The sequence below is a fragment of the Camarhynchus parvulus genome, chromosome 5, assembly GCF_901933205.1.
Source record: "Camarhynchus parvulus chromosome 5, STF_HiC, whole genome shotgun sequence".
NCBI lineage: Eukaryota > Metazoa > Chordata > Aves > Passeriformes > Thraupidae > Camarhynchus > Camarhynchus parvulus.
In genome coordinates, this window is record NC_044575.1 from 47,615,778 (window position 1) to 47,904,135 (window position 288,358).

At 38.7% G+C, this 288,358-nt stretch overlaps 6 protein-coding genes across 12 annotated transcripts; 5 read left to right on the forward strand and 1 right to left on the reverse strand.

Annotated features, from left to right (window-relative positions):
* The first annotated feature begins 30,192 nt into the window (after positions 1-30,192).
* Positions 30,193-31,559, forward strand: BDKRB2 (bradykinin receptor B2). Its single transcript, XM_030950098.1, has one exon. The coding sequence runs from the start codon at positions 30,195-30,197 to the stop codon at positions 31,335-31,337; it is 1,143 nt and encodes a 380-aa protein (XP_030805958.1). The 5' UTR covers positions 30,193-30,194; the 3' UTR covers positions 31,338-31,559.
* A 5,293-nt stretch (positions 31,560-36,852) lies between these two features.
* On the forward strand, positions 36,853-40,703 carry BDKRB1 (bradykinin receptor B1). 2 transcript variants are annotated; one of them, XM_030950148.1, is made up of 2 exons: positions 36,853-36,964; positions 39,521-40,703. In XM_030950148.1, the coding sequence occupies exon 2, from the start codon at positions 39,575-39,577 to the stop codon at positions 40,658-40,660; it is 1,086 nt and encodes a 361-aa protein (XP_030806008.1). In that variant the 5' UTR covers positions 36,853-36,964; positions 39,521-39,574; the 3' UTR covers positions 40,661-40,703. The 2 variants fall into 2 exon arrangements, with proteins under 2 accessions (XP_030806008.1, XP_030806009.1); XM_030950149.1 differs by having other exon boundaries at positions 36,880-36,968.
* Positions 40,704-71,847: 31,144 nt separating this feature from the next.
* Positions 71,848-114,238, reverse strand: ATG2B (autophagy related 2B). Of its 2 annotated transcripts, none has more exons than XM_030948849.1 (42): positions 113,650-114,238; positions 110,045-110,207; positions 108,105-108,257; positions 107,019-107,121; positions 105,985-106,147; positions 105,294-105,473; positions 104,278-104,374; positions 103,116-103,298; positions 102,310-102,464; positions 101,504-101,615; positions 101,093-101,354; positions 100,079-100,229; positions 99,465-99,557; positions 99,108-99,296; positions 97,575-97,848; positions 96,359-96,464; positions 95,151-95,343; positions 94,846-94,988; positions 93,605-93,762; positions 93,181-93,353; positions 92,727-92,874; positions 91,685-91,884; positions 90,743-90,823; positions 88,534-88,640; positions 88,181-88,273; positions 87,299-87,369; positions 86,258-86,334; positions 85,853-86,023; positions 85,235-85,376; positions 84,257-84,459; positions 83,202-83,428; positions 82,463-82,571; positions 80,598-80,792; positions 79,968-80,069; positions 78,284-78,362; positions 77,301-77,505; positions 76,795-76,864; positions 75,758-75,840; positions 75,119-75,240; positions 74,778-74,932; positions 73,608-73,751; positions 71,848-72,821 (listed from the first exon to the last, which is right to left on the reverse strand). In XM_030948849.1, the coding sequence occupies exons 1-42, from the start codon at positions 113,809-113,811 to the stop codon at positions 72,591-72,593; spliced, it is 6,228 nt and encodes a 2,075-aa protein (XP_030804709.1). In that variant the 5' UTR covers positions 113,812-114,238; the 3' UTR covers positions 71,848-72,590. The 2 variants fall into 2 exon arrangements, with proteins under 2 accessions (XP_030804709.1, XP_030804707.1); XM_030948847.1 differs by having other exon boundaries at positions 92,727-92,877; positions 113,650-113,811.
* Positions 114,239-114,295: 57 nt separating this feature from the next.
* GSKIP (GSK3B interacting protein) lies at positions 114,296-118,180 on the forward strand. Its single transcript, XM_030948850.1, has 3 exons — positions 114,296-114,454; positions 115,425-115,683; positions 116,302-118,180. Exons 2-3 carry the CDS (start codon positions 115,426-115,428, stop codon positions 116,461-116,463), a joined length of 420 nt encoding a protein of 139 aa, XP_030804710.1. The 5' UTR covers positions 114,296-114,454; position 115,425; the 3' UTR covers positions 116,464-118,180.
* Positions 118,181-119,029: 849 nt separating this feature from the next.
* Positions 119,030-147,862, forward strand: AK7 (adenylate kinase 7). Of its 2 annotated transcripts, XM_030949574.1 has the most exons (18): positions 119,030-119,131; positions 119,702-119,872; positions 120,991-121,099; positions 122,083-122,177; positions 122,913-123,023; positions 127,515-127,598; positions 128,165-128,253; positions 128,779-128,869; positions 131,326-131,403; positions 132,139-132,288; positions 133,693-133,821; positions 134,117-134,273; positions 136,595-136,723; positions 137,728-137,802; positions 138,477-138,674; positions 142,587-142,807; positions 144,909-145,067; positions 146,755-147,862. In XM_030949574.1, the coding sequence occupies exons 1-18, from the start codon at positions 119,054-119,056 to the stop codon at positions 146,803-146,805; spliced, it is 2,175 nt and encodes a 724-aa protein (XP_030805434.1). In that variant the 5' UTR covers positions 119,030-119,053; the 3' UTR covers positions 146,806-147,862. The 2 variants fall into 2 exon arrangements, with proteins under 2 accessions (XP_030805434.1, XP_030805435.1); XM_030949575.1 differs by lacking the exons at positions 142,587-142,807; positions 144,909-145,067; positions 146,755-147,862 and adding an exon at positions 139,003-139,091.
* Positions 147,863-148,475: 613 nt separating this feature from the next.
* Positions 148,476-191,844, forward strand: PAPOLA (poly(A) polymerase alpha). 4 transcript variants are annotated; one of them, XM_030948607.1, is made up of 22 exons: positions 148,476-148,759; positions 157,055-157,225; positions 157,837-157,903; positions 159,219-159,300; positions 159,768-159,877; positions 161,755-161,808; positions 164,967-165,078; positions 166,326-166,415; positions 166,510-166,648; positions 168,137-168,209; positions 169,663-169,783; positions 170,678-170,762; positions 175,183-175,236; positions 175,998-176,117; positions 177,575-177,684; positions 180,389-180,510; positions 181,535-181,677; positions 182,985-183,085; positions 185,553-185,773; positions 186,150-186,215; positions 187,483-187,557; positions 189,655-191,844. In XM_030948607.1, the coding sequence occupies exons 1-22, from the start codon at positions 148,752-148,754 to the stop codon at positions 189,748-189,750; spliced, it is 2,220 nt and encodes a 739-aa protein (XP_030804467.1). In that variant the 5' UTR covers positions 148,476-148,751; the 3' UTR covers positions 189,751-191,844. The 4 variants fall into 4 exon arrangements, with proteins under 4 accessions (XP_030804467.1, XP_030804469.1, XP_030804470.1 ...); XM_030948609.1 differs by having other exon boundaries at positions 182,988-183,085; XM_030948610.1 differs by having other exon boundaries at positions 182,988-183,085; positions 186,153-186,215.
* The last annotated feature ends 96,514 nt before the right edge of the window (positions 191,845-288,358 follow it).

Genomic DNA, 288,358 nt, shown 5'->3' on the forward strand with positions numbered 1-288,358 from the left:
GAATAATTGCATCAACCTGCTGCTTGTGCTCTTACTAACTCAGCAGTGTGCTGCAAGGTTTCCTTGTTAAAGGACCTGCTGCTCGCTAGGACTCTCCAGATCTCCTCCTGCAGGGTTTTTACCTGTTTAGCTCGCCTACAGCCTGTACTGAGCACGGGGCTACTCACCCCAGATGCTCATGCCTTTGTTGAATTGGACAAGTTTCCCATCAGCCAGCTCCTCTAGCTTTTTGAGGTCTCTCTGTCCTTTATCAGAGCCCTGCCCCTCCACACCCTCCCCCAGCTTGGTAGGAGCTCTTTTCCATCATTCAAGTTGTTGTTGAACACATTAAACAGTAGCAGAACACTAATGGTGAAGTACTGCTCGTTACCTCCTGAGCCCATAAGATCTATAAGAATATAGTTCATGGAATTAGGATCAAATAATCTGATAAAGACAAAATAAACAACAGCTACTCTTCCTTTTTCGCCCAGCCAGCTGCCATTTCTTCAGAGAAGGCAAACCAGATCAGCAGGCATCATTTGCCCTTGGTATGCCTGTGTTGAGTATTCCCAACCACTTTCTTATTAGTGTGCTTGGAAACAACTGAATTTTCTCCACAGTACTCTCAGGACTAAGGTGAAGATAAGCAGCATGCAATTTATCTGATCCTGTCTTTCCCTTTGGTTCTTCTGCTATGCTTAATGTGGATTGTCCACCCAATAAGCATTTAGCTACAAACATTAAAAAAGAATGTTGAATCAATAAACAATTTCAATCTATTCTTGTGACCTCCATTAAAATCAAGGTGGATAAGAACAAATTCTATCCTTAATTTTCCTTGTCTACTCATGCTGGGTAGCAGAGAAAAATGAAATAAACCATACATGACTTTGGGCAAATTTTATCTTTGCTGCTGTGAAATCCAGACTGGGGAAGTGCAATACAATAGCATGAAGGTGAATTTGCTTACTTTCTCTACAATCCCTTTAATCTCAGTACTTCACTGTTTCTTCCAGTACTCTTCTTTGCTGTCCTGTTATTACTACCAACCACTTGGCATGGAAAAATACACACAAGCAACAATTTGGTTTCTGCATCAATTAATTCTCATAAAAAATATATAAAAGATATAAAAATATATAAAAAAAATAAAATAAATAAACAAGCAAGACCCACGGTATTATAGTAAGGAGTGGAAACACTTTTTTTTCTACAATTACTTGCAAAGAATATTTAGTAAATCACTTTTCTGCTAGAGTTAGGGCATGCCCCTTCAGGACAGAGGACCATCTTATCTCATTTCAGTCAAATGTGAAGGATATGGCTCCACTCTACTGGTTCAGTCTTACTCTTATGTCACCTTAGCCCTGGAGAGGGTTGCAACAGCACTGTTAAGGTTGGGATGAAATAAATATAAATGCAAAGACATGTTTGTAAACGGAGATAAAGGAACAACAGAGCAGGGATTAAGCATGACATGCAAAAATAGAGCAAAATTAACACCAGTAAAACTGGTAAACACTGAAGAATGCTCTGCTCATACCAAGATCATGGCAGGGATGACTCACTAGCTGTAGGCCTGTGCTCTGCCAGAGGAGAGGGGTTTAATGAGTTTATAGCCCATTGCCATTTCTCTTCCTGTTATTCAAACAAGAATATACTCTGTCGCCAGAAGATGCCCAAACCAAGAAAACAACACAGCATTCATAATCCTCAGTGTCACACACAAGTCATCCCCATCAGACTACTTGGACACAGGTATCTAGGAGTTTATGAATATGAAACCAAAGAATCACTTTATCCAGAAACAAAAATAACCTCTCATTTCTCCAGTCTTACACAGTTTTCTTGCAATCCAATGGTCTTGTGTCCCTTTCCCCACCCTCCTCCAGAAGACAATAAATTCTTAGCATGAAATCAAGCATGCTATTGCAGGGGCTATTACAGGACACTGAGAAAAAGCTGAAAATGATTCATACATGTCACAATTTGTGGCAGGAATTAGTCCTTGACAGGCAATTGTCACTATAAGAAGTTCACAAAGATTACAATTTTCATATTGAAACTCCAGGACTACTTAGAGCTATTCCTTTAGGATTTCATTACTATGACCATCAAATCCTTGCCTTCTTTATCTTTAGAAAGAGAATTTGGATATTGCTGAATAATGATGACTACATCTGTTTAAATTTTATTGCATACTAACACAGAAAAGGTTTAAACCACTAATTTCTCTGTTCCCTGTGTACAGTGCCTGGGTCAGCATGTGATTCAAGCCCTTGAGCAGCTCATGACCACTCTGCTGCCAAGAGCAAAATCCCCTGTCACTCTTCTGGCTCGACAAAGTGCCCAGTTGAAGCTCCCATTTTCCATACTGATTTTAACACTAATTCCATAGTGATTTTAACACTAATCAGTTACATACTTCCAGGAAAACACTTTTGGATCAATTTCAAAATTTCCCACTAAACTGCTTTGAAAGTGTTAAAAATGTCAGACCCATCACTTCCTCTATAATAAGTGATTTGTATTAACTCTTGGTAGATGTGTGGATAAACACAATGCTAACAGCTCCTGAGTATGGTCAGTTTGTCTGGAACTGTAGTATATCTTAGTATTTCAGCTTGAGGCTGAAATGCATTTAAATGCAGATCATAAGGAAGAGAAAACAAGAGGAGCTGTGTCCTTTCAGCACCTGGAGGATCAGTGTGTGACACTTCAAGGTTCAGTAGATTGCATCAATCAGCATTGCTGCGTCCCCTGTCAGCAAAACAATGCCATAAGGAGGCAATAGTACCTATATCAGAATAAAATTACCTGTGGAAAGTTACAAAAGTAAGTTGCAAAAAAATTAAGCTATTTTGTGGTGTATACTGCAAAAACATCAACTGCCTTCCAAGTGCAGATATATTGCCATTATAGCCCAAGAGTTCTATTGTCAGTACATTGCAAGGGTTCCATACTGCTAGTGTTTTGTACCTCTGTGGTGTTTCTTGTAGGCAGCTCCTCTAGGCACTGAGTCTTCCTTGCCCTCACAGCAGCCAACTGACTCCAGTTTCCCTCAGCCAACCAATCCACTCTTTTATAACACTCTTCTTATTGGCTACATGTGCAGCCTGTTAACATCAGGCCTGCTCCTAATCTTTAGTAATTGGTTCAGCTGCAAGTCTTTAGGGGGTAAGATTACATTCTATACCACCTTCATTTACCCATACTATATCCCCCTACACAGATAAAGTTGCATTAAAATATTTGTACCTAAACATTAATTTCCCTTAGGTTCAGCCTCTATGGACCTAAATGTCTATAAAGACTGCCTTGGGCATCTGCATTTTTCTACCAGGCTGCAGCACACCAAATGTGGGAAGTCAGGTATATATATAATATTTATAATTTATATATATGATCTGGGTCTTGTATATAAACAATACAAGATTTCCCTTATGTTGTATATAAACAATACAATTTCCCTTAGGTTCAGCCTGTATGGACCTAAATGTCTATAAAGACTGCCTTGGGCATCTGCATTATCCTACCAGGCTGCAGCACACCAAATCTGGGAAGTCAGGAGAGTTTTCATACAAACAATACAAGACTCAGACATAAACAGAATGTATTGTTCCCTGAGGTATAGGGCTGCTTTTGACTGAAAATCCATTAGCTTTTCAAAATAAAAATAATAAATAAAATATAACAGTCCAATCATCACAGCATCCCAACTGCAATCCCAGCAGCCTTTGTTTAGGCAGATTTTCACAGAAAACACAGGTTATTTGAGTTTGTGCAGAAATGCTCCACACTTGCCATTTAAGCATATGAAAAGAAGAATTTTTCATCCACCCATCACCACCTGCAGGGAAGGGAGGCTACAAAGAACCGGGGCACATGGCTCTCTGATTTTTGCCCTACCAAATTGCCAAATTCTGACAGTCCCTTCTATGCCTCACTGCCATGCCTTCTGCGCCTCACTGCTATCCCTTCTGCCAGTAAAGGGCAGCTCATACAGCTACCCTCATATCTGGACATTCATAACCACTGCTATTACCACAGCCATTGTCACAGATAAAATTTTCATCAGCTAACTTAAATGGTTATTGCTGTACCTCATACTCATGCACCAAGCAGGCCTTGGTTCCCGTGTTTGCATTATGTCTCTCTTAGTGGAACTTAACAGACTGGCACAAAAGAGCTAAGAAATGAGCCAACTGGTAAAATTTTACCTGAGGAAATCAGGAGGGGAACAGTGCGCGTTGGAAATTTTAGCAAAGGCCGGTGCAACTGAGGAGGCACATGAAAAATAAGTCTCTTTAATCTCTAGCTGAAAGTTGTACAGTGTAGTGTCAAGCTACAACAGTTAATTTAGGCATGTTCAGTCCAAGGGATATTTTAGAAATAGGATGTTTGCTTAGCTCATGCAACGTATCTTAACTGCTATGCTTGCAGGGTTGGGTACAGACAGCAGCATGCTTCCTTTGCAGCATTCCTTCAGGGCACAGAGGAACTCAGCAATTTTCCAATAAGAGTGAAAAGGAGTCTGATTTTAGCAAGGAAAATCAGCAAATTTCCTTCCTGAATGAGGGAACTTAATTTGAAGTACATCTGTAAAGTTGTTTACGGGATTTCAGTAATTGTGAGGATAGGTGCACAATCCAGGACTTCAGTTGGGGGGGTTTGTTGTTTATTCCTAGGGGGGATGTTGAATCTTTTTCCTGGTACTTAGTGGTTGTAATTAATCCCACCCAATGTCCACAAAGGAAAAACACTTGATGCAAAACAGCAGAAAAGGAATAACCTAAACTGTAGCGCCCTGTGGCACTGTGTGTCAGAGCTAATCCCATACATTAGCATGCAGTGGCACCCTTAGGAGAAGCTTGGTGAGATAAAGCTGTTCAGGAAGAAAGAGAGGCAACTCTGATTCTGACATTGCTGTGAGGGTAAGTGCACATAACACTGGACTGCCAGCTCCTTGTGGAGCTGGATCACCCCTTTCCCTGGAGGTGCAGCCAACCTGTGATTAATGCTAGAGAAGAAACTGGGCCAAATGTTGTGGTTACAATTATATTCCTTCCAATGCTTCTGGACGTACTGATAAAAATCATTCTCATCCCAGCAGCATTTCCTGCTGCAGCCCATGCAGACCTACAAAAGGTACAAAAAAGCCTTCTCTGCTCTTTCCAGTGTCATTTCCTTCATCTCATCCAGCACAGATACAACTTCTGGCTACTCATCTGACTTTTACTGCTAAAAGAGCACCACAACATTAATCGCTCCTTGTGGTTTTCTGTACGTGCTTGCAAAGGGATAGCGTGAGATCCACTTGGCTGCTTCCAAAGATGAGTGCACAGAACTTGCACAGAGCTGAAGAAGTTTAATTCTGGCTGTGTACCTCTACAATACAAGGTACAGAAGATCCAGTTTTGGAGCAAAGGGTTTTTCTCCTGGTAAGTAAGCTGCAAGTATTTCCATCAGAATTGTCTTTACTTTTCTGTTGATATTCTGTGCATCTGTAGTCAAACTTTATCTCCTTTTAGAACTGAACTGATTGTACAGTCCTTCAGTAGGTCAGACACATCTAGAACCTGATTAATTCAATCTCCCTTACAATAAAAATGTACCATAATTCTTAATTGTAGAAAGGAAAAACAATGTGTATTTACACACTACTGAAAAGAGGTTTTAAATAAACACAGCACATCAAAGGACCAGAAACATATAGGAGGCAAAAAAGGTGTTCCCATTCCAGAAAAATGTAACTGGCCAAAATGAATTGTTGTTTAAACCAGAAGACATCCCAGGAAGCCAAGACTCAGTGATGACACAAAACCCTTACAAATGCTATAAAACTGTCCTGATACAATTAATTTAGGAGAATCAGATCAGTTCAGGACAAGAAAAAGGAAGTTAATCAGCATCCTCTTTAGAGAAAGTTACTAAAATATCTTCAGTTGCTAATTTTAATTAGTGAGTCTTGGAAAAACACTGAGTTTTTAGGAGAAGTAATGCACAGACTTAGCTGCAAAAATAGCTTCTTCTAGGAGACTGATCAGTGTGTACAGATACACAGAGATTCCAAGAGCTGCGCTTATCTGAATGTGGCTTCTATCACTTTCATGGCCAATAGTGCAAGTCACCTGTCCACAAGGGGTCTGGGGGCTCCTGCTCAAATACCAACAATCAAAGTTCCAAGTCCCTGTTGAAAAGCCAAGGACTGCCTCCTTCTTCCCAACCTGCAGAACTGATAGGCCAAAAAAGAGCAAAACATACCTGGAAAAAGTCAGAACCAGTAAGTAAAATTACGTGGTAAGATTTTTCTCCCCTAGAAAGTGCTTGCAACAGTCCTGAACAACTACCTAGGCAACCAATTCCCCCCTTATATTTACTCTTTATTCACTGCTTGTTGTCTTGAGTTAATGGAGTCAAATATTTGCATACATTCCCTCTCAGTTCCTTAAATAAATGCTAACTGAGCAGCAGTGTTCCCACATAACCCAGTGCAGAGTGTATGCCTGGTGGCAGCAAGGTCAGGTGATGTAGAGGAACACAGAGATGCTGCTTGCCACTGTAGGGAGAAAATTCCTGTGGCCAAAGCTCAGCTGGAGTTGAAGCTTCCAGAAATGTGGGGGACAATAAAAGTTTTTCCAAATATATTTATGGCAATAGTCAGTGTAAAAACAACAACCCATTCCGGGAAGAGAATGGTCACTTCACAAACAGGAACAGAAATGAGGCAGAGGTGTTTAATGCATTCTTTACCTCTGTCTTCAGCATTAGTGATGAACCAAGAGGTTCTTAGAGCCCTGAGCTGGAGGACAATGACTATGAGAATGATCAGTATACTCTGAAATTTCATGGTATCTGCTGCTCCATATGGATCCCTATAAATCTATGGAGCCTCGTGGGATTAATCTGAGAGTCCTCAAAGAGTTAGCTAATGTAATTGCAAAGCCTCTCTCAATAATTTTCAAGTGATCTTGGGGAATTTGGAGTTGACTGGAAGTTGTGAACATTGTCCCAATTTTCATGAAAGGCAAGGAGGAGGATTGCAGAAACTGCAGGCCTGTCAGTCTCATTTCAGTGTCTGGTACAGTTATGGAGAAGATTACTTAGGGAAGTATTGAAAAACACCTGAAAGACAATGCAGTCCTTGGTCACAGCCAGCATGACTTCATGAGAGAAAAGTCCTGCTTATCAAACCTGATTTCCTTTTACAACAGGTTAACCCACCTACTTGGTTTAGAAAAGTCAGTAGGCATAATCTTTTCGGACTTCAGCAAAGTCTTTGCTACTGTCACAACATCCTTCTGAACAAAATGTCCATCCCACAGCTGGATAATCATGTAACACATTGGGTGAGCAACTGCCCCACAGGTCAGGTACAAAGTGACATCAGTTGAGGTGACATCAGACTGGTGACCTGTCACTAGTGGGGTTCCACAGGGCTCCATCCTCAGCCCTGGTCTCTTCAACATTTTCATTAGTGACTTGAACACAGGAGTGAAAGGGATAGTAAGTTTGCCAACAACACTAAATTGGGATGAGCTGCTGACTCCCTCAAGGGCAGAGAGGCCCTGCAGAGAGACCTTGACAAATTAGAGATGGGGAATCACCAGTTGTATGAAGTTCAACAAAGGAAAGTACTGGACTCTGCATCTGGGATGGGGCAACCCTGGTTGTATGCATAGACTAATAGCTCCTGCCTTGCAGAGCTTTGCCTTTCTAAAGCTTTTGAGATGACTGCGTACATTCATTGCAGCATTCAGCAAGCCTCCATAGCAGACTGGCTGCTGGCAACACCAGCCTCAGCCTCCTGAAAAAGCTGTAGGGTCCTCCTCACCTGCTCTTCCAGAAGTTATCCCCATTCCTCAGGTGCAGCTGAGTAGATATGGCCATAGCTGGGGTTTATTACATCATTACAACTGAGCCAGTAGAGTCCCTCCTATAAACACATAAACTTTGTCTTAAAATCAAAGCAGAATTTTGAGGCACTGTATTTGCAAAATTATGTTAATATTTAATAATAAATACATGAACAGCCAAAAACCAAAACTAGAAGTAGTTGTAAAATTTTTATTCAAGTGCATAAGGAGTTAAAAAAAAACTGAAAAAAGCCATGTGGAATGAAATCTTTGAGATTGTGAGTCTCAAGATTACTCAACCAAACTGGAACTGGTGCAGGGAAATCAGGGACAGACCAGGGGGAGGTATTGCTGATAGAGCATGACTCAACTAGTTCCAATAAAGACAGAAAATGTACCAAGCATCAATTATGACAGATTCTGAGAAAAAGAAAGAAAAGGAGAAGTACTGAAAAGCAAAGCAGTGATCCTCTATCGTGTCCCAATACACACCAAGTGTATTGCACTAGAGCTGTAAATGACAAACCAGTGGAGGGTGGGAGGCAGATATGTTCACTGGTAGATACCAGTCACAATATAGACCAGCACTTTTTCTGAACTGCTCACTGCAGAATTATAATTTTGTGGCAAGCTAAGGGAGTGGATTATTCTTTTCTTTGATCAGTTCTCCTTTGAATGAAGATATGCCCTTTGTGTGGAATTCTGCAACAACAGTTGCCATTTCAGATTTCAGTTTAATTGTGTAGATATTACAGGAAAACCAGCTATGCCTCTAATAAACAGTCTGTTAATTATCTGACATCCAGAATATAAGTTAATGTAGTAAGTTAAAAGGGTATGCTCTGATGTTCATCTGTAATTCTGATTCATATAGAGATTTTATCCACAGCCTTGAAGAAATTTTTGTCCAATAAATCTTTTAGTGGTATTTGGATTCTGTACTTGTTCTCAGCAGACAGAGTAGTCAGAGAGGAAGAGCAGTGTCTTCCAGAATACAAACAGTAAATTTTTTTCCCATGGAAAAATAGATATCTTAGACTTTAAATGAGATATTTGATCTTTTCTGTTCTAAATATGCAAGACCTCCAGAAAGCTGGCTTGTTTAGCTCTAACACCAGTAAAATAAAAAATGTTCTCATTATTACCCCAAATCAGGATAAGAGCCGTGTGTTTGTGCGTGCATGCTCATGCACAATTCTGGAAGCTGTTGTACAAACACATGACTGTTTTATACACATACTGGGGAACATCAGTGTCTTAGCTCTGTTTGTGTTGTTTGCCACCCATATTAAAATATCACTGGTCTCATAATGGATACAGTAGATAAACATTGTTTTTAAAATATAGTATGGGAGAAAATCCAGGAATATGATGTCATCAACAGAGCGATGAGTCTGCTGTGTTCAGGGAGGGGCAGTAAAACCTAAGTTAGACTCATTCATACTAGAGAGAGGAGCTGTTCCCAGAGACGTGTTGCACTTCACTCATTTGTATCTGCTCAGTGGTGAATTTTCAGCCAAGGTATGTTTTTTCACTTCTCTTTCATATTCAGTGTGGCTTGTTGCTTCTTGGAAACCACTTATTGAATTCTTAATATGTTTCTAGTTCAGTAAATGAGCTGATATTATTGTTCCAGAAAATTGGAGCAGAAAAATAATTTTTGCTAGTGTGATTTTGTAACTTGTTGGGTTTTGCAGAGCTATAATATTTGCAGAAAAATGCTTTATTTCAAAGTACCCAGAGTATCAAAGCCACAGGGTACTTCACTTGCCACAAATACTGTCCCATATACTGAAGGGTAAGGATTTTTCCTATCCAGACAACATTTCATGTCTGTAATCATACCCTGGGGACTGTTTCTTTCATCTCACAAAAATAATCAGAAAGTACAAGCAGCTAACTTTGGTTTTGCCTGAGAAATTACCTACAAAATTGTAGGGAAAAATCAGAGTCAATTCTTTTCTGTACATACTGATAATTTTTTTCTCTGTTTATTATTTTGATTGTAAACTTTGTTGGGCAGGATGTGGAAGTGCATGTGTGTGTACCTTACACTGCTAATCTGTCTCATCTGCACTGATTGAATGGCAAAGGCTAGAACTTTGAAACTTTTACAAAGGAGAAAGCTTTTGGATGACATTTAAGCTACATTATTAGTTTCTGTTTAAAATCTGTATGCAAATAAAAAAAATCAGTAGGAGCTTAACTTTTAAAGTGCTGATGAAAACAGAGAACTAAATAGTAGTATTGTAATTAGAATAACAAAAAAAAACCCAAAAAACCAAAAAAAAACCCAAAAAAAAACCCCCCCAAAAAAAAACCAAAAAAACCACCAAAGGTTGAAATATATGCTATATTTTTAGCTACTCATTTTCCATTACTCAGTATCTAAGCAGCCTTCTTAGTGTAAGATAGCAAATAACCATAAAGCCAAAAGTGTTTGAATAGTTAACCATTAGAATTCTTGTTTTAATATTTTGTTTGTAATCTTAGAGATGCCATCTCCTAAGAAAGGGGTGCACTTTTATCTTAAACAGCTGTACATATTTTCTTAGAAACTAGAAGGCAGTTATCTAGGTAAAAGAAATATCTATTTTCACATATGAGTCTCTAAGATTGAAATATCAGCATATTGAATAATATCAGTCATAGATATAGATAGAATTTAACTTTTATCTGGTAATGTGCAATCATTAAAAAAAATTTAAAAGAAGCATCTTAGCACTCCAGGTTCATTTATAGACTTCCAAATATATTTGTCTTGTTTTCAGTGTGAATAGTGAAAACACAAACAGAAGGGATAAATACACCCAAGTTAATAAAGACTTTGACCAGAGACACCTCCAGAAACTCTTTGCCAGGTTTTCCATTGGGCCCCTGAGCACATGCAAGAACAAGATTAATTGAGTTACTCAGAGTTACCTGAACATTTTGTACCGACAATCTAACAAAAGAACTGCCTTTCCTACTGACTTAGAGCTTCCTGAAATAAGCATCCCATCCTTGCACAGGAAAACAGCTTTAAAAATTCTTGTAACTATTTAATATTTCAAGCATTTTCTTGGGCAGAAAACAATAGGAATTTGGGTGAATTTTAGGATGTTCATTATGAATACCCTAAAATTTATTGTTTAAGAAGGGCCAGTGTTTGATAATCTGTTTTTCATTAAAAGAAGGGTGTAAAAATCTCTTAGGCATTCAAATTCCACTGTTTTTAAAGTCACAGTAGTAAAAAAAAATCCTATTACAAGTCTAGGAACACTTATCAGAGAATAGAGTTTTGCTTTGAAAACAAAGTCCCTCTCAGTACTAAATCACCTGCAAAAGTACACCTGAACTCATTAGCAATGCTAATCAATGTAAACTTAATGAAAAAAAAACACAAAGAAAAGTGCCGTTTAGCTAAAACATCCACTTTTCTTTAAAATTATTCATAAGCCTTCTTCTCTTGTCACTCATGGCTTTTTAAAGCTCCCTCTCAAGTACTCCATACAGATGAGCTCCCCCTACCTTATCAAAAGGCTTATCTTCCTTCCTTCTTGCACTTAGCACACTACATACACGGAGATGGCAAGTTCTGCCTCTGCCTGGCTGATACCCAGCTGTAAAGGAGCAGGGCGCTTTACAGTGGAGACAAGAGCTGTTCTTTGCCAGCCCTTTCTGGGCTTTAGTGATGTGCAGCTGCTCAGCAATCAGCCCTGGAGCAGCCTTTGGGTGCTGACTCACAAACGGGTGGCAGGCACAGGCTGAAGCAGCTTCTGCCCTTGGCTGGGTGCCCTGGGCAGGGACAGAGGGAGGAGAGGGCATCCCGGTCCTGGGCCAGCCCCTAGGCAGGGGGGACAGCGCAGAGGATGAGAGCAGCACTTGAAATTTGTGCCCCACAGGTTGGCTCCACACAGATCCAGTTGTAACTGCTTGTGATCACCACCGTGGTGACACCTCGTTTACAGAATCACCGAATAATGAGGTTGGAAGAGACCTCTAAGACCATCAAGTCCAACCTATGCCCTAACACCTCAACTAGACTATAGCACCAAGTGCCATGTCCAGTCTTTTTTAAACACATCCAGAGATGATGATTCTACCACCTCCCTGGGAAGAGCATTCCAGTATTTTATTATTCTTCTGGTGATTTTTTTTTTTTTCCTAATATGCAACCTATACCTTCCCTGATGTACCTTGAGACTCTTGTTCTGTCAGCTGCTGCCCAGTGGAAGAGACCAACACCCACCTGTCTACAACCTCCCTTCAGGAAGTTGTAGAGAGCAATAAGGTCACCTCACAGCCTCCTCTTCTCCAGGCTAAACAACCTCAGCTCCTTCAAACGTTCCTCACAGGGTTTGTGTTCCAAGCACCTCTCCAGCCTCGTTGCCTCCTCTGGACGCGGTCAAGCATCTCAACATCCTTCCCAAACTGAGGGGCCAGAACTGGACACAGCGCTCCAGGTGTGGCCTCACCAGTGCTGAGTACAGGGGAGGGACGACCTCCCTGCTCCTGCTGGCCATACAATTCCTGATGCAGGCCAGGATGCCATTGGCCTTCTTGGCCACCAAGGCACATTGCTGGCTCATATTCAACCAGCTGTCGACCAGCCCCCCCAGGTCCCTTTCCACTTGAACACTGTCCAGTCACACTGTCCCTAGCTTGTAACATTGTAGGGTTTTTTTGTGGCCAAAATGTAGAACTTGGCACTTAGACTTACTAAACTTCATGCTGTTGTACTCTGCCCATCCATCCAACCAATCTAAGTCTCTCTGCAGAGCCCTCCTTCCTTCCAATAGATCAACACAAGCTCACATCTTAGTGTCATCTGCAAATTTACTCAGAAGTGAAGCTAATGAGCTGGGACTGAGGGACTCTGGCCATGGTCCAACACCCCATGCAGGAGTTAAATGTTGGAGAACAGGCACAAACTGGGATACAGACCAGAGAAACACAAGGAGCAAAGTTGCCAGCTGAAAGCACTTATCTTCAGTCTGATGATAGGCAAGTCCAAAGTGTGCAGATGCTGCAGCAAAGCTGCTATATAAAACTTCACCAAAATACTTAAGGACTTCTGATATTCTCTGAAAGGGTGGATTTGACTTACTTTTGCTGCTGTGCCATATTTAAGTGCCCTGCATCTTAACTCCTCCACTTGATTCAGCAAGGTTGGGTTGGCTTGTGCAATCCCTGCAAACAAATCTGATCATCCAGGTTTGCAGATTCAGTAGCTTTGCACACTAAGGTATCTCAGAATGGTGATAGTATTGCAAAGACACAGTTCAGACTATGGTTAATTTGCAGAGAAGGGAGCTGTCAAAACGCAGAAATCCATTTTCCCATTCATTTTATCTGAGATTACATTTAAATACCACCAAAAAGTGAGTGATCCATGGTAGAGAGCCAGGTCTTTTTAACAAGATTCATGCATGCATGCCCAGAGGCAGAACTGGTCATAGATGCTTTTCCTCCTGCAGTGTTCCTGCCTTGGCAGAAAGGAATAAGCCCTTTGGGACCACACCCCAGTGCGGAGGTGTTCTGTCCCTTTGCCATGGTTGTGAGATTTCCTATCAGCTGTCTGACTGACTGAAGGGCTGCTGCTCTGAAGTGCCCTGGCTTACCAAAGAAGGACAGCAGGTCCCTCCACCACACACATGGAGCAGAGCAATTTGCCCCTTTCCTGACATGAAGGACAAACTCCCTACAGGTAGTGGGCAGGCCAATAAGTGTTTCATCAGGTATCCTGAGCATTTTTATAAAAAACAACTGTTAAGCCTTCATAATTCAGATTGGGACTTAATCCTTAAATAAGTAAGTAGGACAAAAGAAATATTGTAATACTTGTTGATAGATTTTTATTGTCATCTTATTGTGAAAGTTCCCTCACCTCCTCAGGGATTTCTCACGGGCAACTCCTCACAGCACTAACTCCTTCCTCTTCACAATACAACCAACAAACTCCATCTCCCTCCTCACCTAGCTAACCCACTCTTTTGTAGCACTTGTCTTCTTATTGGACACAGCTGTGTCCTATTAAGGGCAGGCCTGTTCCTAATCTTTGGTGATTAGTACAGCTGCAACTCCTCAGGTGTGAGATTACCTTCTGCACTGTATTTTCTTACATTCTATCCCTCCACAGATTTTAGCTCAGCTCTGTATGCACCTCTCACCTCATTCTGCAGCAGTCTTTCCCTAGAATAAGTCATATTCTACACTCTGCATTATATTTGGATTCTGCTTAGATTAGGAGCACTTGAGGCACAGCCTGTCCCTGTGCTTGCAAGACTTTTGCACACTGATGATGCCCAAAGCCTCTGGCCATCAGTGTAACACAGACAGTATGGCAGCATGTCCAGAGCTGTGCTCCTGGTCCTACCTGCTAGACAGCACAAACAGCTCCCCAAGAAAACACGGAGATGGAGGCAGAGAAAAAAGAGATACAAGTAACTACACAGGCTAGATCCTCAGCTGGACCAAATGCTTGCAGGGCCCTCCAAATCAGCATCAGCTGAGTAATGACAGATAATAGAAGATAAGGGGTTATGGATATATCAGCAGATCTGACTGACTTGCTCATTGGTAGCCTGCTTTACAAACATCATTGTCACATCCTCTTGTCCTGGCCTCAGTCTTTAGAGGAAAAGGCCTGTGAAAGGCTGATTGTCCTAGCTGTGAAATTAGGAGATTACAAAGAAATGTATTCCATACATGTTCCTTTACTTACCACAGCAGATAAACCCAGCTCTGGGACACTTAATATGCTCCAAGTCAAATTCTAGCCTTTATAACTGTACAGCTTCAGTTCAACACTGAATTCAGACAAGGGATCTTTCAATCAGCCCAGTCTCATCAGGCAGTTTATCATAACAGTCTCATCTCTGTCTGATACCTGAGCTCAAGGATGAATTTTTCTTTCTTTATTTCCTCAGACTGAGTCATCTAACACAAACCCACCTGACAGTGTTTGTACTCTGGGGAGCCCTCCACGTGCTCCTCATGCAGAATCCTGTTTTACCTGTTCAAGACCAGCCTGCAGATGGCTGTTTACCTTGGCATCACCTAGAAAAGCTTCCTGTGCCTGGTCCTGCTAGTGCTGGGAGTGCACACAAGCCACTTTCTCCCTGCATAAACAGCAAAAGACCAGGCAAAAGGTGTGAGGCACTGAAGGTGACCAGGAAGTGTCTACTTTGTGGAAATTCTCTCTCCTCTCTCTCTGTCCACACACAGACATATATATATATATATATACATATATATACATATATATATAGATATACACACTCACAAAAACATATTTAAAATTATGAGGATCTTGCCAGGGAAATAAAATACATGTTCCTTTGCATATCCATGCAGCCCTGTCTGAGCCATTGCAAGGGGATGATCCTACATGGATGGAACCTCCATAACTTTCCTCCCACATTTTTTACATTACACAAAACAATCATCAAATATTTTCATCAGACATTTCTGATGTGTGCACCTATTAGGATCAAGACACCAGTTGCATTTTTAAATTTATTTTCCTTTGCCTGGGTAAGGATCTTTTTTTTTTCAGTTAATGCCAGAATTTCCAAGTCATGAGGAACTGGGACTATCCCTCATGGGCAGATAAATAAGAAAAAACTGTTATCTGCTTCCAAGCCTGTAATCTGTGTAGAGAATTACAGTAAATAGGAAATTCAAATAATACAAAGAATTTGGAATAGCTATTTACCAGAACAAGGGAACCAGTTTAAATCTTAAGAGCTTTTTCCATACCTGTATTTTTTCTTCTCCTCTGCAAGTTTCAAGTTCATTTTTAAAATAATACTAGTGCCATCTGACCAAAGCAGTCATAATGAATCAGACATGACTGCAGTTCATGAATGGCTGGGATATTGGCATCAGAAGTTTTAATTTATAATATACACATTTTTTTAAAAAACCGCATGTGGAGGCAAGTCACATAAGACAACTGTGTGCCCTCACCTTCTGATTAAATCTTTCCTCTGGAAAACTTTTGTTTTAGAGTAGTCACCTTATAGCTCATAAATTCCAGTCAGCTGGGTCAGCAAAAGGGACATTTCCCAGAAATAGAAGGAAGTAGAAGTAACAAAGTGGAGTCAGTTTTGTGTAAGTGTTTCCTGCAAAGTTTTGGGAACAGTCTTGTTTGGAAAAGTAAGAAAACAACAATTAATTTTGTTCTACAATAGATGTAGTCTACAAATTGGCATTTCAATCATGCTACAGCTCATAACTGTACAGTTTGAAACATCTGGAGTTCCAGTCTTCTACTCTTTGCCTCATGTATTTCTACAGACAGCTTAAATAGTTTCCACTGCACACTGGTTTCTGGTTTCAAAAAAGGGTTCAACGTAATATATTAATAAAGTGTGCCTTAGAATAAATGTACTCTGGTCAAATAACTTTAAAAAAATCAAAGAAAAGTTTGACTTTAAATACAAGAATCAAACAATTTCAGATTTTGCCCTATTTTGAAGCTGGGTAAAATATGGATCCAAACTGTGTTAACTACCTAAGTTTTCTAATTTTTCAAATTAAAATCCCAGAAGAAGCTCCTGTAAGCCTGGCATATACCCAACTTTACCCTCTTGGGAAATTAAACCCCTCTTTCCCCCTTCTTTCCTTTCTTCCATTTCAATGTTTATATTTCTCCTTTTTCATCCTTCCTTCCTTCCCAACACAGCACTTCTCCTCTGCTTCCTTTAGCAGGGTTATGTTCTCTTCCAGAGCTCACATCCCCTCGTTTCCCCTCGATTGTTCCTGGCCTGACATCCCGCCCTGAGCCTTCGCCACCTGCTGCCCAAAACTGCCGTGCACAATTCCACACAGAGCTCTTTCTGCAGTGCTGACCAAAGTGATGGGTCACAAGGGCAATGGTGACGTGGTTAACTTAAATCAAGGTATTTTTCAAAATTAACAAAGCTGGTCAGAAGACAACATTTCTGTTCCAGAGAAAAATTGGTGAAGGGTCTTGACATTTTTAACAAAAGCAAGAAAACAAACCACAGAAGAAATGCGCGCACAGAGGGTAAATCTGCCTGGGAATGGGGAGCACTGATAAGGGATTTTGAAAGAAGCATCTTCCTTCTTAAGCAAGTGCCTGAAGGATAAACTGTAGTGAATTGTGCTCTTGCAGTCTCTGGTTTTTGTTTTGTTGGGTTTTTTTTTTTTTCTTTTTTTGGAACTACTCCACTTTGTAAAGATATTAAACTCATAGTTGCCTAGAGAGAGCAAGAGTGCATCTGGGTCACCTGCTAAACCGTGAGCAGTCAGTACATCTTCTCCTTTGTTCAAGATAAGAAATGACATCTCTTAAACATATTTTGTTATATTACTCAAATCTTTTGTGAAAAATCTTTCTTTTAAAATTAGTTTCTTCAGAAATTTTCTGTTTTGATAGTTAAAAAACACTCAGACACTTTAAAAAGTATCTCCTACATAGCATGGAGTAGTAACGTGAGTTTAAGGTACCAGAAAACATGATTCAGCAGCTGTAGCAGAGCAGAGGGACAGAACCCCCTCCCTGACCCTGCTGGCCACTCTGCTTTGGATGCAGGCTGGAACACAATTGGCTTTCTGGGCTGCAGGTGAACATTGCTGGCTCATGTCCAACCTTTCATCCATCAGAAGTCCTCCTTGGCAGGGCTGATCTCCATCCCAGCTTGTGTTGATATCGGGGATTGCCCCAGCTTGGCTTGTTGAACCTCTTGAAGTTTGTGTAGGCTCACCTCTCAAGCATCCCTTCCCTCTGGGTGGAATTCCTTCCCTCTGGATGGCTTCCCTTCCCTCCAGTGTGTCACTCAGCTGCATCACACAGCTTGGGTCACTGGCAAACTTGCTGAGGGTACACTTGATCCCACTGTCTGTGTCAAACACATGAAACTTTATCTTTTTGTTAGCTTTGAGTACAATAGGTCTCTGAAGGAGCTGTGGCATATACTAAGTGAATATGTCTCTCTAACTAAATTGTTACCCTGTGTTTTTTTGTTGGGTCTGACATTCTGGAAAGAGCAGATAGGACATATCTTCTTTGTAAACACCAGTGCTCAGAACCTGTATATGCAGAGTGAAAAACAAACCCTCTGCACCAGGTTCCAGCAGGGCTCTGTCATCTCCTATTGCTAATAAAGGGATAACAATAAATTAATACACAATTTAATTTCAACACTGGCAAAGCATAAAAAGGCAAAATTAAAATGGTAATCCAGACACTGATTGTTGTAAATCAGCATTGTAAATTATACTACTTAGCTGGAGAGGTGTCCTGAACCTTCCAGATCTCTCAGTGTTGGAAGTCATATCCATGTTTGTACAGTTCAATCACCAAATCCCTCTCAGCATGTATTTGAACACTTGAGTTCTAATAGAGATAGGATGTATTCCCACTAAAGGACTGTTGCCATTAGCGTTCCCCTGGGTTTTCAGTAGAAAAATAGGCTCCATTTGGATTATATCTAATTTTTATCTGCTCTTACTATCAAAATAATTGTAATACAGTTTGAAGTTCACTATAGTGTGAATTGCACACCATTTCTAACAGGTACATATGGTTTTTAACTTTTCTCTACAACATGTAGAATATGGGGATTTCTAACTAAGCTATCTGAAAACTGACCTCTTTTCCTTTGCAAATACTCAATGTACTGGCAAAGTGAGGAGCAGATACACGAAAATAATATGAAATGACTGTCCCAGCTGCTCAAGAAACAACAACGTAGGAGGATGTGTTTGACCTAGGAAGGACAAGGCAAAATGGCTTTCTGAAGTTTATCATTTAGGAAGTGAAGCACATTACAGACCAGGGTTCTCCTTGAGAAGGGAACTCAGTGTTGCTTGCACTGCCACACTCTGATTTTAGTTTTTAAAAGAATATGAAATTTAAAATAAACAAACAAAACCCTAAAATTCTTTAATAAAGACAACCTGTTATTTAGACAATGAGTATCATGTCACATTTATATTGCTTCCATGACACAAATCAGCGATGCTAGGGACCATTCCCTGTGATGATCCACAAGAAAACCTATTCAGGAGGCTGAAATCTGAGTTTATAGTTTAGTGTAGCTGTTGTCAGAAGTTCTAAATTAAACTGGGACCGCCTTCAGAAACCCATAAATTAGAGGTGGTAACCTGAACAAACTGGGTAAATATCATCTCTTCTGAATTTTACCTGTTCAAAATGAAAGCTGTAATTTCACCTAAGCATTACATAGTTGTAGTTAGATACTTTCTACCCTGTTCTGTTGTCAGAGCCTGAAGTGCTGTTTGGAAACTGCACCATTACTCAGTGAAGCCATCCATATATCCCTGTGGTGAAAGGCATTAAGGAAACACAAGGCATTATCACTGATTCACAGGGAGGACAGGTTCTGCCTGTGGTGCCTTCTGTGCTGAGGACTGCACTGCTTGCACAGAGCCATCAGCTTGTGGCTCAGCAATGGAAACAGCAGCTGTGACTGAGACATGTCCAGCTGCTGGAAGGGATGACTGTGTCATTGCAAATGTGGTTTTCAGATATAATGTGACAGGTTAAAATGGCTTTCGTGTTTTTGCTAATTACAGTAGAGTGAAATCATCAGTTACCTGTATGATAAGAAATGAGGAAAGCAGTAGTTGTCAAAGAAATCATTATTAGACTTTGTGACAGCAGCCAGTCAGCCACACATGCTGTGGGCTTCTCTGGGAGCTCTTTGCTGTTGGAGACACTTGGGCTTTCCTCAAAGGCCACACCTGTGACAGAGAGAGGTGAAAATATGCAGGAAATGCTGCACTATTGCAAATACATGACAATAGTGTAAATATTATAGTGGCTGGAGGCACTCAAGATAGCAAATCTCTTCTTTTTTCCTGAATGGCTGCCAAAATGTCCTCAAGGTGCTAGAAGTAAAGTGCTTTCAGGGCACAGAGCCAGTTCATATTAAAGGCAAATCTCTCCATTAAATATTTAATGCTCAGAGGGACCAATACTGAAAAATTCTATTAGGCCATTAGAGCTTCCCATTTTACACAGTCATGAGAACCTAATGCTGTTACCCCGGGAAAAGAGCAGTACTTCAATTGCTAAGGAAAAGGTGTGGCTAAACTGAGCTGAAGAGGTCTGGTGGGAGTAATGCATCAAAGAGCAAAAGCTTTAAAGGACATCCACGTGCACATCATGGGGGGAGCCTTGGGTGGAGGTTTGTGCACTGCTGAGCAGCTCTTCTGTGCCTCCACTACAGCAAGGCAAATCAAAGAGCATCACTAGCTAATATTCTTGGGCAACTGATATGCTTCAGGACTTGCAGCCTTTTCCTCTTACCATTCCACCTCTGAGACTTAATTAATGTCGTCCCCTTCTCTCTGTAGGATATTCCTATCATTCTCTGTAATGAAGATATCGAGAAATTTATGTTACTGGCATGGTTCCTCAGTGCTGTCCTGTCTTTCAAACTGAGATCAAGACTGTAACTAAACTAGATGAACCCCAAGACCACCAGTTTTGAGAATCCACACTAGGAACAGTTCAACTCCTCCAGCCCATGTCCCAAAAGCTGTCATCAGCCAGGTGAAAATTCTCCTTTTTCTTTTCCAGTTCAGCTGGTTTTAGCCTGGTTCTTGCAATAGGTTTGAGCTATCTGGTTTTCAGGAAAGACTGCTTTCTAAAGCAGGAAATTCTCACTTTAAGAAAGAAATATAATCTAAGTGTACAACCTACTCTTGATACGATCACTGCACATTGTACTGTTTGATACCATCAGACCTGCCCTTTCACATGGTATCAGACTCCTGCAAAGGATATTAAATTGGTCTCACAATGCTAGTGTGTTAAGCACTTAATATTGTAGTGGTGATGAGGCACAGCAATCCCTTGTCTACAGCAGAGAATTCTTGTGGGGCCTGCAGAGCTCAGGAGAGTAGATACATCCACCTTTGACATTTTCCAACTTGGTAAATCTACATGACATATTATAAAACTCAGAAAGTTTATAGTCCCTTATTTGTCTTTGTGCTTCACTTAATTTGTGCAAGCTTTGTCAGACACCATGAGTGCAGGAGTGTTAGGACAAGACAGGGTTTCCCAGCAGTTACTGACACCCAGCAGGGAGCCCTGTGATGTTCCTAGGGCCAAGGCATGTTGCTTTTACTCCAGGCACTGCTTTGGCTGCTTCTGCTTCTCTCACTGTACAAATGTGCTGTTTGGCTTACAAGCACTGGGGGAGATATTATCAAGCTAGGCAGTGAACCAGCTAGGAACAAGAATGAATTATGTTAATATATATGTCATCTTCTCAGCAACAGAACCAATGTCAAGCATAAACTCTGCAAATCCTAAAAATGTAAGCAAACCACAATCTGATCATAGCTCTTGTTTGCAGGAGGCCTTCCAGCTAACACTGGAAAATGCAAAACATCATTTTGACCAAATATGAAAATCAAGTAAACAAAACCCAAAAGATCACAAGTCACACATGGCTGCAGACCTTAAGCTCAGTGTTATGCTCAGAGCTTTCTGAAAGCAAATGCTAACTACAAATTTCAAGGCAACAGCATGCAAAAGTAGGCTAACCCAATATCACATACATGGGGAAACACAGAGAACTGGTAAGACTCAGTGTCAGAAGGGTGATAAACGCATGCATGGGCCTGACAGGGTTCATCCAATCTCTGAAAGAGCAGACAAAGCACGTCACTCCCCTAGCCCTAACCTGAACTCCAGCTATGGGCTGAATCTTACCCCATGCATGGTTCCCATTAACATGTTCTCAGGGATGAGTTCATGTGGATGACTGCTCTTCATTCCTGCAGTGCTTTTGCAGTCCCACTCCTACTGCACCTCCTAGATTTCTCACTCTCCTGAAGCTAACCCAAATGCTAGTTGTTGCCTGAGCTCTGGACAATGAGCACTCATGGTTAACCTTACCTGTTCTCATATGGGAAATACAAAAAGAAACAAACCAAAATAACTTTCCAGCCTTGCAGAGCGAGCCTGACCACATTTTCTCCTGTTTGAATATTTGTCTTATCAGTTGTCAAAACATTTTGAGCAAACACACTGCAATACACACAGAAAAGGTGTAGATCCAGCTGTGACTTGTGCTGTGTAAGATTTATGTGCTTTGCTGTTAGAGTCAGAAAGTTATCTTGGTTCAGGGACACCAGGCCATGGAGCAGAATCACATTAAGTCTAAGGTGGGTCCAAGAAGATCAAATCCTGTAGAATTAAAGAGAAGAGCAGCAAGTATTCACAAGGAGGGGGAGAAGCAGTTGCGAGATTGATACTCTAAACCTCAAAACTGATGATATTTCCAAATATGGAAGATTCAGATTCAATATGTATTTAAGTATCTATACTAACTGAAAATAGCTTCATAAAGATAAATATCTCAACCAACATTATTCAGTAGGCTTGTGGCCTCCTGGTATACAGGCATGTAAATCAACCTATTTCCAGCTTTCATTCCAAGTTAAACAGAATAGAGATTTGGAAATAGATCTTTCATCTGCCCAATGGCTACAAAGAGAGGAACAAACTGACTTATATTTGTTTAACACTCAGATTTATGACCTGCATATACTTCATTTCTTCATAGACATATACAGTCTTTAGAAAGCTAGATATGGAGGAACAGAAGAGCTTAGACTTTCTAAGCTGTTTGAACAGCAGAAATTGAAATGTGTACTGGAAGGATATGTAAGGTAGTGAAACCTCTTTTCAGAGCAGTTAGTTTCGGAATTAAACTTCTTTCTCTGCTCATGAACTACAATTATAAAAATGGCTGAGAAGAATAGGAAGTTCTACTTCAGAGCAGCTCTACTGTGTTTCTAATCTATCATGTACAAAAGGGAAGGGAAAATCTGCACAGCATTAGCATAGTAGAAATCTTCAGGAAAACTAAACGCTAAACCAGATATTCAGGTCTAAATTTAACTTATGGAATTGCTGCTGTGAGCACATCACCATGAACATGTTTTGTATGTATCACATTTTCAGTTCCTGATGGCCCCACAGTTGCAGAACTCCTTTATTTTATTGATAAACCCTCTCTAATATTAGCAGCAGGTTTATTGTCTATCCTCATATCTCATTCCTTCATCCAAGCTGTGCCTTGCTATGATATGTTTCACAACAACTCTAGAGCACTGTTCAATGGATTTTGCATTTCCTATTACTTATTTGCTTATAACCTTCCCTTTTTAATGGAATGATGCTTTGATCGGGCCTTTCCCTGCAGAAGCAATGTCCTCACTCAGTGTATCAGCAACAGCAATGTTTTCCTGGATATTTTCTACAGGCTGGGATCCATGAAAGATTTCCAAACCAGAGGAGTTACCTATCTCCAAAGAACAGCCCAGTGAGTTAACACTCAATGCAACAAAAGTGCAACTAAACATTTATGGCAAGAGTGCTCCATCTAGTCCTTATGCTCACCACTGAATGGTGTGCCCATGTAGCCTTGTGACAGGCCAGCTGAGAAATTTTCACAGGAGACACTGAATCTGCTCACTTTTGTAATCTTAGTAAAATGACTGCTTACTTATTACAGTAATACATGGCATTTATAAATATTGCGATGGGAATGACAGGTGATCAGAGCTGCCCATGGCAGAGGGGTGGAATTGGATGATCTTTAAGGTCCCTTACAACCCAAGACATTCTACGATTCTATGATTTTGTTGTTGCTGTTGGCCTTAATCCAACTGGAATTTTCATTTATTAGCACAAGAAGTGCAAATTCAGGAATTCAGGATAATGTGAGTTGGAAGGTCAACCTCTTGCTCAAAGCTGGGTCAGCTACAAAATCAAACTATGCTACTCTGGGCTTTTCCAGTTGGGTCTTTGAAACTTCTGAGGACTACAAGTCTGAAATTTAATGATTTAGTGGCTGGAGATACTTGCAGATTCTGTGTTTTGACCTGAAACAGCCTCTAATGTTGAAAGCATTATTTCTCACTTCAGATGAAATAGAATTCTTGTAATAAATCTGCTCTTTCAAAATAACAGCAAAATCCAACATTAGTTTTGGAGGTCATCTTAATTAAAAAATTTCTAAAATATTGATGGCAGCAAGTCAGAGGTCAAACATGGACTAACTCAAACATCATCACCAAATCTGAACTAAATCAAAACTTTATAATGAGATGAGCCCTTTCCCTTATACAAAGGTTCTGAGATCAGGACACTACTTCTCTCTGAACTGGTTCATATTTTTCTTCTCCTTCCAGTTCTCACCACAGTCCAGCCATGCTGTTCTTCTCCATTTCAGTTACAACCACTTTGCACAGAGATAATATCTTTTGTCAGAGTCATCACGGTTATTGACTAGGTTGTATAAAGAGCATTGAAAAATAATGTACCAGATTTCTAAAGCTAAAAAGTACAGGATTCTTTTTTTAGGAAATTGTAACTCTGGAGAATTAAAAGTAAGAATATTCTAGATTTCCACTGGGAAAAAATATATTATGCAAAGTGTTTTGCATAAAAGTTATATATAAAAAATATCTTATGCATTGCACTTGATTAGACTTCTCTTTCCACACCTTTCTTTTGCTGGAATTGAGTAGCTTCATCTCCCACACAAGGAGAAAAATTAGTAGCCTCTTCTCACCTCAGTTCCGTTGTTATTGAAATAACTACTTTAACAGAACAACTTTTTCCCCCCGTTTTTCCAAACATAGCTGATGTAGATACCTTTAATAGTACCTGCAGAGCAATAGTTTCTTTCCATGGTGTGCTTCAAGCTTACACAACAAATAATATCTAAAAATTACACTTTTGAGAGGTAGCTCCTCTGTATATTTTCCTTACTGCCTTAATTTTCTGGCAAACTAAGGAGATGATTTGTCTTAAAAAGAATTTTTTCTTTTACAAGGTTATTTTTGTCCCAGGCAAGTTCCTGAATCTGGTTCAACATGAAGCTTCATAAGCTACAAGGGCAGCAGTAAGGTAAAAGGGACAGTGAAGAGTAAATGAAAAGCAGGAAACCTTTAAGTTAACACTGCCACAGAAAGTGCCCTGTGATCTACAACCCCAAATGCAGTAAAGCCCATCAGAGATTCATTATACAAAGATTGGAAATTAAAAATTAATATTGTGGGATCTGTAAAAGCAGAACATTTTAGGAATGTTTCCCACACTTCCTCTACCTCTCCAAAATAAGTAATGCCTCCACAGAAAGACAGAATTAAAAGGACATTCAGAGAATGTTTCAGAACATGTTTCAGAGATGCTACAAGAGTGGTTTAATTTTACCTTCCAATATTCATCCAGGTAAAGATACAAATCCAACCCATTCTCAGGCCAAAGAGAGGGGTATGAGCAGTCCCATTGGGCTTGGATTAGGTGGAAACAAGAGTCTCTGGGAACTGGGGATAGATGACAAAGGAGATTTTTTTCCAGGAGTAAAGGTTGCAAGAAGACCAGGTTGAAATAGAAGCTTTCAAAATAAACCTTATGGAGAAGGCATAGAATTTATAAACAGGGTGGGTTGCCCGTATTTTTGTTGATACTAAATTCTGAATGTGAGAGTCCACCACTGAAGCTCAATGTCCCAGCACACCTTTGGCTTCCTGCTGAGCAATGCCTCTGCTTATGCAGTCCCATCTTTGAGGATGGCATAAGCAGACCTGTCAGTATGGCTGGAGGAGAAATTATGCACTGAGATTGTTTTGTTATAATCTATTACTAAACAAAACCTCCTTTTCCTCACAAATAGACTTTGAACCAAATCCTCCAAAGCTGTTAAAATTAAACTTCTCTCTCCTTGGCCAGCAAACTCCTGTCTGGTGGTCACAAATGAGGCAGTTTAGGGGACATCACAGCAGCCTCTAAGAAGGTGCTGAGTCTGTCAGGTTTACACTCCAGGCTCCTGAGGGCAGCAGTGGTACCTGCATGGAGTCAGCAGGACTTCCAGGCTTCCTTGCACAGACCCCTCTGCAGAAAACCTCCCCTGTCTACAGCGGCTTCTGAACTCCTGCTCTTTCCCATTTCAGTCACAGCAGATCTGTCAGGCCCTTTTTCCTCTCATGGCTCTGGCAGCTCCTGTGTTACATTGACTGTAGCTTTTGTATTACCATGAAGAGGCAAGGCTGCCTGGCAAATAGGCACCACCAGGGACACTTGGCCGCCCAAGCTGAGCTCAGAGACGTTCAGGAGGACAAACACACAAAAAATACAAAGTGTCAAAGCAGGCTGGGCTCTGCAGAGATACAGAGTCAGAGGAGAGGCTGGGGCAGCCCTTGCTATTTCTTTCTGCAGCTAACACACCTTCTAAAATATCACCATGTCAGAAGCCAGCCAGTCCCTCTCAGCTTGCAGCCATTCATTCAAACCCACATTTTTGCTCCCAGCTTTTCCCCTGTGCCACTGGCCCCCAGCTGTACATGGATCTGTATGGATGTGTGGCAAGCCAGCTGTATGTCTCTGAAAACACTTTTGGCTGCTGACAGCACTTAAAGCAACCCATGTAATTGTAAAATTTTGCTAGGGATGCTACAGTCTGGGTGTCATACCTATCCTTCACACAGTCTTGCTAAGAAATCCCTGAAATAAAATGAAAATAAGGCTGCTTTCTAGGCAACTTTCATCATGGATGATCAGAGAAACTCCTCATTTGGAGACTAGTGAGGCCTTGAGCCCACTTTATCCTTTGTCCTTGCAAATTAGACTGTGTAGGAAAACATCAGGACTGTACATCAGTACCTATGCTTTTTAATATTCTCTCTTTTGATCCAGCAAACAACATTACAGCAGTTAAGATCTTAACAGCATTTATCTGTTTTAGGCTCCACCTCTTCTCCCTGAGGACTAAATTAGCAAGGTTAATATTATGACAATCTCAGAATATACTAATTACAAATTTCACACCTTGTTTCTGCAAAACATGTAATCAGCAAAGTCACAACAGCTGTAAAATATGTTACGAAGTCTCTCTCTTACTCTCCCAGAGTAATTAGTGCAAGTAACATTGGAATAACCTGAACTCATTCCACATTTCAGAACTTGTCCTTGTATAAGACGTGACTAAGACCATCATGAGACATTACTTATTCACTGTATGGAAATGTTTAGCATAACACAAGGAAAGATTAATACCAGTGGCAATACTTAAATGAGTTCAGTAGCTGTAGGGCTTCATCCAGACCCAAAAGAGATGGTGAAAACCGTTCACCTGAAGCAGCATATCCCATCTGGGGAGTAAAGCTGTGCCCGAGCTTGCATTAACCCAGCAGCAGCATTAACTGAGCTCTGATCTTTTTTCCCCTATCCTTCCATTCCTTAGGTCATATCTCTTGATCCTTAGAGGACTTTTTATTACAATTCAACATATTCCCCTCCTTTTCTTTCAGGAACTCCCATAGCCCCAGCATGTACTGCTGTAACATGGAGATTTTCCCTCCACCTTCTAGGATTAACCACTCTGCTGTTCTCCTTGGCTTGCTGATCAACTCATGCCTGTCTTCTGGTGTCTCCCTCCAGTGCTGTATGTGTGGGCCAGTCCTTGAACAGCAGGACATCCCAGGAGTTTGGCAGGAGACACCAAGGTGCCCTGCTGAGTGCCCAGCCCTCAGAGTTTCAGGCTGTGGCGCTGGTCACCACCCCCTTTTTGGAGTCCTTCTCCACCTGCCTGTAATGACAATCCAAAAGTTGATCAACCCCTTCTTCCCAGTCCCTCTGCAAGGGTTCCTGGTGTGCAGCATTGGCAGGATCTTGCCAACACCCAAAGAACACCCATGAGCCAACCCCAAAGCCCTCCTGCCTTGGCGGGGCAGTGTCTGCCAGAGGCACAGGGCTGGTCACCAGCAGCACTTCCAGGCCATGACTGCCTCCCACCCAGGGCACCCTGAGACACCCTCCATCAAAACCTTGCCATTTGCTCCCAATGCTATTAAAAAAGATACTCCAGAACAACAGGGCTGACAGTGGGTTTTATAGACTGCCAAGGAGGAGGTAACACACAACAGGATGGGAACTCCATCAGGTTCAAATTTAGCTCCCACAGGGATCCCTCAGAATCAGTAATGACAGATTAGTTCAGCTGGGCAGTATTTCAATCAAAACTGCCACATGAAATCTTATTGAAAGAACCTGCTGAGGTATTAGGCTTGTCTTGCATTGCACAGAAAGAATTGTAGAGAATGTGTGAAAGGATCACATTTATTTTCACCAAAATATGACAAGAAAACAGCAAATTACTGCCTTCTGTAAGCTGTGGCTCTGTCAAACATAATTTATTCAGCAATCACATACTTTAAATGAGCCTCCTGTGTGATATAGAATAGCATCAAGCACATAATTTTAACCCTAAATATTAGGGTTTGTAAATTGATAATTAGCACATTTTACCTTGTTCACTCCCCTATTTCTAGCACTGCATTATGGAAGTTCTTGAGCTAAGGACCAAGGAGGCAGGTTGCCAGAAGTCCCATGTCATGGGCTTGGTGACATCCTAGCTAGTCCCTGCACACTGTTCCTAGACCACAGTAATATGATATAACTAACTTATTTTAAAGTATTCTAGGTCTTTCCCTTTTAAACCAAAATCTGAAAGAGATTAATTGCAGAGAAAATACAGACAAATCAATATGCAGTTTTGGAGCTGCCATTTGCTGTAAATTAAATTCTGTGAATTAATGTAATGAGGGAAAATCCCAGAAAAAGCCAACATGACCTTTATGACCACTCCCTGAATTACTAATGCTCATCTTATTAAATATGTGCATACATCCAAACTCAAAGTGTAAAACAATGCACTTAAATTTTTTTCTGCTGGCTCACAGCCTATTATCAGCAGAAGAAACAGTTTCTGTTAATTGCATCAGGCCACAGAATTTCTCTATTCACAGATGACCTCTTGTTGCCCATCCATTAGTATTTCACTTCCTATGTGTTTTTACAGTGAAAAGTGCCAGCACAGAAAGAAAGGGAGACTTGAAGCTGCTGTTTTCAATTCGTTAGTGACAGCCCTCATATCCACACAAGCTGGGCTTTGAGATGTTTAAGCGCTACAGTGTTTTATTGACACAAAGTACACAAAATATGTCCATAATTTTTCATCAATTCTGTAACCAATAGCCAAACTTCTGTATGCATATTAAGCACTCACACCAGCCAACAATTCCAGCAACCAGAAAACAAGTGAGAACCTTCATCCTTTCAGGAATTGCAAATCCATCCCTCTTCGCTTCCAAGTTACCAGTTGAATTGGACAAATGTCTTAATTAAAAATACATTTGAAAAACTTCCAATCAAATGATGATATAAACAGTGGCTATTATAAAGATCTAAAAAAAGACAAACAGTATTTCTGTGACTCAGTCCAGAGAATTATATGTCCAAATCTGGGAAGTAAATCTTGCATTTGAGTAATATCTCAGCATTCATTATCCAAGAACACAACAACAAGAAAACACAGCATTTTATCAGTGGTGAGTGATGCTTCACACCCAGCTTCTGTTTGGTTCTAGTAACATTGAGGTACACATCTTACATTTCTGCCTGTCAATAGCTCCCTGTTCTGATCTGTAGAATGTTTACAGTATTCTGGATTTCAGACTGTGCTCTTGCACCCAAGCTGGCTGACTGCAGACAGGTCCTGGCTTAGAGGACGGCCACTGTCTCTACCAGATTGCCAACCCACCCACTGCACACCTCTTAAAACTGAGCTCCCTCAGGAAGATTGTACCATTTAACTCTACAGAGACTTGGCTGTAGAAAGAGACTGCAACACAGAGACAGAAATACACAGAAAATTTCAGTGAAAAGCTGAGAAAGGCACACTGCTGGCAAACACTGATCCCTCAGCATTCTCAATGCAAACTAAAGCTGCAAACAGTCTCTTTATTGTGCAGTCATGACATTTGGGAAAATAGGGGGTGTTCTCTGGGGAGGAAGCACTACTGAATTCCACTCAATTCTTGCTTTACAGGGGAGGGTGTCAAATGTTGCAGGATGTGACACAGATCTAGCAACCTGATACACAAGGTACACCTGCCCTTTAGGAGACCATGGCTAAAGAAATAAAAAGATAAGAAGACAAAATAATGATGAATATCCTCAAAGAATTAACAAAGACTTGCTGCAGCTCAGTTCTAGAGAATAAAGGCTTCTAAATATTCTCTTCAGTTAACCCATTCATAACAATATCTGTTGTTGCTACATTCCCTCTGTTTTACTAAAATTGGTCCAGGCAGTCCATAGCAATGCAGTCTGTAAAACATTCTACAGACACACCCAGTGTCTGTGAGAAGCAGCCCAGGGAACTGCAAGTCTGTTCAAAAGCTATGCTTGAGGACATTAGGAAAAGCAAAAGACAGCTTTTCTTATTGTGTCTTTTGCAGCAATGAGCTAGATCCAGCAATCTCATGTCATCTATTTTTCTCTTCACAGAAATGGTTTCCATCACAGCTGAAAATGTTACGCAGCTGTACAACACAACTACCCGGGCGCTCACAGTCAGTCCAGAATATTCCCACAATAATTCAGGAGTGCATCAGATAGATCAATATGAATGTGTTAGTGCAGATGTGTGGAAATGGCTACAGGATTTTCAGCCTGCATTTCTCTGGTTTATATTTATTCTGGGATCAATAGAAAATTCCTTTGTGCTCACTGTCCTGTGTTTCCACAAGAGTAGCTGCACAGTGGCTGAAATTTACCTAGCAAACATGGCTTTTGCTGACCTAATGTTGGTCTGTACTTTACCTTTCTGGGCCATGAATATTTCTAATAATTTTCATTGGCCTTTTGGCCAGTTTCTCTGTAAAGCCATCAACATTATGAGTTACATGAATTTATATTCTAGCATTTATTTCCTGACACTAGTGAGCATTGACCGCTACCTGGCCCTGGTGAAAACCATGTCCCTTGGACGGATGAGACGAACTGTCTGTGCCAAATGGAATTGTTTTGTAATTTGGACATGTGCACTGCTCATGTGTTCGCCTACAATGGTGTTTCGAAATTTGCATTATTTTGAAGAGTACAACATCACAGCCTGTGTTCTTCTTTACCCAGCTAGCTTCTGGGAGCCCACAAACAACTCCTTGCTGAATATTGTGGGGTTTGTGATCCCATTCTGTGTAATTACCTATTGCACTGTGCAAATCATCAAAGCCCTACGAAGCAGTGAGCTACGAAAAATGAAGGTAGTCCAGACAGAGAGAAGAGCCACCATGCTGGTCTTTGCTGTGCTCCTGCTGTTCATCATTTGCTGGCTTCCATTCCAGATCAGCACATTCATCGACACAATCCGTTACTTCTCACCCACTCTCAAGTGCCTGGAGGACATCAACGACATACTGACCCAGATAGCCACATACTGCTCCTTTAGCAACAGCTGCCTGAACCCAGTCTTGTATGTGATTGTTGGGAAAAACTTCCAGAAGAAGGCTGTGGAATTCTACAAGGACTTGTTCACAAAGAGGTGCAGGAAATCACAGTCTGTGCAGATGGAAAACTCCCTGGACACTTTAAGAACTTCCATTTCAAGTGAATACCCAAGGAAAAAGTCTGTTTTGTCATTACGCCAGTAGCATAATTTTAGAAAATCCTTAAAGGAAGAAAGCCTTCTAACATGTCAGTCTCCACTAATATCCGTCTGCTATGGGTCCACAGAGTAAACATGTGGTAGTGTTCATTACGTGAGGGAAAAGTGTGGTTTGATCTTAGTGGAAATTCCATAAAGATACCTGCTTCTAATGTTACTGGATGTTTTTCATGATTGAATCCTATTTTGTAGCTTGCTTACATTTTCATGGCTGAATGATACTTGGCACATGCATCACTTGGAATGTTTGCTAAGGTGTACATACAATTCTCCAAACAGAGCCCCAGCACAGAAGCAATTGTCAAGATTCTGCAGCTATGTATGGTACCCATAATAGCGTGTTAGATAAGGTTTTTGATCTGGGAGGGGCTTGCATTTGGGTAAGTTCTGTTAAGTGAATCCTGTAGGATGCATTTTTAGATGTGTCCATCTTTTGGGCTTTTAACTTCTCTCTTCAGTCTTCTGAAACGATCTGATTTTTTCATTGACAAGAAGTGCCTTTTTGCAGCTGCTCCAGTTTGTTACAGATTTACATGAGCAAGTAGGTATGAAAAGCAGCTGGAAAAAAGGTAAAGCAGTAGTGGAAGGGAACCTGCACCCACTGCATGAAGTTAGCTGAGTTTTCTTCGTAGAAGAAGATTCTTTACCCCTTCTACCTTGAAATGAAAGTATTCCCTTACTCTTTTTGAGTGAGTGGATGCTATTTATATTCATGCTTACACTTCAGCTCAGAGACTCAGGTTTTTAGTATTTACAAAGCATAATTAATGTTATTCAATGGATATATAAAATCTCAGCACAACTGGTATAATCTCACAAACAGAAGAAACTGAGAATATGAAGGAGAGCATCACCTAACTACATTAGAAATCTAACTGAAGATAGCAGGGGTCTTGAAATCTCAGTGTGCAAGTATTCAGATTCTAGTAATACCTACATTTTATTTGTGGAGTTAATCTGTGAGATTTTAATACAAGATAGCTTTTCCCCAGTTGGACTGTATTTTTGAGCTAAGTTGATTATACACATAAAGGGACTCACAGTGTACTGAATTGTCTGTATGCACTTTAACCTCTAGGAACCTTGATCAAAACTGAGTGGAAGATGATCTAAGTTATGCTGAAACTAACACTCTTCATTCTTTTCAAAGCTCTTAAGGTTACAGCTTCTAGAGCTACCAAGGGAAATGGCGTTTGGTGACATGAGTAAACTCAGATGGCAGCTACATGGTCTTTATCTGTGAGAGCTTGAATGGAGCAATAAAGTTCATTTAAAATGGGAAATTTGTATTAAACCTTCAAATAACTAAACTACAAAATATGTGTGCAAATGTGATTTAAAGACTAAGGGATTTAGATCACTATATATGATTTATAGGCAATTTCCATGGTTTTTCTTTGATAAGCCAGTATAATCCTATGTCATAAATACTTCTATTGCTCATCCTTTTTACTGTCTGAAGCAATGGGGACAATTATGATGAAACACTGCAAGGCTTTCTGCTATATGCAGTGTTATCATAATCTCTCATCCATGAGCATGCTGTTCATGCAACTCTTAGACAAAATGAACCCCACAGAGGTTATTGAGGCAACAGGTTATTGAGGCAACAGAAATTATTTTTGAGTATTTGGTACTGAGAAGTAAAATATTAAAATGTTATTATGTTAATATCATATTAATTTAAATAATGTAAATATATAGGCACCATTTTTTTTTGCTGTGCAGTAAGCATGTACAAAAGAAAATAAAGTACTTTGAGAAATGTGATTTCCTGGCATTTTCTTCTCTAGCCTGTATCCTGTCACTAAGGAATGATTTGTCAGAAGTTCAGCTTCCAGATGTTTACTTGGCTTCCCAGTACACCAAAGGAAAGTGAGCTGAAACAACAGAATTTTAGCTGTTTGGAGGTCTTTCTTTTCAGGGCCCATTTCTGAGTGCTATAGACCGCCCTCAGTCCTTTTGGAAGTTTAAAACAGAATTAAGGCAGCTAAGGGTACTGAAATATTTCTGGTAGCTTTTCTCTGCTTGTTGATAGCTCAAGGTCCTATGCAGACACCAGCAACAATGGAAAGCCCCTGCAGCAGCTTCTGCACATCACAGCACAGACAGTGTCAGCTCACCAACTGTTTCATTCCCATTCTCCCGACTCTTCAGTGTGATGACGCGTTTGTGGTATTCACATGCACCATTTATACATGCAAGAAAAAACCCCAAGAAATAAGTGTAACATCCAAGCTACATCTGACCTACTGATATTTTCCAGTCACACTAGGCTCCATTCTGTTCTTACAGAAACATGACAAAATATGAGAAGGATTTTTGTAATATGAGGTCAGACTCTGTCCAGAGAATTTCAGAGCTGAAGATGGCAAACAGTAATCATATATTTTTATTCTTCTTTATCCTGTCCTCTTCTTACCTCTGCTCCCATCTTCTCTTTTACTGAGGCTGCCACAACCATCATCAAGACTTTGGCATGCAAAGAGCTGACTCCCCGTTCAGTCTGACAGAGGTGGGGACCATGGCCAGAGGAATGGCAAGGATATCAACAGCCAGATGATCCTTCTGGCCTTCCACATTTACAGGCAGGATTATTCTCATTTCTCCACTCTCTCATTTTTCACGTGGATTATTGTCTTCACTTGAAAAATTAAGAGTTTAAGAGCTGTTACAGAAGCCGCAGGTGCTCAATGCAGACAGGAGAAAGTTGCTCTTTTTCAGACAGGGTTTCAGTGGAGGAGTTGGGATCTTGGTTCAGGTCTCCCAAATCCCTAAGCAGGCTTTAGCCTTTGAATCATCTTTCCATTCCATCCAACCTATATTGGCTCCTTCATATTTGGCTGTTTCAAGCTCTGTAAACTGCAGTTAGTAGGGCTTGGCTATTACCACTGGTGGTACCAGCATCATTCTTTGGGAATTGTAAATAACTGCACCAGAGTTTAAGTTCTCCTTAGCCATCTCTATAGTATATATGAAGAAATCCAACAAAGCTGAACAAAGAGTTTTATCTGAAAAGGTCATGTCCAAAACCTTCTCTGTTGTTACAGAACAGATGAACACTTATAGCAGATAATTAGGCTGATTTGACAAACATTTCAATAAAGAAAATGAAATCATTGAAACATACTGATCCAAAAATATATTTTGTCCCAATCATTAAAGGCTCTATCCATCTTAAAAGGAAGATTTTTAATGGCTGAACTGTTGGATCAAGAGCCAGAACTCTGGACACCTTCGGGATTTTAGACATTTGTCTACCTTGTAATGTGTGTGATAATTCAGCAGAGTCACATTTGTTTGTGATTTGTTTAATCATTCTGATCAGAGAGGGTCAGTTAGCATTTGTAAATTCTTACACAGCTCTAAAAATGTTTACTTTCTACAGGAAAGACTGCCTAGATGGTGAGACTAAAGATCATTCTAATTTAAAACATAAATCAACATGATGTGAGCATCCTCAGCTGAAGGTGCCAATAGACAGATATGCTTTTTACTGTAATAAACCTTAACTATTGACTCTTATTTTTAAACTAACCCTTCAAATTCCTTCAATTCATGGTCCATTACATCTGTGCAAACTGTGAAATATTGCCAGAGCTTTATATACTTCCTATAGGTTGAAATGAGGAATTAAGTTGTAAAGACACAATAAATTAAATCTCCTTTCTATATAAAGTTACAGTTTCTTCTGTAGACTTATTCTAAGGTCTTTAAATGCTGGAGCTACTGCAGTGCCTATTCACTTTTTCTACTAAATGCATAGACTTCTAATTTTGATTCTCTCTCCATTACTGAAAAATGTTCCAAATATAGCAATGAAAAACAACAGAAAATAAGAAACTAGATTTGCAAAGAGGAGTTGGATTTGCAAAACCAGTATTTTGATCTCATTTTGATGTGACAAATTTTCTAAGACTTTATATGAATTTATATTTATCATATAAATTTTAGACGCAGCTGCAGTTTTTTGTTCAGTCTGTGAGTACATGTGGAACTTGGCAAATCCTAGAGATTAATTTCCAAGCAAGGACAAATTCCAAACTTCTTGTTATTGCTCAAATGTTCTTCATTATGGAAAAAATAACTTAAACACGGAAATGCAGTAGTGTAAGCAAAGTGGAGACTTTGGAAAGTCTGTGACGAAGATCTCCTGTCATATTGCGCTTACCTTTATGAGTCAGTGTGAGATGGGCTGTTTCAAGATTTTCCTCCTGTTATTTGTTAGGATTCCTTACATAATGTGTAATTCACAAATTACATGTTGTTTTCACGTCTTTGCCAAAATTAAAATTTTACAAGTTGTTAAAAAAACTAAATCAACATTAAATCTTGAGCCATTTAGAGTTTTCTCCATTGTGATGGTGTTAACTGGAGCGTATTTTGTTTATCATTTTTAGCACTGTTTGCATAACTATCTTACTATGCTTTAGTAAATAAAAATTTGGAATAAAAGCATTTTTCATTATAGGGAAGTTCATAATAAGGTGTCACCATTCAGCCTCCCCTGCCTTTTCATTTTAACTTACTTATCAAACAAAAATGGACATAATTGAATAAGAATTGAGATATATGGTGCATGTAGCCAATAAGAAGAAGATTTTCTTCTTGTTGTATTCTTCTTATTGGCAACTAAGTAGCCAATAAGAAGAATATTTTCCTATAAGTAAATAGCACTCCAGTACCTTGATAATTTCTCAATGTTTGTTGTTTGGTTTTTTTTAATTGAAAACCTTCATGTTTACATGGCTATACTTAAGACAGATTTGCATGTAAAGTCTGAGATACAAGATATTATCTGTTTAAAATATTGCTCTAATCAGTGGACAATCAGAATGAAAAAGATAAAAATAATTTATAAACCACCACTCTCAGGCTACTTGGTCCCAGAAAGTAATCAGAAAAATAAGCTTATTTGGGTACAAGCCTGAGAAAATACAGCAGTCATCATGAATATTACTGAGAAGTAATATTCACAGAGATTCATGCCCTGGGCACCTATAGTGGGGTGCAAAAAACAGTGCTTTTCAAAAAGAGTGGAAGTGGAGTTTAGCAAAGTTCATGTTTCAGCAGCCATTCCCACCTCTCTGTGCTGCTTTACCCCCAGCTCCCTGGCACATGGCTGCCCTCATGTCTAGCAGGGGAAGGAGCTCCAAACACAACAAAAACCTGATTCTAATTTCTCCCTGTTTGCATTGGTACAGAGAAGGCAATTCAGAGCTGTTAATGAAGTTCTTATTTTCACAGACAGCCACACAATGGAACTTTTAATTGCCAAGGACAATTTGAGAGCTTTAATTAGCGGTCAAAGTTTGACAAGAGCCACGACACATGGCTTGTATTATTTCACAATGAGAATGAAATATTTCTCATGTCTTGAAAATTACTTCAGCTGACGTTTGAGAAAGTAAAAAAAAAAAAAATCCTGGGGCTTTCTTCCAAAATGTAACATCATACACATGGTGTATGGCCAGCAAAACACTCAGGACAGCCCTCAGTCACTCAGTTGTGCCTCAGGATGCGTCTTTGAATTCTCTCAGTAACCTCTGCACTGCTGTTTATCAACTGTTTCCGAATTTGAAACTTTGCCTGGATTGCCAGGAAGGACAAAGGGTAGGTATGCCTATCTTTTTAAATGTATTATCTTTATTCAAATAATTTCTATATTTTATATTTTAAAATAATCTTTTGTGCTCTCGCTTCTGGTCTGTGCAGTCTAGTAAGACTTTCCCTTTCTTTTTCACCACAAAAGTAATTCTGAAGGTCAGTATTAGTTTATGTGTAAAGCCATGATCCATTTTACCTAATTGCTCTAACTGGCTAATGAGTGTTAATAGTAAAAAGGGTGACAGATGAATTGTGCATGGAAATTCATCAGAAATTCAGTTCAAAGTAAGAAAAATATGTCATTATTTGTATAAAAGATGACTGGAATAGGTTAAGGACAGAAACAGAAAACCATTCGTGTGGTTAATTTTCCATTAGCACTAGCTACTTCAAAATACTTACAGAAATTACAGAAAATTAAACACATTTTCTGTCAAGAGAACATTAGGAACTCTAAATTTAAAAGGCTTGTGGCTTGTGATAGTGCTCAGACGCTGATAAGTAGACTCTGAAGAAATTTTTGCAATGAAAATCTCTACAGAATCCTCAGGTACTATTGCTAGCTGAACAAGAATTTGGATTTAGCTGTGAATAAAATCTAAGTTGCAATGAAAGATAAAACTTCCAAGTGTTTTTAGCTGAGCCCATCGTGAATGAGTTTGTGGCTCCAGCTGAGAGATCATGTCTGAAGTGTGCAGAGTGGCTGGCATAAGCTGGTAGCAAGAAGTCCTCAGGAAAAGGGCAAGCAAGGACAATAAGCATTTCTTTTTATTCTATATTTAGTAAAATAAATAATTCTGTTTAGGTTTAACTGTTATCTTTCTTCTACATTATTTTTGAAATATAAAGTTACAGATTTTCTGCCGTTGCTCTCTCATGCTTTAGCCAGCCTCCTGCTATAACAGCATTAGATTTCTGCTTTTCAGAGCCTCTCTGATGCTAATCAGCCATTTATTTGCTATATGTGTTTTACCTGTAGTTTTAGATCCTCTCAAGCTGTCTCTGTTGTGTGAGAGGTCTGTGAGCTATGTAACATTCAGATTGTTGTGAGGGAAATCCAGGGAGCTGTGCTCACTTGAGTTGTAGCTCAGTTCCCTATCAAGGCTGCCAGCTTGAGTGAGTTTATGAACCCAGACACAACTGTTCTGCTCACCTAATTCTGCAGCAATGAAAAATGTTCTGTGCATTAGTACCAGATAGCCTGATGTGGAATATTAATACTTATTCCTAGAGGCATCCCAAAATAAGTACTGCAAGGTGCTCGTATACAGAAATCACGGAGGCTGCACATACATGTAAAAGAGATGAAAGATAATCCTAAATTCTCCCTTCAGGAATTCCATCATTAGGTGTTTACTAGGTGTAAAATACAGAAGCTGAAAGAGTAGAGTTAAATAGCTACAGCAGAAAGTCAAGATTTAGAATGACTGATTGCAAAATATTCATTTTTTCAAATACATTATTTTCTGTGATTGACATGCTCCACTTGCATATGAAATACAAAATGTCAGATGGCAGAACAGGTTCAACAATAACTTGCCTACCATAATGTTCTGAGACCAAATGCCAATAAAAACCAGGATCCAGGCACTATCATCCAGCATGGCAGCACCAGAAGAATGAAGTAGGGAGCAGCTCTGACAGTGGATCTCTGAGAGAATGTCCAGTGGATTTTCATGGGAGGATAAGGTTTTACCCATGTTCTTACTCCTGCACAATCTCACATGGAGCTACCAGAAAAAAATAAAGGTATTGCCAATGCTATGATGAACTAAACACTTTGGAGCCTGGCACAGCCAAACTCAAATGAAATTTTTGGCCTGGAGAAGAGGGCTGTAAACTCAGAGCTGCAGAGGCCTTTCCTCCAGGCACGATTTTTAGTGTAATATTTTGGAGAAGTCTGTGTTTTATTATTCCAACCAATGACATTTGAAGGCAATAAGCCGTCTAATCTAACAGCAAATTTGAACCCAAAGTTCAGGGTGGGAGGAACTGAGAAGGAGCAGAAGAATGCAAAAGTCAGGCAGCAAGTGGCACACACAGAGAATGAGCAGCTTTCCCAATTCAGGAAAACAGGAATGATACTGCTTCAGCAGGATAAGAGAATATAATAATATATTAATGAATCTATAATATAGTATATAATACAGTAACATAATAACAGTAACATGGTAAATAAGAGTAAGAGAAAGGGCAGGGAAGGATGTAAAGCTGGCTTTGTGTCACCAGCATGACTCCACTACTCTCAGGGAGATGGAATTCTCCCATATCTGTGTCTGTCATCAGTCTGGAGGAGTTGTACAGAAATATTTACACTAATTTGTCACTTTCCTTCCTCTGTGCCACTTCAAACAATGGGAGCAAGGAGAGGAAACTTCATACGATATAGAGGAAGTGTATCCTTGCTAACACTGGGAACATTCCCACAGCTGCACATATCAAGTATGGATTGATCTAGCCTGTAATGATCAGTAAGGACTAATAAAGAATTTGCAGCAGTTGAATGTTTGTTACATCACTCATGGGAGGCAACTTTTGCTCTTTTATGCTTCTTTTTTGCAGTTTTTTTCTCTCATTTCGAAGACGTCTCCTGTTCACTTTGGAATTTTTTAAAAAATGACTGAAACTCCTCTACTGAATATTACCTCCTCAAACCAGAGTGAAAATCAGAGCAACTCAACTGTTTGCCCAGACCTGGATGACTGGTGGGACATCGTGTACTATATAGGACCCAAGTACATCAACACTGTCTGCGTTATTGGGATGCTTGGAAATGTGTTTGTTCTCTTCACTTACTCACTGCACAAGGGCCCCCTGAAGATAGCTGAAATCTACCTGATGAACCTTGCTGTTGCTGACCTTATCTTCCTCATGTGCCTCCCTTTCTGGGCAGAGAACATCAACAATGAGTTCAACTGGCCCTTTGGGAGCTTCCTGTGCCGCAGCATCAGCGCCTCCATCACCCTGAACATGTACACCAGCATCTACCTGCTCGTGGCCGTCAGCATGGATCGCTACCTGACTTTTGTCCACACCTTGAACCACAGGGAGATATGGAGCAAATGCATGACCAAAGGGATCTGCTTGCTCATCTGGTTCTTTTGCATCCTTCTCAGCATCCCAGCTTTCGTGTTCCGGACTGTGAAAGACTTTCCCCAGTGGAATATTTCAGCCTGCACTTTGGACTTCCCCACCCCATCGTGGGAAATAGCTGAAAGCCTGGTAGGCAATGTGGTGGGGTTTCTGCTGCCATCCACAGCAATCATCTTCCTCAATTTCTCCACCATTAGGTCCCTACAAAAAACAGCAAAAGAACGAAAAGCAATCAGAGCAAAGGGTTGCAAGAGGCACAGAGGCACAAAGGCAACCAGGCTGATCTTCACTGTGGTACTGATGTTTCTTTTCTGCTGGACTCCTCACCATTTTTTTGTATTCCTTGATATATTATACCATACAGAAGTGATCAAAGGCTGCTTCTGGGGGGAACTGATCAACTTTGGGGAGCAGTTTTCTTACATGCTGGCTATTGCCAACAGCTGCGTTAACCCCGTGATTTATGTCTTTGTTGGGAAATACTTCAGGCAAAAGGCTTTAGAAGTTTTTTCACAGTTTATTCCCTGTGGATTTCCTTCAAGATGGGTATCTTTCAAAGAAATGTCTTCAAATTTCAACATGTTTCCAGTCAAGAATAGTTTAACATAATGGTTCTCTGTTCCTCTTCATTTTGATATTATAACTTATTTTATGCCACTGCAAATGGCATTAAAAATTAATATGAAACATTCTGATCTGGCCTTCACAGACCAAGCTAATTATCTATTAAAGTAAATCACTTGATTGATTGCTTATTTTTTCCTCAGGCTTGCTTTTCTAGTTCTGTGTTATCCATCCAAATGCAAAACGTGTGATGCCAGAATTTTTTACCAAGTGATCTAACCTGTCTTACCTATTAACAGTGGCTTAAAAGAAAAACTCTTTGACAAAATACCAGAAACCTAGTTTCTTTGCAGAAAGCCATAAACCAGCTGAATATTTTGCTGCATTGTATCTGTGATGACTGCTACTGTACCACCTATAACACTATTCATAAAATTAGAACAGCTATTACAGAGCAAATATGAGCTTAATCTTTGGCTGATAAATGCATTTAAGCAGGTATGGAATAACTTTGGTTATTTTGAAAAAAATTCCACTGATTTGCATTTTTATGGTAAGATATAGAGAATTTTAATAATTTTTTGTGCACTTTAATTATGTGCAATGCATGACTATTGTACCAGAGCATGTAACACAAAGAAAGTGTACATAAATTGTAAAAAAGGCAAGGTAATGCAGTAGCCTCCTCAAAACCTGATTTGAGTAAAGTATTACAAAATTGCTCATAAAGTACTGTAAAGATTCTTTTTATTTTTTATATGTGAATGTATCTATGGTGGCCATTGATACTGTATTATTTTGAGGCAAATCCTTAAATACATATTTATGGTTTTATGAATCTAAATTAATAAACTACATAACATCTTTTTTGCTTCATAGTCTTGTTCTTCTTATATTTATTTTTATGCTTTTTCTCTTTCCCCCTATTCCTTTGGAGAAGACAAATATATAGTTCTGTGATTAAAAATCCTTGTTGCTACCAGAACACGAACTTTTGTAGTAAAAAAAAAAATATTTTCCATCACAGCAACAGTGGCAGAGTAGATGTAAAGCAACTGAGATCAAATTATGTGTATGTACAGACACGGAAAAAGACAGTGCAGTCTGTTCAGCCAGAGGATATTGGTGCAGATGGGAGCACCCAGACACATCATTCGTATAATAATTCATTTAACTCCTCACTGTAAAGCCTGTTCAATCCTGTACTCACTGCAACAGCACCTCATTTCCTCCAGTTCTTTTTAGTTTTTCCATTTTGAATATGTCACTAACTTATTTGATTATAGAAATCTGTCTATTCAACCTCATTGCAATAAGATTAGTGTTAATTTTTAATTGTTCTTTCAAACTTTTTGAATCTGAACAGTGGAAGCTTTTTGAAGACTTAGAAGTCTGTCTTCCTGCAATGATGGTTTAAGAATTAAGGGTGGATTAAGGGATCAGGGAGAAAGAATCTGTCATAGGTTTACTACTTCCACTGCTTCTGTGAGAGATGTTGTTAAAATAAATATCAGGCTTAAACACCAGTAATAACAACAGCATGTGAAGTCCCCTGACTCATCTGAAATCAAATTCCTAATTCCCATCTATTGTAAACTGTTGAACACTGCATTTATTTAATACATCCCCAGCTGAATCTTTATTTCAGAAAACTTCCAAGCAGCGATATTTTCTGGGGAAAGGGAAGGCTGAAATCATGAAAAAGGTGCAGAAAAAGAAGTCCCATTTTCTTACTACAGATGAGGACCTTTAAAGGGAAAAATATCTTGTCTCTTCTGGCTAACAATTGTCCATGTTATTCAGTGTACAAATAAAGGGAAAAACACTTCTTGAGTGTGGTGGCATATTTGGGCTATGACGTAATAGATTGAAAATGAATATGAAATCTGAATTTAATGGAAAACCTCCTGCTTCCATCCATGAGCAAATGACAAGGACTTTCATGAAAACACTGCTTCTTTAACATATGCTCAACTATCAGGAAAAACATCTGTAGTTTAAACACTGCTTTAAACCACTTAACAGAGTCTTGCCAATCAACAGATTTATTCTCCAGCATGAATGTCTGTAAATGTGTGCACTTCTGACTGAGTGCTAGGGTCTGGTGCTCTTAGTGGCCACTTTTTACTGTGGTGCTGTGCTGCACTCACCTCACTGTGCCCAGGAGGGCTCTGGTCACAGCCCAGGTGATGCTCCTGGGCTGGCAGAGGGCCAGGGTATTGCTGCTGTACTGGACAGGCTGGAAACAGTGTGACCTTGAGTTGGAGGGATGTGGATGAGCCTGTGACAGAGCAGAGATTCACTTGCAGCCCTTGGAGGACACAGGGCTGGAGCAGGCGGATGCCTGAAGGAGAATGTGGTGCGACCCTATGACTCCTCTGCTGGAGTAGTTTTTATGGCAGGACCTGTGACCTCATGGGGGACCCACACTGGAGCAGTTCATGAGAAACTGCAGCCCTTGAGAAGGACCCACAGTGGAGAAGTCCAAAGAGGACTGTCTCATGTGGGTGGGAACCTCTGCTGGAGCAGGGAAAGCAGAGATTCTCTTCCAGCCCATGGTGAAGCAGTGTGCCCTGCAGCCCATGGAGAAGGAGGATGATGTAGACTTGTCACTGTTGAGTAAGAAACGACACAGACTCACCAGAAAGTTGATTGGCATAATGCACCATTTATTGTGGACTGCTCCTTTTTAAAAGTTGTTCCAGTCCAGGTGGACTTGATTGGTCATTTAGTTAATACATTTCACCTGGTTGGCTAATTAACAAGACACCCTTCTTATAAACAAATTTTGAGAAAAACAAGAAAACAGAGAGTAAGAAAACACCTGCAGGTTGTTTATAATAATAAGCTGTCATTGATTATCTTCACCTCCCTAAAGTCTCTCAGGCTGACTCTGGGAAAACTTATCTGGTTTTCTCACTCTCTGACCAGGCTGTCACATCCACACAGACTGTATTAATGATGGGCTTCAGAGGGAGCCCCTTGCTGCAGCCAGGCTGGGGACGAGAGGGGGAGTTCCTTACAATGTTAAACCAGGTAACCTGCTCCAAAAAGGGCTAAGGGTGGAGATTGTAATGGATGTGCCTTGATATTGCTGTAAACTGTGATCTGAGTTGCATGTTATAGTAATTAGTGCAGCAGAATCCCATATCAGTGGAGGAGAGGCCTTACAAGAAGAAGTTTAAGTGCATCAGTGACCAGACCTGAGCTGGCTTTGGTGCCCAGTAACTCCAAGAAACACAACACCACTCCTGTACTGAGTCACCACCAGACCAGATGGAGCCTGAAGTCATGGACCAAATGAACTCAAAGGATGTTTTGTAAACATTTGTGCATATTTTATGTGTGAGTATTTTCTAGGGGTGGTCCATGGACTAAGGAAATTACTTCTGTGCATTATGTGAAAGGATGGGAAGAAGGGTAGTGGTGGTTAATGAAGTTGTATCAAATAGTGTGGGACCTGGGCCTGATGAAAGTGGTATGGAATAAGTGATGGAATGTGCTGGTTTGGGCTGGGGTAGAATTAATTTTCTCCACAGTGGCCAGTATGGAGCTGTGTTTAGGATTTGTGCTGAACACAGGGTTAATAATATAGAGATGTTTTTGCTATTGCTGAGCAGGGTTTACACAGAGACAAGGCCTTTTCTGCATTCCATGCTGCCACACTGCAGAGAGGGCTGGAAATTGGAAGGAGACAGCCAGGGTAGGTGACCCAAACTGACCAAAGGGATATTCCAGACCAGATGACATCGTGCTCAGTATATAAAATGAAAGGAAGAAGGAAGCAAAAGGAGGAGGTGATGTTTGGGGTGATGCCATTTGTCTTTCCAAGTATCTGTCATATGTGATGGGGCTCTGCTTTTCTGGAGGTGGCTGAACACCTGCCTGCCCATGGAAAGCACTGAATTAATGCCTTATTTTGCTTTGCTAATTTGTGTGGCTTTTGTTTTCCCTATTAAACTGTCTTTATCTCAACACATCAGTTTTCCAGCTTTGACCCTTTTGATTTTTTCCCAGATCCCTCTGGTGGGGGAATGGGTAAGTGGCTGCACGGGGCTTGGCAGCTGGCTGGGGTTAAATCTGAGCAAACCTGACCCAGGAGTGCTGGGTTGTTTCTGCCTTGAAGGTGTATAAGAAAATAGAGAATGAACTTGAATTGCAGCAAGGAAATCTCAGGATAAGCATTAATAAAAAGCTCCTGGTGAAACCAGTGACAGGCTGCCCAGGAGAGAACCCAGCACAGCAGCAACAGGACCCTTGGAGCCCACTTTAGACAGCAATTTTTGGGGAAAATATCAACATAATTAGTTCTGCCCCAGCACAAGGGAGTGTGTACCACTCCAATGATTCCTTCTCTTGTGGTCAATAAATAAAATTTCCTTGTTTGCCCTTTCAGGGTTCTTCACTGATCACCTCTCAACCAGTACTGAAATGTCAGCTCTGTAGCACTAATACTGCCAGACTCCACTGCCCATGGCTTGTTCTTTGAATAAGCATCATTTTTACCTTCTCCCGTGTTACTTCTCACACTCTTCATAAACATTGTCAAACATTAATCGTTAAAAAGCTTCTCTGCTGCACCTTAAGAGCTTGTAAGTATAATTTAACTTGTTCTCATCTGTCTATATTGAATTTATATTTTACTATTAATTTCTCTAGGACAAGCACTATCTTTGCATTATCTGTTCAGGCCTTGCTTAATGCCCAGTCTTAGTTTATCATACAGGGCTCCTAGCACTAGTGTAATAAAGTGGCATTTAAGATTCACTGAAACACATCTCAAGGAATAATACAGCCTGGACTTTTACATTTGTAACATATTTTGACAAACCATTTCAATATTAAAAACTCTATCTGTAAATACAGACAGTTTTCATATCAGAGAACCTTCCCCTTTAACAATAACAACAACAACAAAAACACCATGAAACCCAGCTGATTGATTTATAAAATGGAAAAAAAATAGACTGATCACTTAAAGACATGTAGCATTTTCAGAGATCTACAGGCACATGGATTTCTAACCTGCCAGGAGTCATCTTCCTGGGAAGAGAGCTGTTTGTCACCCCTGTCAAAATGTACCACATCAAGTTAAAATGTTGAATCTTGGATGGAAAAAAGCACTTTGCTCACAGGTCAGATGTACTGCAGCTTTCAGCAGTGAACACCTCACAGAGATGCTTGCACCTCTGCAGCTGCCTGTGACAGGGTTTCACAGACCTGGTCACAGAGCAACAGGACCCACTTCACTGCCCATGGGTCAAGGGTGGAGGGTGCCAAAGAAACTGTTCTTTGTCCCAGTGAGCTCTTGGTGCACTCCCAGCAACAGGACAGGAACAAGGGACAAAAACTGCACCAAGGTGGCAGGACCAAAATCATACTGGGGAAATGGGTGGAGTTTAATGGAGAACAGAGAAATATCTCATTGGAGATTGGGAGTCAAGAAACCTCTGTCAGCATCTTCCCAATGCCAGAGCGTGGGGACAAGCAGGGAGGTCGCAGTGACTAAAAGAAAACATTGAGGGAGCAGGAGATGGGGACAGGCTGGACCAGGGGACAACAATGTGCATGTGAAAGGGAAATGACTTTGGCAATGACCTGGAACAGAGCTGGGACCTGGTGGTGAGGAGGTCAGAGCAAAAAAGGGAAAAAAGGGAATAAGAAGTAGATATCTCAGGATGGGACTTGGAATATTGTATTCCTTTAAAAAATCCTGTCAGGATTGAAAACACTAAAAGAAGTTAAAGAAACTTGAGTTTAGCAAATCGAACATCCAAGGGCCAGGAAATATTTGACCTTAGACTGTCCCTGGAATTTCAGTGTGGTGTCCTTCAGGGTATGAGTTATAATCTGGTCTTATGGTCTTATGACTAAGCTTTGAATTTCCAACATTGCAACTTACCCACTTCTGATTTAGCCTTGTGTCACCCTGCCTTATGTAGGAGAGGAACACACATAAACCAAACAATATCCTCAAGAAATTAAATCATCCATCCTGCATTTTAATAAAATCAGTGGTATTGATAACACATATGCTGCCTTGCATTTTATACTGAGAAACCTTTGAGACAACATATAATTAAACTGAAAAAAATTATTTCAGTAAGGTTTTCTAAAAGGAAATTAGTCTAATAATCATGTTTGATCACAACTGAAAAGATTAGAAGACATTGTGAAATAAGAGAAGATAGGAAGAATATTGTCATCAGCAAAAACTGCAGGAAGAAACATCCCCTTTCCAAGTAGCACAGTAGGACCCTTGACAGAGTAGACACCCCTTTTGGTCACTGGAAAAGATTTGTCAAAACACCTTCATCACAGAAGAGCAGGGCAGGACTTTGGGTCTGTCAGGAGGATAGATGAAGAGAAAAACTGAGATTTCAAAAGAAATCCTCCTCTGGCAGCTCAAAGAACAGATGGAAATACACATCCTGGGACTGGACCATGCAAGAGCAGTTTGGCTTGGGTTTGTTTTTTCTTTTTCAGAAGGGAATTTGAAACTCTCATGCAAAAGAAATCCATCTGAATTAGACAGTTTATTTAAATATTTTAGCTGTTTTTTTCCTTTGAGTTTTCAGTAGTTGCTGTTTATTGCCAAGACTTCTATCTCACACATGACTCAGAGTAAAATCCTGGGTATCTTTCCCAGCCTACTGGGCTAGATGAGGAACCTGCCCCCTCTTTCCTCAGCCCCAAACCACAGGAAGCAACTTGTATGTTTATCCCTGGTGGAGAATGGCCATGGACCCATTTGGTCACAATTGCCATGTCCTATCCGAATTTTCCAGAGGACACTGCACCACAAAGACCCATCATGGTGAGTGAGAGCAAATGTTATCAAGGCCCATCCTTGAGTTTCAGCTTGGTTAGTAAGCATGGCTTGAACAGATCCATCTCCCTCTCAGGCTCAATCCATGGGCAGCAATGCATCTGTCCTGATTTTGGCTGGGCTAGAGTTGGTTTCCTTCTTAGCAGCTGGCACAGCACTGTGTTTAGCTTTAAGAATAGTATTGACATCAAATTGATTGCAGCCAGGGGACAGGCTGGGCATTGGTCAATGACTTGTGAGCAACTTATTGTGCATAATTTGTTTTTCTTGGGGTTTATTTCTGTCTCTCTCCCCTTTTCATTACTGTTATTACTGTTTTACTATTATAATTTGTATTATTATATTTTACTTTGCTGCAATTATCACTGTTATTATCTCAACCCATGAGTTTTATCTTTTCTTTTCTGATTCTCCTCCCCCTCACACTGTCAGTTGGGTTTCTATTTGCCTGCTGGAACCAAAACTACATCATACTACCTTGCATGAATAGTAAGAGGGGAGAAGCCTGCTTTAGCTTTAGCAGTGCTCCTCAGCTTCTGGCAGAAGAACTTTGTCCACACAACCTACTTTGGCCGTGCTGTTGCCACAAACTCAATGAGTCCCTTGTGCTATCAAGCAGTGCTTATGGAGAGTTGTTAAATGACATGACACAGAATAAGGAATCCATGAATTCAAAACTTCCTAATTTTATGCATATGTGTGGCTGGTTGCAGTGCATTCTACAGGACAAACATTCAGAAGAAAACATGAAACAACTGCTCTAGAAAACCCTCTGCTGCCATTTTAATATTGTGCACTTCAGGTTTGTTCCAGCAAAATCTTCACTCTCTGCTAATGATATTTTCTTTCAGGAGTGAGACTTATTTTCCATTATTGCTCCAATATACAGCTACAGCTGGAAAAGATGTTCTCCTCTGGGAAGTAATTCACACATAGAAAAGCTCACATTTGGCTTTCAGCTCCTGCACAGAAAATCTCCAGGCACGCACTAGAAATGAAACCAGCCGCCACCATTTCCCACAGGAAGAGCTGGAATAAATCTCACATCCATCACACAAGACTAACTCAATAGATAAACTACAAGGTCCAAACCCTGAAAAAACTTTTCAAATTGCCCCATTTTTGGTGTATGGATAAATGTATGTGCTATGCAGCTCTGGAGTATCATGGAGTGAGAAATGCTCTTCAGCACTGGAAGGAGGATAAGTAAAAATAATTAATGCTCCAAGCATTCCTTACCTGAGTGACAGAACTGGGCTGTGAATAGCAGGTTAGAGGCCAAAACTTCACTTGATGTACATATTTGTAGCAGACAAAGGGCTAGTCCTAACCAGAGATAGTGATCCTGAGTGTTGATCATTATATCATAATGAAGTTACCATAATTTTATCAGAGACAAAAAAATTACATCATCTTATAGTTAGCATAATAAACAATAGTCTCTGTCTGTCTTTTTTTTTTGCTATGCTCTTTAGCTATTAAGCTTCTAATAAATATATTTTTCATGTGACAAAACTGCTGGAGCACACTGTAGAAGTTATGGGGGGTGATGAGGAGAATCTCATGACGAGAAAGTTCAGCTTCCAATGATAAAGTCAGACACTTGGTAAGCTCAGATTTGAAAAAGATAAGGAAATTAAAAAAAAAAAAACCACCAAAAGGTAAGATACTATATTTAACAAATTTAAAAGCAGCTAAGACATTTTCAAAAAATTAGAAACCCATGAAAATTTAAAGGTGAGGCTGCCTATTCTGCAAAACTTTAGTCAGTCTCTTATGAATCAGAGGAAGCACTGAGCCCCTGAGCAAGGCCTCCTGCCAGCATTGCTCAACTCTTATCTGCTGGTTGCATGCCAGCTCCCCAGCATGGATGCCAGTAATTCATAAGGCAAATCACCCACAGCCAGAACATTGAATATCTCTGACGTGGCAAGGGGTTGTCAGAGAACGGGTGATGGTACATCTGATGGGGCTTAACACTCTACAGATATCCTTCTAAGGCAGACATTTATTGCAGATAAATAGTAATCTACTAAAATGACCAAAATTTTTTCTAAGAAGGTGTTATGAGGTCAGGCACAGTTTGTCTCCTTCCTTGCCTCAGATTTTTGGATGTGAAGGGCTGCAAAGCACCACTGAGTCAGCTAAATACAGTTTAAAGCTGTCCAAAAACTGTCAGCAAACTTTCTTCTTCCCATGGTGTGGGAGAAAGAAATTCTCTGATAAACCATCACTATCAGGATATCACGGAAATGGTTGCCATTGCCCAGTTATGAGAACAGGGAGTTCATGATGGCAGAAGATGAATGCAGCAAACTGACTTGCAGGTATATGGAACACGAGGAACATTCCATTTCTCAATGGTATTAGAATCCCTACAGCCAGCCCTGCTATGATCTTCATGATCATAAAGGAGGAAGGGAAACAAATTCAAGCTAATGGGAAAATACTTAACAGAAGCCAGTTCCAGAAAAGAAAAAGTGTTATTTTTCTAAAAGAACTCCCAGGTGTGCAGACTACTGAGACTTCACACATCCTGAACTCCAAGGCAATTCCTTGTTAAATTGTCATGGCAGATCAAGAGCAACATTCAGGTGCTCAGTGATGCATTAAAGACACATTTTCCTTCACACGTGGCCCTGTTCAAACCAAGACTTGTTGTCTTTCTTAGGCCAATACACACCCTTGGTAGCCCAAGGAGGAAAGACAGTGGTCTAACTACCTCTTGTACATCCAGTATCTAAGTTCCCTAAAACCACAGTGCACCAGCTCTGGTGCCAGCCATACCTACTCAGCCCTTTGGCTTTCTGCAGCAGCTGTATCAGCACTTCTCAGCTGCCCTTGAGGGCTGGCTTTCAGCAGCAGGATTGTGGTCAAAAGTATTCCAGTGGCTAAGGCACAAAGGGGTCTTCTGAGAGTTTCAGCTCTCCTCCCTTCTATAGCCATTTTTTAAATCAGCAGATGGGGCTCCAATTGCAGCCTTGCAGGCTGCTCTGAGGTCTGTGTGCACACCTGGTTTGCTCCTAAATGTGCCAGTAACCACCCCAGAGGCGAGCCCTAGAGCAAACAGTGTAGCCAAAAGGGCGCTTCTGTTTGAGGCTGCTGTGATCTGCCCTACACATAGCAGGATCACTGCCACCAACATGGGTCAGGTAACCACCAAATAATGAGGCTTCCAAATTTCACGGGTGTCTTGATCTCTTGTGACACCTCCAAATACAATAGGTATATGATCATAGAATCATACAATAGGCTGAGTTGGAAGGGACCCATCAGAACCATGGAGTCCAACCCTGACTTGTGCAGGACACCCCAAGAATCACACCATGTGCCTGAGGGCATTGTCAGACATCAGAAACTATAACAAAAGAGATAACCAAGTGCTTCATCAAGACAATAAAAGGTATTCCACCTATGGTCTGTGAGTATATGGCACTTACTTTAAATGCAGAACTCTTGCCCAAAATTGTCCCACAATATCTGTCTTGCTGGTTGTTGCATCCTCAGAGGTGGCTGCATCACTGTTGTTTTCCTACCTATGTTCTAGGTAAAGGTATAAGTTTGTATTTGCTAGTAAAATATTATCTATAAAAGAAGTATTCATATGTTTTACTATGAGATAACAATTTACTTGGAACAGCAGGAATAAAATGAGCTTTGTTAGGATTATTCATATTCCATCTTTCATCCTCTGCCAAAAATCAAACATCCAACAAGTACACCGCATGTTCTCCAAAGCAAAAGAAGTCCTCTAAATAGCACTTGGTGTCCCTGAGAAACTGCACAAAACACCACTGATGGATCACATTAAAGGAGTAATCCATGGAGAAAACATGTAAAGCAAGGGCGCAGCTTCAGCAGAATAAAATTAGATGTGTGATGTTAGATATGCATTGTTCTTCCTGCCCCTGCTCTGCTTCACTTCCAGGCATTCTACACAACCCATCCTGTTTATTCAGATGAGGTGTGAAGGGTCTGGAAGAGTTATTTTGGGATACTGTCCCAGACTTTTGGAATATTGATACAACTCCCTTCAGGCACTGCATTATTTGACTGCTTTTTTGTCAAATTCTAACTACTCAGACTAATATTAGTGGAATTATCCTGTGTCCTGATTTTAGTGAAACCTTCCCTTTTCAGTTCAATATGTTGTTTTCTGATGCACTGGGCAGTATCATATCCACTTGTGTTGTGGGAGGCTTGTCTGGAGTCCCTGGTCACCAGTGGAAATCAGTAGATAGTGGCAGATGATGTCCTCCAGTGGGGCCCCACAGCCTCTCTCCAAGAATCAGTTGTATCCAGAACAGGCTGGCCCAGAGCAGGAAAGCCCCTGCAACCCAGGGACAGACTAAGGGACTACTCTGAGGGCAGAGAACTGGAGACAGGAGCCAAGACCACAAGACATGTGATGGACGAGCCAAGCCACCTTCCTTTTAGGAATCACCAGCAGTATCTTCCTAGATAGCCAAATTTTTTTTCATACATGCTAATAGGGAAATCCCTTTGTTTATCCAAGCCTGTTTCTTGGATGTTTTCTGTACATCTTTCAGGAGTAAACAAGACAGCAAGAATCACTCAGTTCTCCGAACTGAGACAGATACAGTTCTGTGAACGTTCTCCTGAGGTATGAGGAGAAAGACTGAACAGCTCTGATGCTATCAGCCCAAATTAGGGTAATGAATATTAGTGCTAAACTCCTTGCAAGGACAGCAAGACAGTTCCATGTTTGGAAAAAAAATGTGTGTGTCATGGAAGGGAAAGTTAAATGTCTCATAACTTGACTGTGAGAGCAGGGGTGTTGGGGGAAGGCAAATGGGCTACAATGCATCTGATATTGGGTTTACACCTGTGTTTCCTTGTTGAAAGAAGCTAAAGAGTAAACAGCAAGAGCCAGAAAGCTTGAGGACTTTCCCCCTCTTGTCAGTCTAGGCCCTGAGTGTGACAGCAGGAAATAGATGTGTGGCAATAATTATTTAGTCTTGTGAACAGAGATTGTCTCACAGCACAAGAAGGTAAATGAAGGTAGGGCAGACAGTGGAGGCTCTTGCATTTGGTTGCTTTCTGACATTTGTCTTGTCAGTGTTATTTGCATTATTTTGCTATGAATAATTTCTGTATTTTTGTATACATATGGAACTAGGACTAAAATACCTTTTAGTGTTTAATAATCCATTTCTACTTCTACAAGAAAATGGGGAGAAGCTACAGTGTCCTGTAAGGCAAATATTTTCTAATTCATGAGGTCTAAAACCAATCAATTTACCATTTGCAATATTCTAGGGCATTAGCTCTTCCTCCCTCCACATATGCACTACAATAAATACTCTAAATTTCCCTTTCAGCAAATTTGTTTTTAGTGTCTGCTAACATAACTGACTATAATTACTGTCTGACACTGAGTTATATGAAGATAGATGGGTTTGATTAGAAGTGGTGAACCGTTTCTAGACAAGCATTTTGTTTGAAAAATACAGCCACTTTTTTCCTTACCGAATTTCTAGAGAATGAATGTGCTTTATGTGTTTCAAATGCTCATTGTTTGGAATTATGCAGTAGATGGTATATATTGCAGCATACTGAAGAATGATTAACTCTTTAATCTTGCTGCTGGCAGTTTCACATGCTGATTTTCAGTGTGGACAGCCATCCAAAGCACCCACTTGCCTTTCTCTTCCATCAGCCAGGATACTTCCAGAACCACTAAGCAGAGCCTCTTTTGACAGGAGCACCCTTCCACAGGAATAGTCAAGTCACTTTGTTCAGATTGGCACGTGACAGAAATTTGGGGAAGTGGGAGAAGGAATTTGTAAATATGGGAAAGAAGAAAAATGGCTCTTTTGCTTTGCTGGATTAGTAGTAGCCCCTAAAACTGCTCTGCCTCTGTGGTTCAGCTGGACACTCCTGCTGGAACCTCTCTGGGTTTCTTCCACCCAACCTCTTAGAAGCAATTTCCATGTCTCCACTCAGTCTGCATACATGGGAATTAATTCAGAGTTTAAGTTTGTTTTCTGCAGCAGCACTTACCAAGCTGGAGGAGACCTTCCCAACAGACCAGCATAAACAGTGGCAAGCTGCACACACAGTGCTGTGTCCTAAAGGACCTTCAGCACAGTTTTACCAGCAGCTGTTAGCCTGAGCTGTTGAAATGTTGACAGGTATTAGGGGCTTTTGGTGAAATGCATCTCTTCAGTCTCAGGGAAAGGCCATGTTGCACATTCTGCTTGCTGCTCTATGCAGCTTACTGCGCTGCCTGCCAAGCGTGTCTCTGGAAGACTAATGATATTTACAGTGCTTCATCCACATTTGAACACAATATTTTCATTGTAATCTCATCTAGAATTCAGACCACCCCATAAGATGGCCTTCTCAGAGGAAAAAAAAAATCTCCTAGTGAATATGATTGGTAAAGCAATATAGAGCTTCATGAATGTGTAATTTCTCTCAACCTTTTAAAATTGCAGTTGTAACTTATACAAATTTACAACTGCAATTTATAACACATAGACAGAATCTCAAAAGCTATCACAGCAGGTCTCTTGTGTTGCAGCCTAGACCACTGCTGCAGAATTCTGTGCAAGGAGCATTGATCCATATCAATTTTTGCCCTATGTGAACTGACAAGCCAGAAAGCACTGTGGGAATGCTCTTACTGGAAGTGTCTATGAGCTGTGATGTCCCTCACTCCTGCCCAGTGCTCCCAAACACCAGCACTGCGCAACACAGCCTGTGTGACCAAATTAAAGGGTGCAGCAATGCTGACATGGCCTCCTTGTTCAATTCCAATTCTTCTGCACACCTTCACATCAACCACAGAACACACAGGCTGTCACTGCAGCAGCTCTGACAGCTTAGATTAGGTGCCACCAGTATGAGACATGACGATGCCACAGGGCAAGCCAGGTCCCCAGCTATGTTCACACTGATGGAACCATGACCTATGGTTCACTGCCTACTTCAGCAGTGAAATCACCAACAGATTATATATGGAACATTCCATTAGAGTTAATACACCTGAAAGAAAAATGAAGGGAAATTGCACTTAAACAGCAAAGTAGAGAGACCAGAAATGTGATTCAGGAGCAATCAGATAAAGCTGGATCTCCCTGATGCATTCCAATCCTTAAATTGCTTTGCTCACCTTGATAGCCTGTGCTAGAGGAAACCACTGGGACATCAGGCAGCTCCCAGTGTCCCCTGCTTTGTTAGATAGTGTAGGGAGAATTGTAAGGGGGCACAGTATGTAATCTTATTCCCCAATGAGTTGCAGCTGGGGCCAATTAAGAACCACACCTGTAACCAATTATGAACAAGTAGCATAAAAGGGTGGAGTCAGTAAGAGTCAGAAGACTGCAAGAAGAGCTGGATGGCTGCTGCAAAACCCAGGAGGACTGCAGGAGAAGACTGCACTGGGAGATGGCTGCTGTGAGAACCAGGAGTGCTGCAAAAACCAGGAGAAGATGGTGAGTTCCCCTGGAGGGGATAATCCCAGAAGAAGATAGACCCCAAGAGAGGGTTGGAGAAGCTGTGGACATGCCAGGGCTCTGTGGCAATTTAGCAGCAATATCCTTCATTGGATCACTGCTGGATTAGCTGTAGATGCTCCTGGCTGTGTGCTTCAGGAAAAGCCCCTGGAGGGGATGGACTCTGTAATGTTGTTGTAATGTTTATTGTAATGTATAAGTATTGCTGTAAAGTGTATAGGGCAACTGTGACCCACTGGGATGGAGTGAGGGAGGTGGTGTTGGTGTAGCTGAGGGTGGCAGGTGAAAGCCACAAGGAGGTCTGCACCTGATGTTCTCCAATCAAGACACCTGGGAATAGGTGAGCTGCCAACAAGCAATAATGGGACATTTGAAGTCTCTGCTTTGTGTTGTGACTGTCTCAACAAGAAGAGATAGATGCTGTTGTAATGTAACTGTTATAGTGTAATTCTGTAATGTAGAAGTACAGTTGTATAATGTATTACTGTAATGTATAAGTATTGTTGTAAATGTGTTTAATACAACAAGATAGTCCTTGTCTTAGAGGTCCCCTGGCCTGCTTGCTCACCCATCTCTTATTTGCCTCAAAGGAGGATTGAAGGACAAGGTAAAGAAGCTTTCCTGAAGATTAAAGAGCAGAGGCAGTTGCTGGGGATGGGTATAGGCATTTTGGGAAAGTACAACATTCATATTTTTCTTTAAGATTAGATGAAAACTCTTACTTGTCTTCTTCTCAGCTGTTGCAAGTCCCTTTCTAAGCGCAATCTGTTTTGGGCTGATGTGATTGTTCTGAGGGACTTGACCCAGTAGTCAGGCAGCCTGAGAAACTTCTGGCATTACTACTTAGGACTGCAAATGGGGAGTGGAGCTCTGTTAAAACATAAAAATTAAATTGAAAACAGAAGCTTATGATTCACAGCAAGGTGTGCTCACTGAACAGGTACTCGCTGAGCAATCCCTTCTCTTTTCAAAGGCATGAGAGAGACCTACCTATCACATACTGTCTGTGAACAACCTCCTAAGACCTGTGACTTTTAGGAGATCCTAAGGCTGCCCATTTCCTTCCACCAATGCAGCTGTCAATGATACTGCTCTCTGCCAGTGAATTCTTGTGCCACACGGCCCTGAAATTCAAATAAATGGTGCAAGATGACTTGAGTGGATGCCAAGTGAATGAGGATATTATTGCCTTCCCGGGGTGAAGTGACAATGTTATCAGCTCCTCAGAAAAGAGGAATATATGTCATTCATCAATCACATTTGAGCTGCTTCAGGGACAACATCAATGTAACACAGTGGAAACCTTGTGTCTGACAGGAGATGTGCACCTGAGTCCTAAGAAATGGGACAGAGGGAAGCAGAAAGACTGTGTGCATGAGCATGCATGAGAGAGGAGCTAGGGGTTGAAAACTTCTAAGGATACGTGCTCAGGTCACATGGTAGCAGGTAACAGTTAATGCCCTTCCTGCAGAAACACAGTCAGAAATGCTGTTGCCAAGAAGGAGAGACTGGAAGGCTCCAAACCACTAAAGCCCAAAGAAGCTCCTAAGGATACTTATGCAGAATTTCATGGTAACCTAAATTGTTTTGCATTACTTTTGCTAAGTGCATATTTTGTATTAAGCAAATTCTTAAAATTTAGTTTAAATATTTTAGAGTATTTTCTCCCTGTTCACAGATTAAAGATGAAGAGAGAATGCTGCCAAATGTAATGTTAGTAATCTCCTGAGATTTCACCATCCTGCTTTACTCTGTAACCATGGACAGATTGCTTCCAAAGAATGTGTACCTAGGACTAAAGTTTACATTGTGAAGTAACAGAATCATTTATGTTGGAAGGGACATCCTGAGATCACCTAGTTTAGGTTTCTGGTCTGTCTTAGCTGGAGGAGAAGACATGAACTGTGACAGTGTTCGCAGGGTTCTTAGGATGAGGGAAGAGACAAGAATCTTGACTCCATGTTTCAGAAGGCTTGATTTATTATTTTATTATATATATTACATTAAAATTATACTAAAAGAATCAAAGAAAGGATTTCATCAGAAGGCTAGCTAAGAATAGAAAAAGAATGATAACAAAGGCTTGTGACTGACCGAGACAGTCTGGACAGCTGGACTGTGATTGCCCATTAATTAGAAACAACCACTTGAGACCAATCACAGATCCACCTGTTGCATTCCACAGCCGCAGATAATAATTGTTTAATAATTTTGTTCCTGAGGCCTCTCAGCTTCTCAGGAGAAAAAATCCTAAGGAAAGGATTTTTCAGAAAATATCATGGCTGCCTCTGCCACACCCAACTCAAGAGCTGGCAGGAAGAGCCCTTTCTGTGGGCTCTGAACAATGCCCACTCTGCAGTCTCCTGACCTCCTGCAGGGTTAGAAACTCCTGTCCTGAGGCTCCCAGCAGAATTTAGGATCAAGATCCAAAAATTAGGCTCTGCCAAGGGTTGTGTGGCTCTGTGAGTTCACTAGCAAGAGTGACCAATTCCCATGGGATTTTTAGGAGCAGAAGTTTAAAGACCTTACGGTTAGTCAGCAAAACAATATCAGTGACAGTGGTGAATGTACATTGATGTAATGAACCTAAAGGCCAAATTATCCCTGTGGATGGTCTGGTTTCTCATCAATACAATTGCTTTATTGTTGTTTGCCTTTTTCCTCTCAGCTGTAAATAATGCACATGCAATTTAAGAATACTGGAACAGACCTAATGTGATGGCAAACAGCTTGCTTAAGTCACTTTACTGGAATGTGGTTTGCACCCTTGCTCAGCTCTAGAAGACCCTGGGGCAGAGTGCCATGGCATTTTAAAAGTTCTTTTGGCAGAAACACAGGTTCCCCAGGCAACAGTGAAGTCTTGCAAAAACACTGCTTCCAAAGCACTGCTGCCCCCTCACTGCCTTCTCCAAGGGATGATCCCTTACAGATTCCTCTCTAACTAAAGGCAGTACTAGATGTGAGCATGGAAAACTTGAAGGCTACAGAAGGAGTCTCCAACAGCACAGATCCTTTGTCTGCAACAAGGCCAGTCTGGTTTGCACCTCTGTGAGGACACAGAGAATCAATCAATCATGTAGTTTAGATGGTAGTGAAAGAACTCCTGCTGCCTTGTCCTTTTGTGTACTACATTTATAATGCATATTACCTGTGTTGCTTGGTTACTCTCAAGCATTCCAATGCAGTTTTAAAAAATACATTTATTGCCTTGCCGTGCGCTCTTGACTCAAAAAGAAGCGCTCAGGGAAGCAGTTCTTGGCAACACAGAGCTGGACACTGATGGTTTCTAACACCATGCAGAACTCACTGACCTGCTTCCCAAGCCCTCAGGTGCTGTGTCTCCTATGGAAGAACAACAGCAGAGACTACTCTGTCCTGTCTGAACTGCCCCAGAATCATTCCAGAGCATGTCTGATGAGAAAAGGGAACTCAGAATTGCCAGTGTCTACATGAATGGGTGAATAAACTGTGAAGCAGGAGCTCTGGAATCAAACACCGTGAAACATTATCAGAACACTAATGACTGCATTTTCACTCTTGCCAACAAGTCCTCCTTATGTAAATGGATATGCAAATACATGCAAAGGATTCTAAAATAATCTGTGCAAAACTCAGAACTGCAAATGGGCACTAAATATGAGTTTGCATGGTATGGAACAGCCTGTGGAGAGCACATCTCTGTGAGGTGGAGGATGATGGTAGCTATTTGACTGGTTTTCATGTGAATCAAGTGTGCTCGGGAGATCTTTCTGGACTGGCATCCAGCCTGGTTTTCACATCCACACAACATTGTATGGATTTGCTACCCTGAACTGAGCACTGACCCAGTCTCTTGGATGGATTGTAACTGAGCACTAGACAACAAATTAAAGAAAGGTGAAAGCTTTTACAGGTGGCTTGGAGTTTTAAGGCACCACTTGGAGTTGGGGAAAAAAGCTGTCGTGTACACACAACCTTCACCTCATTTCTGCAGCTGAAGGGTAATGGAAAAGGTCTTGGAAAGATGAAGATGGTTATCTTTATCACACTTACAAAGTGTGAGCTCAAAACCAAAGCATTGGTTTTCTGTGAGAAACATCTGAGAAAAAAAATTGAAGCTTAGACTTCTGCATCTTGTGCTTAGTCTTGACTCAAGTGGGAGTGATCATGGAGGGCAATAAACTGAAGTCTCACAGATGAAAAGCAAGGTGTCCTGGAAAGAAAAGCTCCCCGAGGCCAACAAAACCCAAACATAAGTGGGACTGTCGCTAAAAAAGGGAATAAAAAAGGATGAAAGCTCCATCATTTTTCTGTGCCAGAGAGTAATGCACACTTTTTACTCTGAAGTTTTGAAGCCAGTCAGGCCCAGATCCCTCGTGATACAAAGAGAATTCTTTTCACTACTGTGTTCCAGTTTGCATTCATTAAAGACAATGGATGAATGAGCAGGACTGTCTCTTTATAACTCATGATGTGTGGACAGACAAGACTCCTCTACCTTATATGCTTTGACAATGTAAGTCAAAATCATCTCCTCTCAAGAGCATGTTCATAAGTTGGCCAGTGGCCAGTCAAATTCCTTCCTGCTGTGTGTGGACAAAGAGCAACCACCAAACCTGCATGTACAAAGAGCTTTGAGGTGTTACATCCACCCTTTTTTTAATGCTTTAGCACCTCCGGCTCTGTCAAGCAGGAACCAAAGCCCTGCTGAGACACAAATCTTGTCTACAGCTTTAACAAGAGGATAATCCTCAAAGCTGGCCATCATCACTGCCTCTGGACCAGTCTGCTCACAGAGGGATCCCTCCTGTCCCCTGCTCCAGAGTCTGGGCACTGACACTCCCCACGGGCTCCTGTCACTGACACTTGATGAAGGGTCTCCCCCTGTAGGACCTATGGCCCCAGGACAGACCTGAGAGTCCTCCAAGAATGCAGCAGAGGCAAGTGTGAGTGAGGAGTGGCTTGTGTTGGGTACAGCTGCAGCAGGGTAGGACAAAGTGGAGAGAGCTCCTGCCCCCCTCTGTGCCACAAGGGAAAACATAGGTCACCAGGTGACACAGGCTGTGTTCAGCAGGTGCCAAAAGTCACCACTGACCTACATCCCCTCCTGCCTGGCTCTCCCACAAAAGCTCACCATCTCTCTCTTCCATTTGCCCCGCCCTTGATTAGAGACCACACACCCATGGCCTGCAGAAGCACAGCTTTCCCAGTCTCCATTCATCTCCAGAAGGTGGCTGCCTTTCTCCAGCTGACCAGACGCATCACAGGGAGTCCCTGTGGCTGCCCAGGGCCAGACACCAAAGACAAGAAGCCACCATCCAAGACAATTGTGCAAGAATAACAAATGTCTTGAAGAGGGCAGCTAGAAATCCTTTACCAAAGTAGTTCTCAGACAGAGATGATGCATAACTTCAGCCATACATGAGAACATCTGCTCCTGGATGCTGAGGAAATGTGCCTGCCTTGCCAGGAGCTGGCTGCAGTCATGATCAACAGCTTTGAAGGGCAAGGGGCCGTGCAGGGAGCTTGGCTGGTCCAGGCTGGCAGATGAGGAGGCTCAGGTTGCTTTGGAGCACAACCAAAAATATCAGAGCAGACTTTGTGAACAAATCTAAGAAAGCCAAGAAGTCTGACAACATTTCAAAGACCACTGTTATGGATGCCTAAGGCAGCTTTTCCTTCAGTGTTTCAAGAGTAAGATTAACTCTGGTACATGGGTAGGGTAATGTGAAGCAAAAACAGCATGGGATTTTTTGGAAGTATTGCAATGTTTTGAATTCTCACTTCCTCTTCTCTGCCAAAACTGTAAATTACTCAGTTAATGTAATAAGAAAAGCCATAATGGTATGAAAATGGGTTATAAATACTATTTTATTTATCATAATACTAATACTTCAAAAGATTAGTTAATTATTGAGCTCTATTATTATTTAGATTAATGACAGCTGAGGCACAGAGGCATGAAGACCCAAATCAGAGCCAATTCTATTATTGAGTGAAAGACTCCACCCCATGACAGAAGTTTCAGAGCATCATAGGAGGCTTGATGAGAGTATGCACGTGCACACACACAGATAAGGAACCTTTCCTACAAGCTGCCTGAAATTTGGGAGGTATATGTGTGAGCACCATGTGTGAACATCTGACATACACAGATCTGGAGCCCAGCTAGGCTTTTTTTCTGGGATTCATTTTGCAGTCCAGGAACAGTTGCTGAGCAGCCCCTCCTGGTAGAAATGAATTACTGCTTCTCCAGAAGAGTTGGAATTCAAGGTGTTTAATTCCAGCTACAGTCACTGCAACTAAGTTGTTCTCTGACATTTTACTATGCTGTCAGTGAAAATCTGAAGGGATTCAAAAGCCCACTTGAGAAAATAATCTGTTTAGCTGAATTTTGGTGAAGATCCAAAAGTGCTACTTCATAAAATCAGGTATCTGAGAAGATGAATCATCCATTGCTTTAAACATGGCCCTTCAATGTGTCACACTCCACACACTGCTGTGAATTTCAGTTATTTGTATAGAAATTGAAATCTGTTTTCAAGCAAATGCTTAAGGACATTTTCCTTTATTACAAAAATCACTTACATGTATTGCTTACTTTGACTGGCTTCTGTTTAACTGTTCTGCTAAACCTAAACATTAGACAAGATTACTCACAGTCAGGTTTTGTGGACACTTAAATGTTTAGGGGTTTAACCACATAGAAAAAATAAGAGCACATAAAATGCACTGTTTAAGTTACCTGCAGTGTACACAAAGCAAGTTACATATTTTAATACTAACGAGTCTTCACCAGTCTCCACACTACCCTCTGAGCTACTGGCAGAAACTGAGATTATGACCAATTAGACTACTATCACAATTGGCATAAAAACTGCCTTGGTGTCATCTCACTGAGATAGCAGAGTATTATTTATCCCAGCAAAAATAGAGATGCAGGCAGATAAAAAGCATTGTTGCAAGATGCTAAATATTAAGGCTTTTTCTACTAAATTAATGTAGCAAAAGAAATACAAAGAAAAGACATCATATCATGCAAGATCTTTATCAAGGCCAATTCACATACTTAAATACAAATAAACAGATTTATATCAGTGTTGACTAGTGAACCTCACAATCAGAGAACAGCAAGATAATGAGAGCTCCTACATTTCATAAAAAGAGAAAAAGCAGTGATTTTTTAATTGTGCTTTGGTTAACAAAGAGAATGGGTTTGATAAACAAGTGTCAGGCTCTATTGCCAAAAGCAGTAAAAAGTCATATCCTGCTATGACAGATAACAACAGATCCAAGTGCTCATAGGCAGCCTGCTTACAAGTTGGTAAATTCTCTTTAATTTCTCCCAGAGAGCAAATAAAGACATAAGGATAACTGATCTTTGCTGAGGCACAGTTTCCCGTATATTTTTTCAAAGACTCTGTTGGTTTATCCTACCCCAGATGAACTTTTTCTCCACTCATTTGTTCTTTCTCCTTTAGCTGGGGCAGGACAGAGGGATCTGTAGATGTGCGATGAACTGAATCAGGAAAGTGATCCCAATTAAAACCCATTAATTATCCAGTTCTAATGCACCTGTAAGCACAAAACCAGGTATCCAGGCACAGCTCAGGAGGCAAAGAAGGTTGGAGTAGCCACTGGAAAGAAGGACGGCTTAAGCCACTCTATAACCTAAATGTGATACTTTAAAAAAAAATACAGTACAATGTCACAGGAATTACATAGATATAACTTGTTCTTCTCAGGTAAAATCATGGCTCCTGCCTCATTCTTAGAGATGGTATTTTTCTGGAAATAACTGTTTTATCATCAGTTCAAGATATTTCTATGCATCATTATCAACACTTTTTTGCCAATTATAGATGTGGACAATAACATTTATTTCTAGTAGAATAGCATCTCAACAAAAACATCACATTTGTAAGACAACCTCCAATTTCCTCAGTTGCTGGGTAAAAGTGAATTGCAAGATCTTTTCAAATTAAGAACTTAAAAGTATCTAGAGAAAGCACACGCTGTAATATTGTCTTTTCAGGGTAGGAACTTCAGTGCAGAACTCAACTCTGACATCAAGGCCACAAAACAAGGTGGTTCTTTGACTAGACCAACAGCTGGTGAGCAGGAGAAATATTTTTCCCATATTTCCTCATATTTCTCCTGCTCACCATCTTCCCCCTTTGACTGAGTGTCCTCCAGTGGAAAATACGTTTGCCAAGGGAAACCAGGTCCTGACCTGTCCAAACAGCACACAAGCTTTTAAGCAGCACCACACCATATGAATGTGAGTCAGGCCACTAAACAGCATCATGATGATGTGTTCCATTATTGGAGAGAGTAACATCTCCCAAAGTTAATGTGGCACTGCACCATCAGGATTCAAATTATTTGACTGTAATAGAATTTTCAGTTCTCAAATATTCTTACTGCAGTTTTCAGAGTGTCTTCATTCTAAACAATGCATTTAGCTATTTTTAACATTGTAATACAATGCAATTATCACTGTTCATTGAGAGGCCATGTAGATATATACATATTTTCTAAATAAGTCCTTAGTAATTTTCTCTGTTTAAAGAGAAGTTAATTTATTGTTGGTAGTTAATGCAGCTTTGGTTATATTAAGATACATCACTTATTGTGAATGGCTTGGGACACAGCACTACTTAATTTGTTGTGACTTTCCCTGGTCTCTGTGAATGACTATGACTAAGACACTTAATATTCTTCTGTAGCAGCCACTTCCTTGTTAGTATTTTCTGTCACTATGATCAGTTTCTTCTGAAATCATAACCTCAGCATTTCATTATGAACAAATAAAAATGTCCCCTCTGAGAAGGAGAAAATTTGGAGAAATTGTCGATTAGCCTTATAAAACATTTCCTTTGTCATTGCATAAACTGCAATGTCTATTGCTCTTACACACATATCTTGACTTCCTGGAATATTATTATCACAATCACAATTATAATCCATACAATGATGTAAACTTTCCCAGCTAGAGATACATATAATACATCTAAAATTGACCTTAGCGTCAACCATAGATCTCAGTGGTAATTATCCAGCACTTTGTGTCCTCAGTGACAAGAGCTCATGTGTTGTCCTCTACACAAATAGTTTCTGTTCCACAATAGATACATGGGATGAAGTTTGATTTATAAAAGACAACATTATTTGCTGATTTTTATGTAAACAAGAACTAGTCTGAAAATACATTTCCTCTTTTTTTTTTTTTTTTTTTTTTTTGCACCATAGAGACAGCTGTTATTTATGGAAACAGAATCTTTACGTGTTGGAGGAATGTAAATTCTTGCTGCTTGGAACCTAACAGAGTGGACTTGATCTTAAACAGAAAAGTGATGTGAAGAAGGAAACAGCTTTCAGCAAGGCAGACTCAGTCATGTGGAAGTTACCCTGGAGACTAACCAAACTCTGTCAAAAAGCTCCCAGTTCTTTGCCTTACTCTAAGCAGGTCCTTCAATTTTCAAGCAGTAAAGAATTTGAAGGAGTCTTCTCTTTCAGTTCTCCTCAAGTTGTCACTTTAGCCTTGCTAAAAATAAGTAGGGACAGAGTTTCAGTTTTTCAGTTTTGCTATGGGTTTCTAAAAGATTTTTCAGCAGCTGAGAACACAGGAAAAGGTAGGAGCAGCCTGACACCTGCCTCCATGGACACTGGTGTAAAATCAGAGTCCTAGCATCACATTTATTTATTTGTGCAATGCGAGATCAAGCCAGATTTATATATATTTTTTAAACAAGAATGGGACAAAAACAATTTGGATTTTGCAGTAAAAACAAGATGCACTGAGAAGCCGCTTTTGCTTAGTGTTCTCTGGCAGTTAAGACTTTCCCTGACGCACACCACAAATTGGCTGAAACAGAAACTCCTTGGGAAAAGGGGGTGATATCAGCATGTTACAGAGAGGAAGGAGTAAGCTGTGTGCCTGTCACTCCCTGCACTTGATGGCCCTGCTCCAGGTGCACTGCAGAACACTCAGGGTAGGTTCCCTAAAACACAGGGCAAGCTCAGAAAGGATCTGTTTTCCCACCAACAGGAACAGACACTGACTGTGCTTTGGAAACAAGCACCTCTGTCCTTCCTCAGGATGGCTGGATGCTCACACCCAGCTTCCCCCTCAGCTAGCAGGCTCTGTTCAGGCAGCTGAACTCACCTCACTGTCCCTTCTCTAGATTAACTTTAACTTTGCTGCAGAGACGAGTTTTGAAAGCAACAAGTATCAGGAGCTGTTATTCAGCAACACAAAGAGGACTCCAGTGAATGTGTTTGTAGATCTACCCCTAAAATGTGTAGAGAGAAAAAAACCAAACAAACCCCAAACATTTTTCAGATATTCAATGTTACTCTGAAAAATCAATTGTCTCTTTATCCTGTCTGCATGGCAAGCTTAAATTCAAGTGATTGCCCCTGGAGTAGCTGGATTGATCAAGAAATTCAAACACAAGAGCACTTACCAGCAAATCTCAGGGGTGGCAGAAATAAAAACACTGATCAACTTTATTCATCAACCTTCCGTGCTTTTTCTGCATCTTCACAAATATCTGTTAAAACTATTCTTGGGGCTTCACGCTTAATAGGAAGCAGCATCAGTAAAAATTCAGGTCGAGGACAACAAGGCAGGACGGTTATGATGGAAATTGCATCTGAAAACCTTCTCTCGTAACGTCAGTGTGGATCTTCGCATTAAATTGTACGAGAGGCTCAGGGCAACGATGCAGAGGCATTAATGGTTAATGCAGTGGGACATGCTCCCTTGTAATTGCCTCCCGTCATTGCTGCAGTGCCTGGGAGATACTGCGAAGAGACAGAGCCCAGTTTACAATCCCATGTCAATGGATCTTCTCAAACTCTGAGGTAATTCTTCTTTTTGAATGAATTGTCAAACTCTATTGTACTAGAAAGTTTACCTGGAGGGGCATCACCTCTGGTTGGGAAAAGGAAAAAAGGGCCTTCTTGCCAAAAAGTTACAATTCTTAGGAAAGAACAGTAGCAAAAACAAAAAGCCATGACAGTACTTTTGGCTGGTGCAAACAGAATTCGACTATCAAGTAAGAGAGTTTTCCTCTAATGGAATTGACGTAATTGCTCCCCCTCATTTACATATGTTGCATTTGGCCTGTGACCTGTTCTGAGGAAAATAAGCACTCAGAGATAGAAAGGACACAGAAAAGAAGAAAAGGAACAAAACTATTACAACAAAGTAATTGAAAGGCCAACAGAAAATGGAACCTGAGCAACAATGGAAGCCTTATGTCTAAAATAAAGACATATTTTAAACTAAATAAATACTTTTAGGGCTCTAAAAGACAGTTCTGGCACTGAGTACACAGAGACAAGCCATAAAGAAGGTGAAGCATTTCATTTTATCGAATAATTCCAGGAAACGTTTTAGATCTGCTAAATATTACTAAAGAGATAAATGATACTGGAAATTATAACTTAAAAACTTACATTGATATAAATAACCTGCTTATAAAACTGAGCACTACTTTTGCCATCCTCTCATGGCATATTCTGCTTTTCTATCGCTTTTCCATCCACAGTACCAACTGTTATGCACGTCTTTACTGATCACTGCAGGTCTCTGTGCTATCTTTCCATCAGCTGCAGTGAATCCAGATCCGTACAATACTCAGCATAGCAAAGATATACCCATGCTGTGGTCTTCACAGCACTCTCAAAGCACACTCTGTGCCATTTCACCTTCTGGGGTTCAGCTCACTGTGCCTGCAACCTGCCATTTGGCCAAGGACTGCCAGTGTTGCAATGACAGTGCAGAACTGTCAAACATGCTCAAACTCACAACCTGAAGTCTCCCTGAGACTGTCGTACACACAAGTAGGAAGGATTTCAAACTCATCAGGCAGAAGAAGGGAAAAAAAGAAAGTTATCCTGGGAGATTCATGGAGTTGTTGGAGCCACCAATAAATCTTCAGTACCAAACAACAACCAAGTATTGAGGTCTAAAGGTGCAAGTTAAAGGTTTCAGCGGAAACAGCTCCTACTTTGTGCTCATGAGCTACAGTGGACCAAGATCCATTTTACTGAGTTCTATGCCTTATCTCCAAAACTGAAGTAACCTTCCTCCTGCTCTAATGGTTTCGCATCTCTTTTCCTCCTTGGAGGCTTCCTTCCTCAATCTTCAACCTGCAAGAGCCAAATTTAACACTCGTGCTCTTAATGAAAAAAGAAATCAACAAATAAGCAAGTAATTAGATACACAAATAAAAGCTTGAAAATAGACCTACGCTACAGATATCTCTCAAATCCTCATGACAGACATCTAAGAAGCTTGAACTGCTCACTTGTCTGTGGAGCTGGGAATATTCACTGTTGTTCTTCACTAAGTTCTGCTTTCATCTAATCACTGTTTCAGGATGAAATAGCTCTGAAACCTCAAGTTATCTGTCTCAAAAAGACAGCTTTATTACTTTTATAATCTCTGTTAATAGCGATGGTTTAAAATACTATTTCCTAGAAATACTAATTGGCAGAAAATACCTCACTATTTAATATCACATTTCAAATGTTGCTAACAAAATTCACTAATGGTAAAATAAAAGAACACTTGAGCCTGGGTCATCCTCAACCAGGAATAGACATCAAGGATACCAGCTCATGTTGTTCTGGGTTCGTATGACTTCTGATGGCTTTCCATAAATTCTCAGGTAGTTGGAGTGTTATTAGTCTCCTCTGCTCATTTGGGGGTTAACCTGGAGACATCAGGATTATCCCTGATATTGCCTAGTATTACAAAGAGATAAAGAACTCAGATACTTTCCTTTAATCCACGAGGTCTTGTTGGAAAAAAAAGGGTTGGGGGGAAGACAAGCTACACAGGTGGGAGTCAGCTCCCCTCTTAAATGAAGGGTCGCTGTTTGCCAGAATAGTGATCCAGCCTTATACAGTGACCACCTCTCACCCCCAAACAATATCATTACAAAACACAGCAGAAAACTGTTTCCACCTTTTTCAGGGATCTGGCACTGGCACCAGAATTCAATATTGCCCAGTACTAGAATTCTAAGATCTCTTTTCAGGTGCTTGTAACTAAACACACGTGAAGTGGGCATTAGAGAAGAATCCTGAAGGGAATTATTTTGCATTCTTCACAGGGTTTGGAAGCTGATGAAGTTTTAAAAGCCTCCACTAAATGCAGAGATGAAAAAATACATTCTTAGTAACTAAATGCAGCAACAGGCCTATGGGGGACACAAAAACTGATCGTTTAGGTAAAGAGAGCTTTGTTGATGTAAAACAGAAGTGGTTTCAGGTTACATCGGTCAGCTTAATTAATTTCCTACCTTTTGACCTGTAATTTCAAAACTTTCTCTTTTTGAGTCAGTGAATTTTTTTTTAGATACAACTTTTAGCTTTACAGTTAATTCTGGTACTTTTGAGAGACTGTTTTCTGTGTCACTTATATTCACGGGTAGAGAAAACCAACTCCAGGAACAAATTAATATATTTATTTTTGCTTTGTTACAAATTGGGGGGGGTATTTTCCATTAAATGTATTTAACAGACAACCTATTTGCACTCAGGCCTTTCAGCATTTTAATACCCTCAAATATATACTTTTGGTGCCATACAAGTTATGGTTAAAAATAATTCTCAAGGACATACTGAGGGGACAAGAACTTTAAGCAAAATAACTCAAGTTGAAATAGTCAATTCCCTTCAACAGTGGTTTCTATTTCATGAGATTATATTCTTTACACTAGCAAACTATATACAAACAATACCACAAAACTACCATAAGTGCAAAAATGTAAAAAATATACACAAACATATACACAAATTGCTGTGTTTCTGTCTGAGCTACCTTACAGTTAAGAAATCCAGTACAAATGCATGATTTGTATTTATGTATTTGACTTGTAAGTATCTGATATTTAATTGTAAACAAGATTCAGCATGTAGAGCAACTTAAAACAGTGGTCAGAAGCGGAAATCATGAGGCCTGGAGACTGAAGGACTGTGCACACGAGAATCCAAACTGACATACATACCCCCACATTTTCTGACTTATCCTGCAGGGGCATTTAGGGTACTTAAAAGACTTGGATGTATTCATCTACTCTAAACAAATTCTTGGATTTCATTGTTTTACAAAAAGCATACATTTCAATATTCAAAGGAAAATCAGTATCACATTTGCAGGTGTAGATTTTCATGTTTGGTAAGAGTGTATTGTCCATTACCATTGAATAGCTTTTTGATTTATTAAGAAACCTTTCTTGGCAACTCAATTAAGGAACAGTAAATGAAAGCAAGCAATGGATGTTCACAATCAACCACTCAGTGAGCAAACAGAAGCAGACACATCCCTTAAGCACAGATGAACTCAGGGGGATTATCCAGTGAGTCACTGACAATGCTGTTCAGTAGGAAAGTACACATAGGGCACACTGCACTGCTAAAAACCTGCAGGATTTAGAAGAGATAGTGGAAAGAAAATGGAAGTTGCCTTTGCTGATGTGATGATTTGTTCCTCTCAGTCACTGCTAAGGTTCTTAACAAGAATGGTTTGTTTGTTTTACAAAAGATGGCTGGCTGTTTTTCAGGTACTTCCAGGCCACTCATCCATGTATTATTTGAAACACCTGGATATTTTAAAAAATCCAGGACAGTTCTATTAGGATGGTGCTGAGCTAAGTAACAGGAATAGCAGTAGTAGTGTCAAGAGTGTTTGGAGAGAATTAAAGCATTGTCTATGCCAGTTTAAAGCCTCTACAAATATGAAAACTGCCCATATCTATAGCAACTGATTTCAATGGAAAATTCAAGTACAAGAATATTCTTTACAATCTCCTTGTGCTAATGGAAAATACAGTAATGTTATCCATAAGCTTCCATTTCCAGGGAATATGTCCAGAGTCAAATCTCACTTTGTGTATTTTTTTAAGTGCTTGAAAACTCTTACAGTATTGAGCAGAGCATTTGATGAATCCCTTTTCATACATTATACTTTCTGATTTAAAACACAAGCCGAGCCCTACAAGAGACATTCTTCAAACTAGTCTTTACACTAAGACTAGTTTGAAAAGTGTTGTGATTTTTTTAGGTTTTTTTAAACATTTCAAACACTGCAACAATGCAGAATATACACCCAAAATTAGAAAACCATTTCCAAAATAAAATATCGAAAAAAAATTTAGAATCAATTTCACTGAAAAGCCTCAATAAAGTGCAAGCAGCAAATGAGAGGGTTTACATAGTGAAAAGTGAAGTTTAATAAATTTGTACAATCTGTATTGCTGACAATGAGAGACACGCTATAAAAATGTTTTACCTTGACATCATGCCCTCATATAAAAATATATTCTAGTTACCTTGCAGTACAATTAGATCTTGACAGAATTGAAAAAGAAAAAAAGCACTGAAATGCCAGTTCTTTTCAGCAGTGTCTGAAAGGCAGAAAATATGTAGATTTATGCTAATTAAGTGGATGAACTCGATTTACTAGTACTAGCTAATTACTAGTATACTAATTCCCAATGAAAAAGGTGCATTCCTACTTACTTGCATTGATTCACCACCACTTCTTGAGAAGGCATTCAGGAGGTGCCACATTACAAACATGGAACTCATTCCTGTGCAAAATGCTCCTGCTTTGAGCTCTCATTAAAGCAAAGCTCTCTAATTACTGAACAGAAGTATGCACTACAGCAAGTACTTTTACATCTGAAAATATTTTAGGTTATTAAATCTGCAGATGTTTTTCCTCTCAAAAGCATCTCTTCCTGCTTGCAGCAAGTCATTTAGCTAAATAACCAGGTTTTCAGTGCACCACAACTTCAATGATTCCAATGAATTGAAACACAACTTTATAATATCACCTGTCACCCTACACAGGAATTTGTTTTTACCTGGAGCTTTGTTTCATGAAAAAAAATAGAGCAGACTGCAGAAGTCTTCCCAACAGAGGGGACATTTTCAAATCATTTACTGTCCAGCCAGATTCTTTGGTGTTCAGGAATACCTAGTATAGTATCAGCATGAACAAGCAGCAATCTTTTTCCTTCATATACTCCTGCTTGTCCCTTAAGGCCCATCAGCAGAGTTTCTGCTAGAGGCAGGTTAATTGAACAAAGAATGAAAATACTTCCTCATCACCCTTTGAGACTGAAGTCTGATCAACAGCATCTGATGTCCCCCTTGCAGCGGGGATTTTACACATGGCATATGGGCAGGATTTCCACTTATGACTAGCACAGAACTATAACAAACTTACATGCTGGCTAGTCATTTAAAGTTTCATCTACTGAAATTCAAAATAAGTACTTTTCTATTCAAAAAAGTCTTTACTCTTTATTCTCCAGTTTTTGCTAATACAAGACAAATAAAAGTTCATTATTGCACATCTATCGCCAAGACTTTCAACTGCCCCAAAATGGTGCAATGTCAGGTGCTTAGTAAAGCTCTGTGAAGACACATGTCACCTACTAAATGGTAAATAATGTCATCACCAACTTGGATTTTAGAAGCTTTGCTGTCCTTTTTTTAAAACCTCTCACCAGTCCCCAGTTTCAGTTAAAGGACCCCAAATACTCACTATCAAATAACTGATGACACACAATCTAAATTAAGAATACCTTATGAGAGCAGCAACTATGCAACAATATGAACTTTAAATAAAAGCAGATTACTAAAATAAAGTCTGTATAGCCTTCTAACTATGAAATTATGAAATAATTTGATTTTACTTATGATTTTTCATTCTTACAAAGAACTGTTGGTGACAATTAGAATTAACTGTTTTCCTGAACAGTAGGTATTTTTAGCACTGTAATTAGTGTAACAGTAGACAAAAAAAGTTTTTACATATAATGAGTTTAAATAAATTTAAGACACTTTTTTGTAGGATCATCATCAAATGATGCTCTTTTCAATAATTTGTGTAAGCTTCTAAACCACGTACCGGATAATGCACATTAAATTTTATTCGCACTATAAAAAAAGCACAATATACAGGCCATATCCTTTAAAGTGCAACACAACAGAACATTTCTGCAACATTCAGATTCTTCAAAAAACCCACAAAAGTAGGTGTTTAATATTTAGGAACAAATTCTGTTTGTAGGTGCATTGACACGGAATCTAAACTCTGAATGGTTATCAAGCTTGTCCTTGCTGTAAGTGCCACGCTAAAAGCGATGCTTAATGACCATTAAACAGTATTATCTTATCTGCTTCCATATTAGAGAGCCTCATGTCTCATGTCCACAGTGAAAGCTTTTATCCTTTAGTCAGTGAAGAGCATCTGCAGAGCCCTGTATTGAAGGCAGTTCTTTGACTATGCTCAGAAAACCTCTTTAAAGTCCACTTAGCTTCACCATACAGGCTACTGCTTCAGATGTCAAATCTACCAAGAAAAATATGGTAAATGGAGCAGAGCAAGCACGTCTCTGAGTTGGCAGCGCATGCTTCACTATGTTTGGCACTATCTACCAAATGTATTGGTAACACACAGTACAAGCACGTACCAATTCGCTTTTCACTTCATAAATATTTTTGGTTGGATGTTTTGCTAGTAACAGTTGGAAAACCTCATTTGTTCCTGAGATGAGCACGACAAAACAAAGTGAGCTCCATCTAAAGCTGCCAACAGGACATTCTTCTGCATTTCCAGCCTTGCTACCTGCCTGCTGAGCCAGATTTACAAATCTCAATCCTCCCCAAGGCGCCACTTCTGAGATTCTTCTTGACGCACATCTGGCCTGATCTGGTTTCTCATTCCACCCAGGACATTGGAGGTGGCCTCTGTTGCAACAATGAAAGGTTTCACCACGGTTGGTGGGATTTGGCGGAGGACTCCTCCTACTGCTCCAGTGACTCCTCTGTTCTCATGCTCACGAGCAGCAGTCTCATAGATGGTTTGGGCTGTGTCCGTAATCCCCTTTAAGAAAATAAAAGGAATCAGTTACACTAAAAAAGAAAAAGCAACCTCTCCTAGTTTTAAGGGAAATTTTAAACTGCTCAGCATTTTTCTTCTTGGTGATTTGTATTTTAACTGTAGTAAAACAATACTGATACAAATATGATTTAGTTCTTCTAATGAGGCTTAAAATAACACTCCTATGGACTTTGAGATGTAAATATTTCATTTCATATGGTGGCACATCTTGTGCATAAGGGTAGAAGCTTTGTGGTACTGTGAACTACTGAAAAAATGACAAAACTCTCTGGAAACTCAGCTGACACCTTACTTCATAGACACTACATAAGATGCAACAAACAAAGTATAATACGAAATATAATAAAAACAGGTCAGCATTCTAATTTATAATACCCTGTCATAGTAGAGAAAGGTTTCACTTCTTTTAAATCCTGCATTATACTTAATCTCTACTTCCCTCAGAATTAACAGTAACTGGAAAGGTAGTTGAGCAGAAAGGGAAGGGAAGGTTGGATGACACAGCACAGGAAATCAAGTTTACATGGCTCAAAATAACTATAAGCCATCACTCAAGTCCCATTCACACTCATCTGCCTGACATCTTAGGTTTTTTCCTTTTTCCATTCAATATTTCTCTTGGTTTAAGATAATTGCTGAAGACAGTCTTGTTCAAAGCTGAAACCTCCTTCTCCACTTGGTCAGCCTAAACTAACATCTGTTATTTTATAATGCCATTTTAGGAAATAATTGTTATCTTTGGTTCCCAACAATTGCTTCTGCACTCACCTCTTTCACAACACTGTAGGCTTTGGCTACCCCCTCCCGCAGGTCAACTGGCTGAGGAGCTAAGCGATGGCACCGTTTGATCTTTTTAGCTTCAATGAAGGTGGGCCCTGGTGATACCATGTCATAAGCAGTTTCTGCAGCTGCCTGCACATCAGGAGAAAATGCAAAACACGTTAAGTGTTATAGCACCCGATCACAAATTTTAAGTACTAATAGGGTGATGTCACTGAAATAAAAGAATTCTTATTCCATAAATAATATTCACTTGCATCAGATTACAGTTTTGTATAAGAACTTCTGGAATGTGCAGGTCTAACTATACATTAATTCCATAATGAAGGAATGAATGTTGTAGGTTTGGGTGGGGTTTTCTCCCCTCCTAATTGTTATCTCTTCAAAGGCATCCTCTAAATTGCATAAAATACTCAAGATAGAAACTGAACATTTGATCATTGGTATTTCTTACAAACACACAAGCACATATATAATCCCAGTTGTGATTAATAGCATTGGTTTTCTGACTATTTATGTTCAAGCTAAGGCACATATATTATTTTTGCAAGATTAGGTGGTAAAAGTGTATTTTCATTGTATTTTTTATATTAAGAAACATAAATTTATTAACACTTTAATCCAAGATTCCCTTAGTGTTAAATCCAGGAAGCTTTATTGTCTTTGTGTAGATCTACAGAAATAGTACTGGTTTGGGTTTGGTTTTTTTTTTGGCTGTTTTTTTGGCTTGTTTTTTTAAAAATAAGCACAGAGAAGCTGATGTTTTATAAAAAGGTAAGAATCTACCAGTGGATAACACACATGCAACAAAGAATTTAACTTTTTCAGCATCAATGATTTTTTTAGTGAAGCTGAACATTGTCATATTAAACTGTACATTGCAATGCATTAAAGACATTAAGAAACAAGCAGCAGCTTGGGTGTTCAGCAGTATTTGAACACAGTTTTCTAACCATTGCATTTGATGCCATAGTTCTCACCTCACAGACTGCTGCAAATTTTGTGCAGTCTCTGCTCTCCTATTTTTACAGCTGCCTTTTCTTTTTTAATAGATGCTCCCTAACTTAAATCTATAGCATTTAGACATTAGCTTAATACAGAGCACTTACAAGATATACTTTTCATTTTACACCTAACTTCAGGAGTAATACACTCTACCTGTATAGTCTGAACCATTCTGTTTGTCAGCTCCAATGCTGCCATGGCAGTGGAAGTACCAAAAGAAGCTGCTCCTCTTTGAAAGCCTCTGACAATACGACCGTCCTTGCGGTACTGCTCTATTGGCAACCACACCAGGTCCTTCAGACCTTGCACTGAAAATGAAGACAAAACACCAAAGTCAGACAGTTCTCTTACATGTGCAGAATGCCTTGAAAGGAAGTGAAAACAAAGAGTCAACATGGTTTGTGTTGGTTTTTTGAGAGGGGAGAGGGGTTGTTTGTTTTTTAAAGAAACAAACACATTCATATGTAGCCGAACAAAAGTAAGAATTAACTTACCTAACTGCACAAGTGAATGCATAGGCCCTACTCCTCCCAAAATTCCTGGCAGCTGGTTTTTCTTTATATCATTAAGCCATTCACTGATGGCATAGGAGAACAATTTATCCACACCTAATAAACTAAAGTAAATACAATTATTAATTTTTTTAAACAAACAATTCCTAATAAGATGAATGCATTCATTATTCACTGACATAAAAAAATGTCATTTCAACAAAAGGAAAGCTTCTTCAAATGTCTTTTGTTGCTGTTGGCTAAGCCAAGTATTTCAATTGTATATGCTTCATAAAACAAACTCAAAACTATTATAACCAGTCCAGTGATTATATATGTGTATATATATATACATATATACATATATATATATACAAAACTATATGTAAAATCACATCCAGTTCCATAGGAAGTGAACATGAAACTAAAAAGAAGAGTTTATCACCCAGAATAGCAGATATATTAAATTTTGTTCTGAGTTAGAAGTTCTTGAATTACATACATTTGAAAAAAATCTAGAATCAAGAAATATTTGTAAAATCATAAAGCATTTTGAATTTTAAAAGGGCGTCTTAAGATAAAATTTGTTTTACATTTGCAAATTTGCAATAGCAATATTGATCTACATTTTGAGAAACTTACCCATGTCTATAACAAAGCCTCTTCAGCTTTAATTCTGAGCAGTTCAACTGAGCAAGCCCAATAAGAATCCCAGCTAATGTTCCCTGTAAGTGAAATATTTTGTTATCACATACATTTACTCAACCCATACAACCTGTGAGAAATAATTTCATCATTTCAACTTTTACTTACAAGTATTCTGTCTAAATATTCTCTCCCAGTCTCCTGAATGTGATTTGTTACAGTGCTATGAATCATGTTACATGGAAACTTGCAAAAAAGGAAACTTGGCTTAACCTGCTACTCAAAGAAAAACACCTGGATACAGGAGGGCTTCTTCAGAAATAATAAACTATAATAAATGATGCAAACATAATTCTGGCTTTAGTGTGTTCCAGCCATTCTAAAGCTACCATATTTCATGTTTAATTTCTGATATCTTGGCAAATTCAAGAAGTTGCCGCTTTCCATATTTTCTTACTGATTTGCCATGATAAAGTACAAGTCTTGTTGTGCAAACAGGATTTTTTGATATCAGCTTCTAAACTCAGTGTGATAAAGAATGCATACTTTAACAAGAGCCATGGGCATTTTTTTCATCTGTAACAGATTCTGCCATTGCCACTGAGGCCCATATATTACTAGACTGCAAGGAAAGGAAACAAGGACAATAAACAACAATATTTTGTTCTGGCATCAATGAGGAAAAAATAAAGTACAGTGCACAATTCTGGCACCAGACAGCAGAATCATACTTTGAGGGGCACTGCAGCTCTACACTATGATTTCAAGCCAACCAAGGAGCTTACAAATGTGACATTCAAGTTCTATCCTGGATTAATCATATTGGCGTATCCACCCCTAGTTTTCCAATTAAGAGCGAAACGAGGTTAAGCTTCACTAAAACTAATGGGGGAAGTGTTTTATATTTGTCACAATTGCATCATTAATGAGTAGGGAGCATAAAAATATACCCCCCATTCATGGGGAGCAGAGAGGGGAGAGCAAAACAAACAGCATCAAATGTTTGTTCTACAGCATCAGCATTATACACCAACCTGATCCATTGATACATGCTTGCCGTGGTAATCAAGCCGTATTGGAACTTCTGATGTAAAGCGAAATTCTCTGGGACATACGAAGGAAATATTACAGTGAGAAACATGAAAAGGAAATGAAATTATCCTTCTGGAAAGAAACTCATGGTTTCCTATTCTCCTGGAATAGCATATCATACCCTTTTCTGTAAACCATAAAGCTTTCTGTTACTCTGTTAGTACTTCAGAATAAATGTACAAAATACAATGGCAAATTCAGCTTTTCTTGGTTTATTTACATCTATTTCAGGTTAGCATTTGGAATCAATTTTAAAGACTTGCAAATGTGATACTAATCCTGCAAGTATTTTTTTTAAAAAAACCAAGCAAACACCTACAAAGTGATGGTTCTGTGGGCAATATTTGCTTTCTACAAGCAGCCAATAAACAAAAAAATGCACCTTGCCTGAAGGTCTGGAAGAGTTTATTACCACACTTTCTTAAAGCATTTAGTAACAAAAGTTTACCTGAAAAATACTGGCTGATCACTGTATGATGTCGTTTCTTGTGAGAACTGATCATCCTCTCCATTAACCACATCCATGGAATCAATGCTGCCATTTTCATTTGCTTGCTTGTGTGATGCAAAAGAAATGACTGGACTCGGTTCCTTAAGGCTGCTGACATGCCTGGGCAAACTACATGTAACTTCAGCACCAGGAGGCTTTTTGACTAAGAAAAGAAGTTACACACAGTAAAAAGACTCATATTTTTCATGGTGATTACAGAGAGATTGTATTTACACAATTACTGTGTCCTTAGTAACTTCTAATGCTTATTAGTAAGAATTAGCAGGGCAATATTTAGATTCTCTCAGTTTTTGACAGAAGTTATTACATGCAGCTGAAGGTGAGGTTAGTGCATCAGCATAAATAATGTATCTGGTTCCAATGGCAGTACTGCAGAGTGCTTCATCACCTGTGCATTTCAGCATGACACAGAAACAGGTAAAGAAAGTATAGCTGCTAAGATATATCCAAATACACTTCATAGTGGAAATGTGCTTTTCAATATATACTGCTTTTGCATCAGACAATGTAATTGATAAGAAGTACTGCTTCAATAATAGCTAGAAGTTGTCTAACACAGAATTCAATTTTATAAATAAGCAGGACAATATATTAGTTTTTTTTAATAATAACTCCCTATAGCATATGCACAGTCCTCAATTTTTCCAGAAGCTCTTACTAAATATGCTTAAATTTTGGTTAAACCTCCTTTATAAAATTAAGATTCCAGGTGTTGAAGACCTTTGTCCATATTTCTAAAATAAAGAGCTTAAATACTGAAGGCTTTTCAGTTCTAAAAAAAATCAGTCATTAATGTTAGTGCCCAAACCCCAACACAAGTTTTTATACACACAAGATTCACGTGTGAATTCACAGACATGTACCCAAATTAAAGGACAAAGAAGCAGCATTTTTATGTTAGATTGTTTTTAGAAATATACCTTCAGGATCTGGAGTAACTAAGAGTTCTACTTCTGTAGAAAGGCTAGTGAAAAAATCCTTCAGGAAAAACAAGGCATCCTAATGGCAAAAAGTAAAATAGAATCAGGTTAAAATAAATACAAAGACCTAATTCTCTACAAACATTATCTACTATTCCAGCTCTATTTCTATGCAGACATGAAACAAAACTTTTTCTCTTTTTGATCCTTTAACATATGTATAAACCACAAAGAAATCTAGGAGAGAAACCAGGAAGACCCTCTTAGCCACTGCACCTTGCTCCATACAATAGGACTTAATGATCTATCTAGCTTGGTCTTAAAAATTCAGGATTATTTTCATCATTTCTACTCTCATTTTGGAGACTGTTCAGAACTGAGTTCCATAACTCAGTTATAAACTTTTCTCTGATTTGCAGCAGAAGGTATTTAAATATAGTATATATTCCTCTCTAGTACTGTCAAAGTCAATCAAATCATTACAAATCAGGGTTCCTCACTGCTTCATTAAAAGTTATTGATATCTATGGTATTCATGTCTTAATAATGCCATAAAGCTATTACATCCCAGCTTTCTTTTCAGACAGATGCTGGTGCTTTATTCATCCTATCATTGATGACAACTGGACTTTCTTTTCCATTTTGACTTCCAGCTGATAAGACTGACAGCTTAAGCAGTAATAACAAGTATTTCTAATGACTGCATGCTGCCCTGTGCTTCCAAAAACGCTGTGGTTAATTTCATAGAAGTTGTAAAGGTGAATTTTGTTTATGGTACAAAACATAAAAGACTTAAAAAGTAGCCAAAAAGGAACATATTTCCTCCCTAGATGGCAGTATTTCCTGGCCATTTTTTCCTAGACAAAATTATTGCACACTAGACAGAGTTCAGTTTTGCTAAGAGTGAAAAGAAAGCCTGGTCTCTAATGTGTGTTGAAAGAAAGAAAAGGTACAGAAATCCTAATTATGCTCCTAAAAAAATCCAAACCCCACGTAGCTCTCTGAAGATGACAAATTAAGGAAGAAATGCTTCAACAAAGAGTAATAACTGCACTTCACAATTGCCAGCACAAACATATAGAGCTCTTAGTGCTTTAGAAAAACCCCGGTGTTTCTTGAATATATAAAAAATACCTTGCACAAAGCCCTGCTAACGAAAGTAGAAAAACTTCTGCTCTTCCTGCCACTGCAGTTGATAGCAAGACAAAGCCTTCAGGTTACAGAAGCATTTCTCGAATGTCAAGTGTCCTTGACCAAGATGTTGTGAACCACTTCAGGATTAATGATTAATCTCATTCAATTAAAAACAATGAAGTCACTTCATGAACAAACAAAACCAGATCATTCAAGAATAAGTAGTTATTTTTAAAAGCTGCGATTCCGAACCCTTTGAGATTATCAGAATTTCCAGGAGGAAAACTTACTGAGAAAATAGTTTTGTCTAAGATATTCTTAGTTTTTAAATAAAAAATATTGTCTTTGTAATAGCTGGAGCAGAAGGCAAGTTCTAACATGGATATAAATGAAACAACAGAGATTCAAAGATTAAATAAAAAAGGTATCACACCAAGAAAATGTAAAATGTAAAATATGCATGATGGCTAAAAGTATCTGGTTAAAAGAAACCCCAGGTATTATTCAATTAAAAAAAAAGAATTTTATTTTTTGCCTTGGCACAACCAACCTGGTCAATATTGAGGCTAAGCGGCATTAGTGAAACACGTAAACAACATTCCTGTGGGGATCTGCCAGACTCTGGACGGACATGTAAAGCTTTAACTGTTAACTGAAAAAAACCAACAAGAGAAATAAAAGCACTAACATTCACAATTATTAAATCTCAGAACACCAGCTAGGAAAAACATTTACTACTAAATCTCTGTATTAATATGATTCCATTTAGCAATTATAGTATTGAATAGAAATTTCCTCTGAATGTTATAGAAATAAAAAAAGAAACACCCCAAAAATCACTAAACCTCTAAATCCTCTATAGAACCCGTAAGACTACTGTATACCATAAAAATACAAATCTGCATGTGAAATTGTGAAAGGTACCAAAGTAGTCCTGCACATCTGTTTTTTTAACTAACAATCTCAAACCCATTAATACCTGACATGCTGACATTCAAACTGACTTTTGAATTAGCCTGAATATCCACAAAGAGTCAAGCAAATAACTATCAACAAATCAGATTACTTCAATGTTGCAGGAACTCATGTTTCTGCTTCTGCAAGATCAGAAGTGCACATGGCCCCCACAATGATTATTCTACCACTATAATTGTAAGAAAATAACATTTCATAGCTATACCATGTTTGAATGTGCTTTTCTGGGCATCTCCTTACTGCAGTAGAGATAGAGAAATTTATTCATTTGTGATGTAGCTAAGCGATCTCTGATCTCCAGGTCTTGAACAATAAAAACTTGTCGTGACACTGGCTGCTCCAACAGACAGGATTCACCTTCTGCACCACCTGGAGGATACACTTCATGCTGGAATTTCACCTTTTAGAAAGGAAAGAAAACCAGCACAATCACCTTCATTGATAAACACCATTTAACAGCAGAATAGTTCTTTAAAAAAAATAAACAAAAATCAGGGAAGTATACCACATATAAGAACTTTTAAAGCTGTCTACTATTTTAAATTTACAGAAATACTATTAAGATTTCTGAACACTATTCAAGTTTTTACATATCTAGCAGTAGAAATCTTCCAATTTCCAGTTCTGTAAATGTTCATATTTTAGCATGCAAATTCAAGCCAAAACAAAGAGTACTGACTCTTTGATAAGGAAATCTTACTGACATAAGATAAGGAATGAATTTCACTTTTTTTTAACATTGACTCAGCCTTTTTCTCTCAATCCTGACATCTTTCTTACTTTATGGTGAAGCCTGTACCAGACAATATTGCAGTTCTTGAATCTTGCACCCTCTTACTTAAGAAAAAAATGTTTCTTCCCTGCCAACTGACTTCTCAAGTGACTCCATATAAATCTAATTCAGCATTTTTCTTCAATCCTAAGTTATGTAGCTCTCATTTCCAGCTGTGGTGACCTACAGACCATCCCCTGTTCCCCAGATCCCGCGCATCCCGGCCGGCAGTGGAACGCTGCTGGGTGCGCACAGAGAGCGGCAGCGGCCCCTGCTGGCCCCGCGCTGAGCCCCAAGGCAACGCGGTCTGTGACACCTTTTATTCTCTTTCATTTCTTTAAACATTACTGCTCAGCCGTGTACCAAGTCAGGGATCCAAGTAGGGGAAAAAACCTTTATACCGCTTCAGTGCTAACATCAATTCTCATTAAATATCTGCAAATCGAGAGACAGCTATCATTCTACATATGAAGCTTTCCAGGTGGAATATTAAATACTTCCGTTTTTCCTCTTGTTTATTGCAATGTCATGCTTTTTCTAGAAAAGGCTATCTTAAGTATCACATATTTCTGGCAACCTTGAGCTGTTAATGGGATAAATTTTAAGTTTCAGAAATGCACAGAGACTATAAAAAGGCCTTTATTTTTACGTAGTGCCTTTCATGTTTATGGAAACATTTGAAAACATCTTATTTTAAAAAGATAGTTATTGATCCATTTAACATGAAATATGTTTAAATCCTTGCCAATATTATTCACAGCACCAGAAAAAAGCATCTAGTTCCTACATTAGAGCTAAGCACAGCCTAAAAACAATTGTAAGATACTTATGCCTGAAGGGTTCTAAATATATTAGGGGAAACACAGAAACAATACTCTGATATAACTAGATGTTATTTCACACCCAATTATCAAATTGATACACTGAATATTCTCAAAAGATCTATGTCTTGCTTATTTTGTTAGAACACCTAATTTCATAATATGGATACCTATTCAGAATGGAACTAAAGAGAGGAAAACAGAACAGCAGTTGCAAAACTTGGTTATAATAAACAAAAGCATATTGTGATGGATATCCTCCATCTTTAGAAACAAACTCATTCAGAAAAAAAATACTATGCTAATACTAACAGTTTTTGTTGAACAAATTCTACATTCATCACCAAAGTGATTGCTTAGATGTAGATACTGTTGAAAGAAATAATATTGAACTCTAATGGAAAGGTGTTATCAAAGGAGTACAACGTAAAGACATCCACAGAGAGAGTCATGGCTGAAGCTGTTTCTGTTACTCACCTTGCTTAATTGTATTTCCATTAGGAAGTCTGGGTTTCTTCCTCTTCCTCCACATGCTGTATTCCGTCCGTGCCTTGTTGGTGTATGAGAAGGAGAACTATGGGGACTTCTGGGGAAATAAAAAGAAAAATACTTTTGCAGATTAAAGTTACCTCACTGTTAATCTAAAACTAAATGCACCAGATGTAACTTCTTACTATTTTAATTATATTCAAAAAAACACTGAAATGATGTTACTGTTAACCAAGTAATTTCTTTTTGTTCAAGTAAAACACATCTAAGCATAACGCCAAGTGCATGTATCCCACCAAATTAACATTCATAAAACACTTCGTTAGTTTTTGGCTATAATAATTTTATTCTCTAGCTCATATGACATCCTGTAAATTTTACACTCATGCTCCTTAAGTCCTGATGTCTTTAGGAAAATTTGACTAACCAATATTACCTAAAACAAAATCCATCCCTCCACGCCCCTCCAAAAATCAGCAAAATCAAACCAAGCTTGTCCAGGTTAAGACACAGGAAAAATATACTCTGATGTGTGGAGTCGAACTGAGTGAGAATCTAGATGATCTTTAAGATCCCTTCCAACCCAAATCATTCTATGATTGATTCCTTGTGAGAAGGGAGCAAAGAAGCAAGCAAGGGAGACTTGAGATTGAATAGTAAGATTCCCCAAAATCAAAAGAAAGTATTTCTAAATTTTCTAATCCATATAATTATACCAAACACTTACATGAAACTTTTAGCTGGAGAGGTTGATGGTGCAGTCCCAAAATCCCTTCCACCATAAAGATGCCAAATAAGAGATATTTCCTTTACAACATAGCGTACCAGAGGAACAGGAAAATGAAGTGGAGCTTTGCTTGTATCCGTTTTTTTTATAGGTTGACTGAAATGATTTTCCTTTATGATAATTGCATCATCAACCATTATTTTTATAACTGGCTCTTCCTCTTTTTCCTAATTAAAAAAAAATCATATAGCATTGAGAAGGTGAAATCTGCTTTCTTTATTGAGATAGCTAACGCCTTCCTATGAAAAGGAAAACTTTTCTGTATTGTCTCCTAAAGGTTATACAACACGTGATCCATTTAGAAATGTTTCTTATTAACTACAGACAAAAGCATATGAAAAAAGTAGAACCTGTGAAGTAGTTAAAAACAGCAATAAAAAACCCCAAACCAAAACAAAAACCTTCCCCACCCAAACTGTAAACAAAACTAAGTACTAGTTGAAAGCAAGCAGAAAACCACAGAAGAGCCCAGGCCACCCTATTAGCACTTCTGGAAACAAACAAGCTCAACTATAACTGGGAAAATGCACCTTCTAATCAGGGACCCAAGAACTGCTTCTGTCTACTAAGAAGAATACCATCAGACAACATGCAGAGGGCAGACATTGGTGTAAAGTGACACACAAGTTTTTGTCTGAGGTTTGGCAAGGATTTTAGATCCTTAGAAACAGTGAGAGCTTAGATTAAGAGAAATGAACAAAATGTTAGAAGACAACGATTAAACATGACTGAAATGTAGGGAAACTGCCAATGTCTAATGTAACACTCAGATGAGAGAACAAGTACATAGTGCTGAGATACAGAAAAATCATATCTATTTGAAAATACTTGCTCTCATTCCCAGCAGCAGCAACACATGAATTCCCTCCAAACAGAAAAGCATCACTAAGCAATCACAGAAATCTATGATATCTTATTTACCCAGGCTTCACATAAGCTTTTCTCTAATTCAGTTTATATATGGATTTTTTTTAGTAATTTTCAAAGGATCTTACAGCAACAGCAACTTTAGGTGCAAAAAGAATGCAGAAATCATCACTTTCTGCTGGAACATCTCCCATGGCCTCACTTATCAGGTGATGAGTAAATGAAGCATAAGTGGGACTTGGCTCTTGTGAGACATTTCCACTTTCATCTGGAAACAGGAAGAGATCTGAGCAAGATGGCTCCTGAGTTTGAGATTTGTCATCTAAAACTCCTGGGAGTTGAAGGAGAGTGAAGAAAAAACATGTTTCAGTGGAAAAATCCTTACAAAATATGAAAATTAAGTAAACTCATGTTTGCTACTTCAATTATATCAAGGAAATTTGCTTATTATATCTTGAATCAATTCCTGCTATAAATAATACTCATTTCTCAAGTGTCTTATTTGGTAGTAAGATCACAGCATCAAAACCTTTCAGTACCACAGTGACTGCTCACCCTCTACCACAGAAAAGACCAGAGATCACTGAAATAGTAATGGAAATCTACTTGCAGTACAAAATCCTTATCAAATTTAAACTGGAATTACATTCTAGCCATGATACAGAAGCCATAATCCTGTGATAAAATCGACTACCTTGTTCTAGCTGCTAATTGAAAAAATTCTTTATAGCTAAAAAGTTATTCCTGTGCCTTGAAACTGTACCTTCTTCCTGGACCTCTCTCACATACAGAAGAGAGGTCTTTATTCCTCCACACTAACTTCCACTCCTACAGAATTTGGGGTCTTGATAGAGTCCCAGAGACAGATTTCTTTCCTGCTGCTTTCAGTACCTCAGTAATGTGTATTTGACTAGAATCTCAAAGTACTTCTGCATTACTATTATTAAAAGCAAGAATCTGTTCCATAGTTTGAAGACTTCAGACATCCCAAGTACCTGCTCACATTCTTATTGCAGCATCTCTACATACACAAAACTTTCAATCCCATTTTCTTTCCAAAGAAGTTGTACTTTATATGCAGGGGTATGCCTTCAGGGGATTCTCACCATTAGACTCTTGCTTGATGGCAGAAGCAGCCTGTTGAGTCTCAATTTCTTCCATGGCATCACTCATCAAATCCCGTAAAATCTGCTGCTCTGATTCAGCAAGGCCTGGTCCGTGGGAAGATGGTTGGCTAAAGGTCTCTACCTGTAGGAAAGGAACTATACATAGCTACATCTCAAAAACAACAAATGTCAAAAAAGATTTTGCTAGAACAGCATGCTTCACAGCTCTTAAACTGTGAGAAAAAAACCCTTAACTTGTTAAATAGCCAAGTGATCTGAAACACCAAGCTGGATGATTCATAAAGTAGCTTAGAACATTATGGTTCAGGGTATTTAGATCAGAGTACCTGGACAGTTCATGTATGTCCTGGAATTTTCTTCTTTAGATAAGAATGAAGTACAAGAGGTAAGCAGCATGTTTTGAAATATTTGTTCACCAAAGCAGGAAAAAAATACTATTTTAACTCAAATATATTTTTAATTAGATACAATTGGTACAATTTGATACAATTTCTTTGCAGAAAATCTCATATTATTTGTAAATAGAATAGGGATTAAAATAAAAATATATTGCCAAGAATCATAAAGTTAAGGTGATATCATTTTATCATTCTATACCTTCATTTTTGGCTTGCTAACTCCACGTTTAACCTCTGTCTTAGCAGGTGGATGTAAATCACCATAACTTGCAATATATTGTATGAGATTCATTAGTGCAGCACACGAATCAGAGCAGGTACGAATATGGATTACATCACTGGAACAGTGCAGCTCAAAACGAGGTTTAGTCTAGACAGCAACAATGAAAAAACAAGAATAAACTTCAAATTATTCTGGAGTTCCATAAAAATGACCTATACACAGCTATTTTTGAATTATTTTACTTAACTAGTCAAAAAATGAGTTAAAAAATACAAGTAAACTGAAAAACCTTTTTTGATTTTAAGTATAATAAAGTAATTTTCAAATCACAATCTCTCATGAAGACTTTACATTTTATTTTGTTTGTGATTAAATACTTACTCTTTCTCCCTCAGAATCAGATTTTACTGCTGTAATGGTTAGTTCCAGCAGTCCCATATCCATAACACGAACATAATCTGAAACATGATAATTTTAAAAATTACTAAGAAAATAACAAAACCCTATATATGTACAGTTATAAACCCATTAAAACCAGCATGAGCTGTAAAGGAATCAAAGCCTTTCATATCTCTGCATTTCCTTCTTTTATGAGGATTTCTTTCAGAGTCCACGTTTCAGCTACTCAAATGAAGAACTTGAACCTTTTTGGCCAATGTATCACTCCCACTACCACCATCTGTGTGCAGTGTAATCTTTTAAGATATTGACCTTCACCTCATCTGTGTGAGTTAAGAGAAACCAAGGCACACAGAAGCTGAATGACTAAACATTCTATCAGTTTTTAGCTGAAGTGAGAGAGAACACATGTTCATACTGTACTAATCTTTCAGTGCCATGGATAACTTATTTGTCCTTTTCTGTTGTGTAAACAAAACAGACAAACCTTTACTGTGCCCCCTACTAGAGATCTCTTAACCAAGCTACATACACATTTGTGGGCACAAAGTTTCATTTCTCCAACTCATTTGGTAAATATTGATTCAAGTTCCTCAGTCCTTAAAGGTTATTATTATTTCAATGAGAGCAACCCAGCTGGTATGATTCTTTTCAGAACCTACAACTCTGTGCCATATAGCACCTTTCAAGTTCAACTATTTATATCTCATGAGATCTCTTGTTTAAGAAAATTTCTTTCTGTGAAACTCTAGATTTTTAAACATATGCTTTTTCAAATACTCATTAGTAAATTGTAACAAGATACCAAAGGAATTGCAAGGTGATCTTCTCTGACGTACTTCTGGATTCACAAATCCAAACCAGAGCACTCAGGTTTTTATCAACATTGTACTATTCTCTCATACTTGCTGCTTCTTATCCCCTCAGTCCTCTTCTTAAATAACCTTTATGTATGCAGAATATGCCTGTAATTTTGTTTTTTTAGGCTCTGCAATTGATTAGTCACATCTAAACCATCCTTACCTCTATGGAGGTTCACCATGACAGTGTTGCACTTGTCAGACAAATGCAAAGCAGCTTCATCTAAAATTATCCTATGAGACAAAAATAAGATAAAATAAAAATGCTTAGAGAAATGCTGTGCAATTAGTAAGTCAAAAGAAATTAGTATGTAAAAAATATTTTAAAACACAAATATACCAAGCATATCTTAAATTCAAACTCTTCACTTCAACCTTTCATAATTTTCAAATCTACTGACAATTAACCACTGCAAGATATTTTCCCCATTGCTAATTATATATTTTTTACATTTCAATTTACATGTTTGATCCTTCCTAGAATAAGAAATAATGCCTTAATCCTTAACAGTTATTTCTATTTTTGTCTTTTGTCTCTAAATAAAGTTAACAGAACATTTGTTTCAAAGATCACTTAAAAGGTTTTATCAATAAAAATAATCAACCTGGTAGATATTTCACACCAGAACAGGTAAAACAGAATGAGTATTAAACTGCAGTTGCAAGAAAATAATTAGAAGTTACAGATATTTTCATTAGTCATTAAATATTCAATTGATTAAAACACTGTCACAAAGTAACAAATTGTAAGAAATCTTAAGGTCTTACTGATTCATAAAATAGACTTAACTTTATTTCAGGACATTGCAATCTTACTAAAAATGCAGAATTGCTTGTTAAAGGAAGCAATCCAACTAGAAACTACAAATAAACAAAATTACTTAACCTAATAAAACAGAAGGATTACATGGGAGCAAAGTGTATTTCAAAAGACGGAAACCAGTGTGATCATTTATACAACATGAAAGCTTCGGAGGTCAAAAAAGCAGACAGGCATTGCAAGTTTTACAGGAGCTTACATGATTCATAATAATTTAAATCATACCTGAGAGTAGAAGAGGATTTATCTACTGCAACACTGCTGGAAATGCTGAAAGTTTCAACAGTAAGTAGAGATCTGACTGGCAAAAACAAGGGCCTAATAACAAATTGGAAAAACAAATTAGCGCTCTGTACCTATCTGAAGTTCACTCAAAGCCTTACAGATTACCTAACTCCATCTTCCCAAACCTAGGCAAGTCATATCCTACTTTAAATTCCTTCTAGTTAAAGGATGTCTGTTAAGTATTTTTTCCAAAAGTGCCTAAATAACTATTATTTATAGTATGCAAACTCAAACATTTCTGAAGAGTAACTATACAGCTGCAGTGTCAAGTGACACATTCGCATTTTACTTACCTGTAATCTAGAGCACAACTCCACAGATGCACATGAAAAGTTGTAATTGTAGCTGGAGGACTATATCCCAGAACAGGCTCATCAGAAATATTCAAAAAGTACAAAATCTAAAAATCACAAAAAATATTAATACTTCGATATCTGTTAAATTAACAAACAACTACACATCACAAAAGAGCAAAAAATAAAATCTGTAACAGGTATGACAATAAAATGTTAGATGAGTAGAAGGAAAAGGCAGGAACAGTTTCTGATATTTAAAGATGCTTGCTCAAGATCTTTATAGAGAGAAGCATGGAATCTAAGCAACACAAAAAACCCATAAAAACTGTAGCTTCAAAGGTATGGAAAAGACCAATCCACGTGCACTCAAGTGGCTCCTTGTAAAAAGCTTCACAATGCATTTTTAAGACACTGCCCAAATACAGTCTTATTCATCCCTCTTTGTAGCTGTTATTGTAGTGTTTGTATTTTCCTTGCTCTGTCTCTAAAATGTTAACTTTTAGTTAACACTACATTGCTCAAGTTATCTTCAAGTCTTTCTTGAGGGGTGGATATAAAATACACTCAGAACCATGTGCACATTCATTGTATAAACAGTTTTTTCTTGTACTACCACATAAAAATAGCTGCTATCCTCCTCTGTAACATCTGTCATAGTTCCCTCTCAAATATATGTTACACTACAGAAGTTCTTAAAATATTCCAGGCCTGGGGCATACCATCACTGCTAGTCTTAATTTTTTCTTTTAACTACCTCTTTGGACAATTTTTTATTTGATACCTCCCCCTCCAGAAAAGATTGCCTGTGACACACTTGGAAATGTTACTTGAGAAAAATTTCACAGAGCAAAGAAGCAACATGATGTAAAGCAGGTTACACAAACCCACAGGAATATTAGGCTGAGGAGAAAATAAGGGCACGGCAGAGTCCAAAGCCCCAAGTTCAGCTCCACACAGTTATACAGTAACAAGGTAAAACCAGCTTATGCAAAAATGCAACAATGTAAAATGCAATAATGCAACAATGTAAAAATCAGCATATTATACAGACTGGAGGATGAACAGGAGCAGACTGAGTGTCAAGGGTTGCTGTCTGTAATCCAGTATGGGGCAGGTACATGCAAGGACACTGCTCCTGTGCTAATGGCTTGTTTTGCCTTATGCACACACACAGATCAAGGGGCTTCAGCCCCGTCTGCTCTGCTCTACCCCTGCATTTACATCTATGACTACAACCCTTCTCTGTGACCGGTGGTCACAAGGGTTTTTGGGGTGATGGAAGAGACGTAGATCTGACTCCATGATCAAGAAGGCTTGATTTATTATTTTATGATATATACATATACTATACTAAAAAGAAAAGGAAAGGAGAGTTTCCAGAAGCTGCTAGCTACCTAAGAATAGAAAGTAAAGAATGAATAACAAACCAGCTCTCTCGGACTGTGTCCGAGAGATCTCAGTTCTGGATTGGTCATTAATTATAAACATGCAAGTTGGGCCAATCCAGACAGATGTGTTCCATTCCACAGCAGCAGACAATCTATTGTTTACATCTTGTTGCTGAAACTCTCAGCTTCAGCAGGAAAAATCCTGAAAGAGGATTTTTCATAAAAGAAATGTCTGTGACACTTCTCATTCAGAAGTATTTGTGTAAACTGCTGCTCACTGCCTCCCCAAAGTCTTCCAGTACTGCTTTTCCAGCAATACAAAACAGGAAATATACAACTGAGAAATGGGACTTGAGGGATAAAGTGAGCAGAAAGGAAAAATACAGAAATGCTTTCAGAACTGCAAATAACATGTTTGCTTCTTTTGAGGGTACTTTTAACTTAAGGATTATTTAAGTACTTGAATAGTATTGCAGTACTGAGATTTTTTTATCTGAATTTTAAACAAAACCCAAAACCCAAACCCCAACAGAATGAAGTAAGCCCTACGAAGAGCCTCCCTCACATGTAATGGACAGCACGTTAGGATGATGGGAGGAACAGTACCAAGTGAATAGACAAGAAATAATTTAAAAGTAAGATTATCATCTGTCAATGGTCTCAAAGAGAAACAGGAAAGAAAGAACAACACTTTCATGAGCAGAGTATGATAATAAAGCGCAGACTGACATCAAGATTTTCAATCAAGATTTAGTTTGATAGTTAAGGCAATGAGACTGAAATTGAAGATGTAATCAAGAAAAAGATAGTAACCTGACCTGTTCATGCCAGCTTAAACCTGAAGGCAACACACGGTGCTGAAGGGTGGCTCCTCGCAGTCCAACAGCTACCAGAAATTCCTGCACAACAAAGTTGCATGACTTGGCTTACATGAAATATGTAACTATTTCACATCTAGATTATGAAACTGTGTCACCCTTCAGCTCCCACAAATCTCCTGGCATCTAGAAAAACCCTGCTTTCCAATACAGAAACCCTGGATAACACAGTATGATCATACTTTTTGCAACAGGACAGTGCAGAAATGGCGGCTTGGTGGTGGTGGTAGGAAGGCAGGCTGCCTGCACATTCACTCTAGGATTCAGCAGAACTTACCAGGAGTACCGACCTATAGTTCACATGTGAGACAATTGAACACCCACAACATTTTGCTAGTCTGTAGAACCTTTCTTTAGATAACTCAACCAACCTGTTTGTCACTACTATGCCAGCTAAGAGGTCCTCTTTCAGCCACACTAATGAATGCTACTGTCATTTACCAGTCCCATTCCAAATAGGTAAGCAAAGGTTGCCTATTAGATGACACTGCTAGTTAACTGCAGTGTAATTCTGTATTTGTTCTTGCCTGTTTCAACAACAGAGAAACTCAACAAAAACAAAAAATGTCAACTATTCAAAAAATGCATTCAGTAAAAAAATAGCATGATCAGCAAAGTGAAGCACTGGAAGAATTAGAAAATTAAGCTGCTGGAAAATTTTATAATCCACCCAAAGATTCTAACAGAATCTTTAAGCTGGAAACAGAATTTTTAAGCTGGAAAATTTCATAATCCACCCAAAGATTCTAACAGAAAATTGTAGTTTGAAAATGAACGTCTGAGAAGTACACGGCTTCCTCATCTCTAACCCTTTAACTCCATGTCTAGATGCTTCCATATAACTGAGATAACTCAACTTATAAAAGTACAAATAACACAAACCTTTGTATTGCTCTCTATTTTATCTGATTGGATTTTGACTGCAACAGTCAGCATACTTGGACTATCCACTCCTACACCATCTGAAGTAGTCCTACTAAGACCATCCTCTTCAGAAAAACAAATAGTAGGCTCTAACCAATGGGGACGTATTGTGCTGGGCAGTCGTACTTCAGATGAAGGGACAACTCCATCTACCAAACCTGCAAAGAGATTTTGGAATGAATTACCAAAGCTGTTACTGATGAAGTGTGAAGGAAAATCCTTTTTATGCTTAATGCCTACAAAATTATTTTAATTACCGAGGTTAGTCATGCACAACCAAGAACTATGAAGGGAAGGTTATGGGTGATCCAATATTTAAAACCACAGTTCTAGCTATCATCTTTAATGTGTCTATTAGGGATTGAGTTTTTTATTTGCCCAACAAAATAGCAAAGCTGAAATAAAAGACAGAAATCTCCTACAGGTTAGATGGAAGAACATGTGTCTCATCTTCATTTTATGAGATAGTGCCAGGCTAATGTCTAAACACAGAATAACTAAACTTTGCACTGAAACATGAGTATCACTGATTCCCAAGCATCTGAGGGGGAAACCTTGAAAGGTTTAACTCCATGGGGGTTACCAGACATAGACAAACTACACAGCCAAAATTCTTCACCTGTGGATGACAACTAGCTACTGAGGAAAACACAGCAGCCACTGGTAACCTGTAGTTTTTTCAATTAAACAACCAGTAACATGTAGGAAGAGTGCACTTTCACAGTAAAGAACAGGCTATATAGCTAGAGAATCACAATATCTCTAAAGATATTGCAATTCCAGCAGTTGTCTGGAAAGTTGGAGCTAAACTGTAACTAAATACAGTTATAATGAAGTTGCATTACTGTAGCATTTAGAAGCATTAGCAAAAGATTATATTCATTGTGCCAAATGACACACTATAAGAGAAAAGAGAAAAAAATACAGGCTTTTCCCTAAAAAGCTTTAAGTTTAGGTTATTTCAAATTTAGCCCCAAAGCCACCTCAATCCCACCCCTACCTTGATGATATAAGTTGAGGCTGCTAGAATGGAGACAAACATAGTGTCTGTCCTCAAAGCCTTCATATTTAGTCACACTGAAAAGGGAACCACCATTGAACTCAAACCAAAATTCACCATATTTCCCTTCCAGTGTATTTCCATTATCCTGCTGAAGGAAGAAGAGAAATGATAAAATTATTGTTTGCTGACAGTTTGCTGCATTTAGGCAGTCTAAACTAACACAACACTTGCTACCAGTATATGTTTTCCTGCTTGCATTTCAGTTATTCTCACATGAAGCAAAGTACACAGAATTTGCAAAATACTGTGTTGCATTACTGCCTAGTTATAGTAGTATAAAGATTGCAGAATTACTGTTAAAAATACTACCTCCTTCCAGATAAGTACATACAGCATGAAGGGGCCACCCATGGTCAAACAACAAAAACTTGTTCCAGCCCCAGTGACTTACCTTTACATCTGTGAATATTGACACTAATCCATGTGTCACATTTAGCAGAACAGACAGAAAGCTCTGTGAGTTCTTATTCTGTGAGTCAAGCTTTTTCCTTCTGCGTGAACGATAGTTTGGATCAACAGTGGAATAATACTGTAGTGTTTCTTCCTCAGATCCACTTTCATCATCTAATAGACAAAATGAAGTACAACTCATTCTCTTGCTAGTACACATATTATGCCAATAGCTCACTGTTTCTCCATTGGTAATGCAATTCAATTTCACACTTATTTTACCCAATTAAACAGTAATCTACTTTTTTTTTCTTGGTTAATGTTTTCCCATAAGTTTACAAAATCTCTCCACTAACATCTTAATCACTTCAGCCAATTACACTTCTAAAGCACTATAGTTCTAGATAATTTATTAAGTGTATTACCATAATGAACTGCAGATTTAAATTGACTGAAGCTATCTTTACTGAAAGTGTTGATGAGTTGGCTGGCCACAGATAGTCCAACACCATAAGAAAGGTTTTCAAATGTTTCTACAGGAGATGGAGCTGTGGGTTCCCACAACAATAAATCATTGCTGATCCTAGGAAGAAATACATTATCATTACACAAAATATATGACTATATTCCCATTTTCTATTAAGTCAGTCAAGCATAATTCCTTTGCAGACTTTATATAACAGATTCCAGACTCCATAAACAGAGAAAATAAAGTTCACGAGCACAAAACAATAATATATTCATGAGTAACAGCAACAAAAAAATTGAAGTAACTTCTCTTCTGTAATTATGGTATGCACATATCAAAGTCTAACATGTGACAGTGACACAAAAGACTCTATAAATGGGTATATATTTGCTCAGCAGGTGGGAGGGGAAGTTGAGAAACCCTTATTTTGATCACATCCATTTTCAACTAAGTTGCAGGAAACATTAATTCTTTTGATTTCAAGTGAGTGTGTCTGTCAGGGTAAAGACATTCAATACAGAAGTATTCCAACAAAACATTCAATGGAAGGTTCTGCTTTGTCACTTTGGAAGTGAAAATACTGAAAGTAATGTCTATCAGAGACTAAAATAGACCAGCATCTCTCTTGCATATTTGCACAGCACAGTAACAATCTAGTAGTATTTTGCTGGTTTTCAGACAGCAAACTAACAGAAATAAATGAACACCCATCCATAAATTTGCCTTGCTTTCTCTACATTTTCATAAACTTTTGTGAACCTTACAAAACTGGATTAGGGTTTTTTTTCTGACTGCCTTGCAAGCTCTAGATTTTTAGATGAGAAGAGTAAAATTGAGTGCAAGTTTCTGAAGTATAATAATCTGTTTAAAGAAGAAATCAGAAAGATTAGAGCAAAATGAAACACTGCACAGAGATCTGAACAAAGTGTTCACTGAGAGCCAAAGACTATTTAGCTTCACCCTTTGTTCACAAAATCTGCCAAACACTTTTTAGCAGTCAGCTGCCATAGCACTGATCAGGCACATGACACAGTGGTGTCATGTTAACTTGGAAAAATATTTATATAGTACTTTGTGGTTTTAAATAAGCTATACAAATGAGCTCCTGCTATACCTGCTTAGATAATTGCTTTTATCAAAAGTGACACAGAACTGAGAGTACAGGTCATGATAACCAAGCAAAACAGTTATACTTGCCTGTTGTACAGTTTTTCATAAAAGCTTTTGTTTGGTAGTGTTAAATGAATGTTTGGTAACGTGAGTTCCAGTACATAATGAGAATTGCTAATTGTTTTATCCTGAAACTCAGTCATTTCAACTATATCTCCTGGCATCACCATCTGAAAGAAAAAGAAAAAAATTTTTAAGTTAAAAAAAAAAAACACAACCAAAAAACCCCAAAACAAAACCAAAAGTGGAAGCCAGAAGTTGCATGTAAAGTAGTGAGATGGTATTCATTTTCTCTATCATAAGCACAAAGCAGTAACAAAATGTTATAGTACCTCTTCATTTTCAAACATGACCCTACGAGAAGAAAATGGAGAAGGCTCTGGTCTTCTAATATCACAGACATCCTTCAAAGAATGAGACCCTCCTTCTTCTTCCTCTTGAAAGTTACTATCACCTTCTTCCTCTTCAGCTGCTATCCTTTCCAGAATAGAGTGCACAGCCAGAGGGTTTATTTTCAATACAATCCTGACATTGGAGAAGTTAAGCAGAATAAGCCATTAGAGATGCTTAAAATGTTTGTATTTATGCTCTGTCACATGTCCACTAGTTCTACTGGCTTGCCTTTAAATACACATAGACTAAATAACTCAAAATTCCAGGGACTTTTTTATTAGATAATAACATATTTTATTACCCAAAACAATACTACTAAGAAAAAAACTAACTTACACACACAAAGGAACATGGTACCATCAGGTAAAAGAAAATGTTAAGTGTCTGCTTCTTTCAACTCCATTAGGTGATCATATAGGTGACCTAAGAAAAATCTAGCACTCTCTCAAAATAAAACCTGTTTCACTAGACCATCAACAGCTATAAAAATGCTCTACTGCATGGTGTAGCTTCTTACATGCAAACACTGTTACAGAAAATTTTATTTGTGCCATTATAAAAGAAAAAAATTCCACATAAACTTACTGTCAGAAAGCCACTGAATTTTGTGGCAAACAATGTACACAGCAAATTCTGTAGCAAATCTAAAATTGCCTCTTTAAACATCTTATTACATGCTTCAGCTGCCAGGTCCTTCTCGTCAGTAAGTCTGAAGCACTGTATTGCCTTGCATGTGATATAAGCTGCAATAATTCAGTCACAATATAATTATTCTTGCCATTCTTATGGCTTATATTTTTGAGGCAAAATTCAACTAGGATGGGTGGTTTGGTATTCAGTCATGAATGCAGGAGAAAAGGTAAAGTAAAAAAAAATGGGAAAAAGTTTCAAGTCCCTAATCATTTACCTAACTTTCAGTGAAATTTACTCAAGTCCATGCAGAAGTCATTATACATTAAAAACCATATTGCATTATTATAAATGTAGAAGTTCCAGGATTTTTATAAATTCTTGGAGTCTTTTTAATAGTTACATGCTCTTTCTTTGCAAATTATTTTCAATCATCTACCACACAGGCATTCTGGATTAAAATTAGAAAAACAACAGTGCTATCAATCCACATTAAAAACATGAAAATTTATTTTACCGAGGCCAGTCAAAATTGTCTGATGATGATGTTATATCCCCATCTGTGCCACCTGACACCTGAAAAAATTTTACTGGTGTTTCTGCACTATCTTCTTCAAATGAACCTGAATAGAAAGAGATTTTTTAGAAATTAACAGATGAATGACAACTGCTAACTTCAGGTCAGCCACTCCTCAGGTTGGAGTCAAACAAGAATAACTAGCCAATGCTATTTACTAAGCTACTTAGGAAAATTTTGTCATCTCTTCTTCCAAAAAATTAATATTAACTTTTAGAAACAAAAATTATTTTCTATTATTTTTAGCTAGCAGTAGTTGGAAAATCAGACACTTCTAATGCATAGACACCAGCATTTACATTTACAGCATCACTGTATTTTGTCACAGCCTTGATTAAGTACACAAAATGAGACAGCAGAGAAGATTGCAAATATAAACCAGTCTCATAGATTTATTACTTTGAAAGATACTAGAGGCATGAAATTATTAAAGTTTTTCAATGATAGTTATTTAGGGAATCAATCTTGGCATCACAGCACTTTTAGGGTTGAAAAGGACCTTATCTAGCCCAACTCCTCTGCCAAGGCAGGGTCACCTAGGGCAGGTTACACAGGAACTCATCCAAGGTGGGCTCTGAATGCCTCCAGACAGGGAGACTCCACGACCTCCCTGGACACCTGTTCCAGTGCTTAGCCACCCTCAATGTACAGAAGTTCTTCCTCATGTTAATGTGAAACTTCTTGTGTTTCAGTTTATGGCCATTGTTCCTCGTCCTGTCTCTGGGCACCACTGAAGAGAGTCTGGCACCATCCTCTTGACACCTGTCTTTGAGATATTCACATACTTATGAGATTTCCCTCTCAGTTTTCTCCAGACTCATCAGACCCAGTTCCTGCAGGCTCTCATCATATTAAAGATGCTCCAGACCCCTCATCAGCTTTGTAGTCTCAACTGGACCCTCTGCAGGAGCTCCTGTCTTTCTTTTACTGAGGAGCCCCAAACTGGACACACAGCCTCTCATCCTAGTAATATTGTTTGGACTTACATTGGTATTAAATACAGAACACAAAATTACAGTAGAGATATCATATCTACCCCAAAATTCAGGTGGAAAGACACTCCCTGGGTTACTCCACATGAGAGAACCTTTCTCTCAACTACACAGTACCTAGGGAAATAAAAAAGGACTTCTGAATATAATATTAACATCCTTACCAGTTAGCTCTTTAAAGGTAAGCTCTAATTTAACTTGTTCTGGAGTCGCCCCTCCTATAAATTCAGTTTTAAATTCCATATCTGTAAATTCAAGATGAAGAATCTCCTTCTGAAGTGATTTCTTAAACCATGGTCCTCTTTCCTGATCTGACCGTAGATCAGGTATTGGGAAGCGAACAGAGAGTTTTAATGCTGGGGCAGTGACTTGAACTGAAACTCTACAGTTGGCAGGAGTATGTGAATCATCCAGAAAAACTTCAGCAAATGCCTTATGCTAAAAGAACCAAACAATAAAAAACAAAACACAAACCAGAGTGAATAAACAACCCTCTGAATTAGAGAAAATAGCATTAAAAGTGACTATGGAGAAAGCTTTTAATGATGTAATATCTGAAAATGAAAAATATTATTTGTATATCACAGAAAAAACACATCAAGACCAACTGCGACTGTTCTTAGGATATTTTTCTATTATAGATGTCATGAAGATTCTACTTAGAAGTCAAGTTTTTGCAGAGATTAGCAATCTTTAAAAAACCTCCTAATTTTTGCAATTATTTTTCCTCTCAAATTAGATAGTGAAAGTAACAAACAATATTCAGCTGCACTTAGGAAATACCATGTCTCAGACACTTGTTTAAAAACTGCTGCTGTTGAAAAAGTAGGAATTACTATCATGTGTATTTGTCCCTTTCAGGAATCAGGGTGTCCAGCTCCTGTTACTTTCATGTCCTTCATACCCTCCCCCCCTTTTGCTGATCATTGAAAGGAATCAAACTTGTATGACAATTATATTTAGAGAAGAAATTGATGTTTTACAATTTTAGGACTTAAATAGTTTTGAAATCTGATTTTTCCGTAATCAGTAAATGCAGCAATAAAATTACATTAAGATTTTTGTTGCTGTTCACAAAATCAGTTAAATGCATTAATCATTCCTCCAGTATTTTTAGAAAAGTCTTTAAGTTTAATGCTATTGTGATAACCCAAACCAAGGCAAATGAGCTTCAATTTCTTTCTGTTGGTCCCAAAACACTAGAATGCAAAGCAAATGCCCCCCATTCTCTGTCACCTACCCCAAAAGCAGGTAATACACCACAGAGACAACTGGGTTGATTGTGACAATTACAGATTTTAACACAGAAGTGGAATTGTTAGCAACACTTTATATCCGCTGCTGGAGAGCATGATGGGACAGATTAGGGATGAGAAGTCAGTCAGGATTACTCTTTTTTGCCCAGTTCTCCTTGCTTCAAGAAGCTGAGAACTTAGGCAGTTTGTGAAGCATCTACCACTGTCTTTTCGTCTGTTTTCAAGCACACAATCACTGAATGCAAAATCCGACTGTGAGAAGTTGGGAAAAACCAAACAAACTCCAGTCAACCAACCAAGCAAAAAAAACCTCTCACACTAAAAAAAAAAGCACCTCAGCCACCACAAATCAATCAGAACTAGCAGTCTCAGGTTGTCACCCTGACTTCCTCCTGCAAAAAATCCCAGCAAGTTTACTAATCAATTTCACTTTACACTTACCAGGCTTATGTGCTTATTGTAAGAAGCATACATGTGAGATGCCATCATCTCCACTGTAGTTAGTTTCTGGGGTTGAAGTAAGGAATTTAATCTGTCTACAATACTAATATCCAGCTCACAAAACACTGGACTTAACTTCATTTGTAACTCTGCTTTCTGTGGAACAGAGCTGAGTCTCCCTTGACTACCCTGAAAAGAAAAAGAAAAAGCACTAAAATCTTCAACAGAACACAATGAGACAAATTATTATAAGTAGGAGTTAAGAACTCTGTTTTGCAGTCAATTTTCTGTTCAAATGAACCAAATTAGACAAAGGTTATTGTACAGAAACTTAGTAATTTTAATCTCCCACCTTACCTGAGGTCCTCTATTATCTAAATGCTTATAATGCAGCTGAAGGCATGGCATAGAATGAGAATCATTTCTTTCTTCAGAATGAAATGTCAGCAGCTTCAGAAAAAAAAAATCAAAATGTTTAATAAATAGAAAGCAGTTGCCACAGGAAAATATATTTATGACACTTTAGCTAGAACAGACAGGTAACCCCACACTGAAGTCAGTGAACAGAGCCCCAGTTCAACTGTTTCTCCAATCCACATATTCAGCTACCTTACTGGATGTCTCTGATTGCAGAAGAGCTGGAAGAATAATCACCACCACAAGAAACCTTTGCATTGCTCAACTCCATTGCTTAGAGTAAATGTTTTCCAAAAACTAATACCCAAACCACATTAAGCATATTTCAGAAGTAACTAACTAAATTTGGCTACTTGGTGCTGTTCCTGTCAGGTATGACAAAAGTTGGTTCACTATTTGAGCTCAGATTTAAAATGCAAATTTTAATCTTAAAACATATTTAAAAAACTAAAAAACATTAAGAAACATTTAAATTATAACCATTTTCAAATCTACCATTCTCAGTTATATAACTAACATTTCTTTTTTATGGAACTCACTTTATTTTTACATACCTCTGTATAGTGAGGCTGCATGGAATGAGAGTCAGTAGAAAAAAGGCATTCCAGGAATTCCATCTCACCAATGGATAAGTCAGTACTAAAACTTCGTGAGGCAGTCCTTTGTCTTTGCTCATAAGACACTTTGATGCCAGTACCTATAAACCTAGATTATTAAAATCAATAATTATTAAAAGTAGCATAAATCAATAACAATTATGAAAAGTCAACACTTAAGTAGGCAAAAAAAGGATCACTACAATGATTTTTAAATCATTAAAACATCATAATTTCTCCAAATACATGAACATATCTAATTGTAACAGATTTAGCAACAAAGACAATGAATCTCATGTTACATAATCAACAATGGTCAGCATAGAGAAATTTGTAAAGAACATTTTAGGCATCTATCCTGAGGTGCAGCTCATATAAAACTAACATCCTTAGACAATGAAGAAGTCAAATGTCTTACAAAGTCTAAATTACATACATAGGGTAAGAAAAGATGTATATACCCTTAAATATTTTACTTCATACACTGTACTGGGATGGCAAAAATTTCTGCAAAAAAAAGACTGTTGCCTGACTTTATTCTCTTGTTCTCACTTAGGCTTTATCCCTACTGATATCATATTTTGCACTAAGTAAAACCCTAAGCTCCTTAAAGCAGTAATCACTACATTGGAATAACAATGGTTCTGTAGAACACAGCTATTTCTAAAGATATTTACTTAATTATTCTTGACTCTCTAGGCTTCTGTCATAGAAACTGTACCTAATTTAATTAATCTATTAAAAAGCTAGGTGATTTTAATATTTATTCTCTTTTCTTTCTCAGTTTCAACTTTTTTTAAAAAGATGTCTTGGACAACAGATGTCAAAATTCAAGACTATTTTGAAATTAATAAGAAGACTAATGCAATTCAAATATTAAGTGACACAATTCCTATGGAAATAAGCTTACTTTATTCAAATTTACTTAAAATATATTTTGTTACTTATATTTATTAATAAGCAAAGTTATACCTAAGGTGATCATGAGAACAAGCTTCTGCAAATACTTCTCGGAAGGACAGAAAATCTTCTGTTGAAAACTTAACTGGCTCAATCTTTTCTATTCGGGCAAAGAAATCCCGAGCCATTGGTGTCAATGGATTAAGGTTCAGTGAACTTTCAGGTGGGGGTAAAGGGTCAATATGAAGTACAGACACTGAGAAAGTTCCAACTGCCAGTCTAAAAAGTAGCTCAGGTCTGGATTCATCCACAGAAACAGATCTGGATGGAATAGCTGAAATACAAAATTAAGTTCACGTAATTTTTCAGCAATAACACATTTATAAAATCATCTAACTTTTGATTTTCATTTCTTTTTACCAAGTTGCTGCATAACAATTCATTTTCATAATTATCTAGGCAAAACTATCTGTTGCTACTTACATGTCCTTCTTATGGAAGTCTGGTGAACCATATTGGCTGTTAGTGAGGAACCTCTTGGAGGCTGTAATTCTTGTTTGTTACGATCAAGAAAATCACCCCAAGTTGGTTGCAGCTAAAACAAAAAATATATATGACCTTAAATTTGCAAAGAGTTGTTAGACATTAGATCAAACATAAATAATAAGGTAAATTATATAAAAACCAAAAAACTCCAACATGCATAAACAATCATCAGCATGCCATTTCATGGAGAATTAGTGCTCAATTTATCAATGCAGGTATGCTTTACTTCAAGATATGCTTTTTAATTCCACAGGTTTTTAAGGCTAAAGTTGCACTCCTCATGAGCATATATTTTTCTAGCTCTACACAGCTACTCTCCATGGTTTTCATTACAGAAAACATAATGTACACAACAGATTTGGGAAAGATAGTGAAAACAACAGCATAGTTTTTATATAGTTTGAAAAATTTAATACTACAATTTCATACAACATTATCTATGTAGTCTACTTTAAAAGAAAACTAGGTGGTACACATGCAGTAATTAAAAACAAAATAAATCATGAGGCATCCTATATAAGCTCCAAGGCATTTGAAAACACATTTCCTAGCTTAGCCAAATAAATGAGAATAATTCCAACACCATTTCCATAGCAGAAAAGGAATACCATCAGCTCTAAACATTTCAATTGTTCTAGAATTTTGCAACAGCTCTTGACATTGTAAAGAATGCAGCAATTATGCAACAGTTTCAGGCAGAAGTGTTAATTTCTAAAAGATTCCAAATGCAGTTAATACTATACCACTGTAGTGCTCAGTGGAGATCCTGCTGGTGTAGTTGTGTATGTACTGGTTAAAGACAAGTCTAGATCCATGGTTGGAGGATCTCCAAGAGGTGGAAGGGAGGAAAGGCTGTGAGACATGTCCATTTCAGCCATTGAGAAGAAAACTTCTTCCTCTAGTAGAGAGCCACAGATAATTAAGAGTTATTTACTAATTTTAAAAAAACTTTTTTTCTAACAGAAATGTATTTTTAAGTCTAGAAATCTAACTGCTAGACAGAATAACCAGCTAAACACATCATTTACAGAAGTCCCAAGTTTTCTTGACATGAGACTAGTAGTGGCTATGGAGAGAGATTAAATAAAAATCAAATGACAAAAAACCTCATGAATATTACAACAGTTAAACACCTCATTTTCATATTCAAGTTGATATAACTTCTATAAATTGATATATTCTCCTTTTGACAATCAAAGTATTTCACATTAAAAATAATTAGCAAAAAAGTATTCACATAAAATCAGATAAATACAACTATTATTCTAGATGTAATTTCCTCAACAACACATTTGAAAAGATGTCATGCTGTATGTGTTTTTAGCATGTTTCACATTAACACAAACTGAACAATTTTAAGGAAATACTGAATCAAGTCCAGCCTGATACCTAAACTAGTTAATTTTTTACTGAACTTTGCCATTAATGGCGTATAATTACTTCAGGTCAAACTCATTTTAATACATAAATTGGTAAGATTAAAAGATGATCAATTTAAACAATCCTAACAACAGGTTATTTGCTATTTTGCATCATCTTTTATACTTGCCACGACTAGAAGGCGTTCTGGCACTCTCTGTCTCATAGAAGCTTTGTTCAGATGATGCTCCTGCAGATAAAGACTCTTTCCTCAAATAACGTTTCAGCTCCATCTGAATCCGATACTCGTCCTCCTGCTGCATTGGCCGGTTCTTCCTATCTTTATTTGACAATTCTATCCTGCTCAGACTCTCTGAATTCAAAAAAGGACAGAAATCCTACTGTAATTTCCTTAACTGTATCCCTAACAAAATTCAAAAATTGATCTGAAAATGAATCACTGGTGTATATATTTGCATGTGTAGTTATATATCAGATGTGTGTACTTGTGCATTTTGTTGGTTTGTAGGTTTAATTTGTTCAAAACAGATTACTCTCTCCAAGCATTTATTAACTTCACATCACATGAAAACATTTCAAGGTTATATATGCAGTGTGTTGGCATATAATATGCATACATTTCTCAGTCAGCTTTAGGGACTAAGGCCACAACCTCTTAAGGGTTTTAATATTAAGGAATGACTAAAGTTTCAGGTTTGAAGATGACACACATGGGAAACTGTATGTAATACTTCTCCAGTTGTCCAAAAACAATGAACACATCCAATAAAACAAGTACATCAGTATCAGAAGAATATTAATCACCCACCCAGGATATGACATATCTTTCAAAAAGATTATTTACCCTAACAAGTGTTGCTACATAAAATAGATGAGGGGAACAAATCAAAACACTCTCATACTTCTACTACAGTAGTCGAAACACTGCTTTTAGTTCTTCACAAATACAGACAAATTCAATTACAGTCTGTTCTATATTTTACGTGCCTGTCACTAAAAGATAGAATAGAGAAGCTAAATTCCTCTTGTGAAACAGAAGCTGCAAGAACCAGAATTGGTTCAGTCTCCTGGTTTTCTCCACCTAGAATTTCCTCATTTCTTGTATTATTATACAGTCATGTGTCAACCCTGTTTGCTGGTTTGTTTCATTACTAGATGTACAATGTGCAATTAAAGACAAAAATTAATCATAGTCCTAACTTACAGCAGCTACAAAGCATTTTACTAATATCAGATAAAATCTCACAATAATCTACCAACACAATTTTTTTTCAACTGAAGGAACATTTTTATCTTGCAAAATTTTTTTTTTTGTTCCTTGTAATACTTGCCTGGTCCAGCAATTGCTGCTACCATGTCCAATAGAAGATGAACCTGCCTTGGTGACAGAAACAGATGTACAGAATCTATTTGTCCATCCACATCCAACTAAAAAGAAAAGGAAAGAATGCTGTCAAGAACACTGAAGGAATTTTTCTTTACATTACTTGAATCAGTTATTTGGATAATAGATTTTTATGGTGGAAAGAATGCAGTCATTACACCAGTATCTTCTATAAAACAACCAGAAACATAATTTTGTGTTTCTTCCAACCTGTAGCTTGGCAGGATAAACGCAGATGTGTCACTATCAGCTCAAAATAAATACACTATCTCATAGCAGAAAAAAAATCAATAATTCCATTAATCTGCTATTTTTTTCTTTAATAATTCCCAAAGCAATAAAAAATAAAGTTAGTTTTACTTATTAATTATAAGATATTCAAGTAAGTACCTTTTGAAACAGACCTTAAAACAATAAAGGTCTTCTGGTTTTGTATATTAATACTTTTAAAATTGGCAGCATTTCTCTATTTCACACCAAGGAAATGTTATTTTACTTTTCAAGGACTCTTAAATAAACAAGAACAGTTAAAGATTGACTAGAAATTGCTGGACATAAAAAAATCCTTCTCTACAGCAGTACAAACTTAATGCTTTCTATAAAATATGGTAGGCTATACAAAACAGGCTAACAGCCAATTTAAAAACTGGAGAGAAGGGGACTGTATTACACAGCTTTACTTATATACTCACTATCATGTCTATTTGTTTTTTTGAACACTTAAATTCAATCTCTCTATAACATACACGAATTCTCATTTAACAGATTTCAGTGAGCCCTGATTCATCTAACTAACATAAAGAAGTCTTTTTACACATATTTATTAGGTTAGAACATAAAGAATCAACATGAAGAGCATGTCAATTCTGTTCCCCTGAGAATATGACACCTTTTTCATATGCACTAGAAAGAAAAAATTACAGAACTACTCATTTAGGTAAACACCAGGAAAGCATGACTAACCTTAGCTCCAGGAAGTACTTCATTTTGTTTTAATGTTAGGCTTAACTCCATTCTACCAATCAGCTTACAGATCTGTACAGGGTCAGAAGGAGTAATTTCTGGCAAGTTTCTTGTTAATTGTGGATGTGGCTCATAAATGATTTTTGGATTCCAGCTAGGTGAAAGCTTTGGTTCAGTTGCCTTAAAAAGTTACAGATAAAGGAATAAGAATGCATCCCCTTTCTTAGGAAAAAATGCAAAACACAAGCATTTCAAATAAGCTTATCACAAAAATAATCACTTTACAAACTATAAATTTGACAAAGGCTTTACAAACATGTACTGATAACTATGAAAAAAAAAGGCACATAGAATTCAAAGCATTAGGCCTTTGGAAGAAGAGCAAGTTTCCACAGAATAGTGAATTGCAGGGATCTTGAATCTCTAGTTCCTAAAGTTGTAACCAGATTCCAGTACAATACATCCTAATTTCTACTCAAATTTCAAATTTCCTCCATTTCTACTCTAGAAATGGACTCTACTAATGTCCATTTCCTTGCCTCTCCTCAAAATCAACAGGAACTGATTATAAAACTTCCCAAACACAGATTTAAGTACAAGTTCAACTCCTGTATCCTTCAGAATTAATCTAATAGTGTAACAATATATTCTTTCATCAATTTACATCCTTATATAATGTATTTATTTTTACCAGCTGTGTAGCTGAACACACTGGGGAGGACTTTGCTGATGCAGGAAACTCATCCCAGAAGAAAGAGACACCTGAGAGCTGCAGTAACTTGTGAGCAAAAGCTGTGGGCTGATGAACATTAATTCCAGAGCACTCGTCTGCAGTTTCATCACAGTACATGGTTCTGGGAGGCAAAAGAAAGGAAATTAAGACAGTGGGTGCATGAAAATTGTTACTTCTCCTTGTGCCTTTTAACCTTTCAGTTTGTACATGGTCTCTCTCTTCATACTTTTGCTGTGCTGTCCACTGTCATGAAATAAAAACCCAATAGTCTCTGAGAATTGGTGAAAATCTTAACTTTTCTATGGGACACCACCAGAAATGTGAACATACCCCAGAGAACACACTAATCTGAAGCTTATAAATGCTTAAGACTAAATATATTTCATTAGCAATCCTTGGTGAGCATCAGTTTTATTCGATGCTGATCTCAATACTTTGCAAGAAAGTATAATTACACTCTCCTATAGGTTGAAAATAATCTACATTAAGAACATGTACAGTATTCATGTTCAAAGTAATTACAGAATTCACATGGGCTCTTTTGAAAGCTCACATAGAACCTAAATTCTTTCAGTGTTTTGGGATTTTTTTTCAGGACTGTACCTTTTTTTTCTAAAAAGATTTAAAGTGTCTTACTCAAAGGGGTTAGTTCCCTTTCTAATTGTACACATGGCCTGACTGGCCAACAATATACACTGGCTGTTGAATGTCTGAGAAATGTTATTCATTAACTGTAGAAGTTGATGAAAATGCATATTGGGAAAAAAAGAACTCTTCTAATTTGATGGTTAAATAACTTTAGCATAAACATGCTAAGTGGAATCTGAGTGAAGACAATGCTCACTAGCATTATAACAGAGGTGCTTAAGAGCAAGTGTCTAACTATATACTAAGAATTGTGTGTATGGGTAAGATGTATTTTACAGGAAATGGCAATAAGTCCCTTAGGGAAAAAAAATCCACATATAAAAAAAAATTTAAAAAAAAATTACCTTTCAACTCTGATTTCAAGCGCAGTTCCACTTTTAGAGTTTTCTGGCACATGTTCTATTCGTAACACAGTATCCAAAAAGGTAACTTTCACTCTTCTTAGAACTTAAAAGAGAAAACAAAAAAATGCAGTGTAGACTATTAAGTCAACTTACTGATTGCTTTTGTAATCATACTAAATGGTTTTTGATTTTAAGCTGTCAATATTTATTTCAGAGGAAATTATCAATTGAGTTTAATAAGGCAACAAGACTTCAAGAGACAATATAAACTCCTATTAAGTGACCAATATGTATATCCATAACATATATATATCCATAACTGCTCTCTAAGGCTAAGACATTTGAGCAAGTGACAGCTCAAACCAAGTTTTCTGGTAGCTCAATGTGGATAATCCTCAAGGAAAGTAACATCTTCACTGTGCACCATACCTGAACTATTAAGCATTGCTGCAGCAGCATGCTGCCTGGGCTGAGTAACTCCATCTCCAGATGGGACTTTAAAAATTTCCCTTAGCTCAGACATTTCTGCACGAAGTTCTCCACCAGATAATGTGGTCATAAGCCCTTAGTTTTGTGCACTTAGAAAAACCACCTCCAACAAAAAAGTTTCTGCAGTACTTCTATCAACATGGTGTGATTATGGAGATTCATACAACACAACAGGTCAGCTATGCACAAATACAGCTGAAGAAACTTCTTCCATTTCTCCTTCAACAATATCACTATTAGCAATTGATGAATACACAGCCATCTCCAAAACTAAGACATGTCATCAATCCCTCAGGCACAGATTCAGCTGGATTTATTCTGGTGAAAACAAACACCAGCTTGCCCTGAGACAGAGTTCAATCTGTCCACTGAGGGAAGTATACAAATACTTTAGGAAGTAAATGGAGCTTTTTTCCCCACTTCAAAATCAAGATCACTTGTCCAACACTCCTCTTTAGATTTTACAAGCAATTCTAACAAGTGAAAATTAGTCGTATAAGTTATGGCAGTTGAGACGCGATTTTGTAAAACTGACACACACAACATAAACCAATCAAATCTCAGATGTCAATTCAAATCTCAATAATTGATTCATACCTGTTTCAATAGTTTCTGCAAATTTCTCAAGTCCTTCAAAAGGCTGGGACCCTTCTCCTTGTTCATCTGTCAATTTTTGGCTAAGACACTCTTTTGCAAGCTGCATACTACTGGTCATAAAACTTGACCAATACATAGGCTCAGAACCAGATGCTGTGGAGTAAAATAAGTCTTAATAAATTAAACATGGACTTCATGAAACCATAAAGACAAAACACAGCAATATATTTGGCACATCCAGAAAAGAGTTTCAACAGCTTAGTAAAAAGTTATACTTAAACCCAAATTTAGTTATAATATCTCATTATAGACTTTACTACTTTAAAATTAATGTAAAAGATTCTGGTATTTGAAAACTCAGTATAAATAAGAAGAAATCAGGTAATCAACAGTGTAATCAATTTTCAGCAGTAGTTTAACTAATTTAAGCAACTAAATAATTTCTGGAATTCTTTTACTATATTGGTATGGTTTTGCAGGCATAACAGGCAAAATGAAGTAAGTCATATTTCTAAGAATTATTTCAAAGTTTCTTATTCTTCTTGAAACATATCCTGCATGGAGAAACACTAAGCAAGGTTTAAAATGTTATCTTAGCACATTAAAACATGTTTTAAATGCCTAACACAGACCTGACATAGTAAATAAAACATAATAAAATCCAAGAGCACAGCATGTATTAAGCTGAACATGTTTTTCATCAGCCAGATTAATTTAATTGACAATGCATTCCTATCAGCTAATGCCAAGGCCATTGTGAGCAAACACTATAAAACTATGGATTAGAAAAGTTAATCAAATTCAACTATCACATTCTAGTACAGGCAGACAAAAATAAAACTAGCTCAAATACAAGCATGTTAAACAGACAAAACATTTCAGTTAAGCATTCAGGTCTGGAAACCTCCACGTGGCTATGGATGTGTGACAAAACCAGCACCATGGGGTTTTTTCTACACTATTTGGTCTATTATAAAGCACTGTACATCACAGAGAACTAACTGGATGTAGGTGAAGAAATAAAGGTTTCCTCCCAACACTACCATTCCTTCAAAGCAATAATCTTACATCAGAAAGTAACATAGCTCAAAATTAATTCCTGTTAAACAACTACAGATGAAATGTAGAGTACATGTAAGCAAGTAATTCACTTAAGATAACTAGCAAAAGATGAGAAATAGGTTTTTTACGCATTTTTTTCTTCTTATGTTTAAAAAATGCTTTCTTCCACCTTCTCTACACTACAAGAAGGAAACCAAATTAAAATTCTTTAGATATTCAAACAATTTTCACAACTAAAAATGAACTATGTGTTCCACAGAATTTATGGAAGCTTGATGACCAGTAAAAATTTATCACCAGGACAATCTAAACTAGATCAGTAACAAGCATGTGGATACAGACAAGCTGGAAGAACTCAGACAACCCTCAGCATTATAATCAAAGTTAGTATGTATTTAGAGTACTCAGAAGTCATTATTTCACACTGCAATGGCAATTAAATTGCATTTTTTGTTCTCTAAACATACAAGAAGATGCATCTTTTAGCCTGAAGTAGACAACAACAGAACCTCCCTAACACCCCCCAAGTCTTACACCGTGATGTTGTCCTGCTGCCACCCAACAGCCAGCTACTAACACTGCCTCACAGAACTGCACAAACACCATCCAAAAACTGCAAAAACTCCTTCCCACACTAGGTCTGAAACACCTTGGAAGACATACAACAGTAGGAAAATTATAAGCATTTAAAATTATTTAAGAGAGCAACAACTAATGGAGTTGACAACCAACTGACAAACACCTGACAGTTTCTTTTTTTATAACTCTCAATCATTAATGTATGGAAGCTAAATGACAATTTAAATAAGGTCAAGAATTGACTAAAGGAAGGGTAAACTTTTGACTCTGAAAAACTAAAATCAAAAAAATAATCCTACCAAGCCTTGGTCTTGGCCTGAAGACCATCTCTAATCCTTTTACTTCTAATGCACAGTTATCCTGCAGCAACGACCCCCACGGGACAGATAAAGAAATTGATTGGATAAATCCATCTGTGACTTCCAGAGGTGCATCAGCAGACTCCAGGATCTCATTAAGACACTAGAAAAAAAGAAAATAAAAATTAAAAATCATAACTTTTTTTAAAATCACATCTATAATTTTGTATCTAACAAATAAAAACACTTTGACACTACTAGAAAATTTATGATACTCAGACAAAAAAATAGACACTTTCAACTATTTCAATTCCATACTACCTAGCTTTCAGAATTGCTCTGTGGTGGCTGTATAGTCTGTATTTTTGTACTATACAAAAAAAAGTCTGCTAACTTACTCTTATAAATATCAGAATGCTAACAAAAGTTAATCTGTTCTTTCTTTGGCAGTACTTGAAGAAAACTGAAAACAGGCTGACAGTAAAAGCACAAAAAGTACTTAGTTTCTATGATAGGAGTATTTCATAGCATGTAATTGCAATGTAAAGTTCATTTTCGATGTGACAGTGGACCCAAACAATCCCCTCTAGCTATGTAACATACTTGCCATTTCTACATCATATTTTTATAGTGGCATTATAAACACTGGTACATTCAAGTCGCCCACAGTATCATACCAGCTCTAACACAGTAATTAAGGATTTTCAAGTTTTCCACAATCCTTCCCACAACAGGGAGAAGACTCCTCTATTGCTCTATGAAGGTTCCATTACATCCATACACATTAAATATATTCTTCACACTTAGACTAATAAAAAAGTGAGTTCCTGCCTGCGCTTTGATTTTAAAATTAAGTTAAAACGTAAGTTCTTAGACAAGAAGTAGTTAGGCTTTCACGAAGCAAATCCCAATCTTATTCACATACCAAATCAAGAGAGTGCAACTTTCCAATGTAAACAAGACCCTACTAAAGACCGTGGTTGTAATAATCGGACATAATCTTCAACTGGCAAGAGAAAGTGTGGTTTTGACCTTGCTGAATTTTGAACAAGGCCATTGATTTTACCTAAGAAAATGCTTAAATTCAACCCCATTATTTTTGAAAAAAATAAGGATTTAAAAGTTCTTTGCCATTTTAATTGTATTTAAAATTATATTCCAACAATATAGAATGATTTTTAAAATATAATTTTCTGAAAAGATATTTTCTTTATTTTTATTCTTATATCTCCAGATGCAACTTTCTCATCACATTAACTTGTTGCTCTCAATAACCTTGCCTTTAGAATTTTGTTTGCCTTGCATGTTCAGCTTTTCTAGTTTCTGTTCCAAAGTCCACTCAGGCAGCAGAAAATTACAAACTTTAAAGAAACAGAACCTGAATAGTCCTACTGGGAAATTATTTAGGAATCATATAATCAACTAAAATTCAGTGATATTTAAATTTTATAAAATAAATTATATAAAAGTTCAAACATACTTGAACTTAACTTTAAGAATTATACATGTGGCAATAGCATAAGATAAGGCAAAAATAATTATTAGAGATGGAAACTGTATTTTAAGATATCACATGTTCTTTTAAATTACTTGAATGAATTTACAAATAATTTGCTATAGCAGGGAGTAAGCTAGCTACCATATTTTGAACAAATCTGACTCAGATGTCTTTTTGCTACCCATGCGCATGGTGAAAAAAGTGAGTGTATTTTAGTATACTGCTTATTATTTTAAAATAGAAATTTACTATCTAAAAGCAAAAAAAACTGAAGCACTCTTGAGCTAAATTGCTTCATAAATAGGCCAGCTGTTCCTAGAAGGAAGTAATTAGAGCATTCCAAGTGAAATGTTAAAACTGAAGCACAGCCTTCACATCAGGATTTGTTTCTACATTGACCAACAGTCCACAAAAGTAGTATTTAATGTATACTAAAATTCAACCACAAACATTATCCATTCCATTTTGATTCTTCTGAACAGCCCACACCCCAAAAGGCATAGGCATTCCATTAATAGCCCCAGGAATTCCTACATATCTCTACAAATAAACACATACAATGTTGGCTAAAGTATCTACAGTGCTGAGATGAATAGAAGTGTCTGCAAAAATGGATGCCATGTAAAAATACAGTCATCCTGGTGATTCATTGAGAACAAGGTTACAATGACTAGGGGGAAAAAAAGAGCTGTAGTACTTCCGTGACATCTGCTTTTGCAATCTGTCATACATGAGAGTCACGTGCAGAGAGCCTCAAACATGTAATTGTTTACAAGCGGAACAGAAAAATGCTGATCCACAAATGGGGAAGATCACCTAAACACTGCAGCATATTCATTTAATCACTGAGTATACGTTATGCACACTTCATTTAGTACCGATCCGTAACTGCTTTGTTACTAAGTAAATATTAAGTGATATTATTTTAAATAATATCACTGGCTCGCAGAGAGAGCTCAATACCCACTAGAGGGCATAACAACTCAATTAAAGCGAGGCAGCCTCACTGCAAGCCTGCCACAGAAAACAAGCGGCAGACACAGCCAGCAAAGAAAAGAAGGAAGCAAACAAGCAAACAACAAAAGAAAGTCCACACTCAAACACTGGTAACATTGAGCGTTTCTACAAGTATCTGTCCCCTACCACTTTCAAACATATTTTCACACTAATAACATTAAAAACCATTACCTGAAAATATCATATCTTCTCAAGTATTCCAATATGTATTCTGCATGGCCTAATACCAGTACATACTGTAATAAAAATGTGGTTTGGAAAACATTAAAGCAAAGGTCCTAGCTCATCATCTATGCTACCCTGGAAGTCAGTGACTGAATCACTGCAGTGCTTAATCTCCTCAAGACAGACGCTCGACTGACAGGTAGAATGCAGTAATGTTGGAAATTAAACCAAGAACCTTTACAAAATATTACAAACACAGTAATCCAAAGGTCTGTCTCTAGAGTAGGCTGGAAATATAAATACCTGCGTAGAGACACGCACATTTAAAAAAAACCATACATGCCAGGACTGGAGTGTGACAAGCCACCTGCTGAAAATCCAGCTAAAATCAGCTTTCTTTTTGTCAACAAGTACTTTCACCACTACAAGACAAGGGGACAATCTTTAGAGAACTACACAGACTAAGCTCAGCATAACACTATCATTAAGAACCAAGATGTCTCCAAGACAAAGACAAAGCATAGATACCACAGGGATTACTTTGTTTTCACCACCTCTAGCAGTCAGTAAACATACTCATTAACTACAGGGATTTCTAGAAGTTTGGGGTACACTAGCTCGTTCTCTTTGAAATATCAGCAGCTATTGCCTTCTTTCAGTTTTTGTTTCTTTTCTCATAACTAAAGATTACACAATCGAAGTGTGGCTAGAAAAATGTATCTGTAACAAATGCCGAGATTTTTTTTTCTTTAGTGCTAGCATATCAGACAACAGTTCCCTGGATTAAATGCTAATTGTGGTTATAACTTTTTGCGTAGAAGAGGCTGGGTATTGAAAATAAAGTGAGTGACAGCCGAGGGCAGAGAATCAGCTGGTCCCTCAGACGCCGCAGGAGCCGAGGGGGTGAAGGGCCAGCATCTCTTACCCACTTATCCAGAGGGACCTGCGTCAAGGAGCCGGTGCCCTGGTAGAGATCCAGGCTGAGCTGCTCCAGGCTGAGCTTCTCCTGCAAGAAGTGGCCCAGGTACCTCTGCAGCAGGTACCTGCAGGCTCTCTTCTTGATGGACTCCGAGAAAGGCCACGGCATGGCGGCTGCACGCCGGGGGCCGCGAGGCCGGGCGGCAGGACGGGGCCGGGTGGAGAGCGGAGGCGCGAAGCAGCTGAGTGGGGCCGCCAAGCCAAGCCTCGCCCCTCGGCGCGGGCTACGGCGGGGGCTCCCCACTACCGGGCGGCACCGCCGCCGCCCCTCACGCTCCGGCGGGGCAGCACTGCCCGCCCTAGGGCGAAGAGGCGCTGACAAGCAGCTCCATCCTCACTCGGACACCGCCGCCATCTTCTCGGACGCGGAGGGGCCGCCGCAGCCGCGCTGCGCGGGGAAGGGGCCGGGGTGCGGCGGGAGGGCAGCCCCTCCCCGTCAGCTCCGCGCCGCCGGCGAGGGCGACCAGGCCGATCGCGGCTGTTCGTCCCTTTCCTCCCGGCGCCCCCCCGCCGATCACCGGCACCGTGACGTGCGGGAAGTGGCGTCGCCGCGCGGAGGAGGCGGGGGCGGAAGCGGCCACGGGAGGGGCGGTGCGGCCGGAAGGCGTCGTGCAGCCGGTGGCGCCGGAGCCGCCTCTCCGGGGAGCGGCCCGGGCAGCAGCGGGGCGGGCGCTGTCCGCTGAGCGGCGCGGCGGGCGCGTCCGGAGCCGTGCGGGGTCGAGCGGCGTGTCCTCGGCTGCCCATCGGCGCTGGTGGGTGCGCTGCGGGGCGTGGCGGGGGTGCGGTCCCTGGGAGCGGGAGGCTGCGCAGCTCGGTATCCCGCTTCCCTGTTGCCTCCAGCGTCTTTTGAATTTGTTTGTATGTCGGCGGTGGGATTTGGCAGGAAGCGGCGGATCCCTTGGAGTGAATGTCCCCTATGTTGCGGATCGGTGATTGCAGCCCCCATTGCCTGCCGGCAGCAGTGCTCAGCTACCGGAGCTCTCGGGGCAGCGTCCCGAGCGAGGCGCTCTCTCTCCCTGCTGCCTCAGGCAGGTTCCACAGGTGTCGGCTGAGGCCTCCTGGGCACGCCGGCAGCCGCGGGGCCACTGCCGGAGCCGCGGCGGTAACCCCGCTGGGGCTGCCCCCTTTGGTACCAGTTGCTCGCAAAGAGCAGCAGCCTGTGTCTCTGAAATGTATCGGCAGTTGTGCGCGAAAGATGAACAAGAGCTTTATTCTTTAGTGACTGTAACAAACAGCTGGCTTTAGTTCCTAAGGTGTCTGATAAGTCATTTAGTTCATAGATTTTTCTAAGTCTTTCTTATATGCACCAGCAGTAGGTTTTTGTTTTCTGCAGCTATTGATTTCGCTTTTTCCAGGCATGCCTTGTCTTCCTCCTACATTCTGCATCAGCAAAGGGCAGAATTAATGAACACTGAATCTTAAGAGTCCTGTACCACAGAATACAAGTTAACTTGCCTGAGAAAAACTAGTCTCAGTGATACTGATACCACTTCTAAATGTTCTTGTAATCTTCTTCAGCACTTGTTCTGAATGTCTTGTGTTTGAGTTCTCTAGATTGTCATTTCATGAGTTATGGAAGTCACTGAGTCTCATAGTTTCCTTTTTTTGGACAATGTTTAAAATACATATACATCTGTTTAAAATATAACTTATGTTTTATAGTGTTATTATCAATTGAGTGCAGTGGTATAATAAGTCTAAAATAAATGTTTTTATATGCAGGATGGAGACTGATTGCAATCCTATGGAGTTGCCCAATAATACAGGGTTTGAAGAGGATTCTGATTATAGAGACTTCGAAGGAACAGACGTGAAAGATATGAGACTAGAAGCCGAAGCTGTTGTAAATGATGTTTTATTTGCTGTCAGCAACATGTTTGTGTCAAAAACCCTTCCCTGTGCAGAGGATGTGGCATATATCAATGTGGAAACCAGGGAAAGGAACAGATACTGTCTGGAGCTCACTGAAGCAGGACTCAGGGTAAGCTAATTTTTGTAATTTCTTAAACTTCTTTGTTTTGAACAATGACCATATTCAAAAGGTGCCTAGAAAAATACTTCACTGACAACCACACATATTCCTCTTGTACTTTTATGAAAGCCTGATCTACAGGTTTTCTTCTAGAAGAGGGAACTTTAGCTAGTTACTTCCAACAAAGCAAGAAGGGAAGTTAATAAAAAAACAGGAATTTATTTAAGACACAAAATGGTGGAGGATAGAATCAGTAATTTGTTACAACTATGTCAATCTTTGGCTTTCTCAGGTACCCAAAGAAGTCAGTAATACAACATCTATACAATTTTTTTTTTGCACCGTTTTTAATTTTTGTACAGACGTGTAGATGTGAGACTTCTTTTCAAATGATGTATTTTACTAACATTCTGAGATTTGGACAAAAGGTATTTGAAATTGTCTTAAATACTGTCTATCCAGTAAGCTCCATAGTAGAAAGAAGAGACTGCGATTTTTAAATTCAATATTTTTTGTTCTTACAAAGCATTGTTCTGTACTACCCTGACTGGCAAAGTTAAATGTTGTGCTACATGTACCAAGGTGATAATCACCACAGAAATTTAACCACCTAATTCTTTGTTGCAGGTAGTAGCTTATGATTTTGATCAGACTGATGATAGACTGCAAACTCCATATCATGAAACTGTCTACTCCTTGTTGGACTCTCTCAGCCCTGCATATCGAGAGGTGTTTGGAAATGCATTACTACAAAGACTAGAAGCTTTGAAGAAAGAAAGTCAGTCATGATTTACCCAGATATGAGGAGGATTTAGTGCCAGAAGGAATTCTTAGTATGAAGCACTGAGATCTTCCTTACAAACATCTTAAGCTTCATTTCTTGGATTAAAATCTACTTCATGTTACTACATTATTATATAACATTTATATGTTATAACAAGTATATTATATAACATTTTGCTACCATGGTTTTGCATATATCTCAGTGTTATTAAAAGCCACTTTGATAAATAGCAGAAAAAATTCTTAATTTTACTTTCTGTTGTAAATGAGCATGTAAGTTGCTCCATACAATGTTCAAAAACCTTGGTCTCTTTTCCAAGTCTTAGTATTCAAAACTAAAAAAATAGAGACTGAATGTTATAGATATAAGTAGTAATTCTTTGTGTGTGTGCTTATTGATAATTTTCATGCCTTCTTTTTAAAATAGAAGGTAACTACTTGCTCTACCCAGTTAGTGAGAAAATTACTAGAAAACTTCTGCAAGGAATTCCTGCTTGATTTGCTATACATAAACCTGAAAGTTGTCAGCTTTGTAGCTAGAAAGATGGTTCTTCAACAGTTGAGCATTGCTTATATAGTGGCAGTATCTGAGTTAAAAGCAAGGCTCAGCATTAATTGATCTGTACTTGTCTATGGCAACCAGCAAGCTCCAAATAATACACGAGATGAACTGCTTATTTATGAATGTATTGTCTGAAACACAAATGATTAAGCACAGAAATAATGGGCTACGCATTTCCTAAAAATGATGTTATCTATGCTATAAATATGTACTGCAACTGTTTGAGAGGCTTGGAAGGCCTGTTTACTATTTTGAATGTGTATTTACATGATGTACAGGATATATTCAAGAGTATTTTTGCTTTACTTTCTATAATACAGTACTTTGGTACTCCCAGTTTTCACATGTTCTCCCTCAATTGTACAGTGTCCTCTCCTAATGAATACTAAAGTAAGCGCTGTAATGTTAATTGCATTGTATTGGTTTGAAACCAAAGGCTGTATTGAAATTTGCTAAGACTAATACAAGCTGGAAGATATAACTTGTATTTTCTACTTAAAAACTGGTACAACTCTCTTTATAAATCTATTGTTCTGCTATAACTTTTCAAGTATTTACTGAATGGTAGACTTTTTAAAAGTTAGAGTTGGGTGGAAATGCTTGTACAGTTGAACTGACATTCTGTGACATTCACACTTTTTGTATTCTTCTATTATTCCTGTATTTATATGTCTTTATTTAAACAATCCTGCCATTATTCTTCTATGATTTTGTGACAAGTACATACAGTAGCTTTTTTGGAGCCACATTTAGGGATTTATTGGTTCTCACAGATTCCAGTGACTTTTGGCTTTTGCCTGCTATGGTTAGTCATATGGATCAGACAAGCCTACCAGAGCTTTTGTAATGACTTTGAGTTAGCAATGTGCAACTATGACAGGACAATTGTAATTAGTGCTTCTGTTTTTGAGAACTTAATTTCATGGTTATTATCTTTTTGGGTTGAAATTTCTGAAACTAGTCCACTGCCCTAGGGTATGCTTCCATGCTCCAAAAATTGTTCATAAGCTCTTTTTCACACACAGGTCTGTGGCACGTGGTTAGTCCTCTGTGAGGAGAATGTACTTCAGCAAATTTATATTTGAATATTTTTCCTTGCAACTGATTTACTTGTTCAATTTCAATGACTAAAGAATTAAATAAATGGACTGGTGCATTGAAGTTTTCTTGTGGGGGGTGGGGCTATTGTAAAGTTGGAAGTCAACAACTGAAATCATCATGCCCTTAGACGAATCTTAAATAGCTGTGGACTATTTGGGAAACTGTTTGCAAACTTATATCAGCTGAAATTTTGTCATGAAACAGCAAGGTAAGGTGTAGTATGTGATTGTAAAGGACCTGGAGTGTTAGAAATCCAAGTGGAAAAATGCCAAAGTAATGTTTCATTACTAAATTTTGAGGTTTGTTTGTTTGGTTTTTTTTTGTTTTAGAGGTCTTTAAACTGTCATTTTATGTGCTTATTATAAGCATACTTTCAGAACAGGTATTTTGTAGGTGTTAACAGAAGAAACTTGTATTTTCAAGTATTACAATGTTAACCCAAAAGTGGGACAGCAATGTCATTCCACCACTTCTGGATTACTAAGGATGAGCAAAATGCTCTCCCATGCCTGTGCTGAGGCGTTGCTGCCCCTATGGAGGGAAGGTCTGCAGCATTGAGGAGGGACAATTTCAGGTCTGCTTCGGCTGCCAGTGGTTTCCATTGTCCGGAGCGCTGAATAAGTGCTGCTACTGTACCTGTTAGTCTGTGATTCGCCTAGGCAGCCCCATACCCTGCCTACTGTCGGAAAGGCCGGCGGATAACCCAATTACCATCTATTTTTGTTTCGGCAGTACCACACACGCGCTGGACCGTTCCGACCAGTCCCAGACTGAGGGGGTCGCGGCTGTCCCGGGCGGGGTGCCCACGGCGCCTGCGCGCAGCTCGCGACGGCCCGGGCCGGGCGGTGCTAGGGGCGGCGCGCCCCCAGCGGCGGCCGGGGCAGTGCGCCCGCCGGCGGTCGCGCGGCAACGGGCCGCGTCCCGGGCTGGGCCATGGAGGAGGAGGCGCCGCGGGGCCGCCGCGTCTTCCTCAACCACCTCGACTCCTACTGCGGCCGCAGCATCGGCAAGGTGACCGCGGGGACGGCCCGCAGATGCTCCCGGCCGCGGCTTCGTTCTGCCTCAGGCACCTCCGCCCGCTGGGGAGCCGCGGCTGGTCCCCGGGAGTTCGGCCGGGCGGACAGGAGGGTCAGCTGAGATAGCTGCTGAGGGGAGGCACCGGAGCAATTAAAGGGATAAGATGGAGTAAAAATGAGGAGTAAAAATGAAGAGTTAGGACAGGAGGTGGGGATAAAGCCTGTCGGGGGAGTTCAGGCAGCAGCTGATCGCTGTGGAGGGCGATAACCAAGTTCCCTATGTTGCACCCCCTGCCCGAGAGGAGCCAGGGGCGGAGCGGAGGCATGCAGGGACTCGCCGGCACCCTCGGCTTTGAGGCGTGGGACGCGAGGCGAGCCGAAACATCCCAGCTGAGCCTGAGCAGTGCCGAAGGTTTTCCCCTCAATGGGAAGCTGTTTCTGAGGAGCATTACCAACAACAGAAGCGGGGCTGGTCAGACGGTCCTGGTGCCTTCTGGAGATTACGAGAAGCTGTGTAGGGCTCAATAGGTATTTGTATAGAAATGATATATCTTCTATATTGCAGTATTTATCCACCTGCGTTGTTGGGGCGACGCTTGAAAGCCTAGAAGAAGAGGAGGGAGATGAAAATGAATCCCCTGTTGAACCCACGAGCACAGGGGAAAGCTATGAAATAGTGGGTACTCTTTCTAAACCAGAGAGTGATGATCTACAGTTTGCAAAGGAAACGTGTGCAGTAAGTATGAGTCTGATTTCAGATTGCCTAGACAACATTAGAAATATCATAGGTCATGTAAAATGACCTGCACTAATAAAATTTTGTTCCTACTGGAAGCTGTATACATCTGCTTTACTCCTGCTTCCTGCATGTGCTCTGGCTTCCTCTCTTCTAGGTCTGACACAGCAAATAGTAAAAGGAGGGAACTCAGACAGAAAATATATGATGTCCTCTTTATAACGTTTTAAAAAAATCTATCGTGATGATCCACAGGTGTGCTTTCTTTTTTTCTCAAAGCTTACACTTCAAGTATCTCTTATCTTTTTTTTTGTCTTTTATCACCATTTTGAAGGTAGTGATGCTGGACTCAAAGTTAGTGTCCTTCTTAACTGTTCACTGAAATCACAGCTTGCACTAGCAGCTAATTGTTCTGAATACCTACATCTTTGTATAAAGATGTGTATGCCCAGAGTTTAGTTAACTAAAAGAGGCTTGCTCTTGTGGATGTGATTGCTTATTGCTTGATTTAGTTTTCTGAAACTAGAAATTGCCTCTGTCTCAAACTGCTTGCTATAAACTGGTTGTTATTATTCTTCTTATTGAAGAATCTCTTCTGACATTTGAAAATTTTGATTCAGATGTCTATGCAGCTGAACTGTTCAATCAGGAAATTATACCTGGCAGTGTTTAGTTTTAACTGCTTTTGCCCAAAGTGTTTGCTGGATTTGCTCAAGTAATACAGATAATCTGAAAGTAATAAAAATTACAGGATGCTATCTTGCAAGGAAATTGACATTTTTTTATGTCTTCTCTATTTTGCCAATGGATAGTTGTTTGAAATACCTGGATAAGTAGTAGATATTTTCGATGCTCACAAATGCACTAAAAATATGGATCCTAAAATACCATTAAAAGTCTCTATTTTTGATCTATGTTTATATGGACTCTAAATTAGAAATTTCAGCATTTAATTTCCATTTTATCAGCTTACTTGTATCTGACAGATGAAAGTTTTGATAACTATCTTATGAATAATTCCAACATTCTAGTCTTAGAAAACCACATACTATCCAGAAATTTGACTAGAAGAGGATTTTTTTTTCTCTAATGACAGAATCTGACTGTTTTTCCCTCAGGTCTCTTCTCGAGAAGAACTCTTAAGCCACTTGCTTGGGTGTGAAATTATTTTATATAATATCACTGAGGATGCAAGCCAAATTGAGGAAGCAACATGGGCTGCTTCTGGTTAGTATAGCTTTACCTGAACAGAAATTTGTTTTGTACGTGGCCATTAAAACTTGCCATAAATGTGTAATAAAATTATCATGGGTACACTTTAATATAAAATTGGGCTCCTTGATGGAGAAATGCTGCACAAATTACTTGGATAAATAGCAAAGAACCATGGAATGCACTGTCACATTCAGAAGGGAGAGAAGCTGACATGGAATTGTCCAACTCTTTAAATGGCACATCTTTGTAGGCAGTAATTTCCCTAAATAACTGTCAACCATCATGTCGTCTCTTTGCATTGGGAGGTGGGTAGAAAATTTGCTCCTGTGATATTCAAAGAATGTTTCAATATTTTATATAATTATTTTAAGTTTATTTTTCTTAAGTCCAATAAAAAATATTGCTAGCAGTCTTTTGACAACTTTCTCCTTATTGTTACACCCAAATTCTAATAGGCAGCTGGAATCCTTTCAAGGTGAGAGTGCAATATGATTCTTTATATGACAGCTAAACTAAATTATGCTTTCTTCTTTATAATATGAACACTCAGACAACAGAATAATTTGTGTAACAAAAAAATGTTTAAAATAATTATTTTATTTTAAAATAAACTTTGTTTGCCTTCAGTACCTTTTTTTCCTACCACAAAAACCCCCTACTTTTTATTTTCTTTCAGTATTTCAGCAATCAGTGAAGATGAATAGTTTTCTAGTATAGATTGTTTTGTTGGAAATTTTTTTCCCCATAATATGTAGCTCTATGACAATTATGTCAATTCCCAATAATTTAGTTTTTAGTTCTTTATTACCATTATTTCTCTATTTGTTCTCTTTCCTGATTTTTTATCTTTATTTTATATTAACTCAAAGAGCATTTGCTTAAAAAGACATCACATAGAACATTGGTATGAGTGTCTATCCAGGACCTTTATATAAAAGCAAAACTACAGTTTGAATAATATAGTTTAAAATAAAATTCATGCTTTCATTTAACAGCCCTTCATAAGGAAATAGAGACTTTTGCAAAACAAAAGTTATTCATCCTCATTTCAACAATAATGACCTGGGCAAATACCAAACCCTTTGACCCTGTAAGTAATATCAAAACATTAATTTTTTTCAATAGATGTTGTCATTTAATAGAAAATATTCATTACGTTTAATTATACAATATAATTTGGGTGTGTACTTCAATGATAGCTAGCAAAGTGAGCGGGTTTTTAAGATTCTTTCACTCTTATCCATTACTCACTGCCAAAATTGCTGGATGAAATTCACTGACAGAAAAGTTTAGGCATTGGGCTATAATGATACAGAAAGACATAAGGAGTTGCTTAGTGAAGAGGCAAGACAAATGCTAACCACAATATGCAGTGTCTTTCAGTCATTAAAAAAATTCCATATTCATTGCATATTTAATGAAATACATAATTAAACTGGATACATCTTTATATCGATATATGTAAAGTATTTTCAGGAGCAATGTTGGGTGCTTTGTAGTATGCTATTGCAATTCTCAAATTCAGTGTTACAGAAATAGAGTTTTTTCAACCCTGTGTAATGCTATATATGATAAAAACTAATGTTTTGTTTTAAATATAAAAAGTAATTTAAAATCTTTTACTGTGAAATTTGAAATTGAACTAATGACATTTTCAAAATGCTGAACCTCAAGCATCAAATTCAGAACCTTGACGATTTTCAAATGAAGACAAAGTTAAAACAGATTTTAAAATGCTTTTAAAGAACTTCCTTTAACTATCTAGACCTTAAAAAATTGTTCTGTTTTAGGAAATGTATATCAGTCACATTTTTTTTCTTCATAGGAAAATCCTGATGCTCCTTTTAATGAAGAAGATTTTCGCAAAAGAAGGTCTCATCCTGGCTTTGTGGATCACATAAATGCTGAAAAACACATTGCAAAACTCGGGAAAACTGTATGTATAGAACTTTTTTATAAAAATAAGCTGGTTTGTTTTCTTATTTAGAGCTTTATCATAGTAACAGAATTTATAAACTGTTTGAATAAGTTTTAAGAATATAATATTGTCCTTATAAATATGGATAACGCATATTAATAATAAAGTATAGTAGCATGGAGAATACTATAATGTCCTTTGAAACCCAAGGGTATGCATAATATAAATCCCAATTTCTTTTTTTTTTCTTAGGTAGGGATAAATCATGCTCATCTTAAAAAAATACTGTTTCTTTGGTTGTACCAGAGACAATCAAAGCTGGGGTCCATGTGGAAAGATTTGAGGAAGAAAGATTGTAGAGGAATGAGATATTAGTACTGCTCTAAAGAAAAGCAGCATCTTTAAATATCGGCAAGCTATGTTGGTATTGCAACTCATTTAAATACTTAGATGTTCTGGCCACACCTATCATGTCCTGGATAGTTTGTGCTCTTGGAGCAGAGGCCTTGTTGACTTTTGTTCCACCCTATAATTTACTTTAAAATCATGGCCATAGAGCTGACACAGAATAGCTAAAATATGTTATCACTTTATATGTTTTTAAATCCCCTCCTTCAGCTTTGCTTGCTTTGGTCTGATTAGGCCATTAATCTTACAAGAGAACAGACTATACCTCTATTTGTATTTAAGAACTATTATTAAATAAATACCAATAGTGGCTCAGCTTACAATTCAGGAAAATGGAAGCTGTTGTCATTAGTGGTGCAGTAGTGAGGAGGTTCAAAGACAACAAAATACACTGATGATGAAGGTGCCATTTGGTCATCCTTTTTCCTGTGTTGGAAGTCTCCCATAATCAATATAATTCAATGTCCATTTCAGAAATTTATCCAGCTAATAACAGAGTTTATTGTGAAAAAACTTTTCTCTGGTTTGAGCATATATTTGCTGTCTTATGTCCTGCTGAGAAAATAGCACTAGAAATTATATTCTATTCTACTGTGGATCTAATAATACAGAATACAAGTAAAAATTTGGTTTACAGCTTGAAAAAGCAGTGGTAAATTGGTTTTTCTCTTACTATGCTAACATGGATTTGTAAGACCATGGGATGAGTTTCACACCTGCAGTGTTAACAACATGAAAATTTTAAACAACATCCATCAAACCTTGTGTTAACTTCTGCCACCACTTCATACCCAGATGAATTATTGACAATTTTTGTGGCTAGTCCAAAGCACTGAGTCACTGCATACCAAAAGTATTTATATAATTAGCTTCTAAGTGTTTGCCAGGCTGAACTTCTGTTAAGAAGACAGATATGTAGCAGTTCATGATAAAGCAGCTTGAATATTTTCAATACTACCTGCTGTAACCCTTTCAAAAGGAGCCCCTTTGCTCCAGAACTCCAGTATCAGCACCAATGGGTATCACTGCCCCTGGATGGTTTCTGTCAGCACTTTGGAACAGGATGGCTCCAAAGCATCTGTTCTTCCCATGGAATCAGCTTTGGCTTCCTGTGATGGCTGAAGACTTCTGGATTACAGTCTTTACTCATTCCTAAATTCAGTGGTATCTAGGAAATATGCCATCAGTGAAAGAAATTACAGTGTTATCGTTCCTTGCAAAGACCTCAGACACTAGAATTCATCAGCCAACCAGGTAAAAAAGCTCTTGCACCAAGAATAGAAGGTTTTTTGAGCCTTATTGCCTGTTCAGAGTGCAATTTAATGGAAGTTGTTTCTTAAAGCAAGATTTCACCTCTCTGCATTAGTGTACCTCTCACCTATTTTTTGATTAAAATTCAGTAACGGTCTGAGAGTTTAAGAATCTCTGTTTTTTATCACTAGCAATTTTTTACCTTTACCTTTGTGGCATTCAGGGCATTCAGGTTGTGTCACTTTTCTCAGAAGTTGCAATCTCGGGGGTCCTGCCAAATTCAGAATCCTTGGAGAAATATCTGCCTGCCAAAGGCAGAAAAGCTCTTCATCTCCCATCTCTGTTCTCAGTGGCATCATAGTTCCCGAATACATTTAGACCTGTTTCTCACTTCAAGCAATTTTTAAGGAGCAAGCAAACAAGCCAAAACAACCACAGCCCGGAACTGAGGATCTCAGCTAGAAAGTGACACCTAGTGGCTTTAATGAACAGCACACGGGAACGTGACATTCCTTACCCGGGACTAAACGTGCCGCGGGGAACATCAACTTCTCTAAGCATTGCCCTATTTTTAAAATTACCTATAGCCAAGTAACATCAAGTAGTACCTTCTCAATGGGTGGCTTGTGACACTAAGTAGCTGTTGTTAGAGGAATTGAACCTGTTTTAGAGGTATGCATTTCAGTGAAATACATCACTCAGTGTCAAACTATGGTTTGTTCACACAAGGCAGGAGTTAGCATAAGGTACATGGAAGGAAATCCTGTGTTACATTCTTTTTAAGGGAGATGAGAAATAGCACCTTCTGTGCATTCAGAAGAGGCAGGTTTTTCCTGCTAGAAGGCAGAAATTACTATGCATCTTCTGGAACATGTTTGCAGTCCAAAGCAACCCGGGGAGCTGCTGCTCTTAGGTGCACACACTATCTGTCATAGAATTACCCAAGCAAACTCAGTATGTGTTAAGATCTGAGTAGTAAGAGATACCTCTACCCAAATTAAGGTGCAAATGAGACCACAAACTGAAGTCAATTATACAGATTTTATTTAACAATGAATATGAGGTAGAGAGATAGAAAGAAATAGAAAACAGAGGGCGGAGATCAAGCAGAAGATAGTCACCATCCAAGGATCCCATGGCATCATGTTGGTCCTTCTTCATACTGTGCTTCTCAGTGATGGGAGATAGTTCAAAACTTTTCCTTTTCATACATTTTAGCAAAAAAAGAAATCAATATTCATTGGCCACAGAGTTCTCTTAACCTATTGGTTAAATTATTCCCTCATTTCTGATGCTAATTAGTCCCATGCTCAGTTTTTCTCTTCTTTTGAGTTGATGGGTTTCTTGGGTGGGAAGGCCATAAGTTGGTGGTCATGACCATGCCCTGCCAGAATCACATTTTATGCACTTGGAGCTGATTTCAGCCAATTGCTGAGCTGGCTTTCCTTAGAGCCTGTAAATTCTGCATTTTATGATCATTATCAGCATTATCATTCTTCTCCCCAAGCTTTGGTAATGTAAGCTTTATAATGTTTTGTAATAATGCATTGTCTAGGATAACACCACCTTTGTCTTATCTCAAGCTGCCACTGTGGTGGTTTACCTTACAGTCCAGGTTCCAGATATCCACACAGGTGTATCCAGGAGGGCTTCAGTGATGGCTGGTGGTTGCCAACTGACCCATAACTAGGGGTGATCTTTGTTTGGCCACTGATACACATATGAGCAGTTGCTTCATGACACTGTGGCCACAGTGGGAATTTTTGTCCAGATGTGCTAACCAGGACATACTAACCAGATCACCCCGGGTCATGCCTGAAGTTAGAGATATTCTGCTATAGCTCCCTTCTGTGCTCATCCCATGGCAAAGTCCTCCTGTGGCCCTAGCAGTGTTTGAAAAAGGCAGCTGCCCTTACAGTGTGGAAGATCTTCTGTTATGTGTAGTGTCTTCTAATTTTAGTGTTTCTCGTGATTAACAACAAGCTGTTGAATTTAGTTCAGTTGAAGTAGTTTTTATAACAAAGTTTCACTTTCTAAGTATACAGATAAAGCCAAATAGATACAACACACTGACTTTGCAACTTGTCATCAAGTTACGTGGTGCTTTGCTTATATAATCAAAGATTGGCTAAGACCTGCCTTATTTTTCTGCTTCTAAAATATTATAAAGATGATAACAAAAAGTTCATTCCTCCCTCCCCCAAAAAATGATAGATCCCAAATCTGCACATGTATTCCCACTGTGATAAAGGCAGGTTCTTTTACATTTTATGATGAAGATATATAATGCCTAGGATATTTACAACATGAGAATTATTTAATAATTTTGTTTCATCTTAAAAAAATTTAAAGTGACTAATTCAAAAAACTTCTTCAAAAGCTTTTTTCCTTTATGATGATTTAATTTTTTTTTAATCCAGCATTTTCTGCTCCTTTAGACAGACAAATGCAAATAGAGTGTATTGAAAAAAATAGATTCAATGAATTTCAGAGTTATTTTTTCTTGAAAATAGGAAGTAGAAGCATGAGTTATCCTGATCACTCAATTGATTTACATAACTTCCAAATTTTACCTCTTAATTTTATTTTAGTTTTATAATCTTTGTTCAAATGTAGACAGACTTTTTTGAAGACAAAAAGCTGTAGACAGCTTTTCTTGAAGGAAGTAATAATAATATGACTCAGGAAGCTACAGGATATGCAACAATTGATCTAGTTACAACTTGGAAGTGATACAGTTTGCACACTTTGTGTATTTAATGTACATGTATTCAAGAGTCGGTGTAGACCTGTATCCCAATTGCAGTACCAGATTTTAATGAAAACTTTCTTGCTGATTTCACTTTACAGAACAAAAAAAAGTTTACAACTTATGTTGTTGCCTCAGGACATCAATATGGAGCTGAGGAAGGACTCTTTCACTACTTTTTTAAGGTAGACATCCAACTACATTTGAAGGATCATTTAATTTTGAGGGGCAAACTGTACTGGAATTGAATCCATTTTTAGCAGCCTTGGCATCATAAACTCAATGCTTTCATGTGGAGAACTGTTTATTTGATCCTTTTGAAATACTTTAGCTACAGTGGAAGTGTTTTTCCTTTCTTTGGCTCTAATTTTTCTTAGATATTTCTCTAGTTTTTGAACAGTATCTCCATAAGTACTTTCCAGTGAGAACATGTCTGTCATGTAAATGGAATCCTGGGAAATGTCTTTCTATTCAACAGTCTCTCTTTTTTTTATTATTTTTTTTCCTTAGGGTGATAAAAAGTAATATTTGCCAAGATTAAGGAATAATCTTTAAAAAAAACCCTCTTGCTTTTAGTAGTTTGGCAATCAGTACTGCTCAAGAATGGTCTTCTTTACTGCAGTTCTGTTAATTATTCAATAAACTGAACTTTAAATCTTGAGTATACAGATTTGCCTAGTAATCAAATGTTCCTTTTTTAGCTCTAGTTAAAAGTAACCTTTTTTTTCTCACTTTATTCTCTGATTTTCAGATGTGTTGGCTTGGTGAGACTCCTGCAATACCTGTTTTTGGAGATGGCAAGAATATTATTCCAACCATTCATATTCGTGATTTAGCAATGTAAGTGGAAAAAAATTCTCTGAGCAATAATTGAAACCTAGCTAGATAACAAATCCACTACAGAGTAGTGAGGCTTTTTAATTGGGTGGGTTGGTTTAAAGTCACTTTTGGGCCCTTTTAACTGAGTCAAAGAGAGCCTTCACTTTCTCTAGAAGCAGATGTGCTTTCTGGAAACCTTATCTGACTGTTGCACTGGTGCTTTGCTTTTAATAAATGACAAATCATGCTCAGTCTAGAGTGTGATACCAGTTAACTGGCACAGAACTGGAAATGGATTGTGGACTCTACAGCAGACTAAGACAACATCTTTCACAGATATAGCTTTTTACTCTTTTTTAACTTCCTTCCAAATAAAATGTGTAGCTGTGCTTCTTTATTAAGTGAAATATGTATGAAAATGTCATGCTCTGAAATGTTCTGCAAGAATTTGCAGACTCTTGGTACTGTTTCATGAACTGCCTTTAACAAGGAAAGCCCTGGAAGCTTCTCCAAGTGCCAGTACGGGCTGTACTTGCTATGTTTCAGAGTGTTGCAGAATGTAGCAGAACACAAACCAGACTTTCAGTATGTGCTTGGAGTAGACTCATCGATGCACACGCTTCGAGAATTAATAAAGGTAAGAGAGTTGATAAAAGCATGATGTTTGAATTTCTTTTTTTTTTTGTTTGTTTTGTTTTTTTAGTATATCTGTGTGTAAGGTTTTAAAGCTATGTGTTTTACTGAAGTAGACATTCCTAGGTCTTCCTGAATTATCCTGGATAGTAAATTACATGGAAGATTACTCTGAAATCCTCTAAGACTTCTGTCCTTTAAACGAAGTAGGTTACTTGATCTTGCAGAACTAATTTTTGCAGTATTATCATTAACTTTAATAAAAATTTTACCTAAAAAATTTATGGAGAATTGTTATGGGATTCACAGAACTGTGATTAGATACTGAGTCTTTACCATGTGTTTCCCTTCATGTTGTGGGAGATATCTTGTTTTTCCAAGAGTTTTGAAATTAAGTCTAGAAGTAGTCTGATGCTGCTAAACAATACACTATGCTAGTGAGAGTCAGCTCATAGAACGCTTGCTCATGTAGATTGCGCAAATGTTACATAAGGCCCTGATGCTGTTGTATCAAAGAGAGTTTAATGAAACAGGGAGCTCACTAGAAGATGAAACCTGTGCTTTGGTCCAGGGAGGCATCCCAAGGAGAGTGGTTGGCATCCTTTCATAAGTATAAGGTTGTTTAGAAATGCGAAATAGAGGACAGGGGTAAGTGGACAGTTCTTGGGGACAGGAAGTTGCCAGTGGAGAGGGTGCTACAGAGACTTCTCTTGGGAGGGAGCTGTTCCAGCCCAGGGGAAGACTGGAAAGGTGCATGGGAAAGAAACACCTCGAGAGTTCTAGTTGAAAATAGCTGAAGATTAGAAGAGAGTTTGGAACGAGTATCACATATGCCTTTTCCATGCTTATCTTCACTGGTGTCCACTAAGTGACATCATTGAAGCCAGAATGCTGGATTATTAGATCTGCTGTTGTTACGGTCCAGTTTAAACCCAGAACAGCAAAGAAAACTAAGTCTCTGTGTAAAAAGTGGAAAGAACTTTGAGGGTTCAAAATATATCCCAAAAACGTGATTAAAAGCAAATGAGGTTAGATGTTGGTGGCAAAAATTTGATATATTTTATTTAATAATAAAAGAGGCAAAGGGGAAGGGAAGGGAAGGGAAGGGAAGGGAAGGGAAGGGAAGGGAAGGGAAGGGAAGGGAAGGGAAGGGAAGGGAAGGGAAGGGAAGGGAAGGGAAGGGAAGGGAAGGGAAGGAGCTAGGTGGAAGCATATCATCCATCCAAGGGTCCCAATGATGTCTCATTGCTCCCCTCCATATGGACTTCCTCTGGTGGTGAGGGCCACCACACAGAAGACTGCAGAATTCAGCAGGTTAATGCAGCTTTGGGCAGGTGGGAACTCCTCCGTGTCCCCCTTGCAGGGACCAGTTTGACACTGCCCCTTGCAACAGTGCGGATCTGTTGCATCATGATGCAGTGCTCTGGTGCAGGGTCTGGGGACCCCTTTAGGGGGCCTTTGATGGGCCTTGACACCCCTTCTGCTGTGGATAAGCTTTTCTCCGGGTGAAGGAGCCCTCAGCTGAGCTGGTCTGCACAGTGGAGGATGGGCAGTCACTGCCTCTCACCAGAGGCTTTTGCGCTGCACACCCAAAAAGTCTCCTCCTCCCCACACCTTTAGGTGCAAGAGTCTGTAAGCAGCCAGGCAGCTGATAGCCCTGGGGTTCGGTCACCCCTCAGAAGGTGTTAGGCTTGTGCTCTGTGAATGCATCCTTTTTCCACAGCCCTAAATTGTTACTTTATCTTATCTTCATGAGCGAGCAGTCCGGGGCCTCAGTAGGAGCTCCATTTCAGGATGTGGTGGTCTTCTCCACAGCCTTTGTAAAACAGTTTTTGCTACAATAGGCAAAAGTCCTTCATGAAAATGTTTAAGTCATAAAATATAGTATTTCAGTCTCCGACAATAGTCTACATAAATGCTCAAGATTTTATGGAATTTAGTGTGATTTAAATCTATTCTAAAGGGCTGTAGGAGTAACTAAGTTCTGTCTAATGATGAAATGCAAATGATATGCGGAGAGTTATCAGTAGCATTGATCTGAAAACCCTTCCCAATTGTTAATGAAGAACCTGAAGGAACCTGAAGTAAAAATGCTGGGAAAGTGAATATCTACAAATACATCTGAAGCACTAGGAATTTATTCATATATTTAAGAGCTTTATAAAGTTTTCTGTGGTTTTTTTTTTGTTTGTTTGTTTGTTTGTTTTAATTATAGGTAGTAAGGAAGAAGTGTTACTTAGCAATCAAAAGCTATTCAATACTAACATTAAAGTTAATATATTGTTCTTAGATCTATTTCAAATCAGTATCCTGATTTTCCAGGCACAGTGTAACATAAAATTTACAGCACATCTTTTATCTACAGAAATCCTATTCATTTTTTTTCCTAAGAATTTGATTTCTTAAGTGGTTCTGATGTGGATTTTTCTTTATTTGTTTCTTTGTTTGTTTTTCTGACAGTGTATCAGTAAAAATATTGGACCAGGAAAAATTGAGAAGGTTCCTAAAGAAAATGCATTCCTGAGCAAAGAGCTAACTGTCAGTAATTTGCTTTCTTTTATTTCTTCAGGAAAGTATTTAAACTTAACAGTATGATATAATGAAAGATATAATTTCTTTTTTCTTTATTTGACCAGGAAAAATTAGCCCCACAATATGCCTAAAAATATTTAAAGTGAGTTTAAATTTGGAAAATAAATAAAGTAAAATCTAGCCATCATAAAACACAGAATTTTGAAAAATTACAGCCTCATTTAAAAAATAAAACACTGAAGCTCTAATGTCACTGTTCCCCTTAGCATATGGGAGTGCTCTAACAAAACCTACACAAAATGATAAAAATTTTAAAAAGGTTAATAATGCAGTGCTACTAAGGCTGATGAACACAGACTACATAAATTACGTTGTATTCATCTATTTATCTGGAAGAAACTGTTCATAGGAGAAATAAACAAAATACAACCCAGATAGTTTTAAGGTGGCACTTGATAAATTTATAAAAGTGGGGATTCCTTGCAATTACATGAAAACTTTTCATTGTACAGAAAATTGTTTAGTGTTGCATGTTCTAATTTGAGAACACTCAAATACAATCATACATTGAAAATTAATATTTTTTAAAAGCTTAAATATCTGTTTTGTTTTGTATGTAAACCTTCTTTCCCAATGCTTTAATTCTTTCTGTTCTCTCCATCCATTCTAGTCTCTTGCTCCAGCTGTTCTTTTAACATGCATAGCTTAAGTCTGTAAATAAATGCAGCTTTGTTCCCCCAGCAAATGCAACTGGATATGTTGTTTGTGAACCTGCGAATGGAATCTCTTTATCTGAAAGAGAATTTCAACATTAACTGGTTTGCTGAGACAGGACTGATAGATAACATTGCTCAAGTCATCATGGAATACAAGCAAGCTCGAGGATTACTGGTAATGCTTTGGTATAGTATTTTAAACTGCTCTTCTCTCTTTATTCCCAATAGATATGGTTATATAAACACAAGTCTTAATTAAGTAAAAATACATAGAAGATGGATATAGATGCAAAATAAGTGAACATAAAAACTTAAAATTAAACTGAAGACATTAAATAAATGGCAAAAAAAAGAGACTGAGTTTTATTTCCTTTATGCCTAAAACTGAAATTCTGTAAATGTAAATTAGCTTAATGATGGAAAGCTGCTATTTTGAAGCTAGTTTCTTTATGCAGTATATGGCACTCTTGGTATATTTTGTCTCAGGAATACAATAAGTGTATCTTTTATTTAAACTTTTTTTACAATAGTCAATAGTTAGGTGAATATTTTGTGCCCTTTATATATTCAGTGAGTGTGGATATTCTAGTGCAATATAGCCTTCCTTTTACTCTGCTCTGTAGTGTAATTTGCTGGGCAACTTCATTATTTCCTATGTTAGCTTGATATTTAGATATTTAGATATTTAGAACTTCTGTATTCAGATGTATAGGTTACTGAAAGGTGCAGAAAATGTCTGTTTACATCCAAGTATCAATAAAGCTGTTTAGCATGTCTATATCTGGTTCAAACTTTGAATAAGAGTTAAAGGCATGTAAAAAAGATGAAGATACTATTGTTAAAAATTATTTATTGAAAGTCCCTCCATAGCTCTGAAAGAATTATCAGATCTGTGTTTTGGTTAAACTATTGCATCGCAGAACAAATGCATCTAACTAAAAAAACAGTACATACCAGGTAGCAAGGAGAAGTAAGGCTAGCTAGACTGTCTCTGTCACTACTCTATTGCAGAGTTTGTACTGTCAGATTTATTAAATTAAGATAGGCACTTAATTAGGTATGATTATGAGTTTATTGCATAACATATTTAGAAGTGTATACTGGGATCCTAATTGCACTTACGCATTCTCAGGCTAGGTAGGCTGAAATGAGACATCACTTAAGATTGTGATGGATCTGGAATTTTTGAAGTCAAAAGAATAATTTTGATGACAGCAACTCTATCTCAATTGGAAAGTAGAGACATTCCAAAATTCACTGCATCCTATCTGTGGGATCATGTCATCTCTTTGGATTATTCAAATATTAACTAGCCACAAAAAAACTGGTCTGTATGTCTACTAAATAGAAGCATGCTTTTTCTCCAACAGTAAATTTCATCATTTAAGTAACTATGTTACTTGAGACCTATGGGTGATAGAAAAGATATTCAACAAGAAATAAATAAATAAAACAAAAATATCCTTTTAGTTTTAAGTACAATTGCTATTTCCTATTAGTCATATTAAAAATATTGTTGCTTTTACAAAAAAGCATCTGTGCTGTTTGAATAATGTTATATCTTTATCCTTTTTTCCAGCCTCTCAAAGTTTTCATTCATGGTCCTCCCGGGTCTGGCAAATCTACCATTGCTAAGGAGCTCTGCAAACACTACAAGCTACATTATGTTAGGACAAATGATGTGATTTCTGAAAAAATTGCAGATCTGGTGTGTTACTGTTTTCTAATATTCCTGTTGTTTTAATTTCTCGGATTTTAAGATGTGTGGCAGCATTTAAAAATTAGTTATAATCCCATTATTTGAGAATGGAAATACCTTTTAATATACTGATCATCTCTGGCAGTTGCTCTGAAATCTTTTTAGAGACTGGATGTTGCTCAGTAACTCACTGTTCATGAACACACATGAAGGGAATTATTTTTTTCTTTTATTACATCTGTGTATAAAGTAAATTTGGTTATGGAATTTCTGAGCCAACTCATATTTCTGTTCTTGTCATCAGGAGCAAATTGTGGCTAAAGAACCTGTCAGGGTGGAAAGAGAAGTAGAAGGAGAAGGAGAAGATCTTGTAGAGGAGGAGGAAGAGGAGGAGGGTGAAAATGTAGAAGAAGCAAAGGAATTCTTAGATGCAATAAAACAGAACATGCAGCAGAATAAAGGTAGGAAATACAAAGTATGATGGTAGGATTGAGGTAGCTAGTGCAACCCTATGCAAATGGAAATCAGGAAATAAATTTGTGTTCTAGACTTTTAGCTCCTATTAAAATCAAGTATCAACTGGACAAGGGAGAGGAAATACAATGAAGGATTTATGAGTTGAGATAAAGATAGGGAGAGATCACAAATAGAGTACAGGGCAAAACAGACCTGACTTGGGCAAAATACTTAAATATATTGCCAATCAAAATCAGAGAACCCACCCCTACCTTCTCTCCTGAATTTAACTTTATTAATGATTCTCTGCTTCCTCCCACCAGCAGCACAGGGAGATGGAGAATAAGGGTTATGGCCAGTTCATCACATGGTTCTGCTGCTGCTTCCTCCTCAGGGAGAGGAGTCTTTTCCCTGCTCCAGTGTGGGGTCCCTCACACTGCAGACAGTCCTCCACAAACTTCTCCAGTGTGAGTCCTTCCCATGGACTACAGCTTTTTATTAACTGCTCCATTGTGGTCCCTTCCACAGGATGCAGTCCTTCAGGCCTAGAAGGCTCCTTCAGGCTCTAGAGTGGGCTCCTCTCTCCATGGGTCTGCAGGTCCTGCCAGGAGCCTGCTCCAGTGTGGGCTTCCCATGGGGTCACAGCCTCCTTTTGGACATCCACCCACTCCTGAGTGGGCCTCTCCATGGGCTGTAGGTGGATCTCAGCTCTCCCCTGGACCTCCATGGGCTGTAGGTGGATCTCAGCTCTCCCCAGGACCTCCATGGGCTGCATGGTGACAGCCTGCTCACCCTGGGCTGCACCACAGCCTGCAGGTGGATCTTTGCTTTGGCACCTGAAGCACCCCCTCCCCTAGTTCTGCACTGACCTTGGTGTCTGCAGAGATGTTTCTCTCACAGATTCTCACTTCTGTCTTCCCTGACCACATTTTATTTCTGCACAATGACTTTTTCCCTACATAGATATTTGGTCACAGAGGCATTACTACCATCCCTGATTGGTTTAAATTTGGTCAGCAGCAGATCCATCTTGGAGCCATTTGGCATTGGCTCTGTCGGACACAGGGGAAGCTTCTACAAGCTTCTCAGAGAAGCCACTTCTGTAAGTCCTCTGGCTAACAAAATCTGTCCACACAAACCCAATCTAACGATACACCTTGTATATTAAAAGTGACATATTTTTAAAATAATTTGGTGCCTCTTTAATCATAGCACTTTCATCTTTCTACTTCAGAATTTTTTAATAATGTCATGTTTTCTTCTCAGAGCAGAGAGCATAAATTTCTATAACATAAAGTAAAAATCTGGTGAAATATACCTTTGTCAAACTTACAAAAATAAAAGTAGTTTAGTAAAAACAAGTGCACACTAATATGAAATTGTGGGGGTTATTAAGAACCTCATACATCAATAAAAGGTAAATACTACTTATGGAAGCCTGAAAAGAATTTGTAAAAGATTGAAAAAAGGTTCCTTGTTGAAAAATATTAGTTACCATTTGTATATTAATAATGTCATGTAGTTTTGGTCTTAGTGTTTAACGTTTTCCATGTAGTATAAAGTGATCCCCCTTAAAAATGTGGTCTGTTGCTAAGGGTTTAGCTGATTTAGATCTTGTGTATCTTCAAAGAAATTAACTTCTTACACACCTGGAAACATCAGTAATGAGACCTATGGCAGCATCTCTTCTGCATGCTTTGATGTGTTGTTTAAAATAACAATGTCTTTTAAAATAGTTACATACTTTTATGATTAGAATGGTTTATAAATATCTAAGACTTTTAATAGTCAAAGCAAAATAAAGTAAGAAACAAAAGGACAAAATTTCAGGTCAAACCTGACTTTCCTCCTATGTATTTTCTCGACAATGTAGGACAGGTAAATAAACTAATTCATATCACAACCTGTCTGAAAATGAAACTTGTAGAACCTACCTCATGTCTTTTTTGGAAGACTATCTTTAAGTCTTACAGTAAAATGAAAATAGAAAATTATTGCTTTCTCGTGACTTTTTTTCTCTAAGTATTTCTTTACTGCCTCTATTAAAATCTGATTGTAGCATTCAAAATAAAACTAACTTCATGTTTAGATCATTAAGGACTAATGTTTATATCCTTGTAAACACAAAGGTGATTTTATTTTATATCTACATTTTAATATTCCATAGATTGCTGACAATGCATATATACAAATAGTAACTCAAAATATTTAACTTTTAAGGGTCTAAGTAGAAGAAAAATGTATTAAAATGCATTCAGTGTTAGTAAAATAATTTCAGATCTCTTGTTTCTATAAACTAGGCACCTATTAACCTTCTTTGTCTTAGGCAGTCTAGGTGATGAGTATATCATTAAAATTATGAAGGACAAGCTCATGTCCATGCCTTGTAGGAATCAGGGATATGTTTTAGATGGGTACCCAGAGACCTATGAAGAGGCAATGGATCTTTTTAGAGGTGTGTACTGCTTGATTTTGTTTTGTTGCTGCTTTTGTTTTTATTGCTGCTGATGTTGTCATTATCATTGTTGTTCTCAGAGCCATACTACTTGAGTGCATCAGCACTGTAATGACTGCAGTGCAAGATATAAAACTAAGTTTTGTGATGTGTGATTATTAGAATGTAAAAAGGACTGTAATGCACCTTATTTAATTTATGCACAAGATAATTTTTAGACTATCTTTCCTGGTAATGTAAAAAGTAAATGCGCAAGCATGGAGGATGCTCTCTTGTCCAGCTCCACTTAAGCAAGCTCTATAGAATTTCTTCATAATGTTTAAGGGCTACTGAATGAGGGGATCCAGCCAGTGCACCAGTACATATTTTGTGAGCCAAATTATAGTGTATTAGGTAAGCTACTGTAGATACACACATTGCAAATTGTGAGCAAGCACTGTCCATACATTAAGACCAAAAATCATCTTCATGTTTAAATTATAACTGAGGTTTGAAGGTACAGAAAAATAGTCTTGTTCAGCTTAGTATGCTGTTCTGCAAATGGTCATGCTCAGCTGGTACTCTACAGGCAGTTTTACTGACTATTCATGAAAGCAGACCCTTAGTAGCAAAAACCATTTTAACAGAGTTGTAAAATATTTCTACTCATTGTTCTGAGCCTGGTCTCTATTTTTTTTCAGAATAATTTATTGGGCAGGAGGAGAGGCCAAAGATGAGACAGCAATTTTAAAATTGCACATATTTAAAAATTGTGTGTGCATGTAGATACATCTGTGGTGTAGGCAAACAACTACTAGTGTCCCAAGGTACAATTCTGGGGTGCCTGGCAACATGAATTACTTACTGAATTCTCTAAACTGATGTCAAGGTTAGATTAATTTCCAATTATTATTATAATTTGGATATTGGCAAACCTGTGTTTTACTTGGCACAATTTTAGCAAATAAAGTGATATTGTTGCTTCAAATGAAAATGTCAATTATTTCTTATGTTTGTTTTAATAGAAGAGGATGAAGGAGAAGAAGAAGAGGAACAAGCAGTAGGCAAAATGCCTAAATTTAATAAAATTATCATACCTGGTAAGTTCAATAGATTTCTTTTTAAAGAAACTGAGTAGTTTTATTTTCTAATTAAATAAACTGATGAAAAATTGCTGCCACCAACAAGAAGTCTAAAATATCACTCCATCTGTCCCTGTTTAATTTCACTTAAAAAAATCTATTTCATGTAATGCTGCTGCCCTCATATTTAAAAGTGAACAATTAATCATAGAATCATTTAGGTTGAAAAAGACCACTAAGAGCATCAAGTCAAACCCTAAATCCAGCACTTCCAAGTCCACCACTAAACCACATCCTTTAGTGTCACATCTCCTTATCTCTCAAATACCTCTAGGGATGGTGACTCAATCACCTCAATCACTTCTCCAGACAGTCTGTTCCAATGTTTGGCCAACTTTTTGTTGAAGGAGTTTTTCTTAATAAAAAGGAAGGGTTTGGTTCAGTTTCTGGGTTGTCTGTTTGTTTGTGGGTTTTTTTTGTGAAAATGCCACCAACTATTGGCTGATAACAACAGAAGTGGCTGTCTTGTTGTGATTACAGCAGCTTAATGGAATAAAAATGTAATGCATTGGTTATGCTGAGAATTGAAATAGCATGGATTTAATCCATGTAGAAATTGCTTTATCCTGCTGTTTTTGCTTGATTCCTTTGGAAATTTTGTATATATTCAAACAATATGTTCTTCTTCACAGAATTTATTTTTTCTTTGCTTGCATCTGATGAATTCCTTATAAACAGAATAATACAACTTTCAGAGAGTGAAGTTGCTGGAACTCATTATACTGAGGAACAGTTCCTGGAAACTCTGAAACGCTTCCGCAAGATAAATACCGATGATGTGACAGTTCTCAACTATTTTGATGAACTTGAAATACATCCTCAGTTAATTGGTAAGGAATAATAAAATTAGTAGATATAACATGAATAAAAATTTTTTGTTCTTACAAATTTAACACTTGCAAAAATCAAATAGTAAGTATCCGTATATAAATAATATTTTTATTAACATTGCAGAATATGTATACAACAAGCATTTAATTATATACCTGCACCTGTTTGTAAAATTTGGGGTGTTAGTTGTTCATTTTTGTAATCTTAATTATTAAAATAATTTTGTGACTTAGGTTACAGATCTCTGTACTGGCATCCTTTCAGATAGGTGTAAGAGAACATTTTCATGGACATAAACATTATGGTTCCTTATTTTTTTTTCTTTAGATTTATCCTCTGATGCCATTGTTATCCTCAAAAATTGGATTTGTTACCTGGTGGGCAACAAGCTAATAATTACACCCTGAAGAGAGGCATTGATTGTTGATTTCAGAGTTGTGCTAACCTCTGTGCTTGGTGGTACTCCACAAATCAAACACTCCTACTATCAAAACTTTTCACTATTTATATATTTTACCAAAAAAAGGGATTAGTGTTTATTGGCTAAATATTACATAGTTCTCTTATTAATTAGTATTCTTCTGCTGGGTAATTATTCTCTTGGTTTCTATGCTCAGTGTTACTCTTCATGTGGGTCAGTGGGTTTTGTGTTGGTGGTCTTTGAATATGTGGTTGTAATTTCCTCGCTGCTGGCATTAACTTTTACCCAGCTGGAGCTGATTTCAGCACAATTTCTCAGTTGGCTTTATTCCTTTCTTCCTTGGGCGTTCTGCCAAATGTCCTTATGGCCTGTAAATGTTGCACTCTTTGTGTCCACTATCAGTGGTACATCCTTCTTCCCCAGCTTTGTTAATGGCCCATTGGTCTGAGATCATTGAGTCTTGTTCAGGCCTACACCTTAACAAGGCAATTCAACGAACAAGTAATTTGTTTTTGTGACACCTGGACATCATTTAGAGCTTGCTGTCTGTTTCATGGGTTAAATCTTCCTTCTTGTTGATCAAGCTTGAAAGTATGCAAAGATGAAACATCAAAGTACATAATTTCTTTAAAAAAATTTTACATTTTCCACATTTTGCAACCCCATGGCAATATGTGGGTCATCTGTAAATTAAGAAGCATTTAAGAAAATTACTAGAAATCAAAAATGTAAGTCTGAGACTGAATCTGTTTTGCACTATACCTGTATATGAGAAAATTTGTCTTCCCTACATACTATCTAGAAAATTGTGATCACTGGGAAATCTTGAGAAGATAACTATAATCTGATTATTCATGCCAATGAGATCAGAGTGACAGCATTCTAAAAAAAAGGTGGGTTTTAGGGGGGAGAGGAAAGGAAACAAAGAATAAGCGTGAGACCTCTGCAGCTAAAATCAAACTGCTGATATTTGCAGTGTCTATTTGAGATGAATTATGAAAAGTTAATTGTTCAACCCCCTAGCCACAACTGATTTTCCAAGATTTTTATTTATTGTCAATCATGGAGATTATTTTGAAAATAATAAGATATAAATGTTGTTAGGAAGTATAGTAGTGGGAGAAAATAGTGAGTTAGTGTAATTGTTTTAGAACTGAGGAAATTCTACTGTGAAAAGTAAATGTATGAAATGGTAAATATTAAGGTCTGATGTCACCAATTGGTCATATTCTTAGCTTATACACTTCTAGATATGCAAGTAGATGCACTGTCAAAGAATTATGCCTCAAGATTATTCTTCAACTGTAGCCCATTCCAAATACAGAAACTCACTTGCCTACTGATTTTAGTTATTGCAGTATCACAACTGTGATGTTCCAGATGGTTTTCACGTTGGGTGTAAAGCATTGATTCTCATGTTCAAATGAGCATCATCTTTAAGTGCTGTTTGTCTCAGGAGTGTCTCGTTACCCATGTTCACATTCCTGGTTGTTACCCATGGAAGCATGCAGGTGTGTTGCTTCTGCTGTAAAATGGTAGGAACAGATTACAAAGGTAACTCAGCCATTAAACCCTCCATTCTAGTCGATGTTCCAGCTGGATTTTCAGATGCATAGAACTAAGTAGCAATGGATTTTATCAGAGACCCAACTGCTTGCTCAGTTTATTCCGAAGAAGAGGTTAAAAATTGTGCCTGTGATTTGTTAAATATTGTTTCAAAATAATAAATGTTTTCTTCCACCTTAAATTTAAAAAATTGTAACATATGGTTTTATGCATCATTTTTATGATTATTATTTTTTCTGAGTTTGAAATATGATTAGTACAAAGGAGTGGGCTTCAAGATTCTGGAAACTCTGCTTTGATGACTCACTATATGAAGACTGCAAGTTTGTTATCTTGTGTCTCATTCTTCTCATTTGCAAACTGGGAATGGTGACAGGCATGTTAGATCTTATACAAAAAGGCATGTTAAAGTTACAACAGCAATCCCTTTAAAGACCTTAATTTATGAACTCCTTCTCCAGAGATCTTTCTTCTCAGCTAGCATCAGTGCTAACTTCATTTCTCATTTAAATCGCATTAGTTTTTAAGGATAAATGTAGTTAATTCTGATTGCTGTAAAATGAACATCGTAAAAAGAAAATGGCCACTCTTCTGTGGCCATCCAAGAAAAAAATGCAGTCTTTGAGACCTCAAATTCAACATTGAAACCATTCTTAGCAATACTTAAAATGACAAGAAAAGTGATTTTCATTGTAATTTGTATGTCCAGATGCAGCTAAAATTGTAGGAATGATGGGCTGCTTCCTATAGCAAATGTATTGCTTTAATTTGAATACTTCATGAATGTAATTCCTGATTTTTGAAAGAAGAAGCTGTAAAATAAACTTTATCACGTAGAATTATGTTAGTTCCCTCCTCAATTCATGCGCAGAGTTTGGATTTGAGGTCCAAATCACAAACAATTTAACTCTTGGAAAAATGGTATTAGTATTTGAGAGTCTGATTTGCCTGAATTGGTGATTAGAAAGAACTGGGAAAAATGCTTTGCCAATGACTTTCAAAATAACTTCCTAAAGAACTGTGGAGCAGAGGCGACTTGAATTCTCATCTAAATTCTGTATTGCGAGTCTTCTTTTTCCCTCCATCGGCATGCTCTCCTTACCCACTTCTGTGCTTTTACACCTTCCATTTCCTGCCCCTGAACAAGCCCTTTGCCTCAGTATTCTCTCCCTCAAACGCCCACTTTTCCTCTTTTCCATGTACATTCCTGTACTGTTTCTGCCTCCCCACACTGAATGCATACAGAAACTAGAGAGCCCTGGAGAAAGTCTTCATTCTTCCGCATTTTTTCTTTTTCTTCTTTCTTGTCAAGTTTATTGTGCAAGTAACTTCCAGCAATTAAAAGTGGAGAAAGAATAAATGAAAGAGAAGGTCTTGTTCAGTCCTACCCCATCTACAAATTTGTTTTGTAAATATAACACAGTAAGAGATTGACTGGAGAAAGGTCTGTGTATTTGTAAATCTGTATGAGTGAAAACATTGGAGTTTGTGCCACATCCTAACAACCTATTGTGTAGCATTCCGGGGGAGAGATGGACAAAACTGATGGTTTTCTTCATCTGGATAAGTTGACATAAGATTGGTGCCAGGAGCATCTCTGAGAGATGGCAGTTGACCTGTTTTTTGGCTTTCAAAACCTGGACAAGCTTCAATTGTTAAATAATAGTTTTAAAATTTATTTTAGTATGTTTCTTCTTTACATCAGCTTAAAAGGCAAAGTATTTTAGCTGAAACTGGTAAAGAAAATCAGATTTAGAAAACTTCATTCTATGTAACAAAAAATTGACATTTATAAGCAATTGAAAACAACATCTTTTACTTGAAAATTCAAATAACATGAACACAATATATTTTTAGGTCTTGCATAATACTTGAGGATAGTTGACAAAACCTTGAAATGGTTCTCTTTTGTATTATTTAAAAGATATAGCTGTATATGAAGATTTTGAAAATAGACTTGCTGTATCAAAGATCATCAAGGAAGTTGGAGAACCTCGGAATTATGGTTTGACAGATGAAGAAAAGGAGGCTTTGCAACGGCAGGCAGCTGAGGAACATCTTGCCAAAGAAGCTAAAGAAAAAGTTGAACAAGAGCGTAAAGAAGATAAGGAAAGGGAAGAAAGAAAGGAGAGATGGGAAGAGTGGGTAGGTTAATATGTTTTTTTGGGAAAACATTATTATTTATGTGTTTTAGATTACTTCAGGTAATCTGTTATGTAAATACACTTGGGAAATGTAGCATAAATTCTCTTGTTCCTTATATCCTACTTTAGGTTTGGGCTAGGCTATCTCCACAGTGCATTTTAAAGCCTATCTTACAGAATGGGCCTTTTTTATTACAGACATAGCATTTTTTGCATTTTGGTATCAGCATGTCTTTACTTTTATGGTACTCGTGTTGCTGCTGTGCTGTAGCTCTTCTATTTTACCATTTATAAATATCTACTATCACAATCAGTGGAGATTTTCCTTACCAAGTCAAACAGGACTTTTGCATTTGCGCAGTTTGCTTCTAAGCGCCTGACTAAGTCTTAATCATCAAACTAGATTTTTAGTTCAACACTGACCCAATCTGCCAGCCTACACTGCAGAAAGGTTTCTGAGCCTGCAAGAACGTGTGTAAGAGCTGAGTACTCGGTTCGATAAGGACTACCTGATGCAGTCTGAAGGGTGGTTTTTGTTTGCTAATAATCTAATAAGTACTTGGTATTTAGGCTAGCTGACCCCAGAAGACTTGCTCGTGATGCTTTTTCCTTATTTACCTTTCCACACTCAAGGACAATTTAGTTAAATGACCTGAAATTCGCACCTTAAGAATGTTGCTGTTCACGCCCAAAGTCGGGCCATTTCACCGGAAGGCAAGTCTATTGTCTTCTTTTAGAGCTATTTGAAAACAAACTGATCCTTCCAAGGACAAGTCCTTTTCTCATATTTGAATGTCCATACACATCTATGGGGTAATAATATGCTGAAATGATTGACAATTAAAGAAGCATTACATTCCTCTGATGTTGGCTCCTATATAAGTGTTTTCTAATATCTGATTATTTACAGCTTCATTCAACATTAAACAGCATTTTGTACCCTGTAAAATTCGTAAGAATAGGTAGCACATTTTAGCTAGATTCAATCCAAGCCATCTACCTTTAAAAGTGCAAACTGCATTAATCAAAGCTGAAGTAGGTGTTAGATAAAATGTGTGTTTAAGGTTATCCTTTAAAACAGGCAGATGATCAGATCTAAGCAACTGTTCATTTGCCCTTGACGCTGTAAATTAGCTGCTGTCTCCGAGTAGTGGCCAAAGACCACTTGCAAGATTTATTCAATAGCACTCCTGGATTGTGTGAATAAGGTAAAAATTGGTGCATCTGTTTTATCTGAATATTGCTTTCGTGTTATGCCTCGAGTACAGAAAAGCAGTCTTCAGAGTATCATCTGTTTGCTGTATCTATATATGACTCAGGCTACTGATGAATAAAATGAGTGAAGAGAGGACAAGGAAAATGAGTTGGAGTAATCTTCTGGCTAAAGCTGCTGCAAGTATGCATGCTACTAAGCGCTATTGAATGGAAGGAAGAAAAGCTTGCAGCAGTTTTATTCCCTCATCCCTCTTACTTTTTGAATGTAAAAAAATAATTTGATATAACCTGAATTCAGAAATAAATTTAGCTGGTGGAAACAAATGTATTTCACTGTGGTTTTAGTGTATTTGACTCTCAAGCCCTCAAAAACATTAATGAAATACGAATAAAACAAATAAAGGGAACCAAAGAGAAACAAACTCAACACAATTTACAAATAGAAAATTAGAAAGCCAGGGCTCTCTACTGAGTAAAAATATTCTCCTTCCCTCCAGTTAAAATAAGCCTCAAGAAACCACTTGTGTTTTGCAATAGCACTAATTTTTGAAGTGCTACAGTGTATTTCAACTATTTTGCCAAATACCTTATGGAAACGGGACCACTGGAAGACTTGAGAATAAACCTCCTTTTAGGTGTTAAAGAAAAAAAATAAAATCATTTTAGTAAAGAGATTATGTCAGTCCTTATTATGTTCAATTCTTTGCCCTCAGTGTGTTGTGTGCTCTACATTTAATAAGCAGTTAATAATTTTTACTGTCAACTTGTTCTTTAAAGTTCTGTCCACAACTTCTAAAACTATTTTTTCCCTCTAGACCAGGACTATTATTTAGCCAAATGTTATTTGATGGATTTTGTAAACATTTTTTTTTCTTTATTAATTGTAGACTAAACAGCAGGAGGAAGTGAAAAAACAGGAACAAGAGTTATTGGAGGCCCAGTCTATTCCACTACGAAACTATTTAATGAAGAATGTCATGCCAACACTTATGCAAGGGATAAATGAATGTTGTAGGATCAGGCCCGATGATCCAGTCAATTTTCTGGTAAGGTGATTATGTTTTGTTTCTTAAATATTTTTGAATACTCATATAGACACAAATAATCTCTATTAATGAAAGGACTTAAATTTCCTCCCCACTTTCAGGATAGTAACTAATTAATGATTAGAATCTGCAATTCTGGTGACCAGCAATTATAGCGAAAATTAAAACCCAGAAACTACTCCTCTTGGGATCAGTTGATACTGTGTATCAAGGGAAGGATCCAGTGTAGTTAAACAGTAATAGGACAAAAATCACTACCAGAATCTGTTTCCCCTTAGTATGTGCACTCTGCACATCTTATGTACCCTGACAATTCTGCTGTGCCATAGAGGACTACAAGTTAAAGAACATTAGGCTTTCATTTCCACTAGATTGATTTGTGCCAATGAACCTGTTATGATATCTGATAGCTGGAGTTAGGTGCCTCAAAAGAGGGTCCACAAAGAGATCCCTGAGCAATTACACCCTTACAATCTAGACTTCCCTCACAGGACATCCCTCATGGGACCAAGAGCTCTATGAGGCTCTGAGATCTGGTTGCCCTTCATTGGTTTGCTGTCTGTTACCGAGGGCTTGCTAAAGGGTCACCTCCACACCCTCTTAGGTCGGTTTCAGTGGGCTTTTGGTTGGTTCTGGTTGTTACAATAATGTGGTTGTTACGGTTCATATACCATGATCTATGGGCTGCCTACCACAGCTATTAATTTTTAAGTAATGTTTAAGCTGCAGCTTTGTCTATTCTATTATTAACGTTCAGATTGTTAGTGCCAGGTTTCACTGTAATTCATCTTTGACTTAAAAACATAACCATATGGTTCAGATAAAGTTCAACCTGCAGCCTAAAAATTCTAGCTACTTATGCCTACTTTCAAATGATTTTAAATTTTTAACTCTTCAGAAAGCAGGACATCACTCTCCCCCCGCTACCCCACCCCCTGGCACAACTGAACACATTGTCATAATGATAAATGGAATCTCTTTGGTAATTCCCTTCACAATACACACATAAATAAAGGAGAAAATCCTGTAGGACATTTACAGACTAATTCCAGTTGCAAATGACCTCAGGACAGTATCCAGCTCAACTTTGGGCTGCAAGCAGTGTCAGGTCATTGCATTCAGACAGGAATCCATTATTGCTGTGCTGCTGTTCTGCCTGCATGTCCTAAACAAGCTGTTTACAAGCTGAAACAGAGCATTTTATTAATCAAGCTAAAGCTTGAAATGAAAGCAATGGTGTTACAATCCAACTTCAGGCATTAAGGAGTGTTTTCTTTTTGCCTACTGATGACAGCTACCTGTAGCTGTAGGAGTATGAGATCTTCCCTCATAACTGCATAGCTTTTAAAGATCAGTATCAGTGGGTCCAGAAACCAGGTTCTAGGGTACTCCCTAGACCTTTCCTTGGAGTGACAAAAACTGTTATAAATGGCTCACTTCCCTCTCTTGCCCATGATAGATACAGTGACTGCTATGAAGAGGGTGAGTGAGGTCAATGGTATTTTGGATAGTCTTTGGGGGAAAGAGATTTCTCTGACATAGAGACATTTTCTGCCATAAGTTACATTTAACACATTCTGCAGTTTTGTTTAAAGCAATGTTATCCACTAAATCTTTGTTATTTTGCATATATTTTGAAGTTGGAGATGTGAAAATAATTGTAATTTTGAAACTCTTCTGTTTATAGGCAGAATATCTCTTCAAGAACAGTCCTGATATCGACTGGAATAAACGTTAAATCCTAGCAGCAACAGGAATTGTGAAACAAAAAGAGAGAAAATTCCTAATACATTTTAGATAAAAAAGACTTAGTTTCTGACGTTATTTTTGTTTAGGATTACTATGCAATCTTCATTTTTATTTATCATACTTTATTACTATTTTGTACTGGATTTTTAATCCTCTTCTGCAACATTTCCATTTGCTGCATGTATTGATAGATACATTTACACATCTGTATATTATTTTCCTAATCCTTAGTGCATGTAGGCAGCTAGCCTGAGAAAAAACTTTTATTAAAAAAAGAAAAGTATTTCTACTGAGAAAGGAAATAAATAGAAGCAGCAAACTCTTTATTTCCCCTCCCAGTTTGCCAAGAGGCAAAAAGTCACACAATACAGTCTTCTTCTTCTGCTCTGAAGACTGACTGGTAAACAGGTTCCCAGCAAAGGTATGTCATAAAACCTGTGTTTTACTTTGGTATCAAACACATGGCTGTAGAACTCATTTAATAAACTTCAGCATTCAACATTAGATACATATTTTTTAGAGATTCTTGAAGAATCTAGAGTTTCCAGCAAATGTCTGTCCTTCTCAATTTTCCTGACTTCATCCAGCTGTCACAGGAACCATATCTGTACTGACTGAGCTGGAAGTAATTGCATACTTGGTGCAAAACAAATACAGGATTTTGTCAAAACAGAAGGCAAGGACCCTTTGTGCAAAGGGAGGGGGGAAAAGTGGAAGAGCTGAAAGAATAGTGATATAGAAACATTTGACAGTTATATTGCCTGTAACTCTGAGTATCAGAATTTTAGATGTGTTAATGCCCAATGTTTTTATTCAGATATATTAGTGTTTTAATAGAGTATCTTATTTCACCTTATTTCATAGTTACACAGACAAGTTGGGAATAGAATTCAGAACCATCATCTCCCACTCTAAAGAAACACATATTTTTGTGATCTATACGTCCTACATGGTGTCAGCCAAAGTCACCCTTTGTCCTGTGAGGCAATTGAAGATGAAATAATCGGTAGCTTTTGACACTTTTTTAGTTTGAAAGGGCTATTTTTCAGAATAAAGATGACAGAGAGGGTAAACAAGGTTTTCTCTAGAGTTACTGTAATGTATTGACTTTTCTAACAATAAAGTTTTGAGCTAATCTATAAAGAGTATGATTTTTTTTTTTTTATTTTCTGAAAGTTTATGCAGACTACTCCAGGCAGATGTTTCAAGAACAACTCTTAGAAAAGGCTTCGTTTGCTTTGCTTTGCGCAGGGCACGAATGCACAGTGAGCCCGACGGTGGTAGCCACAGCCACGCTCGTGGCTGCCTTTGAACGAGCCCCTTCCGAGCCCAGAGCGCCGGGGCGCCTCCCGGAGACTCTGCGGTGCCGGGGCCGGCCCAGCCGAGCCCAGCCCATCCCATCCCCGCCGAGCCGAGCCGAGCCGAGCCGAGCCGAGCCGAGCCCGTCCCGTCCCGCCCGGCCCCGCGCACGCGCCGCCCCGCGGCCGTTGGCGCTTTGTTTTCAAACCTCGGCCGGCGCCGCTGCCGCCGCCGCCGCGACTACATTCCCCAGCGTGCCCCGCGGCCCCGCCTCCCTCTGCGCACGCGCGACCGGGCGAGCGTGCGCGCCGTGCGGGGGTGTCCGCCGCGCTGCGTCAGGCCCCCCCCGCCCCGGGACGTTGCTGTGGTAGCGTCCGGGCGCCATGTTAGAAGGCCGGAGGGGAAGAGGCGAGTGAAGCGGCGGCGGCGGCCGGGCCCGGCACAGCCGCTCCCTCCGCTCTCGGGGCCTGGCCCCGGCCCGTGCCATGGTCGCGGCTCCCGCCGCTCCGCGGGACGAGTGACCGGTCCTCAGGCGGCAGCGGTGGGTGAGGAGGAAGAAGAGGAGGAAGAAGGGGACGACGCGGCGGCGGTGGTGGCGGCGGCGGCGGAGGAGGAGGAGGAGGGGCCGGAGAGACGATGCCGTTGTAAGTCCGGGAGCTCGCGGGGCGCGCTCGGGGCTCGCGTTGTGCCGGCTCCGGCCCGGCGCTCCCCACATGCCCGGGCCCTTCCTGCCGGGGCTCGGGCCCTTCCCCCCGCGCGGTCCCCTCGGCCCGGGCGCTTCCGCTGCCGCAGTGTGCGGCCCTGGCGCTGCTGCCCGCGCCGCCGGAGCTCCACGCTTTCTCGCCCCCCATCGTGTGAGCCCCGGAGGTGATAGCGATACGGCTTTTGCCTTGTTGTCGCCACGTTTACGATCTCGCAGCGGCAACGTACGGGACCAGGGGGACGCGTGCGGTGGCCTCCGCTCGCCGCTGCTGGGTCAGGGCGCACGGAGGGGCCAGACCCGCGTGTTTGTCCCTCGCTCGCCCCGGCCGCTAAGGGTGAAGCGCTTTTCCCCCAGCCCCGGCGAGGTCTCTCCCGCTGTGACCACGCGGGCAGTTTTTCCCCGTTCCGGGGTAGGAGACTCTGGGCCACTGGTTCCAGGGGGCTCCCCGAGCCCGGCGTGCTGCCCTTGGAACCCCCCGCTGCCGGCGGCTCCGGGCAGCGCCCCCGGCCGGCGGACGGGCCCGTGCGTCCCTCCCGCCCGCCGCCGGCAGCCGGGGCGCTTGTGCGCTGGCCGTGCCGTGCCGTGACCCTGCTGGCAGTCAGGAATAACCAAGTGTGACCTTATTCATCCCAGGTTGTTCGCTGATTTTTTTCTTTTATCCCACTTCTGGCTTTTTTTTTTTTTTCGCTTCTTTTTTTTTTTCTCCCACATCGCTGACGTTTTTTGCGAATTCTGATTGAGACGACAAAACTTGAAGCTCCTCAGCCCTGAAGTTCATAATCTTAGTATTTTATTACATTATAGAGATCGAGGGAAACAGTGATGTGTAGGTTATCAAGTGACTTTTCAGAATAAGGCATGCTTATATGCTTTGCTCGGTTGGTCTGTTTGTTTAGTTTTTTGTTTATGTGGTGGTTTTTATTTTCGTTGAAGAGAAATATAAAGAATTTGTGATTCTACACTCTTTCTCTCACTGTTATAATTTGGGTTTATTCCCTGTGGTTAAAATATGTCAGCTTTTAAGTGGCGAATACCCAAGGTTGTCTGTTGTTGTTAATTCAGTCTGAAGTACTGCAAAGTTAGTCATGGGGTAGATGACATGATAGAAATTTATCTGAGAGGATTTATGGCAGGGAAAGAACCAGTGGGTGAATGTGGAAGGAAAATGGTTATGCTGAGTAGGTTCTAATGGTTGTATAACGAAGCGCCAATGTCTTTATAGGTAAGTTTTGCACATGTTAATTATGGCAATGGTAAGTTACCAGAAGTCAGCTTTTGAAGTTGGTTAGGCTTTTCAGCCTCAGGAAAATGGGAGGGTATTTATTCCACTTGCTTTCATTCTTAGCTTATTGTGTTGTGACTACATAAATTCCAAAGGCTTAGTAACAACATATAAAAATTTGGGCTACTTTTATGTGTTGTAATAACAGCCATCTTCAATTTTGAAAAGTTTGGAATGATTTGATAATTTCTCTTGATGTAGGTGTCTATGATACTTTAACTAGAAACACTTAAATAACAGTACATAGTTACAATGGCACCAAGTTATTTCTATTTTCAGTGTAAACATTACTTGGCAACTTAACTTGTATAGGAGATTTATTGTCGTTAGCAAAAATGAGCCTTTTTCAGTTTGCACATTTGTTCTGTCGTTTGTATGTTTGACTTTGTTGGCTTGGTATCATCCAGTCAAGACTTTAAAGTGAGTATTATAATGCCACTAAGTAGAAATGCTGGTAATGCTAATTCTTGAGTTTGTGAAGTGAAACCTCTGACTTTAGAGAAAAGAAAGAGACAGCTTGGGAAGGAAGATTTTTCCTCTATAATTCTTTCCAGACAGTTGATTCTGTCTTCTGGACGATAATCTTTTTGAGTGAAAGTGGAACAACCCTATGTTACTGCCAAACTTTCATGGTGACAAAATGTTCTTTTTTTTTTTTTTTTTTAATTTATTTTGGTTTTGACCTGACCTTTCAATATGTTCAAACTTCGTTTTCAGCCCTGGTGTTTACAATTGACAGGCCTTGTCAAAACTGATTTCTTATACAACCAGAGGTTGTCATTATTCTTGACTTGGAGTTCCGGGTTCTCCAGAGTTCACCAGTGTTCATATTGCACTTATTAACAGTATGATACAAAAGTAGAAAACCAATCAAATTCTTCCTGTACGTGGCACATCAGTAGTAAGACTGCTGATGCTGATATCTGGCATTTACAGAAGCCTTTAGTATTTTTTTAATATTAAAATTTATCCTAGAAACTTTTGTGGTGTTTTGTTAAAATTCTCATGTGTGAAGCGCTAGGAGCTGTATAAGGAATAAGTCTTTAACAAAAAAAAAGCTGATTAGAAACAAGGATGACTATTTCCCTGTCATAAAGATATTTTTTAGTGCACAGTTAGATATAGAATAGTCCTGTGCATTATCTGAAACATAAGATACCAGGGAAGGATGAACTCACTAAGCTGTTCATGTGTTTTGGTTGGATCTGGGGCTTATACAGAAAGGCTTCTGACTCAGTGAAGGTGGAGCTATGTTTATGAGAGTGATGATTTACTCTTTTCATATAACTTGGGGCTTTCTAACCCTCCAAACAGAGAAAATATGAATCTGTTTCTTGGTAAGGTGCTGAACATCTGTGTGTGCTGAATTCATGGCAAAACATTTTTGAAATGTTTTGTAACCAGAAATGGAAAAGTGCTTTGAGTCATATACATGAACATTTAAAAGTGCCATAAGATCTATAAATTTTAAGTATTATTAGTATTGCTAACTTCTGTATTAGAGTTTTGGAATGTCATTAAGAGTTATTCTTTCCAGTGGACAGACAAGCTGATTCTCACTTCTGAAGTAAGACTTCTCATTTTTTCTTTCACTGAACTTTGCTGTAGACATAGGCAAAGTCATTGTTTTCTTCACTTTTCATTAGAGTCTGTCAGCTTACATGCCAGAAATACAGCACTGTATTTAAAATGCCTTGTGCTGACTGGGAATGGATAAGTAGTGTGTTTCTGAGCAGAGGGAGTTGAGAATTTTATAGGCTGTTAGGAAAGGAATTAAATTATTCTTTGCAGAGCAATGGACTGACTTTGGAGGAATAGTTTCCATAACATAAAGTGATAGCTTTCTTAACTGAGAAGCAATTAATATAAAAATCTGTGCTGAGGATTAGATGTAAGGATATATGTTTTGCAGTAGCTTTCAGTCTTCCAGTATCACTCTAAAAAAGGACTGAGTGTATACCTGTTAGTGTAAAGGTACTGCACAGAACTTGGAAACCCAGTTATTTTGGGCTGAGCAGATTTCACCACTGAGACAAATTAATCTCTTAACAGTGAAATGCTTTGTGGGATTCCTAGTTCATAGTTTATAGTCCCTGTTATCTTTTGATTCAGCCTTACTGAATTTCTTAAATTGCTCTTGAGTTTTTTGTCTCCCATATAGCAATAAAAATAGTTTTTGGTTCAACTGCTGCCTGTGCAGTTCATTAGCACTTTCTTTTCTTTAAACTTGAGAAACTTTCCCTTCAACTGTGTTAGTAAGACTATTGTGGATGGGTTTTTGTTTGCACATGCTGCCTTTCCTGTTCTTCTGTGTGAACAGAAGAGCCAGAGAGCTCAGGAGAGTGTCCAAGGTTAGCAGAATGTGTATGAATGACCTTTTGCCATAGGTGAGCCTCATCTGTACCCCTGTTACCTGCAATTGCTCCAATGTCTGTGTTCAAATCAGTGTTTGTTTTGAACACCTCATACTGACAGTTGAAGACATAATTCATGGCCTGAATGGTCCAGTAATATTCTGCTAGATATTGAAACTTTTATTCAGGAGGGACAGCTGTATTGTCTTAAGCATTTGAAACTTATGTTCCCCAGTAGCTGATTTGCACAGACTTCATTGGTGTTTCCTGCCTAGATTTTTGAAACTTCGTGTGGAGTGATGGTGTTAGCATTAAGCTGGAATCTTCACTCTGAATTGCCAGTCATTCATTGCTGAAGGAAATGTAAAAAGAAGCAAAATCCCTCAACGGAGTTTCTCTGGATCTGGACACAGTGGAGCTTGAGCTCCATGAATTTAGCTCCAGCTGGTTAACCAGATGGTGTGATGACCAGTATTGTTTCAGGAATCTGACTTGTGTGTCTTCATCAGCAAATAAAAAGGAGTACATTTTGCTGAGCTAGTCAGTAGAGGCAAATAGAGAAGTGAGGATAATCATTGAGAATCCTTAAGATGTGTATTTTGTCCTAGTATCTGGATGAGTTTGAAACTTAGGGGGTTTAAATTGTTGTGATTTGTTCAGTATTATGCTATGTATTTTTAATATTTCAGTTGTTTGTATTGTCTTTTATTTTTGTGCTGTTTCCCAAATTTCAGGAGCATGATATTTAGATAGTGTGGTGCTGACAGCAACTGTATTTTGGTTTTGATAAGAAATGTAAAATCTCAACAGAAATAGCACTAAAAATAGTACTGTTAGAATGGACGTGGAATGCAGGGAGAGAAGAACAAGTGTTTAGAAGGACAGGTTTTCTTGTGGGGATAGAAGTTGGTTTAAATACAGAGCACATCTGAAAAAGTTCAAGACAGGATTGCTGATTTTTCTGAGAATGGAGAAAGGTTCTAGTGTTGTAAAAGCAAACAATAGTACAGAACTTGGAATTACTATCCAAGTCTTAGTCATATATGGGACAGTGTTACATAGGTATACCTGTATACCTGTATTTACCATGTTCAGTTTAAATAGGTGTGTTCAGGCTATCACCTGATCTTCAAAAGATGCACTGTAATCCCTGCTCTACCTTAGAACAACATTTAGTCACTTCCATATAAAGGAGTTTAGAGGTGTTTGCTCTGGAAACTGTAAAGCTTCTTACAAGCTTTATTCGGGTGTTTTTTCTTCCACTTCTGCACTCTGTTTAAAATAGGTGTTAGCAGTGACCATATAGCCAAGGTCTGGTCTTTTAGTTTGGTAGATACTGGTAACAGTATAAAAAGATACTGCTTACTAAAACTTGAAGTTCTGAGGAAAAAGTTTGACTGCACTGCCTTCAGCTTAACGCAGACTAAATTGTGTCTTTGTTTTTATATGGGGAAGAAGGACATGTGGATTTCTTGCTGATTAAATTAATATTTGAATATGAAATATTGAATCATAACACTCTAGAATAAATCCAAAATGTGTAGCTGTTGCCCAGCTTGCACATGGTAAATTGTTAGTATAAGTTCTTCAAAAATTCAGATTAAGCCAGAGCTGCAACAATAGCATGTTAAATTTAACTCTACATAATTTTCCATGATTTTATTTTGTACTTGTGCAATTGACAGATAGTTCATAGTCATCTCAGAGTGATAGAATGATCTTCATGTTTATATGTGGTTGACAAGAAACAAACCCAAAAGCCTCTATCTTAATTTTCTTTTTGATCTTATAAAGAAATGCTTAGGGTTTTTTTGTTTGGTTGGTTTGTTTATTTTGGTATTTTGGTTTGGTTTTCCTTTTTTATTAAAAACTAAAACCGAACAACAAACACAAAAAACCTCCAAAACAAAAAATCCCACAAATCAACAAGCCCTAGACATGCTTTCAGTTGTGTCAGACCCAGATGATCTGCCAAATCTGCTGTTGTCAAGAGCGACTATCTGAGATGGAACTTCAGTTGTTGTTTAATACTCTCATTTTTGTTAATGTGTAACTTTAGTGAGTACCAGAAGTGATTTACCATCAAGGTATTGACTCCCCAACAAGGCTAATCTCTAATCCGTTTGGGTAGGAGGTTAGCACTGATACTTCCCTGGTTTTTCACCTTTCTCTTTGAATAAAATTGGTAGCTTAATAAGCTCTGCTCTGGATGTGTCACAAGTAAAAAGTAGAATGTCCATCAGCCCATATGTGACTAAGGGAAGATGTTGGAGTGTGAGTATGATCTCCATGGAGGGAAGGAGGCAGGGAGAGGATATACCTTTACTTATTTATATTAACTTTCATGCTGCCTTTTAAATGAATACATGAACAGAATAAGTTACTTTATTCTGTCCTCCATTAAGTTTAACAAACTTTCTTGTCATACCATTTTTTCTTGAATTTTCCAAAGGAATTTTTTTCATATTCTTTGTTGTGCTACAGAAACCTTGGACTAGAGTTAATTTACCAGGTGTAAACAGCAGAGCTTCAATTTAAATGTTTTTATCTGGAAATTACCTATGTTCTCTTCAGTGTTAATATAGCTTAACTGTCTTCTGCAGCTGTAAAATCTTCAAGGCAGCTGTGCTGAGAATTGTTACACACTAACCCAGTGAAAGGGTACTTACTAACTCCTCAATGCTCAAAAATAGGTGAAGCACTTGTGTTGGGGAGGTCCAGTGCTGTTGATAGCATCGTTATTTCATTATTATAAGAGTAAATGCAAGAACTGTAGCTGGCTTTATGTAACAGTTCCCAGAGATGTATATCTGGTGATCGATGTAATTGGCTGTTTGAAGCTGTTGTTTTAGTGAGCAGTTTCAAAGCTTGTCCGTGCCTGTGGCCATGCTCTGGTGCTCCTGTAGGGGCTGGAGGAACACTGCTTTAAGTCATTGCAGTGAGGTGTTTTGGAGGCAGAGCTGCACCTTGCACTGCAAGCGTAAACCACACTAGGGAAGAGAGCCGATGTTTGGCTGGGGTTATGTACTGTATGTAAAGGATTATGTTTAGTTGTTAGTTCTTGAATTTGTGAATCGTGGCCCTTACAAGTAGGGGGAATATAGAGGCCTCTGTCAGCATTGGTGACTTCAGAAATTAGCTCAGCAGAATCTGGTTTTGAGTGACATTGAGTCTTTTTTGAAATCTAGTAACAGCATCTGCCAGGCTGTGTTTTGCCAGCCCTTTTAATGAAGTCTAATATTTGCTGAATTGGATTCAGTTTCTTGCTATGAATGGGTGCAAATTAGAGTTAGACCATCAGGAAATTGTTACACAAAGTTAAAATATTGACTGTTTTGTACTACTGCTTTAAAAAACCTGCAAAAGTAAACTAAAAATCTTAAATTAAAAAGCATATATTTTTTATTTCAAAATAACAGTTGGCAATAGGGGAGAAAATGTAGTTCAAACAACTTGCTTTGTGGAATATTCAAAGGATGTTTATACATTGGCACTTTTTGTTTTCTGCCTGCTTTTTTTGGAGGCATTTAAGTGGCTGAAGCTACTATTTGTGTTGACATTCCTAAAGTTTTTTTTTTTTTTTTAAGAGAAGAAAGTTTTAGAAGGAGAAAAAAGTTTTAGGGGCTTCTTTTGTCCTTAATTTGAATTACTGTTTTATGTAATTCGTCTGAACAGCTCTTTTTAAAAAAATGTTTTCATTGACACCTGAAGTCCTAGGATGTATATGATATATTCAACTCCTACCAGATTCTTTATTAGCTAAAGGATAAAAGTATAAAATAATTTTCCCAGACACTGCCCCAGTCCCCACAATTACTTGATGGTCAATTTTTTAAAATGTGCACTTTTTAATATGTTTTTCCTGATGTGCCTTTTTTTTTTTTTCTGATGAGCAAAGGGACAGATGTACTCAGGCTTGCATTGTGACTAAATTGTTGGTTGCAAACAAATTATAGTACTTGAAATTGTTATTAAATGGGTTTAACTTGTGGAAAACTATATCATGTTTTGTGGATTCTTGTAAATTTTTAAATTTTTTAATAGTCTTTATGGAAATGAGGACTGAAATCTTGAGATGATGGTGACAAATAATGGAAGTAAAATTGAAGTATTGCTTTAGTTTTTCCACATGTAATAGGTAGCTAGCCTTGTGAAAATATTTCTCATTTTGTATTATAGAAATAGTATATAATAGGTGTAAACATGCAGGACTGATAGTAGAGCAGTATACCAAGGAATGTTATGCCTGCCAAGAGTGGGGCTTTCACTTTTGCTATCAGCTTGACTTTTTTGACATGAAGGGTTCTCTTTACTTTAGGCTTTATGAAAGTGAAGGAATCCAAACTGATATAGCTTTTGCCCTAGTAGAATGAAAAAAAAATAAAGGGGAAAAAATGAATGCATATTAAGAGAAGGTGAGAGGTAATTCTATTGGTGTCCTTAGCAGGACAGATTTAACAGTGATTTGGGATGAAAATGCTCACACTAGGCTTAGCTTTTTTTTTTCTTAGTATGTATCTCTTGTCTCTTGTCGACTCTGATGAGAAAAAATAAATTTCTTTTGTTTCTGTCAGTAACTTTATCTAATTGCCTTTATTAGTCCCGTTACAACCCAGGGATCACAAACACAGCAACTACAGAAGCATTATGGCATTACCTCACCCATCAGTTTAGCTGCCCCCAAGGAGTTTGACTGCATGCTTACCCAGAAATTAATCGAAACCCTAAAACCTTATGGCGTGTTTGAAGAGGAAGAGGAGCTGCAACGCAGGTGAGTGAACACTGTTTTGTGTCCTGTCATGAGGTTCATCTGTGACTGTTGAACACCAAGTGTGTGTGTGTTCTTTCAAATGCTTTCTTAAAAGTCTAGTGGAATTGTAAGCCTAATTTTTCTCCAGAGTAATACCTCAAAACACAAAGAGGAATTAAAATGGCCTTTAAATTTAAGGGGCTGGTTTGCATTTTTCCCCCTTCATCACTACTTCATTGTGATGGACCTTATACTTTTTTTCCTTATTAATCTTTCTTGAAGTTTTTTTTTCCCCTCTCAGTACTGCTTATCACTGTTCTTTTAGATGCATGAGTTCTCCAAATTAAAGTTTTATTTTGCAAATGAGTTGAATTCATGTGTGTATGCCTTGCATGCTTCCAATTTTTTTTTGAACTTAAATCTCTTGAATGTTTCTAACGGGTGAAAAATAGTGGGAATGCTGTAGGAGTAACTTTCTTTCTGTATATAGGTATATATAACAGGATCTCTAATTAGATCGGTAATGTTACTAAAGTTGACTTGCTGTGTAATGATGATCACATTGTAATGATAAAAAATTCTACTAGTTTTGCCTAAGTTTGTAACCTGACGTTCTGCTGTTTTATTAATAGGATTCTAATTTTGGGAAAATTAAATAACTTGGTAAAGGAATGGATACGAGAAATCAGTGAAAGCAAGGTATGGATGTACTTTACATGGAGTTGCCAATATTGTGTTTTTAAGAGTACTATAGGAAGATTACTCTAAAACACATTCCTGTACTAAATTGGATGAACCTTAGATTTGGGGATCAGAACGGATACCATCCTTGTGTAGTTTTTTTTGTTTACAAGCAGCATTGCCCCTTCATAGTAGAACCTTGTCAAAGAAAGAAACTGATAGATGTAACTTGACTTTTTCTCAAAATTCATGCATATAGTAGTGTACTAATCACAGTCTTAGAGTATTTGCCTTTGTGAAACAGTGCTTGATCTTAAAATGAACTTCCCGCATCTTTGTCGTCTGTGGTCTTTTTCTTTAATGTTGTTCCTGTAATGTTACTTTTGTACACTGATAATGCTGATACTGTTCTTGCCAGGTTATAGCAGTCACTGTTCTGACACATTTTTTGAATGGTTTTAGACTTGTGTGATTGAAGTTTTTTTTTTTTAAGAGGAAACACCTGATTTTTTAAGCTATTTTGCTTTGTGTGTATTTGGGATTGTGTATTTTCTTTACACTTTCCTTATACAATGAGAATTTCTATATGAACAAGATTATGAGCAGGGACAGCCTTGCTATGTGTGTCTTGGTCCTTGAAAACAAAATAGTAAGAATATCATGACCCATGTAAGACTGAAAGCTGCTTAAGTTAATATCATGTACATTGCAAAATAGAAGTTTTGCTTTATTTTGTCTTCTGCTGTGTAAACAAACATTCATGTAGGGTTTCAGGTTGTAGCATTGCATCCTGTTATGAAAGGATAGCCCTCTTTGCCCACAGTACTGTGGATTCAACTGTTTTTTAAAGACTAGGAATTTAGTAGATGTACCTAAACAATTTCAACATAAAATAAATGCCTTTCCTAACCCCAAATTTTTATTCAAAGGCTGTGGTACAAGTGTCTCTGAAAGTAATGTAATCAACACTGATAGAGTAGGCTGTGTTTTGAGTTGCTCTAAATTGGAATCCATCATCTATTTCTGTGTCTGTCTAAAATGCCTGAGTGGTAAGCAAAATGTTTGATCTGTGTAATATCATAAAGCTGTTGCACCTGAAGTGTAGAATTGGTGCACCAATTACCAGGTTTGAGGTGGCAAGGTGTGATGTGGTTGAAGTGTTATAAATGATCTGAGTGACAAAGGTATCTCAGTGTTTTCTGTGTATACTGAGATTATTTCAGTAGTTCAACAGCATAATTTTTGTGCAATATTTTTCTTCTTGTTTGAAAATAAATGGTTTGTGTTGTTGTAAATTGTTAAGGTAAAATAACCATTTTTTTGCTCCGTTTAGAATCTTCCGCAATCGGTAATAGAAAACGTTGGAGGAAAAATTTTTACGTTTGGATCGTATAGATTAGGGGTTCATACAAAAGGTAATTTCCCTTTTGTGATAAAAATCCATGTCTTTGAGCTAATGACTGATCTTGCTGTATTTTGAGGTGGTGTTAGATTTCTTAATTTTTTTAGTTAACCATCTCTAGTCTTCATTCTAAATAAAAGAATTATATTCCTATATTATGTTTTCGTCATGGCTTGAGAAAGAGACAAAAAAGTTGAAAATATTTAAATACAGAGGAAGTTGTATACCTACATTTTCGTGTTTTGTTCTTTGAAAATTGCACATGTTCCACAATTGATGCAAGAGTGTATGTATTTGTTCTGTGTATTTATTTGCCATGAATTATTTTTTATTTGATTTGACTTAGTGTTTCAAAAAACCACCATTCCACATGATGAAACTAAATTTTACTGCTTAATTATTAATAAAAATATATCTATTTCTGGCATTCTATGCGTGTGAAGTATTGAGTAATACACTTCTGCTAATTAACAATTTCAGGTGCTGATATTGATGCCCTGTGTGTTGCACCAAGACATGTTGAAAGAAGTGATTTTTTCACATCGTTTTATGAAAAGTTAAAACAACAAGAAGAAGTGAAAGATCTGAGGGTATGTGAAACACCTGATACAGCTTGCTGACCTGAGGATTAGGAGAATTCTGTAGTGAAAGATGTTGCATCAAATAAGTAAATAGAACTTTACTGTTAAGACTTTCTTTAAGATGTTTTGTTAACCTGCAGCAAAGCCTATCATAAGAATTGAAATAAATAGAGCTTCTTCCAAATTTTCTCTGGTCTCACTTAAGAGATACACTTAAAAATTTGAATGGCAGAATAATCTCTTAGTATGTGTGTTAGTATGGCAAAATTTTGTGCTTATTCTCTAGAAGCAGACAGACACAAATATAAATGTTAGTTTGACAGGGTTCAGGACCAAACTTGTTTAGTTTTAATGAAGGTTTTATGCTGCTTTTTTATAACTTCATGCTTACATAAACAGTAATGGTGGTTGATATTAACTAAACTTTTTATATTGGCTGTCAACTGTGCATTTGAAAAGGGAAGCTGTATTTTTAGTGTGTTTTGTTACTAAATGCTTGTGCATGATTTTTAGCTTCTAAAGATGAAGATTTCCCTTATAGTAGTGGAAAACCATACTAATGCAGTAGTTTGTTTCTGTTATACCTCAGTGACACTCCTCCCCGAGTCAGCTGGTGGGAGCTTTAGTCTTGATATTAGCTCAGAGTAAATTTTCTCTGCTCCAGTTTTTTTTTTTTTTTAGATGAAGATAGCTGCTGGCAAGACTTTGTTTGGTTTAGTCCTGCTTTCATAAAATAAATGGACCTGACTCTGCAGCACCAGGGTAGTGCAAACATCTAGTGGTAGCACTATATGCACTGAAACAACTGTTTTCAACACTTTCTCTGAACGTATTCTGTAATCTTTAAATTGACATGCTGTATTTGAGAGGATTCAGATTTTCAGGTTTCCATTCACCTTTACTGTAAACTTCTAACTCCAGGTAATGGAGTTGATTTAGCAGCAAGGTATGTATGGTATCCAGTGTAGCACTGTAGTGATACAAATAACCTTTATGTCAGGGCGTCATAATACTTTTAAATCATTCCAGCTAGTATTCTAAGTTTGTACATCTCCATCTTTAGAGGAGCATAAACTTTCTTAGTGGTTGCTGTAGTGAGTATGAGACTCTTGTAAATTTGATTTTTGCTTAGGGTTGATCCATCCTGCCAACAAGTAATGTTAAGATAACCTTAACTAAGGTTTGAGCACAGGCAGTAGTGTTGTCTCTAAGAACTGAAATACTTTCAGAAGTTTATCCTCCAACAGTTCAGAGTATTTCTTATTTAGAGGTAGGCAGTGTTCATTACTTCTGCTAAAACAATGTGCTGCAGATCTGCATTTACTTCAGATGCTCAGTTCAGGAAAATGATACTCATAGCTGATTGTGGAAAAGATGTGAAGTTCCATTGTGATATTGTTCATCAAAACCCATTTTCAAAATGTGCTCGACTTCTGGAGACTGGTGGCTGCTTTAGGTGATGTCAGGTTGCATAGTTATACAGTCCTCTCCTCATTTCTCATACCAACTGTAGAAGCAGAAATAATAGGCCTTTTAGAGCAAGAATCCCCATGGCTTGGACTTGGAATACTTAAGAGATATTTGTGGAGAGTAAAAGGTCATGTCTTCTGTGTAGGGTGAAAAGGGTTGAACCTTGAGGTAACACCATCAGAACTGCTTGGTACAAGTTTGGATCATTATTAATACCTAGACAGCTGCAGCACATAGTAGGTGGTGCTTACTGCATAAGTTCTCAGTGGTGGAGAAAGACATTGCTGACAAAAATCAACCTGAAAGCAGAAAAGCATTCATATAAATAGGATTTCATTATGATTGTCTAGACTGGGTAGCTATTGTTTATAAATGTTCTCTATATTGAAAATAAAATGCACCTTTTTTCCCCCCAGGCTGTTGAAGAAGCTTTTGTCCCAGTTATTAAACTTTGTTTTGATGGAATAGAGGTAAAGATTCAATTTTAATTTCTTTTGGTAGAATGTGGTTAAAACAAAGTTTTTAAGATCTTATTAACTCTTTATTCAGTAATAGGAATGCTATTAAAGTGACTTTCCCAAATTCATACCTAAGATTTTTTCAACAGTCCTCAGTTTTTAATTTAAAGTGGAGATTTAAGATGGAAATAAGTTTTTCTTGATGGACTTACAGCCATGTGCAGAATATCTCCCTGTTTTTTTTTTGACTCTGCTACCCACTTGTACTGATTAGTTTACTGACCTGTAGTGTACCAGTATAGGCATTATTTAGGCTTAACATGTAATAAATTTATATTTCTAAATAATGTGGCTTCAGAATTGTTTTTCAGTACTAATGATTAACTGTCCAAACATGAAAGATTTGCTTCATTATCCTATGTTATAGAAAGTTGTGGTCTTTAAGTAGTTATCAAAAGTGTGCTGCTGAAGGTATTCCTTTTGTCCTGATCTCTTGACATATCTGTAAACACGTGACCTGAGCAATGGTTTTGGTGGCTGTAGCCTGATGGATCAGCTGTCTTGGAGTACTCAACTTGCTGAATTTGATTTTTGCTAAGGAAACAGGAATGGTGGTTTCAAAAGATACTCTGTTTATTCTTGTCAGACTGTTACACAGTCAAACTGTTATCTCTTGGTGACAAGACAAAAACATATGACCTCTGTATATACACAGTTAATGAGACTTGTAGTTGGATGATCTCAACCAGTAACTGGTGGGTACAAGAAGGTTAGTTTACAGAGGGGAAAGAATTACCATGCTAATCTTCTGGCAAATGGTATGGTGTAGTATTGTACACAAGATTGGCAATTTATTCTCTCCCTGTCTGGGAATTTGTATCTGTTAGCCATTTTATACTGTCCATATGCAGTTGGGTATTAAGGAACATTTTTCTGGTTAATCTGTTTGGTGTTTACATAGCTTAGGTATTCATTCTAGATGTTGAAACTTGCCATAGCTGTCCTCTGGTCAGTTTGGTTTTTGTACATTGGGGTTTTTTTCCCTCTAGTCTTTCAAGCCGGAGTTGTCTCTCCTTTTTAAAAAATGAAATTTGAAATACAAGACCAAATAGGGGGGGAAAAAAAGAGGACTCTTTCCTCTAAAAGAAGTAACATCTTGTTCCAATATAGTGATTTATGATGGGCTTGATGGGCTTAGGTTTATTACTGAGACTTAACTCATGTTGCTGACAGTGCATGAGAGTACTTTTTCTTATAGCATAAGTACACTCTTTGTATATATCAGTGCTGTTGGGCCAGTTTCTGATAATTGTGTTTGTGCCCAGCTATGTCAGTATCAAAAGATTTTAATTTCATTTTCCTTTTGCTAACCCAGGCAGAACATGCCAGAGGGTATAACTGAAGAAAAGGACATCAGTTTTGTGGTGTTCCTGTTATTAAAACTTAAAAAAATTCTGACAATAAGTTTTTACATGCCCATTTTATGTTCTTGTTTAAAATAAACAACTTTCTTAATTTTTTTTGGTTTTTTTCTGTAGAGTACTTTGTATTTGATTGCCAGTAGCTCTCCCCCTGTTACATAAGACACACTGTTAATTTCTTTCTTTGAAAATAAGTGTCAATGAGCTTTGAATCTTTTAGAGGTGCTAGACCTTCTAGAGATCAGAGCAGAATTTCAAGCTGAAGTTAATTTTGAACTTGTTTTACACTGAGAAGTAGTACTTTTGACTCAAGTAGGAACTTCTGTGTGTAATACAGACTGTTGATAAGATCAGCTTGTAAGGACTTTGAAATACAAAATGCACTGAATACTTTGGAAATACTTTTCTGTAGAGAAGGGCTTCATAGTTTAAAACTGATGGATGCAAAGTTTTAAGTACCTACAAAAAGTCTTTAAGGTGTCTTCAGCTTCACTTTATCTGAAATAATTTTAATGTAACTAGACCAGTTTAGTTCTTGGTGCAGTAGTACTCAGTATTTCATTGTCTTGTAGGTCAAGTGATAGCCACTTTGGTTAAAAGCCTCATTTGGTGAAGTGCCTTTGTTGCCTTGCAGACAGTCTGCTGATAGGCACTTGATATTCTCATCAACTGGTGGAAAGGCAAACTGACTTCTGCACTTTGCAGTGTCCTTGTGTGCAGGGCAATGTAAAATAACTCAGTGCTGAATAGTGTTTTAGATGTTCTTGGCCTAGAAAAACTGTTCTGTTTAAGTATTGCAGAAGTAATAGCAAGAAATTGGGCATAGTTTCAAAATGTATATGCTTGCTAAGCATTTTGCTGAATTTTCAAAACTTTTTCTGTAATCAGGTATGTAGACTCTTTATAGATACTGGTCTTATATGGAGTCAACTAGTTACATGTGTGCTTTGCAGGGGTTGGGGAAGGTATCCTACTCTTTTTTATTACCATGGTAATTTTCATGGACTCATAGAATATGTTGGAGTGGAAGGAACCCATCGGGATCATCGAAGTCCAGCTCCTGACCCTATGTAGGACATCCCAAGAGTCGCACCCTGAGCCTGAGAGGGTTTTCTGAAGGCTTCCTGAACTCTGTCAGGCTTAGGGCTGTGATCACTGACCTGGGGAGCCTGTTTGAGCTCCCAGCCACCCTCTGGGTGAAAAAGCTTTCTCTGATATGTAATCTAAGCCTCCTCTGGCTCAGCTTTATGCTGTTTCCTTGAGTCCTGTAACTGGTTATGAGAGTGAAGAGATCTGTACCTGCCCCTTTGTCATGTTCAACAGCCTCAATGGGGACTCCCCTCAGTCTTCTGTAGAATTCTTCTATATAATATTTGAGAATATTTCAGCTAAAAGCAGGGTTTTCATAGCGTGTTCTGATGTTGGTAGGATTTTTTATTCTGGACCTAGAAGTGATGCTTGTTCTCAAGTGATTTTATTTACACTGGCAGTTAGCCTAGTTTTTGTGTGTGTGCTGGTTGTATAATAGTCTAAATGGGTATTTTATCCTCTTGGAAAAGGAGCCATAAGTTAGATGAGGCATCTGAAAGTGTTTCTTTAAGTGTCTGTGAAGGATGTTAGTATGTATTTTTTAAAGAGATTCTTTGTACTAGCAAGACTACTATTAGTAAACTTGATGATAATGACTTAGAGAATCCTACAAAAGAAAGAACAGTTTTCTAATGTCTTGCCTCTTTTTTTGTTCTTAAGATTGATATTTTGTTTGCAAGATTAGCACTGCAAACTATTCCTGAGGACTTAGATCTACGAGACGACAGCCTACTTAAAAATTTAGACATTAGATGCATACGAAGTCTTAATGGTATGTATGTACTGATTTGTATATCAACTTGTCTAATCTTTAAATAACTATCCTAGATTCTTTGATACAGTAGTTGTGGATTTGACTGAAAATACAGCAACTTCATATCTGGAAATAAAGTTATTGCCGGTTTTGTATATTTTTCTGGAAAGAGGGGTTGTTGCTTGTTGGCCAGACTGTGATCTTTTTCTCTTGTTTGGCTGGTATATGGTTCTAGAAATTAATGGGACTAGCAAGACTTTTGTGTGAAGCATTACCTATTTTTATAAATAAAGATGTGTGTTTGTTTTTTAATTTGTGTTTGCATAAACATACATTAAATTGGTTCAATGATAAATTGGAGATAGCAAAATGTTGTCAGTTTGAGGTCAGTTCTTTAGTAGCTTGTGTAACCCTTAACTTCTCTATAATACCTTCATTTAAAGAATGGTTATTTATGTACAGGATGGTAGGGGTTTCAGCCTGGCTGCAGCTTGAGGGGGAAGAGGAGCATTTTTGCATGAGGAGCTCTGATTGTTGTTACAAACTAAAAACTTCATAATTTGAGATCATCACATCCACTTAAACTGTTTCGTGAAATTCACATCTTGTGCAATCTCTAGCATTGTAGTTGCCTCTTACTTTAAAAGTAGTCTTAGATAATACTATTTTCTTCCAAACAGCTCACTGCAACTACTTAGTAACAATGAAGTACTACTTATTCTGTATTAAAAGCCCCATAAAATCAAGCAATTAACACTGCCATCTGTAATGTTACAGTCTTAAAATATGCCATCAAAATAGTAGTGGCGCTAGTATGTTTAAGAACTAGTCTTTTTAGCCTGGCCTTTACCATTCAAAGCTTTGACCTATGGCTGGCAGGTTTTCTGTAGGTTCATGAGGACTTTAACCCTGAAAACTTATGCCTGCACATTCCATGATATACTTCATCTGTTCATACAACAGCAGAACTTGTTTGTTCCTTCAACAGCTTATATAGTTAATTAACAACAAAAAAATCAAGTAGCACTCCAAATCTGTAGTTAAGTGCTCATGAATTGGCTACCTGAGTGTTGCCATAAAACACTAAGTGAAAAGAGGCACATGAAAATATATGAAGCTTTCTAATCCTAAACAAAATTGATCAGAATAGGAAATGAGTTTTCCAGCACGCTTGTCTAAAAAGTTTGGTAGTGTTGATGGTGGGGGAGGATAAGCAAGCCAGAAACTTTGGAAGCAGCAACTGTAATTAATTCTTTCTTTTGCAGGTTGCCGGGTAACCGATGAAATTCTGCATCTAGTACCAAACATTGACAACTTCAGGTTAACACTGAGAGCTATCAAATTGTGGGCAAAACGTAAGCAGTTATATTCCAAAATTTGTGAAGTTTTCACTACCTCTTCTGATTACTGACACGTTTCTCCTTTTGTCTTTCTCTTCTCGATCCACAGGCCACAACATCTATTCCAATATACTAGGTTTCCTTGGCGGTGTTTCCTGGGCTATGCTAGTAGCAAGAACTTGCCAGCTTTATCCAAATGCAATAGCATCAACTCTTGTACATAAATTTTTCTTGGTATTTTCTAAATGGTATGTTTTTTTTTTTTTTTTTTGTTTGTTTTTAATTTAGATTAAACTAAAATAAAATTGTTTGTAGACACTAAATTTTAGTCCTGTTTTTATGGTACCATTTTCAGCTGTTACCAAATTAAGTTAGAAGCATTGTTCTTGCCACCAGAAATTGTCAGCTTAGTTTTTCAGTAAATCATCCAACATACTTTGTTTTTAAAGCATCCAAACCAAAGCCACCCAGTTCTTAATTAATTTTATCAAAATCTCTTTAAAAATTTTCTCAAATATTTTTTGTAATTCAACCAGACTCTTCAGATAAAATACTTTTATATTACAAAATAATAGCATATACCCCAAAATTTAGAGTCTTTTAACATTCAGGTACTGAGATAATGGATAAAGGAGGTATGCCAGTATCTGATTTAGGCACATAGCTTAAATGCAATTTAAGAGAACCAATGGCAAAAATGTGGGTTTTAATCTTTTCACTGTAGAGTGGTAGGTGTTTCAGAATTACATGCCATTTCATACTCTTGAGCTAGTTAGCTCAGAAACATGGTTTGAATAACTCTGATGGGAACATTCCAAGTAATTTTAGAACAAATGGGACAAAAGTGAACTTTGCAGATTACAAATGAGTACTGTTTTTCTTGAAAGTCCGTATTTACATACCTGTATTCTTCATGAGACACTGACAGACTTTAAGAATCACCAAGGTGTTGCTTTGCTCCAAGTATAGTGTCTTTTCTTCTTAATGTGAAGATAATTTGCACACTTTCACTGTCTTGTATTCATAGGCTTTATAGCCTCCTTGAGGTATGTAGTAATACTTTGCCACACCAAGGTAATAGAGGGGAATTGGTTGCAATCTCTGTTTAATGTGTTTCTTGGAATTCTCTCAAGTTTGTACGTGCATGGCATAGGAGCATAATGTACAAACTCCAAGAGATTAACTGACTTCTGCTCTTTATAGGAAGATAATTTTTATTCATGGGGTAAGATGACTTGGAGAACAAGTGTTACTTTTTAGTGTTTAATTAAAAAGGTTTCTTTCTCTCATGATTATAATGTACTTTTAATACATATGGTTTGTAATGATGCTCTGTGCCTGTAACTGTGCTGGCTGTTCATTCTATAGTTTGTACATGAAACAGCTGGCTTGAAGATGGACTCAGTGTCAATCTTCACAGAGGAATTTATCTTAGATTAGTATATTTCAGGAAGAATATAGAGGAGTTTTAATTAGTTATCTAAAGCAGTGGTTATAAACCTTCAGGACTACAGAAAATGCCTTGTTCTGATGCCCTGGAGAAGCCAATTGCAGTTGTGTTGTAGTTCAGCAATACAGCTTATTTAAACAGCCCCAGTTAGACCAGCCTAGTCGTGAGGAAATGGTGCTTTATTTTGAGAGAAGATTTAATATGGGTCACATTCAAAAGTGTTGTTTGTGTATCATACATGGTTTTATCCAGTAGTCTTATTCAGTGCTACAATCTTTTTGAACAGGGAATGGCCAAATCCAGTGCTATTGAAACAGCCAGAAGAATGCAATCTTAATTTGCCTGTATGGGACCCAAGGGTTAGTGTGTTATTTTTTCCCCTCTAAGTCACGCTGTACAATAAATTCGGTTGCTTAAAAAATTCTAGGTGAACTTCATTTTGGGTTTATTGAACTTAATGTTGTGGTGTTATATCTTCATAGGTAGCCTCTAAGTCTCCTGAATATAGAACAAAGTTACCCTAATTTTCTGAATTGACTGCTTGAAGCACACTTGCTAAACAATGTAGTTTTTCTCCCAATTTTTGAAATAAGTGATCTTAATAAAAATTCAGCATAAATAGTTATGTCTTAAAGTGATGCATTTTTGGAAAATTTCTAATCTTAAAATAGTTTGCTTTTTATTTAAAGCCTGTTACTTTTGCGAGTATCTTGAATTCAGTGCAAGTTACAGCAAGATAGACTTGGTTCCATATAGTGGTGGTAAAGTGTCTTTTCATCTTGCACCAAAGAAGATCATAACTTGAAGTCTTCTTAGTTGTTTTGTGTATTGTTTATAATACTTGATCTCCATCTTTGTAGCACTTACATTAAGGATATTGGACATGTTTGTCCTTCAGGCAGTCAGTGAAACAGTTTGCAGCAGATGCATGGCTCCCATTGTGAGCTTTCAGTAGGGCATAATATGAGTGTGCTCAAGCTGTTTTGTCAGTCGTAGTATTCAGCTAATCTTTATTTTGGTGAATAGTGTAAGCATCAGAGGTTGAGTTGTATTCCCTTCTTTACTTCAAATATTTTTTTTCTGATTGACAAAAGTTCACATTTAAATATGTGAAGCGGTTAAAAACATGTTCTTGAGTCTGTTATTCTTGAAACAGGAAGTTTGAGGTCAGTGTGTGACGGGAACTGTTGTAGTAACTAATCAAAGTGGGCTAAGGTAATGGCAGGGGTTTATCTTTTATTTACCTTCTACAAGATTGTTACCCTAATAATATTTTAATGTACTTTGGTGTGTATGTTGTGTCCTTTCTTTTTTTGTTACCCTGTCTGCTGTTAAATAAAAGTACGTGAATGCAAGTGATGCTTCTGTCAGGTTCCACAGAGCCTCTTTTCTTAAAATGGCTCTTAATTTTCAGTAGTGTTACAGAAATAAAGTATAAAATATCTTTCACAAGGTCCGAAGACAGTCATTCTGCAGAAGGTGCTTGTATGGTGATGAGGTGTCCTTGGTTTCATGTGATCACAAACTAATTCCTATTAAAGAGAGAAATTGTTCTGTTTGGTTGGCATTTCTGGATTTAGAAATGCCTGCAACTTGATGTGCTGACAGGTTACAGCCCTCCCACATCACTGTTGTTCAGAAAGATGTCCTTTGTGAAAGCATTATTCTTGTTTTCTAAACTTTCTCTGTACTCTTGGTCTGCAAACAAAGGTCTCTTAGAACTTAAGACTTGGTTGTAGTAAAGGGAGAAATCCAAATTTGTTAACTGATGTGTATGCTTGAAGAAAACTGATTGGCTGTTGTTATATGTAGGTAAACCCCAGTGATAGGTACCATCTTATGCCTATAATTACACCAGCATACCCACAGCAGAACTCCACGTACAATGTGTCCGTTTCCACACGGATGGTCATGGTTGAGGAATTTAAACAAGGTAAGTATTATCTTATGCTCTCTATATAGATGTTTTCAGACAGGTTTAAAATGGTTTTATTGTGGGTATGCTTTGAAAGGAGGAGGTGGGTGGATGTTAAACAGCTTATTGACAGATTGTTTAGAGAGAGGTTGAACTTGACCTGTTACGCTTAACAATGCAAACTTAGTGGATCCTTCTGCAGGTCTGTCCTTCACTCTTAGAAACTGAGGGTAATGAAAGAGGATGCCTTGTGCTCTGAAAATTAGAACTAATGGTATAATAACTTCATTTTAGTGGCTTAGATTGTTACATGAAGGATTAGCAATGGTTCCACTTGATGCCTGTTTCTAGGCCTAATATAAGTCACTAGACTCTCTTGACGATGAGTCCTCTGGATTTATCCAAGTAATGAATAATTATAGCAGATAAGGGAAGATGTTATCAAAGCAAGAAGTAGATTTGATGCAGGGAGCAACTACAGCTAGCTTTCTCAGAGCAGTATCTTATTGACTCACTATTTCTTTGCCTTGTAAAATGCCTTGCACAAGGGGTGATAGAAGGGAATTACTGTAAGGGAAGGATCTGTTGTCTTTGAACTGAATAGTCAGTGTGGCATATGCAAAAAAAAAAACAAAAAGGAGCTGTGTTACGCCACAGAGCAAAAATACGGGAAATAATCAGATCAATTAACATACATTTCTACACAGATTGAGTTTTTTTAATAATATGGTTTGTTTATCTAATGACCAGTGAAAGTATGACTGAATTATAAATCTTGTTGATAAATTGCTGTGAATTTGAAGGGAGGAAGTAATTCTTAGTAGATTTTGCTTAGTTAACAAACTGTCTTTACTCTGGATACTAAACTGTATTTTTTAAAAGAAGTTTAAATTTTTTCTTTTTATAATTTAGGTCTTGCTATCACAGATGAAATTTTGCTGAGTAAGGCAGAGTGGTCCAAACTTTTTGAAGCTCCAAACTTCTTTCAGAAGTACAAGTATGTATTTTATGGCATGGCAGAATATTTAAAGTTTATCAGTTGAACTACCTCATAATGCTCTGTAGCACAGGATCATAAATATACATACATTAGATGTCCAAAAATGTTTTGTTAGGATTTTTTTTCTAGCGTGGGAGAGAGAATACACTACTGTCCTTTCTCTTGGAAAGTAATATAATCTCCTCAGGTACATTTTGTGTCTTAAACCTGTATTTCAGAAATCAATTAGTCCTTGAGCAGATATTTAGAATGTCGCCAGTTAAGTCTAGAATTTGTATGCCACCTACCAATAACATTGAAGAAGTGTCATCTGGTGGTTTGACTAATAGAAATATTCTTTAGTCCTGTCAGTAAGCATTCTAACAATGGGCCTTCCCAAGAAAAAAGATGTTAACTTATTCTGAAGGTCAGTACTTAGATGAATAAGTACTCAAAATTGTGTTTTCTTCTGTCAATACAGTCAGCAGTTTACTCTGGTAATAAAAGGTATTTTTGCAATTGTGTTGACTAACTACCAGTTGTACTAGTTATTCATAGATTTTTTTCATTAAAGTTTAAGGCTCTTGGATCTTATATTGACTCTCACCTAGCTTTTCTAATTTTGTAATGTCTCTGAGGGAAATATTGAAATTCACACTTCACACTTTTAGGGTTTCTAGTAATATACTTGTGGGGCAGAAGCTTGTTAAATGTATACGGATTTGCTGAAAGTTGTATTTTTATAATAAATATGGATTATTAAAATATGGACTACATCTTCTTTGCCCTCAGTTGAAATTGGAGACCCATTTTTCTTGAATCAAGATCAAATATATTTTACACTTGTTTGTTTTGAGTGGTTGGTTGGTTTTGTACTAATCTAAACAAGATTGAAATATACAGTTCCCCCATTAAAAGAGACTGATGACCTTCATAATGTGTCTGTGTTTTGTTTCTATACCTTTTGCATGATAAAAGCTTTAAAACATTTGGATGGCTTTTATGTTGTTCCTTGGAGCTTAAGATTGAAAACATTTAAAAAAATACTGTTAAATTATATTATTTTTTGAAGTAAAAAATGGTCTGCAGACAAATCAGTTTCTGTTCAAGAGATTGCTCCTAAGTTCCCCAATACATTTTCTTCATTTCTTTCAAAAGTAGAAAAAAATAGGAAGCTTTTATTGTCATTTGAAATAATCTCCATTTTAATACATATTTTTATGTGTACCAGCTTAAACCATTTTACCAGGTGTTGCAATAAAATTCTCTTGCTCAACATTATATATCCAGGTTTTCTGTTTTGCACAAGATGTCTTTGCTCTGATTTTTAAGTATGGAATGGTATTATGGAGTCTGCTTTAATTTAAATTACTCAAGATTTTATCTGTTTTTCCTTAGGTTAGTTTTTTAATTTTAGTTAGTAGTATTTACAAAGTAAATAATTGTATGCAGTCTGTGTCTGTATCCAGTAAAGTCAGATCTCTTGGTCAGTTCTCCATCTAAAAGATAGATATTTTGAAATTTTTTCCCTCTTCACACTCTTCCCCTGTTTAAATTGTAGATGCTTTGGCATGTTCTGCTGCAATTCATAGCAGTGTGTAATGCTCTGCCAGATAAGAGAACATCTGATCTTTGCTCTGAGACAAGAATTTCTTTTAATCTCTGAAAGAATAGTTTCAGTAATCTATCACTCTCAATGGCAGTTAGTTGCTGAATAGCTATTGTTCATAAGCACTTTTGACTTGCTGTCTGTGTTTAAAATAAACCAAGGAAATCTATAGGCTAATGCATACCTGCATAATAGGAGCAGATTAGAAATTAGGAAAACTAGGAAATCTGCTTTTAGTTACTTTTTTTTCTTACTTTTTAAATGTCAGCAATTACTTGGAGTTAGGGAATTGCAACATGTATTGTCTGCCCTTCATGTAGATTCAAATTTTTAGAAGGGAAAGGCAACAACAAAGAACGCGTAGATAGGGTGTTTTACAGGGAAGTGGCAAGAATTTCAAATGGATATGAGTTTGAAATGTTGCATGAGAGTGAAATCCTTATAGCTTAAGACCAAGAGAGCAGGATTTTGAGAGAACTAGCACTCATTTAATGAGCTCTAGCATATCCTTTCTATGTCATTAAGAGATAATTCTGCTAAATAAGTAGAATATAAATATACCTTTTAAAAAGGTGGTTTAAATTCTTGGCTTCATAGGACTGTAAAGTATAAAAGTAATTCCCAGACAAGTAATAAAGAAAAATTGAAATTATATGTTCAGGTGTTCTCAGTTGGCGTTTTTGGTTTTTTGGGGTTTTTTTTGGTTTTTTTCCCTCCAGAAAGTAGTATGACTTTAATTTGGGTTATTTTTTAGAAAGACATGTGTTAATGATGTATTATAATTCTATACTATCTATATTAGATTTTTTTTATGAACATAATTATGAATGGAAGACAGTGAGAAAACATCCCAGCCCCCAAACAAACAAAACCCCAAACTGATACACTTCAGAATAAGACCAGAATCTAAAAGTTGCCACTGAGAGGCAGAAGCTTAAGCTAAGACCATTTTTTCTTTATAATGAAGTGATAGATACTTCTGAATTACACATGTGCTTTGTGATAAAACTATGAATAAGGCACTGATAAAAAAAATCTTGCCTTAGCAAAATTTAGCAGTGAGACCTTGGACTCTTAAAACTAATGGTATCTTAATTTTTAAGACTATATATTCAATTGCATTAAAAATGGTAGTAGGAAATTTCTAGAGAATAATTCCCTCAGCAGTAACAGCTGGTAGTTGAGTGAGAAGAAATTGGATCTTTTTCAGCAAACACTACCTGATCAAAAATAGTTGACAGTCACTTATTTTTTCATAAATAAGACTTAGGTTTTTTTTCTAGATATTTACCAACTAGTTTTTTTCTAGATGTTTACCAGCTAGTTGAGACATAGCCAAATTACTTTCTTTTTATGTTGTTCTTCAGAAGTGTTTCACAGGGATGCTTTTAATAAGTAACTGGGAAACTGATTTCTTCAAATATTTGCAGTTTTGAAATCTGTCTTTTTCGATTCAGACGTGGTTAAAAATATCAAAAAGCTTAAACATTGTCATGTCTACTGAGTGAAACATTCTGCAGGTGTGTGATATGTATGGTGTAGGAATCTTACTGAAAGTGTAGTGCTCCTTAGAATAAACCAACATTAGTAATTAGTAGCTTCTCACAGAGAATTACAGGTCTCTTATTATCTTTTTCCATAACATTTTCCTGTGAAGCAGTTAATACTGCCAAAATGCAAAATGAGTAGGTTATTTTATCTCTCTGTTGTTCGGAACAGGGAAGATGTTTCTCCATATTTCTCCCTTTCAGTTCCCTTGTTTCATTGACATCATCTGACTGAAATCAGAGAATTGTAGCATGTAGCAGGATTTTGGCTCCTGCCACCTAAAAATAAGTACAGAAACATGTAGCTGCTAATTTGATCTGTTGATTTGGATTTGCTGTTGTGATTTGAAGGCCTGTGGCACCAGAGAACTCTGTAGCATAGTTTTCCAGTGTCATTGACATTGCTTTCCTCTCCATGAGCTATATGCTAGGGACTGGTCTCTTGTGTTACTGCTGTCCTTTAATCCTGCTTGAAGGTACCTAAACATGCTATATCTGTATAGAGTAGTGCAGCACTGGATGACTTAGGATGCTAAAGACTTCCCAGCTGAACTTCTGAAAAACCTGCCTGTAAGCATGTGAGATTGCCTCAGTGCCCTCATTAGGAACTCAAGCTAAAAGTAATCTTTTCCCATTCTGCTGTCCTTGGATTTCTTTAAAATACTGTTTTTGTTTTGTATACCGTCTCTTTGAAATCTGCTTACAGTGGTTATACACTGAATATCCTGGAAAATAGTTCAGAGTTTAAGAATTATCATCAGAGGAAGCATTCCTTATGAAATTTCAGATAAGTGCCTTGAGAGAATTCCAAAACGCAGATACAAATTTTTAAACCACATTTCATAGTGTTATTTTGGGTTTTGAGCAAATGCATATGTGCTAAGCACTCTTCTCACTATTCAGAAATAATATTGCAACTAAGACAGCTGACCTGTAAAGGTAGTTGTGAACAACTTTTCTCTTGATTTGTAGTAGTTAAATCTCTGATCTCATGAGGTGTTGAAATATTTCAACTAGTGCTACATTCCTAACCTTTTATTAAGGCATTACAGTGGAATTGCAAATGGCCCTAAACTCCAAAATATTTTTAGGTCTATTAGTCATACACTTGAGACATAGCCCCTTTTTCTACTTAACAAAGCTTAATTTAACGTAAGGTATATACTTAAATGAATAATCTGTATTTTACAATGTAGAGTTTACTGCAAAGTTTTAATGTTAAGGTTTGAATGTCTAGTTTTAGAAATATCTATAGAATAGCATATTGTCTTTATCTCCAAAGGCATTATATTGTACTCCTAGCAAGCGCACCGACAGAAAAGCAGCGACTAGAATGGTGAGTAGTCCTTGAGATTTTAACAAAAAACACCCACCCTCCCCCCACCAAAAAAACAAAAGCAGCACCTCCCTTCCCCCTCACCAGCAACCTTGGACAAGGGAATATCAGGTGTCTTCTTAATGAATGAAAGTGGAGAGCTTCAGTGTTTCAAAAATAATTGGGTAAAGATAGTAGAGTTCTGAAAAAAAAACAGTAAAAATGAAAAACTAGGGAGTGAAGGCTGTTGCTTGAATTTTTCCTTAACAGAAGTCTCAGGTTTACTTTACAAATGCCTTGTGCACTTTTTTTAATAAGCAGTGTGAGGAGGTATGTTTTCAGTTACATGAAATGCTGTTTCTCAAAACAAAAATTCTGCTTTCCCTGTTTCTGCTCTTTTATTAGTGAAATTCTAAGATTGGCAAGTATTGGGAATTTCTTCACCTCTAAAATTCATGATCTGTAGCCAAAAGAATATTGGATAAATATGTGGTGGTCCTTTCTAACTGCTTTTTACTTGATGTGTAATGTCTTGTATTTAATTCCATTTGTGAAATCAGGCTGCAGAGAGAGCTGCAGGGCATTCTTAAGCTTGCCTTGTCAGCTTTTGTAACGCCTTAACTGAAATTATTGATCTGAGTTAATCTGACGTGCACTAATTCATTAGTAGTCTCAAGTATTAGTATAAGGAGAATGTCGAGGATTTAATCCTGATATGTGATGTTCGATACTTCTATTATTTCCTGTAAATGAGATCTTGCTAATAAATGACATTTACACAGGGTGGGCTTGGTGGAATCAAAAATCCGTATTCTAGTTGGAAATCTGGAGAAGAACGAATTCATTACACTGGCTCATGTGAATCCACAGTCATTCCCAGCACCCAAGGAGAATCCTGACAAGTAAGCAAACCTATTTTCTTCATTTAGTAGGGAGAAACTAACTTAACTAAAACACAATTTCAGTAATAAATAAACGGATATTTTTATAGAATCTTAAAAGGATTAATTTTTAATGGCAGCACCCAAAGGCAAACAAATGATGCTCAGCTCTTCTTAAATAATATCTAAAATAGGTATTATTTAAATTAGGTACTCTTTAATTCTGTATAAGAATGACTCTAAATCAGAAAATAAGGGGAAATTATTTTTGTTAATAACTGTATTAATTGCATAATTTCCTGCCAACCTGTATAAGTTACTGCTACTTAGTTGATGCTGTTTTAATTGTGAGGAAGCACTGAGAATCTGGGAGAACATCAGGCACTGTACAACAGAGCTCTTGAGTAACTAAGTTCATTTAATGTTATAAAATTTAGCAATTGGCATGAATATCATTGAAATCATAATGGCTGTGGTTAGAATTTGTCAGGTTGTGGAAACAGTGGAGAGAGTATCAAGTGCTTCAGATTGTTGAGGATTTTAAATGTTTTTTGACTCCCTCCTCCTCCATTCAAAACAGCAGTTGCAGGTGTGTGGGGGCGGGAAATTCTTTTAAGACTTTATTTCAAGATAGCATTGTAATTAATTTGTTAGGAATCATATTTTTGTGTGAAGTGTGAGAATGAGGGAGGAATTTGTCTTTACTGGGATATGTGAAAAGCCTTGTTACTCTTGCACAGGGCCTTTTCCACACATAAACTGCTTTAAGTACAGTATGGGGCTACTTTTTTTAAGAGGTTATTTAATTGTTACACATTGTTCCAAGTAAAATTGGACAAAAGCAAGCAGCACTTCCTCAGTACCAGTTTAGTGGGTGGATATAGCTACAACTGCCTGCATAATCAGAGGATCCAATTAGCTCTTATTTCAGAGGACTTGATTCAGGGAATACTTCTAGCAAAGGTTATCTTTACAGTGTATACAAAGGACATTCTTTCACCATCCCATGTAAAGGGGAGCTGTCAAAGGGAAGGTTTTAACTGAAATCTGCAGTTTGTAGTCAGTTACAGCTAAGAAATTTGAGCATTGAAGACATGTTTAAGTTGCAAAATGGAAGTTGCTTAATTAGGCAATAGGTTCTAATTACTTTCATTGCCATTATAGTTGCTATGTCGAGTTGAGATCTGGTTATTCTCATGCTAGGAGCTACATGAGAGTATCTATATGGGAACACGGTTGAATGGAGTAATCTACTGATGATCTCAGTTCATTTGCTGGGGGTAGATGTGTAGTGTTTAATGACTTATATTGTGAATGAAAAAAGAATATTGTTAGTCAACTCGGGTTTTACCTTCTATGTCCAGTTTCCTATTGCTACTAGAGCTAGAAAGTACAACTGTTGTCTATTGCAGCAAATAACTTATTAAGCTGTTTAATTCTGTCAGTATTACATGACTGTTTTTTATAAAATTTTCCAGGGAGGAATACCGTACAATGTGGGTGATTGGGTTGGTGTTTAAGAAAACTGAAAACTCAGAAAATTTAAGTGTTGATCTTACCTACGACATTCAGTCTTTTACAGACACAGGTGAGTTTTGCTTTTTAGGTGTTCTGATATTAATAAACTTTTTGAAGTTACTGACTTTGCTCAAAATGAAGTTTTTATTCATAATGCTCATAGCAATAGTAGAATTGTACTACACAGAAGGTTTCAGCTGAGGAGTTGGAGGTTTTATTTCATGAAACACACTCTCAATGAGTTTTAATGTTCCTAAATCTAGTTAGGATTTAGACTAATCACTTTCAGTTTGTTCTTATTAAAAGTGATAAAAATTATCAATACATCTTGCAGATCTCACTAAAAGTGTGGTACACTATTTTGTAATCTTTATTAAACAGATGAATTAGTTATCATACACAAGCTAGCAAGCTTAACCTCAAAAATTTTCAGCATAGTTTAAATATTTTTGTTACTTGGTAAAACTAAATTTATCAGTGGATTAACAAAAATGTCTTTTATTACATGGTGTTTCATACTAGATAATTGATTCAGTAATCTTTACTTTCATGTCTGACACTCAGGGGAAGAGAGCTTTTTGACTTACTGATGTTTACATTTTGATTCATTAAAGTAACTTAGTACACACATAGGAAATTTTGTAAGCAAAGAATTAGTAGCAGCTGGGGAGTATGACACCAGAGTGTCAGGAACAGTAGCTTTGACAGATTTATCTAATAAATTTACAGGTTGGGTCTTTTTGTGTTTTTTTTTTCTAAACAAATAACAGTTTAGGCTCAAATTTTCTGTGTTTACAGAGCTAAAGGAGTAGGTTCAAGTGTTACCTTATGCAGCCATGGTCTCTGAATTTCTAAGACTCAGTTTGAGGAAGCAAGGGAATTGAACACCTTGGTCCCCCTTCCACCTCACACCTGTGAATGCAATAAATATGTAGGCATATTTATAAATCATACCAAGATTTCAAAGTTGTTTATTGTCATATATAGCTGCAGAGAGGCATCTCTTTCTTGAGAGTTGAAATATTTCTTGTAATTATTAGTGATGAAGGCGATACTATAGCAACTATAGGAACATCATTCTAATTTTTGAGAATTTAGAAAAGATAATACCTTGGCTGCTGCCTTGAAGGAGTGAAAGAATTCAGAAGTTAATTTCTCAGGTCTTTCATTGTTTATAAATAGATATTTCAGTAGTATACTGGTCAAAGATTTTTTGGTATGAAAAGACTAAAACTTGCACTTATGATTTTTGATGTGATTTATTTGCACTGTATTCCTGAAATTTGTCTAACTAGATGCACTTGTAAGTGGAGTAGCATTTAATCAAGATCCTTACAAACTGTGATGCAAAGGGTTTGTGAATATGCTTCCAGAAGTAACAATCTAGTAAACAATTTATGTTTGTGTGATGTGGGTTTTTTTGGTAATCTGAAATTAGTGTGGGTCTGTCTTCATTGTTTTTAATCCAGCCTAAAGACTTCTTTGCCCTGTCTTTTTGAATAGATCCTAAGATTTTATCAAAAGTAACTAACTATTTTCCAGGATGGAATTAAAGAATAGTTTGCTTTTCAGTGGGAGCAAGGGGAGGAAGAGAGACATGAAGAGTGATCTAGGTTTTTGTTGTATGGAAACTTTGATAATACCTAATGTCCGGAATATGGAATGCTTTAACAGTGTCTGGTTTCATTGAGCGTGCTTCTACCTTAGCTGTAACTGGTATAGTTTTTTACAGAGAGGCTTTATGAGCTTCTTCAATACCAAGGAGTAGTGCAGTACTTGCTTTAATACTCAGTATTCACTGAGCTCTTTGTGTGCCTCTCTCTTAACACCTTTTTAATTACCTGTTCACAGCCTATTCAGTGAGATTCCTTAATGTTTGTAGACTAGACAGTGAATCAGAGAGATGCCTCTTCAGGTTTTTGTATTTAAGAGCTACAGAACCATTTTTTATTCATACATTTGCCCCAGCTTTTGTTCAATGTTGTGGAGACAGTCAGTGTGAAGGAACAAGCTTTTAATTTTTCCCTGGCTTTACTTGAGCCCAGCATCCTGGTTTCCAGTGCAGTTCTTGTACTAGTGCTTACCATGGTGATTTATCAGAAGCAGATGTTCTGAGGTGAAGAGAAATAACTTGTCATACTAGACAAAATTAAAAGAAACAAATACCAACCAAACAAAACTACCAAAATGGCCATACAAAATTAAAAAAAGAAACCAAAACCAAAACCAGAGCACCAAAAATCTCAAGAAAAAAGAAAAAATCTAAACATAAATTACTTCTGTATAAAAATGTAGTGATGTGTGAGTTGCCAGAGTAATTTTAATACATTAGGTGGCAAATGAGCACTTAAATACTGAATTAAAAGCCATTTGTTGGTGGAGCTGCATAAATAAAATCACCTGCAAAGAAAATAATTTTATGTAAATGCTGTAATTCTTATGAGGAAAATTTATTTCTGTCTTTAATCACTTTGAGATGAAATAAAGAGTTTGCTTCTGAGCTCTTCCAGTTAAAACTTGTTGAAAATACAGAGAACTGTGTGCTTGCAAGACATTTTTCTTGAAAAACAGGTCACCTGTTTCCAAAGCAATGTTTGTGTTTGTACTATCAGTGCTGGCATGCTAGGCAGTTCCCTTTCTTCCTCCGCAACAGGGAAACATTTTTCTTGTTCTTGAGGGTAATAAGTGCTCTGAAATGCAAATTGTTTCTGCCTGGGCAAGTAAGTGGACTTTGCAAAATGCTTCAGTATGTCTTAATATTATTCTAATTGTAGTTTATAGGCAAGCAATAAACAGCAAGATGTTTGAGATGGATATGAAGATTGCTGCAAGGCATGTGAAACGTAAGCAACTTCACCAACTGCTACCTAATCATGTGCTTCAGAAAAAGAAAAAGGTAAACTTCTCTAATATATGAAAGCAATAAAAATACTGTTGCTCTCAAATTTTTGATTTTTTGGTTTACTAATTTACGTTTACTTAGATGTTTAGGTTTACTAGTCAGAGAATTAAAATCACATTTTGAGATCTTAATTTTACCTGCAAATGATCTCATTGGAGTGTAGCAGTATTATTAGGTGCACTGAATATAATACTATGTTTCTCAGAGCATCAACAATGTGGATAATATCTTCTTGTCTGGCTGGGTCGTTTATCTGTGGCCATATGAGAATGATAGCATTAGTTTTTAATTAAGATGCTGTGTTGGATTATTGTTTAATTTCAGTTGAGTCAGTAAGAAGGGGTGAAACTTTGAATTGAACAGTTCAGTCTATTTCAAAATCCCTACTGCTTTGTATTAGCTTAATCTGAGAGCAATACAGGTTTGCTTGGATTTTTTAATAGCTAAAGCACTGCTACATATTCTATTTTAAGTATAGCTGAATAACATGCTTTATTTCTATAGCTGTTTTATATTGAATGCTGTTTTAAGGACTAGGAAGTCTTTATTGACACCAAGTGTAGATCTGTTTCAGAGAACAATGTAAGTATTAAGTAATATGTCACTTAAAGTAGTAGTACTTTGTCAGAAAAGGGTTTTTCTTCTCCATGGACTAAGTTCAAATCCTCTTTAAATTCTTTTTATGTACAGTTTGTTTTGATGTACATCACTTACTTTTAAGTTAATGAAAGTATTTTGAAGTCCACAAAACCAAAGAAATTTGAAATAAAGCTGAAAAATATAATCATTAAATACAGTAACAGTTTCTTTTTGAATGTGATTGATTCAGACAAATCTGTACCAGAGTTGTGAACATGAAAGTGTCAATGCTTGTAGTGAGAGGATAGTGGATTATTTACATGTAAAAGGATTTGAAAACTGTCCATTTAAGTTTGCATTTTAAAATAACTTAAATTTCTGTTGATTTTTAAACTTTTAATTAGACTAACAGAATTTGCCTTTGCCTTGTGGCTTGCAGCATTCGACAGAAGGGATCAGGTTGACAGCTCTGAATGACAGCAGCCTAGACTTGTCTATGGACAGTGATAACAGCACGTCTGTGCCTTCACCTACCAGTGCTATGAAGACAAGTCCGTTGAACAGTTCTGGAAGTTCTCAGGGGTAATGAAGACTTTCAGTCTTGTTGCTGTTATCTTCCTGAATTACTTGTGTTAAACGCATGGCAAATACTGCACACGTGATACTGCAGTGGGAATGTTCCAAATTGGATGGAGATTGTAAGCACTCTTATTGCAGTTTGAGCACTATAGCAAAATTTGGGGGATAGGGAGCAATGGTGCTGGACTTGAGAAGAAGAATTATAAATTTGGGTAAAAATTCTTAGAAGAAAATGATGATAGAAAAACTTGGCACCTGCAGTAGGGGGCTGTGAGAAGTAGTGAGCAGATAGTTGTGAGGGTGAGGAAGTATTTTGTGAGTTTTGGCTCCAAGTGTGAGATAATAGAGAGGTTTAGATTTTCTGTCTGGGAAATCAGTAGTGCTCCTATTGTTACTGATGGTACCTATGCAAATTAAGCTTAGGAGCATAATTTCCCACTAGTTTCAAGGTGTACATATTAAAGTTATCTTAATACCAACTTTCTGTATTAAGTCTTTTCCTACCTTAACTCCAGTTTACCACGTAAGTGAGTGTACTCTCTTCTTTCCAGGGTCCCATGTTTTTCTCTTTGATACACATAGAAGTTGTCATCAATCTCCTACAGTCCAGCAGTATTAGACATCTATTATAGGATGTTGTATAGGGTGAAATACCTGACTTAGTCCTTTTGACAGAAGTTCTTTCAGTTAGTCTTCCTCGGTAAACGGTTAACAGTAGTTGATACCACTATCTGTGCTGTTGAAATAAATCTGTCTTACCTAGGATGTCACAAGTGAAGTGGAAATTGCCTTTGTCTGATTTTAGATACACACTGCTTCCCAATTTCTTGATGATGGAAAAGGGATCATTTTTATGATTGGTCACTTGAAGCCCCAGGCCTTTGTTTGGGATGATTTTAGACTGAAATTAACATTATAACAGTGTGTGTAAATTAAAACCAAACTTTTTATTCTGGTCCTCCTACACTGGTTCTGTTTCATCCTTCAGTAAATAGTTGTTGTGTTTTCCTGTGCTCATTATTTGGGTGGACACTGCCTGAGTTTTTGCCTGTCTTTTAAAAACAGCCTTTTTCTGGTCTCAAAACTGTCATTGAGTGATTTCAATATTTGAAAGAGCTTCCATTGCTTGTGTTTGATAGTAGATTGCCAATGCTCACTTTTACCTTTTTACTGGCATAAGTTCTGCTCTGTAATGTAGGTAAAATACCAGCTGTGGTTACTGGTCGCAGATACGATGTGATGAAAGGCAGATCATGTAATGTCATAGCTTTACTAATGTCTTCAGCATTTCATAATTTTTCTCTTTTTAGCAGAAGCAGTCCTGCGCCAGCTGTAACAGCAGCATCTGTGACCAACACACAGGCTTCTGAAGTCACTGTGCCACAAATAAATTCCAGTGAAAGCTCAGGGGGTAAGGAAAACGGCATAGCATATTGTTTCTGTTGAATTTTTGGAAATGTTTATAGGGCAGTTTTTCTTCCAGCTTGAGTCTTCTAGACTTTGCATAACACATGCTGTAATGTGTTCTTCTTCATACACATAGTTAAATAATTTCTTAAGGATTCATAAAATCAGAGAAGTATTTGCTGTGATATTTAATTCTTTAATTCTTAGATATTTATATTTGCTATACACAATAGCAGTAGTGTTCCAATGACCTAATGTAGGTCTGTAGTTTGGTTAGCTAAATGAGGAAAAAATTATCTAAAGCTGGAAGAACAATTTTTATATTTATTTTTAATTCATTTTGTAGTTAAACTCAAGGTGGTTCTGTACTGTCTGTATGTAGTCTGTCCTCCCATGTTCCCGCTCCTTGTGCTTCTTGAAATTGATTCTAGGAATGCAAAAGACTCAGATGTAAGCAGAAACACCCGTTCCTTACTGATGTCTGTTCGGATATGTCCCACTGCATGTGCTGACTTTATCCTCTGTTTTCTGCAAGAAAAAGTACACTTTACTTAAAAATTTAAAAATTTCACTCTGAAGTCAAAGAATAAAAGCATCTGGTGAAAATATTTTCTTAGAATCAGCTACTCTTCTTTTTTGATGGTGCTTTAGTGTACAAGGAGCAAGTCAGAAATAGATGGAAAAGGGGAGCGACTGGTTAGACTTTCAAAATGAAATCTCTCATTCACTCTTGACGTGTGGCATGGTTTAGTCTTACTTCTCTCTGATTTTTATCGTGTCACAGGTGCATCAATGTGAGTTAGTTTGTCCATGAGCACTAAATGGAGCTTAAATGGCGTGACTGGTTTTTGGATTTGGAAGCATATCAGAAGTTGTTCATTCTTATATTTTGGTTAATCAAAATGTTAATCACCTGATAGTTGTTAATGAAAAATTTCCTCCATGTATTTTTTCTCATCCTGGAGCATCTCCCTATGTGCGCTTATGGGTTTGAGGTAGGCAATTGATGAGATAGAGCTTTGTCATATGGAGCATTTTTCAAAAGGATGTATATAATATCAATTCTTTATTTGATGCTCTGTGATGACTTCATATTTATCACTGGATAAGCTAAGCCTGAGAAGTGATAAACTTAATTTTTGAGTGAAAAAGGGAGTATCAGATTGCTCTTGGATTTGATTTAATGCAGTCTTGGCAATGCATATATATGGCTGAGTATAGAATAGTAGAATTTCCTTAGGTACCACAAATACTACAGCTGTATTATACAGAGCTCTGTCTGGGCTCATATAGCCTGCCTTAAGCAGGCTTAATTAGGCTAAGCAGAGTGTTATTGCCATGGCTACCCTATGGCTGGTACAGGAATTCTTTCTCAGAATAATGTGTTAAGGGCTTGGAATGGACCTAAAAGATCATCTAACCCTGACTCCTCCTGCCATGGGCAGGGACACTTCCCAGTAGACCAGTTTGTTCAAGGCCTTAACTGACCTGGCTTTGAACACTGCCAGGGTCAGGGCATCCAAAACCTCCTTTGACAACCTGTTCCAGTGTCTCAGTACCTCATACTAAAGAATTTCTTCTAATACCTAACCCAGATTTCCCCTCTTTCACTTTGTGCCCACTGCTCTTTGTCCCATCACTACAGTTCCTGACAAAGAACCCCTTTGGCTTCCCTGTAGGCCCCCTACTGGAAGGTTGCTGCGAGTTTTCCATGCGACCTTCTCTTCTTCAGGCTGACCAGCCCCAATTTTCTCAGCCTCTCTTTGGAGGGGAGGTGCTCCAGTCCTCTTATCAACTTCACAGCCTCCTCTGGACTTGCTCCAACAGTTCCATGTCCTTATATTGGGGACACCAGAACTGTACACAGCACTCCAGGTGGGGTCTCACAAGAGCAGGGTAGAGGGGAAAAGTCCCCTCCCTCAACCTACTGCCCAGACTCCTTTGGCTGCAGCCCAGGGCACGCTTGGCTTTCTGGGCTGTGAGCACATTGGCCAGCTCACGTTGAGTTCTTCATCAACCATGGCCCCCAAGTCTTTGTCCTCAGGGACTTTGTCTCAGTCACTTCTCTGCCCAGCATGTGGATGTGCCTGGGTTTGCCACAACCCAGCCACAGGACCTTGCACTCACTCTATTGAACTTCAAGAGGTTTGCATTGACCCACCCGTCCCACCTGTCCAGGTGCCTCAGGGTGGCATCCCGTCCCTCCAGTGTGTCAGCTGCACCACACAGCCTGGTGTCACCAGTGAACTTGCTGAGGGGGCACTCAAGCTCAAGAATGAGCTTGAAACTAAACTGTGCAGTGTATGCACACTTGTATGTTCCAAACATGATGCTATACCATTAACTGTACCACTTCCTTGATGCCTGCTTGATATCAGAGATTTTGGTTAGAGACCAAAAATACCAGTGATTGAACTGAAATGATTGTGTCGATTCCTCTTGTTGAAGGTCTTTAAATTGTTTGTCCATAGGTACTTCAAATGAAAGCATTCCTCAAACTGCCACACAACCAGCCATTTCTCCACCACCAAAGCCTACCATCTCTAGAATTGTTCCCTCAGCGTATCTATTAAATCCATCACCAAGAAGTTCAGGAAATGTTGCAACAAAAATGCCTAGCCCTGTCGCAGCAGTGAAAAGGACATCTTCTCCCCATAAAGAAGAGTCTCCTAAGAAAATTAAAATTGAAGAGGTATTTGAGATTTTGAGATCATACCATAGCAATGTTCAAAACTTTGAATATTCATTTCACCCAGAGTGCTGATTCTCATACTGCAAGTTTCAGATATTTCCTATTCTGATTGCATTGCTGCTTGATGTTTTCAGCTTGCCACGGTGTTAGTATTTTTATTTTGTTGGTATTCATCACATGACACATGTACTGCATTAGCACAAATGCTTAGAATCAAGATTCTTATCTTAAAAATATTCATTATTTTGGTAAGCCTGTAATATGCTAAGTCTTACAACTAATTCTGTCCTTTTAAACACTTAGACCTTATTTTCTTGTTGATTTTTTTAAAAATACGATTTTATGATTTGTAATAGTTTCTGTGTTTGCTTTTCAGCAGGATGAAATAAGTGAAGATACTAGCTGTATAGATTTGAATGAACATGAAAAAATGGAAACTAAGGTATATATGCTTAGACTGTATAATTTTGTATATGTTATTTGGGAAAATTACTGTTTGCATGTCGGGCTGAGCATCCTAAAGCCAGCCACCTTGTTCACTTTTTAGATAAAGAAATTTCAAGTGATAGTAAGTAAATCTTCTGTGCAAGTGAAATTGTGTGAAGTTACAGCATACTGTTTGGCGACTTAGGAGATTCAGTGTGCCTCTCCAGTATCTTGTAATTAGCAGACAATTTTTCTACCTTAGTGGTGAACAGAAAGGGTGACAGACTCTTTTTAGCCTTATGATAGCAGCTCTCCAGTTGGGATTTTGCAGTTTTTATGGGGCACATTCTGTTGTCTCTAGAATACTCTGGAAGTTACGCTTATGCTTGTTGCTCTTTGGTAAGTTCTTTGGTTTATAGCTTCAACGGCCATAAGCAAGGAATTGTATATTGTTAGGCAGTCACCTTGCAATGTCTCTGAAGTTAAGATAGGTGAGGGCAGAAATACATGTAAGCACTTAATCCTCACTTCAAAAATAGATCCACTGGATACAGGTAATTATGAAAGACATAGGTAATCCTGTTAGTTTTTATTGGCAGTCTCCTCTAAGTCTTTGTCCTTAATATTTATGGAAGGAAATGGTGGAATAAAATTTCTTAAATTAACATAAACACAGGTTTTCATCCATTGAAATGCATTCATTTTTTAGGGTGTGTTCATGGTACACTTTAAACTAGAAGACTGTTTTTATTAAAATGAAAATGTGCCGTTGTCCTGCTTTAGTCCTGTAGTCCCACTGTTTTACCTGCAAATCAGTCTCTGACACTCACCTATTCATTCAGAAAGCTGATTCAACCCATTAAAGCAGGAGGAAAACTTTACTGGCAGAATGGCAAAAGCTGTGGAAAAGCTGTTGAATTTTTAAACAAATTCTGTAGCGTTTCACATGATCCTCCTTGATAATACACTTTTTGTCTTAGTGAGTTGAATGACATGTAATGTTTTGCTATAGGATTCTGCATAAAAGGTGTTAATTGGTTAAACAAGTGACAGCTGATAAGTGATATAGCTTGTGTTGATGTCAAATCCCTAATAAGTGAAATATTCTCCAGTGTGGTGATTCCTTCCTAAAAGGAAGGGTGTCAATGCAGCAAGCATCAATGCTTTCATTTTTCTTTTGCTGAATATGCACAATGTAAATCATTCTGGAGTGCTGGGTGTTGTATATAAGTCACTCATTGGAAGTGGTGTAACTGTGGTGATGCTTTTGGTTTTTTTTTCAGGAGCAAGTTGAGACAGAAGTGAATGTTAATTCTCAAACAGAAACTCTTCAGACAACTTCTCTTCAAGCTCCTCAGGTACTGTTTTTAAAAGCAATGCTGCCATGTAATGTATTTATGTGCTAATCTGTGGTGAAAGAATTGAAACTGAAAAGAGTCCCGATGTTAAAAATAAATGTATAATTTTTAAATAGAAATCCATTTTATGGTAAGCTAGTGTTGTCACAGTTTTTGTGTTTTAGATGGTCATTGATCTTATTGAATGTGCATTGTAGCTAAACATGTATGGCTTGCCATATAAACTGACCGAAGCTGGATTCGCTCTTCTGAATTGTGTCTTCAAAGTAAGGGGCTCAGTTTATTCCTTTGTGCTTTGCACATCACAGAATAATCCTTTCTAACATGGAAACAAATGCTTTAAATAGCTGCTGCTCAAAGGTATCCAGATAGAGGTTGAGGATGTCTGCAATGTAACTTCGGATTCTGATACTTGGTATGAGAGACAAGTTGTAAGTTTGTCACTCCTTAGCAAGCTGGTGTTAGCAGTGTAAAGTCCTTTGGAAAAAAGTAAGAATTCTGTACCATTCACTTAAGTTTCTGTTTCTAGTATTGTAACAACTTTATAGAGAGCGCCTCTGTTTCTTACTAGCATTTTTAAACTCTTTTACTGCTCTGCTGATTAAAGTATCACTATCAAGCACTTAATGCACACTTGAATCATTGAAGCATATGTAGTGAATGTGTTGGTTGAAAATAGAAATTGTTGCATTAGTAATAATTGTATTTCTTACTGGACATTTTGAACTGTATGAGCAGTACTGAATAAAGATAGCAAAACTGTTTGGCAAAAACTGTAGACGCTACATGGACTTCCTAAACTGCTTTGGGGAATTTTTAGATCATTTAGTAAGTACACCAATTTTATTTTGTCTGTTGTTGTGGGGGATTATGTAAAGCTTTGTAGCTTTTTTACAGATTGTGTGGTTGTTACTTTAGCAAAAGTAGTCTGGAAACTACAAAGGATGGTGAGCCTCCTCTCTCATTTTTCAGTGTTCTTGTTGGCTTTGTTTAAGACACTGCCCGTGTTGCAGAAAATAGAAACATGTCAAACTGTAGATCAGCACCATCCAGGGGGTTACTTGGGGCTGGGGTGATTTGAAGCCCAGAGCTATTTTGTCCTGGGTCCCTGCTGCTTTGTGCACTAACACATCAGTCAGTGTGAACTTGACTGATTTATTTTTAATAAAGCAGCAATTAAGAGTAGTCATTTTAATGCAGTTTTCCCCCTGTATCACAGGTACCTTATATAAATTTTGAACATTTATAATGTAAGAAAAGATTTCATGATAAATGATGTGAAGTATTGCATAATAACTGGGTTATTGGGATGGCAAATAATATGCCACAGTAGAAGTGGAAATACTTAAAAAAAACCCAACAAACCAACACCAACCTTAGAGGCATGTACAGCAAGTGGGAAATTAATGAATCTCATTGAATCTTGGGTGTGTTTCTGTCTTTTCATTTAGTTTGTTTTAGATACAATTTTTCTGAATGGCATTTAAGTCTTATAAGTGAGAAAAAAATGTTGAGGTTATTGTCAAAGTGAAATTCTTAAAACATTCACACGGTACTTTTTTAGAGTTCGTAACTTCTTTTTCATGTAGATCTGAATCAATATGATAAATTGGAAATTTGACTGTAGAGTTTTTCAACAGTCTGGAATGTATGAAGACACACACTTTGGATTGGGAACTGCTTTTTATCACTAGTCTGTAAGGCCAGAGACTTAACACTGAATTGTTAAGAGATGTTTTTAAATACTAAACATGTAGATCAGATAGTTGATGTTACTGATCAAGCATCATTATTATGTGGATGTTTTACTATAATACAGGTTATTAATAGGCCCAGCTTTATCTGCAGCACTTGCTTATTTCTTGCAGTTGTCAAAAAAGAGAAAAGCACACAAAAATTCTTGTAGAAATTTTTCTAATTAAAGATTTTGTAGGCAAAGGAAATACCTGCTTCTCTCCTAATAATCTGTAATTATCTTCATATATTCCTAAAAAGTCTTCAAAAGATGTTTGTTTTGAAAGTTAATGCCTATTACGACAATATTTTTCTTTTTATATTTACAAAATTAAAATACAACCAAACTTCTCTTCTTTTCAGAAAACACCCAGTACAGACCTTTCAGATATCCCTGCTCTTCCCGCAAATCCTATTCCTGTTATCAAGAATTCAATAAAATTGAGATTGAACCGGTAAAAACCACCTCAGGGGTCCATAAACAGTATCTGCCAACTCAACCTGTTGTCTTCTAATGCTAGAAAAAAAGGAGAACGGAGGGTGCAAGACTAGAACATAATCGCAAATGGATTTAGGTATATGTTGTGCACTTCCCTTTCTGGACTAAAGTCGCCGCTTGATTGGAAGTCCAGGTTAGTATGTGAAGCCAGGAGTACAATTAATGTGTTAGCAACAGTTACATTAAATATTTCGAAGGATTACTGCCTTTAAAAACATGAACACTATTTGTAGCCATATTTGACATTCTGATTGAATTTGTTTGATGCATTGTTTCAAAATTGAGATAAAACTGGCATAAGAATCCCTTAAATGCACTTTTATGTACTTTTTTATTGGAGTATGACTAATTTTAGATCTTTAGCTGATAAAATTTCATTTTATTGAAGAGTCTCTTCAATAGTAGTAATTTGCAAATTGGATTACATTCTATGATATACTATACATTGAAAACAAAGTGTATAGTATAGTTAGTTCAACTGCCATCAAGCAGCAGTAAGTCTTTAAAATGTAATGTCAAATCTTGGGGTCGTAAGATGTAAGTTGAGGATGTAATTGGGAAGTTTTGGTATTGGTGGGACATGATTAAGATGTGGTCTACTTTTATTTATAGGATTGTTTTAAGGTGCATACAAATCAGCAATCAAACAGTAAATAAACTTTCTTTTGAGCTAACTGAACTCCTTATTCCCTTTTTTTATCCCTTTATTTCTTGGGAAAATATTTTGCATTTACTGTTGGGGGTTTTTTTTTCGAATTATTTTTTCTGCTTGTATGCACCATATAGAACAATAGTTATTTATACAAAATAAAAACAAGCCATGTACTCATTTGGGTTCCCCCCTGCCCCTTACCTAGTTGAAATACCTTGTGGGCCTCTAGGCACAAATTCAGAATTTGTCCCATGACTAAAGTGTTTAGGTAAATATTGTGTGCCTGTGAAATACACCACCTGTCTTGATGGCCTTTGAATCACTAAATATGATTTTTGTACACTCCATAAAGGTCCCGTATGCATTAAAAAGCTAAAAATTTTAAATAAAGGCAAAAAGATTTTTCCCTAAGAATTTTAACCTTTTTATTTTTAGATAGTTCATCACAAGTAGTTTTACATACTGAACAACACCAAATTTTTAAAAATCATATTTCTAGTAAGCACTTGACATCTAGTAAGCTCTCTTACTCCTATTTTTTTGTTCTTGTAGTCCTATCAAAAAAGTAACAGCTTTTTCTTTTGAAAGAACTGAAGCTCTCATGGCAAAGAACAGTATTTGAGGAACATGAGGGATACCAACAGTAATACCAGATGTAGATAACAAACTTCATGTTACTATTACTTAAGTCTGAAATATGTGGGATGTCAAATCATACTTCCCCATACTTTGATTAGCATGTTTTATGAACTCCCTTCTCCCATTGTGCTCCATCCTATTACACATGCATCTTTCATGTTACAAGTTAAATTACTTACACTCTTCCCCTTATCCTTCTAAATTAATTCTCCAAAGTCAGAGTGTAGCTTATCTTTTACTTAGGCTGTGCAGTAACTGAAGGTTTTTTTTTTTTTGCCATTTGTCTACGATGTCTAGTATACAATATTTCTCTTTTCCTTGCCCTGTGCAGCCTGCTGTCGTCCACCCCCCAAAGAAGGTTATATCTTAACAGTTGAAGTGTACAAGCTGTCTGTGTATTTTGTGTAGCTATGGAGTTTAGATCGAAATTGCCAGGCACAAATTTAGTCTTGTCATTTTGTTTACACATCGGAAAATCTTTCATTTTATTAAACGTTTCATGTAACTGCACCCAAGTTTTGCCAAGCTGGAAACTTGGAACCTTTCTGTATAGTGACTTTTTAATTCTAGTTTTCATAACCTGGAGATCAGACTGTTGCTTTCGCATGATGTACGTAGTGTCTCATGACTGGAGTTTGCTTTGTTTTATAGTATCTGTACTCCTTGTATTTTTCAAGAGCTATTTTGTAAACAGATGATGTATTTCTCCATTGAAAACACAATAAAAAACAGCACAATCCCATGGTTGTCTAATTTTTCTGACTGTACTAAATTGGTTTTACTTTCTTAATTCTTACTTAGCTCTTAAATTTTCTGCTAAGGCAAAATATGGTATAGCCTAAAGGAAATAGAGTAGATAATGCTTATTTAGAGAGCATTCATTTATATTTGCAATAGGAAGTGGGAATAACACTCAAGGATGTTGGGTTCTAGCTGTTAAAGGGAAAGTTTGTGACTTGTACAGTGTTTTGGTGGGGGCAGAGTCGACAAAAACACACAAAACATTTAAGGGCATCCATTCCATCTCTTCATCCTAAATTCTTAAAAGCAGACAAAACTAGAAGAAACACATGCCTAAACAATTTTGGGGTATGTTATTTTCAGCAAATGTTTGAGCTTCGTTTTTTAAAAACATTGGCTGTAATAAGAGTTTTGGCACCTCAGGCTTTTATTGCAAGTGCCTGTTTCTTATGTCAGCAGATGGCACTATTTCTCTTCTTAAATGGTTTAAGCATGTCCTGAAATAAAAATAAAAATAGCAGGTAGCTGTGCATCACTTGACTGATCTTTGTATCAGCATGAGCCCAATCCTCCAAATGCTTGATGTGAGTAACTTTAATAAGTAGTCTACTTTTGACTAAAATTTCTTTAACTGCTAAAACCACTGATGATTATGGTCTTCATATTATAATTGCCCTGCCTAAAACAATAAAACTTTCTGTTGTATATATTTTTCACAGCATGAAATTGTCTTGTTTAAAACAGATTAATCATTTTTATATCCTGCCCACCACATCTCCCTTTCATCACAGCTGATGGTGTTATTTATGGCTTTAATTCATCTTTTATTTTCTCTGACCAGTAAAAATCTGCTAGTAGATACACAAATTTCTGTTTAATGTTTTTTAGGTTCTGGCAATAGGTTTCAATAGCTTGTTTTTCTGAGTAGCCCATCATCAACCTCCTGAATTAAGTTCACTGACTCATAAGGATCTGCAAACAAGAAGCTGAAAGTTACTGTTGTAGCCAAAATAATTAACATTAATAAGCCATGGTTTAACAGATGGCTTTAGACATACTGATTGGAATCAGACATTTGAGTTGATGAGTTCTAGCTAAAGTTGTGCTTCCTTGTAGATAGTATGTGTGCATGCCACTTCCTATTAAATGCACTTCTTAGTGCATTTCTTAGTTTTGGGGGGGTTTTCTTTGTTATGGGTTTTTCTTAAACTGCAATTTTGTTTTAAACTTGTAGCTACAAGTATATGGTAACTGTGTAGTAATGAATATCAGTTGTTAGTAAATTTACCTTAATGGGAGAATGAATTTTTTCAACAGTGAAAGATGAAACAGTTCTTCAGCATCTAGAATAACCAAAAGTAATTCAGCATAGCAAGAACATACAATATTGACTCTGAGCCAGAACCTGTGCTTAAATGCACTAAAAACTACTGTGATAGTTACTGAGGAAGCAGAATATGTTTATCCTCATAATAGATATTATTTAGAAGTTGTGTGTATTTCTAGAAAAGGTATTTTGCATGTTGTAGTGATGCTGGCATCATTTATGAAAGTTCATGGAAACACTAGTCAAGTACTTTTTCTATTATTAATCTCTCTGCCATCATTGTGGCTGAACAATACTTACCAGATTTCATCACTTGTTATGCAGGTCTTGATGGTACAGTCAGAAATGCACATGTATTAGCTGAATACTTAGGGGGTTCAATTTTTTTTTTTATTTCATATTGGAAAAATGTCAGTAATACAAATCAGTAAACTGAGTTTAATAATCATAGTAGTATTAAGTGTCTGTTCAGTAGAAACAAACCATCTTGGTTTTGTTGGTAGAGGCAGATGCAGTTTGCTACATCTACAAAGTTCAAACTAATAATTTGAAATATCTACAAACATCAGCTAATACTATCACCAAAAGAATGCAAACTTTTAATATGAAACCTCAGAGGGAGTGTTTTATGGAAAAGATAATATGGTGAACCACTGCTGGATATTCCATCTGTGTTTTGGATATTTAAGGATTTTTTAAAATAAAGTTTTGGTATATTTTTATTGTTTTAACTAAATTCTGGAATGCTGTCTTTAGGTAATTTTTCTTCTTCCACACTTAATTATGAATTATATTAATAAATTAACTAGATCACAGGTCCTATCAGCAAGTCTGGATATCTTAATTACCTCAGTATTTTTATTATCTCTAGTGCAATGTTTACAATAAACTAAGAATGAGAAATTATAATATTAAAGTCAATTTTGAGGGTGTAGTAATGGTTGGGAAAAAATATTTTGTGGTATGTGTAGATATTATTAAGCCTTGGTGTTGTATTAAGTTACTGTCTCTAAATAAGAGCTAGAATCCATGAAAGTAATAGGAAAGGATAAAGAGTAAAATTATTGTTGACGTAAGGTGATAAAAGTCACAGCTTATAAGGCAAGAAAAGCTGCATTTGTTTATTTAAGGAACTAGCCAATCATTTAAATTGCTGTGGCCCACACAGATACTGGACAGCTTACAAATGCAAATGCTGCTTTTGCTGTATCTATGAGCTAGCATTCCTGGTTTCTGTTTGTATTTGTAGAAGTCAGTCACCTGAATAAGGTTACTTAAGTAAATTTTTGCATGCCTAAACTCTACACATGTGAAACTTTTCAGTTTATCTGAGGTTATATCTGAGGTTATTTCTGTGGCTCTTGGTTGAGTTAGGGTAAAACACTGACCTAAAGCAGATAGGATTTCTAAAGTAGAACGGAATGTTGGGTCAAGTTCCCTTTATTGATAGGGCACTTCAAATGGCCTGAAGATAAAACTGGAGGCAAGGTGGGTAATCCTTGATGTTTGAGAAACAACTTCCCCATCTCCTCAAATAGAAATTTGATTCTAAGTAAACATAATAAATATGATACTTCTTGAAAGAGCGTGGAAGGAGTTGTGCTACGTCTGCTGCTCCAGCATTCCTGCCCCGTGCCCTGCGCGGTGTCTCGTGCTGTGTGCTTCCAGAATTCTGGCATGCGCGCTGTCCTTGTTTGCGTTCTGAGTCTGCAGCGGAGCTGTTAATAAAGAGATTGATGATAAAGTTGTTGGGAAGAGACAGTTGGACAGGACTGCTCGCCATGAGTGACAGAGGGCACGCTCTGCCTTCACAGCCGAGAACGCTGCCCCCAGCAGAGAGCCGGCCATGCCTGGACGCTGTGCCAAGCCTGTTCAGCGCGTGGGGAGAGGAGCTGCAGCCTGTACCAAGGATTTCAATTAGATTTTGAGCTTGGGCTCTTAAAATGAGATTTCTCTTATTTAGGATCAGCGTGCCATTTTTAAAAACTTCATGTCCTCTTGAGAATAAACACAGTTTCAGCAGCAATATAAAGGCAGAAATTTTTAAGAATGATCTTTAAAATATTTCATTGTGATCTGGTTCAATTAAATGAAATGGATATTATTAAAATTAACATTTTTTGCTTTTATGGAGAATAAATTAATTATACATGTACTCAGTCTAGATATAAGCTTCTGTAGGAATCTCCTGCCAAGATACCATAAACTTGGTTCAACTCAGTCACATGGTTGGAATAAGAGAAGCCCAGGATGATAGATGGAAGCATTCATTGTCTCAGCCACAGTTTATCATCTGTAAGTTTTATCCGTTACAATGTGAAAAACAGTGAGACTGATAAAACGTTTGATAGTTTAGGCCATCTGCTCACAGAGTATATTAGAGTTATTAGTGATTGTTCCTACTGTTTCTTACCAGCACCCAGAACAGTGTGTGGATTTTCTGTTCACTAGTGATTACTAAATGTGGTATCTCATCTGGGAGTATTTTGTTTTCTTGTAGCATCTAGTCCTTGTAGGTAGTGAGATAAAAAGATCCTCACAGCCTGAGTCAAGAAAAAAGCCTTAAAAAGCAGTTTCAGTGTTTTGCTTTTCAGTGTCTTTATGGGAGGAAGATCAGTCTTTTTGGTCTGATTGCAGTTTAAGAGGTGGTAGATCATCTTCTGTGGACAGATTTTACAAATGCTTTTTCCAGGATATTTCCCACAGGGCATTTTTTTTAAAATAGTTTACTAATTAATTAATAGATTCATTGTTTGTGTATTCTTTCTCAAACAACAAAACACTAAGGAAAGAGCTGCTTCTGTTCAATGAGCCTTTGACTTCTATAGGGATGAAATCATATTTATAGTAATTACTATTAATAAAAAGTGTTCAATTAATTTAGAAGCATTTTTCTAGTAGTTAGTGTAGGCACAAAGCACTTTTTCCCACTTATAAAATTTTTCATCATGACTTAAGCTACTTAAGAAAAAGGGACAAATTTTCTTCCATGAAAACGCAGGCTTAATATTGGAGAATCTCAAGTCTGTAAATTAATTGACCTAAGAAGACTACTTTTTAATTTTTTTTTAATGTAGGGATATAAGCTAGCACACTTGCATTTAGTTTGTTCGAAGATGTAGGAATTGCTTGATAGCCTCAACAGTGGTTTCTCTGAATAGGAGCTGTCTAGCCAGAAGCATGCCAGATGTTGTGTCTTTGCAGATAAAGTCAAAATGCAAGTTTGATCTAGCACCATTAGGATTTTTTTTAAAGCTTAAAGAATGCTTTTATTTTTGATTTACTATAACCTGTATTTTTAAAAATTTATGGAAGTCACACTTTGAGTTGTTATAATCACCATAGTGTGATGATTTTCCTTTCTGGCCTGTTAGATTTTCAAGGGTAATCTGAGCATTCATTAGGGAAATATGCTTCTAGTTCTGTTTAAAATAGATGTCTTTAGCTTTTCTTATTATTTAGTGTTCCAGTATCACAAACTTTATTTTCAGCACCCACTGTTATGTGTCAAACTGAATGAAACATGCCTTACCTGACAACATCAAAAACTTAAAAAGAATTGTGGGAATGAATTGTCCATTCTTGTGCATTTCATCAATATTGTGTGTCATCAGTGTGTTTGTTCTTCAGCTGTAACACCTCATTTTGATGCTTCCACTTATAACATAATTTTAGTGGTTTATTTCCTTCAAAATTAAAAGGGACATGTGCATATTATTTTAAAGGTGAAACAATTTTTACTGTATAAGGAGTATTATATAATGTATCAAAAACACACAAATCCCAACAATAACTCATCACTACAGTAGTTCAAAGCAGTTTCTTTGAAAGGTTGGCTCACAGCAAAGCCAAACCTAAATTCTGATCCTGACTTGGGTATGTGTGACCTTGACAGGGCTAGTGACTCCTTGTTTCAACCTTTTTATGTTAGAAATGAGATTAGAGGTTATCAGACATTTCACAAAGACTGACTGTTAGCATTTGAGAATGTCTTGGGATTTTCATATAGTAGATTCTTTGTTCCATTGGATTCTCCTGTAGGCATGAATCATACACAACTTGAAGCTCGTACACTAGTTTTCCAGTCTTTGTTTTGTAATGGATATATCATCTTTACATCCTGCTGTAAATTAGTTCTAAGGAACATGAAGGAGGAGAGGTTCCGATGCATGGTATTAGAGCAGTCTTCCAATAGAGGAAAGCAACAGAACTGGGCAACTGGGTGCTGTTTTCATCTGATGACACACTACATCCTATTTTGCCTTTAAAAAAAATATTTTAATATAAACACACCCACATTAGTTGTTGTCTTTGGAAGACTGGCTTCTCATGTTCAACTTACGAATTTATCTAGTTGTCCAAACTCTAGTTTTTTCATATGGAAGTATATGTCTGAAAATTGGAGAAGGCATTATTTTATGAGTGTTCACTGTTTGCATTGCATGGCATCACAATGGTAATGTAAATGGTTTTATTTTTTTTAAGGAGCACTTAATTTTGAAATGTGATTTACATAGGAAATACAAAAAGAACCTACCATTTCTATTTTCCTGTTAATTAAAAAGAAGAAAAAGAAAACCCACATGTTTTCTAATGTATGTCAGAGCAGCAGAAGGCAGTGCTTTACCTCCACCACTGTGCAGCAGCACTACCTTGGTTTATATAGATGTTAGCCTAAGCAAAGACTGGAAGTTCAAATCCACCCCATTTGGAGGGTTATCCTGTGCAACACCATGGAAGAAAATCTGGAAGAAACACAGGGATTCTTCTGTCATTTTGACAACTAGGTGTAGGCTGGCTGACTTAACCCAGAAACAAGTGTCAGTACTCCTGTACTAGCAAATAGGATATGCCCTATGGTGACACCATTTTCTCTCTGATCTTCTGAACACCTTCCAGTTTTTGGTTATTTGCTTTCAGCACTTCTCTTACTACTCCTGGTATTTTGGAATAACTCCTCCTACTTTATTCTACCTGGGGGACTGAATGACTAAACCTAGTGGGAGTTATTTTAATCTGTGCTATGCTGAACAATTGCCAATAATGCTTTGCTTGATATCCACGTCTTTTACCTTATTATCCTAGCCTGTCTCTGTAAGAGACACCACGAAGTATCAAAAGCTTGACCTCTTCAGGTGTATTTTTGTGAGAGAGTTTAAGACAGCACTTGCTCTTCCCACATGAGCATGTTTAAAACCTTTGTTTCTGTGAGACAAGTTGCAATTAAAACCTATGAATACAAAAGGTGGACTTGGCTTTGGGGTTAGTGGGAGGGGATATGTCATGAATTGAGCAAGTCCATCTTCAGCTGGCCTGGTCCTGCCTGGAATAGGACACTTGCAATATCTTAGATCTCTTCTGTGAACAATTCTAAACTAAAACTGCTTATCACCAGGTTAGGAGAAAAATTGTGAAAACAGTGTCGTCTGATGGGAGTGCAGTCAGCTGAGGAATAGAGTTTACTTGGAATCTTGGATTTATTTCTAAATCCTTAGGGAAGAGGTTAATAGCAGTGACCTAGATGGTATAGCATTAGGATCCTTGGGGAAAGGGGAGTTTCTTATTTATATAAGCACTAGTTATATGCCTGCAGATATTAAATTCAAGCTTTTCTTCATAAAACAGTCAAGCGATGATGCTTCTCGGTGTCCATTGATCAAAAAATTACAGTATATAAAAATATTAAATCAAATTCCATGTATGTGCTGCTAACTGCCATTGGGAATTTTTCTACAGAGTACAGAAACACTCTGGAGAAAGGACTTCTTTTTGTGTTGGAGTTGAAATATAATATATGTCTTCCCAAGTGTTCTTTTACAGCTTTCTAACTGTTTTCAGATCTCCAAACTGTGGTGGCTGGTTCTGTACACAGTGGAACATGTGCGAGACTTTATTTAAACAGCCGTGTATATTCCACTGATAAACTAGAAACTGAAATATGGACAATACTGATAGGAGAAGCCGTTTGTCCAATTGACTCTCTTGGCACCTATCCATTTTTTTCTCATTGACTTTAAAATATTTTGGGCCTTTCATCTGATGATCTCAAAGCTTTTTGCAAACATTAATTAAGCCTGTTGATGCCCCTGTGAGCTAAATAAATACAATAGGTGTGGTTTAGATGGGTAAATGAAGATACAGAGTAGTTGTTTTGTGCAAGGTCGCCTGCTAATTCAGCAGTGGAGCTGAGGGGTGGGAGCTGCCTGACTCCCCTTTGCAATTGCTAGGGTTAAATGAGATTCTCCCAGATAAATGCAAACAACAACCAGACTTCCACACGGAGAAAGACGGATACAGAACCCTAATTGCAATTTGTATTCTGACTATGACCAAAGCTTTTCTACAATACTAAATTGTTCCTAATCTTCACAAAAACAATTATCACTAGCCCAGTGAAAGAATTAAATAGTAATAAAAAAATAGTCACAACTCAAAACTGTAGTTCTCTGTGTTTAATATTTCCTGTTTTTACCTAGTATCTCTTAAGGCATGTAAAACATGTCTCTTCATGACTTGCTCCTCTGCATCCAAGAAGAGGCTATCCAATCCTTTAAAAACATTATATATCAAGAATGGGACTAGCAGGAATATGAAAGAGCGATGAGGAAGTAAACAAAAATGGAGATAGATCTCAGAGGACCTTAAGCTGGTACTTGCAATAAGTTTGTTTCTCATCAGAACTTTTTTGGAACTACATTGTCACCTGAATACAGAAAGCATGTACCTACTTTTGCTGCTAGTTCGAAAAATGCAGAAATCTGATTTGCAGTTTACAGTATGTGCAAACACTGCATGTACAAAATGGTACAGCTTGTGAGAGCATTCCCTTCACACAGGATGCTGCTCTTGCCTTGAGCAGGCTGACTTTATTTCTCATAGTTCTTCTAGTGCATGAAATGTCCCTTTGGGATGTGTCAGACTTGTAGCCTCTGGTTTGATTCTTCTTCCTATTAGAAGAATAGTTAATGCTGCTAGTTAATTCAATGATAACTTAATTCATCAATAAATTTTTTGCTTTCTGCATCAATAAGAACTAATGAAGAGTGTCCTACCTCTGCTACTGTTTTTCTGAAGAGATCATTGTAGATGCTGTGCTGCTAAACTTGCACCTTGCAGTGCAGACTGCAGAGGGAGATCTCCAAGCAGTTACCAATTAGCTTCTGCAGGAAGATTCATACTTTGTATGCAGTGTACTGGTCGTGAAATAAACACCTCCAGTTGTTCTGATACTTGCTGAAAATGGCAAAACATTTGGCAACAAGCGTTTTGTAGGCTGCTGCAGGGCCTTGGGAGACAAAGGTAAATGTGTGAACACAGCTCAATTTAACAAGTTTTGTTCTCCAGTCAGTGATTCTCTTGCTTTTTGGTTCTGCCTATTCCTGGTGCAGGAATAGGGACATAGCTTAAGTCTGGAGTTGGGAAGTGGAAGAAAGACTATTACTTCTTGAAGAACTGATCACAGATAGAGTTCTGTCTTCATATAATTTTCTTGAAGGTTTGATTAGGAAATTTGATGTAATATACACATACTTGTTCTATTATAGCTGCATTGTGTCTGTTGTTACTTTTCAGTTTCTTCAAACACTTGGCAAAGTACATCGATTGATAGGCGGCAAAACACAGCTATTTCTGGTGTGGCAATCAAACAGTATATCAAGTGCAGTGCAGTAATGATGGAAAGCTATTAGGTCAATAACATCCTGTGCAAACTCAGGCTGATTTGACCTTGCAGTACCTTGCTTAACTCAGAAGTGCACATGAAAATTATTGTGGTGGCCTTGTTTAGTCAGGAAAAAGAATTAATCCTAATCAGACCCAAAAAGCTCATGGTAGGAATCATCTTGCAGAGTGTAGCAAAAGGAATAAAGATTTTAATATATTTTAAACTAACTCCAGTTTGTAAGCTAAAATTGAATATCTAACTTTTTTTTAACATGACCATATAATGAGTATGCATCAGTCTAATTTTAAAAATTCTGATATGAAGTTTGAATTATCTGCACAAATATCTGTGAAATTTGTCTAATGTTTGTTGTCCATATCTCATTTAAGAACATCTTTTTTTCTTAAGTGCATGTTTAATCAACTGTACATTAAAGAAAAATCTCTATCAAGCTGTCTCATGTATGTTATTCTGATTTGGGGGCAAAATCCTGAGAGATGAGTTTTGCATCTGAAGTTCAAAGCACACAGATCCTGTCAGATTTGGATGGCAACAAAGCAACTTCTTAAGATGAGTAGTTTGAACAGGCTTCCTTCTAAATCACTGAGACATGATACATGTATTTGAAAAGAAAGAAATGCCAACACCTCCTGCTGGCCAGGGTACATTGTGTTAGTTTGCCGAATGCTCTGGCACTTACTGAGCCTGAGCCCTGAGAACCACCGGAGTGGGAAAGTGTTTGCCGACCGTGTCTGCAGCGCTGCTGCAAGGACTGGGTGATGCACACAAGATACTGGCCTTGCTCCGTGGAGAGGACCAGGATGCAGCACATCTGAGAGCTCATGGGCTTGTTTGTGCTGTGAGAGCTCCCTGCACAGCCAGGGCTGCCGGGTGCTCCCTCCTCCGTCCGTTGCATCTCATTAGCAGTCTCTTTCCGTGGAGTGTAAGGAACTCCTTTTGACCGGGGCATGTTGTTTACTTCCAAACCTGTGTACAGCTGGCATAAATCCCTCCAGGCTGTGGTCAGAGCTGGAAGCTGGCCATTTATACAGGCTGCTTCTTTGTCATGATATAGACTTAAAGAAAAGAAAGCAGGTGCCCTCCTGGCATTTTATAAAGAGTCATTCATGAATATAAGATACTGCATTTTGCATATTAGTGTGAGTGCCAATATAAACCCAGCTGTGTGCAAAATAAAGTGAAATATGTATTTCCAAAACTAGGCCACAGCTTTTCTATGGCGCAATCTGAAAGCATTTGAATCAACTTTGCATATGCATAGCCTTTTCTTTTTAAAAATTATATTTTTCCTTGGTTTTTTCCCCCTGTTTTTTTTTCACTCCTCTCTTTTCTTTCTCTCTTTCTTTCTTTTTTTTTTTTTTTTTTTTTCTTTTTTTTTTTTAGAGGTGGTGATTTTGTAACACTTTCCCCAAGATAATAAGACAATAACATAAACAAAAGTGGAGGAAAACATAGGCAGATGCCGCAAAATGCATACTGAATGTGCACCTCTTTGACAACTTTCCATCTATTTCTCTGATTCCAACCCAGAACTCTCCTCTTGTACTGATGTGGAATTCTGTTCTTGCAGAACAGAATCTTGTTCTGTTGCACCTGGAAAAGTGCAACTTTTTCTGAGAAGACAGACAACCATTTTGTTGTACTTTAGACCAAACTCTGCAAACCTTAAAGTTCTTGTGTTCCTTTTCAGTCCCAAAGGTTGAAAAAGTGGATTTTTAAGTTCTCTTGTATACAACTGGTAGTGGGCACCTTTCATGCTGAGGGAAGGAGAAATAAGAGGGGTTAAAGTAGTACAGGGAAAGTAGAAGAGAACCCTGTGGACTATCATGGAGTTATCCACCACAGCATATAACATCCAATAGGCAGAAAACATCAGGAGTCATCTCCTTTGTGGGCCTGAGTGTAACTTGCCCCTTGTTGCTTCCTGTGTAGTTTGTTGCTTTTGTTGCCTTCACAGATAGTGAACTATTTTAAGAAACCTTGTGTGGAATAAAATAGATGTGTCCAGTTTTTCTTTGGGGTCAGGAAATCATTAAATTAGGGGTGTCAGAGACATCAGAACTATAAATGGGCATTCTTCCTCTTGTCCCAAGCATCCCCTGCCTTCCCCTCTGCACAGTCCAGGGGCAGAAGGGGTTATTGCTGAGGAGTTGATGGGCCAGGCTGGAGTGTCTGGCTCTGAATGAAGATGAAAATGCTGTAGTTTCATCAATGAAGGTATTCAGGTGCTGTATCAACCTGTGTCCCAGGGTCACAAAGGGAATTGGTGTTGCAATTCTTCCAGGTGCTGTAATCCAGCCAACAGATGACACTTTTTTTTTTGGGTGCACTTCTCTTAAATCCCATAATGGATCCATCTGCATTCATATGCAGTTAAAAAGTCTGATCTGATGACAACTCATATCTGTGCAGCAAATTGTGACTGACAGAGTGTGGTGGTAACAAAATGGGAGGCATTTAAAACTGGGTGTATGCACTTGTGAAATGAAGATGTGGGGGTTCAAGATGCCCTAATAGGAGAAATTAATCTATGTCTGATTGATTTTGATCTATGGTTAGCCATGTTTTGTTTCAGGAGGATTTTTTTGTTTTTTGCTAACAGGCACTTGGCTTTGACAATATTCTTTCACTCTTTGGTTCTGGTAGATTTAATAGCATAGTTGCTAAATTGAGTTTAGATAGCTTATCCTGTATATATTTAGAGATAAGAAGTTCATTTAGGGATTAGGGAATGCTTCTTGTATATGCACCATTAAGCATAGCACATCTGGTACTGAACTAGCAATCAGCAGAATATTGACAAAAGTTATAAAGAAATCTTTTTTTTCAAGTGAACACATGTTTATATCTGAGGTCTAAAAGCTTACATGACAAAAGAAGTATCTCCAAGAGTTGTAAATTAAAACCAAATTCATACTGTGCTTGTATGAAATACCAGTACTGATATTGGTTAGAAAATGTTGTACTGACTCAAAAGATTTGGTGATACAAAAAAAAATCATCTTACAGCAAAGAAGACATTATAGTTGTAGTTTCTGCTTTTAAGAGAGAAAGAGGAGTTTGTTTTCTAGTATATTGAAGGAAAGTGAAGGAGCAGTAAATTATGAGAATAGTGGAAATGAAAAAAATTAAATATAGAACTTTACATATTATTTGTTTTAACTGGAGAGTCAGGCCTCTCAAAGTAGCCTTCAGAGTAGCAGTTAAACTACAACATTGCTTCTCTTAAAGCAAACAAACAAACAGAACAAAACAAAGTGCTTTAAATAATCGTGAAACTGAAAACTCATGGATTGTCTGGGAGTGAAGGGAGACAGAATGACCATTTTACAGATGCTCACCAGCTGGCAACCAAAACCAAGGAGGGAGCAGTGACGACAAAGGGGATTTATCCAAAGTGCCGGGTTATCTGGTCTTTATTCATATCAAATGTAAAGTTTTATAGTGTAATTAACAGAGAAGTGATTAAATCTTTGCAACATGGACGTGAGCCTTTCAGACATGCAGGTGGTTCTCCTGAAACACCTGTTTGTGGAGGAGAGATCTCTGTGTGTGTGTGTGCATGAGCAGCTCTACTCCCACCAAGCAGCTCAAGGAAGATTTTGTGGGCTATTTATGTATCTTATGGCAGGCTGCTTGCTTTCTCAATGGAAAAGCTGATTCATGCTGGTGTGGAAGCTGATTGTGCTGCCAGTGGGAGAGGCAAATTGGAGGTACACGAGGATAATTAAGCAGGAGGTGTGTACGGTTCGGAACCATGCTCTGTTTCTCTTAGGGAGATGTTTGTGTCAGTGTGCGGGGCTCAGCTGCAGGTGTCACTGTTAGATCTCAAATAATGGGCTGCTCGGCGGCTGCAGCCACAATAGGCTGGCTTTTCTTGCCGAAGTCACACTTGCGAGAGCAGTGTGAAGTCTCGGAGATGCGCAGCGAGGTGCGATGGGCTCCGGCTCAGTGCGAGGGTCGGTGTGTGCGCCGAGGGGCCGCGCCCGGCTCCAGCGGGAGGGCAGCGCTGCCCGCGCACCGCCCGGAGCCCGCTCGGCAGCCACGAGCTCAAACAGCCCTGCCAATGACACTCACAACTTCTGTTCCGAATGTCTGCAACTCCTTCCGTGCTTTAGGATGGGTAGCTAACTTCTCTGTCCCCTAGTAAAGTGATGGTGAAATCTTTAATATAGCCAGCAGCTGAAATTGTTTACTGTGATTTGCAGTAGCTCAGTAATTCCGTTCTCTGCAAATGAATTTGCTTGGACTTCTTTGTGATTTTTTTGTCTGCTTATTTCTTTTTCTTTTTTGTTTTTGAGAGAACAGGCCTGATTTTTCCAGCATTTTTATTCAGGTGATGAATAAAGTGTTGCAAGTTTTCTCTCTCTTTTCTTATTAGTTTTCCTTTTTTTCCTTTGCTCTTCTCTGAAGAAAAAAAGAGTGAGAAAGAACTGAAGAAAGGGAGTTATAAACTCTTAGCAAAGTCTTCTTTGATGCCTAATTTGAAGCTACTTCATTGTCTAGAAAGCAGCAAAAAACCCACAACAATTCTGAGTGTGTTTTGCAGTAGCTCCTCAATAGCTTTTTAAACGAAATTTTAAGAGAAATGCAATATTCTCGTGAAGTACCAATCTCCACAGCCTGTTCTTCCCCTCCTGGATACCCTGCCTTCGAACCTGGTAGCCTGGTGCATGACATTGATTGCTCCCTGTATTAACATTTACGAGGCTTTGTTGTTTCTTTCTTGGTGGTAGCTTTCCTGAAGTATTTATGCAATTTTTGAAGTATATCCCTTGTCTAGATCGCTTTATTTCTATTACCTTATTCCCAATTTTCACTTTTTAAAATGTCATGTTATGCACCTATGTGGGATTTCTTTTTTTTTTTTTGTTTCTTCTCAAATCCTGCCAAAATCTGTTGCTAAAGCAAACATATTTGTGAGACTGGAAAATACTCCTTCCTCAAAGCAGACAATGGAGTTTTGCAGTTGCACAAATAAATGTATATATCACTGAGTAAGCTCACTCTAATTGAATCCTGACCATTCTGGAGGGATTTAGCCCTCCCTTTTTAATTTTTCTCTAAACAAAACCTAGAAATGAAAAAATATTTTGAGGTGGGCAGGAAAAGGAGGGGGAATAGAAAAATAAAGCAAATAAATTTTTGAATAAGAATGACCCATGTACTGTGACCAGAGGGCAAATGCAAATGTCTGTTTTCAAACACAGACTCGTGCATTCTTATTAGGGGTTCGTGACTGTGCCTCCAAGCACATCATTACATATTCATAAGTGTGAGGAAAATAGACTCCTTCCACATTCAGGTGTGTTCAACTAAATGCTACCCCTTTAATCTTAAAGAACAGCTCATTTGGTCTATTTTCTTCAGTTCACAAAGTGTTAAGGGAATATGAGATAAAAGATGCACACACACAAAAAGAAAAAGAAGCAGCAATATTCCACAAAGATCTTTTTAGTGTCAACTTAAATGCACACAAATAGCAGATGATGATCTCTTTTATTGGACTAACATTTATCCACTAATATCCACACACTTTTAAAACCATTGAGACCTCCTCTTCAGGTGTTCATTTGAATAGAAATAGCTGAATGAGTGTTTTTATAATTGATCCCCTGAGTACTGAATGTCTAGTGCTGCATAACCAACATTTTCCCATTGCTGATTTTTTTTTCCAAATTGCTACTCTGCAAAATTAGGATTTTGTATAGTTTTGATAAGAAAATTAACCTTCCAAATGCCAGATCCCCTTAATGTTACTTAGGAATTGGTGCTAAGGTACACTTGGAATGCTTGTTCTCAAATGGATTTTTTTTATGTCTGTGAAGAAAAAAAAATCATTTTTTTCCATGAAATTACACAGAAACTAGAGGTTCCCCCCTAAAAATAGTTTGAAAGTTGTTTGTTTGGGTTTGGTTTCTTATCACTGTCCCCTAGATAAGCAGTTGTCATCTTTACACTGTGCTTAATTAAATTCCTTTGCTTTCAACAGCAATGCAGAAACTTCGGTGTACTTCCCTGCTATTGTTTCACTTTGAATGAAAAGTCTGATATGTTTTTAACTTTTTATTTTTAAAGTCACTTTAGATTTTTCTTTGAACATATATTGAGTGTCCTAATAACTAAATTTTCCAAAGAAAGTGTAATTTTTTTCTTTTTCTTTTTACTAGGAAAAATACTCTGCTAATGCTTGCAGTTTTGAATATGGATTTTAGAAACACTGATCTTGATGTAAGGAAAGAGAGCACCTGAAGTCTAACAGCCTGCATTACAGGTGGCTGTTCCTTCAGTAGCCCCTTGAAGGAAATGGAATTCCTAATTGATATGAAATCATTTTGTGGCAGCAACACCTGAAGAGTAGAGAGAAAGGGAAGGAGATATGATAATGACTGTGTGATAAAACCGGTTAGCATTTGTGTGCCACAGTAAACACTCATGAGCATAAAGAAAATACTGGCTAGCCACTAGAGATATCCACTTATGTTCATGATACAACCACTACAACTCTAGTTCTATCAAACTAGCATCAAGCACAACATCCATCTTTAATTAATTTAATCCTATAGAGCTGTGACTCATTTTATTTGTGAGTGTGCAGAGAGAAATTACTTTCCATACTTGCCTTGAACTTCAACCTTATCCTTCTCTATCAGTCATATTGAATAACACAAAAGCACATGCTCTGAAATTCATGTCCTGGGTTTTTTTTCCCCTCCAAAGATTATTCAGATCTTTTTACATGTGGCTTACTCAATAAAAAGCATAGAAAATGCCTCTCCCCCCTCCTCCTTCTTTAGGAGAAAGATTTCTGTTGCAGGGCAAAAGAGTTTATTAAATGAAAAGTCATTCTCATAATGAGTAAGAAACATGGAAATTCCAGAATAAGGCAGAAAGATTTCTTTGCCATCCTTGGTTCAGGAATAGACAAACCATGTCCCATAGAGGTCCAAAGCACACAGGATAGTGTATTTTTCCTTTTTTTTCTCCCCCCTTTAAAAGCAGGCTTTGTGGAAATTACATATTCTGAGTTGTACATCTCCTTGCTGTAGCAGAAACCTATTCCAGCTGCAGGTGTCATGGCACAGTGAGGCTGCAATGCACATGCTGCCGGGACCAGCCCTGTAGTGAGGGTGCCAGAGTGCTCCTAATGACAAATTCACTTCCACAGCCTGCCTCTTGCAAGGAAAAACACAAACCTTCCTTTAAGCATTTTTTATCTTTCAAAGAAACAAGGGCAGAACAATGACACCCCCAGGAGAAGCAGGCAGTGGTGAGAGTTCCATGAACCTTTAAAACAGCACAATTTGGAGGGCAGGAGTGCTGCTTCTCACCCTGGGTGACCAGACTGGGTGTGAAGTTGTGATATTGCTGCATAAGTCACATGTCAAGGTTTATAACATCTCTGACAGAGCCATGAAAGCACGTGGATTGGGAGCACACTGTGGGCATCCTGGTGGGCACACCTTTGAGGTGCAGAAGGCTCCAGCTTTCATGGAGGCCTCTAATCACAGCTGGCCCCAGCTGGGATTCTTCTCGTGTATGGGGAATACTTCAAAACAAAACATTATCTCACCTTTTCCTTAAAAAAAATTAAAAAAATTATATATATATAAAGCTAAAGGAGTGCAAGACCTACATTCTAACATCTACAGGAAAAAATTGCTGGGTTTCCCTTTTCCAGCAGGCTGCTGCGAGGCTCTGTGTGCCTCTGGTCCAAACCAGGCCTTTTGCTTTGCGATGTGTTTGCTTTTTTAAAAATTCCTAGGTGGACCCTGTGTGCATGGAGCAGAGTGGCAACAAATAAGTTTTGCATGTCAATTAAATAGGCCTAAGATTTTCTCCGGAGAAAAAAAGTGCAGTTTTTTTTCTCTTTTTTGTTAATGACATTTTCAAAAAACCAAATATAAGGCTTCAGCTAGGTTTAAAATGGAAAACCTATAAAAAGGATGTGGAAAAATCCTGATGCTGATGTGAAGGAAACCTGCAGTGTCCCATGTCTCTCCCCTATCTCCATAAGTAATTGTGGAATTCCTCATCACAGCCACACTTTTTTCCTGCTTTGACAGAAAAACTTGAGGAATCACACAGTTTGTTTTGACCTACAGACTAAATACTGCCAAGCTTTGTAGAGAGCTGCTATTATCTCATTAGATTTCTTCTTATCATTATGGTCATTTGTTAGCCTTCAGGCTCTCTGGTTTGTTCATAACATAAATCCTGGCCTCAGCAAACACCCATTGGCAAGTCTGAGAATCTCTGTTTTAAAATAACATGACTGGTAATTTGTAGGCACACAGGAACACCTTAGTAACACATCAAGTTAAACTTCAAGTAAGATTTGGATCTATATCCATTTTACTGACAGAAAAGTGCAGAGGAATAATAGGAAGAACTTCTTCAAATTGGCCAAACAATTTAGCAAATTTTTTTCTTTTGTTTTTTTTTTAACTGCCAAAATTGGGCAGATCTCAGGCAACATTTCTATGCAATGCACATTTTTGTTACTTCCAACTGTATCTGTGCTTGCTCTGACTTCTAAAATACAAGGCTCTCAACACACAAAAATCACACAAATCTCAAACAGTTTGATCCTGGGCTCTTCCAATCTCCCCCACACAAGCTCCTACCTTCTTTGGGAGATTATTGTTATGCCTTCTTCCTATTTTTTTCCCCTTCAATATTTCTATTTTCTCTCACACAGAAGAGGAGAGAATAAGAATTAAATGTCAGGAATTATCTCATTTTAATGTGTGGGATTTCAGTGATGGGAGCCTGCTGCCAGCCTGCCATTCAGCATCGCCAAGTTCCTGTGTTTTATCCCTGGCTTTATCAACAAGGCCTTTGCTAATTCTTCAGCGTCTACAAACACAGTCCTTGTTATTATTTTTCCTACTCAAATACAGTCCAGTAGCTCAGTTCCAGCATGAAATAGCACTGCTTTGGTGTTAGGTTTCAAGGTTGCCACTCTTAGCTTGCGTTAACTCATTCTGCTGCCTTTGGACTCACCTTACTTTCCCCTCATGAATTTTACTTCACTGATTGAGTTCCTGCCTCATCTTTTGTGCCTTTTACTCTGGTGTGGAATAAAGGATGGATCTCCTATATAAATATTTCCTGTGCCAGGCCACCTTTGTGTGGTAATGGAATTGCCCCTTGCTGTGACTGAGCAAGGGAGTTATTTTCCACCCTTTCTCCTCTTACAAAGTCACTTCTAGCTCTTAATTCCACTTTCCTCTGCTTCTGTTGTGGATTTATCTTTCTTATGGTCTAATAATAATAATACTTACCTGCCTCTCAGGGGTGTTGTGAAGATTAATTAGTTAATGAGCTCTAAAGATGAAAAGTGCTGCATCATTGCTAAATATTATTGTTGTTCTTATCCTGTACAAATTGAACTCATCAATATCAGTATTTCAATTATAAATCTCACCCTACCATTTTTCAATTAATTTGACTAGATCATTTTATCCATCACTCACTCTACTCTCTTGTTCCTCTGGCTTATTTCTACCTTCCTGCTTTTGAGAATAGATGCATAAACACCATATATTCCTGTAGATAAAGGATTCACTTGTTGTTTCAGAATGCTTCCATCTTTTTCAATATTAAAATTTAGAGTACACAGCAGTCTCTGAGCAAGGTGATAGTTCCTGATACTTTAGCTGAAGTAAAATCTTCTTTAAAGTCTGTGGCATTACCTACTCAACACAGCAGAACCCTCAGCAGAAGTCACTTGACCACTTGGCCTCCAATGCCTCTCTCCTGTTGGATCACCATCATGAACTATATTTTTTGCCTTCTTTTAGCAGTTATTTTAATTCCATGAAACCTTCATTTGCTTCTACGAATGGCAGTGGATTTGCTGAGTGAAATGAGAAGAAGGAATTCCCCAGAACATTTCAGCTCACCCAGAAACTCTTCTGGCAGTGCTGCTATTGTGAAAGTCAGGAAGTACCATGCCTTGTTATTCCTTTTGACTGAACTGATGATGTGTCTGACTGTACTCTTTGAGGAGTGTCCAGTCAGCCCCACTGCTTTTTTTCTTGTTTACCTTCTCCCCTCTCAGCCATGGTTCTCATTCTGGTTTTGGGTGCTGCTCAGTCTCATATGCTCTAAAATGTCCTGGGAACATATCTTGGGAATGTGGATTTGTCTGTGACTCTGTGTGAGCTACTCCATCATTTCATCTGTTCCTGTCTCTTAATCTACACTATTCTGTGGCAGAAAACATGATGACTGTTGAATAAAAACTGATCCTTAATCCTAAGTCCTACAAGTTCCCTGGGTACTTGTAGCAGAATCCTTAAAATGAGGGCTGCTGTGCTATGAGCATGACAGGGGGCCAGCAATGCTGGTTTGGGCTGAGGATTTCCTTTCGCTATGGTGGGTAGTTTCTGGTGCTGCAGGCAAGGATTGCTTGGGACCAGCTCCAAGATTTTAATTTCTGTGATGAGGCAAGTCTGAAACTCCCTTGAAAAAGCAAAATGATGCCCATCACCCTGAAAACCCACGTGAGAGGGGACAAAAACTTGGGGGAGAGGCAAACTACCCATTTCCATCCCAGGCAGTGCCCTCGGCCCCAGACTAAAGTCAGGCTCATCCTCCCCCTCTTGCTCCCCTCAGAGCTGTTCCACTTTGTACAAATAATTAAATAGTCATTGGGCCTGGGAGAGGGAGGCATCTACAACCCCTCTTGCAGGAAGGGAAGGACAGGATCAGCCCAAATTGCTGACAAAAGAGCTTCTAAACTCATCAAACTCTGTCAGACATCTTAACTCTGCTGTCTCATGGCTAGACCTTGGGAAGTGTAATCTTCCTTTGGAGAGGCATTGTCAGATCAAGTAGAAATAACGCTGGCTGGGCTTAAACAACAACCATATTTGATATTTTCTGCTGATTGAGCTGTCCAGTTGACTGGAAAGGGCTGACAGCAGAGAGAGCCCTGGTCTGAGCAGAGCAGCTCCCAGGCCAGCTGGCGAGGGAATGGGGCTGTGCCAGGTAATTATTGCCTGGTGCAGAGGTCGAAAGCCTCAGAGAGGCTGAGGTACTAATGAAACACAAATGGGACATCTGTGTTCAGGAGTTCAGCAAAGCACAGAAAACGGAGCTTTGCCAGGGATATCTGTACTACTGAAAGCAAACTCACTTTCTGGAGCTAAGGGAAACCCACTGAAGAGTAAAGACATCAGAAAGCTTTTGCATTGGACTCTTCTTTTTTTGCTCAACAGCTCAAAGGTTTCTAATGATTGCTCTGGACACTGCAACATTGCAGAGGGGAAATGGAGGCACTGAACAGCATGATGCCAGATCACTTGTGGATATGAAGGGGGGATGAGAGGAGTAGTAAAATGAAAGTTGAGGTAAATGAGGTTACTGGGAGCCTTTGGTGACATGAAAGAGCAGCATGGTATTTGTGTGTGTGCTGTTACTTCTAACTGGCTGCAGTTACAGATACAAATGTCAGCATATGAATTCAGGGTCTGTCTTTTAGGTCTCACATAGCCATGTTGTTAGAGCTGAGTTTCAAAAGTTTCTCTTTTTAGCCCTCAGAAAAAGTGGACATAGTAGGAAATAAACACACATATATACATTTATAAAAGTATGAGAGTATTTTCTTCAAAATAACACCGGAAGGCTCAGGGCACTGGCATTGCTGAAGTGACGCTGTCATAGTCACATTTAAGTGGAGATTTGGGTCAAGTATCAGGTATAAGGATTTTGTCTTAAAGCCTGCATATCAAGAACAGCCTCTCAGACTGGCCAGGACTAACCTGAGCAGTTCCTTAGGGCCTCCCTTTCAACTTAATAGGGGATGTTTGTTGCCCATTCTGGAGGTGCAGAACAATTGAGTGAAGTGGGAGAGACTGTGAGGTATGGAGCTGCAATTCACCTGTTTTGACTGAGAAACAAAATGTAATTATGATATCCTTCATGTCTCTGCAAGCTTCACCAAAGCTGGGTGTGGTGAAAGGAGATGTGCTGAGGTCTGTGCAGGCACATCTGTGGCCTTGGTGCAGCCAAAGGCATGCAGGAACTTCTCCTGCTACTCCCAGCACTGCACAGACTGGCTGGGAAGCACCAGGGCCAAGGGCAGGTCTGTGCTGGACACCTTGAAACTCGAGAGACAAAAAGCCCCAGGTGATGCTCAGCTTCCAGGGAAGGGAACCAGCTGGATATCAGAACTATGAGCAGCTGGTCAGCAGGGAGGGAAAGCCAGGCTGTCCTTGCCCTTTTCCAGTATTGTTCTCTTCAAAAGTTTAGCTCAGCTGGAGCTGCTACACCCAGATCTCTCCTAGCCACAGAGGGCCTTGCTGTACCCCTTTCCCGAAGAGGTGCTCCCAGAGCAGCAGGACTTGGAGCCAGGTGTCCTTCTCTGCAGAGAAAAACACAATGTTTCTGATTTTTGGGAGAGGCTTAGTAAGGCCCAGGTTGTGCCTGGGAAGGTAAAGTGCAGAATTTTTCTAATATTTCACTGCAGTGTCAGTGCTGGGTCTGATACAAAACGACTCCTGACTTGGAGGTGAGCATGTGAATGCTTGCACAGAGGTCCTGACTATGAAATGTCATGAATGAACTTTGCTTAAAAGGTCTCTAAAGATAAATAACAGCTAGATTAGGAATCTAGTTTCTTTTACACCTTCTGTGTTACTGGCTCTAACATTTTTATTTTAGCCATAAACTATGGCTAAACTATAATGACTATGATGACCCATTTTAGCATGAATGTCTCCAAATATGAAAAATACATGCATATTTCTGCCATTATATAAAGATGGTAATCAACAATGGCAGGGTTAGAGCATTTGTGGCACAGAAAATCTGAGCTGGGACTGACTGGTGCTGTGACAGCTCAGGTTGTGACCTGATCAAATCCCTGTGGCAAGACAAAAGAAGGCTCCCAGGGCAATATACACTGGCTTTGGTGCTTAACAAGGGCACTCTTCCCGTTCAGAAGCCTCTAATTCTCCCTCATGGCAGAAAGGACTCAGTGTCTGGTGTCTGTGTGAGGCACAGCCAGGGTCTTTGGCACTGACAGCTTATGGCATTACTTGTAAGAACAGGGACTTCTGCTGCCTCCTCCTCCTGGCCACTGATTGAGGTAACCATGTTGAGCATGTGTAAATCACACTCCTGTTTTCCTCCTGCATGCAGCATTCCCTGGGTTCTGTGGCATGTTGCTCTATTGTGTTCCTTTGCCTTGTTTGGACATTGATCTTCATTGGCACTAATGACTTCATTTCAGTGATGGATGAATTGCAAGTGTTTAAAATTGAACTTCAGTTTACTGAGCATGGTTTGGCTAAAGATGAAATTTTTATGTCATTTGTTATTGTAAGAAAATCTACCAACCTACACTTAAACAATGTAATGGGGTGCATAACACAACCACTTTTAAGGCCTTTTTGGATACTTTTTCCCATGATTTTCATATTGGTAATTGTTATTCAAGACTTCAGCACATGATCACTTACACTTAGTGGTGTGCTTTGATCAGCTGCCCTAGCCTGCTTCCTGTCCACTGTGTGTGCTGCCTGCTGCAGTGAGCCCTTGGTTACTTCATTTATGGCTCTTTGCAGAAAGGTCTGACTTCTTTGGAGAGGCAGCTGGAGAGCAATGAGTCAGTGGTTCTGGATCTACTGGGACCTTATCCTAGTGAACACTGGATTAATTGCTAAATCTGAGAAAAAGCATTTAGGGAGGTGAATTTTTTTTTTTTTTTTTCTTAAAAGAAGCAGCTTTTTGTTGCTTCTGGCTCTAGAGTGATCTTGCAGGAGCAAATGCATGAAATATCATTGGCTATTCCTGGGATTAAATCTTAATCCACTTGTTTGAACCACCTGTGTAGAAAAGAAACAATCTCTTTTTACACTTTTCCTAGTTTTTGGCAAAGCATGCTTGCCCTTTGTGGTAGCAGGAAAGAGAAATTTAGGAGACCCCTGAGTGATAAATCCCCAGCAGGAGGGAGGAATGCTGGTGCAGCATTATGCAGCAGAGCTCTGGAACCAGACATCACTGGAAATAAAAGCAAATTAACCTAGATAAACATGAAATAGTCATCAGAGCTAGGAAAGGAGCCCACATGGTCTTTTGTTTCACTGCTTTATTAATAGAATGAAAGGTGGGAGGCTGGAAACGAGCTGGGTTCACCTTCCTTGGCAATATGTAGAAGTGCTGTCTTGCAGCATGAGGAAATATTTTGGATGATTTTGTTCGTTCAGTGTTCCTCTTGTCCTGCCTTCTCACTGATGAAGTTGGCTTCTGGTTACTCAACTTTAGACCAAATTCCAGTCACAGCCAGTGACAACATGGCTGTGACAACATGCCCACACACACATGAACAGTTACTGTCTGGGTGTTAATTGCTCCCTGTTAAGATTTTTGGGGCTTAGTGGACACAAATGAAAGGAGAGCAAGGGGTGCCCTGTGGTGAGGGACTGTGCTGGTCACTTGTGTAGAGCTGGGATGTGTACTGTAGCCCTGGAAAAGGTGATTGTAGCTCCCACACAGAGACCTGCTGTCAGAGATTGCTTGCGAGGGTTTTTCACTCTGCTTCTGGCCATTTCAAATGAGGGAATTTGAAGTCTGCTACTTACCAAGCACTGTGGAGTGTATTGCCCTCTTAGCCAAGGTTTATGCTGCTGACTGTTCTCTCAGCTAAGTCTACATCTGGTGTGGAGACCAGTAGGAAGATGCTGAAATAATAATTTTACCTGCCCTATCTGTTGCCCTTCTTCCTGTGTACTGTATCTAGAATTGTAGTTTTCATAACATTTTCTTTTTAACACTCTTTTTTGCCTTATACCTGAAGAGAAAAGGAAACATCCCATAGAGCCCCTGAGAGCCAGAATTATCTTAACTCAGTTAGTCCAGATCTCAGGCCAAATCCTTTGAAATTATTTTTCCAGAAGAAGTGGTTAGCCTGAAAAATCTGGAGTACTGCACCACATCTCCAGCCGGGTGGCTTTGTTTAATCTACTCAGCGACTCTACAGTACACAAATTAGCTTATTTAATATGAGGCAATGTAGAGGAAGCTGGAATCATTTGTCCTAACAGCTTTGGGGGAGATTATCAAAAAGAACTAGAACTGGAGCCTAGAGGGAAGAGAAGGAAAACCTGTCCAAATTCTCCAGACTATCACTGTCAGTGAAAATTACTGACTATGGTAACTACACAGGAGGTTTCCCTTTAGAAAAAAAGGAAGCAGTGTCCCCTCTTTGGATGACTTCTCTAAGTACAGTTTCTGCTGTGCCAGAAAAATTAAGAGCTGTTCAAGATGAAAATTTATTGCCTGGACAAAAAAAGATGCCTCTAATACTACATGAAAAGGGCAGTTTGGAAGTGTAAGACATCAGCTGGAGGGAGGGGATGACTTTCCACAGGGTTTCAGACAGCAGCTGCCCACTGAGTGAGGAGGATTCAGTCTAAGCTTGTCCTATCTTCATGACCCAAATCTTAAGTGAGTTTTCCACAGAAAATCTCAATCTGCATTCCTTAGAAATGAAGGAACACAGCTGAGTTTTCAAAGCCATCAAAGCCTACTTGTGCTCATGGCCTTAAAACCATTCTTGAAATGGCTCCTGGCATGGACTGACAGTCAGTTTGTCAAAGGCTTTCTTTTGTCTTCATTGTGCCATGGTGGAACCTCCATCCATACTTCAGAAGACAAAATGCAGAGGACAACTGTGTTTTAAGGTCAGATGCAAATTTTCAGAATGATTTTCCCGTGGGCCTTTTCCTCCATTGTCTCCACATGTCTATTGGATGAGTAATGCCCAGCTGTCTCTGCAAAGAGGCAGATCCTCACTACGAAGAGGTGCTTGCCCTCATTTGGTGACCATTTACCTCCCCTGTGTTCGCTTCTCTGAGCTTCTTCAATCTTCCACCCCTCACTGGCTCCTCAATCTGACTGGGGCCTTGGAATGTGGTCTGAGCAGCACTAAATTAAATATTGTGCTGGTTTTGGCTGGAGTAATTTTCTTCACAGTGGCTGGTACGGGGCTGTGTTTCAGATTTGTGCTGAACACAGGGTTGATGACAAAGAGATGTTTTTGTTATTGCTGAGCAGGGCTTACACAGGGCCAAGACCTATTCTGCTTTTTGCACTGTGATGCTGGGGAGGAGACTGGGGGTACCTGGGAGGCTGGGAGGGGACACAGCCAGGACAGGTGACCCAAACTGACTCTAGGGATATTCCATATCCACGACAATATGCTCAGTATAAAAAGTGGGGGAAGAAGGATGAAAGGTGGGACATTTGGAATGATGGTGTTTGTCTTCACCCTTACATGTGATGTGGCTCTGCAGTCAGGGACAGGGCTGAACACCTGCCTATTTCCTTGTTTTTCTCTGACTGTCTGCATGGCTTTTGCTCTCCCTATGGGTCTTTGTGTCAACCCATGATTTTCCTACCTTTTACCCTTATTCTCTGCCCAGTGCCACTGGTGGGGGAATGAGGGAGTGGCTGTGTGGGGCTTGGCTGCTGTCTGGGGTTAAACCACGACCAGCAGCTGCACTGTTCCCATCTTTGCAGGTATATAGGCACCCGTGCTTCCCACTCTTGCCTGCAGGACTGTGGTTCCTGCTCTTAAGGACAGTCATCACGTGGGCAGGGACTGGCCTGTTCAGACCCTGAGTGACCTTGGGGTGTGCAATGAAAGAACAGGGCCAACGGAAGGCCCAGAAATGTTAACAACCACAGACCTGTTTCATATATGCCTGCAGATTTAGGCAGGAGTGGATTATTCAAAGTGTTCCAGTAGCCTCAAGTCACCAAGGAAAAGTTCTAATTTTGGCACTAAGATGGGAGATGCTGAGCTCCTTTGAAACTCTGGCTGCAAGTGTGGCTGTGGGAAGAGCAGGACTTCTGGTGCTCTCAAGAAACCTAAGCCTGAAATGTATGAATAGCACCCGAGTGCTGCTGGGAGAAAGCCTGATATGGCATTGGGTGCTGAGAAGTAGAAAATGTGGCTCAGAGCTGTACTTCAGCCGTGGCTCAGAGCTGTGGAAATGGGTATCAAAGGACACTGTTGTGTCTGAGCTGTCTTTCACACGCCCATCACGCTGGCACGAGTGATCATTTAATATGGAGCACAGCAGAGAGGTGGGTGATACCACGTGAAGGCAGCCAGGGGCCAGGGTGAGTGCTGACAGAGATACTGAGAGTGCTGAGGATAAAGGGAATGCTGCCTGAGCCCAGTTTTGTGCTCTGAGCAGATAGCACTATACAGAAAAGGCAAAAAAAATTATGCTTGAGTCTTCTAATAAATTTTATACTTTTACTTAAAAGCAGAAAAACCAACCAACCAAACAAAAATCCCCAAATAGACTTTTAATCTTCATAAGTGCAGATGATCTGTACATTCCACAAAAGAGAGCTGTAGAAAACACACACACACCTTTTAACTAGTGAGCAATTTAAAGACTAATAGGATTCATCCATAATTACATAGTTAAGTAAAATTTATGTATGAAGGAATTAACTGATTTCCCTGAGGGCAATATAAACCATAGAGACAGCGCTCTCATTTAAAAGTACCATCTCAATGTTAAAATACTTTGTCATTCTTCTGTAGCAATGGTTAGGTGCTGTGAGAGCCACATGGAAGTTTATTTACTGATCCACAGACAACTGATAACAGATCTCTGCTTTGTTTGGAATAGAAAACTTGAACAGCTTGTCTGCACCTCTCCACTCGGACATTAAATCAACATGGCTCTATTAGTGGCCCTAGGATGCCAGCTGAGCCATCTCTAAGCCTGTCACTGTGATGTCTTCATCTGTAACCAGAGCAGACGTGAGCTCCTGGCAGCTTTGGGAGGTGACAACAAATCCAATTAGCTCCTCTCCATGGCGCCACAATACTACTGTGAAACGGCCTGACAGGGAGGGTGGCTGCAATACCCTGCACAGTGGGCCATATCCTTCGCAGTAAAAAAAAAAAAATCTACCAACACTTAATTGCTGGGGTGACTTTCCAGGCGGTTGCTGGAACCTTGTGCACAATCTGGTCAGAAATGTGAGCTGTCCTGGAGGGCTGGATCATGCACAGCTTGGGGAGGGCTTTGTGAAAGGATAAAATGCTCCAAGAGGATAACTGTGTGCCAGCACTGTCATCCCCCTCCCTCACAAGGAAATTTTGGTCTGGAAATTGTGCAAAAGCCAACCCCTTTCTGCTCTAGTCCCATGTTGCAGAGAGAAGGGGACTTTTGCTGCCTGGAGGTGGTGTGTGCTCTGTACTGTCTCTTTTGGCTACTGTGTAAGCCAAATGACAGAAGCAAACTCCCCACTCCAGACTTTGTCTGCTGGAAGGAAAGTGGGGGCTGTTTGGAGGATGTAGGAGTTGGAAGCAGCCAATTTAGCAAAACTCCTTGACCATTGACTGGGAGGGGTTGGTAACACTGCTCGGAAGTTCAGGCTGGGCAGGCTGAACTTGGACAGTTGTATTTAAATCCAGTTTCCTTCCTCCCAGCTATTAGCAAGTGCAAAGAAATATCACATGCTGATTAAAAGTTGCTGATGTCTCATGAGGCATAACGCATTAAGTAATTTAATTCTTTTATGCTCTCGCTAATGCAATATTCTTGCTTTTTTCTGACCAATACTTCCATCTAAAAGTGCAAGGTGAAGTAGGCTAGGGAAAAATAGAGACTGAATTTAGTGTCCTCTTGAGTGAGAAACTAAATCTCATTTCCTCTATTTTGTTCTCAAGGTCATAGAGGCGATGAGTAAAGCCTGTGCATCTCTGCCGCTGAAACACAGTGCACTTGAGATGCAAGAATGCTACCCAGTGTTTGTGTTCTGGCATTCTTCAACCCCTTTCATGTGGGTAGATTCTGTCTGTCTGTCTCAACGCTGGAGGCTGTTAGGGATCATTGTAACCATAAGGTCCTTCTAGAGAAACAACTCAAATTAGTAACTAGCTTGGATTTTTGTATATCCAGTCGAGTGGTGAGCTTGCAGTTACATCAGGGTGTCTGTGCTACCCACAGCCTAATGAATGTGATGACTGGACTAAATCAGACATCTCTAACACCATTAATTCCATGTTCCAAGTTAAAGGATGTGCCTGTTTGCACATCTTGAGTCTGGGTGGATGTGTAATGCTAACAGAACTGATTTACAGGTGACTGAACTTATGGGCAGGAGGCATCCAGCAAAGCAACAGTAAAAAGGTTCCATTGCCATGTATCTGCAAACTTGTTTGAGTGGAGAATCTTAACTCCTCCAAGGAGAGTATGATTTAAATCCAACCAGGAGACAGCGTTCACCTGGACTCTGGATTTGTCTTATCTGTGCAGTTTCTGGTGATGGGGGATTCAATGCAGAGAAAAACAACTCAAAACCTGCAGAAATGGTGCTGGGAGGAAGCACAGTATAACTGTTTCCAACAACTAAAATGCACACTTTTTATCTGGTTCTTCTGCTGCTCAACTTCCATGCTTTAAAAGCGTAGTGAGATCTCTGAATATTTCAGCAAAAAGTCATGATTTTTGAGGATGGATTTCTCCAGGGAGAGCATATTGCAGCAGTGTTTGCCTCCCAGAGCCAAGCACACACTCCAGTCAATGGGTAGCAGTTGGCAAGCCACCTCTCCCTTGTCAAGAAGCCAGTTGTTCTGTTGTCTCCTGCCACATCCCTGAGGAATACCTGTGGGCACTGGCAGCCACACAGCTGAGAGAAAGGGAAAAAGGTGTAACTGGGATAAAACAAAGGATTTTTTTTTAACAGAAGCAGCTTGTAGCAAATACACATTGTTAAATCAAACTCATTCCAGATGAATTGGGCACAATATCTAGGCATGTGGCTGGTTTACAGAGCAACCAAACACTCAGTGAGCTTTGGAACTAATGGACTGGTTTTGGAAAACAATTAAGTGCTGCCAGGCCCAATTATTTTCAGCAACATCTTTTTGTAGCCAAAATGTGTCAGTGTGGACTTTGGCCTGTTTGGTAAGAAATGCACTGTGAGCTCACTGAGGAGCACACTCCAGACTGCAGGCCTTGAAACAGGCCTGCACAGCATGGAGAGCAGGATACTTTCCCTGGTCATCAGCACAAGGCTCTGTCTCAAGCAGCAGTTAGCATTGGTAGTGGTTAAGCTCAAGTTTTATTTTAAGCAAATTCCACGTATGCTGTGTGTAACTGCAATAAGAAGTTGAAGGAAAGCCTTGCCTTCTTCAGGATGAGGCTACAAACAGGTGGTGGGATTTAAGGTCTCATTTATCCTAGTTGTGGATACACATGGATTTCCATTACAGCAACATGGACATGGATTTCCAACACAGCAAAGAGAAAATTTCATGGAGAAACTGTTCTGGAGATCTAGAGAAGGTTGTGAGACCATAGAGCTGATTCGTTGGGGAAATATTCCCAGCACAATTCACATCACAGGATGTTCAGCTGGTCTGACTTAACCACAAACATCACAGTCAGGCCAGCCCTGCCAAGACAGTGGTGGCTGATGAGGATACTTTGCAGTAAGTCTCATTGATGCAGTTTGTGAGTCTGCTGAGAATTTGCACCATTGTGTTTTAAAGCAAGAATTTGTGTGGTTTTGATGGTGGCAGCTGCGTTTTGCTTTGCCAGTGTAGGGAGACTGAAAGGATGGCTATAAAATGGAACTTGATGATTGCCACTTCTGTACTGGGCACCACAAGAAGCCCAGAAGCCATTAATGAGCCTCTGTCCCCTACCCCTGTCAAAGTTACACACCCATAATGTGCTTACAGACAAGAGTGCCCCAAGAAGGATGACCTGGTGCACAGCACAAAAGGAGAGCCTGCTGTGACACCTTGGCAATGGGAAATAGAACGTGCTTTTCTGTTTATTTTATTGTCTCCTAAAGTCCAGCTTTTATGAAGACTGAAAAAAGAAAAAAGGTTGGGCATAGAATACTGAGTCTCACAAAGCATCTGGACACTGAAAATGAACACTGAGATTGCAGAGACTTGGAACAGAGAAACAAGAGGAAGTCCAGATATGTTCTGTTTGGGAAATCAGAGGGAAGAAGAGAAGATATTGGTAGAGTGACAGCAGAAAGATCTAAAGAGCAGGGAAGAAGTGAAGAAGTTATTTAAGTGGGCTGTGAATGGAGGGGATATCTCATTGGACAGCTGGAGGTGATAAAAGCATGAGATTAGGGAGATTAAGGAGCTTCTTAAGGAGACAATGAGCTTCTAAGGCAGGTGCATCAGAGAAGCACAAAGGTGCTTTTTTTAAGAAAAAGAAAATTTTTACTGGATGGGGCCCTGAGCCACCTGGTCTAGTGGAAGGTGTCCTTGCCTATGGCAGTGGGATTGGAGCTAGATGATTTTTCAAGTCCCTTCCTACCCAAACCATTCTATGATTCTGTGATTCTGCGTGCTGGAGTTTTTGTACCAGCAAATGACATTGGCTACACAGGGTACTCCAACCTACTACTCTAGCAGACCAAGACAAACTTGAATGTACATACCAAAAACTCTGGCTTTGAGCTGTTCTCTAATCAACAGTAAATATTGGCTATAATTATGTTTCTTGAGAAATCTTTTCATTCGATAGAACTTGCATCAAAGCAAAACATATGGCTTCAGTTATTGCAAAGTCTGAGAAAAATTGGCTGCCTGGATTATCAGAGGAGCTGACAAACAATTCTTGAGACACTCTTTAAAAGGAAATTTGAAGAAGAAATTATGTCCTTTGAGGACTGAAGGTCTTCCCTCCTCCAGAGGTCTCTGAGCTAATGCTTTACAAAGATTTGACAGCAAAACTGTAGGTTTTTCTTGGAAAACCCTCATCAGCTCTCATCTATCCAAGACAATATTTGTTCTGTCCTGAAGAAGGAGTTCCTAAATGCAGTCATTCTCTTCTTCTTTGTGAGCTATGGCCAGCTGTGGGACTTTCTTACTGAAATCACTGAGACACACTGTGGATGATGGCATTGGCATAGTCAGTTGTAATTTCAAAGCTACTAATCAGAACAGTGTGTCTGTAACCATTCCCAACCCATTTAAAGGTTGGAGAGGCATCTCACAAGAGTTGGCATTAGTCAAGCAGCTCCCTCCCCTCAGTAGACAGAGGGTCTGTTCTGATAGCCTCAGGGAGCCTGTAGTTTAAATCAAATGGATTTTGTTGACTCATTTTCTTTGCATGAAGTTTCTAAATATGTCAGAGGCATCTGCCTCTGCTGGAAGCAAGGGGTGGTTTACACAGTTGTGTCACCAGACCTACATCCCACTCTGTGATTTCCTATCTTTAACTTGAAGAGAAGTCAACAGTTTTAGAAGCTATAGTTTTACAGTCTCCTGGGCTCTCTTGCAGCTTTGGCTTCTGGTAACTGGAATCCAAGCTTTTAAAAAAACCTGTTCTGAAATGGGAGTCTTGGAAAAGTATAGTGCTGTTATGGAGCAAAGAGTTAGCAAAGATGGTGGCACATCCAAGACAATTTCCCCTTGGTTTTTGGCCAAACCCTCTGGTACTTATGTAGATGCCATCTGCATCTTTTCCCTATGGTATTACAACTCCTCCTAGGCTTTAGGTTCTGTTAGGCAAAGAAACATAACTGCATAAAAATCATTACTTGAATCACAGCCCTAAGTTTCATTCAGGACAACAACTTCAAGGAATACTCACTTTTCCTGTTCTCTTCTTCCCAGTCTTGTTTCCATCTACCTAAATTGCTGTGCTGAGCACTCGTGTGGCTCTTGTGCCCAGGAGTCCCACTCACATTGACTGAACTCCTTCAGGGACCACGACAGTAACACTGGCTTTCTCTGGTTAGCTAGCAAAGAGAGCAAGGAGAATATTGTCCAGTAATCCCTTTCCTAGCTGGACTCAATGATCTTGGAGGTCTTTTAGTACCTTAATGGTTCTATGAGTCTTGTTCAAACTGATGTTCAAGTGTTTATTGCTCTGAAAACCATTTACCTGGTTTGCCTGGTGATGGAGTTAGGATACTCATGTAAGATTATTTAAGATGCATGAGTGGAGCAATGGAGATAATTTCATCTCCGGTGGAGCCCCTTGGCATTGGTTTAGATGGTTCATTCTTGTTTCCTCCCTAGCTTTGGTTCAAAAAGCCACTTTGATCCATGGCACAGCTTCTTTAGAAGAGGGGGAAGTGCCCCTGCCTGGTGCCCAATTGCTCTGTTGTGTTTCCCAAAGGAATTTACTGATGAAGCACAGTGCAAATATCTCTCCAAGGGGCCAGGTGCTGCAAGGCAATGCAGTTCAGTGCTGTGTGGTGATACCAGCTCTCAGTGCCCAAACAAAAAGCGTCATGTTCATGTCATGGCATCATATGTGAGGAAAAAGCCCTGTATGTTTTCCAGAGTGATGGGACCTTCTGCATCTCCCAAAACATGGGGTATTCACAGCCATTGCTGGGGGTGAGGTGATCTTCTTGCCTTTACACGTTTCCAGGGAGAAGCTGAGTATCAAAACTCTGTTAGCTGGGTTTGGAGAGCCTTTCTTCCCACCCTGGAGGCTTCATAGCTGCTGGCAGCTTTGGAAACAAGCTCAATCAGGATTCAGTCTCAGGCCTCTCACCTGGGGCTATGCAACATTGCTTCCAGACCACTGAGCAATTTTGTAGGTGACTTCGAAACATGCAAAGAAAATTAAACGATTCCTTCGAATATCCTTAGCCAGAAGAATGGCTCAGAGGGTTATTGAATTTTTTTTCTTTTTGAATGCGCAGTTCTTGTTTATTTGAATGCTGCATCTGAGCTGAGAGAAAAGGCCATTGTGCCTTTGATTGGATTGGAATTTTCTGCACCAGCATTGGCCAAAGGCGGTCCATTCTCTTGCACATGACGCAACGGGGAATGGGGGAGGGGGAAAACCTGACAGACAAGCAGACAGATCAAACACAACACTTCAAAGAGAAGAAAAAATGCAAGAATGAAGCAATCCGGCACTACGGTCCCTCAATGCTGTGAAACAAAGCAGACAACCCTCTACACATGGCCATTCCTGCCATCCAGAGACTGAGGCTGTATACATGAAATCTTACCAAAAGCACTAGGGAGTGGTCTCTAGTGACTACATGACCAGTTATTGCACTATCCGTGCTCAGACACTCTGAGGGGCTAATTAGTGCTTTTAATATGTAAATCAGAGCCTGAACAGATTAAATCTAGGGAAAAAATAACCCAGCTGCTGAATATGTTGTTTTAATTATTGCTCTAAAGAAAATATGGACATGGCTGAAGATGATGACGGAGAAGAATCTCTAATACTGCCTTGTGGAAGTTGTCCCTGAACATTGAAAATGAGTAGGAGAAGCTTGGTGCTGAGCTGGATCAGAAGAGGAGCAGCAGGAGCACATGCCAGGCTAGCAGAGCCCTGCTGACTGCATGCTCTGTCCCAGCCCTGGGTCCATCAATACACCCAAAGACTCAGTTGGCATTTCATCTTGCTGGGCATTGTTGAAACATGGGGAAATAGCTATTCCCTGCCCCACAGAGATATTTAGGGAGAGGGGACAGAAGGATTAATACCACATGTTACACTGCAGAGATGAAAGTTTGTGGTCTGTTCACCTCCAGATGTACTGCATCCTTCACATTACAAGGGGACAGGTCTTGGAAAGGAATAAATATTTGATTTTCCCAGGCTGAGTTAATCTGAAGGCAGAGTAGAGAAGGAAAATTTAGTTACCGTGGCCAGGAAATAGAGATTAAGAAGAACAGAATGGGAGAAGGGGCAGGTTGGATGATTACTTGTGTTTGATATAAAAAGCTCTAAGCAGGAAAGAGCTGTTAACTTTTGTTGAGCTATGTCCGCTGATACTGGAAGGAAATAATGTGCGCAGCAAGTCTGGACTGCAATCCTCTCTGCCAAGTGTGAGTTGAGAGGAGGAAGTTTGCTTTCCAAGAAAAACTTTTCAGAAAGGAGGGCATCTGTATGCCTCAAAGGCCTCTTGCGTTATTCAAGTCAGAGCTGCCTTCCAACCTGCCTGAAGGAATTCAGAACAACTTTCCTCTGTGTCAGTTGCTAAGGCTCTTTTGCAGCCTCTAGTGAAGTGAACATTTTTCTGTGGATCAATTTTTAGCTTCTGTCAGTATTGAAACTCTGAACTTTTTTCCAGAGAGCAAGGGAATAGCAGGTAATTATGTTTCCTTTGAACATACATGGCCTTTTATCTGTGCCCTTCTGCCTGCTCGTCTGCCTGTCTCCTTATTTACCTGTGTATTGTAATTAAAGATTGGGAGTTGAGGGAGATAAAAATTTCTTTTCCCATTCTTTTCTTCTCTCCCCCTTCATTTTGCTAGTGTCTAATACAGATGCATTGCTTGAAACAGATGGTTAAAAATTTCTTTTATTATTCTCTCAGTAGAGATACATGCACACATATATCTCTATATATTTAGATATAAGATTGTACATAACCAGATCTGTTAAATCATATAATAGACACTTCAGAAGAATATTTCATCAAGTGATCCTGTTCAACTATATGAACTAAGTGGACTGCTCTACATTGCCTGGAATATAGATATACCTTCCTGATAATTTTTGTAATGCTGTTTTAGTAGAGCATAATTTATCTGTTTCTTAGTTCAGTCTTTCCTCCTGTTCCTTCTATCCTCTGCCCCCTTTATGCTGCCCTGTGGATGCCCTAGAAGGAAAATGTGCATCTCCAGAACCATTTTTTGCTTTAACCCATATAACACAGTGACTGTGGGATGTGATTTTCTCAGTGTCAACAACTCCTTCATAAATCAAAATTATCTTCAATGGAGCAAATCTGCCCACACATCACCCTACAATAACCTGTCCAGTTAAATTCTCAAACTCCTCAAAGGGACAGAGGAATTAAACACAGGACCAGAATTTATGAAATCTGTGTTTCCCATGCTGGCTTTGTCCCTTTTGTCCCCCATGACCTTTGATGAATCCTTTGAGTCGGGTTGATGCTGTGCAGTGGCCCGTGGTGGTAGTATCTCCAGGTGTGCTCCTGTGTCCACACTGAAGTGCAGCACCTTGCAAAGGCTCCAGCTCTGTTAGCACTGTGCCACCGAGAGCTAATGAGTTCAGGTGCTGGTGCCACGGAAGTGGATCTTCTGATCACTGAGTGCACAAGAGTCACAACTGGTGGAGGCACATCTGCAGTGTTGGTGTTGTCAGTGTAAATGTACTTTTGGTTTCTGTGTGATATCTGTGGCTAAAAAGACTCACTTTTGTTGATTTTAAGACCTGATGTCTTACTACACAGACACTTCCAGTTAGTGTGGGTAATCTTCCTCTTCTAGGAATAAAACATGAGTACTAGAAATTTCAATTTTGTGTGTTAGTTTGATAGTGTTGTTCTTCTCCTTTTAACCTTGATACAGAGCTCTTCATGTGTGTCCAGTGCTTCCTAAAGAAACCAAAGACAGCCTGACTGTCTTAAGGAGCTTTTGTTCCAGGTGTCATACAGCTGACAAACTTAGTGACAAAACACCAGGAAAGCCAGGGACATAAAACAAAGGAGGGTCCTTGTTTTCTGAATGAGTTTGTCATATTTTTTGCATTATAAACATTTACTTTGCCATAAATACAGGTGCAGTGCTGTGGGAAGAGGACCAAAGAATGGATATATCAGCCTTGAAAGAGGATTTTCTTTCTGATGCACAAAATGTGAATGATGCCAAGGAATTTGTCTTGAGCTGAAAGTTAACAAGGGAACTCAATGTCCATCTAGGGGTTTCACCAGCACTGAAGTGTTATCCATAAGACCCATCCCTTCTTTGAGGAGGTCTAGAAATAGTGGTGAAAATGTCTCCTTTTTTGGGGCTGAACTTGTTGGGACTTCCTGGTGAGATCTGCCAGGTCATGAGGCTAAATTGTAACTTTTGGGAGATCGCTCGTTTTAACCTCTCTGGCCAAAGCTGCAGCCTTGTAAATCCCATCTCTTTGGTGCTGCTATTAGTATAGTATAGATTGATGATCTCCACATGAGCCTGCTTTGAACTTTGGATAGTGTGTTCCTTCTAGCAAAATCAACATCTCTATTTTTTCGTGCTGTTTTTCTTGCTAGGTCTTGCAGATGAGGACAGTTCTTAATTTTTCTAACTATTAAGTAAGACAGAGATTTCCCATGGACTTGTTATTGTTTTGTATGTCCCTGCAATGGCAGGCCAGAGCAGAATGCCGCAGAAGCATCCATTGCAGCTGATTTTTGTCAGGTTTCTCATGGACTACGTCCAAGTGGAGAATTACTGACTAATTCTGCAGGATATTGTCCTGAGATTTACAATGCCATGAAAGAAATCTCAATTGTTTTTGTCAATTTTTTGCATTATTGTAATTAATAAACAGATACAAGCTGCTGAAGCAGCCAGTCCTCTATCATTTACCTGTAGTTAAAAATAATTGCTAGAAATGATATTTTGCTGATATTTCAAATCCACAAATGCAAAAGAATTAATTTGCTCTAGACATTTCCCATTTTAGTGTCTGTACACATATATATAAAATATAACCACATCCATATTTATAAGTATGAAAATGAATATATTTTGTACCTAGAAATATTCCCACGTACCTTTTGACTTGTCATTGAGAAATGCACTCAGTACTCAACAGTAAGTAGTCAAAGCAGCAGAGGTGATCTCCCAGGGTTTGCTCTCCCCACAGATGTGTTATGTGCTGAAGGGGAGCCCTGACAGGGTGAATGTCCTTGAACGAGTGTCCTGAACCTGCAGCTCAGGGTTTGGGCTATGCTGGGGGGCAATCCTGCCACATCTCCTGAACTAATTCCCACCTGAGCCCCAGAATGGTGTTCCCATCCCAAATGACAGAGGTGACCCACACCTGTGACCAGGCTGAGGGATCTGATAAGCTGCTCAGCTCTCAGGATCTGATGCCATGAAAATAATTAAGCACATGCTTAATTTTAAGCATGTAAGTCTACTGTCTCAAACCCACATTGCCCAGTGTCTGACCAAGCAGTCTGTGCATGTTTGTCCTCTCAGCTCTTTATGGTGTCCATCCTTTTCTCCTTTAGGATGTCATCCTTTCTCCTCCTCTTCTTGCCAGCCAGAATTATGCCCCAAATTATTAAGTGTAAAAAAGTGTAGCCTGCTGAAATCTATGACAAATAATACTATCATAAAAAAATTGTGCCTAAGCATTTACTTTCTTCCCCAAAATATTTTCTCTACAAAGCTAGTCATTTCATTATATATAACCATAATTTTAATGAATGACCAAATGCATTCAGCTCTCTGGGGCAGTGTGATGTGTATCTATATGCTAGAATAAATCTATGCACACACACACTCACAGATAAGATGTGTCTTTTCTCTTACACTGAGGGATGTATAATACTTCCTGGGAATATATTTTCCCCGCCTGCATTACAAAAGTATAGAAAGCATTACTGTATCTCTAACTGAGAACTATTTCATGCTTTAGCATGGCCAAGTGTCTGCAGGCAGAGATAAGCTATGATTTCCCATTTTTCTCTACAAAATTAGTGATCTAAAAGCACAATAAAACCATCACCTCGTGTCACCAGTGGGAATAGTGGAAAGAATTAAGTTTAAAAAAATATTAATATAACAACTATTAATGGGGGAAAAAATTGAATAATATATGTGTGTGGGTTCTCCACCGTTTGTGGGTTTTTTTTTAACTTGAAAATAGTTTTGAGAGAAAGATAAATTTCTGAGCTTGTGGAGAAGGATTCACAGAAAATTAATTCAGTGAAAAAAGGGATGGCCAGTTGCCAGCAAGAATTTGAAGCTTATATTTATGAAAAAACGAGGAAAAAAAAAAAGTAGTTTAGGGGAATCTCTCTGATCCTTTTAATTTCGTATTTTTAGATTGCTCTTTACTGTCTGGAAAATGCCCCTGGTAACACATCTCACAGGTAATAATTTACAGGGGTTATCTTGATGCTATGTTTCAGTTAAACTGTTTTTAAGGCAAAATCATACTCAGTTAAATAGTTGTAGGGTTGTTTTTTCAGATTTTTTTGATGAAATTTTAATACCTGTTTTTTAAAGCTCAGAACCAAACCAGTTTTCTCCCCTGCTAGTAAGTTTTGTAGAATAAGTAAGGAAAAAAATACCTTCCACCAACACAGAACATTGGCTCTTAGGGGGTAAATGTGGGGCTCTCCCCACTCCTGAGCTTTTGAGAGGCTGAATATGCTCCTAACTTTGCACAAAGCCCAGCCCAAGGAACAAAGCCTGTGGACCACCACTGGGAAGTGGTATTAGTCCTCTCTGCAGCCTTCCCACTGTGGATGCATGCTCAATTCCCGGATAAATGCACCTTTTAAACTATATTAATGTAAAAGTTTTATTTGAAAGATGCCAGCTGTGGTCCTAGCCCAGGTTTATTCATGTGGGACATTTACTGGGTCAACTTAATACTTGACTACTGCTTATTATCCCATCAGTCTTCGGGGACAACCCATGATCTAATTGCCCAGCATTTATGTTGCCCTGGCAACTATAAATACAGAGTAATAATCCTTAAAGGGGCAGTGTAGAATTTCATGCCCCTGCAGTGAACTACACTTCATTTCCCAGAGCACCCTGTGTTTTTTAATTCAGTGAATAAAAATGTGTAATGAATAATTAATTATGTGCTTGGAGGCACAATAGCTGCCTACTTTTGAATATTCATCAGTGACATTATTAATTCACTAGAAATCCCAAGGAGCAGTGGGATAGGCTTTTAGCCTAGCTGGAGGACTTACAGATAATACTCTGCAACATGAACAAACTTTTTCAAGCAGACTTTTCTTTCTCAGAGTTTTTTAGATTTAATTTACATCTTAATAAAATAATAATAAAAAAGTACTGTACTGGATGTAACCAAGCAGCAGTGAGTAATAGCTGCAGTAAGAAATGCAGCAGTCTGTGCCCCCTCCCACCCTGACCCATTGCCATGCCTGACCTCTGCTTTAGGTCCTGGCGTGCACCAAAGCAGAGAAGACAAAACTTGGGAGCACTGTGAGTGAGACTGAAGAGAGCAAGCAGATGGCCAATCATAATTTCTAATAATGTGTCAGGTTCTCTGATGAAAAACCATCTTATTTGCTTGTCAAGAAAGTAAACATCGAAAAACCTGCCCACAGAAAATAACTTGTTTTCAGCCTACAAAGAGGATTTTTCTACTGTTGAATAAACCTGCAAGTCTTTTCTGGAGACAGGAGTGAAACTTTTCATGTCATCACGTTAGTTTAATGATGTTATTCCATTTAAAGCAGTGATTTATGGCAGGTGAAAAGTGATACTGAAGTGCAGAGACAAACCAATTTTTTTTTTTTTTTTTTTAGCAGAGACGAAATGGATTAATTAGAAAGAAATCTAAGGTCTTTCTGTGAATTTTCCTTCTTTCCCCATCTGATTTGCAATGCCAATGCAGTTGCAATGCAGTCTCTTTTCACTGCTTGTACCTAAGGCCAGATTCTCTGCTGACACAATTTCTTTGACTTGAGAGAGAATTTGATCTTCAGCGCTTTGGGCCAAACCTTGCAGAACCCTCTTCTCACAAATAGCCCACCTTAGGGTCTTGCTGGGAATTTTTCTTGTGAGGAATTTTCAGATGAATATGTTGTTTCTACAAAGATCAAAATTCATGGTTATAGTCACCCAAACTCCTGTAAAGCAATGTACTATCAGAACCAAAATGTAGTTTAATTCTTCAGCCAGCCCAACAAACCTAGACTATCTGTAAAAAAAAACCTTTTTTTTTCCTTTAGGCCTTGTTACTCAATGGTAATTTCTATTGGAATATTTACAGGTCTGATTCTTCATTCCTAAAGGAATAAAACTTTTAAATCCTTCAAAAAGCAATTGGATTGCTAAATCTCAGACACACTTTTAAAAATGAGACCTGTAATCCACTGAGGATCTTAATGGAAAGAAATCATTATACCTAATTAAATTGAAAGTAGCAGGAAAATGGAGCTTACTTGGAGCATATGCTTGTAATAATTTATACCTGTACTGTGACAGAATCTTCTCAATACAGGAGTGAAACCCAATATTTGTTTGGTTTTGGAGTCTCATTCTTCCTTCGCTTGACTTTGTCTTTGACCTACTCTTGGCATGAGAAGAGCTGTGCCTGCTCTGCTGCCCTGACCTTTGCTGACTCCCCATCTCTCTGTCCTTCATCCCCTCCAGCACCAGCACCCAGAGGGGTGCACCCACGTTTGACTAGTTTTGATTCTGTGCTGCAGAACTTGTTAACCACAGAGTGATGGAAAACAGCAATTGCATACATCAGCTAATGCAATAGAAAACTGACCAGCAATCCACTTTTTTTAACCAGAAAGCCTATGTGGCAACTACTTTGGATATCTGAAATATTTAGGTTTATTTCCTGTACAGTCATGGTGTGTACACCTTTAACAACAGAGCTGATACCATCCAGTTGGTCACAGGTTAAACAACAGTCATTTTGCTCAGCAATTCAAACTTTCATTACAATTTGTAATGCAGCAGAACACTTGGGCTATGTAGTCATTTATTGCAGTGATTTGCATTAAAGAGTGTCATTGTGTTACCTCTTAGCTTTGGTTGAGATTAGAAGTAATATCTACATTTATCTTTCACTCCTAGGAGTATAAAATTGTGCTAATAATAACAATAATAAAGCTAGTTCCTAAAAGCAAGTGAACTCTACACAGCTTTTTTCCCCCTTTTTTTCCCTCTTTTTTATCTGCTCAAGTAGGGGAGTAGAAGAATCATGAATAATAAATATGGAGATAAGAGAACTGAAACTGGGAAATCAATTTACTGCAAAATATTTGCATATTTTATTAAAAGAAACTGTGCATAAACCCCACAACAGGGTGGAATGATTTATATTTTGATTTGATTTGTATACGTTATCCCTCTGGGAGAACTAATGCAACTTAGTCATCCCTGCAGGACTTTTTTTGGGTTGGGTTTTGTTGTTGTTGGTGTTGTTGTTTTGTTATGAATATCTTAGACAAGGGAGCAGCAGGTCCCCAGTGGAAATTTTAAGTCAGTTTGATGCTATGTGATATTTTTGGAGTTACACAGTCAAGTGTCCAGGATTGTTCTAAGCAAACACCCAAGTGATCTGGAGGTCTGCCTGTATCCAAACTAACTCCAGAAATGTGGTTCTGGAATTCTGTTCAGCTCAGTTCTGTCAGAACTGAATGTTTTCAGTTTGAGCTTTGTTAAAAAGCTACATCAATACAGGCAGGCAGTGCTCACTGTCTGCTATTAGAAATGCAAACCATGAGCATAAGGGAGAGCGTTCACTCTCCTCTACATATTAGGAAATATATCCTGTACATACATTAGAAAAATCCTGTCTAATATCACATCTACCCTGTGAGCACCTGTGCAAAGTGTCCTGTAAGAGTGTTTTGGGTGAAAAGGAAGCCATGGGTACCAGAGCAGCTGTGCAGCTCGGGGTGCTGTGGCTCCTGTGTGCAGCGGACAGGTGTCCTATCGATGGCTTCAGGACCTGAAGTTGGCAAGCTCACAATTCATGAACAGTTATAGCCTTTTTTACAACAATATAGTGTTTTACAATTCTGTTAGGGTTCACAAAAGGGGGTTGTGAAATTCAGGCTGCTTTTTGTGATGGTTTTGGCTGGGGTGGAGTTAATTTTCTTCACAGATGCTGGCATGGGGCTGTGCTATGGATTTGTGCTGGAAACTGTTGATAATATGGGGATGTTTTAGTTCTCACTGAGCAGAGCTTGCACAGGGCCATGGACTTTTCTCCCTGTCATTCCCCCAACAAGTGGGCTAGGGGTGCACAGGGATTTGGGAGGAGACACAGCTGGGATGGCTGACCCAGACTGGCCAAAAGAATGTCCCGCACCAAGTGATGCCATGCTCAGTAACAAAACTATAGGGAAGGTTGGCTGGGGGCTACTGTTGAGGGTCTGTCTGGGCATCAGCCTGTTGGTGACGACCAATTATTTTCTTGGGTTTTATTTCTCTCTGTCTTATTTTCCTTTTCATTACTATTATTTTATTATTCATGATATCATCATTTTATTATATTGTATAATTAATTTTTATTATTATGGCTAATATTGTTATTATTGCTATTACAACTATTTATTTCTATTCTTTAATTGCTCTTATTTCAACCCCTGAGTGTTCTCACTTTTACTCTTCCTCCCAGCAGGATGAGGGTAGGTGAGTGTGTGATGCTTTTTTTGCCAGTTGGGGTCAAACTACAACACTTTTCTAGCAATAAAGTATTGCCCAAATATTTTACATATCGCGTACATGCTTCATACACACTAGTGCTCATCTGGTTATTTGGATCTTGAGGTCTTAAACTTATGGAATTAGATAACAGAAAACTTTTCCACTAAACATGGAAATCCTGTTACAGTTGTTTTTCCAACAATGCTGTCAGCACAACACTCTCAGGGGTTGAAATTTGACCTGAGGAGTAGCAAAGAATAGGCATGGCTGCTCTTCCACCCCATTTTATGCCCAGGGAAAACACCTGTACAATGGCTTGGGAATGCCACATCCTGGCATAAACTGATGTATTTTATGTGGACATTTTAACATTTGATAAAGGAGACAGAAAACTCTCACCATGCTGAACTTTGCCAAAAGGCAAATTTTTCCATTACTGATTAAAAGCCATACCTGTATGTACATATGTGGATGTATTGTTTTCTAGACATGTCTTACATTTAGAAATGTTAAATGCAGCTTAAACACACATGATCAAATTCCACTGCTGCCTGTGAAGTCAGGGAGTTCTCATCAGGAAATCAGTAGTAATATTTCAAGAGCAGCTTGAGGTCTTCTCATGTTTCAGTACTGCCAGTGACAATATTCCTAGCAGCTTCCAGGGGGTCACAATTGAGACCAGTGAGGACATGAAAATAATTCCAGGCTAATTTTTACTCTTTATTGCTCAGGCTTTGCTTTTTATGGGGCTGCCTAAAGTTTCTATATGTGCTCTTAGAAGTTTCTGAACTGCTTATTGGATGTTTCACTCTCAGAGATCAGAGCAGTTTCCATGTGCTTATTATATGTATGAAAAGTGATGCAATCATTGTGAAATATCAAAAATGCTTTGTCAGGCACCTTATGGGTGTGTGAGCAGTGAAATTCAGAAGAGCTCCATTACCAATCCTTGCCATATATCCAGCTTGTTCAGCTTACTTCAGCTGGCTCCTAGATGTGACTGCTATTGTCTGAAGGCTGTGAGGCTCCTCTGCAGATAGGCATGGATGGTTTGGTGAGGGCCATTTCATAAGTGCCTACTGTCATTACCACCATCAGTGATTGCAAAATAAGTTACATGTATGTGTAACTTACTATGTGCTAAAATATGTAATTCATAACTTTCCACATCCATGGTGCATTCTATAGGACCCCATGTTTCTGGAGGACTTTTAAAGGTCAATATATCCTTTTTGGACTTATATATAATAAGTATATAATATATACCTTTTGGACTTTTAAAAGTTAATATATCCTTTTCCCCTGCTTTGTTAACAGGATCTGTACTTTCAGATCTTGATGTCTTTTCCTCCTTCATCCTGATTCCATGTATAAATTACAGGGAAGTACCTAGAGCCCTGGGCACTAGCAGTGGGCTGCTAAATGTGAGAAGCCACCTTACCTGAGAATTGAGAGTGTCAGAGATTCCCACAGCATAACCCAAACCAGCCAGGGGAGCCCACACACTCATGGCAAAAAGTATCTGTCCTTTGGTGGGGGACTATCCTGTTATGTCCTATTGGAATATGCAAGAGTGCTGTTCCTCCCTCTGATCAACTGTTTCCACAGAATTCACTGAGAGTTAGTATAGTTGATAGGACCTTTTAAGTAATTTTTCTTGAAACTGACCACTAAGTTACCATGTCATAAAGAGGAATGAGCCTACAAACACAAATTTGGAGAACACTTTAACTCAAACTTCCTGGGCAAATCAGACTAAGATAAATCCTTCAATGCCGCCAAAGCTGATGCTAAGCTGGGATTCACTAACAGAACTTAGCAGATCAACAAAATAATTAAATAAATGTAGCCTTATCAGCCCTTGCCTGTGACTTCTAGTACTTCCTACTCAGGCATTTGAGGTAGTATTATGAGTTCCTTAAATTACATTTTCATTTCTACATCTATTTTAAAAGCAAATAGCAGTGAAAGTCAGTAGGACTTAAAAGTAAAGTACTGAACATGTTTTTCTTCTGGGCTGATTCATTTAAGAGCCTCTGAAGGTGGGAAGGCAAAATTCCTTAATCCTGTTACCTATGTTTTCAATGTAATACAGGAAAGGAAGCAGCATAGAAGAGAATTCACAACTTTAAGTGAAGTAGGATCCATGTCTACATAGACAAGATTTCCTTTACATTCTCAGCTGTATGAATGGAAGAAATTAGATTTGGATACTAAGGGTCAGTTGAGTTTAAATTTTCTTCCTATTAGGACAAAAGTTTCACGGGACCATGGATATTTGGAGCACACTTACAGCCTTAACATGGGAATGGTGGCTTCAGTCCTCACTACCCACGGATATTTAATGCAAAATTGCTTTTCCTTTGTGCTATTCCGCTACTCTCTCCTGCAGAGAGTGTCAGGCCCTGCTCTGCTGGTTAAAGAACATTTTGCTGCCTTTGCTATTTGCTCCTTTCAGCAGCTATTGTGGACTGAAGTCTCAGCTCCTTTCACAGAGAAGTCGTGCTGCCAGAGTACATGGTTCCCAGGGTGGCATTGAGGTTTCTTTCTTATGGTCTGAGTTTGGCCAACATGCCCTTATTCCAATAAAAGTTATTTTTGATGCATCCAGCAAAATGTAGAATGTGAGTAACATGAGAAATCATAGTGAAATGGAGAGAAATTAGAGTCAGGGAACTGATCCTGAAAAATCAGTTCTGTTGCCAAAAAGATTTTGAACCCAATAGCTGTACCCATGAACACCTTAATCTACCCCAAAGACCAACACTTTTGGGTATAAGGGGTCTGAGTTTCAGCTTTAAGAATGGAGTTAGGGAAGTGGTAACAGCAGCTTGAAAATATTCTAACATACAGAATTTGTTCTTGAAATCACAGAAATAAGTTCCATATATTTGCTTCTGATTTGGTGCCTTGCAGCAGCACGTCCATTTTCTGCTATTAATGACTTGATGGTTGGAGAACTTACTCTCAGTTGCAGTGCAGCCTTTGATTTCATAGAACTCCTCCAAATGCCTCCAGCTAATTGTGCTTTCAATAATAAATTGTTGGAGAAATCTTGGCTTAGCTGAATTTACTTCAATATGATTTAATTAATGTGTTTAAAAAACAGTATCCTGAGCAGCTTGGACTACTGGATTGCTTATGTTATTTGCGGGCCTCTACAGAGAGCAGTGACCCAGAATTTACAGCCTCCTCTCACACCCTCTATTACATTGCAATGCCATCATTTAAAATAATGGCATCCTCTTGCCTTCATACAAAATAATTTTTGCAGCTGTGGAGACTGTGACTAATAGGGACTTTTTTATAATGTAGAAGGCAGAAGGAACGTCAGTGACGTGTGTGCAAGCTTGACTGATGTACAGAGACCAGACTCTATTACAGATAGGTGAATTACAAAGCTCCAGAGCCAACTCCCCTTTTCCAGTTACAAGAATTTTGAGGGGATTTGTACCAATATTACTTATTCATTCTATTCACATGTTCTGCTTTGACTCATGTTTAGACTCCTGGAATTTATCCACTCTCCCTTTTATTACTGGAAAACCTGATGCCATCACAGAAAATCTCTTCTGCCTTTCCCAACCTACTTACCCAGCCCTTCCACACCAAGTAATTCTGGCAAGATCTAAAATAGCAATTCAGTTTTTATGAACAGTGGTGTTTGGCCTGTAATTCTCCACCAGAGCTGCAAGGCACAGAGATGTCATAACATGGAATTCACAGATTAGCATTACCCGATAATGGATGTGATCTGCTGGACAATGTGACATCACACTTTAGAGACAGCAAATTTGCTTGCTAGGAGTCTTGCCTTTGGTCTGGGGCATGGAGCTGTTATTTATAGCTTATTTTAAACAGAGAAACACTGTTGTCAGTTTTTTGAACTACCAAGAGTTGCAGAAATCTCAGCAAAACAGTTTTTCTAAGACTATGTAGATGTTAGATATTAAACAAACATCTGTTTTGAATAGAAGGTATTTCACTCCCCTCTACACCTCCTTTTTAACATACCAGAGAATGCCTGGAAAGGACTGTCACAGCTATAGTTTTATTTAGTTCTCTGAACACTGCTGTCCATGGTGTCAAAACCACATCAAAAATAACCCTTGGAAAGGTTAATAGTGGCCTTTCCAGTGTCATATTCTGCACTTTATACATTGCAGTAATTATTATCATTATAGCTGTAAGGATGTCTAGTTATCTTTCTTAATCACATACTATAAAAAGTCCTTCTGAACACATATCTATTATTTAATCAAAATTTCACAGTTATTGGCATTTATGCTCTGGAAGGGCTGTGTTTATTTTCTGTTTGCAAAGAGGAACAGTGCCTCCCAGAAGAAAGGGAGACCTCCATCCATGCCCACTTTAATCACTGTCATATCACGTGATGATCTGTACTATTAATATCAGAGACTGCTAATACATGTTATTATGTCCTGTTGCCTTGTACTTTTTGCACCCTAGGAAAGCACTTCCATTAACAGACTAAAAAAAAAACCTGTGAGAACTGGACTGTCTTCCCAAGGCAGAGCCAAGTACAAGAGTTCTCCTGCTTGGAGAGATGGTTTCAGGAGTGCCTGACAGGGAAGGGTCAGCCATACACCTCAGATAACATTTATTCTCCCACCATAGCATTTTTATATTGATATTAGTGCCCTTTGTACTAAAGCACTGAACCAGTTCTCCAGTCCTTGTGTCAGGCCCAACACCAAGTCTGTCCAGAGAACTCAGGTGCTGCTGGTGCCTCTATACTTCTCTGTTAGATCACTCCCAGTGATGGCCTTTTGCAAGACCATACACAGTGTGGCCTGTACAAAAAAGATCTGGAAAGCCACCATTCTCCTACATAATTCCTTCTACCACAAACTTCACCTCAGATTTCAGAACACTGTGCCCTGTTACACCCGTTGTGCATCAATGGGGCATGGCTTCACAAGACATTCCCCTAAGGAACTTGCTGGTCTTCAGCCTGATTGCATGGGTCACCATGAACACTCCTTGCTCTCCTTTGTCACTCTCCAGGATCTTGGCACTCATGCAGCCATGATAGAAGCATGAGGTTTCTGTCTTCTGCAATGTCTCTTGAGATATTTTGACATCCTCTCAATGTTCCTTGAGATATGTTGATATCCTCTTCTCCCCACTATATAACACTGACATCCACAGGCCACACAAACTGCCAGCAGAGCTTGCCTCCTGATGAATCCTGTGTCCAGCATTATCTCAGTAACCACAGTGCCCACAAGGAGTTGCATTCTCAACTCACTTCCTGTGTCTTTTGAATGCTCTCAGTTCAAGGTTTTTTGTGAAGATCAGCTTGGCATCACTGACTGCAGTAGAAAATGTCATGGTGGCCATCATACAAGACTGACAAGAAGAGTCTTTCTAGATGGAATGCCTTCAGGCTCTCAGGACACGGTCCCTGCAATGGAAATGGTGCAAGTGACAACGCTTTGCATGAACCTCAGATCGACGTGTCCTTGAGCTACCTGTCCACAGACCTGGGGTCATGGCTTATGAGGTGAGACCTCATTGTGCTAGATGATATAAAAACACCAAAGAAAGACATCTTTAATCTGCACGTGTAGGAAACATGTACAGAGGATCCTGGAAGGGGTGTTCTTATGGGTTTTAGAGGTCCCATGAATAGCACTAATACAGATATCATACTATATCCTCCCACCCCACAAAGAAACGACCCATCCTGCATCCCACTACTTTCCTGCTGCTTTCCTGTTGTCTCTTGCAAGCAGCAAGGGAGAGGGGTTGCTTTCAGAGAGTGGACTCTGAAGTCTAGTCCACACTTCCTCAAAGTGTGGAAGAACCACTGCCTTGCAACAAAACTGGAGGATGAGGAATCTGACCATTGACAGTTATTTGCATCCCTTCAGACCCAGCTCTGACACACATCACAAAGTCATGACTTACTAAGCCCACTGAGAAACCTCCTGCCTGTTCATGTGAAACTGCATCTGGGAGTTCCTCTAAGATACTTCCTTGTCCTAGCTGCTTGAAGGGACCAGAAAGGACATGTCCTTGTCTGGCCACCAAGGCAACTCAGACACTATGTCAGGCTGTTAAATGGATCCATGGATGCTGGGTCTCATGTCCAGAGCCCTGCCCTGCCAGGAGTCCATGGGTGAGGTAAGGCTGCATGCCTGTGCAGGGGGCTCAACACAGCCAGCTGAAGGATCCCTCTCCACTGGCCTTTGGATATGGCTGTTGTGTCCTAACCTTGCTTAGGACAGAGCTGGCATGTGAGTCACATTATCCCATTCCTGGACACAAGAGGCTTGGAATACTCACAGAAGGATGCTGTGCACAGCCTAGGGGGTTGCTGGAATGGGACAAGAGACACACTGGTGTGGCCATTCTTTATAAGCACTTATTGCAAGAGACTGGTAGAGTTTTTAAGCAGAATTGGATGAGAAACACATCTTCATTCAGTGTGTTACACTTCCATGGTAAACATTAGTCATTATTAACAGCAAACAATTGACAGGATTGCTTTATTCCTTAGCCTTTAATCTGAACAATTTCAATTAAGCCCTCAATTATTAAAGTGAGCTTGCACATTTGTGCCTATGGTAGAATATGTTGACTTAGTCACAATACATGTTTGTCTGTCAGGAATAGCACAAAATTCCTGAATTTCTGATTCAGTTGTGTATAGTTTATTTGCAAACAATCAAAGTCAAGAATTACTTTGACTAGGGGAGATTTTGTCATTTATTAGGACTCATAGAAATGCATATGCTTGTCAGCCAATTTAGTGTGTTTATAAAAAAATCGCAACCAACAGCAAAGAAATATACTTTCTAATGTAAAACCCAATATCAGTGTATGTGACACATTAGTGCTGATATCAATTCCATTCTGCTTAATATATCTCACCATGTGATTATTCTTAATTTGAAAATAGCCATCCAGTACATTTTTCTATAATGAAAGTTCACTTGCACCTTGTAGATATGCTAATAAATTTAACACAGAGGTGCAGCCATTGATTATTCAACAACAAGATGAGCACAGTGGCTGTAAAATATATTTTAAAGGTAATCTCTAAGAGCCATTTCATAGCAGCTAGGCTTTGCCCTAATATGCTTGTCTAATGTCCCATTTGGATTCTGATATCACAAATTAGTGATAAATCAAGGGTGGAAATTTATATTTTATAATCCTAAAGCATCAAAATAAAGTGTGACTTCAGCTGTGTGAATGACTACAAATGACTAGTGGTGGTTACAGGAAACACTTGTGCAGACATCTCAGGGGAGGGTCTGTCTTTCTCCATAAATCTTTAGCAGAAGTGCCCAGTTTTTATGGGAGTTGGTGAAGGAATGTGAGCACTGTTTTGCTCAAGCCAAGACAAAAGTGTGCTTAAAACTAGTTCACCTTAATGGGCTAGAGTCAGCTCTGAGCAAGGCTGGCAGAGTGCTGAAACCTTCCTGGAGGCACCCAGACACTGATGCACTCAGAGAGCTTTGCCTCTGCTGTGAGCTGGGGACATGGCATGGGAGTTTGACATCTGCACCTCAAACAGCTTTTCTTGACAACAGGGCACTTCATTCTCTGACACAGAAGGTAATGTTATATCAGGAGGCTTCATGGAAGACATTTTGTGGATATAGTTTGAGTACTAGTTATTTTATTGTAGCCAGTACAGCTGTGGAGCCTGGGATTTTTGAACCTGTTGATGTTGCTGTCCCTTGTCATGTGGAAAGTTTTAGAGGTAGGGGAGAGGTTCCTACTCATCAGCACAGACAGATATTTGGAACACAGATTGAAAAAAGAGATGCAGAAATTAAAAAAAAAAAAGAAGAAGAATTAAAGTCCATTCTGTACGACATGCCAAAGAAAACTATGAGAGCTGTTCGTACTTCATCCAGAAGTTGTGTTTGGAACTTGGACATTCCTTCACATGTTTATTACAGCATTCAAATATAATCACAATCATGTTTGCCAAGTAACTCAAGAATGAAAACATGAAAGTTTCCTGCTGCTCTTGACCTCTTTCAGGTTTTCCTGGACAAACACTCAAGTTCCAGTATACTTTTCCAAAGTCAGTCTGTCAGTCTGTTACTAACAGCTATTGAGTTCTACAGAAAAAAAACCCAGGAAGGACAGGGTATAGTAAGGGTATAACAGTGCAACACCAGCTCCTCATTCAGCTCCTCTGGCTCTCATCCTAGCATTCCCCTATTTTCACCACAAAACCACTGGGAAAAGCAGAGTTTTGGAATGAGGGATCAAATGGAAATATGTCTGAAAAGAAATCACTAATTCCTTGGATTTGCTCAGTTTCAGATTAGATGGAATGTACTTCTAAAAGCTGAGTTGCCTGTGTGAATTAGTGGCTGAAGAGAGATTTGATGGAGAGATGGCTTATTACAAATGATAGTTGGATATTCCTGACACTTACTAGCCTACATTATGCTGTGGCAAAGGGAATGGTGTTAATGCCCTGGTTAAAGGAGAGTTTAATGCATTAGTGATCAGAATCAACACAACAGCACCAGTACAAACAATCTGTGACTCTGAATAACCAAGTTCTAAAAAACAACACCATGTCCAGAGAAGCCAGACATGGTTCCCCTGATGTACATGTACAGCCAAGACACACATGTACTTCTAGCTTGTCTAAAATGCAAAATGAGATCATCAGAAATCAGTTTCAAGTGGACATGTTGCCTTTCTATTTTTTCTAGAAATAGATAGGAATAAGAAAGTTGGAAAATGGCTTTTTCCCCCTCTGTTTCAATGATCTGGGAAGAAAGAGAGAAGACACTTGATATATCCACGCCATTGGTTTCCTCCATTGTTCCCTACCCAGGCTTGGCACAACAGAAAGCACTCATGCCCCTGATTGCTTTGTACACTTCTGTCAAACCTGCCTCTTTCCTGCTCTTCTCCCGGTGTTTCAAGCTATGCTTCCCAACTGTCAACATTTAAAATTCTTAGTGATGCAACCTGAGGTTACTATGGCAACTAATGTCATTGCCTAGGTGGTAGTGATCATATAATATGCATTGCCATTGAAATTTGAAATTATTTTCCATAGACCTATGAAGGCCATGCAGAGGTTTGCACTCTACCTCGTTCAATCCCCTGAAAAAACCCACCACCCCAGCAGGAATTAAAGAAGTCATTATAGTCTTTTGGAACAGAGATTTGTACCTCATTAACGCATGAAATTAAAATTTTGGCTCTGAAAAAGGCAATATTTTAGATATTTGTTTAGTGTGATCAATATACCTCTGAGCAACATAATTTTTTTCTTTCTGATGTGACCACAAACTACAGCAACTTTCAGTGCAGCTCAGGCATATTTACTTTTGAAAGCAAATGATCATCTACTCACATAAAAATAAAGTTTTGTTCTCTACATTAATCAGTAGGAGAGATAACAAATTTGAATGATGTCACTCAGGTTTTCCTGAGAAAAGCATCCTAATAAACTGCTGGCATGTTTTGGAGTGACAAGTCAAAGCCAGCATTTTTCATGATGATTTCTGTCTTGCAACTCAGTTACCAAAGTGTGCAGATACCCTTGTGATGGGCACAGCATTTAAAGGTGGATACACAGGGATTAAAATAATTATGCTTCTTAAACTTCAATCCAATACATAATCTCATAAATCAGTGCATTTCAATAAAGAATATTCTAGGAGCAGCTTTCTCTCACAGACACAGTAAGTAAAACAGAAGTAAAAGCACAGTGGCCTTTTTCCTAAGGGGACTTCTTTCTGGCTCACATCTCAGTAACAACAAAAATTCTGCAACTGCTGTTTGATAAAGGAAAGCAGATCTGAACCAGCCAACTTTTCAAGCCCTGGGTTGGCTCTGCTATCTGAGCAGAAACAAACCTAGTTGCAAATTAGGATACAGCACCAGAAGGGACCCTTCAGGTCATCCACAGGCCCCCAGTTACAAGCAGTGAAGCTGTATAATCCTGTTCTTGTATGTATCAAGCTTCATTAGAAAACTAATTGCCTGGAGGTTTTGTACATGATTCTTATACTGGAAAGTTATTCTAGAGCTGGCAGCTAGAAGTCACTATAAGCAACTTCTTTCATATTCTTTACATATCCATTTGGGTATTTTAATCACTGCCAGTTGTAAATGTAGCTTTTTCTTGATGTAGTGAGGAGGGTGGCCTCATATACAAAGCCAGAATGAGTATTTCTCTTACTATCTAATGCTGTTATTTTCAGTCTTTTTCTCTCAGCATCTGGTTTATACAGAAGCTGAAATACAGCAATAGTTATAACAGAAACTCAGCCATTAATAGGGAGAGATAGCTGCAATGGCTGGTGAAAGAAACAGGTTCAAGGATTTTGTGTCACTCTGTATAAATATCTGATTTCTCCATAGCTGGAAAGTGATTCCACTTTAATGTACAGGTTATTGGAGTCTGGGGGTGTAAAAATTTTCTGGTTGCTGGAAATAATGCAAACTCTCTTTCTAGGGCTTTGATGTCATTGTTCTCCCATAGATCTGTCTCATTTGCAAACAGCTTGCAGTACAATAAAGGCTCTTACAGACTTCATCAAGTCTCTGGCTGCAGTTGTGTGAATAGGTGCAAGTTTCAATGCTAGGAAGAAGTTCTTTCACCAAGAAAAGTTCTCGGATCTTTGTGGAAGGTGATGTGGCCATGAATTTGTCCATTCTTTATTTTATTCCCTAGTTAGACACTCATGGTTATGAGCATTCTTTCTTCTGCTCCCAGAGATTTTGTTTAGAGCTAAAGACACCATATTCACAGATTAAAAATTGATATTTAATGTATCTTGCAGTTTGATTCACTATTGTATCATTTGTGTGGTGTGACTTCTGCTTATTTGTCTCTCTGCTCTCGTACTGGATGGCAAAATTCTAAATTACTGTTATATTTGAAATGTTTTTTGCAGGCTGTCTTGCCTAGCTTAAGACAGCAACTACCAAAAATCATATGAGAGTTTAGTGATCAGAGGGTTTCCTCCACAAGAGGGGATAATTAAACACCCATCCTGTACCTAAGAAGCTTTTGAAGCTCAGCACTGCTACCTCCATAATACTTTGCCTCTCCTTCTTTTACTGAAGGAGTGGTGAAGAAAAATAAGCTCTGAAAGTCTCAGTTTATAGGGTTTTTTCCTTTCCCTTTCTGCCTTTTCAGTCCCAAAGCCCAGGATGATGTATCAAACATTCCTTGAGGTAGCAAATGAGCTTAAATAGAAAGAGAATGTATATCCATTCATTTTGAGTGTGAGCTCTCCAGTTCTTTCATATTAGGTTTCCATAATGCCTGCAGACAATAAACACAATTGCAGGAGTCTGTGTAGCATCAAAGCGAGAGGCAAAGTTATTTACAGCATGTCAAGGTCTTCCTGTGACAGTGTAAGAACACTTCGATAATAATAATATAGCACTTAGAAGTAATGATGTACTTATAAGTATAGATGAAGCACCTTTAATTTATTTGATAAAGTGAAAACTGAAGAGGGCAGTTTCATAGAAGCATACACCTCTGGTCCTCACTTGCACTGAGTGTTTACACTAGAGTGTGTGAGCCCCTGCTAAAGCTTTTACATTAACAAAAGAACTGTATAAATTCAGAAAATACTGAGATAGATTTTTTTTCCAAATAGGGAAAACCTGCTCATGGGCAAATACAATATGAATGTTATTTGTGGATCGTTTCTAGCTTCCAAAGGTCAACTTTCACCTTCTGGCACAAAGGGTGAATCTTGTCTTAAAAAAATGTCTCATCATTTTCTCTTCTTTAAGAGACAGCCAGGATATCATGAAATCACATATAGAATAGACTCATAGAATCTTTTAGATTGGAAAAGAACTTTTTAGGACCATCAAATATAACCATTAACCCAGCACTGCCAAGTCCAACACTAAACCATGTCCCTAAGCACCTTGCCCCTAAGACCCATGCATCTTTCTAATACCTCTAGGGATGGTGATTCCACCATTTCCCTGGGAAGCCTGCTCTAATGCTTGACAACCCTTTCAGTGAAGAAATTTTTCTTAATATGCAATTTAAACCTCCCCTGGTGCAATCTGAGGCCATCTCCTCTTGTCCTATTGCTTGTTACCCGGGGGATGAGACCAATCCCCATCTGGCTACAGCCTGCTTTCAGGTGGTTGAGGACAAAGATAAGGTCCCCCCTGGGCCTCCTTTTCTCCAGGAGAAACACCCCCAGCTCCCTCAGCTGCTCATCGTAAGGAACTCCAGATCCTTCACCAGCTCCACTGCCCTTCTCTGGACACATTCTACTGCCCAGGGTGGACAGCAGAATGTGCCCAGAGGTTCAAGGCGGGGCCTCACCAGTGCTGAGTACAGGGGGACAATCCCAGCCCTGGTCCTGCTGGGCACACCATGGCTGATCCAGGCCAGGGTGGCGTTGGCCTGTTCGGCCACCTGGGCCCACAATGGCTCACGTTCAGCGGCTGCTGACCAGCACCCCCAGACTCCAACCACACTCAAATGCCTCATTAGATTGCTGTCATGCCAAATTCTATTTGGTTTGGATGACAAGGATTTAGTAGCAGGGTGGCTTCTGTGCCAGAGAAGATGGACCTGCCATTGGTCAAGGCTGAGCCCCTCAGTGACACCAGTAGTTCCTCTGGGATAATTTAGTTAAAAAGAGGGAAAAAACATTGCACAGCTGCAGCAGAAAAGAGGAGTGAGAATCTGTGAGAGATACATGCACACATGTCAGCAGAGAAGAAGAGGCAGGAGCTGCTCCAGGCACCAGAGCTGACATTCACCTGCAGCCCATGGTGGGACAGCTGAGTCCCTGCAGCACATGGAATTCCACAGGATGCAGAGATCCACCTGCAGCCTGGGGTCCCGCAGGATCCCACACCAGAGCCGGTGGATGTCTAAAGGAGGCTGTGCTTCAGATGCCAAAGCAAAGATCCACCTGCAGGCTGTGGTGCAGCCCAGGGTGAGCAGGCTGTCACCATGCAGCCCATGGAGGTCCTGGGGAGAGCTGAGATCCACCTACAGCCCATGGAGGTCCAGGGGAGAGCGGAGATCCACCTACAGCCCATGGAGAGGCCCACTCAGGCGTGGGTGGATGTCCAAAAGGAGGCTGTGACCCCATGGGAAGCCCACAGTGGAGCAGGCTCCTGGCAGGACCTGCAGACCCATGGAGAGAGGAGCCCACTCTAGAGCCTGAAGGAGCCTTCTAGGCCTGAAGGACTGCATCCTGTGGAAGGGACCACACTGGAGCAGCCTGAAGGACTGCATCCTGTGGAAGGATCCATGCCAGTTTGTGGAGGATTGTCTCCTGTAGGAGGGGTCCCATGCTGGAGCAGGACTGTCCCATTTGAGGAAGGAGCAGCACACAGGGCATGTGAGAACTGACCACAGCCCCCAGTCCTGGCTCCCCTGAGCCAATGGTGCAGGAGAAGTGGATTTGGAAGTGAAGTTAAGCACAGGAAGAAGGAAGGGGTGGTATTAAGTTGTTTTTAAGATTTGGTTTTCTCATTACCTTATCCAGATTTGGTTGTTGATAAATTAGACTGATTTCTCTGAGTCTGCTTTGCCTGTGACAGTAAGTGGTGAATGATTTCTCCCTGTTCTTATCTCGACCATCATAATTTCCTTATATTTTCTCTTCCCTATCCAACTGAAGAAGAAGCTTTCTAGCTGACAGAGTTGCTTTGGTGGGCATCTGGCATGCAGCCAGGGTCAATTCACCACAGAAATACGCAAGGGCAGATGTGGTGGAAGGCACCTGTGGTGCAAGGCTCCTGTTAATAGAAACAAACCACATGTATTTCCAGAGACAATGAAGATATATCCAAGAATAATGATATTGAAAGTGGGATGAGAGAGAATGAAACCCTCTGGTGAATTGAATGCCTTGTTGAGATCTGTAGAGGATGGGAATTGGCAAGGTCTGAGCTCTCAGCCATATGCTAAACCAGTTCATTTAGTCCTGGAGGACCCTGTTTATATTTCTTGGTGTCTCTGTCTAAGAATTGGCCATTGCAACAAAAATAATTGGAAAATAAATGCAATCGTTTAGCCATTCAACACAGAGGGCCAAATGGCTGGAAGGACCACATATAAAAGTCTGAAATACATGAATATAGTAATAATCCATTTTATACAAGGATGCAGAATAGGGAAGGGTATGTTACAGAACACTAGGTCAGCTTTAAATGCATTGTTTTACATTCAGAGAATAAAAACGACAGCCTAAGCCTCTGACAGCCCAATTTAGAATTTAGAGTTGCAGACATCAAATGCTTCCTAACAGCAATGATCTCAGTGAAGTAAAATCAAGATTGAAATACATTTGCAAAAAAAGGAAGCTTAACAAAAAATGGTATGAAGAGAAATGGCCTTCTGTGGGTCACTAATCCACAAAACTAAAAGATACATCTAATCAAGAATGATTTACTCAGAATGAACATTTAGTTCAGTTCCAACTTGTGCATTGTACAGTGTTTTTTAAAAGGGAGACCATCTAAAGATTCAACTTGTTTTTCCAGAGTAATTATTCCAAACCAATCTAATCTGCTGCACGTGAGTCAACCTCACAAAAGAGGCAAACTGCAGAGAAATCTGTAAATCACTTTTTTTTCATGCACCTAACTTATTCAGACCAAATCAAAGCATGCAATCTGCTGATAACTGTATTCCACTATCTGCACTTCCTTAGAAGCCTAGTAATTTTCACAGTGTTTCTCTTTTCCTTACAAAAAAAAAAAAAGAAAAAAAAGAAAAAAAAGAAACATCTGATCCTGGTAGCTGCAATGAAACCTTACAAACAGAACTCAGGACACACCCCTCTATCCCTCTATGTTTTTACATGTGCCAACCAAACTAAGAATTGGGTCTAAGTGCTGCTAACAACAGTCTAAGTTTGGTGAAAGGTACATTTCTCCCTTACCTGAATAATTTTTGTATTTAATCCAAATTTGTTCCCTTTAAACTCATGCTACTAAAGTCATACTGATGTTTTCCTTCCCCTTTCCTACAAACCCTACATCCTTCCCCACACATTCTCTCTGAATAAGGAGACAGGTATGTGTGTACTGTGCATGCTTCTATAGACAATTTCCTCAAGGCAAGCTAGGAAGTTTTTGGAAGACAGGTGCAATTAAAAATTCTGCCTCAGGACTTCAGTCCTCACCCCCAATGAGCACAGGCACAGCAGGACTTGGCATTATCTTGCCCATGGAATGAGGAGATGGGCTGCCCAAAGGCAGGTGGAGGACAGGTCTCAGTGTGGCAGCACTTGGGAGGGCTGTGTTGCCCAGCTCTCTGTGTGCCTCCAGCCATGGCCCAGCCCACCTGCTCACACAGCCAGGGCTGCAGAGGACCAAAGCTGATGGAAAACGCACAGCAGTTACCGTGTTCCCTCCTTCTGCCCCTGCCCCCTCTCCCAGAAATATGCCTGTATGGAATGGCGGCTGAGCACCCCTCTGCTCTACTCATACCCTCTACAGGATATGACCATGCTGTTGGGAAGGATGAAAGTTTGACAAGAAACTCTCACAGATATGTATGCTTAGCAGAAAGATTTTTAAATGTGGAGTCTGATGAAGGAATAGAGATGGAAGCAAGTTTTGATATAGAAGAAAAGAATTGCTGAGCCAGTCGTACTGGCTAACCAAGGAGGCAAAGGGTGTGTTAGTTAGAAGGGGTTTTTATGACTTAGAGCAAAGGATAAACCCACCTCAAACAAGGAGATGTTTTTACCAAGCAGAAAGATAGCACAGGCAAACAAGCCTGCTGATGTTGCAAGTAGAAAAAAGGTCTCAGAATTTTCCACTGCAAGAAAACTGAATAACAACTTCTAGCTTAAACAGTAATGTACTAACTTTTAGTGATTGGAGAATAGTAACATGAATATGGTAATTATAGTAGTTCTGATATAGATAATAGTTAAGGTATAGATTGGTTCTACTGTATTAAGATGATAAGCAAAGAAAAGTATATAATGCACTGTAACCAAAACCAAAGGGTCTCCAGGCCTGCCTGTGGCTGGAGCTGACAGCTGTAGGCACAGGCTCTGTCACCCACGACCCAGGACTGCTGTAACCTCTTGGATGGAATAAACTGCATTTTGGAGAGCTGCCCGGGGTCCTGCATCCCTCATTTTGTCTCTTACACCATGCCAACCCACACTTAATTTGGGATACTTGGGAAGGGTCATTTCCATCTTTTTTTCCCAATACAATTTAGGTTTGTTGCAGTGCACTGGACTGTGGGTTTCTCTGGACTGTTGGGGACAGATAAATGTCTGGTTTCACAGAACAGGGTAAATTTCCCTCTTTGCCTCTCTCTGTGCCTCCTGCTAAGGTCAGATCAACACAGCACTGTAATAGAAGGACTGAGTGAGACAGGGACAAAATCTGAATGCTGAAGGAGGCAGGACAAGAAGACTATTCCAAAACCAATAGTCTCCTGCTGCTTTGTTTCACCATGTTTTCAAACTGATGGAGGGTTTTTTCCTATACCATGTGCTTGCTTGATGTCTTTTGCTAATAACACATCCCTTCTTAGCAGTCCCAGCATCTCAGATGTTCCCCCAATTTTTTTTCTGTCTGGTGTGGAGAAAAGGTATCCATTGCCCCATTCTTTCTGTTAATGTTTAAGACAACTGAAGAACCTAATCCTTAGTAAAAAATTTCACACGTTGAACCATACTAAAATTATGAGTTCTAACCAGTGTTTTTCTAGTTCTAACCAGTATTTCTAATTTTTTAAAATTAGAAATACTAAGCAGTATTCATACTTATTCTACAATTCTCTCTTGAATCCCTCTTTCACATCCCACTTCTACATTTATTACCTTCCTTTTCCAGCCCCGTGGGCCCAAGATTTTTGTAGACACTTTAAATAACCCTTGAAATCCCAAAGTTGTTAGTACCATTTTATTCTGAATTTTTTGATTGAGTCAACTAGGTCAGTAGAGGTCATGCAGACCATCACCCACATGTACAAGAACATGCTGAGTCAGTGCCAGAAGGCTGCACCTCACAACACGACTCCATTGTTATTTTAATTTTCTCGTTCCACAAGTGCTCTCCCACAATTTCCCTCCCACTGCAAGAAGCTTTGCTACAAAATGAGCACAACTGACAGTGCCCAGGGCTGCCATAGAAAGGAAAAGAAAAGCTGGGGGAAATTGCTACAACCTCTCATGTCTGAGGCAACTTTATTATGCCACTTGACAGAGCTTGAAAAAAAAACTAGAGATTTCACAAAAGACAACATTTAAAAATAACTTCTTTTTTCAGTTAAATATAAGTGTTTTAAAATCCTCAGCACTGATAAGGTTTATTTTTCCTCCTCTTGTCCTCAAAGGGAACACTGAAGAATGCTAATGCTTTCTTCTAAGTCTTGTACAGAAACACAAACCAGAAAATGACTTTGTCCAACTGTGTCCAAAATTGTCTGATAACTCTCAAAAGCATTCAGCTGCAGCAGTATAAAACACTTCTGAGTGGGGAAATCTGAAGAACTAGAATAGGACTGGATATAATTCCAGAAGTTCCTTCCATCTGAGTAACTCAAGTGCAAATGATGCCCTACACAAATAACTCTCCTTGGTTTGACTTCCTGTGCCTTTGTCCCTGCTCCTTCCAAGTTGACAGAGCACTGCTCAGCCAGATGTCGCCCAAATCGAACTTCTTAATCATTCAAGCCTCTTCAAAAGCAATGCCATGAACAAGAACAACTGTATTAAACCTGCAAATATAAAGACTGAACTCCAGGGATTGCCTAATCCAGAACCAACATTATTTTTTTCCACTTATTTCAAATAGCCATCATCCAGAATACAGAACCATATTTTCTTCTGTTCATCTCGTACAAGGACCACAAAAGTGTGTTCATATTTCAGTTGCTGTTGTGACTTAAGCTGCTACTAATAATTAACTTTTTATCCTTCAGAATGTCACTGCATGCAGATACAGGTGCACAGATATCTGAGCAGGTAGTTTGGAAACTTGAAGCCTATGACCTCAAGATCCAGAATGGTCTAGAAAGCCAAATCAATCATATAGAAGAGCAGAGAACAGAAAACTCCAGGTTAGTACAGGGTCCCTTTCTAGAAGAGACTCAGGACATGCAGGTACCAAATAAACCTGCTCACAAATGGCATTCCCATTTCTTTTCTAAAGAAAGTTGTAAAGTCCTTCTCCAAACATGTTGGAGGAGGATGGCATTAACAAGGAATTTCCATGTATGACAATGTTTTCTTTTTAGCACGAGAGCCAGGTTTGCTCTTTAGTTTAATTGTGATACATGCATGAACTTAACTTTGCTTTAACAAAGCTTTTTTTCTGAGGATGTGATATTATTATTGCTCCTATTACATACTGTATAAATCATCTGATATGTCTATGGGTGTATGTCATTCAGCATATTAAAAACCCCCAAATTTTTATGGCATGCTGCAGGCTTGAATAAACATAGATTTTTCATCTCTTTGCAATAAAACATTTTCAGAGTATTTTTTGTGCAATATATTATTCCCTTTAAATAAGAAACCAAGACAATTGTTGTTAGTTTATACAAAGCTTTACTATAGTGATGACCTTTTCTGACCCTTTGTGAAAGTTAAGCATTGAATAGCAACCAATACAGATGCTACCTAAAAATAAACATCTGCATACAGAGAATTTTAACCCTGGTTACACATTTGGGTAAAAAAAAAGGCATTTTCAAGCAACACTTCATGACAGCCCAAGAGGAATCCACTACAGAGGAAAATGACAGATTTGTGTTGCTGTAATGCTCCATTCATTGTATACAATAAATGGGTTATTCATCACAAATGGCAATGAGGTCATTGGCTTTATTTGAGAAGGTGGGAATTTTAGCATCAGAAAGACTTGAATTGTTGTTCCCAGCTCTGCTGCTGGCCTTGAGGGTGAACTGGGACAAGTCATCTTGCCCTGAGACACCTTTGTTTCCCCATCTAAAATCTGTGAGACTGACGCTGCTCCTTTGTAAAGCATTCAGAAATCTGATGTCCTAGGAGCCAGGTACTATGGCTAATATTGAAAGGATTTAAATTTGTGTATACAAGTGGTGCATGTGTTTAGCTGTAGGATTATTTTGGTCCTGTGTGCTAATTGGGTCATTGGGGAAGAGGCTTAGTCTGTAATTTCAAACTGCTTGGTTACCTGGAGAAGCATGATTGACACTAGAAACGTGCATGTGCTAAGGCCTCCATATTTACATCAAAGATCTCTTGGGAAGGAAATGCGCCCATGCCACATCATTAGGTTCAGTGTTTCTGAGAGGTGTTGCACTTTTTTAGTGAATGTGCAATACCTATGCCTCTGCTAGCCCACGGGAAGTCTTGGATAGACGGGAAAAAATCCTCAAACTCAAGATAAAAAAAATCTCCCACATATCTGAAAATCCATATTGACAAAGATGAAGAATTTGGGGTTTGTTTTTTCCATGCCTTGCATAGGAATTGAATGACTGCATCATTGGACAAAGGAAGGGCTACTGATTTCATCTAATTGGGCTTCTGCAGGGGCTTTGATATGGTTTCCCACTTTCTTGCCTCTAACTTGCAGAGATACAGATGTGATGGCAACTGTCAGAAGGCTGGAACATCTTGTATGTGAAGAAAAGGCAAAGAGAGCTGAGGTCTTCAACGCCTGGTGAAGTGCTGTGGAGCACTTATTGTGACCTTTCAAGTCTTCAAGAAGGCTTACAGGATTGATGGAGAGCGATTTTATACTACTGCCAGTAGGGCACAAGGGACAACAGTTTAAAAATGAGAGTAAATTTAGACTGGATTTAAGGAGAAATTTTTTTCACAATGAGGATGGTGAGACACTGAAACAGGTTGCCCAGAGGATCTGTGGAAGTGGATCAAGATCAGATTGGATGGGACTTTGAGAAACATGATCTAGTGAAGGTGTCCCAGCTCTTATCAGGGGGGCTGGACTAGATGACCAGTGAAGGTTCCTTCCAGTGCAAAGCATTCAGTGACTCTTTCCAAGGATTTCTCCTGGGAACAGAGACCACATGCTTAATGGTTGTCACTGTGTCTCCACAACCCAGCAAAGCCCCTCCTGCACACACATGATCAATTTATGCGTGTTTGACTCCAGCTGCTTTCTCTCACCTCAGTGAACCATCTCCCCGGCTGTATGTGATTGAAAAATGAGTGTTTTCAACCCAAACCAGTTCATTGAGTTGCTGAAAGGGATAGATGGTGCAAACTCCAACACTTACCATCTAGGAGGAGGGAAATGTGGGCCTGTACCACTGGATGTCTGTGTCAAAATATAAGAATATTAAAGACTAAGAGTAAAAAGCTTCTTTTTATCTCCATGTGAGCTATTCAGATCATGATGTAAGGGAAATGTTTTGGAGGAGCCTGTAAAACTTTGATTGGAAGAAAAAGTATTTTGGAAAACATATGTGTTTTCTGAGTGTGTGGTAACACTTCAAAAAAGTTTTGCACCTAAGATAATGTTTTCAATTTTTTTTCCTCTCATAGTACTTAGTGTTATGGAAAAAAAACCCCACTTAATTTTATTGTCACTTTGTTAAGTCATAGTTGTTCCTTGCTAATTCTGATAGAATATTAACTTGAAGATAGCTGAAACATTCTGCTGCTTTATATTTTGCTCTATTTTATTTTTTAAATAATTTAAGGCAACTTAAATTATATAAGACCTATATAAATATTTCTTTCCTACATAAAATTTTGTGTTGAAATAAACATTTTACATTAACTTATTCTCCAAACCATTTAACTTCATTTAACTTCAATGTAAACAGAACACATCCAAAACAAAATATAAGCAAATAGACAGTGTCATTGCCATCCAATAAGGCACATCTTCATCTGCAAATGACAGAATTTCAAACTGTACTATGCAGTAGTTAGACTTAATTATTCTTACAGTAAGCTAAAACCAATAAACTATAAAATAAATTATGTTAACATTTTAACAATTGTATCATGTCAGAACAGAATACAGCATAACAGCTTTGAACTGTATAAATCATATTATGCATTTCTACTTCTGGCATGTCCTAAAGTCATGCAAAAATAATCTTAAAATGAAACAAAATTTTACAGTAGTGAGAGCAGGTAAATTTCAGAGATTTTGGAAACCTAAATGAACTCAAAATACTTCTATACAAAATCAGAGCAAGTTAAAAACAAATGAGAAGGAGAAGGAAAAGGAGAAGGAGAAGGAAATGGAGAAGGAGAAGGAAATGGAGAAGGAGAAGGAAAAGGAGAAGGAGAAGGAAATGGAAAAGGAGAAGGAAAAGGAAAAGAAAAAGAAAAAGGAAAAGGAAGGCTTCAGCCAGGTCTGCAATTGATCACATTTTCCTTCTGCACATGGTAGGGATGGATAAAATAAGAGCCTGAGGTGTGCTTCCCAGCCTGCAGGGCAGCACAGAGGAGGTTGCCAGAAGCCACTCCTGTTTTCTGCCAGGGTGTGCCAGAGCACAGGGCCCATCCTGCCCTTGGCCACCACGGGAGAGGGGAGAGGAGCCACAGAGCCCCAGGGCCTGTGGGATTTAAAGGTGTGAGCAAAGGGAGGAGAAGGGAGAATCTGGCTCTAAACTGGAATGTACCTCATCAAGATTTATGTTGACTGGGAGGTGTCTCAGGTAACTCGCTCATGCCAGTGACAGTGAATGGTGATGACTGCTGTTTATTAATGTAAATTTGGCTTAACTGGGAGGCACTCAGCAGGTGCCAAGTAACTGCATGGTCAGTTGACTCTGTCAGGTCAAATTAGACTCAAATTATAGGTTTCATTAAAAAAAAGTGTTTTCTGGTGCTAAGGCCAGCAAAAAAAAAAAAACCCCAAAACTTAAAAAGAACCCCTAAACATAGAAACAATAAGCATAAAACAGCCTTTGCAATAACAACACTGGCTTTGCTAAGACTAAGGTAATTTTGATTTACACTTGAAAAGGTCACCAGGGTGGTGAGAATGCCCTTGCCACATAATACCATGGCACAAATGCATTTCCTACAATGCTTACAGATGATGTGATGCCACACACACTGTGATAACTTTCACTGCTGTTCCAGATACCATGAATGGGTCCAGAAGGGACTGAACGTCAGGCAGCAGGCAAACAAATGACACTGTCTGGTCTCAGTTGTTTTAGATCAGTTGCCAACGATGAGGCAGAGCAGTGGAGATGCTGCACAGTCTGAGCTCCTGCAGCAGCATTTATGAGCAGGCAGCAGGAGTGGCCCATGCAACCATGGCCCCACCTCAGCCCCTTGGCTTCCTTCCAGCCTGGCTTTACCCCAGGGCACGTGCAAGAGCACAACGAGAAATAGTTCTTCTGGTTATGAAAGCCAGGTTTGACCATGCCCCAGAGGCTGCAATTCTGCACCCACCTGAGTATTGCTGGGACATGAGAAGGACACTGTCTATCCTCAGAGGGTCATGTTTACTGTCAGGCACTTTCAAATCAACAAGGAGGCTATTTAATAGCTCAAACAAGTATGTGGCTCCATTTTCCTTATAAGAGGTTTGTTTTTTTTTTTGGTAGCTGAAGAGTACTTAATATTTTGCAACAGCTTCATAGCAGACACACTGTTTGGAAGACATAGAATTTTTCCCCTAACTGGTTCAAATAAAGGGAATCTCTTCATGCTCATATGAAATTGCTGACCCTTCCCAAACAATTCCAAGGCAGATGTGATGCAACCCAAAGCTGGCAGCAGCACTGTCATCACTGCTGGTGTTTCAGCAGCAAGGTAGGTACTGACAGAGCACAAGAGGGTCTCTGGCTTTAGTAACTCAGCTATTAGAATTGAAGTAGATTATAGCTGAGAGAGTCTCTTGTCAAGGGTATGAATGTTATCCTTGACCAGTATTGCAAACATGTAAGCTACTTCTGCTCATAGATGATAATCTAAAAAATGTGAAGCTAATAGAGTGCGTGTGAAAATTAGGGCAGGGGAGAATTTAAGAGGAAGGAAAGGAAACATGAAGAAACAGAGGAAGAAAATGAAACACAAAAAAGAGAACTACTTTTTAATTTATTAGTTTTGTGTAGAAAATAAGCCTTTCCAGCCACAGAATAGTTTTAACACTTATTTGCCATTGTATACTTCATCAGGGAGTGGAGGAACTTCAATTTAATCTCTTTCAGTATAAAGTGAAACACTTATTAGTAAAGGTACCAGCATAAATAGCTGTTTTAAAGTAGTTCTAAAATCTGTGGACCATATTTTATGCTTACCTACCCTACATAGATTGAGTCCACCTGCTGAGATAAATTCTTCATGAAAAGATACTTGAAGGATAATAAATCCTCTTTCTTCTTCAGGGATACATTAGGTCTAAGATGGCTATAATTTCTCTTTGTAAGGATTCTTGCTCAAAGAATTCCTTCTTCCAGAAGAGTATAAACAAAAGTGTAGGAAAAATTAGACCAAGGCAGGAAAAAAAGATGTAATCATAACAACATTGTATATTTTTCTATTATTCTGATTGTTCTTGAGAGAGAGAGAGAGAGTGAGAGAGCAAAAGAGAAGCAAACACAACTACTAGCTTCCAAAACTTACAGGAAATTAATAACAGCATCTGTGGGGTTTTTCTATAATAGTGAAATTTTCCCTGCTGTTCTGAAAATAAGAAGAGCATAAAGCGACAGAACATCAGTTGGTGTAAATCATCATAGCTCAAATAAAAGGCTGTTCTTTTCCCAATAATTTTAATAGGGAAAAATATACTTACATTGATCCAGTGCTGGACAATATTTAGAATGCATGTGAAATACACGTTTTTATTTTTAATATGATTTTTGCAGCATCAATCACTGGGATATTTGAGGGGCTCAGAAATCTTGTCTCCTTCCCTTTCTGACACAAATCTGGCAGAAATGGGAGCAAAATTAGTGATGGTGAAAAGAGGTAGAGAGCAAAGGGCTGGGCAAACAGAGAACTTAATGGGCATTGAGATTTGGGCAGGTATCTAGGGGACTGGAGTGAAGCTGGAGGTGCCACATGCTGCCTGGATACTGTCATGCTGTACACAGCAAGACCTTTGGCAAAACATGCCAAGAAGGTGGCCTAAACTCCTGGTGGGTCCTCCAAGCTCCCAGCTCAGGGCAGGATGATGTGCAGGAGAGCAGAACCCTGCCTGACCCAGGTCTCCAGCCTGGTAAGGAGGCAGAGGGGGCACATCCAGCCTCTCAGAGCAGTGCTTGCTGCTTGCTATCCCTCTGAGCCAGAGGAATTCCTCTTGCTGATGACTGCCAGGGCTCCTGCCAGAAAGAAAACACTACAGAGAAACAGATTTGGCACAAATATATCTGCAAGAACTAATTTTTCTACCTGCCTCATGCAAAGGACAGGGCAAGAAATAGCACTCTGTATTTCTGCCTCACTTCTCATTATTGGGATATTTGCCACTCGTGGTAGTGGGGACATCCCCACCTCTGACAGGCTGAGCTGCTTTATCCCTCTCTCCTCTCACACACCAGATGCTTCCACCCCCTGCCTTTGCACCTGGCTTTCCAACCTGTGGTCTTACAAGAGGCTGTCTAGCACTGCCCCAGATTTTAATTTCCCAGCCTTTTTCTGCCATTGAGATAAATCCAGGCTGAAAGATGCGAAGAAAGAATGAGCAACCATTGCTAAAGGCTTGTTAGAAAAATCATAGCTAGAAAGGCCATAAATTCCATATTTACAATGCCAGCTATTCACAGCATGGCTCTATTGAATCACTGCACGTGTGCTTTTAAAGTCCACAGACTTCTGGAAGGACGCTCTTTGCATGAATCACAGGTTTCAGTGTGAGCTGGTTGGTACCTCTTGTTCACTTGTAATTGTTTTCACAGTATAGTGGGGGGGAATTGCTGGAAATATCATCAGCAAACCTTCAATTGTCCACCTGACCTAAAGAAAGCAGAGGGTGTGTGCTTTTGGAGGGCTTTTTTTTTTTATAAGGGAGGGAGTGTATGTCCAATTACAGCAGTTGGACAGGAACTTCATGCCAGGGATGAAGGCAGGATGGTGCTGCACTGGAGTGACTGTGGATGTGGATTTGCTGAGAAGTGAGATGGAAAATAAGGGGCCTTTTGTGGGAATGGAAGGACCTTCAGAGGGAGGTGAGCCAAAGGAAAATTATCTTACCTTTCTGATTCCATAGCAGCTGTTTGGGTGTGAGTGGATTATTTTCATGAGTAAGAACTTTTGTGCAATGTCCCTGAATTGAAAGGTTTCTTAAGAAAAGGAGGAGAAAGAGGCTGATGTGCTCCTTGAAATAGCTGTTCTTGTCAGCATGCTGTATTTAAAAAAAAATATTTGGATGCAAATTTTTGCATTCACAGGTACAAATGTAAACCTCTGAATTTAATTGTACAATTTCTTCTTGACTCTTGCCTTGAATCCCTGCTCTGTTTTATGACCTTTCTTTTACCAGTGGTATTGTTATTTTATTGCATATTCAAAATGTTTTCAAGAGGACTTTTTTTAAAAAATCATCATTTTCCTGAATTCATTGTATGAGTGATGGCTTTGTGTATGTGTGTGTAATTTCAACATACAAGAGCTACACTTGAGAAGCTGTTCTCTATCTGATAACATAAATCCAGGAAATTTTGAAGCACAGAGAGGAAATAGGACTTGCTGGGCTTCACAGTGGCCACAATATTACAAACAGCAGTGCACAGGAAAATCTTCATTTGAAAACTGGTCTTCAGTGAGCTTCCATGAAGATTAAGGAGCTTGCCTAAGTGGTTGCAGAATTGTGGTTACAACTTGGAAGGAGGGTGACCTGGCATAAGTCACAGAAGACACTGCACCAAATGGTTCCCTCAGCCACTCCTCTAAGTGAATTCAATAGGATCTGAATCTGTGGTTTACAGATTATAGTCAAGGAAATCAGTATTTCAAACATAATTGAGAAAGATGATTGTCAGCACAGCACAAAATTATTTTCTTCTCAGACTGCAGGTCCAAAAATTAAAGTAAAATAATCTCAATTTACTTACAGTAATAGATGGAGAGATTAAGAAGGTTTTATTTGATTTTTAAAGATTTCATTGTTTATTTGTCCAGGATAGCTTAAGTTATTTCAAATTTATTTAGTATTAGAAATAAATAGAAAATTTCTGTTAAGAAAGAAGAGGCAATAGAAAGTGTACAAGACCAGGGATTGTACTGAGCAGAGTGAGCTGTCACTGAGGGCGATGAATCAAGAGTGATAACGCTCCATGAGAGGAGGAAATGCTGAGCAGAGAGATAAAACCTGAAAATGGTGTCACAGGGTCAGGGTTATGCAACAAAATCAGAAAGCTTCTGCATGCCATAATAGCACAAATACGTAAATATTTCTCTATATTCAAGCAGTTGTAAATGTCCTGGAATTGTAACTTAAGTGCCAAGTAAAACCCTTTTATACTATGATTGCCCAGATGAAAATTCTGGCAATACAGTGACAAAACAGTTCAAGTAAATCTCATTTGAATACATTAACCTTCTTCCCTAAGGCACAAAGCCTTGAGTCGGTCCCTACATTTACACATCTGAGTTACAGAAAGGGCCTAATTGCCAAAGGCACCCTAAGTAACCAAGTGGAAACAGACACACACTTCTATAGGGTGGCTGAGATCTCAAGGGATAAATTACATTTGGGAGGGTTTCTCCCCTCCCTTGACAACCCAGAGTGAGCCAGGTGTAGGCTCTAGTCTTATTTTAGGCTTCTCTGTAAAAGCTTCAATGTGGCTCAAAGTGCCTAATCCTCCCTGGAATCTCTCCTTCAGGGTATCAGAAGCCACAATGCACATGGCTGGTCACAGCACCTCAAAAAGAGTTACAAGTGTTAATAGAGTCTCACCTGAGAGGAAACTTGACTGATAGAAAAACATACACATTAAAAATAAACTTCAGAAAAACGTACACATTAAAAATAAACTTCATTTTGTATTTTTTCCAATCTTGGATTAATGCCTACTCAGGAAAACAGTAACTATTTAAGATAGAGCTTACAGAAAGCGGGCAGAATTGGATAATCCTCATTCAGATAGGAATTCCTTAAATTGATACAATTTTCTATCTCTGAATTCTGACCTTATCAACACTGTTATTAGCCTGATCAGGAAAGGGTGGTGCTGCTGCTGCTGTGTCCAATTCAGCATCAGTTGCTCCTTTGCCTCATAGTATGACTTCATGGTATTGTCCCAATAAGAACTGAGACTTCAGCTGGTCCTGATTATTGCTGCACTATTTTTAAAGATATTAAGGCTTGCATACAGTAGGATAAGTTGTTAGGTTTTTGGGAAGGCCGATGCTCAAGACAGGAGACAAATCTAATCCTGAAATATTCATGTTTGTCTCTGCTGTCTTGGCTAAACTGTAAGTGGTAAACAGTCTACAGGAGACATAGCCCCAAATTCAAATGTCTACCACAGAAGAAACCTTCGCCTGTGGAAAACTAAGAAACAGTCCTCTTACAAAGACCAGTCACCATCTGGACTGTTAGTGGGAAAACAAGAAACTGGTGGCACTGTGTGAAGAAAATGTCACTGAATATTTTTGGTAAATGGTGCCACCAATCTCATAGTTCTCAGATGGACAGGACAGAGATGAAGACTTTTTACCAAACAAACTCTTTAAGAAATGAGTGAACAGAGGCAAACATCTGACTTCTCCCACAATGTCTAAGGGATGGTGTGGACAGGGCTAAATTAATTTCAGGGAGGAAGGGCCGTTGCTTTTTTAGGGGAATGCTGATGAGCCAAAGGCTTAGTTTCATCTCCTGACCTCGTTGCATTACTCTGTTCAGCAGTATCTAATCCCTTAATGATTTATTTCCTTATCCCAGTCCTACAGAATTTTGCTTTTAAATTTGCAATAATTAAATGTTTGTTCTTTTCTAACTCAGTGAATAATGTGCTGCAACCTAATACTTTTGTCTAGAAGACAGTCTAATAGTGTCTGGGGTTTATACTATCAAATTCAACCATGCAACTGGCAGGTGGAGTTTGGGGTGGATTTCTCTGAGGATTGTACTTCTCAGGCCACAGATGCAGATGCACTCCCATGCCTTGTGAAAGATTTCCAGGACCACTTATTTAGGTAAAGCAACTTGTCATTCCCCTAAAGAACACATTTTCAGAAGGCTGTAAAACCTCATTAGAGTTTAATGAAATTTCGTTGTTCTAAACCAAGGATTATTGTTATATGGTTTTCTGTGTTTTGTGGAAAACATTAAGTAGACTACCATAAATGTCTTTTACTGAGTAATGTGGGCCAGCAGAAGACTAACTTGCTAAGATGCCTCTTTCATTGCGTGTCAGTACACTTAGTAAAACTGCTAGAATCCACTTTGGCAAAAGATTTTCTCCTTGGCACGATGCAAAAGAGATGGGTGGTCATCCAGGCTCTGGATAGCACTTTTAGGGCTAGAAGGCCCTAGAAAGCTGTTGAAAGTAAGAAAGGTTCTACTTTAACCAGAAAGCTGATTCCAGGTGTTGGTTTGGTGCTTTCCCTGTTGCATTTATTTCTGCAGTGAAGTCAGCATCCATGTGAATTGAAGATCACAGACACTGCACTGCCTGCTTTGGAAGCACGCTCCATGGCCAGCAAAGGACATCTCAAACCTGGGTAAACATTCTCTTTGGAATGATGTCCAGTGTAATGTAGACCCTGAATTAAGTAAGCTCTCAAGATAAGTCATCACAACTCTAGTTGCATGTGCTGTGACCTCAGTATTCCCTCGTTTCCATTTTACTGGAATTGTCGGAGGTTTGTATCTGGAATGTTAGCATGAATATTCATTGCCTTTTTTTTTTCTTCTCCCTAACTAATAATGTGTTCCACAGCAAGAGCTTATAATAGGGCATGATAACCAGAGAGCTTCATATTGAGAATAAATGAATTATCCATACAGAAAAGCATTCTGCCTAGCCATATATAGACCTTATGTTTGCTATTTTGTGGTTTTGGTGTTAAATCTTATTTATGGACCTGAAGCGACTTTTCTTTTTTATATGTCTTTAGGTTTGTGCTATTTAAGCCCTGAGTGATTGCTCCTGACTCTCTCCCTTCCCCCTCCTTTTTCCTTTATACAACAAAAACAAGGTCTTTGCATTAAGAATAAGATTGACCACAGGCTATTTTAACATGCCTCAGCAGCCACTGTCTCTCCCCTTTACTTCCTGTCACGTATCCATTTCTACTCATGTGAATCAATCATACCTCTCATTTATAAAATATGGCAAAATTAATATAATAATTAAAGGAAATATTATTGAAAGGTCTAAAGAAAAATAATTCTTAAAAATCAAATGTTCAGTCCAGTTAAAGCATTGTGCATGTTCCTTGGAGAGGGTCTTCAGTACTATGTATCTCATGGGTGTCATTGGATGTAATTGTTGCCATGCTAAATATTCATGTATGAATAGTCTGGAATAAATTCTCTTGTAAATTGACAGAGGGCAAGTTAGAACTGTCCTTGAGTCTCTCATCTGCATCCTCATTTTTGAAAAACTGTCTCGTTTGCATGTGTGTGTGTGTACTTGGTTAAATTAAACAGGGAAAGCTGCTTTCTTTCTGAAACACTCTGCTGCTTCTATCACCTGTTACTAACACTGGTTATTTATATCAGCTCAGTTTTGTGGGGTACAAACTGATATAAAACAATTTACGACTGGCAATAGTTCTTTGAGTTGTTGTGCTTGCTGGCCCCACCTGAGAGCAGAGTGGGCTGTGCCAGGAGGACTTACACACAGCAAGGCAACCTCTGTGGTGTGGTGCTCAGTACCTGAGCCAGAGAGAGAACGTGGCCAGCTCACACAGGAAGGTGACAGGAGACACTGAAACTGAGCCCAAATCTCCTACCCAGGGGTTCCATCACGAGTCATCCAGCCCTCTTTCCATCTGATACTCTGACACAAATATTTTTAATATAAATGCTGATAGTCATGGCAGAGTATTATCCTTTCTGGTGTCTAACCCTCTCTACCAGGTGTTGTCAGTCTTTGTCTATGGGTTGTGGGGTCTGGATCCATATCTTTCCCTGTTTTGGTGCCATATAGCCTGCAACTCTCCTCACTCCATATTTGTTTTCCCTTTCTCCTAAACACCTGCATAATTAAGTTTGGTTTGGTTTTTTTTTCTTTCTGTATTCATACTGTTAGCTTTGATATTTTATTAGATGGAGAGAAAAAAGTGAGAGTGTTCTCACTCCTCTGTGTGCTGAACATGACACGATTAAGGCTTCTTCATTCCAATTTTTCCCAGGTCTCATTACTTGCCCACAGTTCTTCCCCAGATTTGAACTGTGCTCTGAGCACCTCAGGTCTCTCCTCTGGCCCCTGCTCCCTGTGTCTGCATGCACAGGGTCACTACTGGATGTCTTTGTTGGGGCAAAGTGGCCCCTTGGTCTCGGGGTCTCTAGTTGGTCAGAGTGACCCCGAGATCCTTTAGAAAGTCTCTTTTCCCAGCCCAGCGCTTGAAGAAGGAGTCAGAGCTCTTCATTTCTCTGTCTCAAGGTTGTTTATTGTATCTTATCTATAAAATTCTTTCTCCTAGCCTGCTGAAGTCAGCTCAGCAAGACAGTCAGAGGCACTCTGCTTGCCTTCGGGGGGTGTTATCTTTTTATACTAAAAACTATGTATACAATATTTACAATTACTTTCCAATACCTGTCACCTATGTTAGACAGTGTGCTTCTACTCTAAACCAATCTAAAAGTGCCCACATCACAGCAGAAGATGGAGGCCAAGAAGAAGAAGGAGAAAGACTGAACATGCCCAGATTCCTCCATCTTGCCCCCTGAACCCCCATTCTAAAAACCCCCAAAAATCTATTTTTCACCCTGTGATAAATTCAGTATCATTCTACTTAAACTTTCGTGGCTTGTAATTTTTCATATAAGGTTGGTAATTGTTTTTTCCAAGGGCTAAATCAAAGGCACAGGGGTCTTGGGTTCTGTGCCAAGGTCTCTGAGCCCCCTGACAGGGTCTCGTGTCCTCCAGGGCAGCCAGAGGAACTTCCTGGGTTCCCACACCTGGGTGCAAAGACCTGTGTTGGGCTGCCTTAATCCTTTCTATGTCAGTTTGGTGTTTTTAGGATTGCATCTGTAGTGATTGGACTCTGGCTGGAGACCAGTTGCCCACTAAAGCTGCTCAACCACTCCCCTCCTCAATTGGAGAGGGGAGAGAAAATTTCATGAATGGTTCATGGGCTGAGATAAGGACAGGGAGGAATCACTCACTGATTACCATCATGGACAAAACAGACTTGACTTAATTAAATTTATTACCAATCAAATCAGAGCAGGATAATGAGAAGTAAAACGGTTATTAAAAACACCTTCTCCCTGCCCCTCCGTCCTTCTCAGAGTTAACTTTATTCCCCATTCTCTACCTTCTCCCCTCTCAGTGGTGCAGGGGAATAGAGGTCATGGTCAGCTCATCACGTGTTTTTTCTGCAGCTGCTTCCTCCTCAGGAGTCTTTCCCCTGCTCCAGGGTGGGGTCCCTCACACAGGAGAGTCCTCCATGAACTTCTCCAGTGTGAGTCATTCCCACAGGCTACAGTTCTTCAGGAGCATGGTCTCTTTTTTCCCCCTCTGTGCAGCCCTTAAGGAACAGGCTGCTCCAGCCTGGCTTCCCCTTAGGATCACAGCCTGCTTTTGGGCATCCACCTGCTCTGGAGTGGGGCTCCTCCAGGGGCTGTGGGTGGATCTCTGTGGACCTTCATGAGCTGCAGGGGCACAGCTGCTTTACCATGGTCTTCACCACAGACTGCAGGAGAAGCACACTGCAGCACCTGGAGCCCTTCCTCCCACTCCTTCTTCATTGACCTGAGTGCCTGCAGAGCTGTTCCTTTCATATATTCTTACTCCTCTCTTCTCTGGTCACAAATAATTCTGTGCAATAACTTCTCTTTTTCTCCTCTTCCTAAATATGTTGTCACAGAGCTCCACAATGCCTCCAATCCCTTCCAGCAGCAGTAAGACACAATCCTCTGCACACATTGAATTACAGGTGCCTTTTTAGCCAAAACCAACACACGCTTGTGCTGCTGCAGAGAACCACAATCAAACAATCCCCAATATTTATCTTCCTGTCCAGTGGACAAGCTGGTTTAAGGGCAGGATCTTTACCAGCCAAGGAACTGGTAGAGACCCTTTGTGGTGGCAGAGGGGCATTTTGCAGACCCAGTACTGAAGCCAAAGGGTTTCTGTGCAAGTGCCATGTGGTTTGGCTGGCATCCATGAGAAGGAAGATAGAAAAGAACAGCATGTTCTTTCTTATACATATGTGTTCGGACAGGTCATAGTTTAGCTTGAAAATTTGAACCAGGCAAAAAGTACTTAATCAAATTCACAGTTGGGCAGCAAGGCCGTGATATCTCAAGGGATATGGCTGTAAACTTTTGAAAGTGAACTTCCATTTGGAAGGAGTGACAAGCTCCTCATCATGAGCTGGCAGGAGAATCAGCAGTGCTGCAGGACACCCGGCAGCGGGCAGCTGGAGCTGGATGTAGGACATGCTGATTTCTCTCTCATGCTCAGGAGAGAGAAATCACCTCTTCTTTTCAGTCCCTCCTGTTGCCCAGTGAGGGATTTTACAGGCAGGAACTTGCTTTGTTGGCGAGGGAAACTGCCTCTGCTGCTGCTCAGGTGAAATCCTGCATGGGGCTGAGCCTGGGGCAGACAGGCAGCCCTTGTGCCCATGGGGCTCCATCCTTGGAAATAAAGGGGACATGCCGACAGCCACATATTAGGTCTAAAATTCTGAAAAACTTCCCTCTGGTCCCAAAGAGGAAGAACAAGATGGTGCTGCATTTCTCAGGGTGGGGTGAGGGCTGTGTCCTGACAGTGGGACTGGCAAGGTTTTTGGGGCCAGGAGCAGAGGGACTGGCAGACAATGCAGGACTGGTGCTGGCCAGAATGTGCAGTTAGCAGCACAAACACACTTGGCTCTGGAGGTGAGGTGGTAAGATATATTTTTTTAATTATTGAGCTGTGTACACATTATGAAACCATTATAGAACCAAAGTATATAAAATTCCAAATTGCAAATACCAGCTTATACAAAGGGGTAATAAAATAAATAATACATTAACTAGCTCCAGCACTCTGAATTCATAGACAGTAATGGAACCATATACATCAGAGGCCATAAAAATGCATACATTAAACAGGGTGCACAGTGGTAACTGAGGGTTCATCTTGATGCTTCCTGACTGCATGAGAGTCTATTAGTGCTGGGGGATGGGAACTCTATTTGCTACTTAAGCAATTATTGATTGAGAGAGGGAAATACAAACCTCACAGACCAGGCTGGTAGGAAAAAGGGTGAGAACTTAGCTTGACATAACACATTAACACTGTAAATAAAGTGGACTTTGAAGGTTATTGTGCTACCACTATGTGCTGTAGTGCAGGATCTGTCTTGGTGTGGGACACCAACAGAGAGGACTGCACTGTGTGTGCTCAGGTGGAGCACCAGCACACCCTGCATGTGCAAGGAGGAGATGTCCTCATCAATGGTCATTCTGCAAATTTTGATATAGGAAATTTTTTTCTCTAGAAATAAACATCCTCTAATTCAGGAAAAATATGGGACCAGATCCCTGTCTGGCTCCTGTTCTGCATGGCAGCACTGGTGTAGCTCAGGTAGCTTTGTCAGAGAGGGCTGTGTGATATCTTTGCATGTGCCGGGGTTAGGTCTGGCTGGGTTTAGACTGGAGTGCTCTTCTCCCATGGCTGTGGATGTGTTTATCATGTCACTGCACGACAACAGATTTTCCTGGAACCTGCACAATGCAGGGAACATTTAAGTTTCTGCATCTACAAAGGAGAACAGAACATTGGCCAAGGACATAAGATCCAACACCATCTCACTCCAGGCAAGAGTCCTTTCCACTCCCTCTTGTTCTGTCTGAAGCCCCTTCATTTTTATTTAATAAAAATTGTTTTTATTTTTATTTTATTTCTGTGCATATGATTTTGTGACCCCAAGAAATAGCAGTGTGCAGTGTTCTGCTGCAGAATAGAGCAAAGAACAATTGCTCTTTGAATAGTCCCTCAGTGGGGGAGTTTGTGCATCAAATGGCTTACAGAAGTGGCCTACTTGGAAATTTTGGGGAATCTTATGAATGGAAAGAAACTAAAAAAAAAAAAAATAAATCAGACTGTCTAGAAGGGTAAATAAAGCATGTATATATATACTTATATATAATATTATTATGGTAGCCATCTGATAACTTCAAATTAAATCAGATAAAAGTAAAGCTTATTCCTTGACAGGGTGCTGTTGCTTCTTTCCCTCCAATAGGCAGACAGATTCATGCCCAGAAATGTTTTCACTGGGTTTAGGAACCATTCTAAAGCAGGATTTTTTTATCTGTTTGACTTGAGTGATATGAATGTCATTATCCACTTGCTGGCACTGAAAATTCATTGTGGGGCTCTATTAAGTCTCCTTTCATTTAAAAAACTCTAATATATTGAGAAAGGAAAAGGGAATTGGAAAGAGAAGTGGAAAGGGAAGAGAGGTTTGGAGACTTCCCTATATTATGCCTGCTTTCTCTTTGTCAAGTTATTCATCTGATGCAACATTATTCCACTGATTTTACTGACTTCTAGTAAGATAGAGCACTGCAATCATGTAATGCCACATGAGGCACAGTTTACATCCTCATTTCTGTTCTGTCTGCAGACAAAACCCATGTTTGATACTTGAACACCATGAACTGAACCTGTACTTCTGTCCCTTGCTCTCTTTCTGAGTCAGGCTCTGATCTCTGCTTCCCTGATACACAGATAAAAGGTTTATGTTGGTGTGGAAACTGTGCTCTGTTTACACTGATGGAGCAGAGACCAGGGCTCCTGGCTCCTCTTCTTCACTTGCACAAATCCAAATGATCCATACAGGAGTCCATTACATTTTAATAATTAATTTAATGGGGGGAATTAAAAATTAGGAACAATTTGTTTTGAAATATATGTATACTGAGCAGATGCCATGCCATCTCAGGTACACGGAGTTGACATGCATTCTGTTTAAAAATGCTGCATGATTTCAACTATCAGAAGGGTTTGGAAAGTGTTATACCCTTGACAATGACCTGTATTACAATTAAAGCTCATGATTATTTACCCAAGAAGACAACAAGATTTGCTATGTAATTTGAGAAGCATTTATAATACTGCTACCCATGTTGTAAGCTGATTATAAATAAAGTTCAGCAGAATTGCTTCCATCAGAAAATCAGAATTCACAGTCAAATAAAGTGTACAACCCTGATGTGTAGATGCTTCTAGCTGCTACTGTACATAAATCAGATTCTGCTTAGCAACTGCTGCATATCATGTTTATTAAACACCTTCTGCTTATTACAGCAGAGGGTACTAAAAATTCTTCATGAAAATTTCTCAAATATCTTTTCACATCTTGGATATTTTTTAAAGGTCTCATTGCAGTGAACAGAATCCTTCTGCGGAAATGGTACTTGGGGGCTCTCAACATGTGCTTCCTGTTCCAGTCAGTCACATGGAAAATGTTCTCAGTTTACAAACCAGACAAATTGTTTTGTGTTGTTGCTTTAGTCCTAAGGCTCAACCCAGCATAAGGAGAATCAAGCTTCCTACTTTCAATATCATTGAGCATTTTGTTAAAAGTAATGCTCTTTATGAGTTCTGGGAAGTATTTGAAAAAAGGCTATTTCATAAGGAGGCAAACTTGCCACTGTGTCCCAGAAGCATTCTGGAGCAAGTGACAGCTCAACAAAGAAAGCAACCCTTTATTCATCAGTGATTCTTTGGCGCAAGCCTCTGCTATGAAATAATTTCTCAGGGCTAGTCCACTATTTCATAAGTGACACACATTCATCACAATGCCCCACATTTACACACTACAACAGGCCTTTTAAGCCAGTCACAGATGCTACAGGGGTCTGATAGATTGAAAATAGTCAGCTGCATACTCTGACAGCCATTACTGTCACAGTGTATTCTAAAATGCCAGGCTCCATTTATACCTCACAAAAATAAAATAGCACTAGAAATATCAGCTTTGAAATAACTTTCAGTCCACCTCTTGCAGCTCCTTCTCTTCTCTGCTCTTGTCCCAAGCTTTTTTTTGACTGTTGCATGTTTGTCACTTCTTGATCTCTGTCTTCTAGTTGTAGTACAAATGCCAACTCTCAGACATTTGTACTACATTGCTCCATCTCTGCAACTTCTGCCAAGCTGGCCACAAAGTGCTGCTAATCTGTTTATGCAGCTAGCCAAGGTGGAAGAACTCTGGAGGGTTAACCAACAACTTCTTTTCATGTCTAGTCTTCCTGTCAAAGGCATTACAGTGTTCAGGCTGTATACCTGCTTTTTTCCTAACAAGAAAGGTTATTTCTCAAGCCACGTATGTATACATTTTTTTCTGTGACATTATACAAGTAATAGTATTCTTTTGTACTTGTACAACAATTATGGGAACAAAGACCAGACCCTCCATGCAGGATGTCTGGCGAAATGCTTCTGTGGACTCCTGTGATTACAGCTTTGAACTATTCCTGGCACACATACATACATACATACATACATACATACATACATACATACATACATACATACATATATATATATATATATATATATCTACACAAACACTATATTGCATTCTTTGCTGTAGTCCCTTGGCTCATGTGCAGGACTGTGCTGATGTGAGCGCCCAGAGGGCAGCAGCACTAGCACTTGTGCCATACAGACATACCCAAAACATTGCCAAAAGGCTGCACCTCTTCCACCATGGATGAGGATATGACCACTGAAACTAGTCTGTCAAATCTGAAGTGGATTACTTTGATTCACTGCATGCAAAGCTAACTGAAGTAGCAGCACAGAGATTGTGGCGCTGTAGAATGCAGTGGCCAGGTCTCCACCAGAACAAGTGTGGAACATGTAGCAGGGCTCTGTACAGCCACTCCTTTCTCTAGGACTGTGGCTGGCATCAGGTCAGGCTTTGATCTGTAAATCCTCAACTGACTAATGCTCCTCTAGATGAAGAAGCACCTCTTGGGCAGTGAGAACCATGCACCTCTTCACTCATACAGCCAACTGCTCCCTGGATGAATTGAGTGGGAAATGGACATAACCATTCTGGGTTATGATGAAGAACCTCTATCCCAGGACAGAGCAGTCTTCCTCAGCAGAAACTCTCACTCTAAGGCATCCTACTGCAGCATGCCTTGTGCTTTTTTACAGATCAATTATTGCTTGATTAACTATACAGGTAGTGAGAAACTAGGAGAAACACTGGGAGGTTTTGTGACACGGTAAATCTTAGAAGCTCTTTATCATAATTTATAAACTTTTTTCCCTACTAATTGTGCACATTTCTTAGCTGCAGAGCTCCTGTCTGCAATACAAGCAGTGAAAAATGTTACCTGGATAAGAATATATTTACATAATCATGAGCTAATTACTGTTTGTCATAAGTAAAATCAAGGAATTATTACCATGCACAACTTGTTTAGTTGTACATGGATACAGTTGAACTGCTGCCTTGTTCTACCCTAGAACTGGTTATATTTGCAAACAGTGTGCAAAAAATCACTCTGCTAACAGCCAGATGCACTTTCTGTTTCAAGATGTGCTGCTCCCTCTCTTCACTCTGCTTTTTTTTTGGTGGCATTCCTCCTGATTTAATCTAGTTTTCCTGTGGGTGGAATCTGGCATAAAAAATATGTAAAGAGCTTTATAGCCATCTGCATCAAAGGTGCTGTATAGATACCAATTAGCAATAATGACATTCAGGCACTTCAGGTGTATTTGAAAACAGTTGGCAGTGCTTGATGCTAGAAATACAGAACAACTAAATCCTCACTAAGGTAAACTGGGATAGCCCTATTAATTCCTGCTGAGCCTCACCAGTTTATCTCAGCTGAGGATCTTACTCCTAAACTCAAGGCTCTCCCCAGCAGCAACTCAGGACCCAGCCAAATGCACACTGTTTTGCTCCCTGTTTTAATTAAAGAAGTGGAAATTATTTTCTATTTTGGAAAGTTGTTGGGAATGATGTATGGATAACAGCTTGAGAATTCAAATTACGCCACAGATCAGCATGACCTGCAAGAAGCAAAAATGTTTTGACTACTACTCTAAGCAAAATCAGGATGGATGTCATAGATTATCCTTGCATGCACAAATCCATAGCTACATGTTTTATGCTGTTTATAAGTAGCTTTATTAACTGAAGTTGACTGCTAAATTTCCATGCTTGTTTGGGAAAACTTCAAAAGTAAACAGTGGCAAAGAGCACTGTGCTATTTTTCCCACAGTTATAGTTTTGCACATTTTTGTGCATTTCAGAAATTTTTTGTACCCTATGATCAAGGTAAAAGAAAAAAATCTGAAAGAATTACAGTTAGTCTTTGATTTTTGGAAGCATTGTGTTATGTACAATGCACTGAAGCATCAATCATGCTGATATGATAAGAACAAGACATATAAAAGAATGATGTTCTCTGAGATTTTCTTAAATCACAGTGCTCCTAACTTCACTACAGGCTTCATGTACATTATGAAAAGTCCCTATCAGCTGTATCCAAGTAACTGGTATGTAACACAACTCTTGTGTCTTTTCTTCCCTTTCTCTTCTTCCTTTCCCCCCCTTCCATATTAAAGGCAATTTCTTTCCAGCTATCTCCAGTTTGTTATTAGAATCTTACCTTTAGCAGATTATCATTGCTAGAATCTGATGGAGTTTGATGGTCTTGGTTGGTTTCATGTATTGTCAGTGTAATTTGAAATTAAAAATATTGTGACTGTTTCATAGTTACCTTGATTGCTCTAAATGGACAAATTGGCAGTGCTTTACTTTTCCTAGTGCAGATATAAGAAAAGAGAGCTCCACAAATCCAGGAATTGTACTAATACACTTGAAGATCTGATTATGCAGCTGACACATCTAGAGGGAATAATACTTCATTGCTGTTATTTCTCCCAGTGTTCTGTGTATGGTAGAACTACGGAGATTTTTTTTATACCTGTCAAGCAACCAAGACCACAAGTTCTGTTTAAAATTCTCTAATGCAGTTGATATGCTACTGGAAATCTAATCAAATCTACTTTACTGAGTATGGTTGGAAGAGCATACCCTTTTTAATCTAGAAAGGAAAAGGGATTCAGGTTAGGAGGCTGAGGGAAACAGGTGTTTTTCCATTATGCTGCAAATTTTGTTCCTAAGGCTTCTAATGTTTTCTTCTGCCATGCAGGACACAAATATCTCTCATGTATATATCGGTCACAGTTATGAGCATTTAATAGTGGTTCAGGAGAAAGCACAACACACTTCTTTTCAGGTCTAGTCTTCCTGTCAAAGGCATTACAGTGTTCAGGCTGTATACCTGCTTTTTTTCCTAACAAGAAAGATTATTTCTCAAGCCAAGTATATATATATATTTTTTTTTTCTGTGACATTATACAAGTAATAGTATTCTTTTGTACTTGTACAACAATTATGGGAACAAAAGCCTTACTAAGCACAGCCCTCTTCAGAGTGAATTTGCTGTAGCACACAAAAGGAAATCAAAATAAAAGAAGATATTTATGTAATCAGTGGTAATATGTGATCAGCTCTGTGCCTCTGTGTTTTTAGGCTTCTATTTGACACTTTCTTATGAAACAGTAGGATCACTTGTAATAACATCTTTGCCTAGCCATATTTGTATTGATATGTATAGAACAGCATGTTGAAACTCCCCTCTAAGAAGACGCTTGAGGTCACATAAAATAAACAAACAAATAAACAGACAGACTTTTCTTCCTTAAGCTTATCTTGTTGTGATCATGGAAGGTGGGACATCCTTCTCCTATTTGATTATCCTAGACTATTAAAATCAAAAGCCTGACATGTTAAGTACACATGTTATTTAAAAATGTGGAGTTTTTCCTCATAAGCAAGACACTTTTGGGAAATTATCCTTTTACTGAATGTTTTCCTTTCCTTGGAAAATATATTGGGGTAAGGAATGGGGTGGGGGGGAGGGAGAGAGAGAGAACCTTTTTTGTTAATCCTCTGCAGGAAACCACAACAATCAATCCCCCTTTGGCAGCTGTTTTGTTCTTCAAATATCCTATCACTTTCTAAACTGATGGTGAAGGAAAGAATGCATTAATTTTCAACCAGATTGGGCTTCAGGAAAAAAGCAAGTTCTAATACTGAAGAACAACATGGCATAATGTTGTTTTTCAAAACACCCCCAGATTTGTCTTTCTTTTTAATGTTCTTCACTTTGCTTCTTAGAAAAGGGGTTAAAATTAGTAGGCACATTTCATATTAGCGTATTTCATGCAATAAAGCATAAATTATTTAAAATAACACGACCTTTTATCTTGCACCTTTTGAAGGAAGCAAATTAAAAATGTAAATTGGGAGCTAATTAATATGCAAATGTATTCATTCGCAGTTAACAATTAGCAATTAAACCTGCAGTGTCTACAAAGAGCACGGACAAAATTAGTAACTTAATTTATCATTAAAAAATGAAAACGTACACAAAATTTTAATTGACTTTCAAAATATTTCCCCTGCTTTTTCCCTTTATTTTTAATACAAAAAATCATATTGAGCCTTAGATATATAGATGAAACTTGCTACCTACAGCTTTCTGTTGAAGTTCATTACAAAAGACTGAAAGGGAATCATGTTAGGAAAAGTTTGGCTTTTACACGAGATGAATTAAAAAGACTGCTGATTTGTGTTAGTCACTCTCCAAAAATGTAGGCATTTCAGGACATATAGCACCTTAGTGTCTAACTAAGCACACAGAAAGTGTGTGTGTGTATGTATTTATTAAACATGCAGAAGCAGTTTGAAGGTTTGTGCTTTGGTGTTTGATACTTCAATAGAAGAACAGGAACACAGGATATTAACAGACAATAAATAGCTGAAAAATCTAAATAAGATACTGTGGACAGATAGTCACACATGTTTATATTTAATGCTTGGTTTATTCCCCTTTTACCAGTTTTTCATTCCTTCTACTTTTAGAAGAGTTAAAAAAACCCTCTGCATATATTACTGCATTTTATGTCCATTTTCTGTCTTTTCTCATAATTAGCACTGCTCTTTCTGCAGATGTGAGCCTGTATTTTTAAATATTCTCTTTCTAATGTCATGCAGTGTATTATAAACAAGATGTGGTTAGTTTTACAGAAATACTCACAAACATTTGTTTGTGTAAGAGCCACAAGACTAGGATCACTCACATTTTTGCCCTCTTCTGTACATTTTTCACAAATACTTTCTCACCAAATTTTTGTTTGAAAATGTTGCTCGGAAATTAATATAGTGCGATGTTTCTAGATGTGCATACACGGAAATCTTCAGCTCCAGCAAGTCAAAGTGCACAGATCTTTGTGTGGCCATTTTGGGAGTTCTTTGTGGTGGAGAACATTATCCAACTGAGGGGCAGGAATAACAGCATATGGCCTAGGTGGCCAAGCATGCAATGTGGCAGCACAGCTTCCAAGGCAGGCATGATTTGCCAGCACCTTGGTTCAGGCTCTTTGTGAAGTACAACCAGCACATAATCAAATCAGCAATTGTAATAACTAGTTTGCAAGCAAGTCAAGAGCTAAAATATGTACGTACAAATTAATCATCATATCATTTTAAATTTCAATCAAAACACATCTTTGAATTTGTCAATCTGTATATGACAAAGAGGTAAAATAATCAAATAAATTAACTGAGAATGTGTAACTTTTCCTTTCCTCTTAATCCCCACAAGATCTGTATTTGTTCCTTGTTTGCAGCGTTTTTACAATGTTATTTAAATAGCATCTGCTACATTCCACTTGCAATTACTCTGTTTTAATCAATTTACAATTAACTTTTTTTGTTAAATTCACTTTCTCAACAAAGCCCTTTGGTTGTCCTCTTCCTCTTGCTCTGTTGTTTCTTTTAAAAATATTCAGATTCCAAGTGTTTGCACTCGTGTTTGAAATAGCCTCTTGTTTGAGGAAGCCAGGTTTTGCTGCCAACAGGACACCTTTGTGTGCCAGTGTAAAGCTGAGAGAGAACTGTTGTCACTGGGATTTGGTCTCGGGCTGCCCGGTAACTCCTGGCTCCAGGGCTGGAAGTGGGGAAGGCAGCAAGTGGGCGAGCTCTGCGAGAGCTGCCTGTAATAAGAAATAGAATCCCTTTTCTCCCTCTGCCCTGTCCTCGAAAATACTGCTTGTGCAAGGTAATAGCAAACCAGTTAATTTGGTTCGATGGGCAAAAGGATGTCTAATTCCATGTAGATTTCAGCAGTTCAATTTGCTGAATATTGTCACAGCTGAGTTGAATTCTGAGATTGTTAGTTTAACCCTTTACTCATTTCTGTGCTGAGATTTTACATATAAGAAATTAATCTAAGAGAAATGGTTGCATCTTGTCTAGAAATTTGTGTGTGCATATATATTTGTATTATCCATATTTATATTTGTGGGGAGAAAAAAAAATACCATATAGGATGTGTGTGGAACAACTTTTTGCAGATCTTTTTAACAGATTCCAGTTCTTTCACATTAAAAAGATCAAAACAATGAGTTTCAACTAGAAACATTATTTTGATTAAAAAAATATTTCAAGAAAACGCTTTCTAGCTTGTCCTGATAATTATATTTTCTTTTTTAATTTATAAAAAAATATATATAGAAATCTAAGTTGGAACATTATTAAAATGAGAAACTGTTAGGAATTAAATAAGATGCTTTATACACACATGCAGCAATAGTTCAGGCATACTGCAAGACACTTCAGAGACACATATGTACACACACTCACCTGCTCATTAGAAATATTACATTTATATTTCATGTGATTTCTATTGTCTTCTGAAACATTTATATTTATATGCTAGAAAAATATGAACAGCATGGCGTACTGCACTATTTAAAAAATATTTAAATATGTCAATGGACCTCTCCTGGGTCTTTACTTTGCAGCTCCTCTAACTGGTAAATTAACAGGGATTTTTTTCAGGATGCACTTGTAGGATTTGAACATATTTCTCTACTGGAAAAGTTATTTCATGGAAATAAAAATCTGAAGATAGCTGCACCTTTTTATCCAGTGCTGGGTTTTAAAGAACTTAATAGCCTCTCAGTATTTTTAATGCGTGGGATATTACAGAGCTAACAAATAATTTCAGAATTCAGTTACCACAATTAGGAATTTGAAGCAGGTGGCTCAATAATGGGGCTTTTTCATTTCATTTATTAGAAGGGGGAGGAAAAAGCCCAGCAACGCAGAGCTTCATTTATTTTCATCAGCTCCACAGTAAGAGCGTGGCAATTTGCAACACCAGAATCATTTCAAGTACAGCTTTGCATACATCATTCATTTCTTTAGTTTTAAAAGCTTCTTATCGTTCAACCAAAATTTGAAAAGATAATTTCCTGTCTAAAGTCCAATCTGGTCTGAGCATCCTGGCTGCTTTTTAACACTATGTTGGCTTTCTTGGTAAGCAGATGGAGTGTCGCTGTCACTGCTGCGTGACCCCCAGGTGAGTGTGACTTTGCCTGCGTGTGCCTGTGCGTAACACATCCGCAAGCAAGAGCCCTGCATGATACCCGGCTCCTCGAAGTTTGCCTCACCTTCCCGCTCGCTAGGAGGAGAGTTTAATTTCATTTCGCCTCAGTCCCGAGCCTGGCAGCAGAGGCAGCACGCTCCCAGCAGGAAGATGCAGTGTTTGCAGCAATGCAGCCGCGGGTTGCAGCCCTGCCGCACGCAGGGCAGCGCTGGCGGGGCTGCGGCGGGGTCGGGGCGCGCACCCTCCTCTTCCTCGCACCGCTTCTCCCGTGCCCTCTCTGGGGTCTGGGGGTGTGCGGGGTTCGCACCTCGGAGAGCCCCACTGCCCTGCAGGGAACGCAGCTCCAGATGAACTGTCGGCCCGGGAGACACTTTGCTGGCTTGTCGCTAACGGGATGTGTCTATGCTGCTTTGAAGAACAACAAAGCTCTGTTGTTCTTGCGCCAGAATAAAGGGGTTTCACTGCGGGAAGGTACCTCAGTTTCTGAATGTATCGTGAGGGCAATGGCTAAGGAAAACTTCAAGGAAATGTGGCAATAGTCTAAGGCCAGGTGACAGGTCTTACCGTGCATTAGCAGGTTGCTCAGGTTTAAGTAAAACAGAGGCCTTAAAGTGGCCCCAGGTGCTGCCATTGGTAGGATTTGCACCTTCAGAGTGTCTCACAATTTAGAGATCAATTCAATGCTGCAACCACAGGTGCTCTTGCAGAGCATGAGTGGGCTATTGCTGTCCCCTGTGTGTTTGAGAACATGCAGCCCCTTCTATGCACAGGAATTCCCATCAGAAATCTCCCCCTGCTTCAGAATACAGGCAGAAACTCTGGAAGCAATCTCTCGGAAGACTTTGAAGCCCTCCTGCACTGTACCATGGGCCCTGCAAAGCTGAACCAGCTTGTGTTTGCTACTGGGCTAAGTGCCCAACAAAGAGCCCCTTACCATGGCAGAGAGAATCTGTTACACACGGTGCCATATTAAGCAATTAACAGGGTTGTGGGGCTGAGCTTAGTGCCTATCCTCTGCAGTTTAATCATTTCTCTGTTTGCAAGGTTTCTAGCAAATAAGACATCCATGTTCCTCGCATTAGCACATCAACAGTGTCTATGGGAAAGGCAGAGACACGAGGTGCACCGCTGATCTGCTCAGGAACAGGGTCATATTGGGCAATACTAATCAGAGGAGGTGCAGCTTCTCAGCTGACTGCTCCTGTTCCGACTGCACAGTCAGCTGCCTGCAGACAGGATGCCCTCTCTGTAAGACCTTGTCCAAACATGTTTGGCTCCATGTGGAAATTTTGCAGTTCTTTGTATGACTATGTACTCGACAGTAAGCATTACTGAAAAGATTCTCCTTTTGTCCAGGTGTTGCCTGCTTTCAAACCAGGCAATGAATACTGGTGATAATTTAAAATAATTATAAAACAAAAGGCATATGATTCTTAGCCCTTAGAAAATCTCTTCTGCAGAGGCACAGGAGAGGCACAGGCTGCACAGGCACAGCCCTCAGGGCTGCTTGAGCCAGCAGCCTCAACACAGGGCAGCCTCCACCTGCCCTTGCAGTACAAGGGTGCCTCAGCCCCAGTCTCAGATTCTGCAGCCCCAGGGAGCATTTGCCCGCCCTTGGATCTCCTCCATGCAGCCACTCCTGCCACTGCTGGCACAGCTATCTGCTCTTTGACAGGAGCTCAACAACCCTGTGTAAAATTGTCCTTTCCCATGCTGGAGGGAACATGAACCCCCGGATGTTTCACTTTAGATTGACACAGTCCACAGTTAACATCACCCCAGGATACTGTATGCTACTTCAGTGCAGTTCACTGCAATACTCAGGGAAATGGTAGGATTGCACTGAAATGGGAATAGTGCAACTATGAAACTTGGAGACTGGATCAGTCCATTTACATTTCTGGATATTCAGCATATAAGGTATTCACAGATACTCATCTGTGAATACCTTATATGCTGAATATCCAGAATAAAGTGAATTAACGTGAAGAGGCAAACTCTAAACTGACTCACTCTTTGCAGCCCACACAAAGAGGTAAACAGGGAGCCTCAGATAGGGAAAGATGTTGGAGAGGATGAAGGAAGACTGTCCAGTGAGTGGAGCACTATTACAAAAAGAATGGACACTACAGACTTGAGCCCCAGACTGAAGGAAAGATGGAAGCACCCCGGGCCTTTCATTCCCCGTGAATAAATGAGAATGAATTTATCAGTCATCTAATGAAATGATTTCTGAGTATAATTGAAATAGGGGAGATATGTGTCTAAGATAGCTGAATGGACAGATGGTTTACAGTCTCATCCTGCCCACCTGCTGCAGAACACAGCTAAGCCTACTACAACTGTGTTATTTGTGAAGCATAGGAACTGCTGGTCCAAAAAACCTCCAGTGAAAATGACAGCAGTAATGAAGGCAGCTCTCACATTTGCACAACAGTTCATATTTCCCACTAGATAACAATTACTTCAAAAAATGTAGCTGTGTTATTTTTTGGCAGACAAAATCTTGAAATCCTGATGTGATCTATGGTACTGCTCTCTTCCAAACACATTGTCTCAGTAAAAAAGCAGACATCAAGACTCTACATTGTGACATGGAGTACACCTGCTCCATCATCTGGACATTCAACTGACTTGCTTACTTTAGAAAGGGAAACATTGACTAGTGCTTAGTTTGTTTCCAGAATAGAACACTTTTCATTCTTTATGACATCCTAAAGTAGCTGCAGCCAGATTCTGAAATGATCTATTTGACAGTAGGGAGTCCCATGCAGTCTACAATAGTTCTTACTGACTTACATGTCATAAATTTTACTAGAATGATAGAAGACTCACATTGCTTTTGTGATCAATGAAGCATTTCCTTATTAACCAGGGACACCAGTTCTACCCTTTCTGAAGTTAGTGAGAAATAATATTATTTTTATAAGGCCTTGCTACTGCTTCCAGTGCATCAGTAATGAGTTAAATATTGGAATTAAAATTGTTTACTTTTGTTGGATGGTTTGTTGGTTGCTAGAACCCGGAATGTCATTTCTGGCTCTTCTTCTGTTGTTATTCTTTCCCCTCAAAATTTAGGACAAGGAACATTGTTACAGCCTTAAATTTATCACTAAAAGCTTATGCATGTTGGTGCAATGAAAAGAGGCTGGTTTCATTTAGGCATTCAGAAATTGATATCTAATTAAATTTTGAAATGAAATGTTAAAACCAGTGGGTGACAGACTGTCTGTAGGCGTGTCCCCTGAGGTGCTCCCTATTTTATTTGTTAATGATCTTCCTTCATTGCCCACACTAAGCCAAGCTCTACCAACTACTGCTATAGCACCATTATTTAGCATTTAATTTCTTACAATCTTAAAAAAATTTAAAATCACACTAAATTTAATTAGTTGTTCATTTAAGCCCTCAATGATTGGTTCTCTCCAGTGTACAGATACTTATCTCTACCTATTTCAAATACTAAAGTATTGTTTTTCAATCACAAGATTCTGGCATTGACAAAAGTGAGGTGATATGGGGTAAATTAATGAACTCAAACTGGTATGACAAGAATATGCAGGTGGTCAAAGACAGATCTAATTTTAACTATTCTACTTGGAAAAGCATAGATGTGTAAAGAAGTGACTTGAGGGCATATATGCTGCCTCAACCTGGAATTCTAAACTTTTCCTTTTTGAAATTTTTCATTGCTTCTTTCTTTTTTTCCTATCTCCCTTCTCTATTAAATCAATGTCAAGAAACTCCTTCTGTCTGACCTTAAATTAATAGAAATGCTCATTACCTTCAGGTCTTTGCAGTTATCACTAAACAGATATTTGATATTGTCTTGTTGCCTTTTTTTGGTGTTTGTTTGCTTGTTTGTTTTTTTTGGTGGGGGAGGGAGAGGGAGGGTGTTGCTTTGTTTTTTATGTTTGTTTTCTTTGTAACCACTGATACATCTCTGATATAGAGAAAGGCACTGGAGAAATGCATTAACAAGTACATGCAGCAGTCTTTTCAGCCTGTGCCACTGGATGGCTCAATGTGTCACAAAAGAAATCTCTGTTAGCAGTTTAAGTTAAACTCAGTTATTCAGTTTGTGAAGAAGCTACTTCTCAAGGAGGATCTGAATCTATTTTGCTAAAGGTATGAAGATCAGAGCAGCCATGATGGCCATGTTATTGCAAACTGTGAAGTTTCCTTTATCTACAATTCCGTAATACCATTTTCAAAACCTCCTGTAAAAGACGGATATAAATTTTTCTCTGTGGAGGGCAAAAATAGCTTTTGGCAGCTGAGTTTCCTTTTTGATACTAAGGAATCAAGAACAGTAGGTAAACACTAACTTGGTGGCTCAAAATTTGCCTATTCATGGACTTGGTAAGAAATGTTATGGCTGCGCCTTACCACTGGCTTAAACAGGAGCCAAGCTAGGTAAATGTTGGAGCACGTGTCTGTGTGTGACATGAAACCACAGAGACACACTGCAGAATAGTTTCCTGCTCAGACAAACTCTAACAGTTTGCTGCTCTTCAGTCTGTAATACTGACTTCAAAACAGGCAGATAAGGCTGTTTTTGCTATTTGTACCCTGCTTTTCTCTAGGAAATGCACTGAAACAACTAAACTCTTTGCAGTTGTTTACATAAGTTGGCAATCGTTTTTTTACCAGTCTTGGTACAGGTCAATAGCTCAAATCCAGCACAAGATTAGAAAGTAAAACCACCCATGGTTCAGGTCCCTGAGTTGTCCAGTCCTATGTGTTTTGGTTAGTAATGAGGTCAGGAAAAAGAAACCAAACTCACCCTTTCCTGTCTTCTTCCGTGGATCTTGAAAAACATGATGCAGCTTGTTAATAATGCAAGTCTTTATTTAAGACATAGTTTGCTGTACCAGCCTGAAATTTCAACTGCTCTTTGAATGATGATGTATTAAATTATCTGCATTACAAACACACTTTTGGAACTGCTCTGTTTTTTGTGATAACTGTGTTGGATTCTGAGTCATAAAGGTTATAAAACAGATACAATAGACTATATTCTGCCACAGAGGTGGCATAGTTCAGCATGACTGAGTCACTGCTCTGAAGAGAGACAGCACTGATTTTTATGCAGGGTATTGCAAGTCAAGCCTGAAGTGCATTGGCAGAGCTGCATTGTAGCAGGCAAAAAGCTGCTCCTTAATACATGCCTGATTTTACTTGTACAATTCACATTTTTCCAGATACCCATCATATAACATTCTAAACTAGACTTTGATGCAAGTGACCCAGGATCATTTCAAGCAGTGAAAAGGGAACAAGTAAAATTCTGTACCATTATAAATGGTCAACTTGGCAGGTGCCAGAGTAGCATGTGTGACCATACTAAACAAACTTGGCTGGGAAACTTGAAGTTGGCAAGTATCTTCTACCTGCTGCCTTGTCTGCTTCAGTTTCCCTCTTTCCTCAGCTGGAAAAATCTTACTTACTAGAGTAGTGGAGATCTTTGCAAGAGTTCTTTTTCCTCCTCCTGCCTCTGCTTGTCCTTTGCTTTACAATCTGTGCTGATTTGAAAAGGTTTTCCAGTTGGCCATGTCTTCTCTCCAGTAACTCCAGTTTTGTTCTCCTTGCCCTCTTCTGTCTGGACTGTCTGCCCTCTTTGTGCTTTGTCTATTTCCCAACAACTTTTGTGCCCAGAACACCAGGTGCAATTCTTTTCTCCTTGCCACCAGACCAAACCCCTCAGCTGCCCAGTCCTACCTGCTGTCATCTCTGTCACTCATCTGTTAAATCCCCAGGCTTCTTCTATTCCTAGGCAAATGTCCCTTCTGGTTCTTTCTTGGAACACCTCCTATGGGTTTTCTGAATATTTCTGTGTGTATATTTCTCATGATAGTTTTGATTTTTTTTTTGGCATTATTTCCTCTGTTGGTAGGGCACAAGACTATTTCAATTTTGCTCTATTTTGTTTATTAGTACCCTGAAAGGTTTTGCAGCTCATTATTGATGAGAAACAAAAATTCACAACACATCAAAAGTGAATAAAACACTATTAGACCACACCTTTAATGATTCATGTTCAATCCAGGATCATATTGCCCTGGTAAAAATGACCACACAAGGGCAGATAGGTTGCTTTGCATAATGCTATGTTGTTAATTTGAAAAAAAAATCCCTTCATCTAAAAATGGTGTTTTACAAGGAACCTTTAGATGTTTTATAATAATCTGCATTCCTTACCTTATGCTTAGCTTTCCATTGGGGGAAAAAGAAACCAACAACCTTGAGGCTGTGTGTGAGTTAAATATGTCATTCTATGAAGAAAATGATCCATATGTCCTTCCAGTCTTTTATGTTTTCCATCTTTTGAGTGTTTAGTAAATAAAGATTATTATACATAATAAATTAGAATCTTAATCAGTAATAAAACTTCAAATACTTCTACCCAGTATATTATACCTGTAATGTGAATTAATTGTTCACAAGTGGCTTCTTCTAAAGACCAGGTACAAATGTTTTTCAGGATATCCCTAGAAAAGTACACACCTACACATGCATATCTCTTCCTTCCATTCACCTTTGTGATTCTAGGATGATATAATAGTTTTTTTTATTTCCAGCAGATGCTCTGGCAATTCAGAGATGTGACAAACAACATTTGCAGGAAAAGGTTATGTATCCTATCTGACCAATTGCATACAGAAATGGCAAACTTCCATGCATATGATTTCCCCTTTCAATTTTCTTATATGAGAAAATTTTCCTGCATCACATTCTGAACATTCCCAAACATAGCCTTTCTCTCTTTCATATGACACAAAAATTGGTCACTAAACAATTACATTTTGAGCTTAATCTAAACAACAGAACAAAGATATCAGTGCTCAAGTGGCAGCAAGAGTATCTTTAGCTGGTTATATAGGACTATATTGTTTCTGGTTATATAGGTTATATTGTTTGGGGTTTTTAAAAGATTTTGGAATGTATGTAGGTTTTTTTTGATGCCTGGGGTGTGAGTGCTGTGTGCCATACCATGGGGTCTTGATCAAGAGTGAGAGGCAATGTAGTATCTATGTTGAATAGGTACTCCATGATAGCTGACTACAGGAAGGGAGCTTTTCATCCCCAAACAAGTGCTTGAATAACATCTACACAAGCAGGAGAGAGAGACAGCATGTGCACTTTGGGATAATTTAGCTCTGTCTGCATGCAGGGTCGAGCAAACAGCACCAATGATTTCATGCCTGAGCCAGGCAGAACTGTCCCTCTGTTAGGAGGCTGTCTCACACACAAACAGTATAAAGTCAAGTAAAGAGCAAGCACTCAGGAAACATTTTCAACTTTAAATAAATAACTTAATAAAAAGGCTAAAACACCTCATCAGGCAATCTACTCCTTTTAAAAGTTGTCTCAAGTTTTTACAACTAGAAATGCAGGGAAAGCAGTCTCTATTTTGGGGCTCTGCAGATAAATTATGTATTAAAAATATGCTCCTACTTTAATGATCATTCTCAAAAGGCTCTTTGAAAATGAAGGAAAAGCAAAGTCTACTTTGGTCAAGGAGATGGGACACAATTCTAAAAAAATATTCAAGAATAAATTATATAAAATTCATGAAGCTGGAATATTTACTCTTTTACCCATCAATCTTGACCCAGCTAAGTTACTTTTATCAGAAGAGATGGAATGCTTTATACTTATAGCCTTTCTAGCAGTCAACATAGTATTGACTGTATTGCAGCCAATGTAGCCAGTGTGGTGATGAGATACTGTAGTTTTCACAAGCTTTCATTAAGTTTGCTGTGAAATGCCATGTTCTCATATTAGTCATCCTCTCTGCTTTATATCTTAGAAGATGCATTTCAAACTGTTTTTAAAGTACATTATTATTCAGCTGTTCACCAAAATAGACCAATACACATTATAATATGTTTACGAGGTGGCAGCCTTACAATTCAACAATTTAAAACTTACATTCTATCTGACATAGCTACAAAATTGTTTCAAATGGCTGTGCTTACTTTTTGGAGCAAGTAGTTCTAAATGAAAAGGTTGATGGCTTCAATTTGATTATTAGCAAGTAAAAGAACATTGATGGAAATATTGCAGTCAGTATGTTGATATTCCAGGGAGAATGAAAAATGTTTAGTGGACAGTTTAGAATACTGTCAGTATACAGTGTCATAAAAACTGCTGAACTTGCTTCTTTATTTATATCATTGATGTAGGTTTTGTACCATTTAAATATGTTCAAAGCCACGTCATTACTGAAAAAATTAGCTGTTTTAACAATAGATGGTAAACACTTTCTTCCTAGTATACTTCAACAAAATATGAGCTACAGGCAGCTGGAGAGGGACAAAACTTAGCATCTTCTATCAAAAAGCAGCCAGTCTGCAGGGAATGTGGAACTCACCACCTCCACCATGAGATTGCAAGGTCATCTTTTGAATGGGTGGATGGAGTCAGGTTCAAGCATTTGAAGGGAAAGGAGGTGGAGGAATCGAAGGAAAAGCCAGCAATTTAACCTATTGTCCCAGTAACAAATCATAAAACAGAGAGCCCATCAGATTCTACACAATTTTTCTCTGCCCTGGTAATTTCACTGTGGCAGAGGACAAAACTGATTATCATGTTTTCCTAGTTGCTACTACTATATTAATTAATTCAATGCTTTCAGCAGATGTCTGCATGAAAATACAGCAACGCAACTTGAAAAAACAGATCTTAAAAACAGAGGTCTTAGGAGGTGAGATAATACTCAAGTAAAACAGTAGTTCTCTGAATAACAGGGCCAGTGCCTGTGATATGGAAAATAAGCAAATGAGACCCTGAGGACAGAAAGAAGATGGAGAGAAGGAGCAGAGTTACAGTGTGTCTCCTGAAGTCGAGGTTGGAAAAGTGCTGAGATTGTGTGTGAAGCTACATGTGTGTTTCTGCAGCTTCTTAAAGCCATGCATAACTCTTCAGCGAAAAATGTGTTTGCAATTTTCCCCACCTACCATCAGAAAGAAAGCATTTATTAATTTATTATCAGACAAGAAGCTGTCCTAAGCTGTCTACACACATTTGCATCAAGCTATTCTAGTGGAATACCTGTCTACAAAAATCCAAACAAGTGGCCTTTAAAGCAAAGAGCACTGATCACACAGAAGATCCCTGCACTACCAGTCCTGCACACTGAAATGCAGCACTGTCAGTGGGACTGCAAACATCCACCATCCTCACCTGCCTCCCTGCAGCCAGAGGATGCTCTCCTGTCTCCCTTCCATTCATCCTGAGCCTGCGCTGCTGCCAGCACGTATGACAACCATTGCCAATTGTGACAGTTGTTTTTGTGAAGGGGGACATCTGTCCACATAAAATGATGCTGGGGTCTGCAAACTCATTCACAGAGGACATGAAATAGTCATCAGATGGTAAAAATTACCTTCTTGGTTAAAAGACAAACTGCTGTCCCAAAAGCGAGAGAGACTCTATCTGACTAATGCTCACATGAGCCAGGCTGAAGTTTGTAACATATGTGTTCAGGGGAACCCTTGTAATTGCTGACAGATGGATCTCCATCTAAAGAGCTTTCCACCTCTACTTGCATCTCTCATGTTTTGAAATAGTAACAATAAAAATTACCTTCTCTACTATACATCAAAAAGCTGGAATATGAAATTCTTGAAAAAGGTATCAATATATACTCTAAATGTCTTATTAATGAGCTGTTTACAAATGCCAACGAAATAGCCCATTGGCTTTGTGGCTCGTCATAGATGGGGTTGTCTCAGAGGAATATCAACATCAGCCCAAGTCTCTCCTTGGCATCCCTTTTCTCCTCTGATTGTTTCTCTAAATTTTTTGCTGTAAGCCTAAAAGCAAAAAAGTTCTCCTTACAGCTGGTTCCAATTAAGAAAATTAAAGCTATATATTTGTAAGGAAAAATAAAAATGACACAGACAACATATAAACATTTAAAGCACAAGAACAGTGAATGGGCAGGCAGTTATACTGACTCTTGACAGTCTACCTTATGCAACACATTTCCAGAGTAAATACATTAGCAGTTCAGTGTTTCTTTAATTTTTGCACAGAAGCATAATTTTTTTTTGTCAGGTCACATTTTGTAACACAATATCAATCTTGCCATACCCATGTTCTAGACGGGCTGTAGGAATTCTGCTGTAATTATGTCAAAAAATGAAATATTCCAAAATCTGCTTGACAGCTTGATCACAATAGTGCATGTGACTAAATTCAGGGTGTGCTGGTGTAATGAAGGAGGGGATGTCAGTGATAATCAATTGTATTTTTGTTAAATTTTGTGGAGCATTTCTTGCTCTTGGGTTGTAGTACATTGAAAGCAATGAGACACCTAGTGGTAACGCTTTTTTAGAGTTTCTTAGTGCCATTAGAGATTGGGGAAAACCAGTTCTTATCCAAATCATGTATTTTGTTACATGTCATGTAAATATGATGTAGACTAGCATAGCCATGAACACCAACACTATGCAGTGCAGTGGCATGACAGGAAGGATTCCATGCTATGCTCAAGTATAGAATAGCAGATCTGTAAGTACTTTTTCTTCTCCAGACAGCTATTTCTGTACAAGAAAGCTTGCCAGAAGACAGACAAGTATGAATTATAATGAATTGCAGTAGTTTATTTTTAATTTTCATTGTATTACATTTCCTTCCAAGGAAACAGTCAAAGATTTCTGCCCCTTTTACTTTCTCAAAGAAAGTTTGTATGAGACAATTAATTCACCAAAAAAACTATTTATATGAATATGGATTAACTTTTGATATTAAAAAGGATGAAATGTGCTAATTTTCATTATCTTTTTGTTGGGTTTTTTTTTCTCTGAACAACATGCTCCTCAGACAAAAACTGCTGTCTCCAAATCTTATAAAAGATCTTA

What these genes read in the sequence shown, in the direction of transcription:
- GSKIP (XM_030948850.1), top strand. Translation starts at nt 115,426, where the DNA reads ATGGAGACTGATTGCAATCCTATGGAGTTGCCCAATAATACAGGGTTT. An exon ending in TCACTGAAGCAGGACTCAGG is followed by an intron (nt 115,684 to 116,301) that starts GTAAGCTAATTT and finishes TCTTTGTTGCAG; the next exon opens with GTAGTAGCTTATGATTTTGA.
- ATG2B (XM_030948847.1), bottom strand. Translation starts at nt 113,811, where the DNA reads ATGCCGTGGCCTTTCTCGGAGTCCATCAAGAAGAGAGCCTGCAGGTAC. An exon ending in CTGATTCTGAGGGAGAAAGA is followed by an intron (nt 86,024 to 86,257) that starts GTAAGTATTTAA and finishes GTTGCTGTCTAG; the next exon opens with ACTAAACCTCGTTTTGAGCT. An exon ending in AGTTACTCCAGATCCTGAAG is followed by an intron (nt 77,506 to 78,283) that starts GTATATTTCTAA and finishes TTCTTTTCTTAG; the next exon opens with TCAAAAAGCCTCCTGGTGCT.
- BDKRB2 (XM_030950098.1), top strand. Translation starts at nt 30,195, where the DNA reads ATGGTTTCCATCACAGCTGAAAATGTTACGCAGCTGTACAACACAACT.
- BDKRB1 (XM_030950148.1), top strand. Translation starts at nt 39,575, where the DNA reads ATGACTGAAACTCCTCTACTGAATATTACCTCCTCAAACCAGAGTGAA.
- AK7 (XM_030949574.1), top strand. Translation starts at nt 119,054, where the DNA reads ATGGAGGAGGAGGCGCCGCGGGGCCGCCGCGTCTTCCTCAACCACCTC. An exon ending in CGCTTCGAGAATTAATAAAG is followed by an intron (nt 128,870 to 131,325) that starts GTAAGAGAGTTG and finishes TTTTTCTGACAG; the next exon opens with TGTATCAGTAAAAATATTGG. An exon ending in GGCAATGGATCTTTTTAGAG is followed by an intron (nt 136,724 to 137,727) that starts GTGTGTACTGCT and finishes TTGTTTTAATAG; the next exon opens with AAGAGGATGAAGGAGAAGAA.
- PAPOLA (XM_030948607.1), top strand. An exon ending in TGCCTGTATGGGACCCAAGG is followed by an intron (nt 168,210 to 169,662) that starts GTTAGTGTGTTA and finishes TGTTATATGTAG; the next exon opens with GTAAACCCCAGTGATAGGTA. An exon ending in AGTTCTGGAAGTTCTCAGGG is followed by an intron (nt 181,678 to 182,984) that starts GTAATGAAGACT and finishes TTCTCTTTTTAG; the next exon opens with CAGAAGCAGTCCTGCGCCAG.